The 203,738-nt window shown below is 48.4% G+C and overlaps 21 protein-coding genes and 2 long non-coding RNA genes across 74 annotated transcripts; 12 read left to right on the forward strand and 11 right to left on the reverse strand.

The window, feature by feature from the left end:
* Positions 1-6,297: 6,297 nt before the first annotated feature.
* LOC118505743 (upstream stimulatory factor 1-like) lies at positions 6,298-22,385 on the reverse strand. Of its 4 annotated transcripts, XM_036041940.1 has the most exons (7): positions 19,221-19,319; positions 19,120-19,190; positions 18,259-18,296; positions 18,110-18,160; positions 16,869-16,988; positions 16,350-16,468; positions 6,298-12,118 (listed from the first exon to the last, which is right to left on the reverse strand). In XM_036041940.1, exons 3-7 carry the CDS (start codon positions 18,278-18,280, stop codon positions 11,732-11,734), a joined length of 699 nt encoding a protein of 232 aa, XP_035897833.1. In that variant the 5' UTR covers positions 18,281-18,296; positions 19,120-19,190; positions 19,221-19,319; the 3' UTR covers positions 6,298-11,731. The 4 variants fall into 4 exon arrangements, with proteins under 4 accessions (XP_035897833.1, XP_035897832.1, XP_035897830.1 ...); XM_036041939.1 differs by lacking the exons at positions 19,120-19,190; positions 19,221-19,319 and adding an exon at positions 19,949-22,385 and having other exon boundaries at positions 6,298-12,112; XM_036041937.1 differs by lacking the exons at positions 19,120-19,190; positions 19,221-19,319 and adding an exon at positions 19,949-22,370.
* A 4,375-nt stretch (positions 22,386-26,760) lies between these two features.
* On the forward strand, positions 26,761-27,688 carry LOC118505744. The gene is made up of 2 exons (XR_004905445.1): positions 26,761-27,027; positions 27,292-27,688. It is a non-coding gene; the product is annotated as an uncharacterized LOC118505744 (long non-coding RNA).
* Positions 27,689-34,415: 6,727 nt separating this feature from the next.
* Positions 34,416-37,697, reverse strand: LOC118505745 (Golgi resident protein GCP60-like). The gene is made up of 7 exons (XM_036041942.1): positions 37,568-37,697; positions 37,208-37,484; positions 37,039-37,085; positions 36,260-36,956; positions 36,068-36,189; positions 35,822-35,993; positions 34,416-35,653 (listed from the first exon to the last, which is right to left on the reverse strand). Exons 2-7 carry the CDS (start codon positions 37,350-37,352, stop codon positions 35,397-35,399), a joined length of 1,440 nt encoding a protein of 479 aa, XP_035897835.1. The 5' UTR covers positions 37,353-37,484; positions 37,568-37,697; the 3' UTR covers positions 34,416-35,396.
* A 220-nt stretch (positions 37,698-37,917) lies between these two features.
* On the forward strand, positions 37,918-38,688 carry LOC118505752 (DNA-binding protein SMUBP-2-like). The gene has a single exon (XM_036041969.1). The coding sequence runs from the start codon at positions 38,010-38,012 to the stop codon at positions 38,547-38,549; it is 540 nt and encodes a 179-aa protein (XP_035897862.1). The 5' UTR covers positions 37,918-38,009; the 3' UTR covers positions 38,550-38,688.
* On the reverse strand, positions 38,578-41,837 carry LOC118505746 (26S proteasome non-ATPase regulatory subunit 2-like). The gene is made up of 4 exons (XM_036041943.1): positions 41,636-41,837; positions 39,179-41,501; positions 38,994-39,112; positions 38,578-38,927 (listed from the first exon to the last, which is right to left on the reverse strand). The coding sequence occupies exons 1-4, from the start codon at positions 41,711-41,713 to the stop codon at positions 38,745-38,747; spliced, it is 2,703 nt and encodes a 900-aa protein (XP_035897836.1). The 5' UTR covers positions 41,714-41,837; the 3' UTR covers positions 38,578-38,744.
* Positions 41,838-42,480: 643 nt separating this feature from the next.
* LOC118505749 (acyl-CoA:lysophosphatidylglycerol acyltransferase 1-like) lies at positions 42,481-51,541 on the forward strand. Of its 6 annotated transcripts, none has more exons than XM_036041958.1 (8): positions 42,481-42,854; positions 46,040-46,691; positions 46,786-46,994; positions 47,061-47,275; positions 47,349-47,485; positions 47,567-47,841; positions 47,918-48,099; positions 48,166-51,541. In XM_036041958.1, the coding sequence occupies exons 2-8, from the start codon at positions 46,672-46,674 to the stop codon at positions 48,421-48,423; spliced, it is 1,296 nt and encodes a 431-aa protein (XP_035897851.1). In that variant the 5' UTR covers positions 42,481-42,854; positions 46,040-46,671; the 3' UTR covers positions 48,424-51,541. The 6 variants fall into 6 exon arrangements, with proteins under 6 accessions (XP_035897851.1, XP_035897850.1, XP_035897852.1 ...); XM_036041957.1 differs by having other exon boundaries at positions 42,481-42,850; XM_036041959.1 differs by having other exon boundaries at positions 42,481-42,824.
* On the reverse strand, positions 43,798-45,506 carry LOC118505753. 2 transcript variants are annotated; one of them, XR_004905448.1, is made up of 4 exons: positions 45,325-45,504; positions 45,078-45,251; positions 43,942-44,965; positions 43,798-43,870 (listed from the first exon to the last, which is right to left on the reverse strand). It is a non-coding gene; the product is annotated as an uncharacterized LOC118505753 (long non-coding RNA). The 2 variants fall into 2 exon arrangements; XR_004905447.1 differs by having other exon boundaries at positions 45,078-45,506.
* On the reverse strand, positions 51,534-55,294 carry LOC118505751 (ketohexokinase-like). 5 transcript variants are annotated; one of them, XM_036041963.1, is made up of 6 exons: positions 54,856-54,969; positions 54,538-54,778; positions 54,278-54,358; positions 53,922-54,134; positions 53,530-53,856; positions 52,812-53,457 (listed from the first exon to the last, which is right to left on the reverse strand). In XM_036041963.1, exons 3-6 carry the CDS (start codon positions 54,305-54,307, stop codon positions 53,014-53,016), a joined length of 1,014 nt encoding a protein of 337 aa, XP_035897856.1. In that variant the 5' UTR covers positions 54,308-54,358; positions 54,538-54,778; positions 54,856-54,969; the 3' UTR covers positions 52,812-53,013. The 5 variants fall into 5 exon arrangements, with proteins under 5 accessions (XP_035897860.1, XP_035897856.1, XP_035897858.1 ...); XM_036041965.1 differs by having other exon boundaries at positions 54,538-54,771; positions 54,856-54,948; XM_036041964.1 differs by having other exon boundaries at positions 54,538-54,798; positions 54,856-54,942.
* On the forward strand, positions 51,722-70,472 carry LOC118505747 (flocculation protein FLO11-like). 11 transcript variants are annotated; one of them, XM_036041945.1, is made up of 3 exons: positions 51,722-52,773; positions 63,804-64,078; positions 67,695-70,472. In XM_036041945.1, the coding sequence occupies exons 2-3, from the start codon at positions 63,807-63,809 to the stop codon at positions 69,922-69,924; spliced, it is 2,502 nt and encodes an 833-aa protein (XP_035897838.1). In that variant the 5' UTR covers positions 51,722-52,773; positions 63,804-63,806; the 3' UTR covers positions 69,925-70,472. The 11 variants fall into 11 exon arrangements, with proteins under 11 accessions (XP_035897838.1, XP_035897837.1, XP_035897847.1 ...); XM_036041944.1 differs by lacking the exon at positions 51,722-52,773 and adding an exon at positions 59,225-60,283; XM_036041954.1 differs by lacking the exons at positions 51,722-52,773; positions 63,804-64,078 and adding an exon at positions 65,921-66,309.
* Positions 70,473-70,610: 138 nt separating this feature from the next.
* On the reverse strand, positions 70,611-72,716 carry LOC118505748. The gene has a single exon (XM_036041956.1). It carries the CDS (start codon positions 72,541-72,543, stop codon positions 70,642-70,644), a length of 1,902 nt encoding a protein of 633 aa, XP_035897849.1. The 5' UTR covers positions 72,544-72,716; the 3' UTR covers positions 70,611-70,641.
* A 4,089-nt stretch (positions 72,717-76,805) lies between these two features.
* LOC118505754 lies at positions 76,806-81,995 on the forward strand. Of its 2 annotated transcripts, XM_036041970.1 has the most exons (5): positions 76,806-76,886; positions 78,715-79,637; positions 79,739-79,849; positions 81,320-81,652; positions 81,725-81,995. In XM_036041970.1, the coding sequence occupies exons 2-5, from the start codon at positions 78,895-78,897 to the stop codon at positions 81,828-81,830; spliced, it is 1,293 nt and encodes a 430-aa protein (XP_035897863.1). In that variant the 5' UTR covers positions 76,806-76,886; positions 78,715-78,894; the 3' UTR covers positions 81,831-81,995. The 2 variants fall into 2 exon arrangements, with proteins under 2 accessions (XP_035897863.1, XP_035897864.1); XM_036041971.1 differs by lacking the exon at positions 76,806-76,886 and having other exon boundaries at positions 78,638-79,637.
* A 1,877-nt stretch (positions 81,996-83,872) lies between these two features.
* On the forward strand, positions 83,873-92,384 carry LOC118505755. Of its 2 annotated transcripts, none has more exons than XM_036041972.1 (4): positions 83,873-84,400; positions 86,797-87,544; positions 88,846-91,175; positions 91,256-92,384. In XM_036041972.1, the coding sequence occupies exons 2-4, from the start codon at positions 87,542-87,544 to the stop codon at positions 91,368-91,370; spliced, it is 2,448 nt and encodes an 815-aa protein (XP_035897865.1). In that variant the 5' UTR covers positions 83,873-84,400; positions 86,797-87,541; the 3' UTR covers positions 91,371-92,384. The 2 variants fall into 2 exon arrangements, with proteins under 2 accessions (XP_035897865.1, XP_035897866.1); XM_036041973.1 differs by having other exon boundaries at positions 83,873-84,305.
* A 1,043-nt stretch (positions 92,385-93,427) lies between these two features.
* On the forward strand, positions 93,428-95,497 carry LOC118505757. Its single transcript, XM_036041974.1, has 3 exons — positions 93,428-93,830; positions 94,544-94,664; positions 94,928-95,497. The coding sequence occupies exons 1-3, from the start codon at positions 93,561-93,563 to the stop codon at positions 95,218-95,220; spliced, it is 684 nt and encodes a 227-aa protein (XP_035897867.1). The 5' UTR covers positions 93,428-93,560; the 3' UTR covers positions 95,221-95,497.
* Positions 95,498-105,792: 10,295 nt separating this feature from the next.
* Positions 105,793-121,556, forward strand: LOC118505758 (pituitary homeobox 2). The gene is made up of 6 exons (XM_036041975.1): positions 105,793-107,431; positions 112,807-112,991; positions 113,068-113,175; positions 118,416-118,592; positions 118,838-118,943; positions 119,748-121,556. The coding sequence occupies exons 1-6, from the start codon at positions 107,026-107,028 to the stop codon at positions 119,852-119,854; spliced, it is 1,089 nt and encodes a 362-aa protein (XP_035897868.1). The 5' UTR covers positions 105,793-107,025; the 3' UTR covers positions 119,855-121,556.
* A 1,529-nt stretch (positions 121,557-123,085) lies between these two features.
* Positions 123,086-130,047, reverse strand: LOC118505761 (REST corepressor 3). Of its 2 annotated transcripts, none has more exons than XM_036041989.1 (9): positions 129,601-130,047; positions 129,397-129,450; positions 129,016-129,150; positions 128,718-128,932; positions 128,477-128,641; positions 127,873-128,132; positions 126,983-127,301; positions 126,454-126,621; positions 123,086-126,274 (listed from the first exon to the last, which is right to left on the reverse strand). In XM_036041989.1, exons 1-9 carry the CDS (start codon positions 129,749-129,751, stop codon positions 125,888-125,890), a joined length of 1,854 nt encoding a protein of 617 aa, XP_035897882.1. In that variant the 5' UTR covers positions 129,752-130,047; the 3' UTR covers positions 123,086-125,887. The 2 variants fall into 2 exon arrangements, with proteins under 2 accessions (XP_035897882.1, XP_035897883.1); XM_036041990.1 differs by having other exon boundaries at positions 126,101-126,274; positions 126,399-126,621; positions 129,601-130,046.
* A 624-nt stretch (positions 130,048-130,671) lies between these two features.
* Positions 130,672-136,710, forward strand: LOC118505759 (transcriptional regulator ATRX homolog). 2 transcript variants are annotated; one of them, XM_036041977.1, is made up of 14 exons: positions 130,672-132,048; positions 132,133-132,488; positions 132,553-133,155; positions 133,230-133,531; positions 133,607-133,878; positions 133,965-134,126; positions 134,205-134,427; positions 134,505-134,661; positions 134,738-134,965; positions 135,045-135,216; positions 135,291-135,681; positions 135,754-135,929; positions 136,034-136,261; positions 136,375-136,699. In XM_036041977.1, exons 1-14 carry the CDS (start codon positions 131,002-131,004, stop codon positions 136,537-136,539), a joined length of 4,482 nt encoding a protein of 1,493 aa, XP_035897870.1. In that variant the 5' UTR covers positions 130,672-131,001; the 3' UTR covers positions 136,540-136,699. The 2 variants fall into 2 exon arrangements, with proteins under 2 accessions (XP_035897870.1, XP_035897869.1); XM_036041976.1 differs by having other exon boundaries at positions 130,701-132,048; positions 136,034-136,231; positions 136,375-136,710.
* LOC118505762 (cation-dependent mannose-6-phosphate receptor-like) lies at positions 136,620-138,237 on the reverse strand. Its single transcript, XM_036041991.1, has 5 exons — positions 137,695-138,237; positions 137,511-137,623; positions 137,357-137,435; positions 137,046-137,258; positions 136,620-136,969 (listed from the first exon to the last, which is right to left on the reverse strand). Exons 1-5 carry the CDS (start codon positions 137,968-137,970, stop codon positions 136,892-136,894), a joined length of 759 nt encoding a protein of 252 aa, XP_035897884.1. The 5' UTR covers positions 137,971-138,237; the 3' UTR covers positions 136,620-136,891.
* Positions 138,238-138,451: 214 nt separating this feature from the next.
* Positions 138,452-148,088, reverse strand: LOC118505760 (DNA-binding protein Ewg). 9 transcript variants are annotated; one of them, XM_036041985.1, is made up of 10 exons: positions 147,805-148,070; positions 145,529-145,857; positions 145,030-145,455; positions 144,791-144,919; positions 144,267-144,587; positions 143,683-143,811; positions 143,473-143,611; positions 143,089-143,213; positions 140,827-140,838; positions 138,452-140,583 (listed from the first exon to the last, which is right to left on the reverse strand). In XM_036041985.1, the coding sequence occupies exons 2-10, from the start codon at positions 145,829-145,831 to the stop codon at positions 140,392-140,394; spliced, it is 1,776 nt and encodes a 591-aa protein (XP_035897878.1). In that variant the 5' UTR covers positions 145,832-145,857; positions 147,805-148,070; the 3' UTR covers positions 138,452-140,391. The 9 variants fall into 9 exon arrangements, with proteins under 9 accessions (XP_035897878.1, XP_035897879.1, XP_035897880.1 ...); XM_036041986.1 differs by lacking the exon at positions 140,827-140,838 and having other exon boundaries at positions 147,805-148,072; XM_036041987.1 differs by lacking the exons at positions 138,452-140,583; positions 140,827-140,838 and adding an exon at positions 141,112-142,129 and having other exon boundaries at positions 147,805-148,069.
* A 3,042-nt stretch (positions 148,089-151,130) lies between these two features.
* LOC118505763 (protein sprint) lies at positions 151,131-163,983 on the forward strand. 2 transcript variants are annotated; one of them, XM_036041993.1, is made up of 14 exons: positions 151,131-151,286; positions 152,810-153,209; positions 153,279-153,426; positions 153,505-153,723; positions 153,807-154,729; positions 154,800-155,148; positions 155,299-155,458; positions 155,523-156,398; positions 156,483-156,584; positions 156,654-156,815; positions 159,621-160,072; positions 160,781-161,152; positions 161,232-161,430; positions 161,520-163,978. In XM_036041993.1, the coding sequence occupies exons 2-14, from the start codon at positions 152,884-152,886 to the stop codon at positions 161,762-161,764; spliced, it is 4,533 nt and encodes a 1,510-aa protein (XP_035897886.1). In that variant the 5' UTR covers positions 151,131-151,286; positions 152,810-152,883; the 3' UTR covers positions 161,765-163,978. The 2 variants fall into 2 exon arrangements, with proteins under 2 accessions (XP_035897886.1, XP_035897885.1); XM_036041992.1 differs by having other exon boundaries at positions 156,483-156,815; positions 161,520-163,983.
* Positions 163,984-164,968: 985 nt separating this feature from the next.
* LOC118505766 lies at positions 164,969-175,683 on the forward strand. 6 transcript variants are annotated; one of them, XM_036042005.1, is made up of 4 exons: positions 164,969-165,147; positions 165,360-165,655; positions 173,537-173,909; positions 173,997-175,683. In XM_036042005.1, exons 3-4 carry the CDS (start codon positions 173,795-173,797, stop codon positions 175,550-175,552), a joined length of 1,671 nt encoding a protein of 556 aa, XP_035897898.1. In that variant the 5' UTR covers positions 164,969-165,147; positions 165,360-165,655; positions 173,537-173,794; the 3' UTR covers positions 175,553-175,683. The 6 variants fall into 6 exon arrangements, with proteins under 6 accessions (XP_035897898.1, XP_035897899.1, XP_035897902.1 ...); XM_036042006.1 differs by having other exon boundaries at positions 165,574-165,655; XM_036042009.1 differs by lacking the exon at positions 164,969-165,147 and having other exon boundaries at positions 165,314-165,655; positions 173,496-173,909.
* LOC118505767 (zwei Ig domain protein zig-8-like) lies at positions 165,002-173,179 on the reverse strand. 2 transcript variants are annotated; one of them, XM_036042010.1, is made up of 6 exons: positions 171,137-173,179; positions 170,586-170,930; positions 170,245-170,489; positions 169,714-170,189; positions 168,588-168,724; positions 165,002-168,522 (listed from the first exon to the last, which is right to left on the reverse strand). In XM_036042010.1, the coding sequence occupies exons 2-6, from the start codon at positions 170,653-170,655 to the stop codon at positions 168,404-168,406; spliced, it is 1,047 nt and encodes a 348-aa protein (XP_035897903.1). In that variant the 5' UTR covers positions 170,656-170,930; positions 171,137-173,179; the 3' UTR covers positions 165,002-168,403. The 2 variants fall into 2 exon arrangements, with proteins under 2 accessions (XP_035897903.1, XP_035897904.1); XM_036042011.1 differs by lacking the exon at positions 171,137-173,179 and having other exon boundaries at positions 169,714-169,891; positions 169,976-170,189; positions 170,586-170,719.
* Positions 175,684-175,820: 137 nt separating the features above from the next.
* Positions 175,821-178,178, forward strand: LOC118505769 (protein Vhl). The gene is made up of 2 exons (XM_036042012.1): positions 175,821-176,018; positions 176,120-178,178. The coding sequence occupies exon 2, from the start codon at positions 176,208-176,210 to the stop codon at positions 176,667-176,669; it is 462 nt and encodes a 153-aa protein (XP_035897905.1). The 5' UTR covers positions 175,821-176,018; positions 176,120-176,207; the 3' UTR covers positions 176,670-178,178.
* Positions 177,147-192,189, reverse strand: LOC118505764 (zinc finger protein 211). 10 transcript variants are annotated; one of them, XM_036041999.1, is made up of 13 exons: positions 191,901-192,098; positions 182,584-182,659; positions 180,811-180,905; positions 180,686-180,718; positions 180,575-180,613; positions 180,353-180,485; positions 180,183-180,277; positions 180,018-180,107; positions 179,900-179,946; positions 179,570-179,824; positions 178,826-179,300; positions 178,418-178,609; positions 177,823-178,020 (listed from the first exon to the last, which is right to left on the reverse strand). In XM_036041999.1, the coding sequence occupies exons 1-13, from the start codon at positions 191,937-191,939 to the stop codon at positions 177,823-177,825; spliced, it is 1,767 nt and encodes a 588-aa protein (XP_035897892.1). In that variant the 5' UTR covers positions 191,940-192,098. The 10 variants fall into 10 exon arrangements, 9 of the variants coding, with proteins under 9 accessions (XP_035897891.1, XP_035897896.1, XP_035897890.1 ...); XM_036041998.1 differs by lacking the exon at positions 191,901-192,098 and adding an exon at positions 184,772-185,098 and having other exon boundaries at positions 177,147-178,020; positions 179,570-179,946; XM_036042003.1 differs by lacking the exons at positions 182,584-182,659; positions 191,901-192,098 and adding an exon at positions 181,253-181,480 and having other exon boundaries at positions 177,147-178,020; positions 180,811-180,999.
* Positions 192,190-203,738: the final 11,549 nt, after the last annotated feature.

Consider the following 203,738-nt stretch of genomic DNA (forward strand, 5'->3'; position numbering starts at 1 on the left):
AGGAGTAATCGGCCATTATGCAATTCACTGCAAACTGAGCTACCTTCCTGAGCCACTAATCAACTTCCCTCGGTAGTAGTAAAAGCAACACCAGTAATAATTGAATTATGTATGTAAATGAATAATGATTGAAGCATTCGGGTAATTTTGAATTCGTGTACCAATAGCGAGCGATACTGTTAAAGTCAAAGCATTCAAATAACAAACTGCCGTACACATCGCTGTAAACTGTAAACCATACGTTACAAACATTTATCTTGCAAGTCCATTTTTTTATCTACCATGAATGGATTTTTTTTTTATGAAGGGACAAAGCATTGCAAAAATAGAACCCGCTTTTTTTATCTACCGGAAAGAACCATAAAAGTGGATAACAGAACCTGTCGCTGATAACATTCGAAGGGATAAAGATCGAATTAGTGGAACCGGACACATGTGAATGCTCACTGTTTCCAAGGTGTCCGGAGGCGTCTGCGCGAAACCTGCGCAAACTGTTTGCAAATGGCACGACAAAAGCAGCGCTGTGCAGTGTGATATCAATTTCATATCAGGCCAGCAGGACAGAAAGTGATCATCGCAAGTAATCTCCGATAATCGCATTTTATGCTGAGAAAGTAAGCCATTTAGTCCGATACTGCTCTGTTGCACCATTAGCTAGAAGAAGAAACAAAACGCGAGCTCTATCACAATTATTGTTTCCAAGAAGAAAAAACCACCCCAGGAAAATCCGGAAGAGAATCAAAACATGCAATCAACACACGTTTCCAACCGATCAATCCCCGTCCGTACATCCAATATCCAACATTTCGGTACCATCGTTGCACGGGTTTTATCACAGAAACCATAAAGAAACGTGCGATAGGGGGAATGGGACGCCTCGAGGCTCTCGATAATTGTATTACTAAATCAATCGGCACCAACGCTTGTCAATTGTGTGTCGAGTGGATTACTTGCCACTTGACTGATTGATTCTCTTATCATAGTGGGCTCCGTAGCAGGTCCAAACAGAAGGCAGCCAACGCGACAACTCTGAGCGACTCTGAGCCCCTGCAACGAGAGATGACCAGAGCATGGATGTACGTGGAGAATTCGCCGATAGCGACCGTTTTCCATATGTTTAGTTAATAATACATTCCACTCGTGGCACGCTCAGCTAATCAAGGCTTTACGAGCAGCCTCCCCCGAAGCTGGAGCTCATACCGGTACAACAATTGCCAATCATACCTGCACATCGTCGCACTACGAACGATCGCGGGTGACAATGTTTTCGCAGCTAAGAATCATCAAACATTTGCTCTATTTTTGCACTGGAGCTGGTTGGCTAGATGGCAGCAGTAGCTTCCGTCTCGGGGTACTAGCCGCTGCTACGTTCTACTTAATAGGGCGCAAAAGGTTGTGAAGGCATGATTTACGGCATGTCCATCAGCGGATGAAAATAGGATTGTACTACTGTGCTAAGACCGTGCCGCGCGTACTGGGCGCCCTTTTGTAGTGAGTGGTGGAAATTGATAAGTTTCTTTGAACAATACAATCTATCCTAACGAACGATTGGGCACCGAGAGCCACGAGCGCACCACGGGAAATGGCGGAGTGACTGGTGCGGTGACAAACCGTGCTGCCGCTGCTACCTGGAAGAGCGGTTATGTCAGTGCGTCAGCTTGTCGTGTGACGATGGCGAAAGCCACTGATAACGTGCCTTCCCCGACCAGCAGAGGGAGTGCACACGTTTTTTTCCTGTGCACACACACACAGCACTCCTCAAACAACTCGACTATCATTCGCGTGCAGATCGCGGTCAGAGAACAATAACACAGGGCAGCAGCAGCAGCAGCAGCACGATACCGATGGCTTCCCATACGCGTGATCCCGCACTTCTTCCCCGTCGCCATCACCATCGTTTGTTGGAGTGGATAACGTAGATAGGACTTAATCAACAGGCCCAATTTACACTTATCGTTTGGAAATAAATTATCGCATTGTGGTGCCGGTGGAACGAGACGTTCATAAAAATACGGACCAATAGATTGTCGTAAAGCTGGGGAATACAAAATAAAGCATCGTTGTTGGACGTTTTTCTTTTTGTTGTCGTTTTGCTTGGTTTGTTCATTTATAGCGAAACCCTTTAAATTTATCACATTAATCCATAATCTTCCCGATTGTGGTCGTGATGGCAACATTTTCTTTTTATCACCCAGACATAACGCCACACACACACACACACACACACACACACACACACACACACACACACACACACACACACACACACACACACACACACACACACACACAGAAGGTTCAGCATGCAATATAAAGGTACAACATCCAACAGCAATGATAGTTTATGATGGGAGAATCAAATCTTCCGATCAATTTATTGCACCAAAAACTCCACCGCTTCTTTAGCGCGGCCATCGGGAGCTTTATAGTGATGGTAGACTACCTGGTAGGGTAGCTCAATTTCTTTACGATCATCAATATGACACGGACCTCCGGGGGGGAAACAAAAAACAAAGGAAGTATTTTATGGCAACAAGGTTGCAAACGGTCCACGGGTCAGGATAAGCTGGTGGGCACGTTCCCGATCCGGAGATTAGACCTTTGGTTCCAAAATCAATCTCCAAGGACGCCTATTTTACGTCTTCCTAACCCTGGTACGCATCAGCGTGGATTGTAGTAGACCATGGATGACTGCTGATGTGAGGCAAGCGTCGCTTGCTACGTTAGCAGATCTTCGTTGCTTATCGAAACGATCAAAACAATAGGGCGCCGCCATAACTGTGCTGCCGAAGGTTGCAAAAGTAACAAAATGGGCGAGCATCGGCATGAAGAGTGCGAGCGAAACCGTCGAGGACATTATTACTTTATTTTATTATTGAAAGCGTGTAGTGTGTGTGTGTGTGTGTGTGTGTGTGCGTAGCGTGCTTGTGTTTGTGAGGCCCGGTATTGCTATTTTAATATCTTGTCATTACGCGACGGCGAAAAACCTCGAATTTCTACTTGAAAATCCGCAACGAATCGCGATGCAAGCTCATCGTGTATGCGGTGCACGTTCAGCATTTTAGTGACACATTAAAATGAGCAAAGCTTAAGCCGTTCAACTCGGCCCAAACTGCACGAACATCGCGCAGGCAGGTAGAGAGTACACCACCCTGGAGCTCGTGCACATTAGCCGGTACTTACCGGCTTGTCGCGCTGTCCATTTCTATTTGCATTCGATGGCGCTACTCCGATGCCACCGGCAGCACGGCAGCGCCAGTCGGATTACACATGTACGTACGTATCAAACAGCGCAGGCATCGCGTAACACTGTGTCCCCACCGGACGCAAGTCGGAGGACACAGCGTTAAAGCGCGGTTGGATTACGGATTTTCGGATCCACCTGTCGGGGGCTTTCCTGTGTTAGCTTCCCCCTTTTGGGTTGTGTTCTGCTTCTTCTTTTTTTGGTTGTTGTTGCTGCTGCTGCTGGACGCTTATCTGGACAAATATTAATTATGAATTCTACGATAACCCTGACCAGTCCGGTAAGGCCCCCGGTCGTAGATAGACAACAACACGATGCGCTCTTCGGTCGGAAAGACGACAGCGGGATCAAGCGAAAGCTCTTAATACTCGATCCAAAGGTGTGTATCAATTATTTTTAACTCACCGCCATCGGTGTCAGCGCATTATCAGGCGGGACGAAGGTAAACGGGAAGAAATGTTTCGAACAATGTTTCGGATGTGCCGCTTTCATGTCTAGCGCTATGGGAAGACGCTCCTCGTCACGCTCAAACTAAGGGCTAATCCGTTGAAGCCCCGAAATGATAGGAATTTAATGTTTGGAACCTTACGTCAGAGGTGGTGAATCCTTTGCCGGAGTTATTTTGGGGCAGAAGTACTGCAGCCAGAGGGCTACTTTCGATAAAGAACGAGACCTTAATTCATCTGCGTGGAATGAACAGCTTCTTGCCGGACGCATCTTACACTCGCCAAGGACGCGTCGTCGGCCGATAACAACCCGTCATGGTCGACGTCCTGACGCGTCCATCATCACCAATCATCACGCGCACGGAGCCTTCCCAGTGTGGACCAGCATGTCACCATGCTATATCCTCCCTTCCTCTCCCGAACCACTCTCCCGCCGGCCGCGGGGCACTATCTCGATTCAAATTCAAATTATCTGCCCAATATTTGGTCCACCAATTAGCGCGAGTTGCGCGAAGTCGTGTAGAAACGTTTGACACCGGGCACCTCCGGTGGGCGCCATTAAACGGATGAGCGGCCGCTCGGTTGAATTAGAGAGATTTCTTTCAGAAGTTTGCTCACGACTCCAAATCCCTCCCCTCGGCCCGGACAACAGTTGGTAGTGGAAGAAGTGGACGCAGCAGATTTTGGCAGTCAACTTTCCACTGTTTGCCAACACTTGCCCGACCTGTACCTTCGGTCCCCGGTTGCCGCCGGTTTGCTCAGCCATGTAGGACAACCGCCATTGGAGACACAGTGACGACTGTGCTGGATAATTTCACAATTGCTTGGACCGCGCCGATGTACCCGCAAAGAGAGAAACGCGGCTTACCTAGCAACAGGTTTTTGGGGTGGAATCAGAATTCGGATATTGTCGTCTCACGACCGGGCTCATCGCACGGCAAACAAAAAACAACCGTAGCTCTTTGTTGACGTACGGGAATATTTTCCTCAATGTTTTTTTTCTGTCTTCTTTTGTTATTTCTTATTTTGTTAATATCGTTTTTTTTTTCACTCCTCTATTTTCATCCTCTTTTTTTCTTCTTCGTTTCACTTACACTTTTCGTTTCTTTCTGTAGTACACACACCTGGCCTCTTCTCTCCACACCACACGTGCGCACACATGCTTCGGCAGCACCAATATCGCCTTTCGCCTACTAAGATTTGCGACAACTTCCCCTACTAGACTAATCTAGCAGTCGTCGCCATTTTGAAGGGTCCACTTAACATTTTCCGTTCTCAACTCTGTTGTTGGGATGTGGGATCAAAAATGAAAAGGTACAACTTCGTCCACTTTACTTCTTTCGGTGTTGCTTGTTTTTGTTTTTGTTTTAGTGTAACTGTGAAATAATTTAACATGTTTAAAATCAGTTTTCTTGGCTAGTTTTTTGTTGTTGTTTCAATTGTCTTTTGTTTAACTCCTTTCCTGTCCATCTCTCAACGGGGGGTTTTTATTTTTGTATGGCTTTCGTCGTCCTTCTCCGGTTCCTTTCTCTCTTTTCATTTCTTCTAATTTAGCTCGTCACACCCGTGTACACAGTCGTTTCTCCACAAACCGGTATTTTTGTTTGTTTGTTTGTTAATGTATTTATCAATTAATTTAACAATATCTGCGTATTTCATTAGTGTATGGTTTAGGAATAATTTGAAACTTTGATTTCGGTAAATACGTTTTGTGTTTTATTTTTGAATGATTTTATATGTCTTTTTCTTATACCTCCTCCACTCCATCCAGTCATCGTTCTCGCCGCCCGCCCTTTAGTGAGTGCCTCTTGGCGGACCACACCATTCCAGGGCTGGTGGGTGGGTGTGTGTGTGTAACATTGCTTTTGCTGTAAACTTCGGTTTCGGTTAGTTTTAATGTGATTTGCTTTCGTTTTCATCACTTTGCAGTCGTTTGCTTTCAAATCGATAACAACAGGGGTTTCCCGGGTCCCGTTTGCAGGGTTCGCGTCACCGCCGTGGTAGCTCCATTCTTTTGGGTTGTGATTTCGTTCCCCGAAACGTTACGCGTTCATCACCGTTTTGTTTGTTTGTTTGTATGCGTTTAGGGTTAGTGGCTTCACTAATAATAATCAGTGACACGTGTCTTTTTTTCCCCGTTTCATTCCAAGTTTATTTTTATTCGCTGGTTGTTTAGTCTGTTTGTTACGTTTTTCTTCTCTCCTCTTGTTTGCTAACGCTTCTCATTTTCTTTTTCTCACAACAAAATGAATGAATACAACTACATCGATGAATATACAGCAAAAGTGATGAAAGTTTTTTGTTTTGTTTTGTATATAGTATATGTATATATATATAATATATATCGTAGGCTTCATTCGATACTCTCTCGCACGCTCTCTCTCTCTCTCTCTCTCTGTCTCCTCTGTACCGTCCGGCTCCGTGTCTTGTTTGCTTTATTTTTGTTTGTTTGTTTGTTTGCTATATACTCACAACACTCGGCGACACCTGTGTCAATAATATATAATATACTATATGTTTCTTTTCTGTCTTTTCTGCGTATATATATATAAGTATATATGTATATTCTTGTCCTGCTGGTTTTTGCTAATATTACTTTACCTCGTTTTTTATTTTGTAAACTGTAGCCGAAACGTATGGTTTACAACGTTGTCCTTGTATTTTTTGTCTTCACTTTTCCTCCCTTTTACTGGGTTTTCTTTTGTTTCAGTAGATAATACAATGGTTCATGTTGTTGATTTGTTTCTCCACTTTGTTCTCCTCCAGTTTTATGTTTTTCTTTAAGTAATATTATTGTAATAGCAATAATTTAGTAACACTTGTATTTGCTTTTGTTTTAATTAATTAATTATAATTTAATTATTGTATTAGATTTCGTTACCGTTTTTCTTTTTTTTATATACTCCTGTTATTTGCTTTCGTTTACACTTCTCCTTCCCGTTCAACAGTTGAGCGTCTTTCTTAACGTTTTTTTTGTATGTTGTCTGTTTTCTTTTACTATTTACCATATGATGGTCGATATCGTTGTTGGCCTTTTATGTTTTAGTTGCACTTAAGGCGACACGCTTAATAAGTTTGCTACGACTTTGATTCACTTGTCCTTCTTTTTTGTTGCACCAAACGTTGCCCTCCGCTCCGGCCGGGCTCGTATAGTCCATAGCCCCGATTGTACTGATACACTTGCTATCGTCCGCTTCCCTGACACATAAACAAACAAAAATTCATGTCTAATAATATGCTTCCTCTACCTGCCGGCCATCAACCTCCGCGTTAACACTATTATTGCATTTTTTATTTTGTTTTGTTTTCGTTTCACTAAACGTAAAGCTTAACTAACTGTCTCCACTCCAACCGAATCCGGTGGAGCTGGAATAATTCAACAACGGTTAAACAACAACCTGCTAAACAATATAAACAAAACAAAAGGAAAACGCAAATCTCCCAACGAAAGATGCGACACGGTATCACCGGTTAGTAGCTACTAACGGGGGCACTACAGTGTGTTTGCACTAAGAACCTAGCGTCCTCCTTACCACTAATCTACTTGTGTTTTCTCACTGATCCGTCCAGCTGTCGTGCTGCTTGTGCGCGCGTACAAGACGTGACGGACATGTATCACACCAGCATTAAACCGTAGCAAGTAGAAACCGCACCCCTCTTACACTTAGTAAACCTAGGCAACAATAACAGTAACACGCCTTCGCCTTACTAAACAAACTTTAGTAAACTTAGCGCGTAGTAAAGCAACTGCACGCATTCTTCAAGCACCCCGCCAGCTTAGTACAGCAACGGCTACTACGGAAACCGAAATACTAAATACTGCTACGCTCGACTTACTATAACTATAGCGAAACGATCCCATAAGCAAGTAACAACTAGAAGCGCGAAGAAATGAAGAAAAAAAAAACAAACACAAGTAGTAGCTGGGACTCTCTGACTGCAAAAAAAATACTGATACACTTTGCCCGGTGCTTCGCTATCGCGCCAGCAGGATGACGCCAGCCTGCCCGGCCGATCCGAGGGCCTCCATAAATCCTCCGCCACAGCACAACGCACCAAATCTCACACTAATCCCAGCAAAAAAAAAAAATCACCTTTTGCTCGTGCTGGCGATTTGCAGCCAGCAGCAGTTTGCACACATGCTGACACATGCCACCGAGTGTGTAGGTTGACTTAGGATTCTAACCCCTCCCCATCCCCCCCCCCCCCCCCCCCAATCCATCTGGCTTGCGTGGCGATTGTAAATCTTTCGCAAAACCGCGCGTCCAATATTTGCCAACGCTCTGTGGGCTCGATTGTATGGGTCCGCGGAAACAATCTAGGGCGCCGCCACCATCTGCAACGCCATCGCGATCATCTCGGGGAGATCTTCTACGCCACTGTTTACCATTGCCGGGATGTGCCACATCCGGCGGCCACCCCCATTTATCACGTTCTAATGCTTAGGGCTCAAACACAACTCACCAAAAAAAAAAAAAAAAAACTGCACAATGTGACACAAGTGTGAGATAATACGGTGGCCTCCTGCTGCTGCTTCGTCATCGCTTACAGCTTCTTCCAATTCCAAGCAGTCCAATTAAAACATGGTCAACGATTCGGTAGTAGTACAGCTACGGTGGGGCTACAGTTAATAAGTACTTGTTGCGCTGCTCTATTCAATCAATCTCTGTCGCGCGTCTCCGTGCGCTGATCTCTAGTTCGATTTTGTCGCCATTTTTGTTTTTTGCTCCAACTCTTCTTCGTCTTTTAATCACGTTTCAAGCCGATGAAAGTCTATGGCCGACGTGAAGCAAAAAATCAAGAACGATCTTCAACAATGGATGCTATGTACATCGGGGGATTTCTGTCAAACAAGACCGTGCAAACGTCACTCTACTACTCTCTTTCTCTCTCTCTCTCTCTCTCTCTCTCTCTCTCTGTTGTAACGAATACAGTGGTGGATAATTGCTTTCCAGTACGAGAATATCTCTTGGTAATGTACATTGACGGTTCCCGAGTGACTTGCGTTGTCTACGTCACCGCGGTGACGTCTCCCTATCTCCTCTATCTGACGTCAGTATTGTCCATAACTCCCGCTCACACCCGCATTGATCCTGCGCCAGACGCGTTGTCAAGTGATCGCGTCACAAGGCGGCACCGATCTAGTTCCAATTTATGGTTGATTATTGTCATTTACGAACTCCCGGTCCCGGACCAAACCGTCGGTAAACAGCAAACAGAAGAAAAAGAAAGCAAAACAGCAAAAAGATCCACCCGGAACGTGCCCACGTCTCGTGTGGCGCGTGCGATCGCTTTCAAAACAAATCGTCATCAAATTATCCCACGTTTACTGCACGACTCGGGGAGTGTGCCGGGAACGGGCCCGTGTCATGCCTCACGGAAACACGTATTTAACAAGAAATAACAATTAGGTGAACATGAGCGAACATCGATAAGTATCGGTGACGTCGTCGATGGGATTTTTTTTTCCACGGCGATTGAGCTTCAGGCGTTCGGGTTGCCCATCATCCAGGAGGCGTGCAAAAACCGTGCCGTCATAGTGAAGGCCTGTGCCTGCCTGCCACATTGCGATCACGATTCGGAAATGATGCACTCGCGAGGGCGCGATGGGCGGAGATGGATTCTGGTGAATCGAAGCGCAATTAGCCTGCAAAGGGCAAACAGCAGATCGCATCCGTTCCCTGACTAGCGACATTCCAGACTGACATTTCGATTCCCGATCGCTCACTGCGGCTTGTATGTATTTCCCACCGCTCAGCCAGCGGAATATGTGAACGCACACACCTGCCTCGTTCCGGACATTCTGTACAGTACATTATGATCTTTGGCCAAATGCAAATGGCGCATCTCTCTGTATTACGCTCCTAGAAGCCTCCACCACTCTTACCACACTCACAGCTTCATTACATCAGCCTGTTGCTGCTGCGGTGGAAGAATTTTAAAAGCCCCGGCATTTTAAAACTTCATCACACCGAAAGTGAACCCCTCGGGGATGGCGACACACCGTTTCTATCTCCATTGTGCCCGCGGGCTTCGAGATAATGGGAGGAATTCTTTGCCTTCCTTCCTCCGCACAGATAACACTCACCGCACACATACACACGCGCGCGCGCGCTTCTTTTTTGTAACGAGCACCAATCCACCATGCACGGCAAGCAAATTTGTCACCCCTTTTTGTCATCTAGAGCGTACCGAACGAGAGGCAAAGGCAAAAATGAGTGAGTGATAAGCGGCCCGAATGTGCTGGCGCCATAATTGTCAACCGTCAAGATTATGGGGCAGCGGCGCGCCGGGTATCGGGCACCCTTCCCGGTGCGTCCCTATCTAAGACAACCCGCTCACAGTCGTCTCTACCCGGCTCTACGTCACACGACAGTCATATGAATGAACATTATCTCACACGCACCCGAAGTATGCATGGCGAAATAGGGCCCATTCGTCAACCGTCATCGTCCACCCGGCGCAGGACGCAAAAATAATTGAGCCTCGTGAGTTCGCTGACGCTGTGACTCCGCTGTTTGCACCCACCCCGTGCTCGCGATCCTCCATTGTTTCCGGGGCCCTGCACCATAAACAAATAAATCAAACGGTCTGCCAATCGATTGAAGTGTATTGGGTAGCTTAAGTACCGGGGCTAACCCCTCCGCGGGACATATGATGCTGATGGGCTTAAATACCTCCCCAACGCGGGATCCAATTGATCAGTTTGATAAAGTTGATATAAGCTCCCGGCTCCGTCCGTTTCGAGGTCCGTTTTGATCAGCGGCACAGAACGTCTGGACGATGGACGATGTCGCCCCAAAAGAAGAGAACGACCGCCGACGAATCGGGAATTAGATTAGCCGGCCTAACAATGGGCTTTATTTCGGCTGATCTACCCTCTATCGCCCAATGCTGGTCCACACAATTGACACCGAGCTGCTTCTATCAGCGGCTGGGCGGAAGATTTTTTCCCTCTGTCTGTGTGTGTGTGTGTGTCGGTTCCGGAGATGAAAAAGATGAGCTTCCCAATTCCCGAGCATGGTCCTCCTTACAAAGTTCGGTTGATTATTGAGCTCGTTGCTAGCGTCGAGCCTCGATCGTCCCACCCGTCCCTTAGGCCCGCAGTAACTGAACACAGCTATTTGAACAACAACAACTACAACGATGCTGAGGAAAATACAACTTTTTTGCGCGATTGTCCCACAGATCACCCACATAACTTCAAACCGAAGCACGGCAACAAATCGAATCGAGTTCAACGGCTCAACAAGCGAACTCTACTACGGACCGATCGTTAGTGGCTATCGTCTATACAACTAGTACGCTGACTTAGATATGATTACACCTTGCAAGGCGAGCGAGCTCAACTCCAGGCGAAAGAAAAATCGACACTAAACGGACAACTAAAAACTGCTGTGCATACCCCTCCCTACTATATACGGGTTCATCCCTCATCTCAAGTCTACTGGTTTCGTGTTTTGCTTCTTTTTTTGTTGCCACAGCCAGACATGCGTTAGGGTCCTGCCCTACTACCGCACAACATCGAACAAATGAAGAACCCCGACTGTGCTGTGCCCAGTCTACCGACCGACGTGTCGATTGTGTCACGCTTGATGACACCTAAAATTCAGTAATACGGGCCTCACTCGGGCACTGTCCTCCCTATCCCGGAGCACGGATAATGTGTACGGTGTATAACAAACCAATCGTGCCGACTAAATTGATTTCATTCAACGATTCTGATTTCGGGGGGGGGGGGGGGGGGGGCCGTTTTTGCCCCTCTTCTGACGAGCTACTAGAATACTTACAAGTTATTGATTTCGGTTCGCCTTTGGTGCTGGCCCGCCGTATGCTTTTGATACGGTGTTCCTCAGTACGTTACAACAGTCTGTTGGGACGCATTTTTCTGCTGGCTGCTGGGATGCTGCTGCTGCTGCTGCTGCTGCTGGTGGTGGTGAGCGTGAAGATGATGAGGCTGTTGCGGCAGCAGTCGTTCCGCCTGCGGCTGTATCGGTTCTACCGAGCACTGCTGCTTGCTAGTCCCCAACGGCACCAACGGCTACGACTCGAGCTTGACGTTCGTTTCGAGCGCAAACTGTAGCTGCGTCTGGAGCCGCTTGTTCTCCGCCAGCAGCTGGTTGATGCTTTCCTTCAGCTGCAGGTTCTCCAGCAGTATCTGATCCTTCTCGGCAAGGCACTCGGTCAGCTTGTCGCTGGTGTCTTTCAACCGCGTAATGTACTCGCACGCTTTCGCCAGTATGCCGCCCTTCGAGAGGTTCTCACCCTGACCGCCATTGTTCTGCTTGTTCTGCGTCTCGGACGACGGGCTGTTCATGTGCTCGGTGGGGATGATTTTGTTCAGCTCGTGGATCCAGTTGTTGATTTTGTCCCTCCGCCGTCTTTCGATTTCGTTGTGGTTCGCCCTTCGCCGATCGTCCCGCTGTTGCTGTGGTGGATGGCAATGGAAACGGAACGAGATGCGGATCAGTGTTGGCTCCGTGTTAATGGCTATTTTAAAATTAATTACAAGCACTTGAAAGTACAAGTCACCAGTCCAGATAGTCGACAGCAGTTCAGAATGCCTCTGTTTGTCCTAAGAAGTGGGACATCTAGAACTCCTGTCAATTTCTAGCTTCATGGATATAATCTAGTAAAATTCTAGGTCTCATTAAACTAACTGTAGGGCTTTTGAAAACAATACTCTTTGCACCCATCAACTACCCTACGGATAATCGTGCTCTGGTGCCACTCTGACATTTTTGATAATCATCCAATGTTGGTGGTGATCGGCTATCGGTAGGTTCATGCCGCTGACCACGTTTCCCCCCTAAGTGAGGCCATCGTAATCCCATCGTCCCAACATGCGTGCACGGCCGTCGTAAGCGAAGACCCGCACGTAAAGAACTCTCCCGGCCGCTGATAATGCTGATTGATGCTAACTGCTGACATTCTCGCGATCAATCGACAGCCTATCCGTCCGCACAATCTATCATCCATTTATTATCGGTCGGCGTGCCCACCGACACGCACACACACACACACACACACCATAGTGCCATCCACCGAGGGCACCGGGCCCGATGGATAATCGGTACGAGCGGCTGTGTCCTTTTCCACTGCACATAACGCCGCCACCGATCAGCAGGGCAGGTAGTAGCTTCAGATAGCAAGGCTTTCCTTCTCTCGACGAGTTGCGCTTGTCGGTGGTGCAAAAAAACAAAAAGTCCCCCAACCTGACCATTTATCTCGCGCACACACACACACTCACTGGCCGATATGCGTTTTCGTGCCGTCTCGCTCTCACACGTTTTCATTCACCTTGGCGCGATCACAGCGTGTGCGGAGTGCGCTTTTCGATAGTGCTGCGAGATCGGCCGATGATCGGCAAGTTCAAATAACCAGTTTCGGTTACCGGAGAAGTCCTCGTCATTCCGTCACCCTGTCACCCCGTGACAGGCCGCAGGCAGTAGCGAAGGGGGGGGGGGGGAGGGAGTGTACAGTAAATAACCAACAACGCCAACTAACCAGTTAACCAGGCCGAAACATACAGCGCACGTGCGTGTGCGCTCTTGACGATGGATCGATCTACGCGGTTCTACACGCCGCCCGACTACTAAGCGAGATCGATCAAGACTCCATGCGCAGCGACCTCTGACGGGTGGCCGCGCGCAATCTCGCTCATTTACACTCCCGGATCAAGCAATCGATCGATCGGAAGCGGCGACCGTACCGTGGCACACCGCCTGCATGACATGCTGGTTAATTGCTAATTAATGCCCTCTGTCGCTCGCGGTGAAGCCTAATCGAAACGAGCCAGAGGTTAAAAGGCCACCCCCCCCCCCGGGGGGAGACCTGCCGACGCAGGTGTTTGTTGCCATTCGACGAATAGAAATAGAACGAGGCAGCCCAGACAACGCGACACCTCCAAACGCTCCAACCGGGGCGTAAGGGCGCAGGGCGTGAGAACGCGTTGACCAGGCAGCTGGGGAAGCCCTTCCGAGACACGGGGTTTGTTGCGCTCCCCCAGCATCTCCAGAACACAGCGAAAGAGGCTGCGCCGATTGCTACTCGCTAACCTTGAACTTTATCGATGCCGAGCTATCGTGCGTGCGTGCGTGTTTCAATAGACACCGAAAGAGAACGATTCCCAACGATTTGCCACCGGACCGGAGCCAAACTAGGTCTCCACCGGCACCGATAGGGATAGGCTCGCCACCGAACCAGACCCCAGACCCAGCTAAACGTTCTCCGACGCTCTCCGGCGACGGTGGTGGTAGGTCGAGACGGGTTTTGGAGGCATGTACTCTTTTCGCTCCTTCTTCTTGCGGGTCACCATCGGGTAGGTCATACCGGTGACTTTCGCTTCACGGCGTCGTCGGCTTGTTGATGTTTTAATTATTCATGTCAAGGTTCGCGGTGTGAGCGGGTCTTGCGAGCTCGCGCCCGCACGCCCGTGCAGTGTCAGCTGCTGCTGCTGGTGCTGCCTGTTGGGCATTGCGCATGGAAACGAATCGACGAAACAGGTGAATGAGCAGAACACCTGAGATCGTGCAGAAAGGTGTCGGCGAGGTTAAGAATGTTCTGAAAGCTCCGCCACTGAGTCATCCCAGCGTGGGGCAAAAATCATTGTGAGAAGTGCCGAACAGTGGGATTAGATACAGCCCAAAGCAATTCAAGACCACCAACCGTCAAGGCAAAGTTGACAGCATCCATTATCAAATGTCTACGCTTGCAGTAAAGCAGCCTTAAAAATAGAACACATTACCCGATTGACGTAAGAAAAGCCCACCGAACAATACCAGACTAACTGCTCCAGCTCGCCTACCAACAGAAGTTCTTCGCTGCCCGGTGTTGCACTACCGTTTGTTGATCTTAATAATTTATCCAAAGAGACGCTGACGTGTGTCTAATTTGCATCCCGCCCTGCACATGCGCGCAATTTTAATCACTCGCGGGTGTGTGGACTCATCATCATCTCCTGGCAACTCAAAGGGCCTGCAATACTACAGCATCGAAACCGATTCCGATCCATTATCACCCACCTCGATTGTCAAGCCAGAAACGAATCGATCGAATCTTTGTAAAGCTGATCCATCGAAAATGTAGTTGAAATACGCAAAAACCCGCTAACACCCAGAAAACCCTGACACTCGATTAGACCTCCTGCACCGCGAGCAGGAAGGAGCGCGCGTGTGAACAAGGGCTGGGCGGGAAACAAGCGCCACAAAAAAAAACAGATCACTCACCAGAGCACCCCAAACAGCCCCAAGGATAAATATTCCATCCCAGGCGTATTGCTACCTCATGCCTGTCAGAAACGCTGTTAGTGCTGGCACCTCATTAGGCAGTGCCTTACTTGTGTGATCGAGCGTTGCCACGCGGTCGACCCCGCCGACGGGGTGCCTTCTCCCCAGCGGTCCGCAGCGGTACAGATTATGGCACATTGTTGTGTTATCGTCAGTGGCTTTTTGCATGTCTGATGTAATGCGACAATCATACGGTAAGGGTAGTGGTAGGCGCCTGGCGCCCACTAATGCCACCTTGCCGCCAACCGCCAATGTGTATCTGCCTTCGCCCGCGAGATCACCGAGTTCCGGAGCGCGTTCAAGTGAAATCGTATTACGAAGTTCGATCAATCTGTGCCCGTCCGCTCGGACGGAAAACACGAATTTGTACAGCGAATTAGTACGGGTCCACTAAAAACGTTTTATTTGCTCTAGATGTGTCCACCAGCGGCTCCGGGGGGTGAGATGATGGTAGGAGTCGAAGCATAGGGCAGCATAACCTTCTAATGAAAAATGGTCATTCGCTCGGATAGTGCGAGAGCTGTCAGCAAAGCGATTAGGAAAGCGCCCACCGGGGGGCTGGCGATATGAGGCTACAATATGATCCCTCGTCTCCTGTCCGTTGTCTTTTATCCCGGTCCCCGGGCAGAAATTACGATTGTTGGGCAACGATGACGATGACGGCCCACGATAATGATAATTTGAATATCAACAACACAATACACAACCCCTTTCCCCGGTGTGTGCCTGCGCGCGCGTTGCCCATAATTTCCACCTCTGCAAGTTTCCACCGGTGCCTGCCTGTTTACGCTGGTGCCGATGTGTGGCTGAAGTGTAATTTTTCGTTTACGTAAGTGGGCTCCTCATGTACGAGCTCGTATATGTATATGTACGCCGTTGGTGCCCTGGTCGCAAAGGGGGAAAACGATGTTGTCACCAAGGCCAGTTTAAAAGGTTCTTGATAACGGGCACTGACAAGGGTTGAGAGTTCTTGTTGCATCCATACACTCACACACACACATGAAGCAAGTGTGTTCCCCCGAAACGGGGACAGGGAAAATGAGGCTCCCCGGTACGCATGATTGTGTGTGTGAGAAAGGTTGCAAACGACACACTCCACACGCTGGACCTTGGGAACGGACGCAATTCTTCGGTTAGCAATCCCAGTTCGTCCACCGGATGATGGGTGATGATGATGAGAAGAAAGTATTTTAACACTCCACCAGTGATAAGATAAAGATAAGACCCTGCCCTGGCATACATCAAGTAGGGTCAAGTTGCGTTGACCATTCCATCGTTCCAGGGAAAGCACACTGCTCGCTGCACTTGATGCGTGCCATTCTTATGCTACTTAATGGTTGATAAAAAAAAAAACGAGCAAAGGACGCTTACCTTTCGGTTTAGGTTCGTGTCACCGTTGCACTCCGACGTCCGTTGCACCCCCCGGACACTGTCGGCGGAGCGGGACTGTTTCACATTGTCGTTGTTTTTCTTAAACACTAGAAAGGAGCCTGCGAGATCGTACGATCGGAGGAAGAGAAATTGGATCAACATTAGTGGCGGCCACACCGGAAGTGGTTCACATAGAAAACACCGAGAGCAAAAACACACACACACACTAAAACACTCATGAGACAATCATTCCTACACACGCACACACACTCTAAACACTCAGTAAGTAAGAAAAATTGTTGCAAGAGTTGTAACATAAAATTTGAAGAAGAAAAAAACTACACAATACAGCACGCAAACAGATTCACACACACACACACTCATTCACTTAGCACACGGCAGGAAGTAACACACAAAACTGATGGTAAAGCTTAACGAAAAAAAAACAATCAAACACACACACACACTCACAAAAAATGAGCAAAAATAAACGAAAAACAAAAAGAAGGTTCCATTTACATTGACTGGGATCGTTGCTGGAGTTTGTTAGCGTTGGGTATGGACTAGCTGGAGATCCTGTGATAAAGTTAGGTGAATCTAAACTGTCTGCCACTTGTATTAATCTTAGTGCGAGCATTCCTGTGTGAGAGATGGAAAGAATGTAAAAGAAAAAAATGAAAGAAAAAAGAAAAATGGAAAAACAAGAAGAAGAAGAAGAGAGGAAAAAAATCAAGAGTGAGAGAGAGAGAGGGAGGGAGGGAAAGAAAAAACGAAACAAAACATGAGAAAATACGGTCATAAAAACACGCAACGTACGTGGGTGTGCGCTGGTGTGGGGGGGTGGATGTGGGATGGAAAGGGATGGGAGACACGTGGAGGGGAGGCGGCAGATTGTAATGACGGTTGTAAACGTTTTTTTATTGCACATGCTGCACACGGTTGGGGCACGACTTCGTATCGATAACGCGAAAAGCGAGGAGGTACTTGTAGGGAAGGATTCAGTCTGTCTTACGAGCGAGCGAGGATCACCGCCGTGCTCTCTAGCGCGTTAAGCTTTGGTTATTCATTTTCCACGATACGAAGGTGGTGTATTAAAACATTTACACCTTTCCAATAATAGCCAACTAGAATCGATTCTACAACCAAACACGGTCAAGAACGCAATCAAGCCGCTGTGTGTCGCGGTGGCCGTTCTTGTGGCTATTTTTGTGACACCCATCAAGTACGCAACCCTTCATCAAGGGAAAGAAAGGGAGGCACAAAGTGTGACGAAGAGTGGGATAATGCTCGATGCAATATAAATTATTGCGACGCATGGCGCACAAACATGCACGCGCCCGTCGCTGCTGCTGTTGTTGTCTGCCTCGGTACGATGTTGCAATAAACGGTTTTTGTCGGGCACGGGACAGCCGATAGAATAATGCTGCTAGCGTTAGGCCACCTGTTTTTTACGATGTGACACTGATAAACGGTGGGAACGACAGCCGGCCAATGCCCAGGTGAGTGTACTGGGTGTCGGCGCGTGGAGACACCCTCGCTCGATACTGGACACCTGCTGCTGGCGGGGGTTCTTCGGGACGGATTCACTTTCATTTCGAATCCAATTTCAAATTCTTACGGCTGGAAAACTAGGGGGTAGGAGGTGAGGAAGGGGCGGAGGGGGGCAGCTGGAATGAAGAAGTGCATTCGGTGCAATGGGGGAACACGACGAGTAGGTGTGAGGGTATGTTCTGTGTAGGTATGAGAAATGCATTTCGTACCATCGTTTTTAACTGTAAACTGTAGGTCATCGTCGATATGTGAAAAATCACCTACAAAGGAAGAGAGAGAGAGAAAGCGAGAGAAAAACGTAAACATTAGTCGGGTTCAACTACTACGGTCAACTGTGGTGAAGAATTGCAACACTTACCAAGAGTATTGTCCTCGGCCATGCTTATCAGGTCGTCACTGTGTCGCCCGACGGTCGCGATTTTGCGTTTGCAGTTGATCGGGTGTTGTTAGTAGTGGGTTTGTTGGTTGTAAGCAAAAGCATCCCCAACAGCAGCGACAGCAACGGCATGAAAAGAAAATGAGAAAACGATAACATTAGAACAACACTTGCACTATCAGCAGTCCCCGACGTGTTATCACTTTCACTTTCGCTGGGCGAGCAGGGAGTGGTATCAGAATGAACAAAGGGAGGCTGGAGAGTATGAGCAGTCCACTACAACACCACTGTTCTTCCGTGAACACCAGAATCTTAAAGGCATGAGTCAAAAGTTTTCCTTTTCACACTTCAAGATACGATAGGAGGGTTTGCGAGAAAACAAAAGGGTTGAGCATCACACCACACAATGTGTCCGCTCTTTGAAGGACCATTTGAAGGGGCCACCACAATACCGTAGGCCGATCCTTGCGAACTTTTGAAAACCACTTTCTTCTCATACACTCGGTGTGTGCGCGCTCGCTGCTGACACGCTTTCTTCCTACTCGAGGATTCACGAAGAAGAAGACTGGGCACGAGGGGCTAGTGCCGAGAGGGGATGGGTTAGAGGTTGTGTGATACTATTTTCAGTGCTTCTAGCTGCAGTTACACCGTTTTGTTTTTACCACTTGCACACACACACACACAAACAAAACACACACACTAAAACGGTCCGAGGAAAAAGGTTCCTCCCTCCCCGCGCTTTTCCACCCGCACTAGTGTAGGTGGGTAGTTGGGGTGGGTGGGCCGAATTTTCACTTGCCAAACATAAAAACGCACCACCAGCCTTCTGGCATGCAACCACACCTTTGCGATTTTCCGAGAAGCAATTTTGCTGGTTGTGACGTTATCCGGATAGATTTTCCTGCCACACAACACCGACCGACACACTCACACACACACACCGAGGAAAAGTGGTGGTCACAATTGTTTCACCAACAACAATAACAGCAAGCAGCAAACAAAAAAAACAAAGAACGATCGGGCGAAGAACTTTGTGGGTGCACTTGCGAAACTGTGCAGGCGTAATCAGGGAACTGCGAGAGAGTGAAAACAAGACGCGACTTTGGTCGTTTGGTCGTGAAAAATTGCACGGGAAAATTTTTCCCACATCTCAGCAATCCGAGATCGCTCTCCTGTCACAATCCGTCTCTCGCACACATTCAAGCGAGGAAAGTGCGCTCTCACCGGTGAGAAGGGAGAGTGACTTCACTAGTGAGCATGAGGAAGGCTTCCAATTTTTGAATGAAAGGATGACGACGGATTACGGCGAGAACAGGGCGTAGTGTCGGGGGGAGCTGTGCGAGTTGTGCAAGCCGAAAATGGGAAATGCGCGTGAGGCGTGAGAATGCATTCCGGGCGGGGCGGGGTGGAAAACACCATTGTGATAATAATATACACAACGCGTGCTCGCGAGAGGGTGGAAAATTATGGGGTCGGTTCCTCTTCGCCATCCCTTTACGCACACACACACACACACCCCAAGAAGCTGTTCTCGTTCTCTCACTGGCTCTCCCGATCGCTCTCCATTGGTGGCCACCCTCGCGTAATCAATAATCGTGCGTGGAATGAATTCCCTATTTGCCTCACTCGGTTCGCCAGCCTCTGTTCGACCCTTGCAGCCCATTGTAATTACCTTATTTCTAAGCAATCGACATCGTAATCGAGCTTATTCATGATGGGGGCCGTTTTTTGGTCGCGGTGGTCAACAACCACCACAATCACGCTGCTAGAATGTTGGGCTCCGCTGCTGCTCGGTTCGCTGCTGCTGCCAGTCTATGCTGCAGCAACTGGACGAAGAACTGGCCAACTGCTCTCCAGGATCAACACGCCAACTTACAACACTAGGTAAGGAGCAGCCCCTTCCGATTCCGGGGAAGGCTGTTACATGTATCACACTGCACTTTACACGGCCGTTACCCGAGAAAAACGCACTCCCGGACCGCGGCGCACTGTTTTGGCCACCCACGGCCACTTCCTTCTGCACGCGCTTTGTGGCGTTGGCGTTTCCGTTGGCCAACGTTTGTACGTCGTGCTGCTACTACTACTACTACTACTGCGGCTGCTGCTACTACTGCTGCTGCTACTGCTGGCTGCCTCTGCTACCTATTCTCAAAGGCACGTTCTTGCTCTCACTCGCTCGCTCCTTCTCTCTGCGTGCTTGCGTGCGTGTGTTGTCACTGTACCACTCCTGGCGAGGACGTCTCGCGAAAGGGACGCTCTGTTGTGTATATTTAAACAACCTTTTTTTTTTTTGTTTTTTTGTTCGCGGGAGAAATGGTGCTCCTGCTTGCTTGGTGGATCCCTACAATTTCTCCACCCTTGTTTTTTTTTTCTCTTTCGCTGCTAGAACGACGTACCACGACGACCTACACGCGCAACGGCGCCCTTTCTATGTCGCTCTCCGTGTGGCTCACACTTTCTCTATTTCTGGCCACCACAATTCGGCGCGCACTCGCAAATACTTCCGAAACTACGGACAACACTTGTTCGCTTCGCTTTTGTTTCGATTTACGGGTTTTATTTTTCTTTTCTTCTTTTTTTTTTGGTTGGTTGGTTCAGCAAGGACCGACAAGATGCACTTGACGCACGGATGCTGCCGTGACGTTGTGTGTGTGTGTGCGTGTGTGTTTTGTTTCTTCTTCACTACGCAACGCTTGCACGCACTTCGAACTGTACGACGCACACAAATACTGCTGCTTCGCTACTAAAACAGGAACTACTAAGGCCGAAGTGTCAGAATGATGCAAATGCAGCCGAATTCGCATCACACGTACACGCACAATTCACCTACAACACTACAACACTGGGAGGGTGTACAGTCCGCGGATAATGCGCCGCGTTCGCGTTCGGGTGCCTTTCTTTTAGTTGTTTATTTGGCCCGTCGTGCGCCTCGAAACAACAACCTGTCAAATTTGGTATGTTGCGAAATTTCGCTCTCTCTCTCTCCACGCTTTCACTCTTTCTCCGGATCTCTCTCTCTCCGTCGAGAACAACCACACAACCGAGAGCTCTTCCGTGCGGAGGATAAACAACAACAAAACAGCACCGTTTCGCGCGTTGATGACAGTTCCTTCCACAGAGCAGAGGGTCCGTGCGATGCAAATAAAAAAAAAAAAACGATACTTTATCGCAAATTTCACACTTTCGCAGAGCGTTGGTGTATTGGTACGGTGGGAATTCCTTCACCGCGAATCACACAGCCCCTGCGGCAGCAGTTTGTGTTGCTGTGCTACTAAAGTGATGTGTAATTTACGCGCGCGCACACCAAGGAAAAACCCGTCCAAAGGCCACAATCCGGTAACCGTTGGCAACCGAAGGTTTGATTTTGACAGCAGTGAGCGAACGCTCGAGCAGTAGTACGTTATTGACTACTACCGATGATGATGGGAACCAATTGGAGGGAACGTAAAGTCTGGCTTGCTCTACTGCCGCATCTTCGCTTGCGGCGAATCACTCGCGAACTCTACAACACCCGGTCGACCCAGAAGAAAACGTATGCTGGGCTTCACTATCCGTTTTTGACCCCTGCTTTTGGCAAACGCAAAGATCCGTCCTGCAATAACAACTGTGCACTCTTATGTGTGCGAGCGCGACTGCGGGTGACCCGAATTGAGCGAGATGTTTACTGCGCGGCGGTGCGTAACTGAATGAATGTGGCCGCGCATTTGTTGATAGCGGAGCCTCGCGCCGTTCTGTCGTGAGCCCGTCATTGTCGCGTTTACGTTGATTGCGCCGCCGGCTAGCTAGAGCTGCTGCGCTACGGCGAATAAACAAACACACACCGATCAGCTGCCAGGCGCGCGCACACACACACACACATACGCGCCCGTGGTGGCTGCGCAGTAGGGCAGTCGGTGTAGACGGCATTCGGAGCCCCCGGGGTAGCCGGGTGAGCACGTGCGACAACGACGAAGGGATGTAGATAGCCGCACAGACAGACGGACAGACAGAAGACGGATCGTCAGACACGGTGCATACTACTACAATACGGTACAGTGACGCACCAATTTGTCTAGCAGTCATCTTTGGGCACATTATGCTTTTATTGAAAAATAAATCATCATTCGGAAAATGGCGATTGGAAATGTGAAATGAGTTTGAAAACATAATTATGTTATTTTCAATATTCTATTAAGGGTATACAAAATGATAAAATATATACAAATAAAATAATTAAAATGTATACAAAAATAATATAATTTTTATATTATAAGAATGCTGTAAATAATACAGTTAGTCGTTTCAGTAAACTCAAAATAAAATTCATTTTGTGACTCATTATGATCAAACATATTTTTGATTGGTCAGAACCAGTTAAATTATTCTACAATAAAATCATTTGTGACGTGTTTTTATCTTCAAAGGCATCCATAAATGCACTTCCATCAAATCTGTTATTAAATCTCATCCGCTCCTTCTCCTAGTTTGCAGTACACCACGCTATAGAAAATTATGTCAAGGGAGGCAGGAATTGAAATCCAAGACCAGCCATGGTTGCAGTTGCGAAGTAGAAAGAAAAGGTCATTCTAGTCCTTTGCTCAGAATTTAAGAAGTCTTGTATAAGTTTTTATAAAAAATATTTGAACAATTTATTGTAAAAAATTAATGAGCTGGTTTCAATACAGTTCAGCTGAGAGGTCTTCTTCTTGACTTAACGATCTTCTAGGTCATGACGGTCATGTAATAGCATACTAGCCTTATTCCTATCACTTATCTGTTCTGACAATCCAAATTTAGAAGTACATAAAATTAAACACCCTACATACTTCGTAAAACAACTCTCCAACCATTTGGCACCATTTGTGGGACGCACTGTTAAAGTGCGGCCGCACGTTTATGCCTCGATGCGCCGTTTTAAGCGGTTCTTAATCGTGGTGGCATCCAGTTGATGGCTGGTGGTGCCGCGGGACAGAGGGAACGCGGCGGAAAGGGCACACAAACGGGCGACGTTGGACGATTGGCACGTGAAACGGAAACTGTGTGGTGTTGGTGTGTTTGAGTTCTACCATTCAATCGGCCAACCCCCCGCCCGGGAGGGAGGTGGTTTCGTTCGTACTTTCACGTTTCGTTTTTATTTTCCTCCCCGCCCTCTATCTCCGGTTACAATCAACGAGGAAAGAACAAAAAAGCACCTCGATTAGAACCGGACGGCGTGCGGAAAACACCTGTACTTCACCTGCATTCTTTCCCCCAGGGGGGCAGGGAGGGAGGGGGGAGAAGGGGGATGGGAAAAGGGTATATGTTGGGATGTTGTAACGCTTAATAAGAGGGGAGATAGGATTTTCCACCATGACGCAGAGGTGTGAAAACTCTCCCCCCCCCCCCCCCCCCCCGCCGAGCCCAATCGAGGCCGACACCGGCCGCTCGGAAGGGTTTAATAAATTAATTTCGTCGCTTCGTTACGCTACGTTTTTGCGTAGCTCAGCACAAATCCATTCTATCTCGTCTGGGCGAGGATTTGTATTTGCGGCTTAAGATTTTCTCGATTCGAAAGTATCAAACGTGACGTGAACGGGCGAGCTTATCGAAAAAGTGCACCTCGCGTCCGCTGGGGAGCATTGCAAGGCAAATTTTACATTTGAAACACACGCCTTGTGCACCGAAATCAATCGCCAAATCGGTTGCACTTACCTTGAAGTTGGACAACTTCAACAACTCGAATCATTATGCAACCGCGTGCCGCCCTCGAACCTCACCTCGCAGCACTCGGAATCCGGCGTTCCGTGGCAAATGTTCTGCCCATTTGCCAGTAATGTGCCGTGCGGGTCTTGGGGTTTTCTATTTTTTTCTATTCAACTGTCACTGTCATCCCTGCCGGCCCCACAGGTTTGCCCGATGCCAAAAACCTTGAACGGAAGATTGCTCCATTGCGTTGTTGCGTTGGGCCCGCAGCAGCTGAGCATGATTGCGCTTTTCTAAATTATTGATTGGAGCAGCTCTCCCGCACGCTTATTAATCAAATTACGAAAACATGCACCCGTGCCGCTTGACAAGTGTCTAGAATAGAGGGAAGGAGAGAGAGAGAGAGAGTCGGTCGACTATCGCCTTGAAAATTTGAACCTTTAAAAAATCTAATATATTCGCTGGTGTGTGCAGCTTCATCACAGGCTGGTACGTGCCTGCTTCATCGGGATGGCAATTTAGTGGACTTATACATTATTGGAAAACGGCTTAAAAAAATCCCGCAAAAACAACTCCAGAGCTCGTTAGTTTGTTCGGTTTTGGTTTTTTATTGCTTTTGCATTCCCACTATCATTATCAGGCTTGTTCATCCTGGAGACTGTCGACTACGGTTTTCCCCTCACCGGTTGGAACTTTGTATTTGGTGGAACTTCAACGAGCTGTCAAGAAGCTAATCGAGAAGCGGGACGGGGGGGGGCAGTAGCATCAGCACAATCCGGTCATATTTCTTGGGAAGCACTAATCCACCCCCAACCCCCCTGGGGCATGGCATGGGGTTGAAAAGTAATTATCGGCCGTAAATTGTCAATGTCCGGTCCGAGCTCGACGTTGTTCCGGTACGCCACGGTGAAAAGATGGTGTGGGGGGGGGGGGGGTAGAATGTTACGCGAGGTTGCGAAAATGGGGGGTTATGTGTTTGTTAGAAGCCGCTCATAACCACTCACACAAACGCCCTGCAAAATAATTCAATACACGGCAATACATTATAATCGATCGTTTGCCGATCAAAATATGGCGTACGGTGGTGATGAGTACCGGTTCGGTTCGACCTACCAAAAACGAAAACCCCCTTAGAGAAAAACCGTGCATCATAATCATAATGTCGTGCGGCATAGACGACTCTACTTCACCAATATTAATCCGACCCCCGAGCGGGTTGGGGGGCTTAAACAACAAACGCGCCTATTCATCACCATCACGATCGCATGCAGAGCGGTATTGAACATTCGAAACTTTTAAAACAAAACAAAAAATGAGAAATTCAAACACTCGCACGCACACACACACGCATAAACAAAAGCATGCATGAAATATGAAACGATGAAATTTAAGTGATCAAAGGGAGCAACAGCAGGCAAAAGCGCTTCATTCAACATGCATGACACACACGCTCGCGATAAGCTGCCCCCGGAGTGGCGTATGTCAACCGATGGCCATGATATTTTGTGTGCGTGTGTGTGTGTGTGTGTGTGTTTGCATGTAGAAGTGCTGGAAGAGGGTGGATCACAGGCGCGGGAGGAACCAGAGTACAATAAAACAACAGCAGTCGACTCACGCCAAAAAAAAAAAGAGAGCAACACAGTTGAAATCAGTTTGCGAATGACTCTGCAGAAGGGGGTTCGCGCGGGCTCCCCAAACGCCCGTCCACCTCCACCAAACGGTGCCCGTAATCGATGACGCTGAAGGGTACTTCATGTGACAGTGATCATTATCGGTGTGCCAGGGATTTATCAACAGCCGCGCGACTGCGGGAGGGAGCAGCGTGCGTTAAGACATCGAGAACGAAATGCAACAACATTGAAATCCTACTGAAAAGACTCAACTCCTCCCTCGGTCCACTTGATATGCGCAACCTCACAGCTGGCTGCAGGGAAACACTCCCGAGCGCCAAATAAAGCCACAGAGAAAGTATGATAAACGGGCGGAGGGTCTCGATAGTGTGGCGAAAAATTAGCCATCCTTGTACACAATAAATATTCATTAAATAAGCACACCGATGGCTGGCTTTATAAATTTAACAAAACTTCCCCCCCCCCCCCCCCCGAATCAGTTGGACAATAATCGGGTAAGGATCGATCATGCGGCAACAAAGCGTGCGTATTGCGTAATGATGTTTGCGCACCACCGGACCGTTGTATCCTTGCTGCGCGGGAATACAGGCGAACAATATATGCGAATAGCCATACCGTTCCACTTTGCAAGACATAATAAAAGCAGTGCTGTAATAAAAATCCGCATCCTACGGACAGCAATAAGACTCTAAAAATGATCATCGGCACTGATCGCTACCCAAGCGGGCAGGAGCTTAAAGTCGCCCTCTAGTCTGCCAAGATCAATCGTCCACTATTCCTTGGATAGCGAGCGGTGGCGAGGTGCGAGGAGGATCGCAGGCGGACGTCCGTAAAAACGCCGTGTCGCCGAAACCAAAAGTCCCACAAACACACTAACCCAATGTGACCGGGTAATCGTGCTTGTGCAGTGATTTTTTTTGTTGTTATATCCAATTCCACCTTGAGCATGATGCAGAAACAAGTTTACATTCACCGGTTGGGATTTACCAGCCGAACACACCTCGCGGGGGGGAGGGCCGGGGGCGCGGAGAACCTGACGAAGGTGCCGGCAGACACGAGAAGAGCATAGATCTTGAACATATTGGCAACATCATCAGAATGATGATCACGCAGCGCAGTTTTGCAGTGCTCTCACTCTCACAGTGGAACCTCCGCTCTCTCTCACACACGCTCAAAATAGTGTACGGTAAAGTGTAGTTAGCCTGCTTCGATTAGTGTGCACTACCAACCTGACGCCACCGTATCGAGCCACCAAACGTCAAATGGTCCGCTGAAATCAAAACTGCCGTCTGATAAGAATCAGACCGCTGCGGTCACCAAGAACGAGACCGGATAAACCTCCCTTTCGCTTGGGCAGCGCTCTAAAAATATGTGTCAATGTGTCAAACACGACCCAGCAGCACACCAGCAGAGAGCAGTGGTGACGCGCATTTGGGAAGCAGATCAGGGGAGCGGGAAGGTACGAAAAATCTCATAACTGCGCTAGGAGCTAGAGTAGAGTCGGAGGTGAACGATAAATTAGTGTAGTACCCGAGGGTAGCACCTGGGTAATCGAAAAACGGAAAGACAAGAGACCGAGCGAGACCACGAAAGGGTTGGAGAATAAATCAAAAAAAGTACTAACGCACGCACACACCAATCTCAAGTCAGCAAAGTCCTCACCGTTTGGGGCCCCGGTGTGTGTGTTTTGACATCGATCGTGATCTTGACTTGATCTTTGCAGCCTCCCCCCCCCCCTCGCTTGCTGTCACCGACTGCAAGGTCTGCGGAGTGCTCTGTGCAGCTGCTCCCCCTGACTGGCCTGAAGCCTTCCGCGGACCCGGAGATGGTCTAAGGCGAATCTAACGAGTTCACCGGTATGGTATGGTCGTGTCGTGGCGGAGCTCGATCGTTCGCCGGAGAACGTACGCCGCAGCGTATATAGGCTTTCAAGTTCAAGTGTAACGGAGCGAACGAAAGGAACTGACGGTTGGTGGCTCTCGCACTTGGCAGGTTGGCAAGCCGTTTGCGATACCTTCCCCCGAACGCGTGAAGGTCGTGACCTTGGGTCGGTCATCAGAAATAAAATATAACTGGAGCAATGGAGTACGGTGCGTGTTCTACCAGGCAACGGAATAGCGTCTTAAAAAAATTAAGAACAGGATCAGGTCCGCCATTGCTCGGTTTGAAGAGCAAATGAAGATCAAGGACGAAGCTCTAAAATCGATGACGGTAATTGTAGGGTTCGACAGGAGCACAACGAGCCCTAGCTGCTATTTACCACCGTTTTTAATTATCTTGAAGGAGCGTTTGAGCATGGAAGCGTTCTCTTTAAATAAAAAACCAGAACGCATTGAACGGTTGTCTGGGGTGGGATTTTCCAACGCGATTTATAATTCCTGCTCGATGCAATGAGTCACGGAACATAAATCAACAACAACAAGCTTACCGAAACAAACAACAACACTCCCGCACCCGAACGCTCCACAGTCGATCCTTCGATCTCGGATACCTTCAAAAACAAATTTGTCAAAACGATTCCCCAAATCGCGAGCAAATCTCTGATCCTGGGCTTCTGTCCGCTACCATCGTTGAAGTCACCCGCGTTCAGAACGCCCGACACGACATGTTTTCTTCACCGAATGGGCGAATCGGCCACTCTACACCCACAGCAAACACACATCAACCGGTAACAATAGTAATGCGCATGTGCCAGATCGACGTTGATTGGTACCCCCCCCCGGGGAAAGGTTGGCCAAGCGAACCGACGTCACGCACTGGGAGCATCCGAAAAGCCCGGTGCCAGCCTCTAATCTAATGGAAGTTCATTAGCGAGCGCCATTTGTCAGATTGGTGTGAAAAACGTGTGTCGCATTGTGCGAAATAACACGAAGAAGCGACCACGGGTACGCGCGGGTGTGTGTGTGTAATTTGTTCTTGCAAGCCCGACGAAACGACGGAAACGATTAACAAGCGTTTAGTCCGGAGTCCGGAGGGAAAAGGTGCTTCCGAATCCCCTGGAAAGATTTATGGCGGTACAATTAGATCCATGCGGCCGAACCGATGATGGTCTGCCTTAAATCGATACATTGTGGTTGTCTAGTAGCCAGTAACCATGGTAACGAATGATCGATTTTCTGCCCGCACACTGGTGACAGTAATCGCCGCAAGCATTTGGCAGGGGCCCAGTGATCGTGATGATGCTCGATCGCGGAGACACTTAATTGATAGGCACAGCCGTCGTCCAGGAGCGGATCGGGCCAGTTGACCGCCAACTCACCGGACGCTCGCCGGTGTCTAGAGGGCAGGTCGTCCTAGGGCTTGACCCTTCGGACTTCTGATTCTGACACACGCGCATGGGTCGATCGTCGAGCGGCTGCACACGAGAATGATAAATGGATTGGGGTGTGTTGTTGTTTTTTTTTTGTTTCTTCTCGGTACAGATTCAATCTCGGTGTTTGCGGCACAAACTGGTCCCGGGCGGTCAGAGTTACGAACGATGGTGTAATTTTACATCGGACACCTTGGACACCGAACAGAACAGGACATAGGACGGTGTTTTGGGTTGGTTCACGCAGTGTCGGTGCTTTATCTCAAGAGCATTTGCATGATTTGTCTTATCTTGCTGATGGAGTGAAGTGACACTGCATTTATTATTTTGTTGTTACTTACTATTAAGTTTTCCATCTCGGTGTTACTGGATGACGAAAGCACGTGCGTGCGTAAACCTCTCGAGAACATGCTGTTTGTATCTGTGTGCTAGGTGCATGTACTAGCGCACTATGTACGATCGTGTGCAATTTTGATTATGATTCGCACTCCGCATTAAACCATCTATACTAACACACACACACACTCTCTCTCTCGATCGCTCGTGCGTCGATCGCGCGTCGATCAACACAGACAGCGTGCGCTCGTTCATTAATGTTCCGTTGACCTAAATACACCTATTATTCGTTGACCCCGGTTTCGCTGATCATTTTGTGGAATGGATTCTCGCCCTGTCCCACCCACCCTCCTTCCTTCCTCGCCAACCCTTCGTTGCGTGTGCGTGTGCGGATGGTAGTGTGCAGCACAAGGCGCACTGCGACCGATCGTGTGTAAGTGTGACTCTGTGGCTCGAGAAGTGCATACGGGGGAAGTTACTTGCATGTTACACAGCTCGTACGTTTTGCTCGCACTCCTTTACACGGCCGAACGAACAATCGAACGCGTCATCGCTCAATCCGCGAGCTTTTGCGCGAGTCAAGCTTGCCAGTGTTTCTCAACTAGCGAATGCTTTCGACAGGATAACGTTGACGTTTCGTCTAGCAATAAAATATAAGTCATAGTAGGCGAGGTAGACTATTACCAGTGTCGCGGTAAGAGAGTCCCTGCTGACTGAGAGTTTGTCTGGTGTCATTATCATGACGTGAGTTGCTCAAGAATGCTGGACCGGTTTAATGCATGATAGAAGAGTCCAATTTACTAGCTACTCTTTTATACATAATTCCCCATATTTGGGCTCCTTTAAAAGCACTTCCCTTAGAATGCTTAAAGAGCTCCCACCAATATGGGACATTATTTGCTATTCTTCCTAGGCTTCCAATGGCGATAATGATGGCAATTTTCAATTTGCCCTTTTTTAAGAAGAATTAAGATTTTTAACAGGTTTCGTAAGGCCTGAGACATTGTGAATAGTTTGTGAAGAAATGCTAAACAAGAACTATCGACCATCTTGATTCAAGACGGGGATTTAAGTGGTCCAGGTTCAGAAATTCTAAAATGGCTGACTAAGACAGAGCTCCTAAGCGTCGCCAACAGACCATCCTTGCTATCCTCAAAAAGTCCGCACAGTCTCCATCGGAAGTAAAAGCCCTCCACCGACAAAACAGATTCAGAGCCACTGTCTCGTGGTGTCTCGTCCGACAAAATTGCATTGGAACAGGATGTGTGTGCACATACTCTGCACTTGTTGTTTCACGCTGTGTCACGCCAGAAGCAGCACCACAAAAAAAAAACCCGCCAGCTGCAACGCACCCAGCAAGCGTGACCTTTAACTAGAATAATAAATAATCAAAACCAAGAAGTTATGATGACGCTATGTGTGACGATGACTACCGCACCACGTCGGTAGGGCCGAAACGAAAGGGCAAACCGGCAGCGGACCCGCCGAAGGGCAACAATTGAACGCCGTGTGGGGTAGAGCATCCTCCACAGCCATCCACCCCCACCCCTGGGCGCGACCTATACACCGCAACATTAATTTGGAGACCTCCAGGAATTGGACGAAGCTCGCCAAAGGATAACTAGTTTTGCCGCGCGTCGAACTGGATCACCAATTTACGACCGGCCTGTGCCCAATCTGGAGCACATACAGATCTCTCCGCAACGGAAAAACAGGGTGGGAGAAAAATGGATAAAATTCATTTACATACCGTACCCCCGGGCCGGTAACGCTCTATGGCTTCTGGACACTGGCTCGTTATCTCGTTACTCCCGCGAGGTGTGCAGCAGAATGGACCAGTTTTCCCTTTTTCTGCTTATCACTCGTGCACGAAAGTGAGACACTGTCGGAAGGTCCCGCAGCTCCCATCCCGTGGCAATACCATCTTCCGCTGGCCCGAGAGAAGCTGATGTGGATGACTTGCCTGTCATCTCCCGCTAAGCTCCGTGGCGTTCTGTTTCGTTTTTATCAAACATTATTATGCAAGTGCCTCATCAACCGCACCATCGTGGCCTGACGTGTGTGGCTCGCGGGTACCCGGCTCTTCACGGGGCGCGTAGTAGCGTAGGCTCATTTCAATATTGTCCTACCCTCTGCGTTATCTGGAAGGGTGAGTTACCGAAAACACACAACGGAACAGCGAGCGGAATGGAGGAGGGCAATATTAATCTTCCCTTCGCCGTGTTTCTGTGTCGTGTTTTCGCAATCTTCTTGCTACTGTCCGAACACCCTGGCGGGCGTCAAACTTGCATCATACCTTTTGCTCTGATCAGTGTCTTGAGAGGTACCTTTTTTTTGTACTTCGTTTGATAAGCTGTATCTCCCGTAAGGTCTCAACCGTAAATAGCTCCGGTGCAACCGAGCCGGGCGGCTTTCGGTATTGCCAGTTTTATCAACCCTGCCCGTGTCGCTTATCATCTCAGCATTAAACAACTACGGACATTTAAATTTCCCCTGCAGTGTGTTTCCGTGAAGGTGATGTACATGTATATGCTTGGTGGTTGTAGTAGGCGCTGAGCAGGAACTTCAAATGTCTAAATGACAGCGCAATTACACAACATTCTAGCTTGTTGCCGTTTTTTTTTTCAACAATCCGCCCTGACCGAGGAAGAATGTGCCAATGTGCTTCTTCCGTCGTTTGTCGATCCCAGCCCATACAGCAGCCTAGTCAGCGATGATCGTCGCAACGTAAATGTCGTCTGTTGCATAAATGCCTACCACACAACTTCTCGACGAAACATTCCACCTCATCGGATTGCAGGCCGGTTCCCGGTGACTCACAGACGTTTTTATCGACAAAGGAAATTCTCGTCGCCCCCATCGACGACGCGCGCGCGCGGTCGTGTCGTTCTAATTAATCGTCCGACACATTAGCAGAAGCGTCGGGTAGGCTCTTTTTTCCCATGGCTTGCTATATGCGCTGTCCAATGAACCTCCGATCGGCTTGTTTCCATGATGGTGTCTTGCATGTGTAATGACTTTTCTCCAAGAACTGGTCGTTTGTTGGGTCTAGTACGATTGCTGATTAATGAGGGGGGTTGTTTACATAAACAGACATAATTGAATTAGCAAAAAACCCTTCGTTTTTGCGTAAAACAGAGTGTAGCACCTTCTAGGTAAGGTGCTCTCTCGCTAGAGTGCGCTGTACGAGGATCAATATTTCGCCAATCTGTATGATCAATACCTTAGACATCATTATCGTACGCTCCACAAAACGTGAGCCTCTCGTTTCTTCATCTCGGACACCGCCAATGAATGCACAAGGTTATCATCGGTACTGGCTCATGTGTATGTAATATTCGCTCGAAGCCTCCAGCTCCATTCGGTGCATCTCCAGCACGGTACGTGTTGTGTTGTGCAAACATGGCGCACCGAGCATGATCTGCTACACCTAGCCCCTGCTCCTCCCCCCGTATATTAGATCTGCAGGTAAGAGCTGCAAGATGTATCTGAGGATGGGCACCCAGAACTGGATCGAATTGCCGTGCAGGGTACGATGATGGTATGGTAATTCGACGTGTCAACATCACATCGTTGATAAGCAAACCCAGCCGTAACCTCCCCCTGGCTGGAGGAGGTGCCTTACCCACCGGACCAACGTCCAACGTCCCCAAGCTTGATGTTCGGGCGGAGATAAACAGCAAAATTGTAAACTGGTGCAATCCGAATAACAGCGATCGATGGGCGTCGGGGGCTTCCCTCTTAATGGCGGAACGAAAATAGTGCTGCAGTTGGCAGGGATGCTAATTAAAAGATAACAGACTCCCGCTTCTGACCGCTCCAGCTCAATCATTCATGGTACTGACTTATTTGTCTACCTGCTGTGGACTGCTGACTATTTCAAGGCTTTTTGTTCCATTGTCGATGGACGAACTATCACAGTGTTTACCCCTGAAAATCAACAAGAAATTGATTGTCTCTGTCGCAACTTGCTCTCCATGTATTTATTAGCTGGTTGACACGTGCTGCTATTTTTTTGTTCTTCTCAGGGAATAATAAACTAAGGCGTTGGGGGAGTAATTCTACCTGTTTTTTGTTTTGTGTGGTGGAGATGTAAACGAGCAAAAAGACACGCTCGCAGTTTACCATTCTCTATTGGTTTTCCGCAACCGAACCCCAACAATGATCGGATGTGGTGGACGCTGGTGTTGATCGTGGAAAAAGATAGCAAGGAACGTAACGACGATACATATGAATGAAGTTGTTTTTTCTACTGACCTCCCCACCCTTCCTCTCTCTCTCTCTCTCTCTCTCTCTCTCGCCCCCCATACAAAGGGCGGACACTTTTTCCAACCGCTCGGAGCCGTTTATTCGCGGGGCCAGCCGTAATGTTACAGCCTTGACACATCGTGTGTGTCGTGCGCGCGGCTACGTTCAGTGTGGTGTTGTGGACCGCTGCTGATCATCACCTCCTTCCGGTAGCGCTCACCCGGCACCCCCGGGGAGGGAAAACCGGGCACACTTTGATGGCCATTATCGTTTGCTGCTATTTTCCATAAGACACCCGCCAGTAGACAGATTGGACATTGATTAGTGTCATTTTTCCCATCGTTTGTCGCGCACGTGAGTAGTGTGACCAGCCGGGACCCTGAGCTGTTCCCGCTGCGTTGTTCGTCGGTCGGGGTGTTCACATCTGGAAATCTAGATTTTCATCCACCCAGCCAGCCAGCCTGGTGGTCCACCCCCTGGTCGGCCACGTTTGTTTGTTTAAGGCCGCGGAATTGTTTGTGCCCCGTTATCGGCCATTTTTCTCGTCAACCCCTGGCTGACCCCCCTCCCCCCCCCCCCCCCCCCCCCCCAACATATGGCACACGACTCCATTTTCCGGTCCGTAGGTTCGCGTTTTCAGCTGACAAACGATAATGATTGGTCGTTCGGTTCGTATGTTTTCACAGCATTCGAAGCGAGCCCTCGCCCCGACGCTCCGAAGGTTTTCTCAAACATTCGGCCACAGGATTACAACCAATCACACACACACACACACACTAATGGCGGATATGGCACATTCTACAGATAATACAAACGATGCATTTCCGTGCGCGTAGATTATGTTACGTTACGACGACGATGATCAGGCCGCCATGTTGATTTATTGCTCTGGATTCGGGCGGACAAAAAAACGGCAAGACAAACTACCACCTTCGCTTACATCGAACAAAATGTACGTGTGTGTGTGTGTGTACGTACCACAACAGTTTTTATTTAAACTTTTTCCCGTACACGGGGCTTTTATAATTCGCTGAACAATCAACATCCATTATCGTGTATATAGGTGCTTGGTTGTGGGTCGTTGTTTAGGGGTTGTGTTCATATAAGGGGAGCTGGATTTACTGGGAACTGCTTGCCGTTGTTTTTTCTCTTCTTCCTAGCTTTTCATTTATCTATGCCATGCACACCCTTGGCCACCTTGCCCGTGTCGATTCGTTTATAGGTATTGGATGTATGTACGCAAATCCAAATTCGATTACACACCTGGAATGAATCATCCCGCATTGATATCGATCACATCGACGACGATTTGCTAAATAGACTCGAGAATGTACTTTTAAAACAAAAAAAAAACCCACCCTCTCGAAACACACACACACACACACCGATATGCGCTCTATCAACCACCAACGGTCATTTTGTAACTAATATACTCTATTGGATCTAGGGAACAAGTTTTCTTCTTTCTTTTCTTTTTGCTGGTTGTTTGTGTGTGCTTTCCAGCGCGTAAAAACAATTGCCCACCGGTTCTGTCATTTAAAACGGCGTACTATTGTTTTAAACACATATGCGCGTGGACACTTGTTCTGTATGGACCTGGGGTAAGGGAGCAACCAACACTAGCAACCATTTTACAACGATCAACGTAGGGTAGTCTGCATGTGTTAGCAACCACACCATGGTACACATGGTTACCACGGACGCATTCATGGCCACCTTGCTCCCCGATACAGCGCGTTTGGGAAGAGAGTGTGCGACACTAACCCCCCCCCCCCCCCCCCCCCCCCCCCCGGGGTGTGTTGCGTTCATTAGAAGTTATTCGAATAAAATAGTTCCTTTAAATAGTGCTACGTTTTCCTTGCGCGAATTTGCCCCTTTTCCTTCGAAACCTGGCGTCCCATTTAGCGTGTTTACCGTGCTGGGCGCGAGACCGATTATCGCGTGTAGAAAACCTTGTAGTAGAGCGTCTTCGGGCGCCACAAGCTGTACGAGTTGTCGAACTTGAGCAAGTACGTGCCTTCGCCCGGGTAGGTATGGGAACCGGCGTACACCTCCTGGTGACATTCGCGCCTGTAGATCGGTATGATGATCGAGATGGGATTGCGCGAACCGAGCGCACTGCTGCCCCCGGCACCACTCGTTTGGCTGTTCTGTACCGTACCACACTCCAGGTCTTCCGCACAGATCACTTCTGAAATTGGGAGGGGGAAAATAGTAATAAGAAATTGTGGAATAATTTTGTAAACAGACAACAGATTTCTCTACGCTTCTTGCTCTATTGGTTGTTTGAGAATGGCTGTTTCATAATCCATTTCCTTCAGGAATATATCAGGAAAGCCTAAAAAAGCCCATTACCAACCTTCATCTTCCTCTATCGTATCATCGTCCTCGTCACTTTCGCTTATATGCACCGATACTTCGGTCGTCGGTGGTTTGCCCCACTCGAAGTACACGCCAAACCCAATGTCGTAACTGTCCGTTGCAAACTCCCAGAACAAGCACGACCCTCCTTCGTGCGTTGGAACTTTTACCTGGAAACAAAAACGGATGGAAGAACAGCGTTAACATCGGCTCGCCCTTTGCCCGTGCCAGCGTGTCAACTTACCGTAACTGTATCGCCATGGTTTACGCGTATCACACCATCGCCTTTGCCGGCCATCACTTCCTGCTTGAAGAGCTTTATATCCGGCTTGGTCCACATGTTTGCGGGACTGATTACTGCGTAATCTGCAATCGATAAGCACCGTACTATATCATTACCTAGCAAGGGGACGAATGACCGGGATGATGTGCATACCTCCAGAATCATTGTCACTGTCACACTGTTCCTTAAACTCGAATTGACTATTTTCCTTCACGGTGTTGGCGCAGGTCGTAAATACGCCCGGCTCACCAGCACCACCAGCGGGTCCATTTTCGCACACCACAGCGGTAGGATTGTTATCGTCGTCCTCCCCATCGGATATGCTTTTCAGCCGGGCCAGATTGGTCGCGACCTGGGCCTGCAGCTGCTGCATGTACTGGTGGTAGTGTTCGTTCTGCAGCTGCCGAATGAGCACCGCCTGCTGTTCCGGGTTGCCCGGAAACTGGATTTCCGCGTACTCCTTAAACTGGTGGTACGTTTGCTGATTCAGCGCGTCCTGCAGCTGTCGCCGGTGGAGCTCTTCACGGTTCTTTTCATTTTCGAGCCGCTGCAGCTCCTCCTGGCGTTCCTTTTCCGCGGCCAGTGCTTCCGTGCGCTGAATCTGTTCCTGTTCGGCACGGCGAGCCTTCTCCTCCTTGTCCTTCTTGATCGCCTCCACGTACGGTTTAAACAGCGGACAGAGACGATCGAGCAGATCGATGAAACCTTCCATCGCTTGAAGCTTCGTTATTGTGCCCAGCTGCTGCCAGGCTATTCTGCGATCCTTCCCGATGACATCGAACATTCCCAGCGGAGGAGCGTCCGACAGGTCCAGTGGTCCGTGTGCTGCTTGCTGTGTAAAAGCCACCAGCTACAAAAACAAACCCCAGAAAGAGGGAGGAGTATTTTAATTTCACGTACGGTTGGACACCTACCGACTCAGCTCGCATTACCTTCAAATTGTCCTCGTAGCTTAGATGGATCGCTTTTCCAGATTTTTCTGTAACAGAGAATGAACGATGTATCGCTATTTCAGTATTGCGCTTTTCTCGTCATCCTGCGCGCGTACTACGCGCCGGAATGTTTCGTATGGGCGGGCGGACGAACTGACGGAAAACATACCTTTGTAAAAGCTGCACGCCAGCTTGTACAGCTCCTTCAGCGGCAGGTTCCATTTGAGAATTTTATTGCTCTCCTCACTGGCCGCCGATCCCGCGTCCAGGGAAAGATCTTTAAGCGAAAGATCCAAATTTTCGGCCGCTATCATTGTTTTTGTTCTTTCGTGTGTTCGCTGCTGATGATGATGTTTGATGACCAGCACCACCCGAACTGTGTGCTCCGTTCGCCGTTTCCCTTCGACCCAGCGGCAAGCTTTTCCAAGCAGTGTGTGAAAATACGGCTGGAATCAAAAAGAACGTCAGATTTACTACTTTTCGGTGGAGCAGAATATCGTTTTGGGCTGAGAAGTAAACGAAAACTTACACGTCCACCCAGTAGAGAAAAAGTTCTTACTTCTTTTTCTTCTTCGTTTTTCGCTTGTGACTGTGTTCGTTCTGTCAAAATTTTCTTCAAATAGAACGCGGCTGTTGTTATTATTAAGGCTCATTTCCACACACACACACTCGCACTTCTAGCGCAGCGAAGGTGGAGTTGTTTCATCGCCATCTGATTCATTATTATTTGCTCCACTGCCAATTGCGTTGTATAACTATAAAAATGGGAAATTATTGCACAAAAAGTATTTTATTTAAACCGTTCAATGAATCAGTTTCTGAATTCTGTATACGACGTGTGGTAATGCACCTTGAGCGTATTTTCAATTTGCGTAACGTCAAAAACACGCCAATCACAACAAACACATCCTGTGTGCGGTCACATCGGCAGCAACATTCCCTCTTTCTTGCTCTGATTTTCCACCCCCAAAATGAGTCAGGGAAATTCGACCAGCAAAACGCCAACCGACGAAGACACAGCGCTCGTTTTGAACACGGATCCGAAAGTCGTCACCAAGGCGGCGGAACTGCTGCAACGGATCAACACCCAGGTGGTGGATAAGAACCTCGACCGGGTGCTCGAAGCTGTGAAGATCGTAGACCTGACGTGCGATTTTAAGGGATGCAAGCAGAAAACCAACCTCGTCGGAACGGACTGCTCGTTTTGTAAGGATCGGTTCTGCTTCAAACACAGCCTGCCGGAGATACATGGCTGTGGGGAAGCGGTTAAGCGCAAGGAGCGTGAACTGTTCCTGCATCCCATGACCGGCAAAGCGAAAGCGGAACAGTACGAAAAGCAGAAGGCACAGGTGCGCTTAACGCAGAAGCTGAAACAGATGTCACTGGAGCGGAAACAAAAACCATCGTCCGGGGGAAGTAGTACTAAAGCGACCGGAAGCACAGGCGCTACAGGCGGTCGGGGCGGTGGATCATCCAGTAGGGGTGGAAGGAGACGACCGAACAACCCGTAACCAAAACCGGAACCCCAACTACCGTTTCGAAAATCGTTTATTTATTATGATCCTAAGTATAGAAGTAAATGTTATGTGTAGCGTGATAGGCCAAAAGCCAGCAAATAAATCGACACAACGGTGTGGCCGCTTTTTGTAACTGCCTGCCTGCTGAACGCCTGATTTTCATCCAGTGGAGAACACACACCCGACCGCTTATGGGACGTAGTTGGGATTTTTTCGCAAAATGCAGAACCCTTCCATGATCGGTGTGAGGGAGATGTACTCCTCGGTGGCCAGTTCGGCACGTTCGCCCATCGCCAGCAGTACGGGTGTGGTGTGCGTCTGGAAACCGGTAATGGTTTTCGGTTTACCCGCTTGTCCGACCACATCGACGGCCTGGAAAGATTAACAGAAAAATTTAGTGTCCTGTTCATGTCAAACTCCCTGTTGTAATGTACGTACCATTCCCACGCGGACCGGGACGGGACAAGAGCTCAAGTCTTCGGTGAAGGTGATCAGCATGCGTGGCTGCATGGCTGTCGTCAGGGTGTACAGCAGATAGTGCGATTTGCCGAGAATGACTGTGAAATAAACACGGTAGGCCATGATTATTTGCTCTCCGCTCCTCTCCAAATGCAAACACTTACTGTTCTTAACGTCCAGGAAGGAGACAAGCGCTGCCATCAAACCAGCCACTGCAACCGGGCTCATCAGCTGTCGATCGCTATGGTATGGGCTAATGGTGAACGTTCCCTTACCCAGATGGGTCAGTCCTTGGGCGATGCGCACCATGAACAGATTGTTCGGGTCCTTTGCGTGATACTGGGCCAGCTGGCGCAACATCGACGCCAAACGGGCGTTGTTTGTACCGGCACCTACCAGACCCATCGCGAAGATAGCATTGTGGGCCACCTCGGCGTCACTGTCGTGCGAAAATTTGCTCAACGTATCCAGAATGTTCAGCTTCGGGTTGGAGACCGAAATCAGCCCCAGGGCCAGCGGGACCGCACGCCTTATGCACGGTTCACAGTAGCGCAGCAGATTACCAAACGAACGGAACGCCATTTCCGCTCCGATCTCTTCACCCATCGCGATCAGTGCAATGCCAAGCACGGCCACCGCCTGACACCCGGAGAGATCTTTTTCCTTGTCTTCCTTCTCCTTCGCCGAGTCTTTCGATTCGGATTTCTTCGACGCTGGCTCTTCGCTCGACGATGCCGTCGGTTCGTAGTGTTCCGAGCAGAGGTGCAGCAGTTGCTGAATTTTCAGCACATTGCCGGTGCCGGCATAGGCACAGATTTCCACCATGGTGGTTGCCATCGAACGGAACGGTTCCGCCACGATCTCCAGCGCAGCCGTAACCGCTTCGACCGCCTCCTGTCGGCCAAGGTACACCAGCCCAAGCCCAAGGGGCAGGAAGCGAGCGTACGTATCCTTCAGATCGGCCTCGCTGCGATCCATGATGATTTGCAGCAGCACCTCCGTGACCTCACTGTTGCACGATCCGACCGCAATCATGCCCAGCGACAGCGCCGCAATGCCCATCACCTCCATGTTCGAGCCGGTACGACGCTCCGAACTGAACACCGAGCCGATCAGCTCCAGCACAACCGATCGGTTCGAACCAGCGTACGCCAGACCCAGCCCAAGGATCGCTCCGATGCGCATCGTGGTGTTCTGATGCAGAACATAGTCCGACAGTAGGGCCAGTGCCGGGTCGACCTCGTTCCTTACGCCACAGTTCACGATACCGCAGGCAAGCAATGCGCCCGACTTGATGTAATCCTCGTTCGAGTACAGATACTTATCGATCGGCGTGAGACCGCCATCCACGTCCCACAGCAGGATCAGACCCAGCGAGGCCGTCGCACTCAGCATACCGTGCTCCTTGTTTTTGTACAGCCACTTGTTGCCATCCTCCATCAGCAGCTTGTCCTGCCCGAACCCGGCGTTCACGAACCCGTTCACAAAGCTAGCGGCCAAATTCTGGCGAGCCGAATCGATCTGCGAACCAAACGGGGCACGGGAATTGTCCAGATGCGACTTGTACACATCCTCGGGCGTTTTCGGCTCCATAATGTCGAGCTCTCGGGCCAAATTGAGGAAATGGTGATTCAGATGCGAGTTGGACATAATCTCCACCAGATCGTCGTAGTCCGTGCTGCCCTCGGGCAACTCGAGGAAGATTTGCTGCCTGCCAAGCATGAATGCGAGCTGCTTCTGTACCGCACTGTCCCCGCACGACATGAAGATTTCCTTGATCAGCTCCGTATCGTTGATCATCATCGCCAGACGCATCGCCTGCGTGTGCTGGTTAAACTTGCGCGACAGATTCAGCGCACACTTCAGCAGACTGATGTTCTCCGGTTCGGCCACGTACGGTACGCAGCTCTGCAGATACAGGCACACCCGCGGGTAGGCGCTTTCGTCTACATAGTTCTCCAGCAAATCCAGCCGCTCGATTTCCATCAGCAGATCGCACGCTTCCGCTTCCGCATTGTGCGCCATGTTGTACGGGATGATCTGGTGGATCAGCTCGATCAACCGGTTCTTAAACAGATGGTCCGTCGATTCCGGCCAGTTCGCGGCAATCTCGCCGGACAGATGGCGCACGTACTCGTGGCCCCATTCGCCGATATTTTCCGTACTATTGTCGCTCAGCAACCGGTACACCAGACACTCCTTACCGGTGCCCATGGTCATCGCCAGCACGGAGATGATTTCCGCACAAAGCTTTAGCGTATTCACGTCCTTCAGCTTGGCCGTCATTTTCTTGTGAATCTCCTTCATTGTTTCGTAGTGCGGACGCATAAACTTGAGCGGCTTCGGCACGGACGTCATGGAGGTGGTGGACGCACGGATCAGGTTTGCCATCGCTTCCAGCGACGGACGGTACAGCTCCGTGTCCGCTTCCTGCAGACGCTCCACCAGCATGTTCAGCTCATCCTGAAGCTGCTTGTCTTCGTCAGACTGGGGGAACATTCGGACCACAAACAAAAGTTAGCACCAGCAGCGGACACATTAGGATGACGGGGCAGATATCGTCGGTGTGTGTGTTTGGTGTCGCGTTGTTTTGTTCCGGATGTTTGCCGTACGCTACTTACCAGCTCAGTTTTTTCGTCCTCCTTTTCCTTGCCCTTCGCTTTCACGACAGGCTCTTCGATTTTCTCCGCTGTGGACATTTTGCAAAATCTCTTGTTGTTCACACAAAATACGATGAGGAATTACGGTCCGTTCGGTTCGGTTGCTTTCTTGTTCCGCGGATGATTTTTGTTGAATCACGTACCTGTCAAAGTTGAGGTTAGCGAAAGGATGACACGAGCGGTCTGGTTTAGAGCGGACGGCTGAAGATTAAGATTGTACTTTGCAGAGGGTGAAGCACGAAATATTGTGATAAAATAGAAGAATAAAGCCAATGAAATTGTAGGATTTTATGATAAAATCGACGAGAAACTCAAACTGTTCCAAACAAATGTACATTTGCACAATAATTGTGGCTTTCGTAGTGAATGCCGGTTATAAGTATTCGATACCATGCTATGAACGATTCAATCGAACAGGCGAAACGAACGTTGAATTCGCCTCGATGAGCCCTCGTACTTCGCGGATTTTAAATATTCAACAACTTACTAAAGATATTAAAATTCTGCCACAAACTACTGCAAACATGGTTCTTAGTCCAATTTCACTTAAAATTCGTGTGGAAATCAGTTAAATTATGTTCATTTTCATAGGATTTCGTCGTCAACCGTGCACTGCTTCACCACGGTGGGAAATGATCGTTGAACTGTCGCTCAAATGGTAGGCTATTTCTATCGTTTTTTCCCCATCCCCATTTTTTCTATCGCGTATTATGATAGATAGTAAAACAGTTTAAGAAACTCACATTGAAAACAAACCAAGCAATTCCCACTGTGTTAAACAAGAACTTCAACGGCCAGAATTTTGCAGCTGTCAAACGGCGACCAAACAGCAAGCAAAAAAAAGGCGACCAAAAAACAGGCCAGCAGCCGAAGCAAAAACATCAGCCCAGAACTGAGTCCGAACCAGAACGGAAGTATTTTACATTTGGAACCCATTTACAAAACATTCGCATGGCGAGCGGAAAGCTAACCCTTTTGGTGTAATAAACCGCCGAATGTCGTGCGGCCGCGTGTGCAACGGAAACGGAGCTAAATCGAGCTAATCAATGCCCTGCGGAAGGGAGGGAGTTCAATGGTGTGTGCCGATGCCAAGGTCAGAGTCGAATGTTGAAAAAGAAAATCTATTCGTCGTGCAATCGGTGTAAATTCGGTGCGTGCAAACATGAATCGAAAAAGGTAGGTGAGTGTGTGTTACCGTGTCCGGTCAATTGCAACAGCTCGAACCACTCGAGCAGGAGGAACCGATTCCGTATGTTGCAATTGTGCGCTGCACAGGGAGTGGGAACGAAAACAGCGACGAGCACGACGAGGACGAGAGTCAAGAGGTGTCTCATTGAAATGTGCACACACGGTATCGGAAAAATCGATAAACATTTAATGTGTGGGTCTTGCGCGGCCGGAGAAACCATCAGCGGCCAGATGTGCGATTTGCCCATGCCGAGGTGTGAACATTGAAGCGGAGGCTGGAAACGTGTCTCTGCGGGCACGACATCGTGTTGGTTCGAGAATTAGCACATCACGCCGGCCGCAACGGGCGGCGTGGCTTAAAACTGTGATCAGTGTGAGTCATCTGTGTGTGGAATTTATGCAAAACTGGTCCTCCCCGCACACATCGCAGCAAGCCTAAATGTTGTGTTGTTATCGATTGATTTGTGTTGGTTCGCTCGTCGGTTGGTCATGTTTTGGCGTCTGTTGTGATTCATTGCTGGTGCGGATCCGCACTATCAGTGCCGTATTGCTCACCGTGCACAATCTTAGATCAACACCTTCTGGGTGACCCTGGGGCGGTGTTTCGGGTGGAGTAGCGTAGTACTTGCTGCTATCAGCTGCGACGCCAAGGAGCGGAAGATTCCTCACCAATCGCGTCGACGGTACTGCGCGTGTCGTCGCCGTATGTTCCCGGCTAGCACGATTGAGGGCCAGGGGTATGTAGAAATCGAGCGAAATGGGGGAAAAATCCCGAAGCAAAAATCCGTCATAAAAGCCATCACTTAGACGCGTTTTATGACGATTTTCAAATTTCGACAACTTTTCGCCCATTTCTTCAATTTCGCCCCTTGGCTGTTTCGTCGCGATTTCTTTCAGTGTGTGCGTGTCATCTAGCATGAATGTGGCATTGTGCGTGTGATTGTTACCCTTTATTGAAATTCACAGCTGAAAACATAAACATCGAGATTTCAAACCGCAAAGCAGCACCTGAAAAATAAATAAATAAAAGTAAGTAAGATTAAGTGCATGACAATGAATCAAATTATTATCATACTTACATAAAAAATAATAAAACGATTGATTATTTCAGCCGAAATATAATGTTGGAACCACCAAAGAAAGGGCGCCTTTTTGCACTGCAACAACTGCCTTGGGCTGTATTATGCTCCACAGGCGCGATCGTCCGTGTTTTTGGACCGCGAACGTCATCAAGACCGACGCCGGAACCGTCTCTTGCCCCCGGTGCTGGTTCCATGGATATCGCTACGCGACCGGCAGGATCATCTGCGACGTCGGAATCTTCTACTGCTCTCACTGCTGGTTCCGTGGATATCGCTACGCGTCCGGCAAGATCGATGGAACAAAAGCGAGGAACGCAGCCCTCAACGAAAGCGATACGTGGGATGATTCTTGTGCCTGCTTGTTCCGTGCGTGTTGTTCCACTAGCGACAATGTCGTTAAAGCGTTCGCATGGATCGCAGCTGACCACAAGTGCGACACCGGTACCATCGGTCATTCCCGCTGCTGGATCCGTGGATGGCATTCCGTGATCGTTAGGATCGTTTGACGAACAAATGCAAGGATCGCAGCCGACTACAAGTGCGACGCCGAAATCGTCTGTTGCTTAAGCTGCTGGTTCATGCGCGCATGACGTTGCGCGACCGGCAAAAACGACTGTCGTGCATCAAGGATCCCGTCAGCCGTCACCAAGCATGACACCGGAACCGTGTGTTTCATCACCGGGATCAACATTTCACGAAGCAAGCAGCATTCATCCGTCCACCGTATCTATTCATGTAAATAAGAACACAGAGTTAATTCAAGCAAAAACAACTTGTCCTGGGCACGAGTTTTGTTCACAATGTTCATTATTAAAACTGGATGCCCGAACTGCCCAAACGGCTGCGATAGTGGCCACAATACACCCGATGAAAGGCGTGCGACGTAATGCTCAAACCATCCCGATGCAATATATAAGCAACGAAGAGTCACTGGACAGGTTTGAAGAGCATCTTACAGATGAAAATTTGTTTTACACCTTCATACAGCGTGCGGATGCTGTACAAAATTGGTTGCTTGAAGCTATGGGTGGAGGTAGGAAAAAAAAATAGGTTAAACAAGGTGTAATATGAGCGCAAATGAAATAACAGTAGGCGTTGCTATGAACACAGTAGTATGGAAAACAATACGTTACCTTTTTCTGCCCGGTAATGTGCAATCCGAATGAAATATGATGATCACAAAACAGTAATACTCTTGGCGTTGTTTACACACATGGGAAGATGCTGGAGTATCAGCCACACACACAGCTTTTTTGAAGCAATTTTTGTTATTACACGGCACTGCACATATCGGTAATAAGTAAGATCTGTTCAAAATAAAGAATATTTAGATTATTTCACGAATTTTTGCACATAACCAAGCGGATTGCGCATGTTTACTTTTCTGAACTCCAACAGAGTTTGTTTACACATTTTTTGACATAGCGGCGTTTTGCTCGCTTTTGACGCACGCACACATTCAAAGACAGCACAGCGCATGCGCTGCAACGAGCAAAACAGCTAGTTCGCCCGAGCGAGATTGCCCCCCCACGAGTTTCACCCATTTTCGCACGATTTCTACATACCCTTCACCTACAAACTGATCCGAATTGTTTGCCGGGTTGTGATTGATATGCGAAACGCATACACACACACACACACTCGCTGAATCTGGCGACAGGATGATGATGGTCTGTACCGCGTGTGCGTGTGTGTGTGCGCGCGCGCGTTATCAATTGATGACTTTTGGACTTTTGGCGGTCCGAGTCTTCCGATCGCATCGTTTCCTGCTTGGGATTATCGCGCAATGCGTACACGGGAAGCGAGGCAGCAGAAGTAGCGCATTATCGGATAAGGGGCTCTTTTTTTTATAAATCGAAGCTAGCTCTGTGTATTGTTGCTGCACACCAGTTGCTATCGTTGCCATAGCGAAGAAAGGAGGCTCGTCCAGCATTTCATGATGGTAGAGTGCCTTTGTTGCTCTGGATAAACATTGGCACTATTTTTATATATTTATCAATCAAAAATTTGATAAGAGCCGGTTAATAGTATTTTTTTTTTTTTGAAAACTTTCTTTCACGTCTTTTTTCCTTCTCGCAATCTTCCCCGCACCCAGGAAAGCGCAATAAATCAATGTATTCAGTAGAGGAGGCTTTTTTCTGCAGCGCTTCAACATCCGTCGTTCAATGGAACCGTCGTACCCGTGCTAAGGTGGATCAGCTGAAACGCCCGTACAGCAACCGTAGTGGCAAGCGGCGAAGGAAACACGAAAGGGAACGAAATACCAGCACCGGCGTTTGACCGTGCGGCTAGTTGGAGAAATATCATTTTTTGCTAGCTCTGCTTTTTCCTGTACACAAACCTGCAAATTCGATGCCGACGAACAGCAGCAGCAGCAGCAGCAGCATCATCAACTCGTACTCGTCGTGGATGACGCAGCTGCACACTAGTAGCATGGGGCAACTATAATAAATTAGTCAAGCAAAAGTCTTGCCAACACGCGCGCATCATCTCCCGGTGCTCTCGGTGCTCCAGCGAGAAGCAAGTTAATCGTGGTCGAAACGAGAAGAGAACTACACACTGTACACTAGATTGTAGATCTAGTAGAATTAAAAGCGCCATTGATAAGGGAAACGCTAGAAAAATCCAGACCCCTGCTTTGGACGTACATTCCGCGACACCGCTCGGTAATCGCTGTGCATACGCATACACAACATACAGCACAATCCCCGGGCCGCAAAGTTCAAGATGCCGTGCTATAGCTTAAGGTAAGAGCCGACGTTGGTTCACGTGCGTTGTGTGTGTGTGTGTGTGTTTTTCTCCACGACCTAGATCACCACGTGTGCTCTCTTTGCGTTGCAGAAATATCATAAAATATCCTCGGGCCGTGCTGCGGACGATCCTGGTGGTGGCGAACAACATCTACTGCGTGCCGACGTATCTGGTGTGGATGTTTTTACTGCTCCCACTGAGAAAGGTGCACGAAACCTATTACTACCGCATCGAGGGCATACTGTTCCACTGGCTGCTTGCGAACGTGTCCATGTGGTCGTGGACGGCCGGGTACGAAGGTAGGTGGTGTAACGTTTCGGGATGCTTTGAGCATCAAATTAATCGGGCGTGTTTGCACTTCCCAGTGGTGGAGATGGGTGACGACATTACGACGGCCTTCGACAAGCGCACGTTGGTGCTGGCGAACCATCAAAGTACCTCGGACGTGCCGCTGCTGATGGCGGCCTTCAACGCGAAGAAGGGCATCCTGCCGAACATCATGTGGATCATGGACCGGCTGTTTAAGTATACCAACTTCGGTGCTGTGAGTCTTGTGCATCAGGACTTTTTCATTGCATCGGTAAGCCGGTAATGTTTTGTTTGTTAGTGGCATGCAAACTAACTCTCTCTTTCTCTCTGGTGTGGTTCTGCAGGGTAAGAAAAATCGCGAAAAATCGCTCCAGCAGCTCAAATCGCACATACAACAATGCTACGTACCGCGGAAGCGCAAGTGGATGGTACTGTTTCCCGAGGGAGGTTTCTTGCGCAAAAGAAAGGAAGTTAGCCAAAGGTGGGTCTAGGGTCTAGGAAGACTTTCCAAACCAAAAAAGGGCTCCACCCGTTTCGCTAATCCTCCATCGCCCTGTTACAGATTTGCAGAGAAAAACAATCTACCAGTATTAAACAATGTTACGCTGCCTCGCGTCGGTGCGATGAAGGCAATCATGGATATGCTCGGAGCGCCCAGCGACATGAACGTTTGCTCCTCCACTGCCTCATCCGCCACCTGCTCCACCACGAACCCAACAACACAGTGCGGTGGCGGCTGCGGCAGTGCGGTGGCACAGGATGCGGTGAAACAATCGGACAGCAACAGCAGCACTATCATCACCAGCAAAGCAATAACCAAGGAAGACGACGACTGTGGTAAGGGTGCTCCTCTGCTGGTAGGAGGCACCTGCTGGTCGAGCTTTCGGCACTAATTGGGAGTTTTGCCTTTCAGATACCTGTAAGGATGCTTCGTACGCAATGCTGAACGGCCAGTCGGGTGGGTGCTTGGAGTACGTGCTAGACATTACGATCGCGTACCCGCAGGGTACACCGCTCGATTTGCCCAACATCGTGCACGGACTGCGGGATCCCTGCCAGACGTTTTTATTCTACAAACTTTACCACAGTTCGGAGGTAGCCCCCAGTCTCAATGTTCGTCCTCCAAATTTGTCTCATCCGTCGCATTCGGCTTCGTTTTAGGTGCCGCGCGAAAGCGAATCCCTCACCCAGTGGCTGTACAATCGATTTTACGAGAAGGAGAAGCTGCTGGAAGAGTTTTACCGCACCGGAAGCTGGCCGGCCAGCTGCTGTACCATTCCGCCGACGGTCGTGCACCAGGACTTGCTTCGGTTTTTGCTGATACATCTGTTCTTCATTACCTCGACGTACGTGCACCTGCAGCTGATTGTAATGCTGATCCAGTACACGAACGTCATGTACGTGTACATGCTGAGCTAAGTGGTCTGCTCTCCTCACACAATCTCTTGTTTGCACCCGCGCTGCAAACTGAAGTAGGGTAGTAACGAGCACCGCGTTTACTTAACATGGAACAGCTGCAGCTTCAAAACAAACAGTGATTGAGACACACATTTGCTATAAATTATAAGTGAAAAGAACACTGAGATGTTACCCCCTGTCAGCACGTATCCCACATGCTAGTGTTGGTTGGTGTGTTCGGGAGAAGCTAAAGCAACGTCAGCATGATGGGCGTGAAGGTAGCAGACGATGAAACAATCAAGCGACCCTTGTTTACCATCCATCCTCCTTCTCCAAACCCGGGGCTCATCTCCGAGCGCCACATGAGCTTGCTGCTGCGGCCTTTTCCTCGGAAAGGTAGCGTCTAAATCGCACAAAACATATATACAAAACACAAACCCTTTATACTGAGAGAGAGAAGATAGGAGTTGGCACAAAAAGAGAGAGAGAAAAAAAATGCAAAAGGCTAACAAGTGTGAAGTTTGCAGGTAGGCAGTAGTAGGTGTATGTATTCGATACAACCAACACAAACATTCAAATCAGCACACACGGCCGAAACCCATGCTGCAGGCCGCCGCTCTATCCTCTGTACAAATTGTGAATGCACGCGGTTTTGTCAAGTGTGTGGGTGTGTGCGTGTAGCATATATTAAGTCAAGAGAACGGTAATCCAGTGTATCTTTACCGGATGGTCCCCCGTACTAGTAAGTAAGCATCAAACGGTGTGCGTGTGTGTGGGCGCGCGCGCGCGCCAAAAGTCAATCTGTTAGGAAGGGCAGGAAAATACGGTTTTTAGTTTTCCCTCGCACTGTTCCAACCGTTCCCGTTTAGCGTCGACTGAGGCGGGTTTTGAGAAGTTAAAAAAGAGGAACTTTTAGTTTTACTACTTACTACCACCCCGCTGACACGGTCACCGACGGAAGAGCGTGTCCGTGCGTGCGTGCGTGTTTTACTGTACTGTACGAGCTTTCAGCAAGCAGCAACCAAGTCACGTAAAAATCGAGAAAGGTAGCAAAACTGTTTAAAACAGGTGTTATACACAATGCTTTAAGTTAGGGTAGATTTAAACAGTTTACTTTGCCAGTTCTTTAACCCTACTTTCTTCCTTACTGCGGGCATCATCCAAGCCGCCGTTGCGTGTGCGTGCACGGCATCAGTTGACTGTAAATACTACTATGCCGCATGATGGCAGGTTGAACTTTCCGTTTCCTAGCAACTAAAAGCTCCCTCCTGCCTGTATCACTCTCTCTCTCTCTATCTCTTTATCTTTCTCCCCCTCCCCCCCTCCCCCCTAACCCAACGTGTACACTAGCAACTATTTAATCTAATTGTCCTTAACGAAACAGAAACAGAACAACAGAACAAAAATCGCTGTAACAACAAGGGGCACAGGCGAAATAGGAGCGTTGAGTGTGAGTGGTTTTTCATTTCTCTCCCGCGTGTTTCCGGGCGTGTGATGCACGTGTGCTGCGTGTTTGTGTGTGTGTGTGCGCGCAAAAGTGTGAACGTATGTGGATGTGTGTGAGTTTGAACGCGGCTACAAGGAAGGCTACGGGGTGTCGCTTTTAGTAGTATCCACCATTTTTTTCAAATAATCTAGTTGACAACCAGACGGCCATGTTTGGTAGTGTTTTAGAAACGTCAGTCCAGTACAATCTTAACCCTGAACCACTTCCAATCAAAACATGCTAGTCAATATTTTTGTTTGGATGAATTTGAACGATGATCTTACCATCGTGCAGAGAGTTATACTCGCCAGGCTCTGGTGGGCTGGTCACGTCATGAGAATGACACCGGACGACCCATCCCGTAAAGTCCTTTGAAGGCCGTCCACAGAGGCCCAAATTGATGATGGAGTGATGGCGTTGATGCGTCCGCCAGAACGGCCGGGATAACGGATTGCCAGACGACGGCGCTAAACCGTGAACGGTATCGAGGATTGTTGCAGCTGACCAAGACCACAAAGCGGTTGTAGCGCCTGATAAGTAAGTGAGTAAGAATTTCACGCGGTGTATGGCGTTGGGATCAGGAAACGATGAAAATCCTCAAAAATATCTTTGCGAAAGCCGTGGGGACCGCCGTCCAGTTTCCGAGGCGACAGCGGCGCCGATCTTACCACGGCAGGACCCCACCGAGGTTCAAATCCCATCCAGACCGCCTGCTCCCCGTACGCTGAATACTTTGCTACAGGTCAAAATCAAGTCACAGAAAGCCAGAGATGGCAGGCTTTTGAGACCTCTCGAGGTTGTAGTGCCAAGGAAGAAGAAGAAGAAGAACGTCGTTACATTCCCCCAAAATCACTGTTGTGTGTGTGGTGTGTTTGGGTAAACGGAATTTAGTGGAGCAGATTTTACCGCACCAGCCTTTTCCCGGGGGCGGTCCGGTGGCCGAGACGACAGCGGCGGCGGTCTTCACACGGGGCAGGGCCAGGGTTCAAATCCCATCCAGATCGCCTCCCCGTACGTAGGGCTGACTACTTTGCTACGGGTAAAATCAAGTCACAGAAAGCCAGAAATGGATGACAGGCCGAGACTTCTCGAGGTTGTAGTGTCAAGGAAGAAGAAGAAGCCTTTTCTTTTCCCCTTTGAGAATATCTAAACTAAACTCCTACATCAACCGGCCATATTGGTAACACTAAAAAACCATCGATGAAAGCCAGCTGGAGGTGACCATCACGTGCCCGAGACCATCTTGAAAAGCCGTCGGCGGATACCACTAAAAGCGACACCCTGCAGTACGCAATGTGCCCGCTGAGAAATTAGCCTACGTGCGTTGTTTAGTGTGTAAATGTAGCACAAGTTCCGTTTTCGATGCGGGCGCCACGAGCCACCAAAGTACTTCACACCAGCCCCGCATCCCTATTGTTTGCTCATTTTCTACAACCACACTACTACTAGGCACCGAATATACGCGGGAAGAACAGGCCGTCGTCTATCTGAGTGTGTGTGTGTGTGTGTGTGTGTGCGTGTAGAGCAAGCGAGAAATCCCTTCGCCTGTTACGTGTGGAAACGATCGATCGACATCCCATCGCGCTCTGTGGTGTGGAGGTTGCTTCGATTACATTTTTTTTCGAATAGAAGAAATACGACTGTATGAAGCAATTCTGTCGGCCTGTGTGCATTTCATCCGATTAGTAGTTGTGTAAGTTCACTGTCGGTTGTTTTTAAGGTCCATCAAATCCGTAACTGGCCAGCTTGCGACCGGCCAAACGTGACGCAAACTCCAACACTGCCGGTAATGGTTCGTTTTGCGCTAGCTTGAAGATACACCCGGCTACGAATGTGTCACCGGCGCCGAGACTGTCGCGAATCACCTCCGGTGGGTACGTTCGTTGGCTGTACCACTGACCGCAACCATCCATCGCCAGCGTATCGCTCGAACCCCACGGACAGATGATGGTGTACGGACCGGGATGGCTGTCCTTCAGTGCCTGTACCGCATCCCGTGCACTTGCGTGGCCAAGAAAGCGAGCGAAATCCTTTCCAACAAACACCACATCGACACCATCCACGAGCAGATCGAGATTGGAGCGTCGTGGCTTTTCCATCTCGATGGAAACGGTCACCTTGGAGCGATGGTGGTTGTCCGGAAGGTTATTCCAGCTACGGATGGAGTTTATCATCGCAACAATTGCCGGCGTGTTGCGTCTTCCCTGCAGAATTTGTCTCAACGTTAGCATGCTACACTTCAAATTTTCTCAGCTCACCGGTTGCTTTACCTCGAAATGAATCCATGCGTATTCTGGTAGGTTGATTTTCCTGAAGTCTTCCAGCGTCAGTTCCGGCAAGTCCGGATTACTATGCACGATGGTTCGTGTGCCGGTGGCGAGACTTAACCAAACGGTAGACAACGGTACGCTCGCTTCGTGATGAAGCGCACACTTGCCGAACTCGATGTTACGGTCCCGTAGGTCGTCCAGTGCAAATTGAAACGTTTTCGAATCGCTGAACGTTGCGAGCAGCTCACAGCGTGCTCCGAGATTGGCCAGCACGGTGCAGTTGTTCGATGCGTTACCACCACGCTGCCAGCGGCTAGCATGGCACCGCTGGTCGGAATCTTCCTCGGGGTACGTCTCGCATACTTGGATGATGTCAATGTTGCACAGGCCGACGCAAAGAATTTTCTTCGCCGACGTCGGAGTGTCCTGAGGTGTTTCTGTCATTGGGGACTAAGGATGATAGAATGGCGGCACACATTAGTATAAAGTGGTGTACTTTGAGGAAGGGTGACGGACCAAAAACTCTCTCGTGTAGAGGAACATTAGTGAAGTGATTATGTGAGTTTGAACTGGCCAGGTTCCGGCGGCTTCAACGGTTGCAGACTTCGGATGTAGGTAAGTAAGACAAGTAAGGAGAGACTGCTCAAACGCGGTGGATTATTTTTTCACGTTCAATTATCTTATATTTTGGTGCATTGCATTATTCAACAACGTTTGCCTAGTACCTTATCAGGAGTACACGTAGGAGTATCTTTCGAAAAAACAACTCGAGTATAAAAACGTAATAGAAAACAACACTCTAACCTAAGGCTCTACTCCTCGAACGCATCGCACGATTGTCGGCGCCTCCCCTTTTCACAGATCTAACCCTGTATCGATCAGCTCGCGCAGTAGAAGCGATGCGCGTCGCGGTAGCAATCGTAGCAGGTGGCTTAGGAAGAGCAAATACTTGGGGATGCTGATTTCTAGCTCGTTGCGCCGCACGCCCGCTATGATGCGGCGTGCTGCTTCGTCGGATTTGATGCGTCCGAAGGCGGAGGAGATGCGTAGCCGGATGTCGTTCAGGCAGTGGTCAGTGATGATGAACGGGTAGATGTGCACGAGGGTGGTGTGGATGGTGTGTTGGCACTTTTCGATGCGTAGCTCCTCGAGCGTCGACTCGTACAACCCTTGCACGGCAAACTGTGATACGGCGAGCGGCATTTGATGCTTCAACCCGCTTACACCGGCCACGGAGGTGAGGAAGACGATGTGTCCGTGAGCTACTTTCTTCATTTTGGGAAGTATCGCTTCCAGGAGCTGGATGGATGAGAGCAAGCCAAAAGGGTTAGAAAAATCCCAACACGGCAAAGGCATAACAGTCATACGTACCAAGAAATGGGACACTACACCGACATTCAAGGTAACTTCGATCGGTGGCGGTTCGGTAACGAGACTCCGGGCGCTCGGGACATTGCAGCTGTGAAACAGCATGCTGATGGTGCCCAGGCTGCTCTCGATCGCTGCCACGGTTCGATTGATCTCCGCCTGCTTCGTAACGTCGCACTCGTACGCACAGGCAACACCGCCGGCAGATTGTATTTTCTTCACCAACAGATCGTTGTCCGTTGTTTTCACGTCGATACAGGCTACCTTTACGCCCAGCTCTGCCAGCTGTATGGCTAGATCGTATCCCACTCCCCGACCGCTACCGACGACCTGTGGGAATGTGAAGCGGAATTGTTTTACACGGATCCTTGCACGGTTTGGTGACTAGTACTTACAGCCGCTACCTCGCCGGTAAGCGACTTCGCTTTAGCCGGCCTCACTACATGGAACAACGATTGCAGCAACGTGAAGAAGAACTGCACCAAGATGATCAGCACATCCCAGCAAAAAATTAGCGTGGCGTATAACCGTAAGATCATTGAAACGGGCTTTCGGTGACAGTCGAGCCAAGCGGGCAAACGGCGCGGACTTTCTCTGCTGTCGGACGACTAAAACGGAACGTAAACGGTTTTATTACTCGGGGAGACTTCATTTTGCCTTTTAGCTGCTTTAGTGAGTTTGCGTGCGGATTACCAATTTCATATCGAAGCATTTGATGATCAAAGTGATCGAGCGAAGATCGTTTACTTACATGGAACCGTGCGGTGTATGGGTTAGGCATTGTTACGAGCGCAAAGCTTGCACAACTTGCACTCGAACTAAACGCACACGTCTTGCGTGATCACAACATTTCCACGCAGCACAACACAGAAGTTAAATTTAATTAGTTGCCTAACGAGACACCGTGACAGAACTGGGGAGGCGGGCGGGGTGGTGAATGTTCTGGTCCGATACTCTTTAATCCCTTTCGCGACACCCACAAAACTTAAGACAGCCATGCGTCGTACTTACCTCGTTGCTGGATGGTCGGGGGGAGACTTCCAAATGCGGTAATTACACGCGCGTGTTCGGGTCTAGCGGCTTATTCGGTTTATCTCAATCCAAAGTCCGACCGTCGAGTGGGGTACGCCGCTGGTTCGCACGTACGACGACAGCTGAGAACATGCGTGAAGCCCTCTTTATCGATAACAACAGACCAACGGACTCCGGTGTGCTTGCTTTAGATTAGGCGCAATTCAACAGCCCCTGCACTCTGTCGAGACATAAGAGAAACTTTTAAAAACAAGCTTCAATTACATCGTGAATGGTGAAAGAGGAACTATAATTTACCTTTTCTGCCTAAAATTGTGTAAAAACGAGCGATAATAGTGCGTGTACGGGACTTTTCTCGTCTTCCCTGGTTGAACTGATAATGAGAAATGTCACAACAAACCGGGCTAGCCGCTTGAATGTTTTTAGCCGCCTTGCTGCAGTCGCTTTGTTCGTCTATGCGCGCGGGTTCAGTACTGTAAAGCGTAGTTTGTGTTTTTAAATGGTTCGAAGCGGTCGTTACTACTTGTGTCGTTTGTTTTTTTGTTTCGGAAATGTCTTCCAATGTCTGGAAATTGTATTCATCTATTTTCTTGACAAATGCAAGAACAAAGCATATCTCAGCTCTACGATACGATCACACGAAAGTGTTGGAAATTGTTTTTTTTTTGTTATCCTGCCTAACCTTACTCTCATGGGCCAAAGCTTCGGTCGATATCGTGAGAAAAGTCCTTACCAAAATTGACAAATACTAATGTATACAAAGTATCTCCAACTTATACTGCACATGCCTTCAAAGAAGACAATCAATTAAAATAAGCACTTGAAAGTGACTGAGAGAAGGCTGTTAGATAGACGAACCGCTGAAGAAAGGTGGTGTGCAGAAACCTATCAACCCTTTAACAACGATTGATACTAAGATTTTTGGCGGGATTGTCCCCTTTTACAGATAAAAAAAAAACAAACAAGCGTTTATATCAATGTACGATCGAGATACATCAAAATAAGCTTTTATTTTTACTGGGAAACTCTTCTAGCAGTACGATTGATTTGATCGTTTAAATACTTTTAATCGTAATTCCTCTATTAAAGGTCCCAGATCTAAATCCCATCCCTTCTCAAACTGACCCTGTGCGCGATGCTCTTGAAATAATCGGTTTGATCGTTATCCGAGGAAAAATTAATTCCAGACTGGTCAGCTTTATGAGGATAAACCCACCATCCAATGGGTGAGTTTTCCATTCACACTCATCATTTCAAAGGGTTAAGCTTTGGAAATTCCCCTTCTTGTGTATTTTGCTACTCGATCAAACCCAACATCGCTAATTACATTTCCTACTTCAAATATTTCAATTCAATTGATCCAAACAACAAAAAAAAGAAGGTTCTCCCCAAAATGATGCTCTCCTTTCGCCCAAGACACATTTAGGTCACGGCTGGCGCTTCCACGGGTCATTATTACCCGGCAACAATGAAATCATTCCACACAACCACAACGTGGGAGAAGGGTCAGCCCAATTTCCAGCACCAAGCTGCACTGCTTATGATAATCGGATTATTACCGACAAAACAAATTATTGCATACCTATCAGGGGATCAGCGTCGGGATTTTCGGTCGAAAATAGTAAAAACAAAACCATCATTAATCACTTGCTAATGTCAATAAATTAACTCCACCTAATCAGAATCCTAAAGCTAATATAGTACGCAAGGCGTTTTGTACGCTGTGCAGTGGGACGTTGTGGTCCTCTCCTTCCCGGTGGAGAGCTAATCGGTCCGCTAATATGTTCTACGACAACGGCGCCAACAGCATGCATAACACGAGATGGTAATTGATTCGCCGCAAGTGCTGTACCGTACTTTCCGGCAGCTTAACGCGCGATAATTATACCGTTTGTTTGGTCGCGCTTTACATGCCTGACTGGGCCCGTGTGCAGCTGGTTCCGTTTCAACAACCAATGCCGGGTGTTGTTCTTCACGTGGAGTGCGGCATTTATTCATAATCGGACACTCGGACCGGGCGACGCCTTTCGGGCACTGCCGAGCCACAGTTCCCAGCCATTGTAGCGGGTTTTCCGGTGCCATCCAGCCGAAGAATACTTGGGAATCCGGACCTAACTGTCGTGTGATGGGCCGCGCGCCCATCATGATCTTCGCCTGGGCGGAAATTTCTCGTTCGTGCGGACTAATTTTTCTCGATGGCGCATCTGGGCTGGCTGGCTGGCTGGCTGGGGGGCGGCAGTAGCGATTGTGCAGATTGACAGCCATAAGCCGACGGAAATAATGCTGCTTCTCATCTCGGGCTCGATGAATGTGCGCTCCAGCCTCATCAACGGCGGTTTTTGGCCAGAGAAAGGAGGTGAGCTCGAGACATAGATTGGCCCATCGGCCGGGCTGTGGCAACAAATTGTTATTACACTAACATACACCGCGGCCCACCACTTCCAGCTCCGGTTTTTTGTTGTTGTTCGGGGCCTGAAACTCTGGCCCGTTTCATTACCAGTGAGCATCTTTCACGACCATCAGGTCATAGATCTCCGATTGGCCCCGTACCGTAACCATTTGAAAGTGTACAAATCGATAAGGAGCCGCGCACGCACGGCCCAATACACCAACCGGCGGGAAGCGATCCCCGGGTGCGGCTAGATGCGTAGTGATGCTCTGCTGATGCGCGCGTCCCATCCGATCGGAGAGAAATCATGCAAAATGTTACCACTAACAACATAATAACGCTCGCCGGAACAATTATCCGTACGGACTTTCGAACGTGACGATCGCGCTAGGTGGCAAGTGATCGTGGGAGAGAGAGAGAGAGAGAGAGAGAGGTCAGCGATCACCAGACCATTGGCCAAGCATTGGTCACTGCTGGTCAAACACCTCTTCGGTGACCTCCGGTGAGCGCAAGGTGCTAGAAAGGAAATCAACGTTTTTAATGCACTTTACACTTGCGCGCGCAAAACGGGCGGCTGCCGGCGCTTCCGTTTCCGTCACGACCGGCCACCGTCAGCAAGTTCGCAGCAGTGCGAGCAAACATTCATTTCACGGTTGGTTGAGGCTGTGCGTGCACAAGGGGGAAGCTGGCATTCTGACGAGAACGAATTGCGATTTAAAGAACGCTTAAACGATACGGTTAGACCAGGTCGGGAAGGGATCCAGCAAGGGAACGATAGGCAAACAAGGGCTGAGGGGGAAAGCTAGAACTAATTACCCTATACTCAACATTTTCCCGTACTGATGAGAGCTTTTCCAGGGAAAAGAAGAAGAAGGCCAAGCCATGGCAAGAAATAGCACAATGTGTAGGGATTTGATTTGTGGGCTCATGACTGCATACCATCCATATCATTCTGCATGCGAATGTGGCTGTGAATAGAAATGTGTGCATGTGTTGCATGATGTTCAGCGAAAGAAGTGTCTAATCTCCCTGGAGGGCGTACGAAGATGAGGGAGCTTCCGAGGACCAATTGGAAGGATAGACAAATAATCAAAACCAAAGAAGCATCTTGGCATCAGCATTTGAAAAAAGATCCCAGACTAGAAATTCTTAACGAAGGCGGTGTTTAGAAACTCTTAAGGCTGTATTGAGACACTTAATGGTCTTAGTGGAGTCTCAAAAGATTTAGAGGATCGTAGTGACACAAGTGATGATGAACATAGTATCCACATGGGACCTGGTTTAGTAGATAAAGCCTTGGGGTATACTTAGCCCTTCAGAAAACGAGGCTCCTCAGACTGAAACTTTCCTGGCAACTATTCAACCTGCTCTCGGTTAAAGATTTTACCTCAAGCCTCACCGAGCGCTCCTGAGGACCAAAGAGCGGTCCTGAGAGTATCCTAATGTTCTCTTCAGGAACTTGATGTGTTAAAATGATTTGATGTCAAAAATCTACTTCGAGCCGTTGAACGTCAGACCATGATGTTCAGTTTACACCCCATGGATATTCCGGTAAAGATATCAGAATGACAATATCCAACTTCTTCAGAACTTTCTAAGGTACCAAGGTATGGAACGATCCTCACTTGTATATAGTACCTCCTGGAATGTTAAGTTGACCTGGAAAGCTTGGTTACATAGTGAGGGAACGGTTCTCTGGCCTTACCATTAGCAGGCGGCCGAAGCCTGGTATCCATTTGATGTTGGTGATGGTCGGAAAGACTAAGGCTGAAATGTCGTTTATATCCTATATCTTTTTAGCTCAAGAATAGAGCTGATAGTACAAATAAACTAGCGATAGTAGATGACTAACTTGGTCATTGCTGTTCCAATTTTGTTGATAACGTAGAACAGACTTCATCTTCGACCGCTAGTGGGTGCGAAATTACTTGAATACGCTTCATCTTGATTAATATTCAATACAGACAAAGCTTCTCAGTAACAGAACTAATAACCTTATTATGTATGAATCGGCACCTGAAAAGTAGACCAGCTAAACCAAGAACTAACATGACTGAAGATAAGTCTAACTACGGCGATCAGACTTCAGGAGATACTTCAGGTATTTTGATCGAGCATTCAATAGCTATTTATCAGTTTTTAGGTAAATTTTCATTGAATTTTTTTCTCAGAAACTTTGCTTGAGACCCCTTACGATCCATAAATAGACTGCTTAAAGTAAACATAAATTTATGATGCAGCCTTATGATATCATTCCCCCGCCCAATACATAACTTAATGATCGCTCGGTATCGCTTCGGAACCTACCCTTCGGCATGTCTTAAGCAGCCAACTCATAACAAAAAACCCCATCGATAGATCATTATCAATTCACTGCAGCACCGGTTAGGATCACTGTGGTTCGATCGGAGATATTTTCATTCCGTAAGATAGATTCCATTCCGCTATACTTTCTCCCGGGCTTGAGAACGGTAACACAGCACGTACGTACACAAACGACGCGAAAAGGCTGCACACCAAGCGGGAGAGACATAACCACCGTCAGGCTTCCAGGCCAGCCCCCGAAAGCCGTGTTGGAGCACGCGAGAAGCAGACGGCACGAACGCAATTGTGTAAGTTGCTTCTTTTTATCTGCCACGGAACCGTCCGTTCCGGTTCCAGTCTGCGGTCGATATTCAACCCGAACGGACGTTTACCGGAGAGAACGACCGGGCCACCAGTAAGCCGTTCTTGGAACCTGGATAGGTTCCTGTTTTGCTCACCCACCCCCCCCTTCCCCAGCCTCAACTCGTTGATCGTTATTATACACACATCCCCGGGCCGAGAAAAGAAAGCGTGCTGGAAGCTGGCCGTGTACAGGCGGGAGTGATTTTCTGAGTCTGTTTTGGGACGGTGAGTGAGTGTGTTTGCCGTGGTAGGGCGTAGCCCGCTTCTGCCCTAGATTGCCTGCGTTCTGGCAATGCAGGAGCCCAGAAGTAGTAGCGGGACGGCCGTGATACTGGCAGAGTAGAACATTAAGTGAACACAAGTGACTCAAACCGGAGGACTTCCAGAATTCCCCTACAACGATAGTGGACGTGCGTGTTAGTGGCGCGAGTGACTCAAAGAGGTGTCTCAAAGTGTGGAGCATAAGAAGTCAAGAAGTGTTCAACAACCGCCCCGTAGGAAGTGGATTGAAGGTGTGAATAGTCTCTCGATTAGAAAAAAAAACCCTTAAGAAGTCGATCCAGAGAGTTCAGCAAAACAGTAGTTCCTGAAGTGTTAAAACAAGGTGCACGAGTTCTCTGGACGGTTCGTGTGACTTCCAATCCCTCTACCAGACACCAAAGCATAACGGTAAGAATCTTAACCGTCTAGAACCGTTTGGTCACTGCTCTGCGACACAGCTCCAGCAACTTCACAGCAGTACATTCAAATCTGATGGATTTGCTTTGGGGCGGGAGAAAAATGTGTCAAGAAGAAAGTTTTTTTTTGTGGTTGTTGTCGTTTCCCGCTTTCTTCTTCCCTACTGTTCCTAGTCGAGATGGGACAGAAAAAAAGCGATCTTGGAGATCTGAGAGCTTTCTTTCGGAGAATGCTTCTTGGACGGATGGCGGACGGAGAAGATCGCACGATTCTTCTTCTACGTCGAGCGAGCGTCAAAGTAGGCTAAGCGAGCCGCTGACGTGCGGCGGATGACTTGGTGAGCCCGGCTTGCTGCGATCCGATGGTGGTGTGAATGAACTTTGGCTTTAGCTACGGGCTTCAACCGCAACCACGGAATGAGGCCGGCCGACGCCTGGCGACGAATCGAGAATCGTTGGTGTTTGGTTGATTTGTTTTCGTATACGGCGGTAGGAAGGAATCCAACCAGCTCCAACTTTGGAACAGTGGCAAGATCCCGCTTTTGGATAATCGTTATTAAATGACTCGAAGGGGGGGGAGGGGGGCCCTGGTACAGAGATGGGCATCTAACTGTACACCGTCGAACCCTGGCCGGATGATCCATTGCAAAAGCCATGCAATAATTACGGGACCAGCAACTCCCGGAAAGTGTTGCGTTGCGATTCTTCCCTGATCGCCGTTGCTTTGTTGTCGTCGGGTAGTTTTTTTTTCTTCTTCTGTTGGTCTCCCTCCCCATTCGTATGGTAATAACTTAATCGATCGTAAACGCGTAGCCAGGTGAAAGTAGTGACCTCAGACGGGACATCCCCCACATCCAGCCGGTGAAGGCGTGCAAGAATTTCAATGCTCGGCGCTCGGAAGCGACGAACCCCAGTGAGTCGGCATCGGGCGCGCGGACTTCATTAGCTGTGGTGCCTTTTATTAAACGATCGTTTTGCATTTTTTTGTCGAAAGAGAGGGCTTTTAAATCATTTCGAAATCGGAATTTCTCTCCAATAGAATTGAATTGGGCACGGAACGGATGTGAATCCTTTTATCGTTTAACTTCCAATATCGACCAAAATATCCATCAAAATTGACCTAGAAACACCCGGAGGAACGATTGTTCTGCCCGTGGATGTGCGGGTGCAACATCACCCGGTATCGACGTTGAAGGAGGAGAAAGTGTAACACCCCACCCCACAACACCACTCTCCTCTCTATTCTTCCTCGTCACAGGGTTACATCGTACATCTTTCCTGGTTCTCACGCGCCCATGCTTCTTCGGGTGATTGTTGTGATCGGACGATAAGCAGACACCACCAGTCGTATCGCACTGATTAACCTGAATTTCATGTGAGACATTGTTTTGTTCGTGTCAAGACTGGCCGGGGGGAAGGGGGGGGGGGGGATGAAAAACGCTCCAGCACCTCCCGAAAAGCTTAAGAACCCATTGTTTACGTAGCCTACACCCGGGGAACGGCGTCGCAAAATCAGGCTGCTCACAAGGGTGGAAATCATGTCAAACGGCGTAAGCATCTGCTGCTGCGCTCCACCGCGCTACCACACACTCTCTCATTAGGCCGAGAGCGTGTGCTGGCCCCCTTTTTGCTTGCTGGCACAACCGCGATCGTGACAGTGCAACCAGGCGCAATGAATTGTATGTTCGGGACAGGGTGTGTGTGTGTGTGTTTATTGTCACTGAGAGGTACAAGGAGCGGGTACATTTATTGCTCAGCTCCTCTAAATGGTACCATTTTATAGTCACCAACTTCAAACACACGGTCCCGCCAAGGGAGAGATTCCAGCGAGTTTGTCCAAAGACCCAGGTGGTAGGCCAGCCATAAAACTAGCTCAAGCTTAACCGTTGGTGCCTTTTCGATGGCTGGTTTAGGTAAATATTGTTATTCGGCTTTACTGGTGCTGGGTAGCTGGAGCCCGCTACTGTTATTATTATTTTTGCACTTGCAAAGCGATATTCTCACTGCTCGCACCCCCTTTAAATGCTATTTTCCGATGCTATTTTCCTCATGGCAGCTTGAGTTGGCTCGGTTCGGCTCACACACACTGCTGACCGTTGGGTTTTGTTATCTCTCCGGGATGGAGATCTTACCGACCGAGTGGAATTGCTTTGCTAATGGACATGCAGCATACATACGTGTGTGTGTGTGTGTGTGAGAGGGTATCTGAAGAGTCATAGCCCTCTCGTGCGGAGGGAGTCCGGACCGCGGAGGGAGAAAGAAAACTATGTAGGCACGAGATGAAGCATAATATCGTAACGGGATTTCGCCTCGGGTTCCGTGCCGCGAGTTCATGAACTTGAAAACGAAACCAATGATTTGAGACCCGGTGGGCGCTGCACACTCACCCGATGTGCATTTTACGCTCGGTTCGGCTGAGATTCATCCATCTGTCTTTGGGGGGGGAAAACGGGGAACGATCGAGAAGAAACTCGTGGGAACGATCTGGTCGCTAGCTTCAGCCAGCAGATGGACCATGACCAAAAACTGAAGATCAAGTTCAAGGTACGGGCGATCGCTGGTGATCCGAGAGCGAGAGCGAGAGAGCGAGAGAAGGAGACGATAACATAACGCATCCAAGCAAGCAGCACGCACTCTCGAAGATGCACGCGTTATGCAACGTGATTGTGGAATTGGAACTGGACGGCAGCAAACACTCGCACCGTGTCCCACCGTGTCCCCGAGCGCAGCAAAACAGACCGGATCTCACCGAGCGAAGACGTAAAAGTAGTACAAGAAACATATCCTCAATGGCTACGATTACCGATATCGGGGATAGGTTTGCCACACACACACCGTCGTACCAGATTTAGGTCAGATCGGTGCGGGATTCACCTTCCTTCCTAATATCGTAACGGTGCATATGGGAACGCCCCGGCAAGTGAGCGCTGTTTATCTCTTTAGGGATGCCCGTTCAGCACCCGCGGGACCTATTGTTGTGCAAAACAAACAAAAGAACTTGGGGGGGGGGGGAAACCGGGAGACGCTTTTCGGGGCGCAATCGTGGTGCGAGGCCAGCTGGTTAGCACATTCTGGCCCGAAACGAGGTTACACTACGAGCACTTGACTGGCAGTAGCAGTATGACCGCCTGCCTGAAGTGCTACTGGGCGATGTGGAGGGAGTGGACGGTTGAATGTCCTTTATGGTATGCGTGTGCCCGCGGCCTCGGGTAGGGAAGTAGGTGACATAATTCGATTGGCCTGGTCCGTTATGCGGACCGGGGGGGGGACCGAGTGAACGGTTCTTATGACGTGTTGAAATTCGTCATTGTGCCAAGGTGGGAGCTGATGGGTTTATTTCTCCATTTTTGTGAAATAGGTTCGATGATTCAGCACTCCACACGATCGTTTTGCGTATAACGGAATGCGCCTAAATAGGGAACGCCTGTTTGTATGCAATGTGCAGAGATCATTTCGTTTAATTTCCTCAATATCAATCGAATTTTCTCTCATCATTGGAATCTCCCCAACAGAAAATGAAGCTCATTGCTACATACGCACTGGCGCTGCTGCTGCTAGCCAGCACAGTCCTTGCCCGACCCAACCTGGTGGAACCGATCTACCTACGACGGCGCAGCAATCCCCTGGAGATCGTGGAGGAGAGCGTAGAATCGAGCAGCCTGCCACAGGACGCTTCGGCCCAGAGCAGCACCGAGCAGCTTCAGTCAACGACCGTCGGAAGTTCGGAACCGGCCACCGACAGTTCCAGCACCAGCTCCGGCGGCAGCACATCCACGCACCAACCAAGGTACCAAACTACTAACGATGGTCTCTCTAGCGATAGTTTAATCAAGGAATTTCTACTAAAAAACCTGGCCAATCTGCAAGGCCAATCACCGTTGCCGGTGGCAGCCCCACCGGTTCCGGTCGATACGGCCGGATCCGAGGAGCAGAACACGCTGCGGTCCGTGTCGCTCGGGGTGTCGGGAGGGTTGGGCTATCCGCCACTCGCAAACTGGGATCCGCCAGAGAAAACGTACGTGTACCCGGTGAAGACACAGTACCCGGCGGAGGTTGAGATCGGTCAGAAGCGCAAACCGGTCATACACAAAATCATTACCAAGTGGTCGGACAAGACGTCGGACGTGTTTAATGTCGAATATGGCACATCGGCCTCCAATCTCCTAAGACCCTCGAGCCAGATCTACACGAACTTTGGTGTGACCTCACCGGTGGTCACCGATGCACCGGTGAAGAACCAGTTCTATGGAGCGTTTGCCGGGTCGCCCGAAGTCTTGTCGACCGACTTCCACACACCGTCCGGAGAGGTGTACCAGCAGGGTCCGGGCCCGATCGTGAGCGATCAGCTGATCCCGTTGAGTTCCTCCGATACGAAGAACAAGCACAAGAAGAACAAAAAGAAGAACAAGATCAAGATCACTATCAAGCCAACTCCGACGCCTGCTGCACCGGTGAAGGTGACGGCCGTGTCGCAAGCTGATCCGGACCGTCCGGATGCTGTGTACTCGGGTGAGCAGCAGGCCGTAGCCGGTGGGTGGAATCCGTACGAGGAGGATCCGTACGACGAGGTGGACGATGCGAATCCGTACGATGAGGCGGGCAATTTGAAGGGTGAAGGCGTGACGGAATGTAACGAGATCAGTATTTCGCTGAGTGGCAAGCAAGGCTGCAACGATATACAGATCGCGATCAACGAGGACAATCCTAGCCCGACGAAGCAGGGCGAGCTGACGAAGCTTGGTCCTGGGACGGCCGGTGTGTTGCCCGGTGCGGCTGTTGCAGCGGCAGCGGTCGGGACTGCTGGAGCACTATCGGCGGCACCGCAGTCGGCGGCCGTTCCCGCGGCAGCTGTAGCGAGTGACGTTGCGCTGGCTGCTCCACTGGCAGCAGCTGCTCCGTTGGCGGCGAATCCTATCGTACCGATAGTTCCCGCCGCTGTACCGGCACCAGTGTCCAACTTTCTCAATACACCGATCAGCAGTTTGGTGAGCAATATTATTCGTCCGCCGGTACGTATCGGGAGCGTTGGACAACCGGCTGCTACGATTGGAAACGGTATTGGATCGAACCAGAACAAACTGAAGCCAAAGCCTGGCAAACCATCGCACGATCATCACGGTTCATCCTCGCTGCTGCCGGACGTGTCGCACGCACTACTGGGCATGATGGCGGCCGTGTCCGCCATGACGCCGATGAACATGTTTGTGCTGGGCATGACCAGTCTGCCGGTGTTGGCGATGATCGTCGGCACAGTAGCGGCCGGTATGTACATGTACAAGTTCTACTACCCAACCCCGGTGCGGCACTACACCACGACGGTGTTGGTACAGAAGAAACCGCCCGTATCTTACCACTGGATACGTCGGCCAGTTCGCCCGGGAAGACGACCAATCCACACGTCCTCCTGGACGGACTATGATCCTCACAGCTGGGGACCAGCAGCTAGTTGGGATAACGATCGACGCAGCATGCGACAACACTCGGATCCTTACCGTTGGCACAAAAAACCCACCAATGGCAGCAGTACCAGTAGTAGTAGTAGTAGTAGTAGTGCCGCCATGTCCAGTTCCCGGGCGTGATAATGCACACATGACCCATGACCTCGAAGCGTGCCAAGCGTGGACTGTGTGTTAAGGGTCTCGGATGTATCTGTGGGCCCGGGGTTTTTTAGTAGAACATTCCTTGTGCGCGGCGCCTTGTACACGCACGCACACCCGCAACACAAATAGTCAATAACCTTCCAAAAAATCAAACAAACAAACCAACAAATCATTCCCGTATCGCATGACTGTAGCATGGCCTGTTTTAGCTTGTTTTAGTGCCGAACGTAATATAGTAATAGTACCTAGCTTATAGTCGTAGTACAACGAGACATAAGCGAACTAATTCCACTGCATGCATGTCGCCGCTGTCGTTCGGACGCTCGATTTCTAAACCACTCATCACTCTCGGTCGGTCTCATCGGTGAATTACTACCATCCATCCTCATCATCCACTACTGCCCCAAAAGCTGTTTAAGTAATGCCTTATTCTTCATACCTCTTTTTGCTGCATGTTGCATGAGATTTGCTTTTAGTGTGCGCGTGTCCTCTCGAACACTTCAAACACATTGCTTCCGAGAGAGAGAGAGAGCGGGATCGATCGATTCGTATTGTAAACATAATTAGTGTAATTTCGATTCAAGCTACCACGCACACAAGCTGGTGAAAGGTGAAGCAATTGATAGCCGCATGAGCGATGCGTGAGTGCGTGAATGGTAATAGATTTATTAGCCACCGGCCGGACCTAATGGACGACGAGCGAGCGGACGACGGAAGATTCACCGTACCCAGAGTGCAATAATAGTACGTAAATCCGGTGTTTGTGTACACAGCTGCCGGCGCGCCGATGATGTTAAATTGTAATTTAGTCTGGACAGTGCCGCTAATTGCTCTAGGGGTCCGATCGCGCGATCCGTGAAAGCTCCTTTGACAATCGAGTACGACGAGACAAGGCGTGTGTGTGTTTGTATGTGGGATGTCTCGGATGAAGATCTTGTTTAGCGAGATGATCCACCAACCAGATCACTTTCACCCGTGCGTGGCGCATTTGATTTCGAGAAGCTTCAGATATGAGTGTGTGTGTGTGTGTTTGAGCGAGATCGACCCTCCGGGTAGCTAGTAGTGGTCTAGTAAAGGTTAATAGATGTATGTATCGCTTCCCCTACGGAAGCAGTTGATTCTAGTGTGCTAGCTGTGTAGAGCAATAGTAATGGTGTTTTAAACGTATGGTAAGCATGTAGCGCGTAGCTTTAGGTGATCGATACGTGATAGTAAGAGGCGATAGATTTCAGCGTTAGTTAGTGAGTGCTTTGTGTAGGTAGCAAAAGGGGAGGATCGCGATCGCATGGACGAAGCAAGAACCTGTGTAAATCATTAGTCTGTAGTTTGTACCACATTTGGTAGTTCTGCTTGTACCTTCCTACTCGTCCGCGCAGTGGCGTCTTTAGCTGTAAGAACATGTTCCGTGTTGCATGTGGCGAACCGTTCGTCTGTACTGTATGTTGCATGATCGTACTGTAGAGTAGAGTAGCCCAACCAACCAACCATCGACCAACCGTGACTAACAAAACCAATAAAATGATTACGCTCTTACCGCAGCATGCTAAACTGCTATTGAACCTGTGAGTGAGTTTCTTGCTGTACAAATTGCGTCCGCATCATTTTGACTGTCCCTCTCCGCATGTCATCCCCCCCCCACCCCCTGCATGTTTCCCAGTAGCCTCTCTTTGCTAGCTTGCATGAATCTGTATGTGGTAGTAGCCTCTGTATTCCGATTCCGATTCCACCTCAGCAGCGTCACCCCGTCGCGCAGTGAAGTTTCGGTGCTGTTCTAGAAATATATCTATCTTCTTCTCATTGCAGCTACGCGTTCAAGCGTCCCGAGCTGCTGAAAACGAAGATGGGCACGTCCGGGTTCGTGGTGTCCACCAGCACGAAGGTGCTGACCGGTGGTGCTAGCGCCGCGTCCGGCGCATCGCAACGGACCCGCCCGGCGGGCACGGTCGTGTTGGGTTCGGGCGAAGCGAAAGCCAACGAACAGCTAACATCCCTCTTTGATCGCTATTCAGGGCACGCCGGTGTGGCGGAACCGATGACGGACGAGGAGTACCAGAACGAGCTGCACCGTGCCACGGAACGGACGGTCCCGCTGCGGACGACCACCCCGAAGGAGGGTCTGTCCACCTGGGTACTGCTGTCCGGTAGCGATTCTAGCGAGATGAAGAGTGAGTCTACGAGTACGACCTCGAGAAAGGTGATCAGCACGACGACGACGACGACGACTAGTACGACACCGAAACCAACCACCAGCGCTACGAAACGATTCCAACCGTCTACCAGACGTGTCATGCAGACGACCACACCACGTCCGGGTAGAACAACCACAAGCCCCACGAGCATGGAGGAGAAGAAGGAAAAACAGAACAAACCGCTACCGAAGCAGAAGATCGCCTCGACCACTCTTAAGCCGGTGATCGTAAAGAAGGTTAAGAAACCGCTACCGACAACAACTACGACGACGACGACAACCACCACCACGACTACGCCCAAGCCAACAACTACCTCATCCCCAACGGTAACCACCGAGATGGTCATCACGGAGCAGAGTGCCTCCACGGTGGCGAACGATCTATCCGCACCCGTTACCGACGACAGCTCGCAGGAATCGTCCACCTTCCTGATACTGGAACCGAAGGACGCTCAGTTCGATCTGCCCGAGGATCGTTCCCCGTCCAAAACGGCACCCAGCAACGGTGGCAAGGTCGTGAAGAAACCAACACGCAAACCGAACGCCAAAGCCCCCGGTGGCACGAAGAAGAAGCCGGCCAACAAGAAAACGCGCAAACCGGAAGTGAAGGATGTGGTGGCGAATGATAAGAAACCGGGCAACAAGAACAAGCCCGTCTCGACGCAGATCATCAACTATTTGTCGCGCGAGGTAATGCCCACGGTCGGTGTGGGATTGGTTGGGTTGGTGATGGCGGCTGGGCTGGCGTCGTACTTCCTTGGCAGTCCGCTTGGTGCGTTGCGTCGATCGGACGATCGGAAGGATGATCTGTACTACTCGAACTACGAGGAGTACGCCGGACCGGATGGACAGAACGAGGAGGATGTGTTTGGGAAGCTGATTGCGGGTATGCCGGATCGGTCCTACTACCGCAACAATGCGGTGCGTAGACGAACGCAGGTACAGCAGCCGGTTAGGACGGGCCATCAGTACTACCATGTGCAGCCGTACTCTGCCAACAAGTACCCGCACATTACGTACCGCAATCGGGCTTATGGTGGAGCCGGTGGGCCGAGTGCTCCGGAAGCGATGTACACGAACGTGAACCGACCGACCCAGGGACAGTCGCCGGTGCAGGCTCAGAGTCAAGCAAAGTCACAGAACGAGTTCTTCTACAACACCCCACCGACGCCTTATTACCCGATGCGAACGGTTTCGGTTGAGGCACCGACACGTCAACCGCAGTCGCCAGTGTACAGCTCGCCGTCCGTCTCAACGACAGCTAGCAGTACGGTGAGTCCTTCGACTACGGTCGATACTATCCCCGCGGCAGATCCAATCGCGGAGACCGAGCACGAAATGATGCCCCATCCGGAAGCGTACTCGTCCGAGCATAGTCCCGAGCATCATGCGCACTATGTCGTAGGGACGAGCTACTCGGACAGCATGCTGGACATGATCAACTCGGCATCGGTTCCGGAGCACGGACCGAGAAGAAAGCGCCGAGCGCCGGTGGATTCGGACGAAGACGTTGAGTTTGAGAACGAGATCGATGTGGATGAGGATCGTCCGAAGGAGGACCACCCATCCGCTCAGTCGTCCCATTCTGGGGAGGTGACGGAGCTGAGCGTCCAGGAGGGTGAGACAACGACGACGGGTACGGCGGGAGAAAGTGCGGAAACGACAACGGAAGCGCAGCGGTACACGTGGGGTGATTTTATCCGAAACACGGTCGAACGGAAGGTGGCAATGGGCATCCATTTCCTTCAGTACGTCACCATGGACTTTCAGCGATACCTGAACGGTGTACACGATCGGTTCCAGCACCATCATCAGACCAATCACACCAGCTCGACTGAACAGTAGTCGACAGCCGTGTGGCGTAGAGCATTAGCACACACACACAGGTTCGGAACCTACTCACTATGGGATTGAGGATAGAATTCTCGACATGCGAGAGCTCTCTTCTGATTTTGTAGTAACCGAGAACCACGATCGTTTGTATCGATCACCGATCAAAACATTCAAACCTTCACCGCACCAACATACGCAGCAGGGAATCAGAGCGTTGCACCCGTATATTTATTGCTTATGAACACACACACACACACACGATAAAGTCCCATCATCGGCTACTTGGATGTAAGCGTGTGGTGATTTTATCGAAGTGGATACTACGTTTCTAAGGGTGGGCTTCGTTCTACGGTTATAATCTCGTGCTTCTGCCACTTTCCAGCAGAGGGCGTAACTATGCACTGGGGAGATATTGCATCCGAAAGTAAGAGAAACACGCAGCAGCATTAGTATTACGTGTTTTTTACGCATTTATTTACAAATCCGTACAGGATGGTGTAACGCGAGACGCAAAAAAAAAGCATAAAACCAGTGAACAAATAAAATAAAATCTACATCAACAACAACGCGGCGATTTTTTCGGGGCCGGTTGGGAGCAAACACAAGCCTCCAATAATGCTCCCTGTCCCAAAAGAAAAACCCTATTTTTTATATATTACTTTTAAAACGTACGTACAGAAATAATAAATAAATTATCTCATCTCATCACTGAGAGTGTTTGCGCGGCTACTATTTCTTTCGCCCGAGAACCATCGGTGCCAGGATGGCCATGGTGGCCGGTACCATACCAGCTCCAACCGCGGCCAGCACCGCCGAACCGTCCTGCGACGCGTCGCGCCTCATCAGGGAGAAGGTTTGCGCTGAGGACGTCACCGTGCCCGAATGCTTCTTCTTCTTGTGCCCCACGAGACTGTTGCCCGCAGAATGCTGACCCTTGCGTTTATTCTTCTGCTGCTGCTGCTGCTGCTGCTTGACCGCATCCTCAACCGTTTGCGTCGAGGAGGACACCTCAATCAGACCGTTGTGCGAGGTGGTCATATCGATGGCGTTCTTCATCGGTAGCACCGTCAGCTTTACCGTCTGATGGCTTGTCGAAGTAGCTGGCGAAAAGGTGATCGCTCGCTGTCCGTGACGTCGCTTCGGGTACTGGTAGCCCTTGGTGGTGGAGATGAGCACCCATTCGCCAGTGCCCCGTTCCGGGTAGGATACGGGTTTCACGCGCTGGCTTTGTGGCGTGTTGTCCACACCGTAACCCGCTTGCTGCTGCTGCTGCTGCCCGGGACGATCATGAGCAAATTTGGGAAAGTTTGCCGGACGGCCGTCGGTAATGATGTCGCGATTGGAGGTGCTCGGGGTAGGATTAGGATCGTGGTACGCTTTCATCGAATCGTACGGATTGCTGGAATGAAGCGGCTGATCGTACCAGGCGTCAGGCTGCGGTTGCGATGCGGACGGCCTATTGCTATCCGCATCCGGGCGCTCGCTGTAAAGCGTTACGGTAGGACGTCTCCGGTTGTAGAGTGATTCGGTGGGTGGTGCAGAGGTGGGTGGCAACCGGTTCACCGGTGATCTATTGTCGGCTGACGACCCACCGTACCCGTAACCATCGTCTGCATCCCCGCCGTAATAGCTCGACGCACCGATAGAGCCCGACGTAGCGAGGGGTTTGTACTTGGGAGTTTCTTCGCTGGCGAGCGAACCGGAGTTCCAGTACTTGTCGTACGCGTGCTGCTGCACTGTCGCCACCTTCCCCGGTGGTTTCTTGCTCAACTCCGATCCTGTGGCGTGCCACTTTGATACCTTGCTCTCCGACCACGGCACAGCTTCGAGCGTCACCCAACCGTCCTTAATGTTCCACGGGTGGTTTTTGTGGCCGGTTTGGGGAGGCTGTGGCTGATAGCTTCCCGTCAGGCCTGCCTCCTGGTACCACCGCTTGTTGGTGTTGCCGTTGCCCGTCACATGCCGCTCGTGTGTGTCGTTAAACACAAACTCATCCTCCACCTTTGGCTCATCCTCCGGCGGCGGTACGCGATCGCTGGCGGCGGCAGCACTCTCGTCGGCCTCAATCGCTCCCAGGTGTGGATGCTTGTGCCGGTACTGATTCTCGTCGTCCGCCGCGCCTCCCGGCACCAGCTCGTTCTGGTTTCGGTTAATGTTGCTGTTCAGCATCGTGATCTCGTTCAGGCGCTTTCTCGTGGCGGAGTCAGCGTTGCGCAGCTTCTCCGAGTACTCCTTGAGAAATTTGTTCAGCAGCTCGGGTGAGTAGAGCGTTTTACGGGTACCGGTCGTCTGTTCGGCAGACTGCTGGGCGTGCGGTCTGCTCACGCTTAGCCCGGTACTGGTCCGGAAGCTTGTCGTCGGTCCACCGTTGGGTAGTTGCACCTCCTTTGGGAATGTGTCCAGCCGGTGAGTATTGCTCGCAGCACGATCGTACGGATCGGTTGCTTCGATGATCGTGATCGGTTTCGATCCTGGGACCTCAATTTCGTACGTGGTGTAGTTCTTCGACGCCATGATGAGCTTCGGCGAGTTGGTAAAGTGTATCGTTTCGGTCTGAACCCATCCGACCGCTAGGGCGCACGTCCACAACACCAACCTACACCACCACGAGGGACAGCACTTGCCACTCATTTTCCCGAGACTCGACACTCGTGTTCTTATAAGTTCTTCTCTCGTAGCCACAGGAATCAGATCTTCTAATTACACACACACACTCACGCACACACGCGCACGTCACCGATCCCCCGAGTTCTGTCGCTGTCTGACGCTAGCTCGCCGTCTAATCAATACTCGCACATCGCGACACCGCGCGACGACTGAAGTGGTGCGCTGACTGGTTGTCCTACTAATATAGTTGACTTTGTTGGGCAGCCGCACGCTTCAGTGTTCAGCGATCGGGCGCGCGCGCGCGGGAAAAACGGTTTGCCGAGCTCAGCTGGCTGGAACGAGCCACGCCACAACATTGAAGCATCTCGTCCGCCAGGTTGGTGCCATTTCTCTCACCCCACCTCAGACGTGCGTCCCGGACAGGAAAGCAGAAGAGGGGGGGGGGGGGGGGGGTGAAGAAAATTGCATCCAGCACACACCGCGTAAGCTGCCGTCGGCCGTGTTGATGGAGGATGTCTTTGGTGACCGTGCATGACTTGCTGAAGGCGCCGTCAAGAGCACCGCGCGCGACAAAGAGCCCGAGATTGAAAATGGAAAAAGGGCAAAAGCTCTCACCCGCTCTCTCACGCCCGAGAAAGAACTAATTTCCAATCTTTCTCGCTCACGAACGCGCGAAGGGCGCTTACAGACCGCGCGTGTAAAGGTGAAAGTATCGAACCCTTTTCCTCCGCCCGAAACGGCCGAAAGGACCGTTTTTCCTGCGCGGTTCGATCTAGTACGGTCCCGAGCCTAGAAATGGGAGCATTCGTTGACCTCGGGGCCAACCAAACGTCACGTCATGGCCGCGAGTGGGCGTTACGTTTGTTTTGCCTTAACGGTGCCTACCACCGATGACAGTGCAGAAGCAACCGGTTCAATTGAGCAGGGAAGGAACTCACTGGGTTTCTTCTTAAATCCACCTTCCCTCGTGAGAACGGATTTATTTTCCAACTTGTGTTTGTGTGTGTGTTTTTTCGTAGGGAAAGATTTGGCTTAATTCACCTACAGGCGGAGAAGAATGATCGTTGTTAAGAAAAAAAACAATTGCAATTTGCACTTGCTCTCACTTTTCACTTGCCGAGGCGTGAAAAATTATGCTACAGTAATGTGCGTCAAATCGTTCACGGCCGTCACGGGACGGCGATCTTAATGGTGACAATATTTACTCAACAATTCATTTAGCCGCCCCTCCCCCTCCCCCCCCTCGAGTGGACGAATTATGTTGTTATGCTTTCACTGATCGTGCATACTGTGTTTGTGCGAGGGTGAACATGCAATTATGCATGCAAGCGATCTAATTGGAATTTGCACGTGATCGCACCATAAATCACTGAAGAAGAAGCAAGTGATATAAGTTAAAAAAATATATCCAGAAAATAAAATAAAAAGGGCTGCAATTATTTATACCTTGCTTACTAGTGACATTATCGTAGCAAGGCCCTTGAATCGAGGATTTTGTAATTTACATTTCAAACTGCTCTAGTTTGGGACAACTCCTCGATGTCTTATGTTAGCTCCAGTGTGAATTACTCTTGCGAATTAGGCCTTATCTGTTCCCTGAATGTCCTTACTGTTTAATTCAACTCCATTCATCTAGCCGTTAAATTACTTCCAGCCAAACACCTGGAACATCGTAAGTTCTGTTGACTACATTTAGGCGCCTTATGCCTTATTTTTTGCGCATGTTATAATTTCCTTCACAATTCCTTTCAGCCATTTTATTACACTACAACTGAAAACGAAAAAGGCAAATATCTCCGAAATGGCATTACGTTTTCTTCATTTGGTCTACAATCATGAGAGATCTCGGTCTGCTATCACTTGACTCCTTGACGAGATTGGATGTGCAACGAACTATTTAAATGCAGCCCTATAACAACCAAATTGCCAGAAAACAATTGATTTGCCATTTCTTGCGTTTAAAAACAGTAAATCTGCAAAATTTTAACATCCAAAAGGAACTTGAAGCTTTGCTTGCTGCTTTACCCCTAAATGTATGCAATCGCATGTTTCGATGAAGCATTTATCTCAGACACACAGCAAAGCTTTTACGTCACCGCTTACTAGCGCCACCTAGTGGCATTAAGCGGGAAGCTCCGATGGAATTTAAATTTTGTGAAGGCATTTTTGAAATTTGAATATCGTACTTATGAATTGATTATAACAATTTTTTAATGGATCTAAATAAAGTTAAATATGAAATTTCGTTCCGTCTAAAGTTTAAACAAAAAATCGTACAATACCCATAAACAATCGAACCACTGATTGGTGGCTAGCTGTTTCACGCAACTTCCCTAACGAATAAATCATTACGGCCGTCCCTTGCACGATGCCCCATTCAGCGTAAAACGATGCCGTATCTGCAATCGAACCCTAATCGAACACCTCGAGAGCGCGCGCGCGCGCACACGCGGGAGAGCAATAAACAATCGGAAAGCATCTCGGCACCACCACACGTGGTGTGCGCGTGGAGGATGAGCCACGAAGAAACGGTCCAGCCGCACGAACCAGGGAGACAAACTACAAAAGATACAACAGCAGCAACAACAAGCAGAAGAAGAGAAAAAAACATTCCGCGTAACTTTCACTCAATCGACGGACTGCGGCCCGGTTCGACACGAAAGTAATCAATAGAACCGGAAAATGGACGTGTTACTACTTTTACAACCCACCCCCCCCCCCCCTCTGCATGACAGTAAATAAAAAGCACAGCAACAAAAAATCGCCCCCTTCCGAAGGTGGAAGGTTCCTAACGCGCCCGATTAGGCTATTACGAAACGAATTGGCCCCGAAGCGAGCGGGCAAAGTAAAGCGAGAAGGGAAATAATTATCGAACGAAATATGCGTGAGAAAAATATGTGGTACAACGCCGATGTTAACGCCTGATGCACCGGAAACGATTCGGTGGTGCGAGGTCTGCAAGGGCACCGAGGGCATGGTCGCGCGCGCCAAAGTCAACAAACCCGCCGGGGCCGGTGCTGCTCATTTGCCAAGGACCTCACGGCCACGGTTCGTGTCGGGATGTCGGTACGAATGTTTGACGTTCGCTTTTGACGTTGAAAAGTGTCCGTAGAGTAGTCGGCTTTTGCCAATGACCCACACATAAACACACCTGGCTGGATGGTGTTGACGGGTGCACTCATTAGGGCGCATCGGATGCCTTTTGGCGGGTGTAATGAGATTGCTTTCGAGCGAAGAAAATACCGCTTCGCGTTTCGCTAACGAAGCGTAAACGTGGAATTGAACTATCAGCCAGAGACAGAGTGCTCGATGGAGTCGTTCGCAGCCGTTTGGAGGAAATTATGTCAACGCTGCGTCGAATCCACCATCAGCGTCAGGATGTTTGCTTTGGCTTACCTTGTATTACGTACGGTGCGACACATTTCCTAGGCGTTGATCTTAATGGAACAATGATGCAATTGCACACCGATGCACGAAACAATAGGGCACCGGCGTGAAGCGTCCCGCAGCGTGTCGCTTTCAATGGCCCACAGTTCGGCAGACGAAGGTCCAACAATAATGCGGTCGGTCCCGGCGATGCGACATTATGCTTTATTTATGCTGCGTTCGGGTGCTTGATGGCTGAGCACTGCTATTGGGTACTGTTTTTGCTTACTGAAGGGTATCATCTTGTTTTGCATTATAAAATCGCAACCACCGCACAACGATGCTCTTAATCGCACAGTGACAGCTGGAGGACACACACAGTAGCAACAGCAAAGGATCAGAATCGTAGCGTGCTTTGAGTGAACCGCCATCTAGCAGAATTCTTGCGAAGCTTCACGTGAAATGTTCTAATCGTGTACGGGGGCCATCCAAAAAACGATGCGTTGTGCTTTATCCTTCCACTCACCGGTGGTAGTGTTAGTGTGTGTTTATCTCTCCGTACACTCGGTCCGAGCGATCGAAGTGCACGAAGATGTCAACGAGAACGGTCCGATCGGTGTACATCTACGTGTAAACGCAAGCATTCCGCATACCGACAACGCAACAGTGCCGCTGGTTAATGAACGCAATGTAAATGACCTACCAGCACCACCTGCTCAGCTTCATCGCCACCAGCACCACCACACGGCCACCACCGAGGGAGAGCAGCAGTTGCTGGCGGTTGCAAATAATTTCACTGCATTTCCCAGCAATCATAAACAGCATTCCGGAGCGAGCACAGCAGTGCACGGGCAAACGTCATCGCCATTAACGACGGAAGTTGTTGCAATCGCTGGCATAACTTCCTTCTCGTCGCCCTCGCCGGCCACCACCAGCACCCCAACCACAACCCTGCCACCGCCACCCCTACCTTCCGCCGGGTTATCGTCCTTCCGAGCATCGTACGTATGCAAAACACAAACACACAATGGACACTACCGGAGCTACAGGTTATAGGGTGTGTGTGTGTGTGTGTGTGTGTGGGAAATCCGGGGAAGAAGTGGAGAGCAAAAATTCGCGCATTAATACGCGGATCTAACACGCTACACGACGATTCGGTTTATTATTTCATCACACATTACGGCTCCCAGCAGCTCCCAGCAGTAGCAGCTGACGGGCTGGCGGAAGATGCGATCGGAAATCATATTCGGATGCGAGATCGGTGATGTTTGTTGTTTGCTGTTGGCGATCCTTCAATTTGCTGGTGGCTCGTTGGGAAACAGCACCGCCGTACACGTGATCGATTCGTGTACGCCGAGAAAGGATGCACACAGTCGAAACAATCGAAAACGGGGCTGGGGGGTAAATTGTCTTTCCCCTACGTGCCCACCCATGGGGCCAATTGGTATGGCATGGCATGATTGCAGAAAAGAAATACACACATGCACATAGGCACACACACACACACACACACACACACACACACACACACCCCGATGCACGGTACAATACGCGTGGTGTTAAATGGATTGCGTGTACCCGGGGCTGTGGTTTGTGTGCTGTGCCTGTCGGTAAAACAAGGGTGGAACGATGGTGGCCAAGCGATGGATGGAGAAGAGCAGCAAGCAAGCAAACGAACCAAAAGAAAGACATCATCAAGAGTGAAGCCTTAAAGAAAGTGATACACTTTCACTGTTATCGCAGCGCGTTCGTGCCACACTGATGAGGCGGTGGTGTATGCACGGTTTGGGGGTTTTTTTGTGGCTGTTTAATGGAATTTATTGTTTAGAGAGCTGGGTATTCAATCCGCAGGTCTGAATATTCAGCTATCGGTACAAACTCATGGCATAGAGCGAGGGGAGGACCTCTGTGGAACCTTAAATAGATATTGTTTAGAGAGATAAAACTAGGCGAATTATAACGCTTTAGTATTACATCTACTTGAACTTAACTTGAACTTGAAGGTAGGAGAGGTGCGACACTTTGCCAATAGCCTGATACATAATACTTCAGGCCGATTACACAGTCCGATTGCTTAGTATAAAAAGTGTGTAATACTGTAATCTCTTAACCACTTTGGCTGACTTTTCTGGTCTGTGTGATTTAATTAGCCTGAAACTAGTTTTGCCACGAGGATACGGTCCGAATGGAATTTGATACCAGTCCATAATAAATATCCCTAATTAAAAGAGAATTTTTAACCAACATGATTTTGTTGGTCATAAAGTCAAGAAACCTTTGCCTTGATGGTAGGTTACCATGGTTTACTGGAGGCTTATTTGACCACCCCATTTTCCACCATTTCTGGCTACTTTGACTGTTTATTTGACTATTATATTTTGATCATTTATATATTTTAAAGATTGTTTCAACTTGTTTGATACAATTTCTATAATAATATTTCATACAAATTTCTTAATAATTATTTTAAAAAATATATGATTCAAAATACCCGCCCATACACCACGGTCTAAGCGCAGCGCAGATTTGGAGGTTGGACAACGGACAGCAAATAAAGCCCGAACCTGCAACAAAAAAAAAGCACCTCGGGCGTTTTTCGTAACATTTTTATGCTTTTATTTCAAACCCACAAGCAGGAATTTTGCTGTACGGTTGGGAGATGTTTTCATCCCAAGAAACGGATCCCTCTTACCTCTTGCGCCTAACGGCTGCGGCGGGAAGCGTGTTGGAATGCCGAAATGCTTACCGTTACGACTAACGCCGCAGGAATAAGAAATTGAAGTACATTTTTTGAGTTTTTTTTCCTTCAATTTAACGCTTCTATTGCAGAAACGGTCATTTGTACGCAGGACGAGGCACGGCAACGATCGTGAACGATCGAACGGTCCAGCACCAGATATCCGGTTACCGGAAGCGACAGCTTTATGCAAGTGCTGCACCACGACGCAACGTTACCGGCAGGTACGGGTCGAACTGCACCACATTTCTCCTTCGTAAATCACATCCATCATGAGCTTTGCCTTCGTTTCCAGCACCGACGGACAGTTTGCCAAAGAGTTTGTCCCATCGCCCGAGGTGGTACCATTTTTCAACGAGGAAAACTCTGGTCCCGGCAGTCCAATAACGACCGGTGCGGTAGATGCATCCTTTCCTGCCGAACTTTCCGATGGTGACTCACGGTGGTATGCCGGTGGTATGGGGCTGTCCGGATATGTTAAAGCGCCCTCTGGTAGCGGCTCATCGGAGGAATCGGGAAAGTGGGATCACAAGTACACCTGGACGACTCCAGCGGTCCGACATCATCATCTTCATCAACAGCAGCACCAGAATGTGGCGATAAAGTTCCCACAAGATCCTACGCCCCACTTCCCATCGCCCAAGGGCAAGTGGAAATGGATTCCGGAAGAGGAGGGCGAGTCGTCGGAAGGTACCAAGAGCCAACGTCCAACGGTGGGCGAAACGCCATTCTCCTCGTCAGGATCGTTCGAGGATCACCATTTTGGACGACATCATTACACGTTTCCGACGGCAAGCAAGAACCATCCTTACTCGTTCGATCGCACTCCACTAGAGGGCACTTTTAGCGGTGATCCAGTGTTAGTAGGCAATAGTAGTACCGTCAGTAGTAATCCTAGTAGTGGTGGTAGTAACAGTGGGAGTGGTGTTAGTACAGAGAGTACCGAAACAACCAATGGAATCGGAGGCCTAACAGACATTAAGCTAGTTGGCAAGGAGGATGCTCATCTTAAAAAGTAAGCCACTTCAACCTGTCACCTTAGTGCATTGAGTAAATGTCAAGTGTATCTTCTTCTCTCTCTCTCTCTCTCTCTCTCTCTCTCTCTCTCCCATACAGTGTTTCACCGTGGAAGAAAATCATTCACGTTCTGAGTGCGGCTATTCCGATCGGGTTGCTCATATCGGCGCTCACGCCACAGGTCGTTTACATCAACCCGAACGCCACGCAGTAAGTACCCAAAGCCCAAAGGGCGTACTTTAAACCCAATTGGCATTGTGTGTGTGTGTGTGTCCGATGGCGTAATGGGGCGCATTGTCTACTTTGGGCGCACTGCACCACAATTATTTCGCCGGCTTTGTTGTTTCGCCAGAAAAGAAAAGAAAAAGAAGGAAAAATCGCAGGCTCCACATCCAATTTTCGCCAACTTTTTCTGGCGTAATTTCCTCCCCTCCCGTCCTTCCTTTCTCCACAACTCCACCAGCTAGATGAGTAGCAGCAAATGAGCTGCGCGTACGGTGCCGCGCGAATCACGAGATTATGTAGTGCGTCGCTGCGCACCGAACGAAGAAAGGTGAAAATTGTGGAAACAATGCGGCGCGAATACGAGCAAAGAAGCGAAAAAGAAGGGTTGCTAGGCTGGCTGGCTAGAAGATATCACAGCCTACTTACACACACACACACACACGCTCACAGGCCGGTGGTGTGTGATGCCGCGGGCCAGTAGCAACGGTCGGTGGTTTGGTTCGACGAAAGTGAAAACGTGTTTCCAGAGAGTCTCTCCACATTTCTCTTCGCAACCCCTTCCCCACTCTCCCTCCCTCCCTTCCTCCTTCCTTCCTTCCTTCCGTTCCACATAGAAGGGGTTTTTTTTTTTGCATCACCGGTTCGGTTGGGATTTTCGCTTTTTCTTACCGTTTGGCCGGCTGAATTTCTTCGTCATCGTGGCCTGCGCCTTCGGCATCGTTACATCAGTTATGAAAGATGAATGAACCGCGGGAGAGCGCGCGCGCGCACACGACGCTGATGACGCCGATGACGACAGCGATGCGCTTCACGATGCAATGGCGCGTGGAAGAAATTTCACCTATACACACACACACACATGCGCGCGCAGGCACCTGTTGGCCGGTGTGTGGGATGCATTCAATTTCCGACGGTCTTCAAAACGGCTAAAACCGATTAAGAGCTGCGTCCGACGACGGTCCCACGATCCGCGCGAGAGACTAATCGCAATTTGTGACGCGGTCACGGCTAAAGGAAGCATTGTTTGATGACCTGTCACACACCGTATTAGTGTAAGCCAGCCGCCGTCTCTCCACCTTACTCTAATCATTTTTATATGGGAGGCTGGCTGGTTGGGCGAAGATTTATCTAACATAACCCCACTTATTGGCAGGGGGGGAAATGTGATAAATGTGTCAGAGAAAAAGGTTTTTTTTTTTCCCCATCTGTTTTGGATACACTTACTCGCTTCGTATCAGATGACCGTAGAGAAATGGGATTTGAACCGCAGACTGCATGGCACCGCATCACCTCACGGTACACATACGACTACGCTGGATTTCGGTTCGCTAAAACTTCCCTTATTCGATCGGATTACGATTACAGTACGCGTCCCGCAGTTCACTAGACCGCCTTCAGCAATGTTTTAGCCCAACTACAATCTCAAGAAATGTTTGTTTTTTCTCTCTCTCTCAGACCACCGCTACAGCTACAGACACCGACCCCTGTCAGCAGTGCAGGCGTATCCGGCACCGGCATACGTCAGCGCAGCCTCGGACAGGATGTGCCACGGTTCCTGCTGGCCCAGCGCGGTCTCGGTACGGATCCGGTCGCGCTGGTCAAACTGCTCCGCAAGCTCAACGCACTCGAGCAGCGTGACACGGTCCAGCAACTGGCCGAAGACGACGCCGCCATGAACCGTTTAATGGACGCCGGCAGGTTGCAGGGCTGCGATTGGAAGCTGCTCTGTCAGCTCGCGCGCCAAGGAATGTCCGGCACGGCGAAGATGCTGTGGAAAATTGTCAGCGAGTAAGTGTGATGCGAAAACGCGGCATTCCCGGTTGCACAGCACTTTCACCGTTTCCCGCCACTTTCCCACAGGACACCGCCGGAATGGACGGGCCGGCTCGGGCTGGAGGAGATCTTCCGCATCATACGGGACGGTGATTGTGATCGGTTGCAGCGCACCTGCGACCAGGACACTTGACCGTACCGCGCTGCATCGGCACGAATGAAGAGAGGGTGCAATAATAAAACAAAACGGACGTCCACGTCCAGCCGCACAAAAAAACCCGCTTCGGGCATCGTTTTAACAAAGCGAAAGTCGATAAAGTGCATCTTCGGTGTTTTGCCGGGTGCCCGGGGTTGTGCAAAGTGCAAATCGCAACGCAATAAAACGCGCGATGGATGGAGAAATTAATTGTTTAACGCGTATCGTAATTTGTGACCAGTTTCTGTTTTGGCACTGTTTGTTTATCAATAAATTGCTTACGTTTAAATTGATAAAGCATCTTAACAGGGGGTTTCCACTCAGCGTGTCCTGTATATACAGGGGTTGAGTAGGTCAAAATATCAAGCATACACAACCACTGTCCACAAGAATAAACCAATCACGCAGTTTTTATTGAACAAAAGTCCAATTTCTTAATTTTGGTTCTATATCTTTATCCTGGTTTTATATTAATGTTATCTCTTTTTATTTAGATTGGTGTAAAATCCTACCAGCTATTCTCTGATCATGTGCATAACAAAGACACATCAAGCAAACTGATGCATCTGACAGCTGTCACAAGGAGTGGACTGTCGGGCATCTCGATTCGGGCATCGTAGCAACCACGCGGAAGTTTGATTTTTACCTTGGAGGAAAACCCTGTATTAAACATTTATCCACCAATGTTTATAACATTCATCCAAACCTCATCGTCATCACCATAAACAGAGGCTACAGGGCAGAAGCAATAAATAATTAATTAGACATTTGTTAATCGATAACGATCCCGACCCGGTGCGGTTCGAGCACCGCTTGTCTTCGGTTTCGGATGTGAAGATTTATTAAACATTCATCTTTCCGTTCCGCTGACGGGAGCCCTTTTTGTTGTTCCCAAACCTCGGCTCGCTCATCGCCCATAATTACCGCGTGAAATCTTCGCCTAGCGTTCGTCCCAAAAGTGGTAGAAAATGATTTATAAATTAGGGCCAAGCGTTAACAAATATGGGCACAGCGCTACCCGCTGCCACGAGTGCCCGATTAGGAGGAGTGTGATTTCGTCGGTGTGTTTCCGCCTCGAACCGTGCTCCATCAAATAATGTGTTGCGCTTGAGAAGATGGTTGAGTAGCAGCCATCCCCAAAATGCCCATCATTATGAAACAGGCTCGACGTGGCTTATTTCGGGGGTAAATGATATCATTAAGCACGTGATAGGAGCAAGTGCGTACTTCAGTTGAGGTTGAAGCCGCGTCGAAAGAGCACCGGAAAAAACGACGAAACGCAACATCGGTCACCGTCATCGATCGATCGTCGCGCATTTTGCATTACAATGCGCGCACGTTGCATAATTCGATCAGGTGTTTCTTTACGCGGGGAGCGAGAGAGAGGGAGAGAGGGAGAAAGCATCGGTGGTTGGTCAACAGGACGGAAGTGAACCGGTGCGGAAGCAACGCGGTCCGGCGAAACAATGTGAAAGAGCAATAGAGCACGTTTCGGAGGCTTTGTTCGCTTTACTTTCAACACTCCATCTTCCATCTCACCTTCTTGAGAAGCTCGAGAAAAGATGGGGTGGGTTGGAAGGAACGGGGTGGTGGGGTGGATTTTGGATGGTAAAATGGCAACTTTCTTTCGCAGCCACTCGATCGCATCCACACATGAGCCGAGGAGGCTTTCATCTGTTCCACCTTCGCAGCGCTTTCTCCGCCCAGGTCCGTCGCTTCACCGTCGAGCCGTTTCGGGCCAACAAACATCAGCGCACCAGCAGTCTCCCAGTGCCCGCTTTCTTGGGGAATGCCAACGATCACACGACACTCTCCAGCAGCAGCAGCGGCGAGAGAGATGCAATCCTTTCATTCGCTTCGCAAAGATGCACTTCCAGCGGCTATTACGTTATTCAATCTCACCGCTCTGCTCCACTTGAGGAGAAAGGGTTGGGAAGGGGGGGGGGGGATAGGCAAGCGAAAGGTGGGGAAGGGGGGGGAATTCGTCTTCGCGTAGCGAACTCTTTTTGAGACTTTTAATTTCCCTCCCCGTCTTTTGCCAGCCAGTGAATGGGTGGCCGGGCCGTACAATCTCCCCCACCCGAAAAAGAAAGACGGCGTTGCGAGCCCACCATTTGGGTTCGGTTGGCACCGGGTCCTACGGTGAATCAGTATCAATCTGAGCGCTGAACGCGACACACGAAGAAGCACGAAGCTCCTTTAACGCTGCGAAGCAAACCAACAAAAAAAAAAAGGAAAACGGAATTCCGGTCCGTATTCGATCGATCCTTCGAACGGCTCCCCGACTATCCCGAAATAGACGAAAAGTTTAAACTGAACACGAAGAAGAAAAAAAAGTAAAGCAATTCCAATTTAGACACAGAAGCGTGTGTGTGTGTGTGTTCCACCCGAAAACAAAATAGTGTTATTTTTATCTCAGTGAAAAATACTCTACACCTATATTGCGCGGAAAACAACCATAAAGTCACATCAGTACGTCAAACAGTAGTAGCACCGGGCGCGTGGCCGATAAGTGTATCGGGTGGGTGCTTGTGTTTGTGTGAGTGTGTTCTGGTGACTGTGATAAAGTATGTCTTTGCTTTACTTCTACTAATCTGTACACTAGCTATAAAGCTCCTTACAGCGTGCTATAAAAAGGGTGTATACTGCAGTGACGTTTACTATCCACTAAGACCGAATGACGTTTGACGTTTGACAGCAATGTAATGTAGCAGGCCGTTTGCATCACACCCGTTTAAAGCTCCCGGCTTTTTGTTGCTTGCACAGTGCAATGTGTGCCACACGTAATCGAGTGTGGGAGTAATGCTGTTTTGCTTTTTGCCATGCCCATTATTACATTCTGGTGAACGGAACTGCACAGCCAGACACACAACGCGGGCAGCAAAAATAGAAAGTGAAATAAAAAGCCACCCCGAGGAAACTCAATACGCGAGAATGCCAAATGCCCCGAAAAGAAAAAGAAACAAATCGACCGAACGACGCTCCAAAGTGAATAATTACGACATCGAATCGTGTCGATAGAGGGACCTATGAGAAAAACGCCCCGATCGAACACGTTCCACAGTATCGGGATCGGCAGATTACGGCGGTTGTTATGCTTGTACTGTGTGTGCTTGTGCCGGTCGGGTGGAATATTCAAATGCATAAAGAGCGATGGCGCAATCGGTTGCGATCGGTTCGAAAGGTGCGGGGCGGCAGTGGTTCGGTGAAATGGCACTTTAAAGATGCAGTTCATTCCCGGCTCGAAATGTCACAGGAAGGAAGGAAGGAGGGGGAAGGGGGAAAGTTGTAAATGTTTGGACCCAAGACCGTGCTAGACACACCGGGGACGATGTGTGAATGGTGTTTTTTTACGGGGGGGAAAGCACATTTAAAAGGCAGATTTGGGTGTGTGTGCTCGGGTGTGTATGTGTGTGTGAGGTGAATCGGGAAACACGCCGATACGCTATTCGGAGGGGATTTTCCAGATGATTTCATAAGGATTGCAACGTTTAAGACAATGGACTCAGATGATATCACAAAGTAGTCGGATTAATAAAATTTAATCCAATTAAGGAAATTATAATTTAAAATGTTTGGTAAATGTTTTACAAAGTAGTTACGAGCTGTTTAAAATTATCTGCTGCTGTTATGATATCATCTGAGAACGTTGTGCTAACTGCAAAAGAGGTCACAAATACATTCCTGTGAGCTCATCAGGAACAGATTTAAATTGCAATTGAATTAGTTGGAAAACTCATGACACAGAAACACACACGCCTTTCATGTGCCGCCTCTCTCTCGCTCTCTCCAATTTATTCCCATCCGACTTCACCTTAAGTGGTTCCGTTGTTTAATCGCAAACCAATTAGCAAATTGATGAATATTTCATCCACTTTGCAGAAACAATTTGTCACCCGAACAAAGGACGGGGGGTTCGTCGTTTTCACCATCACCGCAGTCTCTTGTTTACTAAACATCAAATCGATCCTTTGCTTTGATTTTGATCATTGTGGATTGTTGTTTGTGGATTAAAAAAAAAATCTTTGAAGGATGTTCTCGCTGTCCTTTCCTACCATCCTTTTCCCCTTACCCCGTTTTGTGGGTCACCACCTGGCGATGCGAACAGGCAAATAGAGCCTGCGCCGGGTGAGTGTCCAGGGTGTGTGGACATAAAACTAAAGCTAAAAGAAAGCCTTGCGGCGCATTCCCCTGGACACGCACACACATACACACACACGTGATTGGCATAAGTAGCGTCTCGCGTCGTTCGCCTTTGCACGGAAAAGCACCAGCCATGTGCCCGGTGCGTCAGGTTCATCACTTTCACGTGTGTGCGGTGCGGTTCGAAGGTGCCGACGATAACTGCGCATAACGTAACAGTTGAGTGGCGGTATCGGGCAAAAGGAGTGATATTACATGGTCAGCGAAAAGAGATGAAGGCACGCTGGGGGATGGGGATCGGCTGCCACGACGGAGAAATGCCGGTACGGTTGGAACGCAGCAAAGCCAACACAACACACTCATGCCGCTGGAATGTGCTGCCCGCTGGAAAACGGGGTGGAAAAGCAAAATGAGATAAATAAATGAATTCAAGGCGATACTTTCCAAATAAAAGTGAAATTCAACAACCAGTGCCGCCAGCGCGTACGTGGTGTTGGTGAGCTTCCTCGGCAAAGGCACCGGTGGCTCGAAGCGGGCTGCTTTTGCGCAATGGATGGGGGCTCCGAGAAAGGGGGGACGATAGGGGTGGTGTTTTGCAAACGTGAGGGGGGAAGGTTGGGTGGGTGATGGTTTTCGCGAAAGCTCTCCCACTATCCGCACGAGCACGGGAGAGCAAACTAACCGATAACAATTAGATTGTAACGGTAACGGGAGATTGGCAATGTGGCGCACACACACACTGTGCGCCTTATCGAATCGCTTTCCTTTTTCTTAATCAGGCCTTCTTGTTCTTCTTTTCTCATTTTTCCACCCACTCCAGGAGGCAAACAAAACAAAAAAACGGCACAGGGAGAGCCCGGACGAGGAGAAGGAAACATGCTGCGGGTTTTCCAACTCCTGCAAAGATGACCGTTTGGACGGAGCTGGCGAGATCCGATTTCCTGCACGCTGCAACCACCGTGTAGAGGTGCCGTCTGGCCCAGTGAGTGAGTGAGTGAGTGTAAAAAAAGTGCAAGGCGAGAGAGAGAGAGAGAGAGAGAGAGAGATTGTTAGTGCACGGTGCGTACGTACGTGTGCATAGGTTTTGACGAATTAGAAATCGAACTAGTAGTGCGGTCGGGTTTGCCGTGGAAAAACTCTGCCACCGGAAAAACGGTGTGCCAGTGTGTGCCAGAAGAAATCGCCGAAAAGCGATACATGTGCGTGAGAGACACGGGGAGGTACCACTAGTAATTAACCTGACTGGGAACCCCGGCTGAAACTGGAGCTGACGCGACGAAGCGAAACCGGTGACAAGCAATCAATCTAAGACCGTGTGTGCGTGTGTGTGCGTGTGTTTGGTTTATCGAACAATCAGAGCACGACGTTTTATCGGGCTGGTGCTAGTGTACCGGCGAGGAGTTCCCCCACACACACGACTTGTTGATTTCTAAAACGATCGAGCGGAAAAACAAGCGACACCAGGCTTGTGGAAATTTCACCTCCGGCACCGGCTAGAAGACGCTCTCGGTTTCGGCTCGACAGGCTGAACGCCCTAGTCAGTACAGGCATCACGCTATAAAGAAATGGTAAGTGTTTGTGTGTGTGCACTCTTATTACTAATACCTGCAGTATCACCTCCAAGGAGAAAGATCTTCTTACAGGGATTTAAATATTTCACACGAATAGTTTGTCATGGAACTTTGCAATCTTATAGTGGAATATTTCATACAGTTAGGGAAGCAATAAGCTGATAGAAGATAGTATTAAGCAATCCAAGTTGGCTATAAATCTGATTGCCGTCTCTGTCAGTCATCACTAAGGTGATAGCTTCTAATAGAAACATGCTATAATTTTATAGGAGAACACATTTTGAAGCGACAAAAATATAAGAGAAAGATAGCTCAAAGTGATATAAATTGAATGAATGAATTCAAATCACAAAGGAATAAAGCGAACAACACTTAGCATCGCGTCACCTTTCAACAACCATTCTTACCGGAAATAAATGGGTCGACGACAGAGAGTTCGCGTTCATCGCGAGATCAATCGGTTCGATACCGGCCGCTCCCGTTGACCGGCCCCTACTCGTTTGGTGGAATCGATCATCGGCTCCAATTGGCCGTCACGCGATGAGATTCGGACCTTATCGCGCTCGGGTGAAATTCATCTCGATTGCGTAAGCCTCGGTTCACGGTTCACCCCACACCGCCGGTCGGGCTACGCTCGGAATTCGCGGCCACGGATCATCGATGACGGTAATCGGTGTGGGAGCGGGTGGAAGTAGCAAACTTTCACGTAAAAGCCATTGCCACGGGCAAAACATCGTACACAGCGGTGGTGTGTTCGAACCGATCGCCGAGCGCTTTTGCTTGCAGCTGATTAGTGATTTTTTTTTCCTTCCTCTGCTGTCTGTTTTCCGTTTGTTCCACCCGGTTTCGTTGAGGGTAAATAACATCGCCGGAACTGCTCGAAATAAGACATTATCGGTGAAATGGTACGGGACGCAGGACGGGGCGGGTACTACAGCTTCTTCAGGTTGTGTTGAAACCGAACCGAAGCTTTCAGTTTTCGGAAAAACAAAAGGGGGAAAAGGAGAGAGGGAGATGAGGGGGCTTAGTATTTGCTTTGGTTTGTTAGTTAAGAAAACTATTCCAACCATCGCTACGGTGAGGATTCCCGTGAATTCATTAATTGGGTTTATTGTTTTGAATTTGTGAAGAAATAATTAACGAGCATGCTTTCGAGAAATTACGCAGCAAAGCCAAATGAAGGACCGTGGAGCTTTGATATAGGATTAAATAGGAGATATTTCTTGATTCTACTGTAATCTGAATCCCCCAATGCGAACTTTGCCATAAATAATATTCCCTTTATCGCTCTCTTCCAGACGTCATCTATCGTAACCCTAGCCACCGTTGGCTTGCTGTTTGTCACAGCATTGGCAAACGGTGAAACCCAACCGAACGGCGTAGGATCGGTGGTCTTCACCAAGCTCGACTCGCTGCCCTCGACCCGCAACACATCCGCTCCGGTGGAGCGCACGAATCGCACCACCCCGGAGGAAGTGGCGAAAGTGCGGCCGGCTTACACCCGTACCGAGCTGAAGGTCTCCCGAAGTCTCAACCCGGACAACGTGCAGAAGCTGAACGTGCGTTCCAACAACGGGCGCATGGTACAGATCATCGTCAAGAAGCGCAACGGAATGGAGCTGCCGGCCGGAACGATTACGGTGACACCGAGCTCCACGACGGGCACGACCAGCCAGGGTGTTACCTACTCGTTCGCACCACCACCATCCGGCCAGAGTCACGTGACACCGGCACGAATTGCCGGAAACTATCGCCTGTCGGCTGACTCGGCACCGGAATCGGTCGACATTATCAACGCTTTCCTCGAGCACGTTAATCGCATCGAGCGACCGCCACGATCGTTCTACGACGATGAGCATGGTGCGATGAAGAACGATCGCCGTCCGGTGCGCATAAAGGTTAGTGACGAAACGGTGCAGGAAAGCCGTGTTCCACCGCCCGTAGTTATCAGCTCGGATCCGGTGTACATGAAGGACAACGGTGCGGTCAAGACACAGAAACGTGGACGTGCGATGCAGGAGATCGGTGCCGATGGTATCCCGGTGGTGCATGGCATTCGTGTCCCGGACGATGAGTCCGACAAGCGGCAGGTGTGGCGTAATGCTCGCGTCATCAATGGTGAGCTGGTGCCGTACGAGAAGGGACACGTCCCGACGAGGTTGGAAAACAGTGGCGACATCTACGGTCAGCTGATTTTCGCCAAACCTTCCGGCAATGGAGGACGCGCCAACGTTGGATCCCGTCAACGCAGCATCGGGCCATTTACGACCGCCGACAACTTCCAGCCGAACGATGGACTGGCCAAGAGCTTCGGCCCGTTCAGTGTGGAGGATAATCTGCACACGGGATCGATCGCGATCAACTCTAACCCACCGAAGGAGTCGGGCAATATTGCACCTTTCTCGCGTGCTGATAACTCCCGCCCCGTACCGAACGGTCGTTTGGTGGAGTATTTGCGTAAAATCAACGAGGAAGAGAGTCGTAAGCACTATCCGCAGATTGTGAGCCGTGCCAACTTCAAGGAAGATGCCCAAGCCGAACAGCCTAAGATACAGCGTCGTATGCTGCAGAATCCGGGCAATCCCAACTACCCTGTGTCGCAGCTGTACTCCATCAATGGTCCGGGAGCACAGAACCAGGAGAAGGAGCTAGAGGACACCCGCAAACCCGTGCTCCAGTACGCCCATCCCGAGCTCGGTGTACAGCCAGCCAAATCCGTCCCACCGGAGCGTAAGCCCACGAAGGCGATGAAGAAGATCATGAACGTGCAGGACTACTACAGCAAGGCGGCGCACAACGATCATTCGCCGTACGCGATCGAACCGGCCATGGGCAGCAAGGACTACTACGATCCACCGCAGCCGGTCAAGATGCCCCGTCCGCCGCAGTACGAAAACTTCAAAGGGCCCTCCACGTACCCGTACAACTACGGGTACATTCGGCGCGTTAAGCACGAGCGGCCATTTTGGGCCAAAATTACCGACCAGATGCGGGAAGGGCTACAGAGCGGGATCTCCACCGTACAGGAGTTCACCAAACCCGTCCTGGAGCCCATCGTCGAGGCCGGACAGAAAATCTCCAAAAATCTCGGACTGGTACGAAAGTCTGACGAGGCTCAGGACAAGGTTGGCGTGGTGGTGGCACCAGCTTCAAATTCAATTATACTCCCGGCTCTAGGGCTGATGGCGGGCGGTGCCGCGCTCGGGCTCGGTGCCGTTGCCGTGGGTCGTTTTTTCGACATGGGCCTGCTGCGAAGGTCGGGCGAGCTGTTACCCTTCGATCTGGACGATCTGGAGCACAAGCGAGCGTTGGAGGCGATCCAGCAGCAGCAGCAGCAACGGTATCAGGACCAGTACGATGTCATGCTCATGAACTCACCTCCGAATGATCGAGAAATGGCGAGACGCTCGAAGCGTTCGCTCACACGCAATCCGTTCGAAGAGCAGGGCCTGCAGGATGTGGGCCGTGAGTCTAGCAGCTCGTCGAGGGCCCGGTTTGAGCAGCAGCTGCGCGACACCGACTGGAAGAATCCTTCCTGTGCCAAGCTCACCTTCTGTCGCGTCATGATCCAACAGGGCGCCGACGATATCGTGCTGATGGAGAAGAAGATGTACACCATGCTGGATATGTGAGTCTCGCGTGGCAGATATTACATCAGAGATGGGATGGAGTCTCATTAATGTGTCCTTGTTTTTTTTTTTTTTGCAGGATGCACCCAGCACTAGCCGCTAGCCTCACCGATCATCTGTCAGAAGTGACTGACGCCATCAGACAGAACGACTGCACACGATTCGTTTGCCAGCAGCCACCGACCCGATCTTAACCTCACACTTCAGCACACGAACCTTGCGGACCGACGCTGGCACGGCATATGGTTCTTGCATTTCGACACTAGTTGATGTTTAATAAATTTTTCGGAAAGAGTGTATGCGAGTGTGAGCGAGAGCAAGAGAGCGAGAGAGATCGAGAGGAGAGATCGTGGAAATTCCATCCATTGCAAAATCCTATTAGTTATTAGCGTTAGCGAAGCGAGTGGACAGTGTGGACAGGCGTGACGTATCTATCAAGAACAGCCCAGCGCACCACAGCTGTTCCTGCCGCTGCACGGAATGATTATGTGTGTTTTAGACCATGTCTGTATTTTATATTAAAATAGTAAGCAGCGATTACGGCGTACGGTTAGTATCGCGGTACCCTTCCCCCTTTCAAGCGAGGGCTGCACGTAGAGCTTAAGGCAAAATCATGTTACCTTTATCTGTCTGATCGTACTGAGCTACTGAGCGCCCAGCACAGTGAGCAAGAGAGAGAGAGCGACCTTAGTCTAATCATTACTCATTACCCTTCTAGCGAACTAATCCAATCCCGAACGTCAAACAATCCCGTTTTATGAATATTTGTTACTTACACACACTATACGATTACTTCCCACACACTTACTACTACAAACCAGACTCGGACACGCTCGTTAGGTAAGCTAGCAGGAGAGATTTGATTTCGTGTTTGTGTCCGAACTTGTACATACACTAGAGCATCATATGCCAAAGGAAAGGGATATACTAGGGACTGTAACGTCCGATCCAGCGATCGAACTTTCGATAGTTTCATGCAGTTTAGTAATCGTTGAACGAGCAGATTTCGTTCGAAAAGTGAACAGCGCTGAGATGGTGCCGCTTAGGGCATCTAAACGAGATTCTATCAATATTTTGTTATTATTGTTGTGTTAATGAGAGAGAGAGAGATTTAAGTAGATACGAGCCGAGTACGTTATCGTTTTGTTTTTTGCATTGGAAAGGATTTTACTGTATGCAAAAAAGTTTATTTAATAAATTATTTACTACATGAGTTTGATAAAGGGACGTTTACGTTGAGTTTTATTTCCTAAATTGCAGCATCAAGCGCTAACGCATATCAGCATCGATTTTCTTCGATTGCTCTTGAACATCTTGAAAGGGAAAATGGGAATGTTCAAAGATCACTTTAAACTTTCTACCCATTGTGTCGCATCGCTAGATCACAGGCACAGTCGCTCGGCTCATTTAACACGCCATTATGCAACGCGTGTGTGACGCCAGGGGAGTGTGTGATTTGGGCCTACCGCCTTGAGCCGGAGCAATTTGAGCAAATTGTCATTGTCTCGCAATTGTTGAATCGCAGCACATCACTTATCGGATAAATGTTTTAATGCAGACACAGTTTAAAGGTGAAATTTACCCTACACCGAGCGATAAGCTGTTTTCTTTCTAATTTCTTTAGCTAAGAGATTACGCTTGTAATGCAAAAAAACGAGAGCTCTCTTCTGATGAGATTTTTTTTTTGTTTGACAAATTTTATGTAATAAATCACACAAAAAAATATTCAATTCAGCCAGTATTTGTAAAGAGCCTCAGCAAGCGCAACGAAGGTCAAGGGGAAAAAAGCCCCTGGAAGAAACGGAAGTCGGCTACGATAAGCCTCACCTCCAAATGGACATGCGGAGCTTAAGCCCGTGTGGCAGAAGGTTCGACAGAGAGCACCTCAACCGGGCTAAACGTAGATAATGCGTCGCTGTGCCTCTCCGGACGGTTGAGCTGAAACATGAAACTGTGGCTGCTGCTGCTTCTTCTTCTACGCCCAATACCAACCAACCTATTGTTACAAGCATTTTCCATTGTAAGCTTCGAGGAAGTGGACGAAGCAGGCAGCCAGCTGGCGGGACCATGGTAGCTGATGAGCATAACAACGAAAATGCGACAAACCGACGGCACTTCGGCTTCCTTCAAACCGGTGCGATGTTTAGGATGAAGCGTAGCGAAGAAAATTGTGTCTCATTGTCTTTCTACCTGGCGATCTTCAAACGCACCTCGCCTGTGGTCTGCCCTACCTGGCGAGGATATTTATGGTTGTTCACCGACGGTCCAAGGCTCAGTGTTACGACCAACCTGTACCCGTTTGCGTTTGCGAGAGCTCCGGACAAGGATTCTGCTTCTCGCCTGTGTTTGTGTGTGCTTGAGCGAAGTGACAACCATTTGCAACCATGAAACCTGCCTTCCTGCTAGTGTCGGGCTTTATTGTGCTAATACTGGTGCTAGTGATACCGGAAACGTACGGTAATGTGCATGATTTCGATGGAAATGAGCTGCATACGCCGCCGTACGATCGACGCCGTCCGGTGGGCAGCAAGGAGCAAGTCCCGGCAGGACGCGGATTTACGGACAGTGCGCGAGATATACTGGCGAGTCCGGCTGGGCAGTTGGCTGCGTACGTTGCGAAGGAGATGATCAGTCGATCGGCAGGCAATAGCCAGGTGTGTACGTGTGTGTGTGGTTGAGTGTGTTTGTGAGTTTGCTGAATTAGTTAGGACAATGCAGGACCGAGGATCAAAGCTCATCCGGAGCGTCTTCCCGTACAAAGGACTGGTTATCCAGCTACGGATAAAATAAAATGAAAGTGAAGCCATTAAAGCCAGGCCAGGAATTCTCGAAGTTGTAGAGCTTAAGAAGTAGAAGAAGAACGTTAGGAATTCGTTTTTATGGCACTTTATGGCACTTCTCTATACGTCTAACTATTAATTTTTAAAATTCAGTTGCAATATCCGCCTCTCAGTTTACTTTCAACTGTTCACGTATCTTCAGTTGAAATCTTCTTAAGCCAAATCTCCAAGGAGTTACATGGAAACTGATTTTCTATGTAAATTTGGTCTCTCAAAGCTTCTCCAAATTATCTTTTGTTTGCCGATATTGATTGACAACTAGTTTGCGATAAATTTATACGTTTGGGAGCAATCACTGAATCAAACATACCTCATCCGTTCTAAAACATCAAACTTAGTTACGTCAAATGCAGTCAACTTTTGCTTTTAAACTTTTACTTTCGAAATCAAGCAAGCAGTGAAAGTAGTCTGGAGACCATCTTCCTCCGACTAATCAGAAACGGTAGAAATAACTAATTAATCGTTCCATAATCTAACCGTTTTTGTTTGTTTTTTGTTTCCTTCTCCCAACCCAACGCCACACGCAGGTGCTCAGCTTGAACTTGACGAACCTCTTGATTCTGTTTCTGCTGAAGGCGCTCATCTTCGCCGCCGGTTTGATCGGTGCCGGGAACTGGAGCCAGTACGCCCGGGGCCGCAGTGAAGAAGGTAAGCTAGCCCATCATCCATTACCCGACGCACCGCACCGGAACCGGGCGGGGCTGCCCAATGCAACCCGCAGTCATTGTTTGTGCCTTCCCGCATGGGACGAACAAAACACCGGAAGTGGCAAATAAAGCTCCGTAGCCGGCGGAGGTCTCTGGCGCAATTGTTGCGCCCACCCCCCCCCAACACAATGAGTCCCGCAGCGCTAATGAGTTCTGCTTTCGCGTCAGCCTCACCTTCTAACAACACACGCCTCTCCTGTACAGGTGCTGCCGGTGGAGGATTTTTACTGCCGGGCGAGGCGAACCTCATCTTGGGCTATCTGGCCGCGGAAGGTTCCGGCCAGGACGGGTGTCTGATGCGGTCCGCCTGCCGTGCACCACGGACGGCCGATGAGTACGCCCGGGCGGCACACGCCCTCATGAAGGGTGCGGAAATGTTTAGCCCGGAAATAGCGGACAACTACAACTACAAGCGGCTGCTGACGAGCCTGGACCGGGCGGCAATGGAAGGATTGCAGGGTGCGCCGTGTGAAATGATCTACGCCTGTCATATCTGAGATCGGGTCCAAATGCTTCCGTTGGTTGGTAGTGTGCAGTAACAAGAAATGCAGTCGTTGCATTTTAGTTCTACAGTTAGTGTGAAGAACGACAATAAAAATATTCACCCAGTTTTAGTACTTCCGTAGGCAAGTGTCATATTATTATTGACCACTTACATGGGACATTGCACATAGTCTACATCAAGATTATAGCATCTTTATGTTTTGCTATAAAATCGGAAGCATTTTGAAGGAATAAATTAATTCACCCCAAATCTACTGGAGAGCTTTCAAAGGTATCGTATTTCTTGTTGCTTTAACCCTTTTTTCCCGCCGAGAAGTGAGACCTCTAAAGATAAGAACTGATAGAGAGAATCGGATTGATCGGATGTAATGATGCTGTGTTTTGGATGTGCACCGATAAGACAGGCAGAGCAGTCCTCACGAAACTACCAACAAGTTGTTCTACGCCTCCGTAATCCATCCTGTGGGCATTATCCAGAACAGAATTCCTCCTAATGAAGCTGAATAACACCAGCAGGTACCCTTCCATTATTATGCCCGCTCCCTACTATTTCGCCCTTTTCTCCGATTCTACATTACAATCGATCAGAACTGGTACGGAAAGGGGCGATAATCATTCGAGGACATTCGAGCATTGTAACTCAACACCCATATGCTGCTGTCCGAACGTACCGAGGGTGCCCTGTCGAGTGTCGAGAGTCTCACCGACAAGAGCAAGTGAAGCTGGTAAGGCACACGATAAACTGCCAGCAAAAAAAAAATTGGGCTCAACACCCAATACGACTGTTGCTGGATCTGCTGCCGTGAGCCTACCGACCCCTGGCCGGGTTTCTGGCACCCGGCTGTGAAAAACAACTGTTTAAATCCACTTTGGATTTCCGAGCAATTTACATTCAAAAGCACTTACACTTCACTACGCACACTAGCGCGACCGTACGAGACGGCGTGAAGGGAGTGAGAGTGAGCGAGGCAAAACCGAGGACATGGACGCACACACCTCCACCCACAATCGTCCGGGGGTTGACTTTTCATAGGGAGTTTTTCCGGCCGCTAACCATCGGATCCCAACAGTGCGTCCGTTTGAGCGTGTGTTCGTGTGCGCTCTTGTCTCGCTCCCGCTCTCTCTGTCACTCGCTCGCTTAGTATACGGGGGCAATGTTAATTTATGAACCATCGCCTGGATGACAATAGGAGACGACGTCGTTGACGTCACTATTCCCTGTTCCTCGGTTCTGGCTTCCTCTGCTCGTTCGTAAGCGGTAATGTCCTATTGAATGTGTCTAATTTAAATGAAGAATGACAAGCAACACTTCGATTTGTCTTTTCAACCCATCGGGGATGGGGACTCATTGCATCGGCAGCGAAAGGTGACGCGACGAACCAGGACTGGTTGACCTTTCGTCGATTTCTTCATCATGCTGGTGACAGATCTTGGTCGATTCCTGGGATGTCTTTGCTTTCGGGTCACTATTGCTGGTAGGTTAGTGAGGTGAAGTTTAGTGAAAGTGGAGCAGAGCTCAAAGAATGGTGACATTGGTAGAAAGTTAGGCCAAATTTTACATTTAGGACAACATCAGAATAAAAATATTGATATCGATTTGTTCTGATAATTCAAAGTCTCAATAAAAATTATTCCACAGATCAAAATCAATATGATAAATGAACATCCAAATTCGTAGGTATGTGCATGGAAAGTCCCTGTTACTATCTAGGGGGAAAAGAAACAAAAAAAAACCCCGAAAGCAACTCAATCAACCCGGCTCGGAAATGCTTCCGCACCGCATCAGTTGAACGGATGACGATTTACTCGGATCGACCCGTTTCCGGTGCATCATACTGTACCTTCTTTTGTGTTCCCGATATCACAGCTTCCTGGGTCGAGCAATTATCCCTAAAGTCCTCACACCAACCGAGTAGTAACATGTGGCAGCCCGGACCGCTATCGAGCAGTAGAATCGAATGGCAGGCAAAAGTGTCGTGCAGCTTAGAACCTGCCATTCACCACCCATTACCAACCCCCATGTTGGGTGCCCTCGGGGCATACATATGTCGGAATTGAAATAGAATTCAATTCCCAACCCCCTTGTCCGCTTCTGCATGCCGCATTGTTATTTGCCGCCCGATTCGAGTTCGAAATGTTGCACCACGCTGGCCCCGGACTGAAGCCAGGCAAAATTACTAATTCACCCAGGACGCACAATCCTACGGTCATTCGAAACAAAACGATAATTATGCTCTCTTATTATCGCAACCTGATCAAACGCACCGGCGAAGTCGGTTGAGTCGGTTCCTTCGGTGGCGGGCTTAGTTTCCGTTTGATGTTGTCGAGGAGGAGAGTGTTCGGTGCAGGACCATTGGACATGTATTCAATGGAACTGCTAAATGAACGATCGGTGCCGAGTAGTGTCTGCGCAGTGTGCGGTCACTATTTGGAAAGGTTTTGCTGCAGTCGAATAATTAATATTTTGATTGAGAATCGGAACGCCCAAAACCGGGACCTAAACGAAACATTGTGTACCGCAGTTGGCAGAGGAGAATTTCATGCCTATCCAAATAAAGTACTGTAAAACTGGCTCCCATTGGAAAGATAAAGAGCGTAGCAAGAAGATTTCCCCCAAAAAGAAGACCAAACTCCGAGCTCGAAACGGTTGGTACTTGTATAAAGTATATACATCCCGAAAAGTGCCTCCAGCTAGAATCGCAAAAAATAAGCGGGAAAAGAAATAGGACCCGCAGCAACGGGATGGTAGAAATTCATCCCGGCATAAGAAATTATGCTCATCATCGGGACCGACCGACGCCACCCTGCCACCGCTTCCACCCTGGTCCTGGATGCTCCGGAGGACAAAAACAACCCCCTGCTGGGTTCAATAAAAAGGATATCGGTGCGGTACGAGGATCTCGTCCGTCTCCCAATATGGCGTCTCCTGCGAACCGGTCGTGCCTGGCTCGGGGCATTCATCCGTGAGCCCGCCCGTGTTAGAACGGGCCGTGGTGGGCAGAAAGTCACGTCACACATCACAGGCGAAGCGAAAAATTGGAAAAAGAAAACGACCACACCACACCCGGCGCCTGCCTTGGTCGAGGATGTACGACGAAGCGAATGTTTTTCTCCAGGCGCGTTCCTGTGTGTGTGTGACGATCCTAACTGATATCATCGTGAAATGGAAAACTCTCATACGTACGAGCACTGGGATGATGAACTTTAAGAATTGAGCATCGCACGTATTCCAAGAGATATAAGTTGGAAGATACGCAGATATGCCACCGGAAAATCGCGCACGAGCTGACTTTAGAAAATCCGACAAACTCCAACCGAAATGAGAATTCCTATCTCCTTCCACGCGAATCTTGTGGGAAGTTCTTCAATTTCTGTCGTTCGGCGACGGCTCAAACACTTCCCGGGAGTGAACAAAACGAATGCCGGTAGATGACGAGAACAGCGCATCAACCAACGAAACCAGACACAGTTTTCGTTATCTTCCTCGTCAGGACCTCCCTTTTCCCTTCTGCGGGGTTCGATGGAGCACACACACGCACGCACAGGAACCACGGAGCAACACAGTATCTATCATCCAGTTATCTATCTAAATAGAAAACATGCGCTTTTTTGCCCGCTTTCCATTAAAAAGTCATTAAACATCCTCTTCTCGGTGCGCTGCAAAAATTATTAAACACGCTCTCGCATCAAAGTTTGCGATGTGCGGGGCGAAAACATTTTCACATCACAAACGGTCCCCCCCCCCCCTCCCCTGCCTCCTCTCGGGCTCCTCCTCTACCTCAACCCAGCATTACCCCACTTGTGTTGTATTTTTATATTTCAGCTTGTTTTTCCGGTTTCACCACCGCCGGAATCCTGGTGAGTGGTGGTTCTGGGCAGCAGCCAGGAGAAGGCTTATTGTTAGTTTCATGCTCTTATCCCCAAGCGCTCCCGCTTTGTTTCGGAGTGTGTGTGGTATGGGATAGATATTTCGTATCCTTCGTATCCGGTGGAAAGCGTCATTGAGCTAGAGGAAGCTTGGCATTATCGTTTGCGTCGTGCAATGCACAATATGGCCGGTATGATGATATAGACGACTTTGGCGATGAAGTCCACGCTGTTTAAAGTTTTTAAAGCAAAAGCGAGCGTACTTCAATTCTTATACGCTATAAGTAAGCTCCAGAGTTTAATTGTATTAGGATTTTAAAGAGCACAATCTCACACACAAACGCGCACGACTTGGTAAGTTCGCTTTAAAATCTTCCCTTTCGTTTCGACCAAAATTCTGCAAATGTCACCCAAGAAGAAGACTCCTTCCACAAAGTATCTTTCCCTTAAGCTCAGCAACTCCATCTTCACAATAAAGATTTCCTCAACTTGGCGGAAGTTCCGGAAGCTTGCGCCCCGTGGAGAAGTCCCCCCCCCCCCCCCCGCCCAGAAAGGCTCCTGAAAGAGAATGCTTTTAGCTGGGAGCTATCCATCCCTTCAATTTACCAAAGGGAATGAGTACTCTGTTCCCTTGGGTCCTGTATGCGGCGTTGTACCTCATGTAACATCCCGTACTCACTGGATATGTTTAAAGTCACATATAAAACACGGAAAACACTAATAATGCACAAAATGGAAAAAAGAATCATTTAGCCCAAGGATAATGGCCCCGAGAACAGAAAATTGAAACAACATTTCTTCTCCAACATTTCATGCTCACACCATTTTGGGTTTCAGCTCTTATTAGTGTTTACGCTTTCCGCCCGAAAGCGCATCGGTCCCGAAAACGGTTTCGCCTGTTTTTAATGTTTATTGAAAATACATTTAAATCGTCTTTTTTCGTCATCGTCGATGGTTTAAAAATGTTGCGCCGAGCATATGAGGCGATGTGTGTTACCCCATCGCCCTTCCCCCCCACCCGCCCGTCAGTCGCAATAATTTATCCCTGAAAAACCCTCGCGCCCCCTCGGACTAGGTTGGGAGTGGGAAAATGAATGGATGTTGACGGGTGGTACAGTGAGTGAGTGGGTGGGTTGGTGGGCTCGAAATCGAAAATTGAACGATGGCAAATGAAGCCAGAATGCGGGCGAAGCGCGGATAAAAATCATCATCATCATCAACATGCTTTCCGGCTGCGTCCGCAGGGCCGCACAGGGTTGGCTGCGTTCGTTTCGGGACCGCCGCCGTCAATCGAGACGCCCATCGGACGTGGGAGGGAGAGATTTTGAAATTGAGCAGCACTGAAAGAAGCCTCCAGTCCGGAGGCCCGTGGCAAAAGGTGGGAAAAAGCGTGGAGCGACGCTCGGGAAAGGTAGGCAGGACACGACCGGTGGACCGGAGTTTTGCCATATCCCGGCAGCCGGCAAACAACCAGAAGAGCGCGCGCAAAGTGTACACGTACATTAAGCTTTTTATGCTTGCCGTAGATAAAAGGAATCATGTTTTTTTAATTACGATCGTTTACGACTTTTTTTGTTGTTGCTGTTGCTGCTGCTGCTGCTGTTGTTGTGTTTGTTTGCTCCATCTCTAGCTGTATTGCTTTGCTCGGTCGGTTCGCCAGCTCGCTGCCCCTCTCGGCTCCCAGCCCGTTTCCCACTGCTCGGGGAAAAACGTTTTAGTAACTGTCCGTAAAACGGTTTTCGCGAAATTGGCTAATGTATCCCGCATAAAATATACAATCGCTCTCTTGCTGTTTTAAAGGGACTGGATTGGGTGGTTGGTTGGTTGGGTTTGCTGGTTGGTTGGGTGAGTGGATTGCTTCTGGATGTGTGGGGAGTTCGTGTGTTGGTTTGGGGTCGGTCTCTCGTTAAGAAAAACACAGTGCGATGGGCGATCCAAATGGATGAAGGATCTGTGGAACACGATTTTCGAAAATTCATAATCGATTCGTGGCATTTTCGGGCACTCGTAGAGGATTTTGGATGGGGTTTTCGCGAATATTTATAGAAGAAGGTTATGCTCGCTGGGAAAATTGAAATCAGTAGAATTGGATAGTTGAAGCTGATGGAGAATTCTTTTTCTGTGGTAATTATCTTATCTATAAAAATAAGTCTCTTCTTCCTTCTAAGCGCTGGCTTTATCCTTTTCTATGCCACTATTCCTTTCCTCTTCTTTTTTTGGTTTGAAGTAGTGATGGGAATAACCACTCAGTAACGTGAATTAAATCAGAGTGAATGAGTTATAATAGTGAGTTACATCTCACTCTTGAATTTATTTATTCTTCAAGAATAGAGTTCAAGAGTTTATCTCTCCATGCCGACTAGCCACTCACTAACTGCGTTTTAACTCACTCGTGAGTTAAATAACTCATTGGTGATTTAACTCTCCGTGCCGACTAACCACTCACTCACCTCGTTTTAAATCACTCACCTCGTTTTAATTCACTCACCTCGTTTTTACTCACTCACCTCGTTTTTTCTCATTCTCACTACTCAACTCACTAGAGAGTTTAATATCGTATTGGCATATTCCATTGTTCACGATCACACGATGATTTAAGAAAATACAATACGGTAACGAGCCGTAAGGATAGATTGTTCAAAAAAAAATATTTTAAAAGGGACTATGTAGATCTTTCGCCCGTTTGTACGGCCGCACTAAAATTTTCAACTATACTGCTCGTGAGTGATTATATGATATCGAAGCGATCTTTGGGCAAAACTTTGTTAATGCATTGCAAAATGTTAATCAAGCAAAAAAATGTTAATGAGCATCGGAATGAACTCGCGATAGGCCAATACGATATTCAACTCTCTAGTGAATAAAAACGAGGTGAGTGAGTGGTTAGTCGACACGGAGAGTTAAATCAAATGTGAGTTGAAATAACTCTTCGTGATGATTTAAATCATCTAATTCGTTGCTAAGATTTAAGTCATTCACTCATTCTGATTCAGTTTGCACATAGTTTGAAGTAGTAGTTGAGCTCACCACAAGTGTCCGCAGCGAGTTTTGAACATAGACCCTACCGTATTGTTGACGAGTAATCTAATGGCATCACTATTCATGCAACTGAATTCAGCTATGTAAAAATACAATCTTAAGCAGTAACAGTATTTTTCTTTGCTTTATATACTAAACCCATTAAACTATGCCCGATCACAGAGACAGAACAATGTTTTCTTAGAATCAGGAAGATTTTTAACCCGCTGTGGTTCGTGAACAGGGAAAAAAACGAGCTTCAATTTTAGCCTTTTTGCCTCGTGTCTTTGTTGCCTATAACGTACACGCGCACCCACCTACAAGCATTGGACGGGCAATCGTTTCCCAAACCGTCAAAGGAACGATCTAAAGGACCTCGGCATGATGGAGTCGTCGAGCAACACAGCGATCCACACAGAGCTTCCTTTGAAGTAAGTTTACGTTTACTTTACCACCGACAACCAGGAGACACACTCTGTACTGGTACTGGTTCTCGATAACTTGGAGATGTGTGTGTATGTTTTTATTTCCTCTCCAGCTTGTGTTTGATATGTGCTTGTGCGCTAGGCGTTATAGTACACAGGATAGGGCACATTCCGGGGACGATTCCGAGGTCGAAGAATAAGGTTGAAACCAACAGAAACAAAAAACCTCACAACCGAAAAAAGCCAACTTTTGATGGTTTTGTTTTATGTTTAAGTAATTTGCCCAAAGTTTATTTCCCCATTTTTTGGACAAAACCACCCACACGACGAGCTGCGGCGGGATGGCTCGATTCCGGGACAGGACACTACTCACACACACACACACACGCTCTGCTCGTTTGATCCGCAACAAAACGGGAGAAGAGAGTTCAGCAATTAGATTTGGTTTAGTGCATTACCGTGCATTACCAGCCCGGAATCGTTAGTTCTTACGCTGGTGTTTTCAGTTTTTCTTTTTTGCTGTTGCTTATTCCTTCACTTACTTGTTTGGTGCTTCTGTTGTTTCTTCACCATTTAAGATGGATGTGCGAGGATTTTTTTGTGTTGCCGGCAAGTGTGTGCTTTTCCTCTTTTCCCGTAAACCACTCACCGGGTACTAACACGAAAAATGCTTTCTATTTTCATCCCTTTGCGCCCTTTCGCGCTCATCTGTGTCCCGCTGCGGTGTGTCAAGTCGTCCCTAATGCATTTCGGGGTTTGCTACTTGACACTTTGGCCACCGGAGTTCGCAGCGTCCTTGGTGTGTGGCTTTTCTGTTGAAAGATTGTGTCCCTTACGCTGTTCTGCCCGAGCATCATCGGAACGGATTTCTTTATGGCTCCTGGCTGTTCGCTCATGTGGCCTAAATAAAGCAACATCAAGTCGGTGGCCCAGGCGTACCGAGGCCACGTGTCAGAACAATTCGCCCGAGATTGTGACAACAAAAAGGTGTCAGACAGAACGCTAAAAGGGGAAGGTCAAACATGTAGCGAAGAAAAAAGTTATAAAGCTTATTTTCCCCGTATGTGGCCATTTGGCGAGTGTGTATTATTAACTCTTGACTGTTAAAAAAAAAACAGGAAAAACCTTCACAAAATGCAACGCCCGATCTGCTCCGCCTTAGAAAGAGGGTTTGGGCCTACCTACCCAATGTGTGGTGGTGCTCACGATAATTAGCGAGAACGGAACCCAAACCGGAAGTGTAAATATTGTGACACACAGTAAGTGAGCGCACGTGTCATTAGTTTGCCCTCGAAAAACGCCCTCCAATTAGGATAAAGAATTATTTCCATCCTACCGCCTGCAGCTGAACTGTAAAAGTAAAAAAGTCACTTCAATAGGACACGAATTCACACATGATTAGGATGTGTTCAAGCAGGAACGTTTTTTTTATGTGGTGTGAGAAAAAAAACCCCTCTAAAACAGTTCTAATTTCTGTGCGCCTAACAGTATGCAATGTGAATGACAGCCAGCCTTCGGAAGAATCGTCGTTACGAAACGTTTAAAAAATTCTTAACAACTTGTCACCAAACCGTTCTCAGTTCGCATTAAAGCAGCCCGTTCCATCGAATCCATCGAATTTTATCGACGAATGATTTCTTCTCCCCCCTTCATTCAGTCGGATACGTGTATCATGATAAATTGATTTGCTCTGGTCAGGTTGGGACAAGATTCGACTCCGATAGTCAAAAACTCCGTACGTCCTTCCGCCTGCCTACCTGTGGCCTGGCAGAGTAGCATAGCGAACATAATTACATTTGCTAAACTTTATTTCCACAAATGTCATCCACCGGCAACAGCCGGGCTAGCTTTAAAGTGAAACAGATCGGACTGAAAAGGGATCAATCGATTGTCGCTTGCCGTGCCGTAATGGTTTGATTGGGCGAACTAGGGAAAGTTAGTTGTGGGGATTTTAGCTGATGAAAAGCTTCCCTTTAAAATAAGTAGATTCTCCATGAAAATATTTTCCTAAAGCTCAATTTTTATATAATATTTTCGCGCCAAATCACGGCCAAGTATCAAAAACCCCTGCCACGGCGAAGAGTTTGTTTCCAATTTATTTAAATACATCCCTGCAACAGCCAACAAGCAAACGCAACTACAACAACAAGCCTCCCAAGTATCTGGCCCACCATCATGCAAGAGGGTAAATAAACAACGACGAATAAAAGCACACAACAAAAAAAAAAACAACCAACAACTCACCGAAACAATCCCCGGAATGTTGTTCTTTTCCAATCAACTTCAGCCGCCCAGCAGCTCGATGATTCCCAGATGGCCAGATGGCCGACTGTTGGGGCTCGCAACCATGAAAGGTATATCTCCAGATCTCCCGGTCGCCTCCAAAACAAAGACATCCGCCACAGTCGGGGGGGGGGGGGGGGAGGGGCAAAAGGTACGGTACGATAAAATGAAACTACAACTTCATCCCCGGTCATCTGACCCCATTCCGACCCCGGTGTGTCCGAAGATATCACGAGCGAATCCTTGCCCGTGGGGCAAAGTATGGACAACCATTTTGTTGCTGGTGCTGCTCCCGTCCCGACACGCATCCCACAATGGCGAAAGTCAGCTTTTGCTGTGTATCCCGCCGAACACAACTTCATCCGAAGTCGCGGTGCACCCACACAACGATACGAGCGCGACCAAAGTACCAGAGCAGGAAGGAGCAACACATCAGAATCCTGTCTCTTGGAACTGGGAAAGAACGGGCACGATAGTGGTCTCTGTTCAACCACCGGCGAACTATGCCGTTGCCGTAGAAACGTGCACCGAAACACATTAGCTCGAAATGATTGGTCAATTTTTTTTGGCCACATTGTCTACGCAAAGCATCTTGCCGAAGGATGTGCGTTTGTCCTGCTTTGTCTTGACAACGAGCCTCGTACGACCAGCAAACCTACGGACATGCGCACACTGCTCCGTTCGGGAATATGGAAAAAGGGTGTCCTGTTTTCTCACTCACGTTGGCGTACGGACAGGATCGTAAGTATAAAGGACATCGTTATCTCTCTCTCTCCCTATTTTCCCGCACATCACGTCTAGCTCACCCTCGCACGTTGTAGGAAGAACGAGTTTTGGCAACACTGCTACCTACACACACACACACACACACCCGCATCCCGCTGAAGTACCGTGAAATTGCACAGTTGATAGAATCCCCTCCGCCAGCCACCACCAGTTTCCGCCCCTTCGGCCGACGAGTATTACCTCGCGCGAAAAGGACCTTGGCACGGCATTTCGCGCCCGTACACAGCGAGCATTGGCGACGACTACGGGGCGAGGCTATAGGGTGAGCGCACAACTCGGAGCAATCGAAACCCGTCGGGCCAGCCAGATCCGGTACTCCGTCGAGAGGGGACCATCAGATGATATTAATTTTGTTACTTTCAAGCATTTCCATTTCACAGTCGCAACAGACAGATGTGCCACCGCACTTGTGCCAAGGCGACAAACATCCGACAACTACCAGGACGTAACAGCGCGCACCTAGGCCCCCCTTTGGTGGACAGGCGAATGTGTGCCCCACGCGCGAACTAGGTGCCCGCGACTGGCCAAGTGGACGAAGACTGGTGAATAGCAAGAGCGTGTGATGGAAACGGTGTAAAGCTGTGTCGGAAACTTGTCCAATGTGTTTTGCTCAGAAACGCTACCAGTGAATTTGTGATTATAGCCAACGTCAGCGTACCGATCCAAGAACAACTGAGAAAAGCGGAAGATTATCTTGAATAGACGAAACGTGTGTGTGTGTTCACTCTTGGAGCCTAAATAATAGTTCAAGTTACAGTGTTTTGTGTAAGGATTAGCAATCGCCTTTCGTTCGTGAAGAATGAACGCATGTGTTGTGCTTAAATGAATCTCCCGACTAGGTTCCTCAAGTTGTCGGAATAGTCTGTGCAAGTTTGTTGGTCTATTCTTGAAGGAAAAAAATGGAAATGTGCGTGTGCTGAACGATATGTCTCGTGGTAAGGCACAATTCTAGCTGCGTCCGGAGTTTCCAAGTGAGTGTGTCGTTGGCTTAGTGCGCGGATTAGTTCCCGGTGGCCGTTCAAGCTGTATCTGCCGACGGATTACTGTTGCCTGCCTGCGCCGGTGGTGAATGCCGAGCACACCGAACCATCGTCGCTGTCGAACGCCGGCCACACCCGCACCCAAGACAGCCACGGCCCCACGGTGGAGTTCAAAACCAACTGCGCCGGAACCGGCCCCGTCGGCGGTGTTCTAGGAGGAGTCGCGTCCAGTGTGCCGGGAAGCGGCGTCGGTGGTCTTGGTTGTATCGGGGGTGGCCCGGACGGTTCGGCGAACGGAGCACCACCGCTCGGGCTCAGTCCGACCAGTGCGGCCGCAGTCTCCGCCGACTCGCAGCAGTTCAACATCTTTCCGGCCATCTTCAGCCGGCAGCTGAACTTTAACACCTCCACCGCCGGCTCCTGCAGCCAGTCGAAGCTGATGGACGATCTGCGGCCGAATCTGGTCGGCGGGCTGCTCGGGCTCCAGCAGGGTCTGCTCGACGACCATGCGGCCCTCGCACACGGCGGCAACCTGTCCCAGCACAACGCCGGCCAGGATAGTAAGTTTATGTCCCTGCAGGACAATCGGTTGATGGGGATCGCGTCGCACGAAAACCGGCTGCTCGGGCTGGGCGGGCAGGACCACGGGCGGGGTGGCGTCGGTGGGCCGACCGGTGCAAACGGGGACAAATCGATCGGGCAGCATCGGAAGTGTAGCAGCACACCGGAAGACTTCAGTGCGCTGTACGGTGGGCTTGCCGGGACGCCGATCAGTGATCATCACCACCATCATACGCCAGCTCACACACCTCCGAACCGGTTGTCGGACAATGGTTCCGTTACGGGTAAGAATCGCCTAAATGCCCCGTCCTCCCAAAACCATCCCTCTCTCCTGCGGTTCCGCAGCTGTTCCGTCGGTGTAATCGCACCGCGGTGTTTTGACCGTCGGCACACGACCCACAACAACCCTTGACATCTTCACTTCAGCCCGCACGTGGCCTGGATTAACGCTGCAAAAAGGGAACGCTCGGCTCCGGATAATCCATCCATTATACTGTATCGGGCGCTAAATGGCCAAGAATAGCTTTCTAATGGGATTTGGTTGAGGATTCCGACCGACGGACGGTCCGTGCAACAGCCGTTTAGTGTCTTTTTTTGGGTGAAAAAGAAAGTCCGTCGGTGGTCAATGATGATGGGTAGCTCTGGCCAGATAATTAGACGCATGATTGGAACGGGTTGGAAATCGCACGTCCAGGCGGGATATTGAGGATTGTTTGGATGTTTTTTTGACAGCTGTCGAATCGTTGCTGCCCGGGACGGGACATTAACAAAGACCCGCTGATGCCGTCGGCAAGAAGTTCATTGTGAATTGGCCTATTGACAGCTGGCCTCTGCTAATAGGGAGGATTTTAAAACTACCTCTTGCCTAATTGCTCTATTCTCCAGTCTAATTGAGGGCGAGTTAACACACTTTTCTAGCATTCGCAAAGTGCTTGTACTGTGGTGACTATCAAATCCATAAAATAAATATTTTTCCTACACTTCACGTTGACTTTCACCCCCAAAGCGGAAACCAACGAACCTCGGATGTAATCTCGCATCTAGTAAACACCGATCGATGTACGGCCTTAGCTGATTATACCCTCGCGTACCCCACCTTCACGCGCAGCTACCATTATAGCACTATAATGATGACAATAATAATGACAGGTTGAATGCAAAGCACTAGACAAGCCAACCCATCCCCTAGGCCGAACGGGATCGAACGAGAGGCCCGGTACGGACGAGTGCAAACAAATGGTTACATTTCTGGTAAGAGGACACCGGAACAAATGTTACCCGCGCTTAAGCTTCACACTTCACCCGGGGGTGTTCCCCGGGCCCAAGATGCATTCCAGCCAGGGATGTGGTCTGCAATTGTAGACGCCCGTAGGTGATTGTCGTTCGTACGGTCGAGCGGTCATTAGCATTGAAAAGCCGAAAAATTTACCAAAGTACACATACACACGCTGATTACAAAGCAATTGAGTCCTTCCCGGCTGTTCCGGGATTGTCGGAACTGTCGGCAGGGGAAGAAGAACTAGATCCCGTCGCTATACACGGCAGGGCTGCTGGGCTTGCCCTCCTGCAAGCGAACCCTCCTGATGTTCCATTCTTTTTTTTTTTTGTCGGAGCCGCCGGTGTAGGAACGGCCGAGGGAGAAATCGGGAACTGTCAATCTCGGCGAGGGTCCTTGCCCGGAGTGCATCAAATAAAGTAATAGTCAAAGGGGAATTAGAGAGCAATCAAAAGGTGTTGACATACTTGTCGTAAGCTGCACTTCATTATTGTTGCTTTCTTTCGCGGCTGAATGGGACGGTGGGCGCACGGTGAATACCGCACCCCGGGTTCCTGGGCCTGTGAGTGGGTTTTAGCACCAGACCCGGCCATATGGTTGGTGTAGAATTAGAGCCCAGCGTGACAGGCTTTTAGGGAACGACGCTGGGTGGAAGGCCCCGACCGACCAGCACTAAATAGGATTTCGATCAAAGGATAAGAGATACATCCCGCGCGCCTGTAGACATGAAGTTCCGCCTGACAAGGCAGACAAGCACTTATCGGTCTGTGGTTTGATTAGCGCATCATCTTCAACCAGAATGCTGCATCCAAGCGCTAAAGCCCTGTAAACCGCAAAAGACCCTCCGGGATGCTCCGTTGCCCGCTCACCTTCTTGGGAATTAAAACAGTTCTTCCCGCGGCAAGAGAAGCGCCCTGTTCCCCAAAAACTGTTACAGCGTCGTTGTGCGGGCACCGTATCAATTATGTAGATGGGCTAATTAAAGGTAAACGTGGGTGTCATTTAACTAATTAATCGCTTTTCCTTCCTTCCATTGAGGCTTCGGTCCAGGCCTTGGCAACCAGGAGTTGGGGGCACACCTGGGCCTATTGGAGGGGAGTTCCTCCGGCGGGTCTTCTGCGCTGACCGTGGACGGCGCGTGATTCGCGAAACCAACAACGGTTATTAATGAATTATTTATTTTTGTAAATTATGTTAATGCGCACGGTGACTGCGAGTGATACAGTGTCCCTTGGTGCCTTCCAGACGGCACGGCCCGCCGACGGTTCCTTACCGCTGACCAGATCCGATTAAAATACGTCTTCCTTCCACCGGTGCAAGGGAAAGGATGTCAAAAGCTTCGGGGCAATTCTGATCATACCTAACGGCGCCCCAGTCCAAAATCAACGTCAACGATCTCAGGTGGCAATTGTGGGACGGGACGGGCGCTCTTTTATTTAAACCCAGCACAACTCTGCGTAGTTACGTGGTTGATGATGTCCAGCTCATCCTAAGGGGTGTCATCCACGCAGGAAGAGCAGCACAATTATGCGCATCTATCATCATTAACTCTGGTGATGACGTTGTTGTTGATGGGAACATCACATCACAGGTTTTGGTGCGCGTGGTGACGATTCTCGAATCTTTTCACCTTTCGCTTCACTGTGCTGCTGCACCCAAAACGGACACTTCACCGAGAACGCTGATTTACAAGGCTCACGTCAACCCGGACGGCAGTGACAGACAGAAGATCCCGGAATGGTGGACCACGGGCCAAACATCGGCCCACTATCCACCGCAATCATTGTCGTCCAACGCGTCATCCGAGTGATGTATCCTCCCATGATCGGCGTCTGTCACGATCGTAGTACATCAGTCGGAGGCATTTTTAGCGCCAGCCAGCCATCACGAGAGCCTTTGCGCCAACCAACAAAACCCGAAGCCGTTTGGGGAGAGGTGTGTGTAGTAGACATTGCGAAATAATTTATTCATTTCCATCATGGAATTATACCATTTGCATACTAAAAAGCCTTTCGTCCACCACCGTTTCCATGGAAGGCACTCGTTTTGGAGCATCGGCACCACCTCTGCCCTTCGCTCATCCGTACCCATCCCGGCTCAGTTCTACTTTCCAAGCACACACACACACACACACACTCGTGCTGTGGGAACGTCGAATGCCAACAACGAATCGTTAAAGGTGGAACGACCAGCCGGTCGGCCAACATCTGCTAATGAGCAAACTGATTTTAGAGTCCGGGCGAGCCAGTCCTTTTCCGAGCCAGAGAACCTGCACCCAGCGGAAAATACGCCAGAAGTGCTTTATTTTGAAGCTGTGGGTTGGGCACGGGTCTTGTTTCTGTGGTTTTCGGAATTCACGAGAACCACTCGCTACTCGTTGACTTTTACGTAAAGTGTTTGAAGCAACCGGCCCTATACAGAAGGTGATTGTGCCATGCTTAGTCGGGAAACCGATAGGTAACGATGCTTTAATCATATAATGTATGAAATGCATGACTGCACGATAAAGACAGCCCTTTACAAATTATTTAAGCCAGGGCTGGTACCTTAGAACCAGCTTTAAGCAAACGTCCGCCTAAATGTATGCAATTCGCACAACACCTTTCCAAAAACAAATCGTCCTCCAATATTATCCCGTAAAATGCTGCAAGGATCTTTACGGGTTAGGATAGCACAGCTTCAGTCTTTGATGTGGACACTCTTGGCCGTAAATCGATTGTACATCATCGTTTGACAGCTTATGTGGCCACACATTGGTTGTACGGTAGTACGAGATTTGCCTCGATTTCGCAGAAAATAAGTCGAAAAAAGCGTCCCCTTTTCGTAGCGCCGTAAAACAATGTCCTGTGCGAGACAGCTCCGTCCAATCTCGTCCAATTCTGACTAACAACGGCCAAAATGTCTATGAGCTCGTTTTTGTGTGCCTATATATCGATTCGTGTGCGTGTTTGTGTGTGTGTGTGTCCCGCAAGCGATCCCGGTATTGAATTTAGGTTTAGCCCATTACTTTGTAATTATCGGCTCTATAATTATCAATTTAATTACAATCAATTTATTAATTAGTATTATTTAAATGGATACCACCAATTTATCGGCTCATTATATGGCTCGATTTCGTTGAACGGCTACGTGAGTGTGAGCGTGCGTTCCCTCGTATGTGTGATCCGTGTGATCGTGGTGAACTTCACCGCTAAACTAAACGGCACCGATCTCCTGCCTGTCCGTACCATCACACAGCTGCCTTTTTGTGCCCGAGTGTGTATTGTTTTTCCAGCCCCCGTGTGACTACTACTGACGTCGGATGTTTAGTGGAGGCCATTTTTTATTCTTTCGAGATGGCCACGCTTAGTGCGATTATGGCGGTGCTGCGTGATAGTGTTCGTGCGGTTTGTACATGATGTTGGTCGAAGCGTTTATCGGCCCGCTAGTGGTAGAGTGTCCTGAGTGCCCTACACATTCATGCGCGCTCTCTCGCTCTCTCGCTCTCTCTCTCTCGGTCGACAGATGCCTCAAATCAAATTGTGATAACCGCCGGTGACGACACGCCGGGCGGTTTTGGCAAACTATTTACCGACGGTAAATCGGCACTTTTTTGCGTTTACCAGCTAATTAGAATAATCGTAGGTACGTGGACCGTTTAAGGTGGTTCCACCATTGGATGGCAACATTGTGTGCCGAACTGGAGGACACACACTATTCGGCGGCTAGTAAACCCAACGCCCGATCACAAAAAAAAAAGTCCGAAACTATTGTTGGAAAATGGAAAGTGATACGATTGAAGCAGCGGTTTTATGTCCAATTTTAAAACACGCTATCTTATCGATCAACCATCTTCATCAGATGCTGCTCAACAGCGGATCTCCTTCTATCAATGCGGCGAATGGTCCAGATACGTACCCATTTATTATTTATGATACATATGGTACCTCTATTATTAATCCATTTCCTGCGCTTCTCGTTGAGTGAAGCCCTTCTGATCTTGATGACAAATTTAAAGGCTACGGGGACTCGGTCCCTGCCGAGGGTTGGCCTGTGCAACTGAAGTGATGTCCTGTGGGTTTTGCAAATAGAAAATACACTTGACTCTTCCATCACATCACTTCGAGCCCTTCCCGCTGCTAGCGCCTAAGGGGAAGGCCCCTTCGTTCTGGTTACACTTTTCACTTATCCTTTCCTTATCTACAACGGCCATCCTACTCCGAACGCTATATCAGTGCATCTGTGTGTACCGATGTATCATGATGCGGTCTGTCCCGCTTGTCTTCCCAATGTGTCCTCAACTCTCCTTTAGCAGGCACAAAAAAAAGATGCATTCTAAATCTGATAATTTCCTTTTGCATGGTACAACTACACACCATCGCCCGGTCCACGTCCAAAAAACAGCGGAAGGTGCATTTAAAAAACTAAAACCCGAACCCAACAGTGGCCCGCTCGGTTCCTCGGTGCCGGGTGGCATTTCGTCACCCGGAAGTGGCATCTCAGGGTTGCCTCAGCATGCTGGCCACACGCCTACCACAGCATCCTGCCCGACACCGGCCCGAAGGCGACACCGAACTACCTTCACTCAGGTAAGCTCTACTGGCGATTCCCGTGTCCTGTCCTGTACAGTGGCTGACGCGTCCCGTGCTTCTTGTGCTCCCGCAGGAACAATTAGCAGAATTAGAGGCGGCCTTTGCGAAATCACACTATCCGGATATCTACTGCAGGGAGGAACTAGCACGAACCACTAAGCTGAACGAAGCCAGGATACAGGTTAGTACCGTGGTGGCGAAGTAACTGTTGTCCGGTGACTGTTTCCGGTGTGCTCGGTTTGCGTGTGCACACACATTCGGGTACAGTACACTATCACGCTTAGGCTCAGGCACACACACACACACACAGAGGCACAGAGACAGAATTTGGTATGCTAATTGGCGAAAGTGAAAATTGAAATTTTCATTCAAACTTGACACGGCAACAATCGAAGACATGGGCCAGGCATACCGTCACTGTGACGTACCCGTCGTTGTTGTCGGTGCGCGGGGGGAGGGGGGGGGCGCGAATACTAAGCAAGACAGACGCGGGCGTCCCGACGAGCAGCAGAACCGATGCGAACCATGGAATTACGGTGCCATCTATTATGCTAATTTACGACGTCGTTCTACTTTCAGCGTTTACTTCCTTCTATTTTTATTGCCCGTTCGCGATCAGCAGTTTTGTTTTGCTGGCGGCGTGGCGCACCGAGTTTTTCCTTCTCTGGCTCTGTGTGTGTGTGTGTGTGTGTGTGTGTAAGGACTGTCCTGTTGACGTTGGCCGGGATGATTAATATTCACGATCGACGTCGTTTCGGGTGATATTAGAATATTGGCCCACGTTGAAGATGGTTGGGCGATGGGCGAGCAGCAGCAATATCGGAATTTCTGTTCACGTGCTCTTGCTGCACACATTCGGCCGGTTTGGGGAGGTGGAAAAAACGGGAGTTTGGCAGTACTCAGTAATACTTTCTGTTGAAATTTAATAAACAGCTTGGTGGTGCAAAAAGGAAGCTTCTGCACATTGTTTTAGGATTTGCAGAGAAAAAGTTAAAGTACGCTAATGGGGTATCCTTTTCCTAGGAGTTTAATTTGAGCGAGTTTTGTCAAGGCCCATCACAAATATGTTGGTGATGGTAAACGGAGCCGTGATGGTGATGGTAAACGGATGGTCTAGGAGCGCCATTTGACATTTGAGAAGTTGTGAAAAGCAAATGTCACTGCCTCCACTTCCGTTGGGAGTACAAGCTTTAGCTCAAACAGAGTAGCCGTAACTTCTCCCCTCAAAACCTCCCAAAGAACCTCCAATGCGTTCCAATCAAACTTAACCCAAAAGCATGCCTGCAAACACATACCCGGTCAGGTTTTACGCGGAAAATTTAGTCACGACTAGCCGCCGACTAGCGATGCTCAAATGACGAAATAATACTTATTGATTGCATCAATAATTCAATGAAGATATTCGAACGATATGCGCGCCGCACACACACACACATAAACATCATTGGCTCTGGCCGCCATCTTCGTTCGGGACGGTACGTGTGGCGCAATCGTTTGCGAGCTAACTGCTTGCCGGGGGACCGTGCCAAAGGCCTAGCCACACCACAGCCAGGCACTCCGTTGACAATGAGTGAGTGTATCACCCTGTGCTGTGCAATGCGTATGCATCGGATCGTCGTCGTGTGCGTTTGATCCGGTAGTGTAGACCGCACATCCCAGGACATCTAGCCAGAATCTGCCCAACGGAGCGTCACTTGAGCGCTCTCGAATGTTTCCATCTTTTTTTTTTTGCTTCTGCTGTCGGGCACTGATCAATTTTTGTGTAGCCTCTCTCGGCTGAATTCGTTTTCGGTGCTCAAACTCCAATCATCTATACCGTACCAGGAAAGGAACCATACCGTACCACATAAAGGATACTCCCTGCACCGTTGGATTGTGATTCGCTCTGATACGTCCTTATCAGGATACGCCCGGGGGGGGGGGGGGGGGGGGGGGGATAGGGCCCTGGTGAAGCAATTTGGGCAACAGCAAAAGCTTTTCGACCGTCCGGATGAATCGTCTGTCGGGGTGGGCCTTCCTGGGTCTACCGGAGCTACGTTGTGAATTTATTATTATTGTATTCTGGCGTTCCTTTTATGCAGCTCCTACATGAAAACGGCCCATGCCGGTGCAATTATTTTGTACCGAGAACCGTGTATCCACCGTCGATGCCATTGTTTTGGAATATTTCGTCGCCGATGTACAACAAAATAATCAATGCCCTGGAGCGTCCAGGTCGAGCATCTAACGTGAGGACGAGCAGCGGGGGATAACCAATAAAGCTAGCCAAACTAACTCATCGCATATTAACAGCTCGCGTCACAGATAGGCCCCCGGAAAGGTAGAGATTGTCTTTTCTAGGCAGTGCCGTCTCGTATTTCGTGACCGGCAGGCAGCAGTGTCCTCCGTTCTGTCCATGTATGAACCCCGATCGGTTCGGACGACATGAAAGGCTCGCACTCAAATTTGACGAACGGTAGATATAGAAACTCATCATCATCAGCAGCAGCTTCATCAAGCGCACGTATCAAGTCCAGTGCTTAGACAGAGGAACCAAATTCTTCCCGTACGCTATCGGTCTAATCAGAAAGATGTGTTTCCCATACCGCCAATTACCGCCCGGATTTTGCTAGATCGGGGATGCTTAATATGCATCAAATTTATGCTTTTTCTTTTCCACAATCCATTAGCATACTGGTTCGATGGATCGGATTAGTAGCTACCGGAATCTCTTCGCTTATCCAGCGAGTCCCAGGCTAATCATGAAACAAAGAATTGTCGTCTGAAAAAAAAAACAACGATGGCGCATTTCGTCGCATTACGGGTTGCGGGTATGACATTTCTAGGCATAATGCAATTGAGTCTACATAAATCTACTCGCAAGGATCTTGTTGCAGTGGAAACTAACGTTTATAATGGGTTAGAAGCTTCTCGGAAGCAGCTTTACAGTATCCCTTATTTCAGAAAGACGTTGAGCCAATGTACTTCTGCTAGATATCTTTCGCGCAGATCCTTCACTCCTACCTGCACACGCAAAATTAATCGAACCTTTTAAAAAGCAGTTGAAGAACGCCTGCGATGACAGCAAAATGTACTTCCCTATAAATATTCCATCCCTAACATCGTCTTGGCGTGGTTGGAAGCTGTGCTTAGATGCTAGAAACTTATCCAACTCCCACGAGTTCTCCGCTTCAGAGAAGGTTCGTACTTCTCCTAAGAAATCCAAAATACTGAACACTGAGAAATGAAAAAAACATCAACGGCTAATGCGCAAAGGCAACCCAATCTCAAAAATACGTTCTGCGGAACGATCACTGGAGCGCACGAAGCGGTTGAAGTTTAAAGTAATACAAGAAAACCCTTGGCCGCTCCTAGCAGCACCTAAACTGGCAAAACTTCGAACCCATCAAAGCATCATCATCGTCGTCGTCGTAGCCATCATCTTCATCTTAAGGACATCGTTCGAACAGGCTGTGGCCCAGCCCTGACGAGGGGAACTTTTCCATGGTGCCCTGGCATGGCACGGACGGTAGGGATAAAGGGATGCCCGCCCAAGCTAAAACCCCGAGAGCGAAAGAAACGTGTAGCCGTTTCGGGCCAAAAGAACAGTGCCAAGAAAATTACCTACCAGCATATATAGGGAAGGCTGCCGGCGTGGTGCGAGGCAGTACGCGGCATTCCCGTTTGCTGTTAGTGTGTAATCTACAACATCAAATGGATCCTTAATTCAATTACTCCGCCTTCTTGGAAATTCCTCCATTACGGCGCTTCATCCCGTCGACGTTCCACAAAATTCCGTTTCCGACAGGTCTTCGCCTACTTGGGTCGCGGCGGCCATACTTCCTTTCCCTTTGGAGGAAAAACCCAAGCTAAACCGAAAAGGGGCCCCAAAGCCATAAGAAGACTCGAACGTCATCCCTTCCGCACCATCCCCACTGCATCCTTCTCGCTTCCCCCGCGAGGACACTTTTCGGTCCAATGTTCCGTGTGTTTCCCTCGCGTAGTTTATTTACGAGTTCAATTTCGACTCGACCACCCACCCACCCTCCACCAATCCACAACACCGCTTCCCCACCCTTGACCCGTAGACAGAAGCCATACTCTCTGCCTGTGTGTGGATGTGTGTGTGTTTGTGTGTGGCGAAAGGAAAATGGCGGAACTAACCACCGAACACCGCCGGTTTTGGTGGTGTCCACGAGAGCTCGGTGCAACAGAACGCAAGGAAACCGAGGGAAGGATAAGATACAGGGAGAGCACACGCCTGGTGCGTACGTGTCCCCGTACCAGCCCCCGTCAGCCCTTCACAGGCACCCTTGCTCGGCAAGACGCTAAAAGGCACTGGCAAAACTTTGCCCTCGTCATTTCGCGCGTCTTCGCAACGCAGAGCTAAGGGGTTCGGCGAAAGCATGATGGCAAGGGCAGCATAATGGGTTGGGGAAGCGCGTGAAGGGTGGCTGGCGGACGGGCGCGGCTGATGATTTCGAATAGCGGTATACACATTTAATTTAAATAGAAGACAGCATCTTCAACCCACCGTCCAACCCACGATAGATAGAGGCGCGCCCGAAACCAGAAGGGACGGCGGCATCTTTATCAGTACGGCGTGGCCCAAGGTGCCTGTGGATCACTGTACCGCTGCGTACTGCTCGGGAGAAAGAAAGTGAGAAAATAAGATACGTTGAGGGGGGAAAAAAACGACAAATAAATGAAATAAGGATAACGTCACCAGCAGCGACAGTCTACCATCGACAACAGCGTATCGTTTTCGCGAACTCGTTACACCAAGTCGTCCGCTATTGCTGCTGGAGGTAACATCTTAGTACCTTACCGAGCACGCAATACACTCCAAGTTATACGGCATTAACTCTTACAACTATTCCAAGGATTTCCCGAGGATGAAGTCCAGCTAATGGCATACTTTCGCCTCAAAATGAATTCCACTTTGGTACATCATTGTTTTCATTCCTGCTGCAAGACACGACAACCTTCATCGCGCTGTAGCGCACACTCCAAATTGCTGTAGAGCAAAAGCACGAAAACAGGCACAGAGCCAGGGAATTCTCACACTTACACATGCTTAGTCACGTGCACAATTTGCACCGCAAGATAGGAGGGGAGAACGCAGTCGAACGAGGGTCGATTCAATAACACACAACCCTCGTCTAACTATGCCGGCCACCATCACGCGCCCTGTCGACATGAAACCGTGAGGCGGAGTATGTCATACGTTCGCCATTTTGCGTACGTACATTGTTTGGTTTTCGTTTTCGTTTTTTATATGGAAAACAATTCCTAAATTGCTCTTTAACCCTGCGTATATCGTGCCTGTGAGCTACTAAATTCTGTGCCATCGATGGCCGTACCCGTAACGGCTCAAAATACATCTCCTCAATAACTATGCTAATAGATATCTCTCTAACCTCCCTTTTTTGTACCGACCAGGTTTGGTTTCAGAATCGAAGAGCAAAGTACCGAAAGCAGGAGAAACAGCTACAGAAGGCGCTCGCACCCTCGGTCATACCGTCCTGCAATGGCATGATGCGCAACATCCAGGGCTACAGCGTTTCGAGAGGTTATCAACCGTATCCACATCCAAATTCAATCAACCGGTATCCCCAGGTATGGTAGCAAGCGAACTACAAGAAGCAACTACAAGCCACCAACAACAACAAAAATGAACCAAACTCAACCACACAAACACACACACGTACTGAAGCCCATCAGATGTGTGTGTGTGTGGCAGTTATGGATTGAGAGTATTGATTTGTGCTTACCATTTTTTTTCTCTGCTGCTGCTTCCATTTCCCTTCCGGTTCCGTTCGACTATCCGCTGACTTTCCGCACCGACGCCAACCATCAACCAGGACCTGTTCCAAATGGGAGCCTCATCCTATCCGGGCATGACGCAGCCATTCTCGATGACGCACGGTTCCAATATGGGTGCCGTTGGCGTACGCCAGGACTCCATGGGTAAGTTGATTTTTTTTCTTTCTGCTTTCTGCAGCCGACCTGCATTTTCCCATTTCCCAACCGGAAAACGCGTGTGACAGGCCTGCTGGCACCGTTCGGCGTAATCTGGACAGGTAAACGGGCACTGACACACCGTTTGCTGCGGAGCGTGAAATCGAGTGTGCCTTGTGAAACGATTCCATCGGCGCGCTGCCACTGACAGCCTGCCGTTCATGGCATTCTTTGATATAAATAAATAAATGCCTTTCCTCGCTGCCGCGCTGCCAACGCGTTCGGTGGGCAAATCTTGATCGGAAAAGCTTGCACCTTCGCCGAAGGAAATTTGCTATTTTCACCTCGAAAATAAAGGAACGCCGGGGTTTGAGCGAGCGAGTGTGCACACCCGGCAGTGCACGTCTCCACATCCGGAGCAGAAGGCGAGACGCCCTGTTTGCAGAAGGCGTCAGGCCCTGGCCAATCTTTGACGTTGGGGCACGTCTTTGGAAAATTTGTCATTTCCGCCGAGCGGTAATGATCAATAATGTTTTCCCACTGCTTCCACTACAGGAGGTGTGTTTTGTCGTTCCTTAGCTCGCTCTCTCTGCCTCTTTTTTTTCTGTTTCCATCGGTCGGCGTCTTGAAGACGTTTCTGCATTCCGGCAGTAGCTCTTAAAGCGAAAACAGGAAATAACAACACGTGCACACGCGTCCCGGCACGTCCATTTGCATTTGCCGTTGGCAGGCTGTATCACCTCCTTCTTCTATTCGGTCGATTTTAATGCGCTTTTCATTTGCAATTTTCTCCCCATCACCATCACCATCCAGGAATGACGGCCGAGGACGAATGGTACAACAAAAGCTTATCGGCACTGCGAATGAACAGCTCCCATCATCCGAATCTGTCCGCACCGATGCTGCAATACCAAACATAATTAATGTAGATCAAATGAATACAAAATAGTAGCAAACACACACACACACACACGCGCGCGCAGAGAGACATACCCGCTCCATCGGCAGCCATTAAGCCGGTCAGCCAGAACTCCAGTGACGGCAGCAGGAACACCCGGGCACGGGCGGTCCGACCACCGGGGGGAGAAAACCATTTAACTGCAGCGAACAATGCAGTTGGGAGCATCCCACCCAACCCCATTCGTAGGCTCGTTTGATGGGTGAACGTTCCACGATCTCTCCACCAGGATATGGCCATTATTTTTAGGATCACCCGATGCAATTCACTTTTATGTTTCATTGTTATTGATGATGGCGTTTTCTCTCTGTTTTCCTTTTTTTGTTTGTCATCGGCCCCGGCCACCATTCGTTGGGCCTGGTTGGACCGATGGTTGTTAAAAACAGAAAACCGTTTAGCGTTCCTCCGACCGGTCGGAAAATGCTAATTGATTTAATTTGCTGCGTGCATCGAAACGAGCCTTTCTGGTGCGTTTTATAGGAAGCGTGCTGGAGCTCTATGTAAAAAAAAATCGGTAGCACATTCCCACGGCGCCCATCTTAAGCTCATCTCGTTCCCCCGTCCGGTTCCTGTTCCGTTTTGGGGTATTGGGATGCGATAAAATTCACCGTAATTTGCGTTTCATTGCATTACGTTTATCGGGGTCGTGGCTGATGCTGATGGTCGATCGTTTGAGAGGGCGTCTGCAACAAACAAACAAAAATGGCGGAAAGGGCTTTGCTGATGCTGCTGTGAAGCGAGAACAGAAGGAATTAAGTACTAACGTATAAATGCATCCTATGAAAATCAAAACATTATCCTTACCCGGACAGCAGCAAGGACACCTCCCCTTTTTCGGCACTCGGCAGTAACGGAGCAATGGATCCTCCGCGTGTCCGGGGGATCTCTAGTCGTAAGCTCCACTCCATTCTTTTCACACATACCTCGCTCAAACGAGGTTGACATTTTTTCTAACGTACATAAGCAAATCGTACTTAAAACACACACACACACATACACACACACTCACTCCGACACACAACGCGCTCAGTTCGGAAAGGTTTTGCTGTGGAGGATGCGAGGAAGAAACAAATCAATAAAACCCCTTTCATCTTCGAGTGTGACATTTGACATTCGACTAAAAGGAAAACAAAAAGTATGACAAAACAAACATAGCTAAATTATTTTATTTACTAAACACAAAAAAGAAACCCCCGAACAAAGCACGGAGAAGAACGCACCGCACGTTTAGGGAAGAACACACAGCCAAACGCAGGTCGGACACTGGTCGGAGTACTACTGCTAGTAGTAGTCGTGGTATTTTGCTCTAATATGTCAAACAGACTTAGACAAGCAAGGATCACTTGGATCGGTGTTGGTGACACTTTGGGCGTGCATCGAGCGTCGTGTGCACACTTGTACATAGAAACTATACGCGTAGTAAGGAATATTAAGGATACACAGAAGAATAAACTCTAACTAAACCGGGGCTGCGCTGCTATATAACACTGCTGCTAGAGAGCGAAAAATGTCGGGTACGGAAGGGTAAAAACACAAGCCACAAACAGGAACAGGAAAGCAAAAACTCAAACACAAGAGCAAAGAAAACAAATCCAACAAAGCGTTTGAATTTTATGTAGATGTAAATATTATAAGAAACATTAAAATTAATACAACCGTCAAAAGCAACACGGGGTATGGTTTTGTTTTCGTGTGCCGCATCACGCCATAAAGTATGCAATTTGGCTCGCAAATCAACATATGCAGTACTATAGTATGCGATTATTTAGGAGGTGAGTATATTATGTAGTGTAACACATCCCTGGTGGATTCATCCGACAAGTCTTTAGAGGTCCAAAATCTCGTCATTTAGGGGGACTCTTCTACCAGGAATCCTCGTATTCGAAGGAACCTTATTCACCAAGGGGAACTTGTTAGCCCTCGCCGATAATGCCTCTTCTACCAACAACCTTGTACTCGAGAATGCCTCGTGGTCCAAGTCCTTGCTGTCTGAACAGCCACCTCTACCAAGAGGTCTTGTTGTTCATTTCCAAGAGACTTCATAGTCCAAGGTGCTTGCCTACCAAGAGACCTTTCTCATAGTCTGTTAGGAAACCTCAATCAGCAATTTCAGCAACTTTGGTGAAGCAGGCATCCTAGCCGTGGCATTGATTCGGCATGAGTCGTAGAGGACCCGCGGCAGAACACCGAGCTACCGAGGAAAGGGTTTGACAATCTGTCCATCTCATTTAGGACTAAGCAGAATTACGCATCCTAGTTTAACAAGAAGAAAAACGGATATTCTGTTACTGTTTGCTTACTTACTTAACAGGCGCTACAACCGCTTTGCGGTCTTGGCCTGCTGCAACAACCTCGATACCGCTCACGGTTCAGCGCCGTCGTCTGCCAATCCGTAATCCCGGCCGTTCTGGCGGGCGCATCAACGCCATCCCTCTGTCCGTGTCCGTGTGGACGGCATAAAAAGACTTTACGGGCTGGGTCGTCCGGTGTCATTCCCATGACGTGTCCAGCCCACCAGAGCCTGGTGAGTCTAACTCGCTTCACGATCGTGAGACCATCGTACAGCTCGTAGAGCTCGTCATTGTAGCGGCTCCTCCATTGTCCTTCCACACATACGGGGTCAAAAATCCTTCTGAGCATCTTCCTCTCGAACATGGCTAGGAGGGCTTCGTCAGTTTTGGACAGAGTCCATGTCTCAGAGGCGTATGTGAGTACTGGGACTATAAATATTCTGTACAGTCCCAGCTTCGTCCGTCGCGACAGGCATTAAGAGTGGAGAAGTTTCCTCAGGCTGTAGTATGACTGGTTGGCAACCAGCCAGCCCTTGCGCGCAACTCAACATCAATGTTGTTGTCGGTGCTGACTTTTGACCAGACCAGATAGGTGAAGTTTTGAACGACTTCGAAGGTGCGGTCACCTATCTATGCATCACCCCTGCGTAAATCAGTGTTTGTTAGCAGGGCCGCTGGTGGTGCGCCACCATCATTTTGGCTTTCGCCTCGTTAATCTCCAACCCGAGGTGTCTGTGCCGCACGCTCGATCCTTTGATAAGCTTCTGCTACGCAGGAGAGCCTCAACCCAATGATGTCTATGTCATCAGCGTATGCCAGGATCTGTATTGACTTGTAGAAGATGGTTACTGTTTGCAGGGTTCGGATAATCGGACACTTTACCACTGCCGGTGAAGCTCACCTTGAATTGGTTACTGAGTTTTATTTTCCGCACTGCACCGCTTTGTTTTCTCGCCTTATTAAATATTAATCGATAGCAATCGCCTGATCGCCTGAACCATTATAAAATCGCAGCTCCCTGCCTTTCTAACGATTGAATCTGTTGTTTCTGCTTGCAAACCAGCGGCGTCCTTGCCAGATTTTTGTAGCATCCTTGTAACATAACACTTGTAATCTATGTTTGGAGCGGGCTGAAACGAAGGTTCTATGTCTCACTGTGTAGCTTTAGGTTTGTGTAGTTCTATTCGCCTGCTTGCTGTTTATCGCTGATCAGTGTAACTCTCGTTAAGGTTATAGGTAGCAATTATAAGGAGAAAGAAAAAAAGAACAGTAAATGCATGGTGCGCTTAACTCTGGTTGAACCTCGTTGATCGTCGATGCGAACTGGAGCGCGATCGTCATGTCAGCAGGCACCACCGCAGGCTCTAACCTAACTAAGCGACTCTCTTCTCCACCTACGCCGTCGTCACACAACAAGAAGCAATCCTTGGCACTGTTGCTCGTGTCCAACTTGTGTGCCTGTCCATGGCTTCCCCTAATCCCTATCCCTTTTTGACTCGAATCCATCCTTTAGCATCAGCATTATCGTGTATGGATATTTATGAAGCATCAACGTAAAAGGGAAGAATCAACTCTCGCACGATCCGGAGATACTTAGTGTGGACGTGAGTGTACTATGCGTCAAAAGCGTATTTTCTTCTTTTATTAAAAATGGACCCAATAGGGGCCATTGTTGTAGGGGTTGATGGTTGTGCAGAGACAACTCTTTTCCACCTTCCGCTGTGTTACAGTATTAAATATTCGATACAAATGGTTTGATTTTGTGTGTTTTTTTGTTTGTTGCGAGATGCAGGTAGTGCTGCAAAACTTTCATAAAATAAAACGATCCTATCGCTAGTTACACGATCCAAAGCGCGGTACACAAACACAACCGCCTGGGGCGGCCTTGGTCTGGCTGTAGCAGAAGAAGTGACGCCCGCGGACGAGAAGTGGAAAGCAGTGGATCACTAGTCTTACAAAGGCATACTTATATGATTATCGGACCATCCAATTAGTCCCTCCGCGAATAGTTATCGATAGCTGGAGATGAAAGATGGTGGTGCAGTCAATGCCTTCCAACAGGAACTCTCTCTTTCCTCCCACCGTCCATCTGTCCCGATTTGTGTGTTACAGGACGAATTAACGAATTAATTCACGATGCAAAAAATGCGACTTGGAAAAAGGAAAGACAAAAGAAAAGAAAAGCCGCCTCCGAACAAAGGGACGGATTCTGCAATTGTCTGCACTTACACCACTCTGCCCTAATATGGATCCACTTACGATCTCCTGCGTGGGACTAAGCTCTAAGAATTAAAATTAAGTTTAAAAAAAATACTACACATGAACACTACAAGGTAGAATAGTGTTTTTTGTTGCAAAACCGGGTGCAGGTTTGCGTTTGCCATCTGCTGACAGAGCAGGCTGCTTTCAACCAACCAACACATGTGGCCGCCGTGCCGTTGCGACCTGCGTGCGAATTAGTATAACAGTGGGATGTTCGCACACTTGTCTGCCCGTTCTTTTAGTTACTTTTACGATCCTAAGCGAATTGAAAGAAAGATAGAAAGAAAGAAAGAAAGCGAACAAAAGCAACCTCGCAACCATTCATATCTCATACACAGAAGTGTATATATGTGTGTGAGTGTGTTTGTGTGTGTAATAGGTAAGTGCATGGTTTGAGTATAATGATAAGAAATTGCTTTTATTCTACCTAAGCTTTACCGCATCCTGTGTGTCTGCTCTTCTTTCTTCCTTCCTCGGTCTCTCTTTCATATAACCCCGGGGGGGGGGGGGTTTTCCCCCTTCTCCTCCTTACAACATAACCCTCCTCCTCCCCGTGTCTCTAACATTCTTACAGACTACTCGTACGATGCTACTACTACTAGCACTATATTACTTATATGCCTTTGCTTTTGCGGGAGTCAGCATCTTACTTCACGTTTCGTACACAGAGGCAGGCAAGGGCTGTGTTTCAGTTAGATGTGTGTGTGTATCAATGATAAAGGTATGCCTTGTTTCCTGTGTGTTGTAGTGAGATGTAGTACACTTCCACTAGTCCCTCCGAGGGGCTCACTCTACTGAATAATGACAGTATTTGACGTGTCGCCGGCATCGCTGCCCTTGATGCCGGGGGGCGTGATCGTCACCTCGCCCACGTCCATCGACAGGCCGCTGTCGAGGGTGTTGGCCGTGGACAGCGAGGTTACGGACACGGACTCCATGTGGATCGAGGACGCGTCGTCATCGAGCATGTTGCTACTCATCATTGCCGAATCGGCCGATTCCTTTGATTTGCCGTTCGCTGTCACTGTTACCCTGCTGTCGTCATCGACAAGATCAATCTGAAAGGCGATCGGCGCGAGGTGCACACGCAGACATTCATATAGTATAAGTATTAACGATTCATGTCGAGATACAGTTGAGAGAACGAGCCGCGAGAGAAAGCCTTTTTGCGCCTTGTCTTTGTGAGCTTACAATTAGTTAGTAATAGTACTAGCAGTCCAGCCCCCCCTCCCCCCACCCATTACGCCCCACTCGCAAGGACAAATTGCTTTTCTGCACGAAGAGGAACGCGTCCAACTAATCTGAATCGTCGATCGAAAAGCGACTACACTACACTACAACGTCGCGATCCGCTTCCTTTGGGGCATTTTCAACTGCCCGCCGTGGTTAGGCTTGGAGAATGTTTGTCTGCTTCCCTCTCCCTCCTAGCACCCTCTCTACGTTCATTTAACCTCCATTATCTCGACATCCTCCGCGGCGGACACCGCACTATCCTGCTTTTCCTTCTCACACGAACGATCGGTTTTGTGCGGATCGATGCCTTCGTTGTCACCAGTAGTAGCGGTAGTAGCAGTAGCAGCAGCAGTACCGATCGCTGCCGTACCTCCTCCCCCAGCAGTACCCGACTCCGGTGCCATCCTCATTTCGGCGGCGGACGCTTTCGTCTGATCGAGCGGAACCTCGCCGGCGGCACCAACGGCGGCAGCAGCAGCAGCGTTGGTAGCTTCAAATTCCTTCAGCACAGCGTCCAGATTAAACCGGCGCCGATAGTTCATGAAAAAAGTGCGCACTTGCGTTTCAGTTTTCGACCCGAGCGTGTCGGCAATGGCCTGGTGGTGGTGGACACATTGCGGTTTTTACGATAATGACCAACGTTGGAGGGTGAAAAAAAGAGAGAGAGAAAGAGAACGAATCAGATCAGATGCAGTGCTGAACACACACACACACAGGTACCTTTGCTGCCTTTTTTTTTTGTTTGTTTAGCAAGTGGGTGTCGATCGATCGTTACCTGGAAATCGCGCCCATACATGCGCACGCCTTGCACCGCTAGCATTAGCTCCTCGTGGTTCCAACGGGAGTTCAAGCGGACCGAGCTCACCTCCGGTGACTTCAGTAGCTCCAGCACATCGTCTATCTTGCGCTTGAGTCCACTTCCCTTTTGCTTGTTGTTCTGAATCTGAGATGGAACAGGGAACACACGGTCGGACAAGTGGTTTTGAAATTGGAGGTAAGTGTAAGCAGCCAGTCACACTAACGTGCCCCACCCATGAACAGATCTCATCACACAGGAAAGGGAAAAAGGGCCTTTGTAGCAACAGAGGCATTCAAACCGCTTTAAGCGATCTCCAGGGAGAAAAGAAAGAAGAAGGCACACTTTGAAACCAAAGCACACGCCACGGTTTGAAAGGAAGAACAATCTGCTCCTGATTATTCCCTTTGCTGAGGACACTGAGGACATCATGGGGGGAAGGGGGCAGGGGGCAGCATCCGTTAGTGTGAAGGCTTACCCCGCTCTATTGCTAGCCACCGGAGCTTACTTGCGTCAATAGTGAAACGATTTCCCGATCCATGCTGGCCAGCAGGTCGTTACTCTGGATGCCTTTCCTGTAGCCGCCACCATCGTTGTTGCCCTCGACGATACCACCAACGCCGTCGCCACCGCCGCCACCACCAACGATACCATCACCACCGTTCTGGGCGGTACTGGCCAACCGCACTATGTCGTCGTGGTTAATGTACATTCCTTTGGGCGGTCGGCGCTTGTGGCTGTCGCCACTTTTGCCCAGTATGTTCGAGCCCCGGGTGCGTTTGTTCATAAAGGACGGGCCAGTCGTTGGGCGCAGCACACCGGTGCGTCTGAGCGGAAGCGGTGGAAGCGAATCAGTAATGAGACAACATTTCACTGCCATATCCACGCAATCGGTTAGCACGGACACTCAATGAAGGGAGGGGGGCGGGGGGGGGGGGGGAAGAGTTAAAACAGAACAGAACACACACAACGTCACTCTACGGTACAAAGCACCAAATCCTTTCCCCGTTTGTCTTCATCATCGTGATGAGCAGACCGGGCAACATAACCTCAAACAAAGAAGATCGCGTTCGAGCGCGTGAAGCGTGCATTCGCATTCGAAACGTGCAAGGTTTTTGGTGTGCGGCGTGCTGTGTGATTACTTCTACATGCACTTTACATGATCGTGAATTGTGTGTAGGCTGAGATGCTCAATTAATTGCTGACTATTAACACAAACACGCGCACACTCACAGAGAAAAAGGAAAAAGGCCTCTACTTTGGATAACCAGGGTGAGTTGTATCGCAAAGCGACGTTTGTGGAAGAGCAACGAAAGTAACAAACAAACCAACCAAGGATAGTGAGATAAGGTGGGAATGCTGTACCAGGTGTGTGTAGGAATGGGATAGAAACGGTACCTCCAGTGATGGTAGCAGCTGCCACAGAGCTTTCCGTGAGAGGACGCATGCACTTCGCTGCACGTCACCCCACATCCGGCACAATTGAGTGAGCCCTCGTTAGTCGCCCCTGCGCCGCCACCGGAATTGCCATTGCTTTCGTTCTCGGCTTCATTGCCTTTGTTACTACCACCGGCCGCCGACCCATTGTTCGGTACGTTCCCGTTGCCATTCCCAGCAGCACTGTTTGATCCTCCGGCTGTCGTACTGTTCGACGTCGACTATTGGCGGACGGAGGATTTCGTTTCGTGTTCCAACACACACAATCGATCAGCATCCCGACGGGTACGGTATGGAAAGCAACAGAAAGCGAAATTCGATTTTAATTTAGCTATCGCGGGCTGCAAATCGACCTTGCAGCACAGCAAAAGCCTTTCTCGTCGCTTTCGTCCGTTTTCTAACGGCCCTACACCCCCTACACGCTTGCTCGCTCCACTTTCTCTCGCTCGCTTACTCGTTCTCTCAATGTATATCTCCCTTTTTGTATCAATCTCAGTGTACAAACAAACATGTATGGTTAAAAGCTGTCGAACAGTTGCTGTTCCGGCACAGCTCCCCCACCTACCTTATCCTCATTGTCTGACTCTTCGTTACTGCCGTGGTCACTTCCGTTCTCCGAGCTGTCGTTCTTTTTCATCTTTTCCTGCCGATCCATCACGCTCGTTCTGCTGCGGGTCTTTTTCCACGAGTAGTAAAATTTCACTAGGCTTGCGATCGATTTGTCCGGAAGCTGTCGGAAGTGGTAACAAGCAAAAAAGGCGTTAAAATCCCCTCTTTGAATAGTGGCCACCAACGGTTCTCCCTACCATTTGCCGAATGCGGTGGAAACTTTTCCCGTGGAACTGGAACGCCTGCTCGAACAGTACCCGATCCTCCGCGGACCATTCGTCCGGGAAGGGCGTGAAGTTGGCCAGATCCAGTATCGCACGCTCCAGATCGTGCTTGTGCCAGAACAGCATCCCGAGCGCCTGTTCCCCATTGTAGCCGTACTTCTCCTTTGCAACGGTGATGTAGTCTTCCACTGCGGGACGAGCAAGCGCACCAAAAGGAATAATTAGCTTTGTGGTTTGTGAAGCGATACACACCAACGCCAGCGCTACCTACATTTGTCATCTGGAATTTCCTTCGTCGGTGACCACACGAGCAGCGCCCGATCGTTCAACTGTTCCGGTTTGCGCTCGGTCGGTGCGATAAGCTCCGGGCAGACGGCCTGATAATCACGACCCACACGGATTTTCTCTGCAAAACCACGTCAAAATGTCAATAATATTTTTCGGAAAATTCAAATTTCCCCGCACCGTGCCCCCCGCCCACGTCCCCCTTTCCCTATTACGAAACACCAGTCGGTCGTCACTTGGCAGAGAAGCGTACAATCGCATGACGAATCCTGCGTGCCGTACGCTACCTGTGACCCTGCAGCAGCAGCATCGCTGCCACCACCACCCTGTGTCACCCCGTATACGTCGGCATCATGCTGCAACTTACCTTCATATTCGCTCTTGGCTTTGGTTGCCTTCGAAGTGTTGCCGTTTTTGCGCGCTGTACGGTCACCATGAGGAGAAAGAAACCAAAACCGTTTATTCAAGTGCTGGATCTTCCGGTCCCGGGTCTCCCAGGTCCCCCCTCCTTTACCACACGCGCTTCCACACGAGAAAGGGCGACAGAACGTCGTGTGTCGTCGTTACTTACAGTTTTCGTCATCCGAGCTGGAATCGGTAGCGGCACCACCTGCCCCGGAAGTGGTGACCACCCCGGCACCCGCATGACCGTTAGGGCTTGGGCCGCGCGATCGCTTCCCATTCCGCACACCGCCCTCCGCCGTACGTTCCGCTAGAACCATCTTTGCCCTCTTCGAATCCAACGCGAGCAGCAGTACTCCACAGGGTCGTGCGCTTCCTCTGCCCACTAATTCTGGCGCTGGCTGGCGTGCGTACTACCTTCCGAACCCACCGAACAGGAACCTGGGCAGTCGGACCAGCGTGGTTGAACAGCAGCACGAGTGAACCACACAGCTTTTGCCCTTTTCGAAGCGAGCGAGAAACAATCGGTTAGCGAAGGAAAATATCAAACAAACGGAACAAACACTGCGACCCACAATTCTGTGGCCTAGCTGCACTTTTCACGCGACCGTACAATCGAGCTTCAGACGCTTGAAATCGAGCAGTTTCGAGTGCTGGAAGGTGCTCGAACTGCTCGACCACGCATCCGCACAACCCGTCGGAATGTGAAGCCGGAGCGCGCTGACGACTTTCCGTCTCGCTTCACCAATCGCACGGAAACGCGTGATGCCGTTCTTCTCTTTCGTGCGCTTTTTTTTTGTAAATTTTCACCAAACGCGTTTGTTGGAACTTTTTCACCAAAGAAAAAAGAGTTCAATTATTCGCATCAATCGCCTCCGTTTCGCTTTAAAGTAGGCGATTTTTCATCGAGCAGTCTTTTTCAGACGTTATTGAAGTGTACTGACTACACGTTGTGGGAAAGATTTTGGGATATTTCAACACTTGACAACAGTGTAAACATGGCTTTAGAACTGGCGGCTTCTCGATTTCCCATGTACCTGACCGAAATGGCCTTGAATATGTGATTTAATCTAGAAAGAAGCCCATTTTCCACACAAAGAGGACTATGTAAGCTCAAGAAAACCTTCCTCCCATGTCCACAAATTGTCTCAAACTCATAATAATCGCTTGCAATCCCTTTTTCCCTTTCCGTTATGCCTCAAAAGAAGCTTAATAACAGCCGTAAGCAGGTGATAAAAGTATGCTGGAGTTGGAAAAAAAATTGACAGATGCTTGACTACCGCGCTCTCGGTCCGTTTTCGTTGTAGTTTTCCCTGCCTGTCTGCTAGCCGATTGGCCGCGCCGATTTCCGACGGAGGGAAAAAAGTGCAATCGAAAACGCCACAGTTCGATCTTTTCAGTGGCGAGATTCGCGAGTGCGGTGAAATGCGATATTTCTAGTTGTAACAATCGCAGCTGATGAACGCTGAACCAGAACCAAAGCAGCCGGTGGTAGAACGCGGGTAGATGTGTTGTGCGCGTACTACCAGTGACCGAGCGTTTAGCTACAGAGGGCTGGCGGCGACTGAGAATGAAAAAAAGCTCCAATAAAAGGGACAAGCGCAAACAGCAGCCGACCGTTCCTCGCAGCCAACGAAACCGGGACGATAGTGGAGCTGATGTGGACTATGAAAATGATAGAATGCATGTGAAGAAAGACTCGTTCGATACGGTAAAATCCAGCTCGAAAGTGAAATCTGGTGATAATCCAACGCCTGCTGGGCTGCTGGAAAACGGGGCATCAATCGGTAGTGGCAGTGAACCGGCTGTGGTGGCGGAGAGCACATCGCCCGTTGCCGTCGAGGAAAAGGGTAGCTGCTCCCCGACTGGCCGAGTGGATTCGCCGGAGTTGGAAACCAAACAAACGATTCGATTGGTGTCGCTCGATAAGTTGCTCCGGCCGAGTTTAGTCGGAATAGCGGCAAACGGGGAGGACGCCAGTGGCAAAGCGAGCAAAGCGCAGGGAAAACCATCGCTCGGCGAGAAGGATAAGAGTGTTAGCATTATCGAGCTGAGCGACGATTCGGACGAGGACGTCATACAGCAGTTTGTTGTTCAAAAGCAATCCAACCGACTGGAAGATGGTGTTGAAGTAGTAGGTACAAGCACTAAATCGCCGGTTAGAAGCACGAGCGCAAAAGGCACACCAGCAAACGGTGGTTTTGCTGCTACACCCAGCATGAAAGAGCTGAGCATCGTTGTGAAACGCTTGCCGACGAATTTAACTGCTTTGAAGACGGCGTTCGGATTGAGCGAAATCCGGGACCAGTACAATCGTATCATCGAATCGTTTGTGTCCACCACTCGGACCGGAAGCTCGGATCGGAAGCTCACCGCAAACGATACAGCGAAGAAAGCAACAAATATGGCCAATGACCAAGAGCAGGAGCAGAAGCAGCAGAAAAGCAAAGCCGGTAACAGCAAGCGGGAGAAACAGCAGCAGCAGCAGAAGCAGCAAGAGAACGGTTCGGACGGTAACGGGCAATCCGAAGAGGAAGAAACCATTCGAAATGATAGCGAATCGGACGCACCGATCGGCAGGATGCGCAACAAAACGAAAAGCACCATTCCAAACGAGGTAACCCGCCGTTTGCAGCACCGAATGGGATCGAAAATCGACGTTCGTTTACTACTATTGTTTTTTGCTTGTGTCTTGTTTTAGCGAAAGAATAATAGAAATACGCGCAAGCGACGCGCAGTAAGCGATAGCGAGGAGGACAAAGGTACAGGGAAACCATCGGTGACCACCACGAACGGTGGTGATTCGAACGAGCAAAGCGAGGCAAGCGGTAGCGACCAGGAGTTTACTAAAAGTAACACCGCTACCGGTAGAAACCGGCGAGCAGCGGAACGGTCGAAACGAGCAGCCACCACCTCCAAGGCGGCAGCTTCGGACGATGGCAGTGGCGATTCGGATGACGGGAAGAAGGCGAAAGCGGACTTTCAACCACGCAAGAAGCGCACCAGAATACGGCGCAACTCATCATCCTCCGACGACGATGGCAGACCCGCAAAGAGGTAAGTTTAGTCGGGCACCTCTTCGCAACGGCATCCGTCAGGCTTAAGATGTACCCATTTGCAGGAAACGAGGTCGTCGGTTGCAGAAAAAGAAAAAATCCGACGGTGAGAGTGATGCCGATTCGCCCAACAAAGGCCGCAAGAACATACGCAAGCTGCTCAGAAAGGGAGATCTGGAGGAGACGACCAAAAACGCGGAGCAGGAAGAGCGCGAACGGAAGCAGCGCATTGCGGAACGGCAAAAGCTGTACAATCAGGTGTACGACGAGAAGCCGGAAGTGGCGACCACGCTCGACCAGCTGGTGCTTGACTTTGACGAGGAAACGAAGGAACCCTTGCTCGAGGTGGACAAAAAGTTGGTGAAGCTGCTGAAACCGCACCAGGCGAATGGCATTAAGTTTATGTTTGACGCCTGCTTCGAAAGCCTCGAGCAGATGAAAGAAAGCAAGGGTTGCGGCTGCATACTGGCCCACTGTATGGGGCTGGGTAAATCGTTGCAGGTGGTAACACTTACCCACACACTGCTCGCCAACGCCGATCTGACCGGTGTGGAGCGTGTCCTGATCGTGTGCCCACTGTCGACGGTGCTAAACTGGGCGAACGAGTACCACATGTGGATGAAGCACGTCCAAAAAGGCACCGAGGTTGAGGTTTACGAAATATCAAAGTAGGCATCTCTCTCTCTCTCGCTCTACGCTACACCAATACTAATGGAGCAACCGTTTGCTTGGATTCACACAGGTACAAGGATAACGTGACGCGTGCCAACAAGCTTATGGAATGGCACAACGAGGGCGGTGTGATGATCATGGGCTACGATATGTTTCGCAACCTGGCCAACCCGACCGCCACACGCATCCGCAAGAAGGTGCGCGAATCGTTACAGACGTCCCTGATCGATCCGGGACCGGAGCTGATCGTCTGCGATGAAGGCCACTTGCTGAAGAACGAGAAAACGTCCCTGTCGCAGGCCGTCAACCGGATCAGCACGATGCGACGGATCGTGCTGACCGGTACACCCATACAGAACAATATGAAAGAATGTGAGGCAATGAAGCGGGAGGCGGAACGGTATGCTAGATACTGACCGGAGATTTTGTTGTTCCTTGTCGCTACAGATTACTGCATGGTGCAGTTTGTAAAGCCCAAGCTGCTCGGCACCTACAACGAGTACATGAACCGGTTCGTGAACCCCATCACGAACGGCCAGTACACCGATTCGACGCCGTACGACATCCAGCTGATGCGGAAGCGGGCGCACGTGCTGCACAAGCTGCTGGATGGTTGCGTACAGCGCCGAGACTATTCAGTATTAGCACCGTTCCTACCGCCGAAGCTAGAATTTGTGGTATCGATCAAGCTGACCCCGGTACAGAGCACCCTTTACAAGGTATTAAATACATATACGATTACATGGTCGTAAGATCGTTTGTGCTTACCAGACCGCACCGTGCGGTGTTCCCCTTTCTTCCGCAGTACTATATGGAAAACTTGGCCGGCAAACGACTAGCGGACGATCCGATGCAAAAGCGCTCGTCAATGCTGTTTAACGACTTTCAGAACCTCCAGCGAATATGGACCCATCCACGCGTGCTACGGTACAACAGTGATCGGTACGAAATCCGGCAGCAGCGCAAGGTTCGTGCGACAGGAGCAATCGTTTTCCCCCCCGTTGGTTTTGATCGTTTTGTTTCTTTTTTTGGTTGACTTTCGTAGCGCGATCTGGACAGCGAAAATGAATCGGCCGGCTCGATGAAGGATTTCATCGACGATGTGTCGGACGAGGAGAGTGCTGAGTCGACGCCCGCCAGCTCCGACGACGACGATTCGGACGTGAAGTCCGTGCACGATGACAACAGCAAAAGCTCGGGTGAATCTTCCGAAAGCAAGCAGAAGGTTGGTCGCACTCGCAGCACACGGAACAATCCCGGGGCAGGCGGTAAGGTGGAAAAGATCGATAAGGAGGAGCGGTTTGTTGCTAATGCCGGTGGTTTTTGTTTCCCTTCATTGGTTCAGTGTTGGAGGACGATGTTGTGATTGAGAAGCCAGAAAATCCTACCGAATGGTGGATGCAGATGTGCCCCGAAACGGAGCTAGACAAGCTCGAGCACTCGGGCAAGCTGATCGTGCTGATGGAAATTCTGAAAGAGTGCGAAGCAATCGGTGACAAGCTGTATGTTGTGAGGAGCCGCTTACATTGGGCCTGCTTTGATTGAGGTTATGTTTTGCTTTCAATTCCCATCCCTTAGGCTGGTGTTTTCACAGTCCCTGTACTCGTTGGACGTGATAGAACACTTTCTCGCTTTGCTGGATGAAAATATGCAGAAAAGCGAGGAGGAGCGGGACGAGCAGCTGAGCAAGTATCCGGCATCGTGGTCGATGGGATTGGATTACTTCCGCCTGGACGGATCCACGTCGATCGATAACCGGAACGATGCGTGCAAGGTGTTTAACGACGAGAACAACACACGAGCAAGGTAGGCCACGCGAAAGCCATCCGATTTTATGTAGGAAAAAAATGAATTTCATCCCCCTCCCCCTCACCCCTCCCGACAGATTGTTCCTGATTTCGACGCGTGCCGGTGGGTTGGGAATAAATCTGGTGGCCGCCAATCGGGTCGTCATCTTTGACGTGTCCTGGAATCCATCGCACGACATTCAAAGCATATTCCGCGTGTATCGATTCGGCCAAAATAAACCCTGCTACATCTATCGGTTCATTGCAATGGTAAGCGGCGATCGTTTGCTTCGGTGGCATTCTTCATTCTAACCGCTCTAACGGCTTTTCCACCACCGCCACAGGGTACGATGGAGGAAAAAATCTACGAACGGCAGGTTACGAAGCAAGCGATCTCGAAGCGTGTCATAGACGAGCAGCAGATCGATCGGCACTACAAGGAGAACGACCTGCAGGAGCTGTACCGGTACGAGGTGGAGCCGGGCGAACCGCGCCCGGTGCCTAACCTGCCGAAGGACCGGCTGTTTGCCGAGTTGCTGCAACGGTTCGATCCGCTCATCTACAAGTACCACGAGCACGATTCGCTGCTCGAGAACAAGGAGGAGGAAACGCTCAACGAGGAGGAACGGAAGGCAGCGTGGGAAGAGTTCGAGCTGGAAAAGAATCGGCCACCACCGTTGCCGTATGTCGGTGGTACGTTCGGGTTGGGTGTTGGTGGAATGGCTGGCAGAGGAGGTAAGCTAGTCGCGGTTCGAGGCGTCCACCTTGACTGTTGACTGTACCAAAACGTACATTCCTCCTTCGCAGTGAACGGTCCAGTTACATCCAGCACAACGTACGGCTTCCGGAACGATGTACTGTTGAAGCTGCTCAACCTGAAGGCGCGGGAAGATAATCCGACCTTTAACGATGCGACCATTAACGCCATGATACCGTACATGATGCAGCAGCTAACGATGGAAATGAAGGAGGGAGAGCTGACGGTAAGAGCAGCGTGTTTCCACCACTGTGGCTTCTCTTGACAATCTTGCTCACCCGGTCGGTCGGTCGGTCGGTCGACCCGGTATCTGCTTCTCCCTCTGCACAGATGTATAGACGGCTTTGGGATTTGTACTATAAGCTCGAAGTCCCAGCTACGGCTGCATCGCAACCGTATGCAGCGGCCTACAACGCGCTGCAGCCCGGAATGGCAGTAGGACCGATGCCGCCGCAGCAGCCGATGATGGCGAATGTGATGGGAGCTGGCCCAAACGTCCCCTACCAGATGAATCCCAATCAAACAGGCGTAAGACCGGCATTTCCGCCACAGTTTCCGGTACAAGCAGTCGTTTGCTTTACAATTGGTTGCCCCGAACGCTCGGTAATAACGTTTCTCTCTCTCTCTCTCTCTCTCTCTCTCTCTCTCTTTGCTTTGCTGGGATTACGCAGATACCGCAGCAAGAGCCCGGAATCAGTGGAATGCATAGATCCGGGAATCCGGTCGGTGTTTCCAGTATCGTTCCCGGCCCGGCCATTGCCGGTGCTGGCACTGTTGTGCCAATCGCCAATCGAGGCCCTGTCACAATCGACCCCAACGTAGTTGAGCTCGATTAGTAATGGCACATACTGGATCTTCTCACTTCGAATATCAAATACATCGCGGTTTAGGAGCAAACTAGGATGCAACAGGTAGCTACGTAAGAACGTACATGGTGAAATTAGATTTTATTCACAACACATCTTAGCTGTTTAAATAAAGACATTTTCTATTCCTCCCCTGCGTAATCGCATAATCGCGCACACCCAAACACACACACACTGGCGCTGCGTATTGTGTATGTAGTTGCGGGAAGCTCTGTCTCTATGGTTGCTTGGATCGCATCATTCGGTGACGAGAAGCCGAAAACCGCCGAAATGAAGTAGGTCGCGCAGCATTCAGTCGGTAACAGCAGTGTCCACGCAGCGTTTATATGGCGTCGTACGAATCAGGATCCGGTGCGCGATTAGTGACCCGGCACCCATTCTGCAGGAACTGGGCACCGTCCTGTAACGAGAAAAGTGGGTAGTGTGCGCTATATTCGTTTGCGAACCGGTTGGAAGCTTGACCGAACACTCCTTACCCGCACGAGACTGGGCAGTTCGCGCCAGAAATCCACGTGCGGCACGATTTCCATGCCCCGTGCACCGATGTAGAATGCGTTCACCGTGGCACCGATGAGGAAGTACGACACAGCGACCACGAACAGCATTATCAACAGTACCGTACCGGTGCTGGGTTTGCTGAAATCTTCCAACACGATGGGACATGCGTACGGCGAGAAAAGCAACAGATGCTGGGGGGGGGAGAAAGGGAAAGGAAAGGTCAGCGAGGACGCTTCGTGTTCATCCTCTCGTTCGTGCTAGTGACCAGTCCTGGCAGCTGCTTACATACCGTGGTGACATTGTTGACGGAATCCGGGAAAAAGTACGATTTCTTATCGGTGGTACATACCAGCTTCACATGCGTTACACTGAAATTGATAATCGGTTCGACTGTGAGCGGATGACTCATGCCGTGAGCGCGTTCGGTCGAGAGTTTTGTTTACCTTTGGTTCGGTTTGATGTAGCTCAGAAACAGCCCATCGTCGGTGGTAAATTGCGTTTCCTTCAGCTCACCCAACCGTACCAACCTATTGCTTGCCACTTCGTGTTTGCAGAGCTGTACCGGACAAAAGAGAGAAGGAAGTCACAATCACTTGCGGGCGGAATGCACTTTCTCCACTTCCGTACCGTGTAGCCTTTCCGGCAGTCGTTGGTTATGTTCGGCGTGCTATCGTCCGTCGTGTACTGTATGTCCTGGCATGGGCTGAAATAGTACGAATCGCCGTTCGACTCGTTGGCGTGCAGCGGTTGGGCACCGATATCGATCAGTGGACGCAGATTAATACCGGTCCCGTCGGAGAACTCGCAGGAACAGTCCCCCACTCGCTTACACTCGCTGGCGGTGGCCAGCTCTAGCAAACCTAAAATGAACACCACCACTACCACTACTAAATATTTACACATCCTGATCTTCTTTGGTAGAGGGAACGCTACTACTGGCGCGGGAACCCCACTGGCTGGCGGACGATTATAGTTCTGCTGCGTGATGGTGCTTCGTCAAACATGTGCAGGAGACAAACACAAAAAAAAAACAGCTGATTCGGGTGTGATTCTGTCGATGGCGAGACGTTTATAAACAGTGCATGCATGAAGCGCGTCGTAAAAACGCCACAACAAATCGTCCCGTCTCGCTTGCTTTGTTTGGCAGCGTCCCGTCTCGCTCGCTCGCATGCGACCGTATAGGCGCAAGGCTGCACTGCAGCACAATTTGCTACGGTCATGCAGTTTGACGTTTGACGCGAGCTGTTTCAGCGCGTTGTGCACGTGACAACCGACACAGTGCGTGACGAGAAAGGTAACTACCGGCTACTATAAGATGCCCAACAAAATGAAATGTGTAGCCATTTCTTATTACACTGAAAAAAACCCCAATGAGCAACGATTGTTTTCATCAAAGTCATAATTTATTTATACATTCATTGTTTATTTAACTCATTTTAACACAAGACTTCCACACACACTCACACGAATGACATAGGTTGTACGAATATCGCTTCCTGATTGTAAAATAATCGTCGCTGCTAGGAAAGGAGGGAGATGTGTTGGTGTGTACCTTTGTTTGTGTTTGTGTGTGTATGTGTATGTGTGCAAGCAGGGAAAAAAACACGGAACAAAACAAACAAAACATCACCGTGCGTCGATCAAACTAAACATGTGGCTGTGTGTTTGTGTACATGTGTTGCTTACTCTTTCTTGGGAGTTTGTGTTTTGCTTTCTGACTGGTTTTACATCTCTGCTCTCTTGTTCCATCCTTTTCCTCTTTATACAATGACTCCTAGAATGCATTTCAGTCTTTGTCCTCTTGTGTGTTTATGTTTTTTTTCTCTCTTCTTCCTTTTGTTCACGATGCACTACTAATTAAACTTTGCCATACTGGTTTTCCATATCTCTGTTACGAATCTTTTCTCTATACATAACCTAAAAAAACCTTTTTTTTTAAATAGCTCTGTTCTGGTGACGGTTTTACAACACAAACTGACGTATGTTCACACTTATTTATGCGTTAAAAGTTGTATGTACGATATTCCTTTCGCTTTGTCTCCCTCGCTCGCTCTCCTTCTTACATGTGGATTGTGTTTGTAGTTTAGACTGGGTATACTAAACCCCGGAAGATTTAGTTTGTAGCTCTCGAACATGAAGAAAATTAGGTATTCAAAACAAGAGACGAATAAATAGGCCTTTAACAAAATCTTTGGAAATTGCACAATAGTAACAAACAAAAATAAATAAAAAGGATGTTCCCATAGAATAAATAAATAAATAAATAAATAAATAATGTGTAAATATTTCATAGTTTCCGTACGAACAGCCGGCTAGTGATGCGATCAACTTATCAAATAGAGTTAGGACTTTTTAAACATTTTTAAATTAAAATTAGGACTAGTTTTTACGCTCTGCCGCCTGCCTGTTGGTTTCAAGCGTATTCTTTTTTCTTCCTCTTCTCCTTAGTGACATTAATAAGACTAGTTTCGAAGCAGATTAAAAGGGGGGAAAAATAATTGCACTAAACTATCGAGCTTGTATGAAAAAAAAATCATCTACCAACCGCCCCTTCTCCACCTTCGTTTGCGCACTTCACTGAAGTATAAATCCCGGGAGCTGCGATCCCCTCCTGATCCTGCTACTAAATGCAATTATTGTTACTTGTTTGCTGTGAGTGATGCATACACTTAGGAGGTACAATTAAAGACTAATGATTGGATCGGAGTTCCCAAAATCAGGCATCATTGCGCCAATCTTCCATCGGGAGTACACCTTCTTGCACTGGCTATATTTACAGTCAATTCGATTTTATGGAATGACTTTCGCGCTCTGGAGATTCGTTTTCCGCTACGGCGCTTTGAAAGGAATAATGTTGACTAATAATAATAATCATCTTTATAAGTTACCTACTTCCAATGACATGCACATGAAATGACACGAATTTTGACTAGCAATTAATAATTTAGAGAAGGACTAGAACTTGACGTGTGGGATTTGCGTTTGGGTTGGGAAATGGGAAGTTTTCGGGATGAGTTTGTGTGTGTGTGTGTGCATCACTTATCGACTAAAAATTTGCTTGTCCTGCCCTGAACCTGCCTGCTTCACGTTACTTACAATCTGCTGCCCTACTGCTGCACAATGCTTAATCCTCTGTATAAGAAATATTCTATATGTATATATATAAATACGATTTTCTTCTCTCTGACTTAAGCTTGTTACAAGTTTGCATGGGGAGGGGGGGGGGGGGAGGAAAAGTATGGCCATAAATAAATGGTGATCGCTCGACGATCGATCGTAAATAGAGCAGCCTTAGAACCTTAAAAAGAAAACCCATATTCGAACTTAGTGCTCAATGATGGTGGCCTCTTCACCCTTAACGTCCGATATGGCGGCCATCGCCTTCGTCAGCACGGAAGCATCCTTGAGGCTGAGCACCTGCAGGACCTGCGGTTCCGAGCCGGGCGGTCCCTGGATCATCATCTGATGCATACCGGGACCCACGGTAATGGTTTCCATCGTCTCACCGTTCTCCACCTAGATGACAAGCGTTACAGAAATGCAAGACAAAATCGAATAAAGTACGTTACGCACAAAACGAGAAACAATAATAAGGAGGATAAAAATTGCTTTCGAGGCGCAAGGGAAGTACAAATGAAAAGCGAAGTGGAGAAACAAAACCAACGAAGAGAAACTGACACTACCAACTGGAGGAAAATATAAAAAATTGCATAAACTAAAATAGTAGTAACAATCGCAACTACTTCAAACGCTACTCACTAAATCACACATCTGAAAAGAAAAGAAAAACAGTGAAGAATTATTTCATTGCTTGCTACAACGGTTTCCGTGTGTGTATGTGTATGACGGAACGTTCAACAATCGTATATCCATTCTTGTCTAGCCAGCCTGGTAACCGCACCTGGTTACAGTTGTTGTCTACTAGCGTTGGGAAGATCTGTGACTGGATGGGTGGTGTGAGCTACAAAAACAAAATCATAACATTATTGTGTAATATTACTGCTAACTAATAATGATAAAATAATAACACAAACGCAAACGTCATACAACACAAGATTAAGTAAAATGGTGTTTCATTGAGCTTTAGTTTTGTACAGATAGCGCCGCTTATCAATTAAACCGTTCTACCGCTTTTAAATTAACTACTTACTGGCTATTAAAGTAGAAGGCACAGTTTCTTTTTCTGTCAAATTCTTTGGTTATGAAATCATTTACAAACTAATACATTTATCATCCGCTTGCCAACAACAACAAGTATAGTGACTCGATGGCGTTCAGATTGGCCATCTAGACGATTTCTTACTACCAAAAACAAAATGACTAAAAGGAGAGAACGAACTGAGATCCTTCTGGGAAAAATGATAAATAGCACAAACAGTTTGACCTGGTATTTGGGAAACAGTTTTCTGTTCGGCAATATATGAGCACCATGATCAATCGTAGCAACCGTAGCGCTACGAAAAAGATTTACAGCGAATTACCCTGTATTGGTGTTGCAAAGGCGTCTGACAAGCGCAGGGTGCCTACGATCGGTCGGGTTGCGTACATCTCCCTGACAGTATTGCACTACGTAGTATATAAATAAAATAAATAGTTTTTCTTCCTTTGGTTTCCGGGACAAACACTTTTCTTAGCAAATAAGTTAGTAACACCTGTTGGGACTCGAATCAGCTCTCATTCTAAGCAGTGGTTTGTACTGATTTTCGCTTCTTTTTTTCCATTCTGCTAGGTTCCCTGCTTTCAGAGCAACAGAGAGCGCATAAGCTTACTCTTACTTACTGACTATCTTTTGCTTATGCACTAATAAGTTAATGACACAATCCAGGCCGCTTCTTACAAATACAAATAAAAAACCATACATTACACATAAGACTAGAAATTGCATCAAAAGAAAGAAAAAAAAAAACAAATTGTAAATGTATATCAAGAGCTACTTACTAACACAAAGAAACAAAAACAACACTAAACGATACTCTACCAATTATACCTATTGATTGAATTCTTGAGGGGGGGTGAAAAAAGGACACACAACTTAAAAGTAACATTGCAATGGCACGCGTTGCTATAAATAAAACAAAGAGATACGAAGGGTCAAACATTTTCCTAGCGGTTCATGAGGTAAGGGGGAAAACCCCAGGGTGCTCCCCCGAATGTGTGTGTGTGTGTGTGTGGCGTACGTCATAATATTTAGTCATTCTACACACTTTGCAAACCAAAGTGTTTCTGGTCAACGTCGTTCGGGGCGTTGTTACTACTGCTGCTGCTGTTGCTGCTGTTGCTATTTACTTTCTGACTTATGCTGAGTGCATCGATCAGATGGCTTCCCTCGTTAACCGTAAGCTCAATGTCACGCTTCAATTGCTGCTGCTGGTGGGCCGACTTAGGGTCCGCCGTGGTAAAAGGGATCCCGCTCAACTGGATCACGAAGCTGGGCGTACCGTTCGCATCGCCAGATACGACCGACCCATCCTTATCCTCATCCATTGGCTCAATCTTTGGTATACAAAATTTAACCTGATTCGCAGCGATACCGGCACCACCACCAAGGATGGTATTGCCACCGGTTGGTATCACATTCGCTTTACGGTGCACGTTCAGAGCGTGCTGGGTTAGCGTGGTGCTGTGGTTGTTGTTATTCAAGTTTGGATTACTAGCATCCGCTTCCTGATGGCCGGTGGTGGAAATGTTAAAGCAACCGCGCTGCGACGGCAGTATCGCGTTAAGGCCAACCATCGGCAAACCAACGGACGGGGCGGAAGAGCGAGAAACGCCATTGTTGCTGCTGCCGCCAGCACCACGCTGATGCTTGCCGGTGGACGGCACAAGGTGCTGTTGCATTTGCGGCACGGCCAAAAGCGCTCCGTTGCTGCTCAACGTGTAGTTGGTGAGCATTGCGGTCGCGTGGTGGTGCTGATTTCCAGCGCCCACATTTGTCGAAATGGTCAAGTTCTGAGTCGTGGTGTTAGCGGTGCTAACGCCGGAAGAGGTTTGCTGTTGCTGCTGTTGCGCAATGTTATGTACCTGCATCGGGGTTATACAGACGGTTCCGTCCACATTCGGCACCTGCTGTATGTTGGCCATCATCGTCTGGTACATCTGAGCGGACACTGGCACGGTGATCATGCCGCTCACGTTCACCGGGAAACCTTGGCAAAGAGAACGATGGAGAAACGGTGTTAAGTAGCGATTTCAAATGTAGATGATGACGATGAATCCCCCACCGATAATGGGTGGAGAGGAATTAACAGGTCTTATATGCTAAATCATCTAAGTTAAGTTATTTTCTTGGCCTTGCGACCTCTTTGGTCATGCCTGGCATTTCGGGCTTACTAGACTTATTGATACCGCATAGTTGGATTGTCAGTCCTCACTGCGGGGAAACGGTCCGGATGAGATTTCAATTACCTTGTCCATCCTCTCCTGTGATTATAAGCTGACCATCCTGTCCAAGGGTAGCTTCCGTAAGGTCAACCGACATACTTTCGCCCTGTCCGTCTGATATAGTTTGAATGGCATGAACTCCTCCGTCGCCTTGTGGCTGCAGCTGTAAAGCGGGATTGAGCGAGATTATATTAGCCTTCAGCCAGATTTGGTCACTCGCGTTCGCACACTTACGGTTGCAATTCCTTGTACTTGTGCGGTCGTTCCGTCCGGTAACGTGATGATAGGATTGTTGGGATCAACCTGAATAAGGGACACGGTACCGTCGGGGTTCTGTATGGTTTGCAACACAGTGTGGGTGAACTGTAAAACAAGAAAAAGGCAGCACGGTGTCAGGAGGAAACTCAGTAATAGTATTGTAAGCTCACGCCAAAATGCAAAAAAAAAATCAAAATTCACATAAAATTAAGAAAATTAAAAAGTTAACTGAAAACAAGAAAATTAACTTATTAAAATCATTGTGACTCAACAAATAAAACGGTAATATGATAAAAATTACAAGCATAAAGTATTCAAGAAAAACTACAAAAAATGTGAATAAAACCAATAAAAAAATGGCGAGCGGAACAAAAGAGGAAAAAACCAATACAACAGCAGAATTAGTGGGATCGAACGAAATGAAAAAAAGGCACAAAGGATCAAACGGAACTCGAACGGAAAAAGGTTGCAATACAACAACAACAACAAAAACCACTCAAAAGCATTTCACAACATTGACACATGTTTGAGCTTAGTAGAAAATTGGTGTTAGTACGAACATCCACATCGCTTAGAGCCATCGAGTCTAAGCAAACCTGCGCGTTCAGGGTCTGGGTGGGCGAGGACTGTTGCTGGATCTGGATGGTGCCGTCCGGGTTTTCCTTAATGATCTGCCCGTTCGCGCTCGTGATCGTGGTCGTGGTCTGTCCGTTGGTCTGTCCCTGCTGTTGCTGCTGCTGCTGCTGCTGGGGGTGCGCTTGGTGGATGATGATTTGCTGCTGGCCGCCAGCACTGTTGGTGATGGTGGCCGTGGTTGTGTTACCGTTGCTGGCCGGACCCACCGTTACCACGCTTCCGTTTTCAATCTTCATCACATCAACCTGATGTAGCCCCACCAACAAACATATACCGCGCGTGTGCAGGCAGTCAACGAATCAAAAAGAAATATGGCCAAACAGGACCAGTTTATCAACAACAATGTCACATTCCACCGGTCGGAATCGAATCCTGTCGACGCGACGCTCGTTCAGCGGACGGCAAACTCGCTCGGCAGCAAAGCAACCGCCGACAAAACGATACTTACATTCGAACTAGCCGTTGCTATGGCGTTCGCCTTCTCATCCTCTTCACTGAACGCAGGCAGAAGATCTTCTCTTCCGTGGTATTTGTAACAATTTATGACAATTTTTCTCAGTGCATGTGTCCAGCTTATCTGTGTGTGTGTGCGCGTGTCCCGCAAAAGATTATTGGTACATTGGTAAAACGAATCATAGAACCAACACCGGCTGATACCGCAGCTCTACACCATCTCCATCTGCTTACCTTTTGCTTTTCTTCCTCTGTGCGCGCATCCATGCGAACGTTGGCCCACGGCAGCTCCTTCGGCCACCAGGGTGGCCTGGTCGAGTCTCGGCCCCAGCCCGGTTTGCCCCGCCCGGTCGAGTACTTCAGCATCAGCGGTATGAACGCTCGCAGCTGGGCCTGGGTCATCTTCTCTACCGGCGTCGGTATCCCGTCGATGATGAGCGGTGGCAGCTCAAACAGTGAAGGATCATCCTGTACCCGGGGCGGTGCCTGTGCGGCCAGCGCCTCGTCCAGCTTATCCATCACGTTGTTGCGCAGATTCTTCAGCACATCCTCCAACGGTTTGGCTCCGAATACTTTGTAGATGTTGTTTGGTTTGCCGGGCGTTGCCACCAACACGACCGCCTGCTGTCCGACGCGCGTAGCATACTCGAAAATGGTTTGCTGTGGACGAGAGGAAAGCGCAACCAGGCAGACATGAGATACGGACGAAGGTTCGGAGTTGTGCTGAACATACTCGCAACTTCCTCAGCAACCGATTCTGTTGCCGCTTGCGGATGGAAGGGTTCGTTTCGAACGAATGGGGCCGCTTTTTCTTCTTCGACGATGTGATGGCGGCTGCGGCAGCAACACCGACCACACCGGCGGCAACCAGCTGGGCGGTGACTTCGTTCTCCATGGCAACGTTGATGAGGTTCCCATCGTCGTACGCACTGCCCGGACTGCTGGGATTATCGTCATCGTCGTCGTCTGATGCGCCGGTAATATTGTCATCTTCGACGTACTCCATCGCGTCCACCGCGTTTATGGTCAAACTCATGTTTGCTGTGTGTGTGGTTCGTTACGCTGTAAGTACCTGAGAATTAACACCTTTGCTTATAATTTTCTGTGAGGTTATTGCGTGGTAAGAGCCAACGGTTTAACGTTCGGTTCGGTTTAAATACTGCGTTTGAACACGTGTATGCGGCTACATTTTTATATGATTGGATTTTTTTGGACAAATAGCCCAAAGCCGTCAAAGAGTAAAACATATACCAAGGTTTTGCCTGTCAAGTGTATTATCAAGTTCTTTTCATATGAAGCATTTACAGGACAATTTTCATGATTTACAACAACTATATTTCCAATCTTATACAGATGGGAATATTTTAAAGAACAAACCAGCAAACAAATAATTATTGAAATCCCTAAACAGGTGGAAAATATTGCCCGAAATAGAACTGTTCCAAATTTCTTTCAAACATTTTCTGATTCACTTCAACCATTTTTCCTTTGCGGATACTTATTTGCTCAATTTTCTCACAGCCTTTGTTTACCAGATGAATAAGTAAACCTGATATTAAAATTATTTATGTGGTCACTTAGGATCGCAGTTTGGAGGCCGGGGGGAACACGGGAAATCAGAAACTGGTTGAAACAATTTATTACACTCAAATCGTCCTCATATATACGATACGAACATATTTCTGTTGGTCCGATTTTTAAATTAAATTGGTAAAACATCATTTTAATATTAAATTTATTTTATAAAGGAAAGCGTTCCTTTTGCTTATGTTTTCGAACTCTCATTTTCCTACGTTTTATGTATTCGTAATTAACACACGAATATTTCGAAATATTAATCACCCCCCAGCATCGTCAACCCCCTACCTAACACCATGATATGTTTCATTCAAGAATGCAAAAGATCCGAACAGGAACAACGCGCGGCCATTGTTCTTTGACGCCCGGCAAATGCGATCTCTTTAACACATAGAGCACACCGCACGGTGGTGTGCATACACCGAAGGAAGCATGTATGCAGCCCTTTAAACCGCGCCCGCCTCTCCTCCCGTCCTTCCGCCTGTTCGCAAACATTTCCCTTTGTTACGGCACAGCATGGAGGAAACGAAATCCAAGCCAACAACCTATGTGCTATGTTCTTATGCTGCTACGGCCGTCGTGCTCACCATGCTGCTGCTGCTGCCGTATTGCGTCAGTGTGTGTGTTTCGAGGATGCTTCCCTTCGCTCGCGCACACACACACCCCATGCTTTCCGTGTTGCCCGTGTACGACGTACAAGGGACGGCAACAAAGTGATTCATTTTTCGGGGCCTACTACACTTTCATTTGTGAGTGCAATTTTCGTTGCTAAGGCATTGCAGGCAATGGCGGCCAGCTCTCGATATGAAATGCATGTTTTACCAACCATCATACCACATGGTCACAACGACAACAACGAACGAACGAACGAACGAAAAAAAAAAAAAACGAACCACAACATGGTGGCGTTGAGCGACTTTCCCGTCGTGAAAATTTACTTTCACGGTGCACGGACACGGTTTCTTTTTTCCGCACGATTTTTCCACATCACCACGAAAAAAAAACCCGCACCAGCAGAGCCTACCTAGGAGCGCCAGGATTCATCGTCGGCTGATTAAGCTTCGTCCTGCCAGGGACGCAAAATATGCTACACGCGCGCTCACCACACGGTGCACGAGACAAATTTCTTCCATCTTGCTGCGAGCGCCACGGCACCTGTGAAAAATACGCTTTTCCTAGCTGCACACGAAAAATCACCAATTTCCCGCACGGCGACTGCATTGCGACTGCGGCAGAACAGACCCTATGGCTTGTTGGCGTTTGTTTACAGTTTTTTGCCATTCGACTCAGCTCATTTCCCAAAATCAAGCGCTATTGGAGGCCTCAGCGCATGAAATTTTCCCGAGTTTGCCCTTTTGCCTTTTACCAAGCGCCAACCACACAGCACACATTATTCCTGAGCAAGCCCAGTTAAATTTTCGCGTTACGCACCTGCGTGAAGTTTACAAAAATAGATCCCGTCCACGAACGGTCGACATCAACAAACGTACGGCGGCGATGGAGGTTTGGAATCACTTTTCACACCGTTTCACGCGCGATTTCACAGAAAATTGGGCTTATTTTTCCGGAAAAACCTGCTCGCTACTTTTCCACGATTTCCACGGCCGGACTCGGTATTGATTTTTCCACACATCAAACACATGCAAACGTACAAACACACACACTCACACACACTGCCGCTGCTACTCACCCATACACACGCGGCACGTCCTCTGCACACACGCTCGCTTGCTCGAAACTCGACTTCGAAAAACAACCGCCGACCGGGGAAACGACGTTCGAACATGGCTGTTTCGAAGTGGCTTCAAATTTAAACCGACCGTTGCACAGTGCCTATAGCGATATGTTTTTTTATCAGCTTCGGAATTTGCTAGTGGAAAAAAAGTTTAATGATAACAGTGGCAGGAGCTGGTAGACTGGTTTATTAATTGCTAATGCTTTCTTGAGCGCGTAGTTGAATTAATCACAGTTTTTGGTACAGTGTGAAAGAAGCATTCATCTCAGATGAGTAAACTGCTGACCAATTATGTGAATTACGATGATGCAAATTATACTAGTCACATAAGCTGCCTAATCACTTATGATACATCGGGTAGCTGTTTTCTTCATATGAAATGGTTTTGTATGCCACGTCGGACATGATTGTGCGATGCTGTGGGAGAAGAATTAAGATAAAATGTAAAATGAATTGCTCTTAGCACAGGGCATACTTCCTCTGCACAGTTTCTTATCAGCTATTTTCCACTTTATATTCTGCTGTGGTTTCATCCGCTTCTATGAACCTGCAAAAAATGTTATACAGCGTTTTGGACACAAAATCTCTTGAAAAAGTATATGTTTAGCTCATAGTACGAAAACGCCGCCAGACTCTTGCGCGATGAACAGGCAATATGAAAAGATCAATAGTTGACGAAAACTTTGCCAATGAAGTTGACCTCGACCTCGATTTTGGAGGTAATAAATTCTAGCGCTTCGTTTAGCGAACTTCTGCTACACTGCCAGGCCCCCCAAAAACGTATTTTACACAACTCTGTGCACACACATGCAGACGTACACGCACACGCAGACACCTTGTATAAGCACAAACAGTAAACATGCAGCAGTTACTACACCCCACACTGTGAAACACTTTTCGCAATAACTACTAATTTCTTGGCGGCAGCGACATAGAGAAGTACAAGTACAATGTTGCCCTTCACTAGGCAGCTAGCTTACTAACTTAGAGCAAGATGACCTGGTGAACGACCGAATTGTAAACTTGACGGGGTACGGTACAGACTGGCGGCTCCAGAATCCAGCACGCAAAAGAACCTTTCGCTCGGACGATCCTTTCTTTTTATATGTTCCGTTCCGCGTTCGTTTTCGACGACCAGAAAATGATGCAGTTTTCTCCGTGCTCGGTTCTTGATTAGCTGGCGGACCATATCGCAAGGGCGCGCGAGATGGCGGCTTACAGGAAATAAGGATGTGATAAAGAAATTTCCCCGCTCTTGGTGTTAGCAGCACTGTTACCGCACATGTGTTCCGCGCTGCGAATATAATCGTGAGCCACGTTTGATGATGCCCATCGGGACGTAACCATGAGGTCTGTGTTTTTATCTGGCTTCGTATGTGCTCATTACCATTCTTTTTTATCAGTGCCCCTACTCAGGCCAGAATCTTTCACCGAGGATTGTTTCCGACGGATCGAAGTTGAAGTTGAATGTGCTTTTCTTTATTTTTCTTTTCCTTCAGAATCTGTACACGATAAGCGCACACAGTACTGTGTACAGTCGATGGCGATTTGTGAGGAGATTTTGTTGGTTCGCACATGGTCAACATATCTAGGACATATCGGTACACACGTACGCACACGCAAAATACCGCATATTCAAAGAAGATAAACATTAACACACTGCGTAGAAGTTTGGTGGCACGGTACTTGTACAAGACTTCTCAAAATCATTCCACAGCCCACATCACCTTCAGTACACGGTGCACTTCGATGATGATCCTGCTAGAATTGTACTTTGCACGATTTTGCTGTCGTCCTGGAGGTTCAAAACACTACAGCAAAATATTAGTCATCGTGGACTGGAATGTAGAGTGCAGGCTTATGGCACACACTAAAAAAAAACCCCCCCGACTGGCACCTCATGAAGATGAGTGTCGTTTCGTTTGTTTTCTTGCCATCGAGAGCGCGGGCTCCATTGCGCAGTTGCCCGAAAACACATTAAATGTTTGACATTGCCACTATTGGGGAGCTTGCCATTTTGGGGAGAGAGGGGGTTGAATTCGGTGGCTCTAGTGGCGAGCCCTAATCGAAAGCCTTTTACGCACTAGGTCAAAATGGATACCCCGAAAGGCAGGATTTACATTTGCTGCCAGCCTTTACCAATGGAACCTTAACTGAAGCAGCTTAGAATATTTGTTGCGGGAATGGTGAATTTCTAATCCAATCCAATCCCAATCCATGGGCTGCACAAGGTACATGTGGTTCGGTTGAGTACAATTATGAAATTAGAATAAAATGAACGATGGTAATTTACCAATCCCTGAGGTCTGTTACGAGACGTCCACAAGATTGAGGACTCGCTATTGCGGTTTGTGTTCAATCATGCTTACATGGACCACGTAATAGGACGTTGTTAGTGGTGAGAACATTTTAAATTGAATGTTACTATCTCTTCAACTCATTCAATGGTTTCACCCTTTGGTTGGTTCACCATTCATCCCACACTATAAGATCATTTAAAACCTTTACCTACGCACTTTTTAATGCTTAGAATATCAGTTTACATGCCAATAAATCATGTTGTATTAACTTTTTCTCCAAGGAATCCAACTCGGGACTCCATGTTCGCCATATGCAGAGCATTCAACTGTGGTATTCGTTGTCCAGGTATGAACTGTGGGACCAATATTGTGCAAGGGTCAATCAACATACAGAACCACTCATCACATCATAAATTCCATTTTGTGTTACTTGCCGATGGGTAAGATTATATTAAACCAATCCTCGTTGTAATTTGTGCATAAATTCACACGTAAATGTGTTGGGATACGAGGAACTATTAGTGCCTGTCTACACGCAGCATGTGTATTTTTCCCACAGCAATTTTATTTTGTTTGTAGGCCGAGTTTTTCTGTCATCTGCCCAAACAAGTAACGTGTAGACGGTGTATGAAGTGTGCTCCGTGTAGATGCTTCCTATCAACCATTATGCACCGTTCTCGCTCTCGCATACAGTGCAACCCGGGCCGATTGTCATTCGTATTGAAGTGTTAGTTGGTACATGTCAAAAGCAAGAAGTTGGCCGGAGCAGGAATTTCTTTTCTCGTATGCGACATTTTCCATCCCCAAAAACATGGAAATCGCGATCATTGGATGGAAAACTGTTTCCATCGAGTGCAAGGAACCGACAAAGTATTAAAGTGAGTTCGAAAATCGACCGTTCGGTGTGTGCGTGTGTGTGGAAGTTAGGCAAAGTGTTCCTTTGTTGTGCGGTCGGTGGAAAGTTGGTGCAGATGTAGAAATGCATGGGGAATTGCGGGTGCAGTAGATGGAAATCGGGGGAAAGCGATTAGGGAAGCTGTCCAGCCGCTACCCCCCCCTCACCCACTCCATCGGTCTTTGCCAAAACGGCAACATATGCATGCTGTGGCAGTAATTTCGGCCCGTTGCTCACGCGACAAGTCGCTGGAAAGGAAGTGGGGAGTGGGGAGTATGCCATTTACTAAATATTTGATGCATTCGCCTCCCCGTATCGATCCACATTTCGGGCTAATAGTGCAAAACAGTCCGCAAAACATCTCCGCAATACGCATGTGTTAATGTTTCATCCCCAACCATGGGCTTGCAGGAAGGAGAAGTAGGTGGGTGGGTGGCTTGCGAACCATTCCCAGCCAGCCCAACATCCAACGCAAACGAATCTCGCCCGTCCACAGACTGTCTGAAGGAATTTAAAATGGGCTGAAGACGGCAAGGGCGGCCAGGTGCCATGATGCGAAAAGGGAACGGCAAGAAAAGTGCAATTGGAAACCTGTTCAATAAGTCCGAAAGGAGGAGTGTGTGTGTGGTTCCTCTATGCAGCTAAGCTCGGTGTTTTGTCGTTCGGTTGGGTGTAGCAGCTGCATTAGTCCGAAAATCGTAACGCAACTTGTTCCGTGGGAGCAATTTCTGTCGCCACAATGAAGATGAGCTTGTAAGCGCCGAGCACGAGCGCGCACGGTATGCGAAGCGGGCGACGGGCCACCGAATCAATTAAGCCGATTGAAGACGCTCGACGGCAGCGACGAAATAAATGTGCATCATTCATTGAAGAAAAAGAGCAATCAACAGCAGTAGCAGCAGCAGAGGCGACACGTTGGTCGCGCGCTATTGGCAAGAAGAAGAGCAGCATTTCAGAGGCACATTTTTTTTGCTCTCTGTGCCGTCGGGCATTGCATGTGTGTCTGTGTGACTAACTGACTGACTTTGCTGGAGGGGGATGTAACCATGGTACACAACGCTGCAAGCCAAACAGTAAAGCAAGGCCTGCTTTGCTTGGGTGCTCTTATCGAAAGTTAAAAACGCTCACTACCCTCACACACATCTCCGAACAAGCCGAACAACAACGGCCGAAAGACGCGCGCGCGTGAATCAGGCGGCGCTGGAATTCTTACCCAAAACTGTGTGATACATCATCATCAGCAGTGGGGCATGTTGGCGCGACAGGGTAGATAAAAATAAAAAGCAATCAAACGCGCGTTGTTTACATACATATGCTGGCATAGCAATGCTGCAATGGTCCCACCCCACACGAATGCAATGCGCGGGGACAGTTGGACACGGGCGGGGCCACTGGGAATCACACTCGTCTTGCGATGCTTAAGCAAGCTATCAAAAGAAACGTCAGTGGAGTTTAATCTTCTTATGGAGTTTTTTTCCTCTTCTTTTCAATTTCTCCCTCCCACAGCAAAACGGAACCTTATGAGCAGTACAGTAGAGGTTGACCCGCTTTGTACTACAGCGTGCGCGTGTGATTGAACTATGGAATCGGAAACAGACGACAACTGTTACGAGCGGAAAGACATTCCGGTCGACAGCTTCGGTGGTGGAGATTTCTATCACAGCCGGGACGTTACGACCCGCCAGCTCAACCGCCACCACCTGGCCAACTGTGCGTCCGATCGTCCCATTTCACTGCCGGCCAAACTGCACACTCCCGACGGTGGCATGTGCAATGGTGGTGGTGGACGCGATCCGCCCGACATGGTCGACAGCTCGTCACTGATCAGACGATACGCCGAGGTGACCAAGTTCAAACAGGAAGCATCTCCTAGCCGCGGGAACAGTATCCACCGGCTTTCGAAAGGGTATGCACAGCACGGTAGAAATAAAAAAATAGGTCTCTCATAATGGCTTCACTCTTCTCGTTCACGCAGCAATCCAGAATCTTCACTAGCGATGGCCAAGAAACGACTGAGCTCGTTGCATTCCAGCGTACAGCCGACGGAGGTGGAACCGATGGATGACGACATGATGCCACTGCTCGCGAGCAATCGTGAACTGTCGCAGGAGGAACTGTATGAAGTAAGGGCCGGCAACAAAATGCCGGTAAAAAACGGCCTAGCTTATGTGTGTGTGTGTGTTTTTTTTTACGCTCCCTAGTCGCACACATCACTTGTCTCCAGCTCGGAAGGGGGCATTATGGCCGAGGGTGAAGATACGTCCAGCGATGAATCACAGGAATCGAACAGTTCGGCGAATGCTGCAACCGCGATCGTTATGAGTCTGTTGGAACGTTTGCTCCGCTCGCATCCGGTGTGGTTCTTGCCCGGCATACAACGTTCCGGTGCGATTCATCTGCTGCAGGGAAAGGAAGAAGGGGTATGCAACATTTAACTGGGGGGGGCTCATCCCGGGACACATGCGTGCTAACGCTCCATTTGCTTCTCGTTCTCCCATTGTAGACGTTTATTGTCCGTGGTTCTAGTCAGTCCAAAACGATGGCCGTTTCGGTGCGATTGCCGGTGAACGCTGGTCCGTACATCGAACACTATCTGATCCAATCGAACGAGGGACAGCTGAGTTTGGAAAGCTCGCGCTTCAAATTTGACTCCATACCAGCGCTCATCGCTCACTACACGCAATGCTGTGACGAGCTGCCGGTTCAACTGTGTCTTCCAGTGGCATTGCGTGAGGCGAAAAACCGCCAGCAGCTGTCATCGCTAGCACTGTTGGGGCAAGAGTTTTGGCGCTACCCGATGGCCAGCTCACCGAAACCGAAACCAACCACCACCACCACCACCGTACCGGCGACACCGTCCGCCACCTCTAGTCACATGAACACCCCGTCCGAAGCGACACACTCGAGCGGTATTGGCATATCCGTACTTAACCACACCCCGCTCGGGCCCGGTCCGTCCGGGAGCGGCGGCGTATCGCTGGGCGCGGGCGGAACGGTGAGCACGTTCGGGGAAACACCGACCGACACGTTCTCCACGCTAAGCAGCTTCACGGTCAGCAATGGGCAAACGCTGCTGAGTCCGGAATCGATCGACAGTGCCATCATGATGTCACCGATGGATCCGCACCAAACGGGCATCATTGGCAAAACGAGCACATTTAAGGCGCGCAAGCAGCAAATCATCTCGCCCACCACCACGACACAGCACGAGGTGGAAAAGCAGATTGAACTGTTCAACGCCAACATACTGGGGCACGCGGCCCATTCGAACGGTGATGCTACGGGCGGAGAAATGACCAGCTCAACCTCATCCTCCATGGAGAGCAGACAGGGTGAGGTGGTGCCGAATGTGTGCAGCACACTGGAAAGGAAGCCGCGTGCACCACGACCAACGCCACCCAACACGCTCAACATTAAGCCAATAAGGTAAGGGGACGATCGATTCGTTGGCACATTTCGCTAGTACTGAAACGCACTGTACTGTTCCGTATTGCAGAAGTCCACCAGCACCACCGGCGCGTCGTATCAAGCCGCAGATTGCCGGGAACAGTCCGACAGCGGCGGAGCGAAACACGTTCATGCTTCAAAAAGACACAGACTTTACACCGACCACGGGCTTTCCTACCAGAGACACAGCATTCCAGCGCAGAGAACCAGTACCAGTAAGCAGTACGGTGTGGTATTGTGATACGGACAAGGTAGCGGATGGACAGGAGCAGCAGCAGCAGCAACCTGCGGGCCAGGCACACGATCACAAACCAGAGCTCGACAATCATTGCTTCAGCGTACCGGCAAGCACTCGCGTTAGCCGACGCAACAAGCGGAAAGAGTCGAAACATTATCAGGTACGTTACCACGGGACGGCCAGGCCTTGAATCCATCGCGAAAGGACCTCTAGCTCTTCAATCCTTTGGCATCCCCCAAAGGGCGTTTACGGGAAGTGGCCGCAGCTAACCATAGACACTAATCATCTTACTGTTCTCCTCTAACGGCAGGAATCGGATATCTTGGAATCACCTTCGGTTTACTGTCGAAGTACGCTCGTCGATAAAATCAGCGATTACGAGGACATATGGACGCAGGACGCTAGCAACAAGGGAGACCGAAGGTCGCTTCTGGGCCAGCGCCACGGAATGTTTGGCCATGAAGATTTAAGTACGTCCAGTTTACGCGTACAAAATTGGGTTTGCGAGTAATGTTTTTTTCTACCACCTTCTAGCCCTAAAAGGACTCGTTTCCCCGTCGATCGAATCGATGAGCTACCGGCAGGGCAAACTAACCTCCTACCGTGGTTCGACAACGCACGGATCGCATACGTACTCGGTGGACAATCTTGCCGTCGGTATGCCGAGCGGTTTTGATTCGGCGAGTGACCGTGCCAGTACACCGACCGACAAACCAACCCGCCCCCCGGTGGCATTGAAAACGTTTTCCCCAATACCGAAGGACGTGCGGCAGCGATCGTGTATGAACATCGCGCACACCACCACCACCACCACCACACCCGCCGGAACGCCGGTAACGCTGGAGGACGCAATAGGCGGCGGTGGACAGGAGCATAAACAGGCGAGCCCGTTCTATGCGGATCCGGCCGATATTTTAAGCAACATTATCCGCCGCAGTCCATTGAACCGGTTGGCTTCGTCGAACAGTAGCCAGCGCCATTCGGAGCCACCGAAGCAGCTGTTCGGCAACGAGGATGTGCTTTGCCCGTCCACGGTACACCCGTGGGGCAATGGAAATGGTTACAATGTGGCCGCATCGCTGGACGAACTGTCGGGCGTACGGCTGCACGAGCTGAGCATTGTCGGGACGAATGATTACGATTCCGACATCCGGTGGAAAACTCCCACCGCCTCGCTAAAGACCGTTGAGCCGGTGCACCAGAAAAGTGCAGAAAGTCTCATGGGCAGTAGACCGAGCACGATACACCAGATTATTGCGAAGAAGCTGCCGGCGCTGAATTTGTCCGAACGACTGTTGGATGGCGTGCTGGCGAACGATAGCGGCATAGGGAGCACCGGCGAGTTCGGAACGTTGGGTAACCGAGGCCAGCGAAAATCGGCGTACGATAATGTGGAACGGCAAGCGAATGGTATGTGCCGATCGGGAGTGTTTATGCGTGTGTGTGTGTGCGGGCATATTAGATGAGTTTTTTATGCATCTCTTTGTTACACAGCTTACGCATCATCGGCCATTAATAGTGCACACTCGGACGATGGAACCGTTTTTTCTGAACCGTGGGATAGCTCTCAGTGGGACTCGTTCCTTCCGAATGAACGTGAGTACATACGCCACCCAACGCGTGCCAGCTTTCGAACGTGTTCTAACGGTGCTACGAACGTTGCAGAAGCTACGATGGAAGCCGCAAATGTGGGTAACGGCGGGTACGACAACAGCAGCTCGGTTGCCAAAGAAAGCCGCTACCGGAAAGACGTACATCAGCCACAGTCCCAGCAAAAGGTGGCCACCATACTGCGCTCTCGTAGTTGCCGCGATCGGGAGATTCTGTGTAAGTAGACACTAATGTTTGGATGTCTGGAATGTGACATAATTGAAGGAAACAGGAGGTTAAATCACGGGCTATTCTGGTCTGATTTGGTCGGATTTCGCATCGTGTCTAGCATATCTCGCTGTTTATCCCCGTCGTTTTTTGGATACGGCTTAGCGGGTCCGCTCATCTCAGTCTGTTATTCAGACGTTCGGGGTGATCGCGATCTGGTCCGCGTGTAATGCCTTGCCTTGCCTTTCTTCATGTTTTCCAACAATCTCAAACTTCTTTCTCCGAACTTCGAATGTGTCATTTTTCAGCCCACTTCTATCTAGAAGCACTCTAAAAGCAGGAAAAGGAAAAGAAGCAACGATAAGGTACACAGGGAAAGGATAAGTTCAGGGTACCCAAATAAACAACCGGCCCAAGTATGGTGGTGGTGGTGGGAATTTTCCATAAACGCCGTGAATGTGTTCCGGACCCCGGGAAACCCTATGCCCATCACTACCTGGGGGTTGTAAATTGTATGGCCAGCGGACACGACCAGGAACACCGCTTGGTTTTGTGTTTTTTTTTTTTAAAGGGACGCGCCGTCGTCGCCGGATGCGAATGGCAGCGTGGGTGCAGCCGCGCGTTACCCGCTTTAACCTACATAATAGGGGCAGGCTGTTCAAATGCAACCGCTTTATTGCGTCAGCCACCACCACCTCCTAGCGGGAATCGGTCGGTCTGACATACATTGTAATGAGATCAAACCGATCGTGGGACGGTGGCCAAGCGCAATGATGACGCCCGATAAGTGACGAAGCCTTCAAGCTGGGTGCAGCATACCAGGCCAGAAGGGATTGCGTGTTCATGCTCTTCCGCTATCTTTTGATAGCTGCGGACGCTCCCGAGAGCGCTTCCACACTCATCGGTGTTCGACACGAAATGCTCTGATAAGTGGCCGCCGCTGCTGCTGCTGCTGCTGCTGGTGCTATATTTGCACAATGATTACTGCCCGGGGGTCTCTAGGCAGGGGGACGGCGGGCAAACGGTCCGTTGGGAGATGATCGGTGGTTTGTTTATTTGCCTTGCCTTGCCTTGAAACGTGTAAAATAATGCACTATTTGCATGGTTTTTATTGCGTATCGGTTTCGGTGGACGGCGGGGGCGGCAGTTGCCCCTTGCAGAAGGCCCTTATTTCGAGCAAGAGGCTTTTCCAGATAGATCGGAACGGTCCGGTCCATAAGGCAAGGCATTCGAGGAGGCGGGATGGGAGAAGGACGAGCGAAGGAGCGCTGGGCGAGCAATGTATGCGAGGATGCGTAATTTACTGTGAACTTGATGAGCTGTTCTTACTCATGGCCGTATCGACGCGTTCCATGCGTCTGTTTGTGTGTGTGTGTGTGTATGTGCGTCCCGAGGAAGAAGACTTTGACACTTTCTTTCTTTCGCATCGTACGCGCATGATAACGCGGCAAGGCCACACGTGGAAACCGTTCGGTTAGCAGCTCAAGCGCCTGCAATCGATGAGCAGTGTGTCTCAGTTCGATTGTGATCTTCGCGCGGAACGGTTCGATCGATGGTGTTTGGCTTTGGCACGTGGGCGTGGGACAGCGTAGCCATCGGGGGCCTTTGCGCAGCGCCTGTTGCCTGTTAAAGACAAGGACAAGGACGCTCTAATGAGAAACTATCGTTTTCGCCGTTTCGTGCAGTCGGGCAAAAATCGTTTCTCTATCTGCCATGCGGTGGTACAGAAGGTGGTCACATGCAAGATACGTGAACCGGTATGAAGCGACCGTGATGAGTTGCATCTTCGACGAGGGAGGTAACCACGACGATGGGCTTACATCGTCGCTCCCGTCGTCGAGCGGTTGCGGATACGGATCTTCTCGGTACGGGGCAGCTCACCACGACGGTGCGCGGTGGACCGGGCAACCGGCAAATCACGGATCTAGACGTAAGTCCTGCCCAAACAGTGGGCTAGCGACTGTTGCATCAACGCCATTACGCCACGAAGGTGAATGCCGTCGGGCGAAAGTTGATCTAGCTAGTGCTGCCAGGTCCGATAACGGCGACGCTGTTGGCAAACAGCACCAACTAGAAAACGCGAACCGTGCTGGGCGGCAGTCGCCAGTACGCGCTGCACGGAAGCGCCCAGCCCCCGAAGATGTGAAGTGCTGGCCGAAGAGCCACAGCTTGCAGGCTCTCGCCAGTGGTACGGCCGTCGGCAGGGCGGGTGGATTCGAGCGACTGTTCGGAGCGTTCCGGGTGCAGGACGGACTCCCGGTGCCGGAGTGTGAATATTATACGGGCAAGCGGCGGACACCGGTGCCGGATGGAAGCTTCTGTTCCTCCTCCGTGCTGCTGCTGGACGGTTGGTGCCGGGTTGAGTATGACGAATGCTATCCTTCCTCGCCGCTCACCGATAGTGCGATCATGATCGAGGATTCCACGCTGCTAAGCTCGCGATGCGATGCCGATGTAGAGCAGCTGTTCGGGCTGGACGAGCAGGGCAACATCATCATCAATGTGGGCCACATCGAGGAAGAGCGCGGTCGAACGCTGCTGGTGAAGAAGCGGCGATATCGCAAGATATTTAGCCGACTGGACCAGGGCAAAGAAATCAACGAAACGACACGGTTCGACGGGATGTGGCACAAGCTGGTACACAAACTGTTTACCTGCTGTGAGGAGAAGCTTGTGCGAGGTATATAACCCTCTGTTGCTGTGTGTGTGTGTGTGTGTTTGGAGGTTCATGTGTTGCGGGAAAGGAAGAAAGTGTGCCATCTTACAACTAATGTGTGATTCGTTTCCCACTTTCGCTTTATCCCACACTTCCAGGTCATCCGCGCAACAGGTCCTCCCATAACGGTCCCGGCGAATCGATTGCCACCTACGCCTTCTACCTTGCCAACAAACCGGACTCGACGTTCTCCCGCAACATCAGCAACTTTATCGCCTGCACTAAGGAATCGAAAGCCGCACCACATCCGCAGGTGGTGATGCGCAACATGCGCCAGTTCATGTCCGGCATGAAGAACTATCTGGTGAAGCACGGTGAGGGTGACTTTGGCGGTGAGGTGCAGAAGGCCCGGGCGCAGTTGAAGGCGGACGAGTTCCTCAACCTCGACTCGATACTGGAGGAGGTGATGCACAAGCTGGTGATACTGCCGTTGCGCGAACATCTGTACGGTTTGTTCGTGGATTACTACAGCCAGTCGGGCGACGTACAGCTGATTGTGGAGAAGGTCCGGTCGACAGCGGGCCGCGGACCGCTTGCATTCGGTATCAAGGTAAGTGGGTCGTGCGCCGGTGAAGGACGCAAGATAAAGTGCCTTGCAGTGTGTGTCTTAACAGTGTTTTCTAGAATTTTCTGTTGATTTGCTTCTTAAATTGACCCTGCTGCTACAGGGCGCACCGCTTTCGGGGTGAAAGTTAGATCATTTGGAACGATTGCTCATTCTGAGTAGGAGTCTCGCGCCTGGCATTTCTGGCTTTCTGTGACTTGATTTTACCCGTAGCAAAGTAGTCAGCTCTGCGTATGAGAGAGGTGGTTTGGATGGGATTTGAACCCCGGTCCTGCCGTGTGAAGACCGGCAACGTTATCTCCCCCGGCCACCGGTAAAGACGTTGGACAGTTCTCTATCTATCGTTCTAAGAACCACAATGAAGCCGTTACCCAATAGCTCTTGTCCAAGAGTCCTCGCCTACTGAGTGTTGTCCTCGTACAAAGAGGCCTTGTCAACCAACGGGCTTTTTCGTCCAAGATGCTTTTAGTCTTGTGGACTGAGGAGTTTCGACATCCAAGGAGGCCAGGTCGCTGTTCGTGGGGTTAAAGGTTCAAAGGCCTTTTGGTTTCATGAAATCATGCCGTATGACACGCTACTCTCCAGCAAAGAAAGGTTCCCGTTCCTAGTGACTTTTGCCGACTTCAAGCATTCAACAAAACATTTGCTTCAATTATAGAAATTAGTAGAACTGATCGAAATTTCTTCTTCCAGGGCAATGTGATACCGCCGAGCCCTACAGCAATGCGACAAATCGCCACACTTTTCGTGCGCCTACAGGAGGCGGAACTGCCCCTAGCCAAGCTGGACCTGCTTCTTGCCGCGGTTTCGACCATTTTCGAAGCGACCACCTGCTGCAACGGGCAGCAGCTTAGCGCGGACGATTTCCTGCCCGTGCTGGTGATGGTGGTGGCACACTGTGGATTTATCGGTGCCGAAATTGAGGCCGAATACATGTGGGGATTGCTGCAGCCGTCGCTGCTGAGCGGAGAAGCGGGCTATTACTTAACGGCCCTGTGCAGCGCGGTGCATGTGCTTAAGAACTTTAGCCTCAGCGAACAGGAGGGCGGAACGTCGACGCTGGATGTATGGTATCGTTCGGTTGTTTGCCAAGCGCAATAGTTTGCGGAGAAAGATTTTAATTGAAACGCTATTTCTCGTACAGTGGGATTCCTCTACCATGCCAAACTGTTCGTCGGTGCTACGCGTGATCATTCCGGACGAATACAACGGCTCGATACAAACGCGCACACTTCCAATACGGCCGCATACGACGACGAAGGAGGTGTGCCGAATAATTGCTCACAAGGCGCGCATAACGAACGCCCAAGACTATGGTCTGTTCAAGCTGATCGACGGTGAAGGTAAAGCACCAACCGTAGCTTACCGTAGCTACTACACGCGGATTCAGCTAACAATAATTTTGTGTGTGTGTATTTTATTTGCTCCCCAGAAACTCTCCTACATGACACGGAATGTCCGCAGGACGTCCGGATGACGGCGAAAGGGAAACATTTTATGATAGCATACAAAAGGATCGACGCCAAAATCGCGTGGCCTACCGTGATGCCAAATAATGCTGTTGCTAGCAGCAACACCCTGACCACTAGCGCTACTAATATTACGAATAATGCTATCATTACAACCACTACTACCACTACTACTAATGCTGCGAGTGATAATCAACTAAAGGTATAAGCGAATGCAATGAATTATAAGCTTCCAGCGCGCGTTAAACATTAAGTCTGATATACTCTTTTTTCTCCGTAAGATCGTAATTCGCCGTCGTAACATGTTCTTAGCGTTCACTTCACTGTTTTTGTTGTTTTTTTTTTTTTTGTTGCGTTCGAGTGATTTAATCGTAATACACACAGACACATCTATACATATATATTGTATACACATATTAATCATTATACAATCACATTATACAATCGTGTACCCAGGACAGATAGAGAAGGAGAAAGAGAGTGAGAGAGCGAGAGAGAAAGAGCGAGAAGCGACATCATTATGGGCGCACTTAAATTAAGCGAAACGGCTTCTTCTTTCTGGTCTTGGACTACAACGAAACCTCAACCTATCTCGATTCTCGTAATTAACAATGCAATTTTACTCTGGATCCGTTCTAGATTTTAATTCACTCATCTAACACTATGTACGTAATACAAAACCGGTGCGAATCAGTAGCAGCCGTACCATTTTTTTCTGCCGGTGGTAAACGCATGGAAGTAAAGATAATTGATTTTAACTTACACACACCGAGCGAGGGCGTGTTTGAATGTGGGTTTAAAGCATTATACAGGCTGGCAGAAAGAGAGCGAAGCTACTAGAGAGCGTGTGTGTATGCCATTCTCTGTGATGAGGCGTCGTTTACCCTTCTGTTCCAGCACTAATTTCGGGTTCGTGTGCGCTTTTTTTAAGTGACTTGTTAATAATGTGTTTTAGAAAAAAAAGCAAAAGTTATGTATTTTATCTTCGTTCTCTCTCTGGTGGTTTAAAGTGTGGTGGTCTATTCTGTTCTATTTCCGTTCGGTCATCAAATGACAAAATGTGTTCGGACACGCGTTTTACTGCGCGGCACTAGGCATAACTGTAGGGAGGGAGTAGCACGAGCAGAAAATTTGAAATCACCCAAGGACAAATGCCGCGCCAAGTGCTTCCATTTAAACGCCTAGTCAGGCTTTGTCCGCATGCAATTGCTTGTGGAAGCGCAACAGGAAATCTAATTTATTTCATCCGACTCGGTTCGGGTTCCCATATTCCGTTCGGCCGGTTGGCCTCTTCCGTTTTGCAAACGACAATGATAACGAATTGAGCAAGGATCGTGTAGCGTGTAGTGTTCCATCTTTTTCATACATCTAATGTTACTAATGCGTACAGTGAGTGCATTAATTACTAATCAAATACGTACTCTCGTTCCTCCAAGATTCGTTTGCGTGTGACACAGTTTTTTCTTCTCATGTGTGTGTGTCTTTGTGTGCGTGTGTGAGTTTGAGAATTTTTAAGCGAACAAACAAGCTAACTTACTAAACCAACTATGTATATTCTATGCCAACGAACAAAATCATTTTCTTCTTAACAAATGCCAAATTCAAAACCCCCAACACACTTGCTGCTGCTGCTATATGATGATGCTCACAGTGGTCGTGATCGCGAACAACTACAAATGCTAGTTGGCTGGGGGCTAAAGGGATAGTAGGTAGTAGGTAAGTAGAATGCGATGCGTAGCAACCAACCAGGCAAACCAACACCACCACCACCATACGCTCTATAAGAAACGAATTGCTCACAAACACAGTAGGCAGGTGGTTTTCCTATCGTGCAAAAACAAAAATGCATTTACAATACTAACCCAACAGTGTAGGATGGTAAATCGTGACAAAAGGATTTCGAGAAAGGATCAGTAGTGAACGGTCGTGTTGCGTGATCGCCGAGGGGCTCAGGTAAGGTAACTTGATCTATTTTTGATACAGTTTGTAGAGAGAGAAAACCGAAACAGCAAAACCAACGTAAACCAACTCAAAACATAAAACAAACAACAGTATTACAGTATGCAGAATGGATATAACCAATAGATAACAAAAATGATAAAATCCTCTCTTCTTCCTGCCCACATCCCACTATAACCCATCCACATAAAGAGAAAAACCCCTCAGAGCTGGTAGCGTAGAAAAAGTAGCGCAAAGAAATCCTTTAAATCGATGCAAAATCGAAAGAAAGAGAGAGAGAGAGAGAGCGCGAGAGTGAGAAAAGGAAGGAGAGAGAAAGATAGCAACAGAAGGAAAAGAAATATCTTGCCAAATAGGGTATAGGAAGTTTTTTGGAAACATCTATTTTTACAAACACAAGCGTATTTATTGCAGATATAAACTATTAAAAAAATAAACTCTCTCTATATATATACATGCATAAGAGGATATCACCCGTTTGTATATTTCTATCCTCGGTTTACATGTTTCGTGAAAGAAAGAGAAAAAAAATCGCCGATGCGACTAATCGGCCAAACCGTTCGAGTTGTGTATGTATTAGCTAGTATTATAGTTTTCGAATACTTTATTTGTTCCATTTTCATAATTGTTAGGTTCACATGGGTTCATGTAAAGTTACAATACATTATACATTATTAGTGCTTCGTTTTCATTATTATATGTATATGTATGTATGGATGTATGTATGTATGCATGTATATATACTTTCATTTTTATACTTATATACATATTTAGCGTTGACCACAACCATCATTTTTCTTAGATCAGTTTGAAATACTGTATCGTTTATGTGTGTTGTCTATTTGTGTTCTTTTGTTTTCACTTTCAAACCAATGTATCCAAAAACGAAAACAGATTCCCTTTCCCTCCTCTATTCTATTATCCACACATTTTATTTAAAGGGTTTAAACTATGTTACCGCTTTATTATAAGTACGCATTTGCTATTCGTTCTCCGCTTTCCTTTTCACTCTTTTCTTGGTTTTGTATAATAATACATCTGATTATAAAAAACTATGCATTTTTCTTATTTTGTTTTCGCTTTCGTTATTTAGTTATAGCGTGTTTTTGTTTTGTGTTTTTTTCTCCTTATCTTTCTCTCACTCATCCTTCCTCTATTCGTTCGATTCGGTTCGTTCGTTTTTTGTATGAAAAATAAAACATCTCAAATTATACGCTTCACAACACTTTGGTTTTTTTTTGTTTGTTTGTTCTTATAACCCCCTCCCCTTACTTTTGTATTTCCCGCTTTACCCCACAGTTAGTGTTCATATAAATCGATACATTCTGCTTACCCTCTTTGTTTCTCTATACGTCTAATGGCTCACTCAATAGGTTTATTTGTGGTGCCGTGGCGGCATTTTTTGTTGTTGCTTGTATTAAGGACGTTACAGAGGTCCTTCGTGTGTTGGACACAGTATCGGACGCAATGTGTGTGTGTTTTTTTTTTGTGACCCCGCGTCCGTTCAGTAGTTTTGTCCTCGTGCCACACACTGTGCGGTCATGAGAGGATCATGCGAATGGAGCGATCGTTTGTTCGCGTTCGCCCATCCGTACACAACCTGGTTGAGTCAGTGTTATTAGCAAGGATAAGGTTTGTTTGCAGTGTGCGTGTGTTTGTGTGTAAGAATAATGCTACCGTTGGAGCACAGCTATTAAAACATGGGCCAGTAGCACGGACTAGTTGTATTTGGTATGGGGGTTTGGGTACTTATCGCTCTATACGTTTTGCTTTGCTTTGCTTCGCTCTGTCTTTAAAAGATAACAAATATATCCTTAAAAGCTAAATTTCACTCGAATTTCCAGTTATTAAGCGCCATATTAGTTGAGTGTGAGTGTGTGATTGTGTGTGATTGATAAGAGTGATTCAATGTCGCTCTGTAGTGTGTCGTGATCGTGTATTTCTGGAGGAATAAGTGTGCTTACGTGTGTATCATTCTTCACAACCTCCTCGAGTTTTATCGTCCTCCTCATCTCTTCCTATGCTCCACCTACATTATAATGTGCATCACACGCGTAGAATCTGATTCCAGCTCGACCTGCTCCTCCTGCTCCTAGTGTTTGTTATATTACTTCGAAATAAACAAAGACAACACTTACAGGTTAGTGTGATAGTGATAAATATATAGTGCGGAGTAGCTATCGATAGTGTTGTGTGGCACATACACATTTAATTTGTCCTGTTTTGTGTTTGGTGACGTATGATCGAGGATCTTTTCTTCCCTTGCGCATCCTCGTTTTGAGCTGCAGGGACATGTGCACTGAGAAGATGTTTCGAAACAAGACCGATTGAAAACGAGTAAGCGTTCTTTATCGTAAGATATGCTTTGGATAACCATAGAGGTGCACATTGAATTAGCTAAAATCTGGAACTGAAGGGGGGGGGGGGGGGGAGGGACCATTGGATGGGATAGAGAAACGATGGCACATGTTACCTATTATGGGACCCGAACGAACGCGTCTCGAACGGATCATTATCTCGAAGCATACCGAAATGTCAATTGCTACTACGTTGCGGGTTTTTCAAAAGCCACAGTGACCGATCCGTCTGGCTAAAAAGGGTTGTCAAACAATTGCGAAAGGAATTGTTCGCAATCTTCCGGAAAAATGTAACTTTTTTTTAAATAATGATCGGAGAACCAAATTCAATCAAATGGGAACTGAATGGTTTTACTCTTTTTTTTTTTTTTTTTGCTTAACGATCTTCTACTTCATGCCGGCCATTTTAGAGCGTATTAGGCATATCTAAAAAAATACTTATTTATTTATTAATTAATGATGACGGACTAATGCCGTATTGTCCTAAAAAATACTTATCATGGTAAAAAATAAGCATCGCTTGATAAAATAGAATAAATTAAGATAGAGTCTAGAGTCTTGATAGTAATCCTACAGACTGAAGAAATATAGGAAACCTAGATGGTTGTGCAGAACTTTCATATAGACGCCTTTGAAAAAAACAGAATTCTGCCTAAAAATGACCAAACCTGCTTCTTCTTCTTCCTTGGCTCTAAAACCTCGAGAGGTTTCGACCTGCCATTTCTTGCTTGCTACGTACGGGGAGGCGGTCTGGATGGGATTTGAACCCCCTGCCCTTTCGTGTGAAGACCGGTCCCGCTGTCGCCTCGGCCACCGGACCGCCCCATAACCTGCTTAGCCAAATTTAAAGGGAAGATGCTCAGAAGAATTTAAGGGGAAGGCTCCAGTAGGACGCGATGACAGGTTGGATGAAGGCTGCCCTCGACTGCGAGGTGATTTAAAGGACTGCTGCAGCAGGCAACGATTCTTTGACGCCGGTTGAGTAAGTTAAACTTATTTTAAAGGATATGGCAGGATAATTAGGCCTTGGTCTAGACATTCTAAAGCCCCCTTTAAATTGTTGTAACGATGAACAAGTCCCAATAATGTTTGCTCCTATCCTGTGCGTATACATCACGCGTTTAGTGATAGACTCCACCTATCCGCCACCTGTCTGTCTCTTCACCATGAATAGCTCCGCACTAGCAATTAACATTTCGAATCGTTCCGTTTGAGATTGTTCCATCTTAGTTCCACAATAGGGACCTATGTGTGCTTGCACCTTGGACGTCTTGGACGTCTTCGAAACAACGTTTTAAAAAGCATTTTTGGCCCATTTGCTGTGACAGATTTTTCCTACCTACAAAACAACGACGATCCGCACGATCACCCCCCCACCCACCCGCTCGTCACCATCGTCGAGCTTACTAATATAGTACGTTAGAGATGAACATTGATAATCGCATTTTACATCGATAATTTGTATGAAGTTTTTAACTTGGTTTCGTTCTGCTTGCCTTCTCTGCACGGCTGCGGGCGCGCACGCACACCCCCATGCTTTTAAAGTCTAATCACAACCGAAGACTGATATTATTAGTACGCTAAACATTGTTCTTTTACGAGATGCGGGCTTATCGATTAGTTTGTGTATGCTGCTATTCGCAAATAGTTTAGTTAACGAGGGGGAAAAATAGTTGTGTACAAATATATTGCTGCTGCGGTAAGTAATAAACGTTGTATGTTGTTGCCCCCATTTGTTTGCCCCCGCTTGCCCACCATCCCGTTTGCTGCTGTGCTCTGGTGCCGATCATATCCGGCCCAACGATTCGTTCCGTGCAAACGGGATGTCACATCCATCAAATCACAACCTTGTCCAACAATGCTCTAGTGGTACACACACACATATTTGCTACCGGTGGCACACGAGCCGGATGCTCGCTCGCGACCCAAGCCCGGCAGAGACTTTGAGACGAGTATATAAATATATTATTTGTTTGTTTGCTTCCTCTATATCTTAGCTGGCATGTGTGTTGGGTCATTGTTTTGCTATCCTATACATACCACATCTTCGTGTACCGTTTGGTGTGCGATACGGTCTAGGAATGCTAGTGTTACATGCAGGTGTATCAAAACTTCACTCAACCTCACTCATTTATCGCTAGTACAACCATGGACCGACAGTTACTGTCGCATTGAAATCTAATCTATCGTTTGCTGCTAAAAGGGCGAACAACGGGTGTCCACCGTGGAGAGGCGATCCCGAGGAAGGATCTGGCGCTGGATGGATTGATGGGAGCAGGATGTGAGGGGGAAGAGATAACGATGCAACCTAAAACTGCACTCACGGGTGCATTGATATGTTGGCTCGGGGTGTGCTAAAACGGGTGTGCAATTGTTGCTCGGAAGGGGGGGGGGGGGACACATGTCGACATAGGCGCGGCACGGGAGGGAGACAGAACGTTGGGACGTGGATAGCGTGTGATCGGATGGATAGCCGATAGAAGACCCAGAAAGCTTTCGATGTAGAGTTTGTTTGCTTCACCGATTTACAGTCACCGGACGGCACTGACGAAACCGAGCACCGCCATCACCAGCTGGGCGCACGCGACGAGACTTACCGACGGTTTCCACTGTCGTCCCGCACCATGCTGCATGGCGGCCGGATTTTCTCCTGTGGATAAACGAAGTGAGCTTAAAAAAGTTGGTCTAGATCGTACGAAAAACGCATCCACGCACCGTTCAACACGTGGACCGACACCATGGCCTGAGCAATGTCGGCCAGGGCGCAAGTGTAGTTGCCCGTGTCGTACCGATTGGCATTAGCGATGTAGAGCCGGCTCATCGCACCACCGGGAAGCAGATCGGTCTTTACGCTGCCACAGAACAGAGCAGATGAAAATAGCATTGCATTACTTCACACTGATAACGGTTCGTCGATGGAGGCGAACTGGGACGGATTCAGGTCCAAGAAAAGGCGTCTTCTAATTATAGCACACGCTGCAGGCAGCAGGAAACTGGCACGTGGCATGATTCGCTATGGGATCATAAAATCCAAAAGGCGGTTAAATGCATTTCATGATCTAGATCGCACGGGAGTTCATTGGACCGCTTGCAGATGCATTGAGTTGATACAATAGGATCTGGCGAAAAATGGCGAACTGCTGGAAACTGCTCACTTCCGAGCTTCCGAATATTGTTCAGCAGACTTGAGTTCCATGCCACCGATATCATCTGAAGGTAGCAAGCTGATTTTATTGGCCAGCGGTCCAGCAAATGCTCTATCCTCTAGAAATGCCTTATTGATTTCGATACAAACTCGTCTAAGTTCTTGTCAGCCCAGAGATAAAATAATCGAGGATCAAAGCGACGAAAACCACAAAACTGGATGTCGGAATCTCTGATCGTGATCGAGCCCGATCGTGAAGCCGAGTATCGGTAGATGATGATAATCTTGAAGTGATGGAGGGTTTCTGCTACCTGGTTCAAGTTGTGCTCTCTGTACTAGTTTAGAGGAATGTGTGAGCTAGTCGTTTTTCTGTCACGAGATCGTCATGAGTGACCTGTTGCCGGAGGAACCTTGTCAACTAATAACTTGTCTGCCTGAAGAATGTCGTCCACCATGAGAGCTCATGTGTCAAGGGGTCTCATCTACTTCTTCTACATCATCCGAGGGGTCTCGTTTGCCAAGAGGCTTCCTCTTCCAAGAGCCCTCGTACGGTCGCAGAAGCATCAGGACTTGGACGTAGTACTGTATTCTACTGAATTCTACTTCAATAAGCTTCACAAACACAGGAATAGAGTGATAGATCTGAACCAGTCCGTCCCGTCAGGTAATGGTTCCCTGTTCAATCAAACTGCTTACCTGATTCCACCACGGCTTGTGTCGTAGTTGAGCATCCGCATGCCATGCTTCCACGTGACGTAGCTGGTCGGTTGCGGCACCCGGCTGATGATGCACTTCAGCTCGATCGTACTGCCCGGTTTGTAGAACTTGTCCAGCGTGGCCTGCCCTCTCTCGTCTATAATCTCGACCCGCGGTACTGAAATGGTGGGAGTAGGGGGCAATGGTTCCCTGGCTTGAGTGACAAAGCTCACACGCTCACCCGCGTACGGCAGACACTTACCGACGACGATCAAGTACACCAGATAGACCAGCGGTGGATAGGACGAGATCTGACACTCGTAGTGACCCTCGTCACGTTCGTTCGAGTACTGTATCAACAGCTGCCAATCGTTCGGTGGCTGGTACTGTAGCGAGTACCGCGAATCGCTACTGTACGTCTGGCGGCCGACGGTGATCAGATGTATCTCGTCTCCCTTTCGCCGTACCCACGACACCTGCAATAATGGAAGCTGTAGCGATTGTCCCGTACTGCATCCGACCCGCACCTACCGTTCGCTCTCGCAAATCATTCACACGGCAGTGCAGATACACATCGCTGCCCAGCTGGGTGGTCACGTTCGCGGTCATGTTGGCATCGTCGAAGAACGGGTACGGATCGTGCGTGGTGCTTTCGGCCGACTCATCCTCCTGCTCGTCATCGTCGCTCGGTAGGTCCGTGTACGGGATCGATATCTCTTGCCAAAAGTTGCGCGGCAAACTCATGAACGGACTGCTGGATTGAAGGGCGGAAGATTCTGCAACGGGGGCAGCAGCAGCAGGAGCAGAAGGAGAGTCGATCATCAGCATAAGCCTTCATCGGGGAGGCAAAGTGTCCTGCGGACTATACTCACTCAGCACCGATCCTGACACGCAGTGCAGCAAAAGGTAGATTGCCGCTACTCCATTAGCCGGCAGCTTCATAGCAGCATAGTATGTTGTGCTACGCTTCAGTGGTCGGAATTTGGTGGTGATCGTCCCGCAAACGGCTTTTGCTTACTTTTGGTCAGGAAAAGGGTGGGCGGCCCTAGATGGAGTACACCCGGTGATCCAATCACATCATCCTGCCCCACTTAGGGATGCAGGAGCAGATGCAGATGCAGGTAACTTGCTTTGTGGAGCCTTTTAGATATAGCAGCAGACGCTGAACTCGCAGCATTCGGTGTGTGTGTGTGTGTGTGTGTGGGGACAAATAGGTACTGCAACGATTCAATCGGTATTTATCGACGAATGCATCGAACCGTGCATATGTAATCAATCGGACATCGCGACGCAATCGACCATTCATGTACGTGCCACGATGCACTAATCAATAATTCCGCAGTGTTGGAGTGGTCCGAATCTAACGTGCGAGAGTCTGGGAGGGGGGTGGGGCTTCTGTGCCAGCAAAGGATTTAGTACTTACCAGCAAAGCTAGAATATCCTTGCCATAGGAATGGAGTTCGTTTTACGCATTGCTCCTACGTACGGCCCCTCAGGCAAATGGGGGGAGGTAGGGTGGGGATTGTAAAGCAGGACCGCCTCTGCTTTGGTTTTATGGTTAGCCCGTGGAAGCCTTTTCCTCTCGACACACGACGATTTTTTGTTTTTGGTCACTCTTTTTGCGTTCTATTAAACACACCGAAAAGCGGACTCACTGTACGACACCGCTGCCATCCATCCCTCAACCAACCATCCAAGCACTCATCATTCTGCGCTCCGTCCGGCCTCTACTGTACTGGATGTAATCGAAAAATGGTGGCCACCTGCTTCCAGTGAGTCCGTGTGCCATCTGCGTGCTCACTGCGTCCACCGCCAACACAATCACTTCCTGCCCGCACCCGAGTGTAACATGTTGTGCCAACGTTTCTAGGCCGTGGCAAAGGATTAATGTAAGGCTGCTGCTGCTGCTGCTGCTTTTGGTCACTAAAGCGGGAAAAAAGCCCGAAGCAAGGAAGAAAAACACACACACAGAGCGTCCTTTCTAGTTTTTAAGCTCTAGCACTACAGCGATGGCCGACCGTGTGGTTTTCCTTCGCGGGTAAAGATGGCTCACTACCGAACAAGTGTGCAAGTGTCCTGTTTTTATTGATATATGATTGCTTGGTGGTGGCAGCGGACAGATTCAAGCTTTTCGAAGGAAGAAAAAAGCCACTACACACTGCTACTGCTGCTGCTGCTGCTGCTGCTGCTACTGCTGAAGGATGATGCTGCGAGAAAGTGTGACCAACGTGTGGCTGTGTTTGTGTGGCACCTGCAAAAAGGAGCCCCGTAAGGATGAGGGCGCACAGTGGCGCGAGACTTTGAGCGCGAAAAACAGTGCTCCGGTGAGAGCTTTCGTGGTTGAAGGGAGCAGCGTCACGATTCGCTGCCCGCGAGAGGCGACGACGAACAGCTTTTCGGCTGAAGCACGCTGCCGAATGCGCCGAATCAGGCCGTGCGGAACGTGTTTTTGAGCGTGCGATGGGGAGTACTAGAGGTGGATGGTTGGTTTGAAAATTTAAAAATCGCAAACCGTCGTTCTCCTTGACGGGGAGTTTTTTTTTTAATATCAGCTTTGGAGATAACTATGGGGTGGAGTAAGAAATGGTTGTGGGGCTACAACCTCGGGAGATGCTGGTCTAACATTCCTACCATTTCTAACAAGGTAGTTACGAGCAGTTGTAACCTTCCAATGATGTCTAAGCTTTCGTCACTAATGAATCCCACCAACAGAGGTTTGGATTTCAGGTACCTCTCCAGTAACCCTTTCCCTAAATTGTCTTTACCTCGCAGACTATATCACCGGGGTGGGGTGGTCCGGTGGCCGATGCGATACCGGCGCCATTCTTCACACGGCAGGACCGGGGTTCAAATCCGATCCAGACCACCTCCCCGTACGTAGGGCTGACTACTTTATTACGGGTAAAATTAAGTCCCAGAAAGCCAGAAATGGCAGGCCGAGACCTCTCAAGGTTGTAGTGCCAAGGAACAACTATATCACCGGTGAGTGCCTCGGAATCCCGGCCAAGCTTACCAGGCACATAAGCATGACCAACATTGCATGTCAGGTGAAGATGGACAGAAAACTCTCATGACTACTTTTGTTTCCTCCAAGAACCTGCGTCAGGGAGATGGGCTTTAACCTGGCGCTAGAGAGAGCCATCCATGACTCAAAGAAGGAAACTTTTTCGCGTACGCCGAGTTCGAGCTTATTGAAATGATTGAAGAAGGTGGACTATCTCCCGTAAGTCGTGACGGACGGAGCTGGGACAATATAGAACATCTATTATCCCAGTGCTCATATACGGCTCTGAGTCACAAATTCTGTCAAAAACTGACGAAACCCCTCTTCGCTGCGGTCGAGAGGAAGATGCTCAGAAGGATTTATGGCCCCTTATGTGTGACAATGGGAGATCGCACTATCATGCAGCGATTTCGACTCGCCAGGCTCCGGTGGGCTAGTTATGTCATGCGAATGGCACTAGACTGACCTAGCCCGTAAGGTTCTTTTGGGCCATTCACTTGAACAGAGGACGTGTGGTAGAGGACTGAGATGAAGTTATAACGTTGATGAGTATGATTGGCAGACGATTGCGCTAGACTCCGTCAATAGTCTTTTTCCTTAAAATCTTTATTGAAATATTAACCATCGCTATTTAAATTTATTTAAATTCTGAGGCGGTCTATGGTCTATGGAGCTTAGAATGAACCCAAATTTCCCGGACATTCAAAGTTGGGACTGAGGATTTATGCTCAAAATCATTTAAACCGTTATGGAGTGCTAGAAGTAACCAGATATTTAGTTTTCTTTTCATTTGCCCGTCTTCGAAACCCTTCCTATCAGGCAGGTACCCCATTCACCTCACTCACATGCACACGGGCCACAACAAACAAAGCATTTTATTTTTATCCGCGGTTTCGAGACAAAGCGTGACAAAGTATGCTCCACCGTAGGTAGCACCTACAATCGGCTTGGCATGGAGCATACGCAAGTACATCCATTTTTACGAGAGCTACGAAAATAAATCCCGCCGATGCTCGGCGGGAGTCCAGCGACGGCCGAGATCGATGTCAGTTCCACCGCACAAATCCACCAGCTGTGATGCTCAGTTCTAGTGCCGTGCACCAACCGAGTGGACATGATCGTGCAGTGCAGTTTGCTAAAATGATCCAATTGCAACGGACTCTGGTGACGGATTGTGTGCAGTTTTTGAAAAGTATGTTGGATTAATTTTCTCTTTGTTTGATTTACCGGATGTTGTGATCGTTGTATTTTCGTTGTGTGGTTTTGCTTTCCTTTGTAGCCATTAGAAGCTATCTACGTGAGTGTGAAGGCCCATGTCGGGAAGTTGAGGATGGCCCTGTCCCGGACGCCGAGCAGAATGGGTATCAAACGTATTTAAATGTTCTCCAAAACCAGCAGCCAGATGGTGTGCGTGATCGGTTGATCGTACAATGTGAGGCACTGGTGGAGAGATTCGAAAAAAGTGTCAATGCGGTCAGCTTGTTGAAGGAGAACGACGTTAAGGGGACGGAGGAAACTCGGGAAGAGCTGGAGTATGAGGAGGAAAATTCGTACCTCGATATGAGTGGCTCACGCAGCACGCTTAAACCAAATTCGAGCTCATCCAATGTCAGCATCATCGAAGCGAGGGAAGAATTCGCCGCACAGCACGATGAATCGTTCGACGAGGAAATGCTGTTCGATACACCGCAGGAAAACTCGTACGACCTCACCACGGATCAGATTCTGTACGACGAGTGCCTGCAGGAGGTAAGCTACGAGCAGGAACCATCCCCAACCACCGCACAGCGCGCTCCCACACCGGAAAACGCTCTCCACGAAAGTCAGTGCCCTTTCGGAGGTTTGCCAGCGTCCCACTTGCGTCTGCAACAGTCGCCCAAGCACGGCACACTGTTCAAGCAAGAGAAGCGCCTGTTTTTCGATCAGTTCAAGAAGTATTACGTGGGGCTGATCGGTAAGTGGCTGCTGGTGTACAACAGCCACAACGATCTGAAGCCCTGGCAAACGATCTTTATCAAGAGCATCAAGCTGGATCTGAATCTGAACGAGCAGATCAACGAGAAGCATCTGTTCCAGATCATCACGCACACCGACTCGAAGGTACACTTCCTGTCGCCCAGCTTCCAGGACCTGAACGAATGGATCGTGGCGATCGAGAACAATCTGATCGAGAAGGTGGAACGTCCGCCAGTCGAGGAGTGTGCGGGGTTGCAAATGCCCCGCAAATTACCTTTGCCACCGTGCCCGGTGGCACGGAGCGAACGGGATGAAACCGATTTACATGCCACCGGACAACACGTGGAGGACGGAATATACGAGGAACCGTCGCTCTGCCTCAAGACAGAATCCGACCAGAGGGCCAAAGCGCACGGATACGACACACCGAAACCGTGCTGTGTAAGCAGCAATGCGAATACTTGCAATTCGCCGCACAACAATAAGAAACCCGATTTACCGACGGTGAAACCGACCGACACGTGTGGTCCATCCACTCCAACGCCCGTCAAAAGTTGGCTCAAGAATCGTTTCAATCGATCTCCACCCGACTCGACCGACACGAAAGCATCCAAGAAAGCGCTCAAGAAACTGTCCTTCGAGGAACTGTCGGTCCCGGAGGCGGGCTGCAGCAGCAGCAGCAGCGCGAAACAGATGGCGATTCCCGCTGCGCCCTCGTCGCCCAAGTTTTCACTCTCCACCACGCCCTCGAGCAAGGGCACGAAGATCAACATGATCATCAGTCAGCTGGAGGCAAACGGGCAGCTAAATTTGCTGTCGAAGCGGTTGAACGACCCGGGCAAACGGTACACGTGGGTGGCGGACGGTGTAACCAGTTGAGGGGGCGTGCGTTACAGGAAGGCGGTTTAGCTTCATGTTTTATCTATACCGTTTAAGCAACATTAAATTGTTCTATGAAATGTGATCTTAGGCGCAGAAGTAAAATAAAAATTTGATGTTAAACAAAAAAACTTTTTTTTAGAATAATGAACAGCCTTTTCCGCTATTTTTACTTTTTTGTTCGAATTTAAACGTTGTTCGATGAGAGAACAAAACATCGCGTCACAATCAAACAAGAGCTGCTGTTTGACGTGCGATGAGAATGGATCGGGCTGTCAAAAACACAAAAAAAAACATCGCCCTCAAAACATAAACACATCGCTTCCGAAGAAAACAAACCGCCGTTCCTTCAAAATAACAGAACAAATCACGGCGACCGGATCGGGTGCAGTTCCAGGGCAAATTTAGCGTAGAAAATCGCCCGTTTTCATGCAAGTAGTTCATGAATAGTTCCCGTTAAGTGCTCGTAAGTGTACCACCTGAAGGGAGAACAAGGTTTTTTGGTAAAACAAGTACTGTAATTGCTTTTTTCCTCACTTTTACACGGTTCTGTGTTCTTCACGATAGCATACCGTGGTGGTACAGCTACGCACAACACTGCCTCCCCTACACACTTTGATGGGATCACCTTTCGCACCACGGCTATGCCCTCAAAATGGCGGCGACGAATGCTGAGCCAGTTTTGCGATCGCGAAACTCGGAAGTGCGATCGTTTGTGCTGTTTCGCAACACGACCGAACGGGTGGTGGACGTGTACTGGGTCAACTATAGCGCCACGCTTACCCACTACTCGACACTCCAGCCGGGGGCCCAATGCAAGGTAAACACGTTCGTGTCGCACCCGTGGCTGTTTAAGGACAAACGGCACGAGGAGCGGATGCACGTGCGGCACCAGCCAATCTTCATGCCGGAACCCTGGTACAACAGCTTCACCGGTGCTGGCCGGCTTAACCGGATGGAGGCCCGGATCCACTTTCCGGTGCGCACGCTGAAGGAAAACTGTTTGTGGCGTATCTTAGCGCTGCTGTCGGCGAAAGAGGAAAGCGTACTGTGCGAGCTGGAGCTCCCGAACGTGCTTGTGCAGGAGCTAGTGAAGAGGAAAAGGAATAGAGTATAAAGTAGGAAGCAAATGAACGCACACGCGCCAGTAGGAAGAAGGGGGAAAAACGAAACTCGTTCACTTTTGCAATAATCGTTTATTTGTGTGTTTGCAATTACACGCTAGGTATTGCCCCCGGGGGATTGGTTTCCTTTACATCATAAACCCACGCATGCTTCCTTTCGCTCGTTCGCTCTCTATATATTTAGCGTTCTAAATAGTGTACGACAAGATCTTCCCGACAGTAATATATCGCTATGAGATTTCCCGGTTAGCGCAGGACTAAACCCGCCAGCTCACGGGGTTATCAGTATCATATCATGTTCTCATGCCTGCTCATCATTATGGGTGCGCTTATAGTTCCTCTCCTTTTCGCTTCTTTTACTAACAACAAATGATCGCTAATATCATGTTAAAAGTTATCCTCTCCCACCCCCTCTCTACACTATCCATCGATTTAACTGAAAATAGAAAATAGTTTTCCCCAGACAGTTTTTTGTTTGTTTGTTTGTTTGTCTCCTCGTTTTATCTATCGCATGTTTTCTCTCCCGTTTTACACTGATATAACATCGTTTCGTGCCACACGTTAATAATGTTCCTTAAAAATTGTTTGTTCATTTTGTACTTTTTTTTGCTGGTTTCGCGCCCTTGCAGCACCGCACGTGCGACCGCATTCGCTCTAAATACACCGAAAAGCCTTTACTTTCTGAGAAGAGACCGGACCTTCCCGGTGGCACACGCTAATACTACGCTAACGGGGAAGGTTCCTTTTTTTTTTGGTAGCTTATTACATTTTGTACAACATAATGTGGGTGCCCAAGTGCCTTCAGCTAAACGGGGGGGCTACTGAAAGAGATGATGGCTGCTGGTAAAGTAAAGTGGTCAGAATAATGCTAAAAGTCTCTATCTTCGTACGTTCTCTCCCTCCTCTCCAGCTCGTGTACGTATACTAAAACTTAATCATACTAAATGTTGGTGTGGTTGTTCTACTGAAATGCTCGCAAATCACTTCTGAAGCGATTCACAACTCAACTACATTACGGCTGTTGTGCGGCGAGCCTTGGTTGTGGTTGCCTTCGCTGCTGTATGGCCATTGGAACATAAAAAAGGGGGTTAAACCACACACACACACACCCAACTAATCCGACCGGTGGTAGAAGTAATCGGCAGTTTAGCTATGAAACTTTTCAATGTGCCGCGAAAGCGTTTGGGGCGTCTTGAAGACATTATAGCAGTAGGTGCAGATCAGCTTCGGCTGCACGTTGAAGCTGTTGCCGAGCGTGTTGGAGATGCCGAACAGGTTTTGCGTCTGGGCCAGCATGTTGGCCTGCAGCTCCGTCTTAATGCGATTGAAATTGCTCATCTTTTCCTGAGAGAGAGAGAGAGAGAGAGAGAGAGAGAGAGAAGTGGGAGAGAAATGCAAAAGGATGCGATTTTAAGAACAAACAACAGAAAAACACACACACACACAAAACGGCGGTCTAGAGACAAGAGACGGGGAGGAAGAAAAAACAAGCGAACCAAACAGGGAGAAAACAGAATTGCCCCAATGAATAAAATAAGCAGAGCCACGCGATAAACGGAAAGAAAAACTAATTTGGCTAGCATACAAGCAGAAGGGGAAGCAGATAGTTCAACGATAGTAATAAAGTTGGGTGTGGTGTTATTGGCTTTTGGTTGGCGAAAAAAAAAACAAACTAAAAACATAAAGGTGTTAGGCGAAATAAAGATAAAACTATTTATTCGGATTTGATTGCGCTCTTTACGTCAAGGTTCTGCTGATCGATGTCGACCTTCATGGCCATCTCGGATCGTTGCTGCTGCAGGTGAAGCTGTTGCTGCTGCTGCTGCTGCTGCTGATGAAGGTGTTGTTGCTGTTGGTGATGGGATTGCACTTGTTGCTGCTGCTGCTGATGGTGTTGGCTCAATTGCTCGCTTATATTAAGCAGTTCCGACACCTGTACGATGAGGTATGTATTAAACGACAAGAGAGCAAACGGAAACGTTGTGTTATTTTTTCACCGACACACACTTACAGAGCGTTTCAGGGCATAAAAGAAGTGGTATCGTTGTTTGTAACAATGTAGGTTGCTTGGATTGCTCGATACATCAAACGAGGAGGGCAGCGTGCAAAACAGAACAAAAAAACGAGGCGAAAGCTAGTCCCTACTCACAGAAAGAACCTTTTGTTTGTGATCTCCGTTGGCGCCGTTCGCCTGCTGCTGCTGATTTGCCTGATTGATCTGGTTCTGATATGACTGGAAGCTGGCATTCATCACCGATGCGGCCGGATGCAGCTGCGAGTGTAGCAGATGGGATGCCGGTGGCTGTGGCGGTGGCGTTTCCATCCCGTTCAGCCCGTGCAGCCCGTGCTGGATGAGCTTCTTGTCGTCCACGGGCAGTGCCGGCAGCGGTAGCGCGATCGGAAGCCCATGGGCCACCCGCAGATGATTGCTCAACCCATCCGCCGTGTCGAACGAATCGTTGCAGTTGTGGTAGTGGCAGAAGTGCTTCGGCGTCTTGTTGCCACCGGGCAGCGCGCCCAGCTTCTTCAGATCGACCGCGGGATGGTGCATCTGCATGTGTTTCGTGAGATGGTTCTTCATCGTGAAGCCCTCGCTGCAGCTAATCACCGGACAGGTAAGGTATCTGTTTGTGGTGGTGGTGAGAAAAGAAAACGCCAAAAGAACACACACACAAACACACAAAAAGGATTAGTGCTTTTCTTGCCGAAAGACCGGGGCCACTGCCCGTGATGGAAAACCTTTTTTCCTCCAAACGATGGCTGAAGCGGAAATGGAAACGGTTTGCAGTGCGGGCGGCCAACACAAAAGCCCGAAGACGAAAAAAGAAAAAACCAACGCAGCCAGCCGAAAACGAAGCGGACAGTCGCGGCCGGGTCGCGCGGCCACTCTTACCTCCCATCGACGTGCCTTTGCACGTGCTTCTTCAACAGCACCTCGTCGTTAAATGTCATCGAGCACATGGTGCACGCGTAATCGCCGTGCTGCTTCATGTGGAGCAGCAGGTGCGATTCCTGGATAAACTTTTCCTCACACTTGGTGCACGAGTACCCGAAGTTGGTCCCGTGTATTTTCATGTGCTGCTGCAGATGGGACTGCTGCTTGAACGACTTATCGGGGCACTGTGGGCAGAAAAAGCCTCTAGTCGAACTGTGGTTGGTAATTAAATGAAGGTTCAATTGAGTAACTTGGCTAAACTTGCGCGGACACTGATTGCATACGTACAGGGTGGTTTTGTGGTGTGTTTTCATGTGATTGTTTAGGTTTGTGACCTGCAACGGGAACGGAGAAGCGGACATTAGCACGGAGCACGGTGCGGGAAGCTGGGAGCTTGATACCGTACCTGCGCAAACGAGCGGCCACAGTTGGACTCTATGCAAACGTACGGTCGTTCGCCCGTATGCAATCGTCTGTGGTTATTCAGATTGGTGATCTGTTGAATGGAGAGAAAGGCAAGCATGTTAACCGCTGACCCATGGATAGGACGTGTTTTCCCTGCCATGCTCACCTGAGTAAAGGCTTTCCCACAGTCGACGCAAACGTATGGCCGTTCGTTGGTGTGGATTCGAACGTGGTTCCGTAGGTTAGCTTGTTGCGTGAATCCTACGAAGAGGGAAAGAAGCTTCATTAGCATCTCCTAACAAACCAATGCCACCATTTCAGCTGCATTCTTTCTACCTTTCTGACAAAATTCGCACACGTATTTCTTCTCCGCCGAGTGATTGCGGATGTGGTTGAGCAGCGAGGTTTTACGGCTGAAGGTTTTGTTGCATATCGGGCAGCTTCCCTCCTCACCGTCGAGCACCTCGTTCTGGAAGCAAAACAAAAAAGCAGGAACATGCGACAAGCATTAGCAACGCGTGTTTCTAAGCAAAAGCTGCAGTTTAAATTCGTCCTTACGTCGATTGTCTGCAGGGTTGCTTCGAGATCGAAATGTGCCTGTTGAATGTAAAGGAAAGAGCGGTTTACTCAGCCACTTTTTATAATGCCATCAAGTATAATAGCACTTACCAGCTTCTTGGAGTTTGAATCCCCTTGATTGACCTGTTGGGAGGGAGAAAAAAAAATGGGAGACGCACAAAGCGCTGTTAGCGCATTCGAAAACGGGTTGGTCGTTCGTTCCCAAATACACTCACGGTATTGCCCAGCAGCAACGGTAGATTGGAGCTGGTGGGTACCATCGTCGGACGGGATCCATCGTAGAAGTTGGGCATCATCCCTTTGGAGATTCCTTTAAAACGTACACGATTCAATAAGTACGGTGCTCGCGGGGTACGAGCCGCTGGTGGCTGTGGCGGCGGCGGCGGCGGCGTCCACTGTGAGTACTGTAAAGAAAACCACGGAAACACACAAATCATAAGCCACTGCTCTCTTTGCTGCCGTTGCGGGCGTTTACGCTTTTGTTCGGATAAAACGCTTCGGTTGCAGCTATAAATATCATATTGCCCCCTAGTTGTTCCTTGGAGTGTGGCCACATCGTCCCTGTTTCCACTGCCTCTGGGCAGCCCTTTTGCACCGCGTTTTACACGGAACCGAACGCTTCTACATTGTAACCTGTTCGGAAGATGGGGAAATTACCTCACTGGCAAGCGTAGCAAAGCATTTTTATGCCTTCCGTAAAGCCGTTTGTTGTGTGTATCGTTTTTTTCTCTTTTTTTTGCTCAAGCGAAGCGATTTGTTCTTAAGTAAACACAATTGCATTGAAAAAAATTGTTTGACACAGCCAAAGCGTGTTTAACATCGAAAAGTGCTTTTTTTTTTCATTGTGGGATATTTTCTACGTTTTTGCAGCTGTCAGATTGGAAACGGGGTACAAATTTCATCGAAAATATCCTTTTGCTTTGTTTGGTAGTGCGTGGTCTCATCATGAAGGATCGTGCTTCCGATCGTAAAATTAATTTAATTAATTTTTAAAACAATTTAACAGCTCATACTGCAGCAAGAAGAACTTTATGTTAAACTAATTTAAAGGTAATATTTTTTCCCCTAATCAAGCTTTATTGACTGGTAAGGCATAGTGATACCGGCGTAGGTCTTTCGAGGTCTTACATGGCTGAACCGTGTATCGAAACCCATCCGCAGCGTACTCTCGCACGCAGTGCTAACTATCTGCCTGAATGCTACTAATCACTATAAATAGCCTTCGATCGTTAAGCAAAAAAGTCTTTCACACTGCAGTTTCAACAGGATCGTAAAAAGTAAGACGGAAATTGTAGGCCAGAGTCTTAGGAAGTTGTACTGTTCAATTAAAGAGAAACTCATTTTTATTAACTGAAACTGTTTCTGACTAGCATCTTATCAACTTTTGTTGAGGACTAATGATATCAAACATCTATGTTCACATTGGTATTGTTTGGTAATATTCGTCATTAATCATTGAGTTTGTTAAACCTTCTTTGAAGAACCCTGTAGCAAATTTGCCGCTACTAAATCTTTGTAAGATCTTGGTCCATCATTACGGTCTTCCTTGGTTCAAGTTACCCGTAGTTATTTTCGTCAGTTAACCAGGACTACGGAACAAAAATTTGGAAAGAGAGGAATTTAATGATTTTTCCTTTCCTCCTGCTCTTGTGCATAACTCTTGTTTTCTATGTTCATAAATTTTCCCGACAAAGAACCTAAAGGGAATTCTACATCATGCGAGATGCCAAATAGATTTCGGTAAAATTCTTGTTCGTAAAACTGACTATTTTTTTCCTCCATCTCAGATACATCACTAGTCAATTATAGACTGCGGGCAAGATTAGAGAGCTTCGCGTACCTCAACCCTGCCAAAATGCAACCAAATTAAACCAAATTCCTCCACCTCAGACTGCGTTCTGATATCTGGTGCTAGTATAAATTTCTAATGAAGCTATAAAATATAATTCGACCGGACCGCATCCGCCAGCACTCGATACTTACCTTACCTTGCTTCAGCAAAAGAAGGAGTTGAAGGTATAGTGTGTCAATGTCCATATAAGAGCATTCAATGTTCCTGTTGTCCTTTAAAAAATTAAACAACCGTTTATTTAATAATCATACACAGCGGGATAGGTACAAATGCAAACAGCAAAGACGGTACACAAACACACACACACGAAAATAAGGGAACGAAACCGAAGAAAAAATGTTAACAACGGAAGTCACGAGTTTGTAATTGCATGCAGAATCAGTAGCTATCGGTGGAAACGGTTGCGCGCTGCGCCTGGAGCAAGAGCAGCACATGGCTAGAGCAACGGACGCGCGAAACCGTTGTTTAATAGACGACGACTGGCCGCCGTGTATAAGCTACAAGTAGTTCCACCTCCCCAAAACAACGGCACACATATGTGTGTGGGGCGCTGCCACCACACCGTCATAAGTATTATTTTGATAAACTTTTTCCCAACCCCCCCCCTCAACATGCCGAGATGCCGGCGTGTTCGGCTGGTTCGGTGAAAATACATAGCGTGTATGGCAGGCACTCTGGCACGTTCGGCTCGTTTGCCGTCGGAGCACATGGTGCGCGCGCGAAAAACCAGACCGACTCCGGTCTCGTCGTCGCCGCCACATGGCTTTGATGCCCTCTGTACATAATCAGACAGGCAGCCAGGCAGGATGAGGACGAGCAACGCTATATGTGTGTGTGTACGTGCAGGAGCAGCATATGTGTGTGTGTGTGCTTTAACACTAGTGCAGCGGTGTACTAACAACACACCATCACAACCGACCGACCGGATCGCCGATTTGCCGAGTTGTGGATGCTATTTCTGGCGCGCGACGGTGCCTACTAGAGTAGACAGTGCGTTGTGCGCACAAATATTACGTTCATTGATGATTTCAATGCCTGCTGCAATCATCTGCTGCCGAGGCACGAAACCTTGCCCCAAACCCATGCTGGAACCTGTTGGAAGCGTGTGTTGCTACGACGGCGGGGGTTTAGTGGCATGTTCCGTCAACGGTCGGAAGCACTACCAAGTGTCTCAGATGGCGCAAAGTTAACTCGCACTGTGTGTGGAAATCCCACAAGAGGGTAAGTGTAATTTTTTGTCCTAAAACAAATTGCTAACCCTCTGTTGTCCAGGTGTTTAACGGATGCAAAGAAGAAGGCAGAAAAGGAAAAACGCATTCACATGCATGTATGTAAGCCCAGCCCAACCACAAACGGACGTGTGTTCCGTCCATCGCGCGTGTGTTCACTTCCAGCTGCAATTAAAACGTTGTTTAATGAAAAATTTGTTTCTTTTCGCCCCCCCCCCCCCCACTTCTTACCAGTGTGTGGGAGGAGATGGGGAGGTGGAATGTGGGGGGGGGGGAAGGAAAAACACAAAAAAACACTTTTCCGTGTTGGAAAACCGCCAGCCGAAGAAAAACCTCGGGACCTTTCCCCCACCATCATCATCTTGCACGTGGTGAGCAGTGTAAAGCTGTGTGCGCGCTTCTACAGGATGTGTGTGCGTGTGTGTGAGTGTTTGTATTTCTCAAGTAAGTTTAGTACGGGATGAAAAGGCGCCACACATCCTTTTTCTCCCCTTTACTCTTTCATCCTACCCTTCCTCCTCGTCACGAGTCACTGTCCCGCCGCCACGGATCCGGGCCGTGGGATGGGAGTTCGGCAGTTATCATATGACGGTTGTTTAAATGAAGGTTGTTTAATTTTTTTACTTGCCCCGAATGCCCACGGAAAAGGGGTTTCGAGGGGCCTGTATTGTGTGCGTGTGTGTGTGAGCGAGCAGGAAGACGCGATAAAGGAGAGTCTTTGCTACCATCGCCCAAACGGGCAGCACGGGCACGGAAAGACGGCAGAATTAAACACGAACCACGGAATGTATGTAATATATGCTGGAAGCGGCGATACTTTATGCGGCACGTTTCGTGAAAGGTGAGTTTTTCCCCGTCGTCGTTTTTTGTTTTTGTTTGGCACACAGCTCATTATTCATAAATTTTAATACTCGTTCTTGGACGGTGTTTGTATTTGTTTTATTTGTTTTACACTTGTTTTATGGTGTTTGATAGATATTTCTTTTTTTAGTTTAAATTATAATTTTTTTGCACAAAAAACACACAACCACATAAAACATAAATGCATGCAAAACACACAATACACAACGAGCTTGAGCTGATTTTTAAATATACCCAAAAAAGAAAGCGAGCGAGCTTTTATTGATCAACTGCTTCCGGCAATCAATCACAGCAACCACTTTTCAAAAGAAAACTGCCGTCCGTCGACTGCACAGTTTTCACTTTGGTTTAAGACGACCGGTACACCGACACGCAAAAGTCCTTTCCTCGCATTGGCTAAAGCGACACGATTTGTATTAAATATTTAACACTCGCTAAACGGTGGATAATTGAAAAACTTTTGCCCACTGTCACGACGCGCGCCACCACGAGCAGCTGAAATTGCCCTCCAAGGAGACTCCGTTTTTGTAACCGAACACGAAACTAGCTGACCGACCGACCGAAGACGACGCAGCGCACAGTACTAACCTGCTGCTGCTGCTGGCAAATTGAATAATAAGACTGAGAATTCATCAAATTTTTAAAAATCTTCCAACCTGCCAACACCGAGCCGAGCGCGATACAGCCCGACAGCCCAGTGAGCGGGCGACCCCGAAATTCACCAAGACTCGTGCCGAATCTGCTGAACAGCTTCCTCCTCCTCCTCCTCCTCCTCTTTCAGCCACCCACCCCCTCTATTTCTTGAACGCACACACATTTACAACGGCCTGCCCACTGCCTGCCATAACCCAAGGACACCCACCCGTTCCGTCGGGTCGGTGATCGTCGGCGTAAGAAAACGGCGAGAAACCCTTCCTTCCAGCGGCAGCAGCAGCAGCAGCACCACGGGGAAAAAAAGGGAAAAAGACCATTTTGCGTGTATATATATATCACCATTAGCGTCGTCTTCTTATTTACTTAAGACGCATACCGTCAACAACAACAACAAAAAAGGTTTGCGCCCAAACAAAAGCAAAGCGAAATGAACCGATTCCGGCGCCGGTGTGTGTGTGTGTGTGGGTTGATGAGAGGGTTGATGAGAAAATTACAAACAGAAGAATAGGAAGGGTTAATGGCGAGAAGAAAAAAAAACACCATCACCAACATCAACAACACAAAATTTTCTTATTTCCACTGGGGCGCTCTGTCCACTGATTTTACTTTTTCCACCCGGCACCCTTCATTTTCCCCCTCGTTTTCCTTCCTGCTGGCCTCTACACGCACACAAACAAATACAAGCTTCAATTTCTTGGTCCTGAGGGGGGCGAAAGAAATAATAGGAAAAAAAATCACAAAAGGGGTGGAAAATCGTTTTTTTTAATCTCCCTTACTGTTTCAAAAACCCCGGGTTTTGGCTGCCATTTTATTTCATTTTATTTACTTTTTTTTGCTTTTTTGTTCTTATTTTTGTAACAATAAAAAAATTCAACACTTTTCATCTTATTCCAATGTCCAAAATGGTTGAGCGGTGCTGGGCGCCTCCATGGCGGTTATTCAGCAACATGGACTGCGGGTAAGATGCGCCACCAAGAGACAAACAAAAAAATCGGCGTAATAAAAATATATACATGACCTGCCCCCCCCCCCCCCCTCACTCAAACCATCTCAATCCTCCCCTTCCACCCCTCTCCTGCTTTCCGGAAGACATCCTGCAAAGATTGCTTTCCATCCAGCGTCACGAAGACGCGAGGGGCCCAATCCGTCCGGCCAATACAATAATATTTCGGGCAAACAAACTGCCCTGGGGACGGGGTGGGAGGAATGAGAATCTGTAACAATAAAAAACAACCTCCACCACACACACACACACACACACACAAAAAGACGATCTCCAAACACGCACACACACAGACAGTTGAAGGAAAAGCCAGGCGCCATCATCATCAGCGCGTTGTCGTCGAAGAAGGCCGCGCTTCGAAGAAAAGCGTGTTGAAAGCAAAAGGATTCACGAGAGAACGAGAGAGACAGAACGAGAGTGAGAATGAGACCGAAGGTGTTTTTTGAAAGAAGCTGGCTCTCCTTCTCCGCAGAGCGTGCTCGATTTTCTTTTCCTTCGCAAATGATCTCCACCCGCAACGCTCTCCCAACGCTTCCTGACTGACCTATCCTTTTTCTTGACACTTCGCTCTACTCTCTCGCACGTACACAGAAAAATGTTCCTCTCTCACTCTTACCAACGAAGGAGTTTTGCGCTCGCTTGCGGCGTAAAGGATGCCGGGGAAAGCCTTGACTGCCCTTCTTATCGTGAAAACAAAAGTGACTATAAATTTTGTGCCCAAAAGGAACAACGAACGCCTCTATCTTTTGTGACGTGGCTCTATCTGTGTGTGTGTGTGTATTTGAATGAAGGGAAAGTAAGCAAGCTAAGAAAAAAAACACACACAACCAAAAAACATAAAAATAAAATGAAAACACAACAAGAAATGAAACGTCCCTAGGGGGGGCGGGAGTGTTGAGATAGAAGAAAAAGAGAAGAAAAAAAAACACTCACTAATACAGACACACACACAAACACGCCATTTGCTGCTTGCGCGTGTTGTTTTTTTTTTTGTTTTGAGGAGGGCGGAGGGTGGAAAATGCTGGAAATAGGAAGGGTGTCCGTGGGAGGGAGAGAACAAAAAGGGGGCGCAAACTACCATCACCACCACCACCAACACCGGCCAACGACCGAAATCGACCAACCGGGAGTGAAGGTGCGTAGGATTTGTGTTTTTCCCTTTTTCATTTTCCGTTTTGTTTTTTTTTTCCTTCCTTCCGAAGGGTGAAATAAAACCGATACGGGCACTAGAAGCGGGAAATTATTAATGGGGGAGAAATAAGAAGCAAAAAAAAAAGAAAATTCAGCGCACACAAACACATAACCAGAAGCACAACGCTTTTCTTTAACCGTTGTCCTCCTTTCGAAGAAGAGGGACCTTGGGCGGGCTTTGCCGGACTGGGTTTCGCGTGCTTGTAGTGGTCGCGCCGCGAGCAGTCGTGTTGAAGGAGGGTGGAGGAGTTATTATCTTGCACGCTCTGGCCTGGCTCTGGAAAAAGAAAATGGAAGCCGTTTTCCTTGTTTTTTTCTTTGCGAATCAAGCGTCGTCGTCGTCGCAAGGAAATAAATCAACGGTGGCGTGGAAAAATGGGCACAAGAATATGAAAATGATGCCCACTCAAGTCTCACCGCCCTCCCCTCCCCCTACACCCATCTTTATCTTTTCCTCCCGGCCTTCCCTCGCCCCCATTCCCCCCATCCAAAGCCATCGCTTTTCCTTATCTTTTGCGCTTACACGCTCTAACTCATTCGAACTGTTTTCTTTCTCACTTGCGAATCGAATCCTTTTTTCCAACCCCAGCAAACGAAAAAAAAGAACATAGAATTTTCCCCACCTTCTTCTACCTTCCCTTCACCCCTCTCTCCCCCCCTCCCGATCCCCTTTTTAACACCCACCGAATTTTAAGACGAATTCGAGTTTGGGGATTGTTTTTCCGCGCGCTCTTTTTCCTTCGTTCGGGGCAGGGGTGGCCTTCCTTTGCCATTAATTTTCCTCCCCGTTTCCTCCTGCCTTTCCTTCTTTGCCACCTTTTCATGAAATTTTTAACCCCATCATCAAAACCGAAAAGAAACAAAGAACTGGTCGGTCGTCTCCATTGCTGCTGTTGCTACGATGCTGCAGCACAAAATACGGCTTCTTTCTGCACAGGTTTCCCCCCGCCCCCCCTCTCCAGCTACAACAGTCCCTCAAGCGTGTGGGGGGTGGGGGATTTTCTTACCATTTTATTTGTTAATTTTCTTGGAGTCGTTTTTTTCTGTTCGTACTTCTTTTTTGCGTTACAAAGTACAGAGGCCAGGCCACAGTGGTGGCTGCCTTCATTGTTCCTGCTGCTGCTGCTGCTGCTGCTCTTGCTTTACCATGGTTGCTATGGTTCGATTTTCCTTTTCGTCCTGCAGCGTGTTTCCTTCTCACTCTCTCTCACACACACACACAGAGCTTCTTCGTTTTTTGTTTTGTTTATTGCTTAACGACCCTTTTTTCCCTGACCAGGCGGATGGTTTTGCTCGCCTGCGCTTCGCGTATGACCGACCGAACGGAATCTTCGGATCCGTCTTGCGAAATGGAAATGAGTTTTTTCTTCCACCGTCCTTGCCGAGTTTCCATCCCCCTCCCCCTTCTCCCCCTGTCTTTGCACGTTGTTATCAATTTAAATGTCCAGGCCGCGTTATCTATATTGAAAACGCGTACTTATATGCTCCACTTTTAGCGACCGTTTTTTTGGTTTTCGTTTTTCTCGGTCGTCTATGTGCCAGGCGCGTCCACACACAGTTTCACTTTCTTTTCCCGGCTAGTAAATAGCGCTGGGCGCTGGAAACCGCTTTGGGGGAGCTGGCGATTGGGCGGCTGATTCTTTCGCGAAGGTTGATGATGGCCACTTCAGCGCAACGCAACAGAAAAAAAACATCCGCCCTGGCCGAAACGTTTCAACCCTTACCACCGGCGGCGGGAATTTACCGGGAGCTATCATGGTTCAATTTAACCCAGCATCTTCTCAGCACATCGATCATTTGGAACTCAACGGTGGGGAGAACCGTTTTATGTTATGGAGATCCTGGGTGGAAACATTTCGATTAGAGACGATTATCGTCCGTGTCGTCGGAGACTAGCGTGTTCGATTTTGGTTGATGAGCTGTGCCATTACGTCAGCAGGGAACCAACAAACATATTCATTCGGGTTTTTTTTTTTTGTTAATTTATACAAAAACGGAAATAAAGAAATATAAATAATAGATAAAAAAGTAAATAAAAGTAAAGAAAGTAGGGAAAATAAATAACAAAACAAAGGTTTACTTTTTTAAATCATAAAGCAATGTTTATTTCTGTAAATACTTTTTACTAGACATTACAACGTTGTTGTCATTTTTGACAGTCTGTTTTCTTAAGTTTATCGAGTTTTGTGCAGAGTTTTTACTTTACAACTATGTTCGAACAATCCAATCAGTCTTCTATAAGGCGATTGGGCATTAAAATAGTATGTAAACTCGCGAGGAAACAGTTTAAACTTACAAATTCAATTTAAATGCTATTAACAATTGCAATTTAGAAACACGGTTTGACCATCCTTCTACAGTGAATGAGACAACATAAATAACCTGGAATATGTTTATTACAATTTAGTGGAACAGCTTGAACGTATTCCTCTTTGATTTTTTCTGATTTTACTTGAGAATTTGTTGCTGGTGTTTAGGATTGATTGATTAAGAAATAGTTTTAAAAATGCTTCAAATTTTTCTATCCATTTTTTAAGGTGATTAAAATTTCAGATTTTCTTGTTATTTGTTAACAGACACTTTAAAATGATTGCTTTAACAATAAAAACACACTTTTGATGATTCTAGCGAATAGATCAGGCAAATGCTTTGAAGAGCTTAGAAGAACCTTACAGTGAAGGACAAAACAATAAGACCAACCAAGTATCAAATATTGAAACAACTACTTTCGATACTTACAGTGACGAATAAATGAATAAGACCGCGAATTTTTGTAAAAATGTTAAAATGAGATATTGTTGCCGATTTTCAACGAATCAACTTATGTTTCGCGGAAGTATTGTTCTAAAAAATAATCCTTCTTTGGATGAGAAAAAATCAATTCAAAGTTTGTTTTGCCATACTGATGGCCTATTTGATCAAAAGTATACAAAAATTGAATTTGAAATTTCAACAATTTTTTTATAGTTTCTATTTTTATGGGCCTGTTTTGACAATAAGGGGCGGTCCGGTGTCCGAGGTGACAGCGGCACCGGGTCTCACACGGCTCAAATCCCATCAAGATCAACCTCCCATCCGAGCAATGCTGACTACATTGCTACGGGTCAAAATCAAGTCACAGAAAGCCAGAAATGGCAGGCCGAGGATGTGAAATGGGCTCTCGAGGTTGTGGTGCCAAGGAAGAAGAAATTTTGACATTAAAAAAAAATAGTTTTGTTTTTACGTTGCACATAATTTTTTATTTTTATTCTTAAGCAATGATTTGTTAAACAATTGCAATAAAAGGTAAGATGTTGATGGTAATTGGGGCGCCAGTCTTCACACGGCAGGACCGGGGTTAAAATCCCATCCCAACCGCCTCCCCGTACGTAGGGGTGACTACTTTTCTACGGGTAAAATCAAGTCACAGAAAGCCAGAAATATGGCAGGCCGAGACCTCTCGAGGTGCCAAAGAAGAGGAAGCAGTTGATGGTGATTTTACCAAATTTTTGTCAGGTTATACCTAGCAGAAACATCGAAAGCAGTAATTTCAACATAGGAAATAAAGATGGATTTATTTTATTGCCCGTCACTGTATGATAGCCACAACCGCTCATAAATATAGCAACTTCCGATTCTAAAATAACTTCAAAAACCCAACTAGTATCTTTAAGTCTAAGCTGTAATAAAGCGAAAAACTAATCGAAGAGGTTACGCAAAACATTTAAAGAAAACGGTTAAAATTTTATACTCGATGTCTGGTCTAACTGCCACAAAAATCGGCGCTTAGATATAAACAATGATATCCTCGATTTGCCAATATCTTTAACTAAGTTTTATAATGGAAAAATAATAAGTCGATTCGTTGAATACAGCTTACCACCTTTACACCAAATTAAACGGCCTTACTCTACCGTCCATCACTGTAAATTTGCGCTTCATGATTTGGAGCCCGTATCACTAAATGGAAATATTGACTAACTTTCACAACGAACTTATGAATAATTTAAAAACCAAAGAAAACAAACTCATTTTAAAGCATAATTTTTCAAACTTAAACAATCACAAATGGCAACACTTTCAAAGCAATTAAACAATCTTCCGGGTTTGTTAGCATTACACCTTGTTTTACACAATTTACCAGCTCCGAATTTTGAGCATCGCTTCGCATTCGATTCCACTCTTCCCTTGCAAATGGCAGTTTTCCCGGGGTGAGGCAGGCACACATTTGCCCCCGCGTGTGTGTGTGTTGCTGTGCCGTGCCGTGCAACAAAACACAAGCCGCGGTGCGTTGTTTAATTTTGTTCACCGTTCTAGCTTCCGCAATCGCACAAGTCACTCTATCTAGCCCGGAAAAACGGCTGTCTCACGGACGGACGGTATGCAGCTGAAACTACGCCCACGGAATGGTCGTAATTCAGCCGAACAAAGGACACACAATTGCATACGCACATCAACTAAAACTAAGCTGGGCAAAGGAAAATCACACACGCAAAACAACAAAAACAGACAGACACACACACACAAAGCAATTACTATTGGTTGCTGTCGCTGCTGGTGATCGTCGTCGATCATTTGTGAGTTGTGGGAGGAGGTGCGCGGCGTGGTAGAGCTGAATACGGCGTGACGTTACTGCACGATGCGATCGTTTGCCATTTGCACGCGTCCGTTAGCGATGCACTTGAAACCCGAGTCCCGAGACGGTGAAGTCGATGCACGCGCGTGTGTCCTTCCGTTGTCCTTCGTGCGAGTGGACTAATTCCACCAACTGACCTTCAAGGCACGACTGGCCTTTGTCATAGCGGAACCGTTCCTGACCACGATGCATGGACGAACAGCACACACACACACACACATGACCAAAGGGAACGAGGGAATGGGCCTCTGCTCGCTCGCTTATGTAAATCCCTGGTCGGCCGTCGTCGTTGTTGTTGTGGTGTGGTCACCCCTTTCGAAACGCGCCGGTAGGGTTGGGCTGAATGCGCTACGGGAAAAAGGGGCCGTACTGTTCGAAAACGGGAAAGCGGGCTCATGCAGCACGGTGGAAATGCATCAGCGTCACAGTCTGCACTCGGGGGTTGCGCTGTGCGTGCGTGCGTGTGTCGCGTTGCGTTTTCCTTTCGCTGCATTATTCCTCCCGTCTGAGCGAGAGAGAGAGAGAGAGAGAGCGGGTGTGTGAGTGTGCAAAATGAGCTCGAAATGGCGGCCATACTCGGTGTGGGACGGCGGAGTGCAATGGCGGCAGTCGTGGGTGCCGTGACCCGCGAACCTGTGCCCAAATTGCTGCAGCAGCTCGCGGTTCGGCTTTGGGGAACTTTGGGCGTACGGGGAAAAGTTCAAAACAACCGAAGGACGAAACGCATCGCGCCACCGTTTTTAGACAAGCGACCATATTCCATGCCGCTCGATGGTGGCGTCGGGATGCTGTACCCGTTTCGGTGGAAGTTGTTTAAATCCACCTCAGAAAGTATCCACCGCGAGCCTCCGTTCCACCGGCTTTGGGTTTCGAGATGCAAAGCCAGAAAAACAAAGCCCCGGGATCGGCTGGTTGAAGGAAATGAGTTTCCCTTTCCCAGCTGCACGTACACTGGCTTCTGGCTTGTGTGTTTCTGGCTGTTCAAAGCAACTTTTAGCGCTGCAGTTCTAATATTTATATGAATTTCAAGCCATGTTTTCATTATAAGAATACTGCCCTTTACAAGCCAAAGGTAATTTGGCTGCCCTAGGACGAATTCTAAATAAAAGTGAGTGAAGTGAATCGCTAAACTTGGTACAAAGACATTCTTAATCCCGAAACAGCAGCGTTAGAGGTAGAGAGGTTATTACTTTATCTGCTTTTTTTTTGCTTTAACTTACCATAGACTAAGCTTATTATTTATAATTTTTTTTGTTGCTTATAATGTTTTATAAGTAATTCAAAATCTCATATAAAACTTCTTCTTCTTTCTTGGCACTAGAACCTCTTGAAAGGTCTCGGCCCGCCATTTCTGGCTTTCTGTGACTTGAGTTTGACCTATAGCAATGTAGTCAGCCCTGCTCGGATGGGAGGTTGATCTGGATGGGATTTGAACCCCGGGCCTGCCGTGACATTTCCAATTTTACATAAAAACTCCTCGCATTTACTGCAGTTTTCTTCTCCTTTGCTACACTCTCTGCACTATTGCAAATAAGAATTCCATTCTCTCGTGTTTTGCGCGGTTCAATCTATCTTAACGACCTTTCCGAGTCTTGAACACTTCTTTCGCTAACTACTCTTTGTCTATCTCTGTTTTGTATTATTTTTCTCTCCTTGATTTACATTTTTGTTTCATCTTGAATTTGATTTTGTTCAATTGTTTAAACGAATCGTCCTTTTTGCTGCTTTGCCTATTTTGCTACTTTCCATTTGCTCTTGATATTTGTCTATTTTTATAGCTTTTTAAAACAGAAATAAGGGATTGGGATTGGATTGATTTCTATTTTTTTGATTTGTGTTGTAGTGTGTTTTAGTTTCCTTTTAAATCACATATTTGGTATGGTTTTTCTCCGTCAAACACACATTTTCAGTCAAATCCCATTCATTCCGCATATGATTCTTTCACTTCTTCCATCGGTTTTCTGCTTTCTGTTTGTATATTTTATTGTTTATTGTTTATTGTCATTATAATTCAACGAGCCACGCAGGGCCGCCTTGAAGCCTAATTGCTAAGACACTTAACAGTTACAAGGACGGACGGATCGAATACAATTTAAAAGCGCAGCGCGTGACATTTCCGTTTGGTGACGATTGCTGATACAATTATATTCACGGCACATACGGAGAAAGGGATCAAAGGTACCAGAACGGGTTCGGCGATCCTCTACGTCAAGCAGCGTCTTTGGGCGAAGCGGCCTGGTTGGGACGTAAAAGTTGAGCCCAGAGAGTAGTGTTGGGGAGTCGATCCGGCAGCTCAAAAGTCCCGCAACAAATACCCAAACGGCGTTGCAGTTACGCTGGTTCAGCGACTCGATACCCAAAAGCGCACAGCGAGCGTCGTAGTCCACTTGGGTCCTCCAGAAGCGCAATGCGAACCGGGTGAATTTGCGCTGGGCGGATTCCAAACGGGCTAGGGGCCGAGCAGCAGATGGCCACCATACAATGGAGGAATCGATACTCCAGCACCGATCGAACCAAGGAGCAGTAGAGCGTCTTGATGGAGACCGGGTCCGTGAAGTCGCGAGTAAATTGCTTAAGCAAGCCTATCAGCTGGTTGCCCTTGGTGACGACGTGTTCGAGCTTTTCGTATATTTTATGTTGTTCCGGTTTTGTTTCTAGCTATTGCTTTGATTAATGTACCAGTAAATACATTTGTTTGATTTTTGATTTTTGTTTCGGGTTTGCTCTTCATAAGAAATTTAGAAAAGCTATGTTATTCAGTTTTCTCTTTCCTGTTTGTTCAACAGTTTTTTCCCCAAGAGTTTGTATTTATATAACGTAAAGTTTTTTTTTATAAAAATAAAAATAAATAAATAACAAAGCCATTGAGAGATTACGATTAAGGCATTAGGGCGGCACGGGTCTTCATACGGCACGGTACCGATGTTCAAATCCCATCTGAACCGTTCCCCTTGTAAGCCAGAAATGGCAGACATGACCTAAGAGAGGTCGTCAGGCCAAAAAAAGACAAAGAAGTTTAAGAGGTGAAGAGTTTTTACTTTCTTTTACCTGCCTGATAATAATTTTTATTATTCTCTCCAATTTTTAGAATTGTTTGTATAAGTAAACAATGTTCCGTAACGACGTTTAAAAAATTCAACTCATCATTCCGAAAAGCAAGTCTAAATAAAACAAAACTCATACAACGGAACAAATGATTGTACAGCAGTGAACAAATAATTAAATAACCATTCTTCGGTGTAAGTTGGTCGCTTCTTCACGCTCCATATTAACCATATTAACGCTCGCCAGCAATCAAACCAACTCTAAACCAGGGCCCTCCCTAGCGATAAATTATACCAAAGTGTGATCACAGCACGAACGTACTTTGTCAACCACCCAAGCCGAGGACGCTTCCGAAAAAGACACCACGGCTCACGCTTTTTCACCCCAAAGATCTCGAATGATGGGGCGAATGGTGGGCCCCCAATGGTTTCCGGGTCTTTTTTTTTTGTTGCGCTGCAACAAATTCGACGATCCACGCGCGGATATTGAATTTCAAGATCTCTGCTGGCCACCAACACCATCCGAACACACCAACACTTGGAAAAAGTTTTCCATTATTCAAATCGTCCTTTTTTGCTTGGCTTCAGCGTTTCTTCACCCCCACTTGCCGTTCCTATCGGGGCCGAAATGAAGTGTCTTCTGCGCCGCCACGGCCACCATCGGCAAAAGACGCGGCCCGTTTCTTTTTATCCCATTAATTCATTCGCTTCTCGGGCACAATTTTTCCGATACATAAAGCTGGCCCGAGAAAAGCAACCCAAAAAAAAACGAAACCCGGGGGGAAAAAAACACAACGACAGGCGAACAGCCGAAGGCCACGCCGACCGAGTGGATGGCCGCCAACTTGTGTACATAGGTTGAGCGGACTTTTCCTTCAGGGTTCCTTTTTTTTTCCTTCGTTTTGCCCGGGCGCCGCGCGTGGAAAGATTGATTCGAGTAATTTTTCTTTTCGTTTTCACAGCCATTTCCATTTACTCCTTTTTTCCAACCTGCTCCGCTTTCCACTGCTGTTCGCTCGCATTTGTTTCCCGGTTGGGCGGGCGTTCTTTGCTTTATTTCTTTCAAGTGTTTTCCTGAAGTTTTCCCGATGAGAAGGGGAGGGGGGGAGAGAGAGAGAGTGGGTGCTGGTTCAACTCCCCTCTTCTGCTTTTCCTCATCAACCACCCTCGATTGTGCTCAGGTCCTTGTGCCATTCGTTCCGCAGAAGAAAATTGCGTGTTGGGTGGTTTTTTCTTTCTTTTGGGGTGGGGGGTTTCTTGTTGTTTTCCACCGCCTGTGTGTCCGATTAACAACCATCATTTTCTTCCACCATGGTGGACGACGACGATGCCCGCTATCATTGTTCGCAGTGCCAGTGGTGGTGATGATGTTGACGACGACGACGAGGACGACGACGACGATTTCGAAAGTCACGATCTGATTTCCTTCAACTCCGGCCCCTCGACACTAACGAAATGTCTTCAAGCGAAATGTCCAATCGTTTGCAGGGAAGGATGGAGCAAGAAAAAGAAAAATAGGAATAAATTTAAATAAAATGTTCCTTCTTGCTTCACGCTCGGCCAAACCCTGGGCCTGGGTTGGGTGGATTTGATTGAGCAGAGTAGATGAGAATGCTTTATGATTGGGGTTACAGGCGACAGAAAAAAAAATCCGCAGAAAAAGGGCTTGAAGGAAACTCGCTCTCCCTCTCGCAATCTCGCTCGCTATCTATCTTACTTACCCCCAAATTGAGTGTATATCAGCTTTTATATTACTACTTATTTTATAACTTTATTGTAATAAATTTCACACTGTTTGTTGGGAAGAATTTTTAAAATGCTGTAAACGGGTGTTTTTCTTTTTCGTTAGCACTGATGCCCGAAAAGACATAAAACGATTAGCATCTTCGTTGGAACGATTTAAAACAATTTTCTCCCCCAAACGGAACACCGTTCGACCGTTCGAATGAATAATTAATAATGGTGAAATTGTTTTCCAGCCGTTTTTCTTTGCATACTGCATTTTTTTACATGTTTTTTTCCAGTGTGCGAATGAATAGGAGTATCGTTTTGGGGGAAAGGATTAAGTTTTATGGCGAAATGCCATCCCATCCCAGTTCAGAGTACGCCCAGGGCCAGCGATCGAACTTTATCCGCATTCGATCCCTCTGTAGAGGACGACCTCCTTTCGGGTTTATTTTTTGGTAAAATTACCTAACAATGTTGATTAAAGTTAAGCAAAATTTTTATAATTTAGAATCAAGATGATTGTTGCTTCCTTGTACGTAGCACGATTCGTTTGCGCCTATTCTTATGCAATTCGCGACACACGCGAGCTATACACTTGCCCTGATGCTTGAATTTATTGTTTAATTTATTGAGAAGTCGTCATTTAAAAAATTGACTTGAATTGAAATAGAAATATTACGATTGCTCGCTCCCAGCGCTCCCTGAATGCGGTGTAAACCATCATGCATGAGCTGGAGACTTGCTAGGCCATTCCACGTGTAATATAGACTAAATTTCCTCAAACAGTAGTCGATGTACACTTTGTGGCTTGGAAACTGCCCCGCGATAGCGAAAGGTAGCCAATAGTAGGCTGTATCTATGGCACCAACACTTCTACGACTTCTTCAGCCCAAATGGTTCAGCTTCCGCCATTCCTCAGACCTTAACAGCTTGTCCGTGGTTCCGTAACAGACATAGTAAGAAGCTGTCGGTCGATGCCAGTGAGTGATCTTTCTGAGTGAATTGTGTCGATTGTGTTGTCACTTCATTAAATGTGTTAGAAACAGGAAAGCCTTTCTTGAGAATAATTAAGATAAATTTAAGCTACTTTCATGTTATACTTTACAATTAATTAATTATTTTTTAACATTTATTAAGTGAAAGACTGGTGATTGCAAAAAAAAAATGATTTGCATTTTGTGTTGCAATTCTATTTCGGATTTCGACGTAATACCGAATCCCTGTAATAGGTAATTGTGGTGATTTTTAGTTCAAAAAATAATGCGGTCCATTCCCGGTCGGGCTGAATTTGTAGCTGTTCCACTCCGGATGGAAGCAACTGTGCGTAATGCTTAATATCCTGCGCTTCGAAATACCGACATAGTAGGCTGTAGATTACAGGGTCTCCTAGAGTTGTTTGACAATTTCCCAGCTATATTTGGTCCTTTGGTTTTTTTTTTATTTTCGAAGTTTTTTTTACCGTTTACTAAATGTTTTAAAATTCGTCTGTAAATATTTTTCGAAACACCAGCTTCCTTTGAACAGTAAAACAAATGTTTGTATCAAGGAATAATTTATTCCATTAGAAAAATAATAAAACGATTATTTAGGATGAATTTGCTTAATTTGTGGCACAAAAAGGTATGGTGTAAAGGTATGTGGTTATGTTATAAAAAAAACTTATAAATTCTTTTTCAAAACTAATTGAGAACCCCGTGAAAATACTTCGGGATGAAAGCAAAAACGATTGATGCACAGTCAAAGTCTTCAAGCTACCCTGTATTTTTTTGTCTTTTTTACTACATTTTAGGCTATTTACTTGTTTATTTCTTTATTTAGTTTTGTTGATTATTTACTTTTTTCCATTTTTATATTTTTTTATCAATTCTTCATTTATTTATTTGTTTGTTTATTCATTTATGTATTTATGCTTTTGTGTGTTGGTTACTCATATTTTTTCTATTTTACTTGTTCATTCAATATTGTCTATTTTATAGTCAATTTTATTAAATTATTAACCATTCTTTTCTTTATTCTCAATGAAATGTTCTAAATTCACCAGCCTTTTATTATCCATTGCCCAACACAGTCTACCCATTGCCCAACTTTTCTTACTCGATGAGTGTTTTTGATTTGATTTGAGCAATTTTCCCCCATTCAAAGTATATAAAGACATTTCTTTTCCATTTTGAAATAAATTTTACCTCCCTCTCTCCCCCTCCCCCTTCATTCCCTCCCACTCCCATCCATCCCTCCACTGGAAGATTGTGATTTTTTTTTGTTTACGGGGAATTGATGATTGCGCTCCGTGCCACAAAATACCATTCCGTCAGCAATTTCATTCTTCTGTTACGAAAAGCCCACCGCGCCTTCCTTCCACTGGCGCCCCCTCAGCAGTAGAAAGGCTAGGTTATCAATAATTTGAAGCAAAGTGAAATTGATTTTCTTCCAGATAAAAGGGCACATTTTTCCTGGCCGCGTTTTTCTTTTTTTCTTCTTCTTTGCAAATGTTGGTGGAAGAAAATTTTCGCTGGCCATCGCGGCCCACTTATCAAATCGGTCGGGCGGACGGGGAAAAAGTATCCTCCGAGCCCTTACACACAAGTATACGAATGGCCGTTTTATGTATCCTCTCCGTCCGGTGTGTGTGTGTGTGTGTGTGTGTGGGTTTCCTTTCTTTTTTCGGGGTTTTGTTATCGCGCTATTACTCTCGGCGCGTTTTTCCGTTTGTTTTTTGTTCTTGTCTTCTTCTTGGACGGTTTTGTTGGTGGCGCCTTCTTGGCATGGCAATCCCTGAGCGCTCTCGGACCAACCGAAACGGAAGAAGGCACGCGCATGGCATTCAGGTCCTTCTTAACGTCGAGCGCGAAGGGCCGTTTCAACCTTTTTTTTTTTTGCTTCTTGCTCCGGCAACCCTTTCGCTGCGGCTTTTCTTTTGAATTCCCCCTGTCGGGAAATGGAAGAGACAACGCAGGCCGTCGTCGTCTTAATACGAGGGGTGTTTTTTTTTCGTTTCTTTTCTCCCCGTTGTTGTGTGTGTCCGCCGCCTGTCCACCATTTGATGACACGTACCTTCCATCCCGGCGCGCGATCGTTGGGTGGGCAGGAGAAGGGGGTTTTCTTGTGGCCCGAGACGCACATCTTCTTCTGCTGCTCGGTGACCAGTCGGCCGGCAGCATCTTTTCTCACCAGAGCGCCCGTTGCGGACAACCCTTTTTCGGAAATCATTCTCCCATGATGTTACCGGCCGATCGCCCGTCCATGCCGAGGAGTCCACAGGATTGTGCCGCATAAATTAGGCAACCGAAGGACGGGGAAATTTTCGGACGCTTTTCGACCCACCAATAGACCCCTGTGTGCCTGTGTGGTCATACAGCAAGTATCCGCAAAGGACACCGGGGCCGACCGTTTTCCGGGCAAGGGTTAGGAACTGGTTTTGCGGAAGATTGCCTTTCCATCAAATAAGGAGATGTGTTACAATAATGTAAAACACACACACACACACACACACACACACACACACACACCGAAACACCATTCAAAATCTTCGATTGTCTGGTAGAAGGGACAAGGGACGAAAACTGGTTTCACCGGCTGGCCCGGATGGACCCGGGGACCCGTTATCGCGCAGGACAAAGGATAACGGTCGGCCCGTTTGTGGGAAAAAACCGGTTTTCGAGCTTTGCCCGTTGGACATTTTCGAGTTGGTCGAACGAAGGGGACACGGCGCGCCCGTCAGCTCAACCCTTTCGGACGGTCCAGATGTGCTGGGCCCAGGTATCGGAAGGAAATCCTGCCAAAAACCGGATAAATTAGTAACGTGCCTGTGTGCAGCATGCACGGGACGGTATTGGGCCTTGGCGTTAAATGCACCGCACCGGTCCTCGTCCTGGTAAGGTCATCATTATCCGCACTGCAAACTCGTTTTCCGTTCCACGCTGGAAACCGGATTCCACGCTCATCTGTTGGCATGCTTTGATCAGTGTGTGTGTGTGTTTTTCTAATTTTTTTTCGCTCTCTCGCTGGATGTCCTCACAATGGACGGTTGGGATCGGGGAACATCGGACACTGAGCGCATCACGTGGAAAACGATTTTTCATCCCGTACCAGCATCTGGATCGTAAATATCATGGCTAATAGTTTTTTTATTCTGGGCCGTGCTATTAAGTTGTGTTGTTTGTTACAATATTTTATTTATAATTAAATATGTACTACATTTTACTACTACATGGCTAGTGGCAGAAGGTTCTTTATGTTGAGATTCACCAACGTGGCTCGGTAAAGATTTGAGCCCAAAGTCATAACGAAATTTCAACTCTAAGCACGCATACACATGACGCCAGTATCAGTAAAGCCTCTTGATTTATGAGAAAATTTATTTAAAAAAGTTCCCAACAATCCATGGCGTAGTTTTGCTTCGAAGTATCTCTCTACCTTCATAGCAAATCAAATGGCAATTTGTAATTGAAACGAGTACTGCTTCTTCTTCTTCCTTGGCACTACAACCTCGAGAGGTCTCGACCTGCCAAATTTCTGGCTTTCTGTGACTTGATTTTACCCTGGATGAGATTTGAACCCCGGTCCTGCCGTGTGAAGACCGGTGCCGCTGTCGCCTCGGCCACCGGACTGCCCCGGAATGACCGGACGAGTAATGCTAGTAAGCTTTAAATAAGAGAGAAATTTCAAGTAAAAAAATATATAAATAAGAGTAATTTAAATGGCTCCGACTTGAGGTAGCGGAAATTTAGGCAATTTAGGTGCCAATTAATTGCAATTAACTTTATAACATCCTTGCAATACATACAAAACAAACTCTGACTATTTTTTCGCTTTTCTAATGAGTTCTAGCTATTTTTCTTTCTAATTTACATGAAGTTCGGTACATCATATCTATTCAAATTGAAACTTGCCGCGATGGTGCACTTACCCCAACTTCCGCTATTCAGTTACTCAAATGTATTTCTCAGTAGGCGAACGTATCGTCTAGAGTTGTCCGTTGCTCGCAGCAACCGAGGCCGAGAGATGCTGTCTGTTAGTTTTGGAAATGTTTCGCATCGCTTTCACATCGGTGACTTCAACGTGATTTTCATCTTGTATCGAACGTTATTCGAATATGGCAACCCCGTACTCCCGGACATCTGGAAGTTGGATCCAACGGTGTGGCACGCGCAAACCGAGTCCCAGAAAACGTGTTGGCCAAACGAAGTTCCACCAGTTTTGCTGCCGTGTAAGTCCCCCTTCTTATTTCTTGCATAAATTGATAACTTGTACTTGGGGTTTCTTTTTTCCATTAAAAATATTTTACGGAGATTTCAATCAGTATTACCGTTGAGTAGATTTTTTGGATTAATCTCCCCTTTGGGTTCGATTGAGATGATGAGATTTTTTTTGCAATTTTAATGGTCTGCACGAGCACAGCAGCTTCCATAACTACAATCAACGGTCGTCCCGGCAACGAGAAGGCAGACTCACCGGCCAAAACAGGCGTCCAACAAGGCGCATTTTACGACCGTCCAATCTCGGTCCGAAAGTTTCTTCGCCTACCACAGCAACTTTTCCTGTCTCGCTGGCAGAGAGCATGTGGGTGGCGGATGATCTCGGGCGATTCCTTTTCTCGATCTCTCCGCAAGTGTCCCTGCGGCCTTGGTTCGGTGGGCTCTCTGTAGACCGGGCATTCATACGCATGATGTCTCGACTTATGTCGAATCATTTCTCGTTGAATGCTCATCTGCAGCGTATAACTCTGGCTCAGACGAAGGTGTGTGGCTGCGGTGACGGATTTCACGATGTGAATCACCTTCTTTGGTCCTGCGTGGAGTTTGAAACCGCAAGACCCTCCTTGTTGGGCGCAGTCCAGAGCATCGGCAGACGACCGGGTATAGAAATAAGAGAAGTGTTGGGGACTAGGGACCTCACCTACATGAGGCTCATCTACCGATTCGCCAGAGACAACGGTCTTACCCTTTGATTCCGCATCCCTATTATCCTTTCAATCCATATCCGAGATTCCATTTTCGTTATTCGTTGTGTTGTCTTTGTCTTAAGTGTTGTGTTTTTTTTTTTATAGTGCCACGGGTGATCTGTTGACGAAGCAACAGCATCCAGGGTCAAAGTCGGCACTGTCGTAAGAAGAGAGGCAGACTTTTCTGTAACAGTGTTCTTCATCTCTGTCTAGCCTTGATGGGGCGAGTGCGGCCTTGCTGGCGTTGGGTTCGGAGGTGGTCGGCGGGTTCAACCCCGTGATTAGCAGAGTCCCTGCCGTTACGGGATGGAACTCGCCGATAGCTTCTGAGTTCGGTGCTGGCTTGATCGAGCTTGGGCTATCATTGCCGGGCAGTTTGAGAAACACTGTTCACAGGCAAATGTTTGTAATGTCTGGGTTACGGTTCTCTTTTTGTATTGTATTGTCCAGATCCGCTACACGGAAGGATGTTCCGTTCCACACACCACACTACCACGAACATATCAACAGAAAGCGATAGACCCGGACCGATAGACATGAACAACCTCACCGCAATTTGCACACACCGACAACCGAGCATGCCCGGAATAAGGCAAAATAACAGGGAGGAAATGCCTTGTTAATACTTGTGAACTTGTAGTCGTCAATACATGCGGTGTTGACAATACGGCGTCAGGCCGTAATACTGAAATTATAAATAATACAATCAACGGTCACTTGGATTAGAAAATAATTTTGTGATGACTTTACTGAACAGTGTTGCTTTGATCAGCAGAAGTCGTTCGGGAAGTGCGGTTTCTAGAGATTCTTTGGTTCACAGTGAACATCAGCGAAGCAGGCGGCACCAGTTTTTAATATGCAACTGACCGGAATCAAATCTCACTGAGACTAGTTATAGACGGGCCTTACATGGTTGGAGTCATGCATAAGCGACCCCGAGTGGTTTTCAAGTCGTATTGCTAGTTTCAACGAGATTGAGACGACCCATTGCACCTATTGAACTCGAACTTGACTGCGGATCGATC

This window comes from Anopheles stephensi, chromosome 2, assembly GCF_013141755.1.
Source record: "Anopheles stephensi strain Indian chromosome 2, UCI_ANSTEP_V1.0, whole genome shotgun sequence".
In the NCBI taxonomy this organism is placed as follows: Eukaryota; Metazoa; Arthropoda; class Insecta; order Diptera; family Culicidae; genus Anopheles; species Anopheles stephensi.

What these genes read in the sequence shown, in the direction of transcription:
- LOC118505743 (XM_036041937.1), bottom strand. Translation starts at nt 19,989, where the DNA reads ATGAATAAGCTCGATTACGATGTCGATTGCTTAGAAATAAG. An exon ending in GTCGATTGCTTAGAAATAAG is followed by an intron (nt 18,297 to 19,948) that starts GTAATTACAATG and finishes CGGGCGACACAG; the next exon opens with TGACGACCTGATAAGCATGG. An exon ending in CAGCAACGATCCCAGTCAAT is followed by an intron (nt 16,469 to 16,868) that starts GTAAATGGAACC and finishes ACGATCTCGCAG; the next exon opens with GCTCCTTTCTAGTGTTTAAG.
- LOC118505745 (XM_036041942.1), bottom strand. Translation starts at nt 37,352, where the DNA reads ATGATAGCGGCCGAAAATTTGGATCTTTCGCTTAAAGATCTTTCCCTG. An exon ending in CAGTGACAATGATTCTGGAG is followed by an intron (nt 36,190 to 36,259) that starts GTATGCACATCA and finishes TATCGATTGCAG; the next exon opens with ATTACGCAGTAATCAGTCCC. An exon ending in TACGATAGAGGAAGATGAAG is followed by an intron (nt 35,654 to 35,821) that starts GTTGGTAATGGG and finishes TCCCAATTTCAG; the next exon opens with AAGTGATCTGTGCGGAAGAC.
- LOC118505752 (XM_036041969.1), top strand. Translation starts at nt 38,010, where the DNA reads ATGAGTCAGGGAAATTCGACCAGCAAAACGCCAACCGACGAAGACACA.
- LOC118505746 (XM_036041943.1), bottom strand. Translation starts at nt 41,713, where the DNA reads ATGTCCACAGCGGAGAAAATCGAAGAGCCTGTCGTGAAAGCGAAGGGC. An exon ending in AGGACGAAAAAACTGAGCTG is followed by an intron (nt 41,502 to 41,635) that starts GTAAGTAGCGTA and finishes ATGTTCCCCCAG; the next exon opens with TCTGACGAAGACAAGCAGCT. An exon ending in CTTCCTGGACGTTAAGAACA is followed by an intron (nt 39,113 to 39,178) that starts GTAAGTGTTTGC and finishes TTTATTTCACAG; the next exon opens with TCATTCTCGGCAAATCGCAC.
- LOC118505749 (XM_036041958.1), top strand. Translation starts at nt 46,672, where the DNA reads ATGCCGTGCTATAGCTTAAG. An exon ending in AGAAAGGAAGTTAGCCAAAG is followed by an intron (nt 47,486 to 47,566) that starts GTGGGTCTAGGG and finishes GCCCTGTTACAG; the next exon opens with ATTTGCAGAGAAAAACAATC. An exon ending in AACTTTACCACAGTTCGGAG is followed by an intron (nt 48,100 to 48,165) that starts GTAGCCCCCAGT and finishes GCTTCGTTTTAG; the next exon opens with GTGCCGCGCGAAAGCGAATC.
- LOC118505751 (XM_036041963.1), bottom strand. Translation starts at nt 54,307, where the DNA reads ATGCCTAACCCATACACCGCACGGTTCCAT. An exon ending in CATACACCGCACGGTTCCAT is followed by an intron (nt 54,135 to 54,277) that starts GTAAGTAAACGA and finishes GTTCCGTTTTAG; the next exon opens with TCGTCCGACAGCAGAGAAAG. An exon ending in TTACCGGCGAGGTAGCGGCT is followed by an intron (nt 53,857 to 53,921) that starts GTAAGTACTAGT and finishes ACATTCCCACAG; the next exon opens with GTCGTCGGTAGCGGTCGGGG.
- LOC118505747 (XM_036041945.1), top strand. Translation starts at nt 63,807, where the DNA reads ATGAAGCTCATTGCTACATACGCACTGGCGCTGCTGCTGCTAGCCAGC. An exon ending in ACATCCACGCACCAACCAAG is followed by an intron (nt 64,079 to 67,694) that starts GTACCAAACTAC and finishes TTCTCATTGCAG; the next exon opens with CTACGCGTTCAAGCGTCCCG.
- LOC118505748 (XM_036041956.1), bottom strand. Translation starts at nt 72,543, where the DNA reads ATGAGTGGCAAGTGCTGTCCCTCGTGGTGGTGTAGGTTGGTGTTGTGG.
- LOC118505754 (XM_036041970.1), top strand. Translation starts at nt 78,895, where the DNA reads ATGAGCTTTGCCTTCGTTTCCAGCACCGACGGACAGTTTGCCAAAGAG. An exon ending in ATCAACCCGAACGCCACGCA is followed by an intron (nt 79,850 to 81,319) that starts GTAAGTACCCAA and finishes TCTCTCTCTCAG; the next exon opens with ACCACCGCTACAGCTACAGA. An exon ending in CTGTGGAAAATTGTCAGCGA is followed by an intron (nt 81,653 to 81,724) that starts GTAAGTGTGATG and finishes ACTTTCCCACAG; the next exon opens with GACACCGCCGGAATGGACGG.
- LOC118505755 (XM_036041972.1), top strand. An exon ending in ATGTACACCATGCTGGATAT is followed by an intron (nt 91,176 to 91,255) that starts GTGAGTCTCGCG and finishes TTTTTTTTGCAG; the next exon opens with GATGCACCCAGCACTAGCCG.
- LOC118505757 (XM_036041974.1), top strand. Translation starts at nt 93,561, where the DNA reads ATGAAACCTGCCTTCCTGCTAGTGTCGGGCTTTATTGTGCTAATACTG. An exon ending in GATCGGCAGGCAATAGCCAG is followed by an intron (nt 93,831 to 94,543) that starts GTGTGTACGTGT and finishes CGCCACACGCAG; the next exon opens with GTGCTCAGCTTGAACTTGAC. An exon ending in CCGGGGCCGCAGTGAAGAAG is followed by an intron (nt 94,665 to 94,927) that starts GTAAGCTAGCCC and finishes TCTCCTGTACAG; the next exon opens with GTGCTGCCGGTGGAGGATTT.
- LOC118505758 (XM_036041975.1), top strand. Translation starts at nt 107,026, where the DNA reads ATGGACGATCTGCGGCCGAATCTGGTCGGCGGGCTGCTCGGGCTCCAG. An exon ending in ACCGAACTACCTTCACTCAG is followed by an intron (nt 112,992 to 113,067) that starts GTAAGCTCTACT and finishes GTGCTCCCGCAG; the next exon opens with GAACAATTAGCAGAATTAGA. An exon ending in CAATCAACCGGTATCCCCAG is followed by an intron (nt 118,593 to 118,837) that starts GTATGGTAGCAA and finishes ACCATCAACCAG; the next exon opens with GACCTGTTCCAAATGGGAGC.
- LOC118505761 (XM_036041989.1), bottom strand. Translation starts at nt 129,751, where the DNA reads ATGGTTCTAGCGGAACGTACGGCGGAGGGCGGTGTGCGGAATGGGAAG. An exon ending in CAGCTCGGATGACGAAAACT is followed by an intron (nt 129,451 to 129,600) that starts GTAAGTAACGAC and finishes GTGACCGTACAG; the next exon opens with CGCGCAAAAACGGCAACACT. An exon ending in TCCACCGCATTCGGCAAATG is followed by an intron (nt 128,642 to 128,717) that starts GTAGGGAGAACC and finishes CACTTCCGACAG; the next exon opens with CTTCCGGACAAATCGATCGC.
- LOC118505759 (XM_036041977.1), top strand. Translation starts at nt 131,002, where the DNA reads ATGAAAAAAAGCTCCAATAAAAGGGACAAGCGCAAACAGCAGCCGACC. An exon ending in GAAGCAATCGGTGACAAGCT is followed by an intron (nt 134,662 to 134,737) that starts GTATGTTGTGAG and finishes CCCATCCCTTAG; the next exon opens with GCTGGTGTTTTCACAGTCCC. An exon ending in TCTATCGGTTCATTGCAATG is followed by an intron (nt 135,217 to 135,290) that starts GTAAGCGGCGAT and finishes CCACCGCCACAG; the next exon opens with GGTACGATGGAGGAAAAAAT.
- LOC118505762 (XM_036041991.1), bottom strand. Translation starts at nt 137,970, where the DNA reads ATGTGTAAATATTTAGTAGTGGTAGTGGTGGTGTTCATTTTAGGTTTG. An exon ending in CCGTCAACAATGTCACCACG is followed by an intron (nt 137,259 to 137,356) that starts GTATGTAAGCAG and finishes TCCCCCCCCCAG; the next exon opens with CATCTGTTGCTTTTCTCGCC. An exon ending in AACTGCCCAGTCTCGTGCGG is followed by an intron (nt 136,970 to 137,045) that starts GTAAGGAGTGTT and finishes TTCTCGTTACAG; the next exon opens with GACGGTGCCCAGTTCCTGCA.
- LOC118505760 (XM_036041982.1), bottom strand. Translation starts at nt 145,831, where the DNA reads ATGAGTTTGACCATAAACGCGGTGGACGCGATGGAGTACGTCGAAGAT. An exon ending in CAGAGGAAGAAAAGCAAAAG is followed by an intron (nt 144,920 to 145,029) that starts GTAAGCAGATGG and finishes ACACACACACAG; the next exon opens with ATAAGCTGGACACATGCACT. An exon ending in TAGCAACGGCTAGTTCGAAT is followed by an intron (nt 144,588 to 144,790) that starts GTAAGTATCGTT and finishes GGGCTACATCAG; the next exon opens with GTTGATGTGATGAAGATTGA.
- LOC118505763 (XM_036041992.1), top strand. Translation starts at nt 152,884, where the DNA reads ATGGAATCGGAAACAGACGACAACTGTTACGAGCGGAAAGACATTCCG. An exon ending in ATCCACCGGCTTTCGAAAGG is followed by an intron (nt 153,210 to 153,278) that starts GTATGCACAGCA and finishes TCGTTCACGCAG; the next exon opens with CAATCCAGAATCTTCACTAG. An exon ending in AAGAGTCGAAACATTATCAG is followed by an intron (nt 155,149 to 155,298) that starts GTACGTTACCAC and finishes CTCTAACGGCAG; the next exon opens with GAATCGGATATCTTGGAATC.
- LOC118505767 (XM_036042010.1), bottom strand. Translation starts at nt 170,655, where the DNA reads ATGAAGCTGCCGGCTAATGGAGTAGCGGCAATCTACCTTTTGCTGCAC. An exon ending in CGTGTCAGGATCGGTGCTGA is followed by an intron (nt 170,490 to 170,585) that starts GTGAGTATAGTC and finishes CCCCCGTTGCAG; the next exon opens with AATCTTCCGCCCTTCAATCC. An exon ending in ACAAGCCGTGGTGGAATCAG is followed by an intron (nt 168,725 to 169,713) that starts GTAAGCAGTTTG and finishes GTTCTGTGGCAG; the next exon opens with CGTAAAGACCGATCTGCTTC.
- LOC118505766 (XM_036042005.1), top strand. Translation starts at nt 173,795, where the DNA reads ATGCTCAGTTCTAGTGCCGTGCACCAACCGAGTGGACATGATCGTGCA. An exon ending in TTGTGTGCAGTTTTTGAAAA is followed by an intron (nt 173,910 to 173,996) that starts GTATGTTGGATT and finishes TTTCCTTTGTAG; the next exon opens with CCATTAGAAGCTATCTACGT.
- LOC118505769 (XM_036042012.1), top strand. Translation starts at nt 176,208, where the DNA reads ATGGCGGCGACGAATGCTGAGCCAGTTTTGCGATCGCGAAACTCGGAA.
- LOC118505764 (XM_036041994.1), bottom strand. Translation starts at nt 181,151, where the DNA reads ATGTGGCCACACTCCAAGGAACAACTAGGGGGCAATATGATATTTATA. An exon ending in CAAAGGCACGTCGATGGGAG is followed by an intron (nt 179,301 to 179,569) that starts GTAAGAGTGGCC and finishes CACCACAAACAG; the next exon opens with ATACCTTACCTGTCCGGTGA. An exon ending in ACAAACAAAAGGTTCTTTCT is followed by an intron (nt 178,610 to 178,825) that starts GTGAGTAGGGAC and finishes CTCATCGTACAG; the next exon opens with GTGTCGGAACTGCTTAATAT.